Genomic DNA, 288,358 nt, shown 5'->3' with positions numbered 1-288,358 from the left:
CGTCACCCTGGATTAAAGGTTTTCCACTGGAGAGCGGCCATTGTGGTAAACCAGACAGTGACCTCTGGCGGTGACCAGTGTTTGGTTTCAGAGGCTAAATACTGGAGGGTTTTTTAATATTATTTATTTATTCATTAAAGGGAAATATTTCTGAGGGCGTCCCTAGTTATGTTTTCAGTGAGTCATAATGAAATCAAGCACATTTTACTGTCAAATCAAAGGTGAACACTCATTAGCTGATCTTTATGAATTATATGTCTGTGATTTAGAAGTGGTGTGAATGGATTATTACACTTTATGTTACAGGTCTGTCATTTCTGAATGTTTTCTATTCATTTTCTATTATAGTAATTTGTTACTAATTATAGTTGGAATAGGAATGTCCTTCAAAGAAAAGCTTCAAGCTTCAAAGTGGTTCTACTGGTTAATGCATGCATGCAAACATGCAGCCTCTGATGCACTCACAGGATGTGACCTGCATGAGAAACAAAGGGGGCTAAAAGAGCACTAATCTGAGACAGTCTGTAGAATTACCATAAACCAAACCAGTGTGTTTACTTCACTGGTTCATGCAAATTAGACCATTTTCAATGCATGCTACACGTTTTTAAATTTCTAGATGGGTTTTTGTGTCCTTTCAGCATCCACTGGTTTCCATTCATGTCTACACAGCATGTAATCAACAGGAAAATCCTCAAAATGTTTGTATTGATTGTACATTATAAGTGCGTGGTAACTGAGTTGAAGTACAGTGTGATTTGAAAGAGTTTCCACTGCATTGCCACACAACAAGCAAGTTTTTGACAATCTAATAATATATTTTTACAATGTGAATATTCTAATAAATGGATGGAAGTCAATGGATGCTAGAATAGAAAAAATATAAAGCATATGTGATGAGCTCCATGTGATGTAGGGGCTTTTAAAGCTAAAACCCTTAAATGCATCATTTTCAGTTGCTGAACGTTTTTTTTTTTTTTTAACCAACTTGTCTTGTTGACTTGCTCATCTTCAAGATTTTGTCCAATTATGCCACATGGGAGTCAAGGGTAAACCCCAATTCTTGTAGATTATACAGCTGCATTTGTTATCATTATACTTTCAATTGATCATGTTACAATGATCAATTACTATCATATTTAGTAAGTGTAAAGATATTTATACTAGTTGCAATAGGAGCCCACTAGGTGGGTTTCTGTATTCAGCCTGTTAGGATGCATTTTCCCAGCATGCTTTGGGGCAGGCGAGAAGTTTCAGTATAACAGAGGCTGCTGGAATGATTCCGAGTGTTTTCTCAAACAGACCTGAGCGCAAATAAAACCTCAGATATTTACAGTAGATTCGTTTCATCACTTAAAGCCTTTTTGGACCGACAGACTGGTTCACTGGGGATTTTAGTGTTCTGCTTCAGGAAGATACAGCAGTTAAAATTGGTGCCTGGAACGGAATACATGTGTTAATGCTATGAGCAATCGGTTCACGATGAAGCTAATTAACAAAAACCTTCCACCGCAACATCGAACTTCCAGCTTGCTCCAGTATAGCAGGAAAAAAAACCCTTTACGGGCAGAATAATATCCTCCTCATACAGCAGTAAAATACTGGAAGTGAGGAAGGGGCTGGCTGACGTTGGGCTTCAGTTAAAAGCTTAACGACACATCCACATATTAAAGACATGAATTATGGGAACCGTGGGTGTTTGGCAGGACATCTCGTCATTTCGCCCCATAAAGCTGAAATTAAATGTCAGTGACAGAGCTGGACCTGCTCCCTGCAGGGGAAGTCTGTCCTAATTTGCTCTGCCAGACCACTCGGCCTCTCCCAGTGTCGCTGCCAACGCGTTTATTGTGGTTGATTGGGACGACCCTTTGCCCTGCTGCAAATTACAGTGTCTCTTGCCAGCGTTTTACTTCCCCATCGTCTTAGAAGCTGTCATTCCTTTTCTGTCCTGCAGCAGTCTTCTGCCACCTGACCTCCACACCCACCTGCACACCTGCTCCTCATCAGCACCCCAGTATATCTACCTTGAGCAAGTGTTCCCTGCTGGACCATTTACAGCATTGTGCATCCTTGCTCTAGGGGTCCATCTTATTCCTCGCTTGCTATGACCCAAAACTGCCTTTTTGGTCTTCCAACCTGCCTATTTTGCCTTTTTGGTCGCCTGACGTGATTGCCTGCTTGTTGAGAAGTTTTTATTTCTTTTCACTCATCTCATATATTTGCTTCTCTTTTAAGCATGCAAACTTTTATTTTGTCATTCACTTTATCATGTACACATATGGGTAACTTTTTGTTATGATAAGTAAATTGAGCTAATCATACCAACAGGTCATAATGATTTCTCAGTCATAACTATACCAACACTCTTTCATTATAAATCTAACAAATCGTGATCCAGCTACTTGTCGAAAAGCTGCACTTTAGCAGATATGAAAATGTGAATGAAAACAGGTGGAAGGAAACCGACCTGTTGAGAGGGAGATGTCTGATCCAGAGGCATAAATGAAAACACCTGTGTGCGCGTCCAGACGCCACACACCAATGGTTGTGTTGCTGTTTGCATAGTGTACTGGGTTCACAGGTTTTCTGACCTCCTATAAATAAAACAGAAACAGCAGGTAGAATCACAGAATGTAAAGCCAGAGACCTCATGTGGTTTCACAGTATGGAGAATATGGATATCCTGTCAGCCACAGGAACTACGACACATATAGTTTTGCAGCTTTAACAACCTGGAAAACACTATTCTTGCCATTTATTGCGGTAAGACGTTATGCTTTACGTGCTTGTGTGACAGGAAGTGCTTGTGTTATGATTTATTTTCCATATGAGCGAGTGTGCAGACAGCTTCTAATTAGCTGGTGGATTCCACAGTTCCACACTACAAAGCAAACTGCAGACACCAGACTTTAATACCCACAACAACCGGAGCAACACATTCTGATTCTGTGACGCATTTTGAGACAATGTTAGAACAAAGGCCTTTTCCACAGCCAGACTAATTTATTATCAGCACAGCGAGGCAGGACGCTGGGATTTCAGTGCATCTAATAAGACCAGAACTCTCGTCTTTCGGTGGAAATTTTAAACACTTAAACAGACTCGAATCCACACGCGCTCTCCTCTGTTAAGTTTCTAGAAAAGATGCCTGCTCCACCTAGTGTTGAAAGAGCAGACTATACATTAGTCTGAGAGCTGTCTCCACTGCTTCACCTCCAACCAAAGATCTTTTGCAAGCTAAAAGTCTCTCTGAAGCTCGCTGTGTTTACATCTTTGCTGGATTAAGACCAGCTTCTTCCAGTAAGCGCTGACTCTTCAACACGGTGGGAGCTGAGTCACAGACCAGATGGAGGACAGATCTGTGATGAGTGGAAACCTGGCTGAACCATAACAGACAGGTCCAAGTCCTGCACCAAGAGAAGAATCACTATATTCTCTATATATGTATACATAGCTATATATGTTCTTCCTCTGTGTTTTTATGTTTTATATTAAATCACAGTTTTAGTTTTGTACTTTCATAAATGTAGCTTTTATTTATAATGTTGTATTTTTTCACTCAGCCATTTTACTGAGTGATACCGTTCATGGTTTGCTGTTATATCCACACTGTGCAGGAGGCAGTACTTTCTACTCTGGCAGCTAATTCAGATTCTTGCACTCCTGCTTGCTTGACATATATTTAATTTCCACTGAGTCACCCTTAAATGTGTTTTTAGCTCTTTAATTCACCACATAGACCCTCCAATGGAGCCTTTGACCTCTGACCTTCTGAAAAGGGATGCAGGTCACCTGGACCACAACCCATCTATTAACTATTCATTCACATTTACAACTGCAGACTGCATGGATTTGCTGTGAAAAAGCAATGATCAGTTAACATTTATGTGTGAATGAAAATGGCTGACACAAAATGTTAGAAAATGAGAAACTCATGACCTTTCATTACTGACTTTATTAACATGTATAATCACAGAATTTCAACTCATGAGAATTTATTAATGTTTTGACCTGTAATGACTTAAGACCTGAAAGCTGCTCTTATCACTCGCTCATAAATCTATTTATTGTTTTTTCTTTCTTTAATCTCTCTCTAAAATGTATAAATGTGGCAGGATGAATGAAACAAGTGATGAATCTGATAACTTGTAATGTAAAAACCAGCAATAAAGCATTACTAATAACATACTGTGCATTACAAAAGGTACATGCAATTAATAATCCCTTCATAAAGAGTGACCTATTTACTGGAAGTGTTAAGTGTAAATAAATACCTTATACGAACACATTATCTAAAGGTGTGTTCTCTCTGCATCAGGTAAACTTACATATGACAACAAAGGCACAATCAAGCATTAACATGTTAATGGTTTTATGAATAAAATTGTATTAAGTTACCACTGCGGTTAATGCTTGAATGATTAGATCAGAAGTCAAATTTTGACGAATGTGTTCATATTTACTATGAGTCAGTAACACTGATAGAGCATTCCTCATTTTACAATCATCTTCTCATTATGTTGATTACTGTAGAACAAACACAGCCTCAAACGCAGTAAATTAATAACATGCATCGGGATATTTCCTCATTGTTTTTCTTGCTGGTTGTTCCGTAGTAGATGCTCAGCCTGGAAAAACAAAACAGAGCCGCTGCATCACTCATACTTTACACAGACGTTTATGTTCATTACAGAAGGCCTGCTGTGTAAATACCAGGAAGTCGACGGGGTCCTCCGGTTTGATCTTGCAGCAGTCTAACATGGCCTCAGTGAGCGAAGGCATCACGTACTTCATCAGGTAGTTCCTCAGAGGAAGAGACCGAGCTTCCAGCAGCTCGCGCTCCTGTCTGTTCAGCTCGGACAAATTCTTCTGCTAATGAATCACAGTAATTTACTGTAAGTTTACCAGTTTACCATGATGATCTATACAGTGAAGTCTGAACTCTTTGTTTGTGCAACTCTACTTTTTATACATCCTCTCTAAATACTGGTTTGACACACTTTGTTTGACTGAAATGTGACCTCTCTCAGCTCACCCACTCCTCATACTGAGCGACCATCTCAGCCAGTGCAGCTTCGTTCCTGCGTTTCCTCTCAGCAGCCTCTGCCGCCACTTTCCTCTTCCTCTCTTCTTCTTTCTCTCTGGCCTCCTCCTCCTGCTCCTCTGGACTCAGGCCATAGTTTTTGGGAAGCCCCACCATCTCAGTGATCTTCTTCATAACATCTGTGAACACTGAATCACCTGCAGCGACCTCTGGAGAGGAACAAGTCATACTTACTGTAAAGAAACAGATTCATGGCGAAGTGGACTGGCCAAGCCTTTCTACTGAGCATTATGCTGGTTGACATGAGGTCATACTGACAAAAAATCTGCTGGATTGCTTAAAAGCACACAATGAGATTAATTTATGGCACACAAGGGGAAGACTGCTCTCTTTTTTAATATGCCAGATGCTGAAAAAGGAATCAGACTGAGGGAAACACTAAGTCCAAGATGTTCATCCTCTTCATTAAAGGAACAGTTTTACAGTTTGTGAAATTCACTTGATTGCTTCCTTTCCAAGAGTTGAGTGAGAAGATCGATACCTCTCACATGTGAGCTACAAATGTAGCTAGCAGCGGGTTAGATTATCTTATCTTAAACTGGAAACAGGGGGAAACAGCTGGCCTGGCTGTGTCTTAAGGTAACACAATTTGTCTACTAGCACCTCGAAAGCTCATCAATAAAAGGTCCAGTGTGTGAGATTTATGGCAGAAAGGGAACATAATATTCATAGTTATGTTTTCATTGGTGTATAATCATCTAAAAATAAGAATCATTGTGTTTTCATCACGTCAGAATGAGCTCTTTATGTATACAGAGGGAGCATACCATGTTTCTACAGTAGCCCAGAACAGACAAACCAAACACTGACTTCAGAGAGCACCTTTCATGTTATTCACAGTGACTGTTGGCTCTCCTACACACTTGAAAGGTGAGGGTAAGGTTGCAATCTGCAACTTTACAGCTAGATGGCACTAAATCCTACATAGTAGTCTTTTAATACTATACAGTATATCTTGTTTGTTTAATCCATTAAAAACTGGCATGTCAAACTGAAAATTTCCTGTTTTACAGTGATAAACAGCTGCCAGGCCGCCTGCAGAGTTTCCAGGGAGTTACTGGTCCTGGAAAAGAAATAGTCCAGTCCCAGCATGAAATGGCAAATTGTAATTTTTACTGTTTTTTTACAGAACAAACAAGCGAGCTCCTGTACAGAATAACGTGTTTGTTTGTGAGCTTTCGAGCTTTTTACTGTATAAACACGATCATGGTATCAATCTTCAAATTTAACTCTTGGCAAAAAAAAAAAAAAAGCATTTCCCAAAATGCTGACTTGTTCCTCAGAAAATGTTTGAATGAAGTAAAAACGCGTTCTTTGAAATATGAAGCAATGGGGCTCACAGAAATTGTCTTGATTTCAAGAAACTCTAGAACAAGATGGCTACAAGTAGCCTTAAGACATTATAACATCATTAGCGACAGACAGACAGACATGCTTCTTATGACCAAACTCTTTTCTGCAATATCATTTTCTCCATCTGAGATACTTTGAAATATTATGTTTATAGTTTGACTGGTCTGAATGAATCTTGATGTGGCCTAATATGAGCTGTGTGACTTTGAGGGCAGTACCGATGTGTTCTGGGTGAATCTCAAGCTCATCGAAGTAGTCCAGCATGGTTTCCTCAGCGGTACCGCGCTGTCTGTATCTCGTCAGGCGAGAAACAAATTCCTCGTGGGTGTAGCGCATTTTCTCCGCCACACTCTGTGGGAGCCCCTGTGCTCTCTTTATCAGAAAATCATCTGGTGCATTTAGGGCAAAAACATGCTCTGCAAAACATTAAGCAAGCAGAATAAGAAAGCGCTTCAGCTCTAATGTTTTGTATTATTAGAAGTACAGTATGAAAAATTTCGGCAAGTTAGTTCTAAAGTTATTTTACATCTCAATATTAATTCCAGTGTCTGCTATGCTGTAAGAATTTAATGGCCTGTTTCACATCATTGTGGTAAATTAAAGTGAGATGTACATCAACAACCTGGAGTGATCTTCTTGTTGTGCACAGGTCTGTTGGACATCTCTGTGTCCTCATCTAAATGATAGAAACACCACATTCACATTAGTGCAATCAAGATTAATGAACTCTATACAGTGATTAAATGTATGGATGAAATTTACCAGAGAATATCATCTTTGCTTGCTCATAACTCTTTGGGAAGCCATCGAGGACAAATCCTTGGTTCCCACATGGCTTTGAATTCAGCTTTTCTTGCAAAATGTCAAACAGCAGATGGTCGGCTAGTCGACCTAATGGACAAACATGGTTGTTTAAACCCACAGGGAGGAACTAAAAGACTCTCTATGCAACAATAACCCATCCAACTGCAAATATACAGTACATATGTATATTAATATTTTAAACTCTTTCCTACTTCTAACAACAATTTCCCCCGGGATAAATACAGCTCTGTCTTATCTTATCCTATTAAATACAAGCATCTCAGTAAAATAACCCTTTATAAATGAGCACATTTCAATACAGATTGTGTTGTTGTGCACCAAACAGAAGGTTAAAAGCTAAAAACTTAATTTAAAACTTTCAGGGTTTATTAAGTTAATATGCAGTCCCCTTTTCTTCCATGATAACATGGCCCCTTCTCACTTTTAATATTTTATGACATTGGGGTCAACAGGTTTAGAGTACAAGTTTGAAGTAAACCAAAGACTGCTCTATTCAAACATCCAAGCCACAATTTTTTAAATAATCTTAATAAACTCAAAAACATCTACTTTGTAGCTTTCTGGGCATGAAAAGATGGTCGGTCTTAGCTAGTGCTGTGGTTCTGTAACTAACCTGCATTCACTTCTATGCTCTTGTTAATGCTTTCCAGTTGTTTCTGTGCAGCAGCCACTTCCTCTTCACTGACATATTCAGGATCAGCTCCATTCACCATCTCCTTCTGTGGAATACAGACAGAAAAATAAGCAGTATATTCTGTATTTTCAGTGCATCATTGCTGCACTGTAAGTCTCAATTTGCAAAGAAGAACTTCCACTAGAGGGCAGAATATTTCTGCAGTCACAGTGAGAGAAAAATGAAAACTTTCTGCAAATGCAATTCTTTGATTCCACTGACCAGGTGTGTGAGCTTTTCCTCAATGACCTCTTTGATCTTGATGTGGTGTATCTGGTAATGACTGCAGAGCTTCTCAGCAACTGTGGTTTTGCCCACGGCTGGAGGTCCAACTAGGCAGATTCTGATTGGCTAAGGAAATAAATGGGAAAAAAGAAAATCTGATATTTTTTCTACTATCAAAAGACCTTTTATGCCTTAAATACCTCATTAAGGTGTTTGTATTGTTATGGATTACTTCAGTGGCATATTGAATCTAGGTATACTGTAGACCAGAGTAATAAAAATTTTAAATCTTTCCTGCTATCCGTATCAGTATACGGATAGCAAGATCAGTCTCAGCAGCTGCCTTTAAGGCCTGTATGTATCCGGGACCAACTGGGTGTCAAATTAAATTGTGTTAATTGTTAAATAGCTTTATTTGAAGGACTTAAACACTCACAAGTAGCTGCCTGGTGTCTTTGTATTCCTCCACAATGCTCTCCATGTTTTCAACCATCCCAGCTTCAGATGTCCAGCGGAGACTGAAGGAGTCTTTGATGATTAAAGCATCCAGGCGGAGGTTGATATTTAGGTACTCCAATTCCTGTGGCTGAAATGGCAACACTGTATGTTATTATATATAACATTTACTGGTACCATGATGTGCTGTAGAGGGCCAACATTTTTATGACAACCACAGGCTATATCAGGTGCTTTCTCTGATCCTGTATCAAGGGCCACAAAAGCTAAAAATAGCTCAGATGTGAATTCATGTGTGTTTTGTTTCTTTATCAGATGTAAAATGTGTATTTGAACCAGCGCTGTCATCCTAGAAGCAAAAAATCTAGCTGCTTGAATTGTGTCAGATACTAGACATTTTCAATGGGTGAAAGCATAACCTTCCATTTAAAACAGATGATAAAAGAATATTCTATATACTATTCTATAGTCTTTTTAACTATTATTAAAATGAGAAAAAAACGAATATACTGTACCGTAAAAGCCTTCATGGCGATGGCCTCCTGCTCTGACACTTTGTTCACTTTTCCTTGCCCAAGTGTATTGCTTATCATCTAAAGGGTTAAGAGTCAGAGCATAATTTTTGTCTAGTCTCTACACCTTTTTTCCTTTTTTTTGTATTATTTTTCTTTGCAGTTCACAACAGAAAGTTCCCAATAAAATAATAAGAAACTCATAGAGAGAAAGACAACATGCAACAGAGATCCCATGCTGGATTCAAGTCAGTCTTGGGTCACTAGAACACCTTACAATAGTGTTTTGCAACAAATTATCTATTTTATTCAACTCATCGCTGCATTATGTTTATAATGAGGTTACCTTTACAATATCTTCTAAAGTGTTCTTGGAGTCATCGACAGCTAGAATGTATTTTGACTTTGGCTTAAGTTCGATGATGTTTTGGAGCACTCTGAAAGAGAAAAACAGCTCAGTCCTGCAGTGATTATCTCAAAAAACAAATTACATTATATGCTATATGTAGAAGTAATGTAATTCAAATCACCCTCCAAGGTCATAAACGTGAATCATGGGGATGGAATTTGTGCCCTGTCCAAAGAGAGGAACCTTTGGAAACTGCAATAACCAAGACACCTGTTTGAAAATGCAAAAACATTTCATTAAAGATGATACTGCAAATTAATAAAATGCAGTATATACACAGATTAAGAGTTATTATCACATATATCTACCTTGAAAAAGTAGTGAAAAAGGTTCTCTCCTCTTCCGTACTGAAGACCACAAGCTACAACATAGCCAGTAAGTTTGGACTTCTTCTGTGAGATTGGGAAATCAAGCACTCTGTAAGGTTTACAGCCATTTTTCCAGTACATGTTTTTTTTTTTTTTTAGCTCAATTAATTTCTCTGGTGCTGTTTTCCCACAAACAATTCAATAATGGCGCTGACAAAGTTTGAACTGCAAAAAAAAAAAAAAAATTGATGGCGTAAAATGTTTCTACTCTGTTGGAATATTTTTTGAGTGTGTTGAACTTTTCATCACAGTAATGTACTTACACCTCTACCCAGTTTGAGCACAAGTTTCTCCAGATTATTGTGGTTCTTGAAATTGGGGTGCGGCCTTCTTTTTCTGAACTCCTCCTCTGTTAGCACAACATCCGCTTCATCCTGAAAAGAAAAATCATAATCACATGGATGTGTTTGATGCACATGACAAGACAATGGTTTGCCAATATTTTCCTACAGGCTCACTGGATTCTGTGGCTTGGTCATGGCCCAGGTCATCACGGTTGAGACTAAGATGAACATTATCCGAGACTTGAAGTTCTCCATTTCAGCATGAAGGGCTGCTTGCAGAAGACGGAAAAAATGTACAGGGACAATAAAGGAAACAGGAACAGGATTACAGTCCACTGAGTAATAACCCCACTTACACCTTACCTGTGATTGCCCATGTTGCCTCTTCAACCTGCTGTTGTGTGGCACTTTCTGAGATGTTGTATACCACAACATCACACTGCAGCAGGTGCTGAAGAAGCTCATCTCGAGTCGGTGACTACCAGAAGAGATTATATACCCAGTTACACATTGTCTGTAATTTGCATTGCCTAGAAGTAGACGTAATTTACATAAAGCTGTTATAGTCCCTGTGTGTAAGGGCAACAAGTAAAAGCAGCAATGCCACAATATAAAATACTCAATTGCAAATTGAAGTCCTGCATTCAAAACTTTACTTCAGGAGGTCATATATTAAAAAGTTAAAGTGCTCATTATGCCGAATTACTCTTTAACAGATTATCATATTATCATTGGATTATAATTTTTTGATTATTACTGATTAACTAACTATTTAGTCCATTTTAGGCCATTTTTACCTAAATCATATTGGTTAAGCTGACTCACCCTATACTCTTCAAGCAGAAAGCTGTCTTTGTCATCTTTGGCGGACGCTGACACAGTTGCCACTATTTGAAAAGCAGGTTCACCTCGAGGGGAGGCCAACATCTCCGCTGCGTCGGCTTCCTCAGAGCTCTCTCCGGCAACGCGTGTCGATAAAAACTGTTAAATACAGTCAGTACAGTCAGTCAATACGGTCAGAACAACAACTGTAAACTAGCGAATGGCGATATGACAATATCGCCATTCATCACAATATATAACAATAATATTGACAATATGACATTAACTAGCTAGCTACTTATTTAGCTACCTTTGCGATGTGTTTGGAGGAATACCTGTCGACGTCGTTGATAAAAAGACGTTTCGGACGAATCTGTTGCTTTACGTCCCCCATTGTAAAAATGGGGGCAAAAAGCATAAATAACTTTATTACTAAAAGAAGTGATAAAGCTTTAACTACTCGTCCACATTTGTGAAGCTAACTGTTCTGTTTACGTTGTGGACCAAAAGAATTTGTTCCTTATAGTCCGTTGCTAGGGACTCACTCCGGTTGCTATGGCTCAGCCAATAAAGTGCTTCGCTGGGAATGCGCTAGGTTTGCGCCTGCGCGTTACTTCATGCACTTCACGTTCACCACAGGGTCAGGATCAAATGCACTCGGATGCCTTATTTATTTACTACTTTGTTGGCTTAAATGTTGTCAGATTTAAACATAATGAGTCTTAACATACTGGAATAAGCTTTCCAATTCTGATAGTGAGGAAAATTATGTAACTTAGTGTTCCTATGTAAGCTCTTCCACACGGTGGTACATTGTACTGTACTTTTATTTCCAGGTTGTACAGTTAATATTTATCATCCGCTTGAGTTATTATTTAATTACTCTTTTAACACTGATTATTGTACACATGTACATGTTAGTTGCCTATTTTTACCCCACAAGGTAGTTTTAGTTCCTTCATGCTGTTGATGCACTGATGCGAATCCATAAGGGAGAAGGTTGGTGTGCTTTACTGTGTTTTCCATGTTGCTGTTTATAAAATATTATTCCAAGAGAAAGTGCAGCCCACTTAACAGCCGAGAGAAACTTAAGAAATTCAAGGTTACAGTTACATTCTGTAAATTTACAGCCAGTCTAATTGGTCCTTAAAATATCAAATATATGTGTTCTGTGTTACATCTATTGCCTTATTGTATCATTTTCACTTGGTGTCACTATACTATTCCTTTAATACTGCTGTAATTCTCTTGAAAGGACTGCCAATTTAAATCCCCCGTGCAGCTCTCCATCAAACTCATGCCCCCTCAAGTACACACAAACCACACCCGCCTGTGGGCCTGTAGATCCCCTCATGGTGCAGGACAATGCAGCGCTGACATGGAAACTTTCAAAGCACCCCATATATTTATAGAGCTGACATTATCTGAGAAACTGCTGGCAGAGCTTGATGGTGTCTGCTCTACACAGGTCTCAGCACTCAGTAAAAGACACCCTGTCATACATTCAAAGCACAGTGATACTGGAGGGGGCTGCTTCATGGATGATTGGATGTTTCTGGCCATGTATAGTAATTCTCTAAGCCATCTGAAATATCGTGGTATGCTGAGAGAGGCGTTCAAAACATGGGAAGCTAGGGAATCTGATCAGTTTCCCAGAGAAGTCAGGGAATACATGGATATTTCTCTCAGAGGTTAGCAGATACCAAAAACAAAGCTGAAAGGTAGTGACTATTAACCAGACATACAACTTGAAAGGAGTGATATTTTTGCTCAATAACGTCTGGAGATGTACTGTTTGCTTTCTGGCCATATCAACTTAGAAGATGATGGTATGTCAGCATTGTGTTCAAAACCTGTTTCCCCCAAGTAGAACAAAACAGCAAGTTACTTCTGTATCAGAAAACATCAGATTTTAAAACTCTGAAATATCAACACTGAATTTGGTCCAAAGTTCCTGTCGCGTTCTAGAAAGAATATTTTTAGGTGACGACGACGTCTGAAAAGTCACAGAATAGTCACTGTAAAACTAAATGTTTCTCGCATGTGCTTTCTCAAACTCACGAGTGTTGTTTGTTCAGCAGCTAAAATAGCTGCTGATGTGATTGTTCTGATTAACATGTCAACCAGCATGCAGTGTGTCAAACACTGGCGAGCCATCAGCTGTTTACAGCAGGCATGTGGCACATTAGGATAGCGGCTGCTGGTGCCAAGGACAGCACTGTGTGTTCATTGTCAGTGGCCGTTTATGAAATGTACTCGTCTGCGGTGAGACAGGTTTGGCAATTGTAATCAAAACCATGCAAAACATGACAATCAGACTACTGGTATCAGTTAAGTGGTCAATTAGTTGTCTGAATGTATTTAAAAGCACATTTAAACACATTATTACTCAACTTGAAATACTCCTGTTTGTAGAAAATGAAAGTAATATATCTATTCATAGTCTGAAATTTGTAAAAAATTGGCAACCTTTACTGTGTGAAAGTATAGTGACCTAACTGAAAAAAGCCCGATCTTCATTTACATGTGCTTTTTCTTTTGCCATTGCAGCAATAATATGTGTTCTGACACTGTATTGCCAATGGTAAACAAACCAGGAGCAATTGTAAAAAAAAGCAGTTGTTGCGAGCAGCTGCTAAAGTGTGTGCATGTGTGTCTGTCGGAGGAGGTGGGGGTGAAGTGCTCAGGGGGGCAGCTGTCAGGACGGACAAACCGTGTGCTTCCTACATGCCCTTATAAGGACGAATGTCCCTCAAAACCATGACCCATTTAAGACCAATCTGCTTTATCCTGATAAAGAGCGGGTGATAAAGACAGGACTCTGCCAAAAAGTGCTTCATTGACTTGAAGGGGGCTGTTGACAAAACACAGCGGCGGTTTCATCCAAAAACTGAACGTGATGTCTCTGCCTCCGTCTTCTTGTGCAGCAGTTATCCCCTGACTGAATAAGAGAGTCTCTGCTGTGCAAACACGTGAAACAGTCAGTGCAGTAATTTGTTCAACTTTGCATTTGTTTGGTTGGTGTAAATTTTGAACTCATTCACAATCATCCTAATCGCAGCTACTAATGACACTAAGATGCTGTCAAGGACTCTAATAAAGTACAGTTCATGCTACTTTAAACTTTACCACATTTTAAAGGGAGATATAGTAGATTTTACTCCACTCCATTTATCTAACAGCTGTAGTTACAGACTACTTTTCAGATCAGTTTATAAAATATGATGCATTGTAATAGATGAAACACCCAACAGTATATCCAATTAGCTCATTAAAGTACAGCTTACATGTGACATGATCCACTAATATAATAATATAACACTGACAGCAGCCAAGTACTTAAAGTTTTCTTTGCTGATAATACTTTGTATTTGTGATGTCAAAATAATGAGTGTTTTTGTATGTTACAGACCATCAGAGGGCAAAAGACTCCTGAAGTGTTCACGCATGAATGCACGTAATCCACATGTCAGACTTTATTTCTTGGAGTTGTAATCTAAAATCATACTTTCCTTTAGAGTATTTATCTTTTGTTGATCCTACAGATGCCTACGTGTATGCTAATAATATGTAAATCCTCTCTTGACTTCACCTTAAATTCACAGAAGTTACAATCAGTTACACTCTATGTTGCTCTCAGATTTTTGCTACACTGTCTTATCGACTTAACAAATTATTTTCTGTATCATTGTAGAACTGCAACAGTTAGTCAATTAATTGATTAGTCGATCAACGGAAAATTAATTTGCAGCTATTTTGGTAATAGATTAATCATTTAAGCAAAAAAAGTAAAAATGAAATCCAAGCTTTAGTCCCAGCCTCTTGATTGTGAAGATTTGCTGCTTTTCCTCATTGTATAGGAAGATGAAATGAACATCTGATGTAACTATGTTGGTATTTGATCATTGTGTCAGGTCATTTTTACATGCCCCTCTTTACAAGACACAAAACCCTTTGCAGACTCTAGTGATTCACAAGGAAATGCATCCAAAACTTAATAAATGGTTATGATTTGGCAAAGATATGAGATGTGAAAGCAACTCAGGTCTCTGTTATGTAAAAGCTTGTAATGGAAATAGACAAGTAGGTTAGTAGCGTGTCTCTCTGAGGTTCAATTACAGCACATGGCTACAAATGGAATATTTTAAAGTGTTGATGGTGTGTGTGTGTGTGTGTGTGTGTGTGTGTGGGGTGGGGGGGGGGGGGTATTTACATTCTTATTGCACTCACATTGGCCTGATAGGGCTACAGCATGGGGACGTAGGACTGTGGGGGCAGTGCGAGGTGACGAATAAGGAGCCTGAGCTCTCGCCTCAGTCTGCGGTGACACGCAGCCGCTGGCACCTGTTACACTCCATTTCCCTAAAAGGACACACTGGAGCCAATCAGAGCTCAGAACCGCCGCTCATTGCTGCCTGCACAGGCCATCCCAGGGATCTGTCGTCTGCTGGAGGTCCAGGCCTTGCCCTCAGCTCCCTTCACGCCCCCCTCTTACAATATTGCCTCTCAGCTGTCTGGCATGTTTCTGGGCCCCCCCTCCCTCCTCACACATGCCCTGACACTGGCAAACTGTGACAGGAGGGTCCCCTTAGACGGCTCCTTAGCCAGATTGCTCAGACGAGATCTCAGATTACCATTACACCCCCCAATCACCGACATCCCCAGTGCCCTGCTTGAGCTTAGTCATATTAGCACATCCTTTGGGACCTGAATGGCAGCTCCACAAAGTATGATTGGGAGAGGCTCCAATCTGAAATAACGAAGTTGATAATAGTGCAGTTGAAGGGTTTTCTGAGTGTCCCAATTAACATATTCTAGTTGAACAATTTGACACTTGACATACAGTTAAGATCCAGCATTCTAATGTACAAACCATATATATTTATCTCAAATGTGTATATTGTGATGTGATCTTAGAGCATTAGTCAGGCTGATATTAGAAACTAACCACCATCCAGGCAAAAATCTTCATGAAAATCCCTCCCATCATTTCTGGCCATTGCCTTTTGATCGCCAAGGCAACGTCTCTCCTGTCTGGTGGCGTCCCTGACACAGGAACCATTTACCATTTACTGAACCATTTTGCTGAGCAGCACTTAATTTGGGCTTGTGTGAACTCATGAGCCCGCCCACCAGCCCCCAGCCTCAGGATGCTAGGACATATTTAAGGACCCCCTTGCACCGTCACCCTTTGTCCCAGTGGAAACTCCAGTCTTGTGGTTACAACTTGGTGAGTCCCTTTACAGTCTTCTTGCATTTGATAGGTTTGCTGGTGGTTTTTGGACCGTAGGGATCAGGAAGGATAAGCAGACGCTGCTGCTGCAGGACATATTTCTGCCACAACATGGATATATTTTATACACTTTGAAGATACTTCTGTGTCAGAGTTGATTGTGTTTTGCTGGGGGAAGGATGACAGTTTAGGATAAGAGAGGGGGAGGAAGTGAAAAGACAGAAAGAAAAAAGGGAAATTGGTGGTGATGAAGAGTTCAGAAGGTCTGCAGGCTATGAAAGTCTCTGAGGTCAGGGATGCAGGGATGGGATGCTTGTGGTGGAGTGCCAGACATGAAGCTCTAACTCAGGTTAGATACAACCTAAAAAATGTGTTAGGTTAAAAAAATTTGGATTTACTTTTAGGTTGAATAGATAAAATTGAATTTGATTGGTTTCATACCAGAAAGAACCAAATAACACAGTGTGTTATGCAGAACTTTTTCACGGCAGGGATAAAAACCCTCTGAAGTAACATTTCTAACATTGTGGGAAGCTAAAAACTCACGATAATAAAGTCTAGTCTGCCTATCTTGGCCAGAACACGTCAAAGAGAGATGTTTAGTTTAGTAGGAAACCAAAGAGTAGACTCTCTAAAATCATTTTATAAGCAAGGTGTACTACTTTGGAATGACAACATATGACACTATATGTATATTGACAATGTTGAATTTAGTGTGATTAAATTAATAAACAAGATATGCCAACAAAGGTTTATGAAAATTAAATAATATTGGTCCAATGTGTTGGAAACTCAGAGTAAGCACAGAAGGGATACATGTTTGATTTTCCAGGTATTTTCAGCAGTAACTTCATGGTTTGCTCGTTTAAAGTTTTGATAAAGCTGTCTGAAAAACTCTCACTGACAACGTACCATTTTACTGCTCCACATGTGGTGATACTGAGGCCGATTTCCATGAAAACATGACATACAAAGCTACAGCAGCCATTCAGACTGAAATTAGAGAAGCTGATTTTGAATGGGGAAGCCTGTAGGAAGGAGGGGATGCTGCCACTTAGGATGCAGACTGTGGCCAGAGATCCTGGAAGGATCTGACCACATGGTCTGGCTCCAAACAGATGAGTCCACTATGTGGCGACAGCTGAGGAGAGACCTGGGCCTCTGGTGCCACTCGTCAAAAGACACACCGCCTCAGCTGTTAACTGTCTCTGGCTTAACGACGAGATACAGAGGAGGGGTAGTGGGGGCGGAGGAGGGTGACAAGGGTCCCGAGGCTGAAAATAGCCCTGTGAGAGAGTGTATGTGTGGGGGGTCCAGCCATGTCCTGTTTTGGCTTTTCTGGCAGCTGTGAGCCTCAGAGAGGAGATTAGAGCACTCAGGTGTCTTCATACTGAACATGGTACTACATCATCTCGCAGAATTACATGGTTTTATGTTTTGTATGAAACAATCTTCCAATTAGACTTCAAACACGATACGTTAAATGTGAAACTTGACTGTTGAATAAAAGTTCAGACATAATAAAACATTCTTGTGCATATCACAAACTAATGTTTTTACTGTGTTTCCACCCTATGTTTCGAATAGAAGGCCAGCCCAAAAAAGACCAAACATGTGTGACGACGATGAGACCACCGCCCTCGTGTGCGACAACGGCTCTGGCCTGGTCAAGGCTGGGTTTGCCGGTGATGATGCTCCCCGTGCTGTCTTCCCATCCATTGTTGGACGTCCCCGTCACCAGGTAGGAAGACTGAAAGGCCCATGTAGCTGTGTCACAGGCTGTCTGGCTTGTTCCTGAGATGCTGACACGTGTTTGCTTCGTTCTCAGGGTGTGATGGTGGGTATGGGTCAGAAGGACAGCTATGTGGGAGATGAGGCCCAGAGCAAGAGGGGTATCCTGACTCTGAAGTACCCCATCGAGCACGGCATCATCACCAACTGGGACGACATGGAGAAGGTGAGATTATATCTCAACATCTTTCTTTGTTGTTAGGATTGTAGCCTAATTCTGAGTCATACTATGTCTACCATATGAAATTGAGTCCCTCACATACTCTCCCGTGGTCCCATTTCACAGATCTGGCACCACACTTTCTACAATGAGCTTCGTGTGGCCCCAGAGGAGCACCCCACCCTGCTGACTGAGGCCCCCCTCAACCCCAAGGCCAACAGGGAGAAGATGACCCAGATCATGTTTGAGACCTTCAATGTCCCTGCCATGTATGTGGCTATTCAGGCAGTGCTGTCCCTGTACGCCTCTGGTCGTACCACCGGTGAGTCTCTAACAAGGACATAAACTCACTGTCTGTGCAACATCAGGCTGACGAAAATGCACACTTTTTGTGTTGTCCTCTGACAAACATCTGCTTTTCCTGTACAGGTATTGTGCTGGACTCTGGTGATGGTGTGACCCACAACGTGCCCATCTATGAGGGTTACGCTCTGCCCCACGCCATCATGCGTCTGGATCTGGCCGGTCGCGACCTGACTGACTACCTGATGAAGATCCTGACTGAGCGTGGCTACTCCTTCGTCACCACTGGTAAGAATTTCCCAACAACTAACTGGGAGGAAAAAAATGGATAACTGAATAAGATAAGATCTTTATCTTTATTTAAAGCAAGACTACGTAACTTTAGCTGTGCCCACTGTTGCAGCAAGTCACAACTACAGGCATTGGGGGAAGAAGTATTCATCTCCTTTCCTTTGTAGGCCTATGAAGTAAATTATAGGCCTATTACAGCATAAAAATACTCTGATGCAAATAAAGGAAAATCCAAAGGAAAAGTATTGTCACACCTTCAGAAGTTACAGTATATTAGATTATTATTAGTCCTATTGTTGACATGCTGAAAGCTGCAGCTAGTCAAGTTGGAGCTTGTTTTAACCACCTACAGTATATCCTGCTGGGTACTCCAATTTTTAATAATGCATCATTTTATTTGTTTAACTGTAAAATATTAACCTGCAAAGTCCCTAAAAATGCAATATTTCCCTGTGAAATGCAATTAAGTTGAAGTGTAAAGTAGCCTGAAAAACATCCATGTACAGTAAAAACACTTCATAATTTTAGGTACTGTAGCCTAATTAAATAAATGCACTAAGTTGCTTTCCACCACTTGTTATGACAATGAGAAATGCTAACACATTATGCGAACACGCAACTACAGGAGAGTCAAAATGTCAATACATTGACAGGTCCCTTACATACTGTAGCACAATTGAATTAGCTAACATCAGTCACTAAGCAACCAAAATAAGCATATTGAATTGAAAAAATGTCTAATTTCTTTCTCATGAATTCTGCTCTTCATCTATAAGACGGTGAATGAGCTATTTCTTACTTTAAAAGTTTCATAGTCTAGTGAGAAAGATAAAGTGCAAAGCCTCATTTAGCCTACTGCTAATTAACTTAACTTCTAGCTATAGATAACTGCTAATGCTAAATGCTAAAACATAAAAGTGGCACAAGCGAAGAAGAGTCATGAAGTCAGTGAACTGACTCAGTAATTTGCCTTAAATAGGCTAGTAAAATTGAGCTTAAGTTAGCAAATGTTAGCTAGCATTAGCCACCGTAATCTACTTATCATTCCAGACCAAGTGAGGCTAGCAGCAAAACCCCTGAATTGAATTCAGTAAGGGTGTGTTTTATTTCCTTAATAATGATTAACTTCATTTAAAATAGAAAGAATATTTAACATAAGATAACATTTGTGACAATAAGCTAACTATAGTGGTCATACCAAGTGTGGCATAGTGCATTTAATTGCTCATGATTGAAACTTTTGCAAGAGGAATACTGTGTTATTTCTCTTTTCAAAAGTTATGAAGTCTCACTTTTACTCTCAACATTTACATTGAGTTTGCTTAACTGTTATCTTGTTAGCTTTAGAAATGATCACAAAAAGCTGTTCGTAGATGATGTATCAATCAGAAAGATATCATGTGTAAACTGATAACTGTTAATGTTCTCCCTCCAGCTGAGCGTGAGATCGTTCGTGACATCAAGGAGAAGCTGTGCTACGTCGCTCTGGACTTCGAGAATGAGATGGCCACCGCCGCCTCCTCCTCCTCCCTGGAGAAGAGCTACGAGCTGCCTGACGGTCAGGTCATCACCATCGGTAACGAGCGTTTCCGCTGCCCCGAGACCCTGTTCCAGCCTTCCTTCATCGGTGAGTCGTGAGAGCTGACCCAACGCTCAGCAGACAGTTACCTCGACTGAACAAACATTCTGCAAGTCATTCTTATATGTGATTTATGAATAAGCATGGATAAACATGATATTTTTATATATTCAGAATCTTCAACAACGGCAACCTTTTTATGAGACAGCTTACTTTAACCCCATTATTTAGCACTTTTAGGCATTATGCAAACATTTTACACATGTAGTATTTCTTACAAACTATACTCTAGCGTTAATTAAATTTTACAATTTGTTATCAACTATAACTCTCTTGTGGCCAGTGGAGGCTGGTATGTGAAGAGATAATGATCGATAACATTGTAAATCACAGCTGAAGTTATAGAAAAATTGTCTTCATAAGAGAAGATGTAATCGTCGGCAAATACTGCACATTGATAAAAATTTAAAAATATCCTTATACTTGCCTAAAATACAGCAATACAGCGTGTACCATTTATTACAAGTTTATATATTTGTAGTAAAGCAACAAAGTCAGTTTACTGCTTGTAAATAGGGTGATTAAATGTTACCATTTTTATTTTATGGCTTTCTAAACTTTGTTGTTGTTTTTCATTTTTGTATGTCAGATTTGGTTTTATTTACTTTTTATTGTCTTTTTTTAGTTGCTACACAGATAAAGTTATTGCTATTGATATTATTTCTTTAATCACTACTGTCAGCCATTTAAAAACTCACCTTTCTCCTCTCACCTGTGCAGGTATGGAGTCTGCTGGTATCCATGAGACTGCATACAACAGCATCATGAAGTGTGACATTGATATCCGTAAGGACCTGTACGCCAACAACGTGCTGTCCGGTGGTACCACCATGTACCCTGGTATTGCTGACCGTATGCAGAAGGAGATCACCGCCCTGGCCCCCAGCACCATGAAGATCAAGGTGAGCCCTTATGGACAACCACAACCTGGTTAAATCCAGTTGACAGGAAGGTGTTTAATTCAGAATGTTAAATTGTTCTCGTACCAACCCGTACCTCTACTTTTATCCCCCTACCATCAGATCATTGCTCCCCCTGAGAGGAAATACTCCGTCTGGATCGGTGGCTCCATCCTTGCCTCCCTGTCCACCTTCCAGCAGATGTGGATCAGCAAGCAGGAGTACGATGAGGCAGGCCCCTCCATCGTCCACAGGAAGTGCTTCTAAATCTCCAACCATCACCAAAAACCCCACAACAACTGCACCAGCTCTCCCTCCATACCTGTATTTCTACTGTGCCTTTTGCTGTATATACATGTACTATTGTAATAAAAATAGTTGCTTTTAACAGTAACAGTCTGGAGTTTTAGAGTCTCTTTACATGAACATATATATGACTGTTGGTTCAGCATGCATAATTTGGGAATGGCTGCACTGTTTAGTAATTTCACTTACCTAAAGCAGATATGAAAGAAACTGTGGTCATTTCGCCTCTTTTTCTATTCCACAACACTTGCAATTAGGAGGAAACATGCTGGAAACCTTCGCTCTATTTAAATCACACAGCAAATTGTGCAAAGCCTGAAGACACCATGATATAGATATTATAGATATGTGTTGCTAAAGACTTCCTCTATTCCAGTCATGTCCAAACTATTCCATAAAGGGCCGTGTGGCTGCAGGTTTTCGTTCCAACCAAGGAGGAGCACACCAGGCCAACCAATCAACATCAAGGGATCCCTTAGTTATCAGCTGAAAAGTGAGATCAGCTGATTAAATGAGTCCAGCCTGGTGCTCCTCCTTGGTTGGAACGAAAACCTGCAGCCACACGGCCCTTTATGGAATAGTTTGGACATGACTGCCTTAGCAGCTCCTTTAGTGACAGACTGTTGCATCCAGTGTGTAAGAAGGAACCCTACCACAGCTCCTTCCTTCCATCAGCTGTCAGATTATTCAACTCCATTCAACGTGTTCGTTTTCCACAGCTATTGGGGCAATCAATACTTTTTACATATTTTTTATATTTTTTTTTTCTACATACCTTATTTTTCTTTTTCCTGGCTGGGGATAAATAAAGTTTTTTTCTTATCTTATCTTAAGAAACAAAATTTAAAATCACCACATTTGGAGATACATGGTTTTCAGAGGACAGGAAGGGTAAAGAGTAAGAAAAGGGAAATATATGCCTCCGAGATGTAGTAGAAGTAAAGTACTTTAGTTACTTTGCACTACTGTCCATCACCACCTGAAAGCTGAGGTGAAAGTTATTGTCAGGTTGAAAGCTCATATCTCCCACTTTGCCCATGTGACTGAATGCAGCACTTTTCCTTCCTGTGGCATCCTGGTCACCTGTGCCACAGGTGAAATGGATGAGCATAATAAAGCCAGGCTCCTTCATTCACCAGTCATTTTGTGGCTAACAGAGACTACGGTGTCACGGTCGAAGGCTGCTGAACTGCGTGCTCTCTGACAGCTCTCACTGATATTCAAACTATGAAGGTCACAGACTGTAATGTGATTCGCTTTCACCTTCAGGTTCTTTATGGGATACCTGTGAGGAGCTTTGAGAAGAGGAGGGAGACACTGTTCATCGGTGGTGCAAAGATCTTCGGCGTTCCTCTGAAGAGTTTAGACAGGCGATACATCCCTGAGTTTGGACTGGTGCCGTGGTGAGTGGACGCAGCAGGATGAAGAAGTTTGTGAGGTTACAGCTCAGAGATTTATCTTTTTTTTATTATTTTGCATGTTGTGTCTCAGCTTCTTGGTGGATGCTTGTTCATTTCTTCTGGAGCGTGCTGGGACTGTAGGCCTGTTCAGAAAAACAGGCTCTCTTCCTCGCATTAAGACCCTCAAGGTAAGATTTTGACCTTTTGTAGATTTTTATTATTGTCTACTGGAGCAGTACTGCCACCCGGTGGTTTGAGGAAACACTGCTTCTGGATCTGTCAACTTTGTCCCAGTGGAATATATGACTGTGTATTAGTGATGTGACTTTTTATTATGGAAAGTTTTAAATAATGTTGCACTTCCTGTGTGCGTTCCAGGCCAAGCTGAACAGGGGAGACGGGTGTCTATCCACAGCCGTGTCTTACGACGTGGCAACTCTGATCAAGCAGTTTTGCAGGGAGCTGCCAGAGCCTTTGTTTCCCTCTGAGCTCCACGCAGCTCTGCTCAAAGCCCAGGCGCTGTCCAGCCTGGAGGACAGGACTGCAGCCCTCCAGCTGCTGTCCTGTCTGCTGCCCACCAGAAACTCCTCCTGTCTGCACTACCTGTTCGACTTCCTCTCCAAAGTCTCCCAGAGGTTCGACTCTTAACAGCCTGCAGGAATTAAAATGTGCTCAGAGTGACCGCCAGTGTGATGATGTGAAGCTAAACTTGATTTGATTTTGGTATATGAGCTGCTGTTAGCTGAATAGATAAGCAGGGCTGATGATTTTGCTTGCCATCTAACTAGAATGAATACCTAAATGTGTTATTTTTTTAAAGCAAAATAGCCCAAAATCTAAAAAGTGCATGAAAAAAAAACAGTGTACACCTGTACTGTTTCTCCTGAAAAAGAAAGATTACCACCTTGGATAACTTGGTATTAGTACTGTATGTCTCGACCAGTGGTTTCCAAACAACCCCTCAGCAATGCCTGAAGAGATTATTCAGCATTTTCACAAGAAAAAAAGCAAAAAATGCAAAAAAAAAAAAAAAAAGGCAGAAAAACATAAACATAGTACCGTAAAAGAAATGGATTAATTATCTGTCTTATAATCATCGTGAGACCCTTCAGATATATCAGAGGGTGGTCCTGACCCCAGGCTGGGAACCACCGGCCTGCAATTGGCTTACAATTATGGGCCCTTCACTCAGGTGACATACTGCTGATCTCATGTGTTTTGTCTCTTCATTCTATGTGACGCTATCAGAAGTGCTGAAAACCTGATGATCAGCTCAAACCTCGCTACAGTCTTCGCTCCGTGTCTTTTACCGTCTCCCGACAAGGCAGAGATGTCTGCAAAGCGACTGGAGCTCAGAGTTCTTCTCCTGAGCACCTTCATTGAAAATCCTCACTTATTTGGTAATAAACCACTCAGTCTGTCTTGGCACTATAATTCTAATTGAGGGTGTTAATGATATCTGTTTGCTAGGTGTGATTCCTAAAGTGGTCATGGACAGTATGGAGTTTCTAAAGGGTTTGCATCTTGTGAATGGAGCACAGAGAGGACATAAAAAGAGACACAGTTTTAAAGGTAAGAAAAAGAAAAATGTTGGCCCTGTTAAAAAATGGCACTGTTATTGGCTTTTTCTCAGTGTGTTCTTTAATTTCATTTTCCCAATTTCATTCATTCAAAGTGATGCAGTATGTGAAGACGGTGCCTTTGATTCAAGGGAGGCCAAAGGTCAGCCCTTCAGTCGCTGAGCAGGAGCAGGGTTCCACCTCAGGAGACAGAAAAACACTTAGGAGGAGCCTCGGTCAGGAGACGTTCCCTAATGTCCAGCTGTTTAGGACCTGTTTGCCTTGTGCAGGTAAACACAATATGAAGAGAGAAACTGGCTGTAATAGATGTGAATTTGTACCATAGACTGTATATAAAGATGGACGACATGTCTCCACTTCCTCCATCTGTTGGAAAATGACACAAAAAACATCCTGGACTCAACCGCGAGCATGCACGAGCTGTCAGTCATGACGCCACACCCCTTTTTTATAGCATCAAAAAGCTAATTTTAACTAAACTCATCAGAAGAATGAACACTTAACATAAAACAGCTCAATGAGAACTACTGAAAATGACAGCCAGCCTCAAGTGGCCACTTGTGGAACTGCAGTTTTTGGGGAGCTGTCATGTCAATCTTTAAACAAAGCCAATGACTTGTACAGAATGTAATGACATTAAAATTGTTTATAGACCAAGATTTCAGTCCCGCAACAGCTTTGTTTGACAGCCATGTTGGCAAGGACGCATGCAAGACCCCGCAGGAGAGACCAAAAAGGTGAATTTAAACACACACAATTGATACAGAAAGTTAAATCTGGCATTGTTTCCTGTGAGAATTAACTAACTTGATGTTAGTTGTGTGGCCTCCTGATTAGAAACGGCATCATCCCAAATCTGACACACATAATGTGATCATTTCATATTTGCCTTTTGTCCCTTTGTTGATCGTCAGGGATCTGCGTTTGGGTCATTTCCCGAGATTCACCAGAGGGCTGGATGCAGGCAACTCTCCTGTGATCAATGGTGTCGGGAAACCGCACCTCACATCTTGGAGGAGACGCACTTATATATAAAGTACCGAATGTTAAGAAATGTGGGTTAGCCCATATTACTGCAGCACTTTAGATTCAGTTCTCTGATAGTGGTTGATGTAGTGATTCAGATTGGCCACTTTGTTTTTATAAAGTGGTTTAGATTGGTTTAGTGTTTTGAATCCATTAACTTAAGTTATATTTTGACACTCTACATTTTAATGACTTTACTGTAGGTATTTTTACTATTTATTCCACAACAAGACTGTCGTACGAAGTGAATAAACTTTTTTCAAATGTTTTTCTCATGTGTATCTTTTATCAGCACATGTTATATGCATAATGTCAAGAAGAAGCATTTTTAAATATATCTGCTGATTATTAAGAACAAAACATAAAGGTGATTATTATTATACATCACCACCAGACATCTCAAGTGACCCCTAAAAAACTTCTAAGCATTACAGGCAGGTATAAATATATGCAGAAAATAACAAGTTGGATTTTTAAAAAAATGACAAAAAGGTGAGTTCATGTTCAGATTTGTCTTAATTTGTCTCTGGTATTTCAGCACCATGCAACCACTTGAATGCTTGATCGCACTCACCACCTATTGAAGATGATTATAAGATGGGCTTACTTTAGTGGTATGAACTTGATTTCATGGTGTACATACTGTCCTGGCGCCTGTGGTAGTTACCACTGCAGCGCTGTTGTGGGTGCTGCGGAATTAATTGGCACAATGCAACAGCCAATGAGAAGGGAGGGTTTTTGGTATCTTAGCAACTGCATCTTGAACCGTGAAGTGAGGCGGATCGCATCCTGCAGGGTTGCATAATGGACAGCTATGATGACGATGGAAATAAAGTGTTTTTCCTTCAAAATAAAGTGGGAAGCGGAGCTAAACGTTTAGGACAATTATTTCAGAGCAATAAGAGAGCAGTAAAAACAACATTTATGCTACATAAACTTCAATCAGAGCGAATTACGGCGATATTTGTCGAGAAGTAGATTTTGAAATTACTTTTCTGATCGTGTTTGTGAAGCAAACTTTTATTTTGGGAACCGGAAATGCAGCTTTTTTTCTGGCCAGCTTGACAGAGGTACTCGCGCAGCAGGCAGGTCCCACCATCAGCGCTGACACGGTAAGAAAAATACACGAAAATCATCATCGTATTTCTGATGTTTTATTGAAACAAAATCATACACTTAGTCAAATACATATGATTAAACACAGATTTTAAAAGAAATGATGGTGTTTTGCTGCTTTCTAGACATATCATGTAGGCTATTTATGGACTATTTACATCGGCCCTCTGTTTACAGAGTGAGTGGCGCACCAAGCCTTTATTCCATTTACAGACAATTTATGTTACAGTTTCTATTAACAATTATAAGAGATGACAGAAAAGCATCCAATGAAATCCCTCTCTCCACATTATACCCCCTTTTGATCTAATTAGCCCGTCATGTGCCTAACAGGAACGTGCAGCGGTGTTTGCACATGATTACACGCCTGACCATCTTTTGTACAGTAAAAGCTGTTGTGTTTTCCGCCTGCAGATGACAGAAATGGGCTCGGCTGTGCGGTTATGGTTGCTCGGCCTGCTCCTGTGCCTGCAGCTCGGCAGGGCTCCGGCCCGCAGCCCCCGCACGGCGGACCAGGTGTCTGAAGCCGACATCCAGCGGCTCTTGCACGGCGTCATGGAGCAGCTGGGCATCGCTCGGCCCAGGGTGGAATATCCCGCACATCAGGCCACCAACATCGTCGGGCCTCAGAGCATTCAGGGTATGTTGGGTGTATTTCTCGTAAGTCTTTTACACGTTAAGAGGTGAACAACCACGAAATAGATCCCTCAGATGGGATTCAGAGGGAGGTGTGAACAGAAAGGAGGAGCAAGTGTTGATGAGGCATGAATTGTGCTAAATGTTTTATGTTTCTATGCTCAGTCTGTCCTCATATGTGAAGAACTTGGTGCATGTGTATTCTTTAAGCTGCATTTCTCGTATGAAATGTGCTATGCAAATATTATTATTATAATGATGATGATTAAGGGGAGAAATTCTAACGTACATTCATACAGAGTAATAGAAATGTATTACTTATTTTATTTCCATTTTTCTCTCATGGTTCTGTTATGCTCAGAGGCACTGACGATAGCAGCGAATAAAACGAATTTAAAAGACATGATCTGTATTGAATTCCTGACTTCAGGGACTGTACTTGATCTATTCCAAATATGGTGTTTTAAAACTAATAACTTAAGTGATCCTGCTTCAATTACATTTCAGGTTGGGGCTTCTAATATTTTTTGAGTCCTCGTCATACTGATCATAATTTTTTTTAAGTTTATGCTTTTCTCTACAAAATAGTGAAATTTCACATAGCAGTGACCAAGCTGATGTCTTCAAACTGCTTGTTTTTAGCTGGTTGAGTTGCTGCTGTTTTTGTGGTGATTGTAGCACTTGTTTTCCTCCACAAGGCGGTGCTCACGAGGGGCTGCAGCACCTCGGCCCCTTTGGCAACATCCCCAACATTGTGGCTGAGCTGACAGGCGACAACGTTCCCAAAGACTTCAGCGAGGACCACGGATACCCGGACCCTCCAAACCCCTGCCCCGTGGGAAAGACGGGTAGAAACTCTTGTTCTAAGCACATTATTTATTGACATGTAATGCTGCTACAGAGCCAGTTCTGTTCTTTACTTTATCTATTTGCACTGAAAATGATCTGAATCACTGCGTCAACCACTTTTAGATTAATTGCAGTCAGTCCTAATGCAGAGTTAAGGTGATGCTACCTTAAGGCTCTACTTCTTCTTCTTCTCTGTCTGCACCCTCATCGCATTCACAGCAGCAGACGGCTGTTTGGAAAACGCTCCGGACACAGCCGAGTTCAGCAGAGAGTTTCAAAAACACCAGCACCTCTTTGACCCCGAGCATGACTACCCTGCCCTGGCGAAGTGGGTGAGTACAGACGGACGGGAACTAATTATTATTGCTATCATGGCTCAATCAAGCGGTGACACATGCTCCTTCTTGTTTACTACCTACTTACATCCCAAATGTCAGGTAAAGGTATGACTCACTGTGTGGAAGGAATCAGGCTCGCCTTAAACATTTCTTTCCTAACATTGCAAAACAAACTGCAACTAATAAACACATAGATATAAATGCACTGATTGTTATTTATTAAAATAATGGTTTCTGATACCAGATCGGACCTAATCTGGCTGTCTGAGTCAGTATGCACCGAGATCCGATATCAGTATTAATGCAGCTCCAGTTCTACACAAGAAGTGTTCAGAGATGGTTTTTAGACCTAAGTCACTTGTAGTATGGGCTGCTATTGCCCTAGTTTCAGTCTCTCTCATCTCTTCCTCTCTGTTGTTGGGAACAAGCAGTCACAGCTTTGGTTTCTCATGCTGGCGACAGCATGAAAACAAAATGAAGACAAGACTTTTGCCATTTACGACATCAAAAGAAACTTGTATCTTGGTTGGTCTGGCCTGAAGAAATCGCCCATTTGAGTGTTTTTACTCGCTGGAAAGGCATTCAGGCAATTTGTTGACTGTAAAGCGATGATTTAATGTCTGACAACTGTTTTTTTTCTGTGTTTCCTTTCAGAACAAGGAGCTTTTGTACCAAAAACTGAAGGGAGGACCAAAAAGAAGAAAAAGGGTAAAGTGTTTGTTGTCTTTTTCCTCTTCCTTTGTAGTGTTATGTCAGAAACCACAGCACTGAAATTTAACCCAGAGGGGAGTGCACTTAAACTCTCTGCTTTACATGAGGAGTGATGTTTTCTGAACAAATATCCCATTTTTAGGGGATAAAACACTCAATTTTTATTCAGATTTTGTTCTATATGGTCAGATATTACTGTAAGTCATTATGTTTACAGCAGTTATATTTTTGTCCGCCTCTCTGCAGAGCGTCAACCCGTATTTGATGGGCCAGCGGCTGGACAACGTGGTCGCCAAAAAATCTGTTCCTCACTTTTCTGAGGAAGAGGAGGAAGTGGCACCGACCGTCTCTGCTGCCAGCAAATCCACCACCTAAACTCCTGCACCTGCAGCATTCACTGTAATATTAAAGTACACACCGATTAAAGGTTTTAACACAACATATTTAAGCATTATGGTGAACAGTACATAGAGAAAATATTTTGTCATACGCTTTTATTTTATTGAAAACACATTAATTAGCCCAGATCTTCACTTATTAGGCACAATGTGTTGTATATGTGATGCCCTTATCTTTAACATATGGGCTTCATTGGTAGACCTTTACACTGCACCTGCCTTCAATAAAGCATTGCAATCCGAGAGCTCGGTCCATGGATGCTAAATTGTAGGGAGTGGTTGCCGTTATGTGACACTCGATCTGTCATCACAGGGAAAAAATTTCAGCTCGTGACATAGAAAATACAAAATCTCAACACAAAACGATCAATTGAAAAAGCATCATTAACAGCAAGGTTTGAGTTTGTGTGTTTGATTTCTTCTGATAGCTTCTGTTTCGAGAGGAAAAAAATCCCTCCCAAAGCATGTCAAAATATATATGAGCACTAACCATTAAAGTGGATGTATGTGAATGGAATATTCATGCTCAAGGAAATTTATACGGGGGGAAATTGATTCTCAGTTCACTTATATCAGCTAATTTTATGTAGAACAGTCACATGAGATTCAACCATTTAACCCAAAATGCTAAAATACGATGTGTTTAAAACTTTACGGGCAGTGTACAATATATCTACGACTGTATTTTAAGAAGCTGTATAAAGATATATTGAATTGGAGGAATGTTGAATCAGAGAGTAATTATGACTCATGACTGTACAGATTTACTCACAGGTTTAATTTTTGTATGTCTTGATATAAACAGTTCTGTGTCTTGAAGCAAAGATCATATTCTAAATTGTTGTTGCTTTGCATTGTCATGTGAAGGATCACTGTCACTGTAGCATGGCAAGTATTGTAAATCTTCTGATTAATGTCCATTCACGTCACCACGCTGTGTTATTATGGATCTCTACAGGCAGCACTGAATCCGTCTCGGCGCACTTCATCATAACAAAGATAGTCGTGTTATGTTTTTGTTCTATAAAGTCAAATAAACGATTTATCTGCATTGAGAAAGTTTGGAGTTGGGCTTTTTTCTTCCTTTCAGGCAGATAAAGTGAGGATGGGGGTTTTTGGTGGGCGTGCTCTGCTATAGCTCTGAAACTCAAGACAGTTTGGAAAAGCCCTCGGTGTGTCATTCATGAAGCCACTACAGAGGAGGCGGGAGCAGAAGAAGAAACACATGCTGTAAACTGTCAGACCGGATCGACTTTTCTTCTGAGGAGCTCAAATAAACAACAGGTAGCTCAGCTGAGTAACTGCTGATTTTGTTTGCTGAACTGAACTCCTAAACGATCTTGTGTTTGGTGCGTAATGCGCGCGTAAAAGCCGTGCGTAAAAATCTCTCCATCAATCACTGACTTGTGCCTTTTTTCCCCTCCAGTTTCAGTGATGCAGACACCCTCATTGTTGATGTTTGCAGCAGTTCTGGCGCTGCTGCTCAGCTCGCTGAGGAGTACAGATGCGGACACCTTTCAAGGCGCTTTCCCACACCCAAACAAGTACAACCCACACGAATCGGACAGATGTCAGCTACCCGCCATCACTGGACTAATTTCCCGCGGGACGGCGCCCGTTAGCTCAACCGACGAAGTGCTGGAGTCCAGTCAGGAAGCGCTGCACGTCACGGAGCGTCGCTACCTGCGGCTGGACTGGTGCAAGACGCAGCCGCTCAAGCAGACCATCCACGAGGAGGGCTGCCTGAGCCGCACCATCATCAACCGCTTTTGCTACGGACAGTGCAACTCCTTCTACATCCCGAGGCACACTTACCAAGAGGGAGACGTCTTCCAGTCCTGCTCTGCCTGCAAGCCCAAAACCTTCAGCACCGTCACTTACACGCTTTTCTGCCCGGGTCAGACACCCAACACCAGGAAGAAACGGATCCAGCGCGTAAAGCTGTGCCGCTGCACAACAATCGATACGGACTAGACGCAGACGAACAAATCCCAGTTCGATAATATCTAAAAGTGCAGCTGTGCAGATATGAAAAACGGAAAGCGTATGTTGCTTAAAGGACACATGAGAATGCGGTGGGAATAAGAAGGTGAGGAACGTACCTGAGCCTTTTTTACCATTATACAGAAGAGAATATAGTAATTTACCAGTATCTGTTGACAGACAAATTATGTAAGTGGTTGATTCCCTGCATTTAATGATTTATCACACTGTCCAGATATTTTGTCAATGATCAGTCATTGCTTCCACGCAGTCAGTTTGTATGCGTGCTAGCAGAGTTGGAGGACTTGTTGCCCAAAGGTTTTAGATGCACGGACTTTGCCAAAGTTTAGGGTTTAGTTAAGTGAACTGATGATCTTGAGGGCCAATGAGAGCATGTTTAAGCTTAAGGCAGGCTGGTTTGTAACCATGTATAGTGTCATTTTTTGATGACATGCAGGCTAACGGATGTGCAACGTTTGTGCCCTATCAAAAAGTGGTTAAAGACGCAACTTCAGAGGACTGGGATGGTTGTAATGTTTCCACTGTGTGGGATGTAAAGCTAAAGGCTTTCATGATATACAGTTTTTTGTTGTTGTTGTTGTTTTTTTTACAACCTGCACTACAACAACCGCAATTCCAAATAAATAAATCAGAATCCTTTTTTACATATAGTCAATTAAAAACAGCACAAAGACAATATGTTTGATGGTCGACCTCATCAGTTTCATTGATTTTTGTTAATATCTGTTTACAAAAATCTGAATTTGACTGGAGAGGTTTGGAATGCTCCAAAAACACAGGTCTGTTTGGATCATTCCACAGGTAAACTGGTTGATTGGTAACAGGTGATAGTATTATGATTGGGTATGAAAGGAGCATCCTGGAAAGGCTCAGTCATTTACAAGCGAGAATGGAGCGAGGTTCACACTTTGTGAACACATGATTGGATAAAGGATGTTCCTACATGGGCTCGGGAACACTTTGTAAAGCTGTTGTCAGTAAACACAGTTAATTTGCAAATGATTGCATTCTGTTTTTATTGAAGTTTTACTCAGAGTCCCAGCTTTTTTGGAATTGGGGTTGTGAATGCCACTTCATGTTATGGTTGTGCATAATATGTTTATTGTAAAGTTGCTTGTAAATAAAACCGTTTCCAAGCCATGAAATCACAGATTTTCAGATCACAGATTTTATTTGTGTAAAAATATTGAAAAGATTAGACTTTGTATGTCAGGATCAACGGAAAAGAAAGCGCAATATAAGAATCTATACACAGTTGAAGCTATCTATGAGGTCTACGTACAGTATTGCACCAAAGATTTTTTTTCAATCTTTTAAATTTAAATACATTGTAAGTAGCAGACTATATTACACAAATCTGTCAGCTGATGAATGCAAGAACTCCATGGGCATGTGAGAATAACAGACAAATAAACTCTGTAAATCAATGAGTAAAGTTTATCTCGTGTTCACCAAAGAAATATGGGTTTGGTCTCATGCTCCACCTCCAGTCTGATCCAGTTTGGTTATCAGTTTTACCTCCTGAGTCTCTTAAGGTGAAGACATGCTGGCTTCTTTCTGGCGCAGTCGCTCTTTCTGTTGGGAAGAAATTATGTTTGAACTTAATAGAGTTGAGAACGTTGTAGAGAACTTCCTACTAATTCGATCAAACAAGCAAAACAAAGCATATCTATGACTGTGCATGTATTCATCTGCAGTGGATGTTCAAGACCTGGTCTAGGAAATGTCTGCTGGTGTGTTTTTTACCCACAGAGGCAAATATACAAAGAAAAATCTCTTTGCCTCTTCAGTATGTCAACTCTGCTGTACTGAATCCTGTCTTACCAAACTGTTAGGGTTGATCTTTCTGGTCTCCACCTTCTTCTCGCTTGTGATCCTCTTCACTGACAGCTGAGCCTCTTTTAATCTACAAAAACAAGGTGTTGAGTTTATTGATTCAATGGTTTTGGTAAAACTTTGGCATGTATATTAAGAAACTTGTTCCAAGAAAATTGTTCCAAGGCAAGGTACGGTGATACTAATAACAACACAAATGAATAAATAATAATAAATAAGATCAGTGCCAATACAAGTTCAAGATTTCCTTGTGACACAATACATTACATGCAGTAATTCAGACATTACTGACTGGACTTTTTCCAAAACATTGGTTGACTTGGTGATTTTTAAAACTGTATTAGAAACTGACTGGATCAATCTGCACATTTCTGGTATTTAGCAACATTTGAATTGAATTGAACCTGTTTTCTGGACTGAATAAAACTGCTGTAGTGCTGGTTCTGCAGATGCACGTGAACAGGGCTCCCTCATACCTTTCTTTGGAGATGTTCTTGTTCTCCCTCTTCCACCTGGCCTTGAAGTCGGCACAAAACTCAAACCAGAGCATGAAGAAATGGCCGGTGGTCACCTCCTTCTCTCCCGTCTTGGGCTTCAGTCCAAAGTACAAAGCCAAGTCCTGGAAACTGTATAAAAAAAGAGAGGATTAAAAATACAATACATCAGACCTTATTTCGACTCCAGCAGTTGATTTAAGTTTAACATTGCATAGCTAATGCTAACGGAAGAGCTCTGAAGCGGTTTAACAAACATTGTTGACAGTTGTTAGGGCATATCAAGTATCTCTTCCTCCTCATTGTCTGTAGCTTCTATTTTTTGCAGCACTTTAGTGACTTTTTTTTATAATAGCTGCTAACTGGAAATGCTAGCTATCACTGTTAGCTAACCTTGATAGCAGTCTTACTAGCTGTCAGCTGTCTGAGGCTAATGTGTGGGTAAAACAGCCTTCTAACTCACGGCCCGCCAGAGCATTTCATCTAGCCCAGGAGGCAATTCATGAATACAAAAACGAAATTTCTTCTTATCAGCCATATAGAAAAAAACTTAGAACAGTAGGGGTTGCTTTTCCGAGCGGTCCCTGAACGCAACACACGTCGCGGTTGATATCACGTCATGTCAGTGCCGCTACTGCTAAGTAAAGGCAGTGTTTCTAATTTAGTTTGTGTGGATGCCCTCGCAGTGATGAAAAGGGCTAAACTCAAGAGTCTTAACAGCTACAAACATGCTAAAGTGGATGAGCGCAAAGGACAAACCGCACTTGGATAAATTAACGTTCTTCGAAGGAGTTTGTGTCCCAACAAGCAGCTTTCACAAGACCACATTCTGACAGAGACGGTGTCATCCAGGCAAGTTCTGTGCTGAGCGAGCTGACAGCTGAGAAGCTGAAGCCTCATTCAGAAGGAGAATTTGTGGAGAAGAGCCCTGTTGCTGCTGCGGAGCCGCTAACACCAGACAAAGTACAACTGTTCCAAGACTGACTGGAAAACCAGCTGTGAGTAGCATCATCATCATCATCATCACTATTCATCTGACATCAGAGGACTCCTCAAAGAGAAGCAGTTCCAGCCATTGCAGAGGTTAGTGTGATATATGTGTTCAATAATTTAGTATGGCCAGGGATGCCACCAAGGGGGGCCAAGGTCACCCTGATACAATTGCTGAGCCCCCCAAGTGAGCCCCCTCCAAACCCTATTAGCCCCATTGCATACGCAATCAGCAGTGATTCCCCACCCCTGTTCTGCCTGTTTATTGTTGAACTGTTATTTAATTTCATGTTCTTTGTGGAGCGGATGTCAGTGCATGTTTACAAGATTAGCTACTGTGATGTGCTTCCAATGAGGGCCACTGTAGCTAATTTGACAGCTAGTCCACGCTATTGTGAATCGGGTTAGCTTGTTGTTATACTAATTCAAATTTGCAATATATTCTGAAATATTAATACAACACCTTGCATGATCACAAAAACAATCCAAAGTTAAAATAAATGTTGATATTCATGTCCATACTCTTTCATAGATGCTACCTGCTTTGGTTTGTCACACCAGAGCATGAGGTAAACCTTTTCACGGCCGCTTGGGTTTACACTGGATTTAACAGCCAAACACAATTTAAAAACTAGCATGACCCGCACAGAATAACAACATTATTTTATTCTCTAACCTCTTTTCCACAGTCATCAACTGATAGGAAGCTCCTGCGTGTTCTTTTCTCGCTGCAAAGAAAACAGACAAGGTTTAGTTGTTTCCCGGAAAACACAGATTATATTTTAAACAGTCATAATCCCTGAAGTCTCTGTTGATGAACAGTAAATCCTTGTAGTAACACAATGAGAATCTCTTGTATGATGATGGCAATGACAAATGGAGCCAGACAACCATTTGGATCTCTTCAAAACAGCGATTACACAGTCGGTTATTCAACAAAGGAGCCATTCTTGCTGCCACTTTCAAATTGCAATGCCATTACCAAAAAATAACAGGCACACTGCTACCTGCGTCTGTCCCCCTGTAATGTTGTGGGATTCTGCCTTAGCCTGCAGATGTCTGGCTCAACAAAGCGCTCAAACCTGAAAATCTGATTTTACTTCATTCCGATGCAACTTCGGAATAACACTCTCTTATAAAACTTAGTTTCCCTGTTTGCTGCAATTGTGATGTTTGCCTTAAAAACATCTTAAAACATGTCTTATTTACACTTATTTCATCTTAAGATGAAAACACATGCTTCAGACTAACTTCAGATGTTCCAAACGGGAAGTAAAGGCCTGAAAAAATGGTCTGTATCGATTTTATATCAAATGAAACTCAAGAGACAAATGATCAAACATAAACAAGTCCAGTGTTTTCTGGTTGAAGCACACTCTCACTGCTGGTTAAAAGACAGCTTGGGCTTTGATGTGTCACTTTTCATCATGGCCACAAAAAAGGGAGTTATTCAGACATCCTGACAATTTCAGAAATTTCAAAATTATTGTGATTTATCTTGATGGGTCAGTATGAAAATCTTCTTTTAGGAAAGCCGCAGTTAGTTGGGCGAATATTTCCCAGTGCCTGTGTGTCTCAGGCTGGAGTCCCTCAGTCACTGCCAAGTCTGTCTGATCCCTATCTGAGTGTCTAGCCTTTACTCTGAATCCATCCTATCTCCCTCACACACAGATACCAAAGACACTCCATGAAATAGGAAGAGGGACAAAGATATTCAGGCTAAAGCCAATGAAGACAATAGACTAGTTTAGATGCAGCATAAGGAGAAATAAATTGAGGAAAAGTTGACAGGTTCCTGAAAGTAGACTTAGGTATTACATGGTCATTCTTGAGGAGTTTGCATTGCATTTGAACTGAATCATTTGAATTCAAGACAGTAAAATATCTTCATTACTCTTAAAGAATTTCAGAAGTATTAGACATTCAACTACAGATTTGCTAAAAGTAATTCTCAGGTTTGCAGGTGCACAACACATGACCGAGACCGCTCACCACTGAGAACAAAGGCCTCAATCTTGTCCTTAAACGGCTGCAGGTGTTCTTCAGGAGAATCAGAGCAAACCCTCTCTACATCTTTCTCACATCCTGAAAAATGAGAAACCAGAGAATAGATTAAAAAAATGGGGACAAACACAAATTCTTTTTGTCATTTATACATTTTGTTAAAGACAGGACAACATGTAGCTGTGGAGGAAAGCTAAAACAATGATAAAACAATATATATTAAATAAAATATCATGAACATGATTTCAGAGAGGAAGGAAGACATGACAATATAGAAATAGATTTAAAACCTGCGAGAGTTGAATGATGATTCACATGTGGGACTTTGATACGAAGATGTGACCTTATGTCCTAAAAGGGATACTCACTTCATTTAATGTTGCACTTTCATAAAATTAGGGGACTCAGAAAAACAGATTTTGAACCAAAGATTGTCACATCTGAAAAAGCTGACTTTTAGTCCATGCTATGGGTCAACAGCCATGGCTCTGTGTGGCTATACTGAGACAACCCACTTCTCCACACTCCACAGCTAAATTTGTAGTCTCCATGCCCAAGCTAATAACCCTGATGATGTCACTATGACATCATCCGGGTTATAGTCCTCTGATTTTAGAAAACTGCTGTGTTATAGCCAGTATTTGACATTTGTATAAATCCCTTTTTTTATTTAACCTTCACTGTTGCAGCGTCGTAACTACAACATGATGGATGGAGCAGAGAGACAGGGAGTTCTGGGTTAAACTATCTCCACCTGTGCCCGAGCAGGAGGTTATCAGCACCGCTTCCTCTTTAGATATCACTTATTGAGATTCACCCAGAGATGGCGACTGCAAACTCCCTCTCTCTCTCTCTTCCTCTGCCAGTCGGAGGCTCCGTGTTGCTCTGCGTCCAATCAGTGGATCATAGGAGCCAGTCTGCGGAGCCAGTCATAATACAGGCTGCAGAGGGAGCCGAGCCCCTGCCCCCCACCAGACCCGACGCTCGATCAACATCTCCCAGATAAGATTACAAAAGAATACTGTTTTCATTCGGGATCTGTGTAAACTGTGAAGGCGGCTCTCTCTCTCTGCATTGTGTGGGCAGCCTTTCTTTTTTTGTCTGGCTTTTGTGTTGAATAGAAGTTTGCTTATTTCAGGCCGAAGAGGGTCGTAGACCTTCACATAAACAGTGCCAGCTGATGAAGAGTGTGGCACGCTCAGATGCGAGACTGAAATTACACAAAAACTGCACTGAAGCTGTGATCTGGTTTCATGGTGAGGGACAAATGCTTTCTTAAAACGGGTTTATGGTTTTGATGATACGTTTAGATCAGCCACCTCATAAATCAGTGACATAAATCTGTCAAGGAAACCAAACAGGCTACAGTTCATGAGAGTCAGCAGAAACTCTTCAGGAAGGAAACAATTCATCCTCACGATGCATATTTCACATTAGAATAGCATAAATGTGCCAAGACATGTGGTGTAAAAATAAACAAAGATACTCGCCTAATTACACATTTCTATTACAAATTAAAAAACTTACTGCAGCATAGTTAGTCCAAAAGTAGTAAAATGATACTGGAAATAAACCTAACCAACAAAGTCTCAACAACAGAAGTGGTAGTTTTTAAAGGGGCATCCATGATATAAACTACGAGTCTACAGCCATGCTTACAGTAGGCACAGCAGTGTGTTAAGCTAAATGCTAATTTCAGATAGCATGCCTGCAACAGTAAAGCTACCATCCTGATGTTAAGCAGGCATAATGTTTGCCATATTTCGCTAAAAGACAGTTCACGATACCCCGCTGGAGAGTCATTTCCTGGATCTGTGTCGTGTGGGTGTCACCGCTGAGCCGACCTTTGCAGCAGATCCTGAGTCTATTGATTCCAATGGGAGAAGTGAACGTGAGCGCAGATTATGACCGATTCTTTCACCCCATAGTCACCGAAGTAAATATTAGACGCATTTTTCACAGGATCTTCTGAACATTCTGACACTAAAACGCCATTTTTCAAACTGACAAGTCAGGAGAAAGTTAACCTTGTTCGACACCTGTATCTGTCTCAGCAACACATTCTGACGAGATATTGAGCTAGCAGATGAAGACGAGCAACAAAATAAGGCGCAAACATTAGATTTGTGCTGTATGTAGAGTTGTATTGTTTTGACATGGAAAAAAATGCAGATGGGGATGGGTGGTTGGGCGGAAACCATGACCATGGAGACAGGAAGTGTATACCATTTCATCATACTGACGAAGCGTGAAATCTTGCTCTGGAGCATCTTTGGTTAGCATGTTAGAATGCTAACATTTGCTAACTGGTAAACTGAGGCTGACTTTGAACCACAGTGTCTAAAAATCAAAATTATGAGCTGATGCTGGCGCTAGAGGAAAGATAAGGGGCCAACAAAGTTATTATAAATTATGAATGAAATGTGAATGTGTACATCAAATTTCATGGCAATCCATCCAAAAGTTGTTGGGACGTTTCATTTAAAATCACAAATGTCGACCACATGGTGGCGCTACAGGAAAAGTCAGCGCATCACCAAAGTCAATAGACCCTCGGGTGACCATGAGGGTTAATGAGAGAAAAGAACATAGCAGTGAACTTTTAAATGCATTTTTTAATAATGTGAGAGCTGCAGAGTCGAAATTTTATTCACCTCCATTGTATTAGGTTGGAGGAAGAAATCTCAGAGATGACTATCTCCAAACCTGGACAAATAAAACCAAATCTGCATGGCTAGATGCCACAACTGAGTGAGAAGGTATGTTTTTGTTGCAATTTGGATGAACTTTTACAGGGAGTAAGATAATATAATGAAGTCTTTCTGAACGTAATATAAAGTATTTTGATCCCGTTTCCCTCAACAGTCAACATGGATGATTTAAGAGAAATTAATCTCCCTTTTACTGTGTTGGGAAACATTTCATACCAACCAAACAGCGAACACAAGGATGAGGGCGGTTCAAACAGGCAGAACAAAAGGAACCTGCGTCGGGTGATCCAGATTGCACGGCAGTTTGGGTAGACCGGCCGATAAGACAAAGCTGTGTTGAGAGGTAAAGAAAGCTATCTGTGGCGCACATCTGGGGGCCACACTGGAGCCCAGGTGATACAGCCGAGCGGTTTAAGGATCCGTGCATCTCTGCAGAGGCCCGTGCAGATACACTACAGATACTGGAGGTCTGGAGATTACATAAGTGGGAAGCTATGGTCTCCCTGTGCTGGCGACAGGGGCACAAAGGCACAACGATGGGAGATCTGATGGGCAGGAGGATTAGAAGCTGGATCTGAAAGGCGCCAGGCCAGTATCAGCAGCGAGACTCCTACTAGTCTCCGAATACACGCACATGCAGCGCACACTGAAACGCAGGCAAAAACACATGTATACATAGGGATACAACAATGCAGTCACTCGCTATCGTACACATGTAAGAGTATGCATTGTTGAACATGACTTGTCTGGTTCAACTGGCTGGCATGCTGAATGGCGTCATATGGGCACACTTAGAGAGAGAGGAGAACAGGCTAGAAGGATAAGAAAGACGAGAGGAAATCTTTTGTTCTGGGGTTAGCTGACTCAAGTTCGGTCAAAAAAGCAGGCCTCCAGCCCTAAGTATAAACAGTTACTCAGTGGCTGGGGCCAGCGATGGGAAACCAGGGTGGTGAGTCGTGGAGGGGTGGGGGTGTCTGAGGAAAAACGATGCCAGACTGGGCCGAGGTTTGATCTGTGGGAACCTCTAAAAATCAGAGTGATAGAGTTACACAGGCTGGCTGCTTTTCAAACAAAAACACACAACAAAATGACCACAAGGAGACTGCTCTGGTCTGGTCAACATGGACGCTCAGAGTGGCGGAGCTAACGTTTTGGGGAATGTGCGCGACCGTGTAATGTCGTGCACCAAGCGGGGGAGAAGAAGATTGTTATTCTTCATGTTAGATGGGGTTTAGTGTTTAAGTATTTAAAGAGAAGGAGCCGGAGCGGTTAACGTTTGCAGTAGTGAGATCACATACTTGCTAGATCACGTCCGAGCTGTCTCAGGTCTCTGCTGAGGTCTTCAAACTTGACCTGTGCAGCCAGGAAGACGTCTTGAGGTTCAGGAAGTGGGAAGATACTTTTGTCTGTGCCGGCGTTCTGGTGGAAGACAATTAAAAGTCAAACATGACTGTTCAATCAGGCACCGGGTAAAGTGTAGCAGCCTTGGATCCATAATCCTGTTCAACTTTTCAACCAGTTATCCAATGACAACTGTACACCTGCTCTAGGTTGACTATACAGTATATATGTTTGCCTTCAGTCTGGTGAAGCACACTTAAACTCAACAAATGTTACCCAGTCCTCTGCTTACCCCCCTTGTAGAAGTTGGATCATGTCAGTAAACACCCCAAATCGGTTTGAAACTCATTTAGTGTTGCATTTATTGGTTTTAAGAGCACAGTCAACAGTTTTTTTCCTCCATTAACTTCACAAATCCCACAGGAAAACAATATAAATACATTAGTTTAATATAAAGCATGCAAAGCAACAGCAGTATGTCAATAACAGAGCATCTAATACCTTATCTACGTTGTGCAGGTAGTACGACACCACATAGTCCACCAGGCTGATTCGATTGTCCTGAGAAGAAATGCAGGAGACGAGTCAAAACCGCATCAGTTAAAAGTAAAACTTCAGTGTGCAGGCTCAGAGCTCACAGTCATACCCCAGTCTCTTCATTAATATCACTAAATAAGATACACTTTCTCTATAAAGATAAGTCATTGCATGATGCATGCAAGGTGCACTTAGCATAATATCCTGGGGTCGTAGCAACGAGTTTTACAAGCTGCAGATTAAATTAACGGCTCCACGCTGTAACCCTGTGACTGGTGAAGGCTGCTCAGGCCGGCAACATAAAGTTCTGCCACTTCTTCTGCAGCTTTTTTATGCAAGCATTTTGATTTACAGTTAATATTCTAGCAGCAAAGTGCTACTTTAGTAAAGATGTACAGTAAATACAAAATTCTCTATCAAGTATTAGGTCTGGAAAGAAACTACATATGAACTAAAGTAATGTTGGTGCATCAATACATGCAACAATTCACAAATTATTTCTAATTCTTTCTAATGCTCCATCACTAAGAAATCTATACTAATAATAATATAATATGCCTTACCCTGCTCTTGACATCCTTCAATTTAGGTAGAATCTCCAGGCCAAAGCCGTCAGCCTGACCTCTGACCCTGCTGCCTCCATTCATGTGGTTCCCCAGAGCCAACACCAGTCCCACCACTCCCCTCACACCATCGCTCTGCAGCAGAGCCTTCAAACAGAACACATACACATGTTCAACAGTTGTGGTCGAGTACGGATCCTCCACAATCCTCTCCTCTAAGCATTAATACACGTCACGTGAGGCGGTTTTGTCCTACCTCACAGACGCAGGAGACCGTGTTGAGCTTGCGCTGGATGGACGCCATCCCATCGTTGAAGGCCGACTGGAAGATGATGCAGCGAGCTCTGCCTGCAAAGTCTGGGATCTGAGCCAGCTCGTACAGGAACCTGGAGCACAACCACACGAACAGGAAGAGGACAAAATGTGACGACGTGTCCATCCAAAAGAGGACTGCTGACAGAGGCTGAACACAGCACAGAGACCTGGTGTCTGTCCCGCCACCAACAAATACCCTCCATGTAATAATAATAGTGATAATTAAATAACTAAAACTAATGGAAACTAACACGGAACATTTTTAAACTTTAAAAACTAAACTGAACTGAAAACAAAAGTGAAACACAAAATTAAAATGAAAATTATTTAAAAATACAAAACTGTAATAGCGAGCACACACACAAGCAGAATTAATGCTTGTGTTAGCAGGTGAGATACTGACTGTTCGGGTTTGTCCAGCAGCTTAACTTCCTCTTCCTCTGACGTCTCGTAGTGCTTCTTGATTCTCTCCAGTTCCTCCGGCTGTGCTCTCTGACACATTGACAATAAAATATGAATTGCGGGCTCATAATTGCACAGTTGCACTTATAGTTAACCTGCAGTACAGTGTGCTGTAATACCTACATTTTCATACAGCGCTTCAATGGTCTCCAAGTCCACCACAGAGTTGTCCACTGTCAGTACGGCTAGAAGAAGAAACGTAGGGAAGCACAGATATAAAACAGTTAATGGGGCACTGTGGCAAAAAAAATGGGATTAATCATCTTTCTGTTTTAGTTGATAGTTGAAATGGACTCAAATCCTACGTATAAACACAACATGAATACAATCTGCCACTTAATGAAAGTAACTTGCACTGTCTGAACATCGGCAAGAGTCCTAGCTATGAACAATAATACAGTTACAAAGAAATGGGCAATAAGTTTATACAGCCGATAACGCACAGATGGCATCAGACAGCAGACTAGTTATATGACTGGAAACAAATACCAGTACACTGGAAATGGTGCCTTTATACTACGTTTACTTTGGACATGTCCAGCTCTTGAAGTACACCATATCAAGAGCATCTAGCTTCTGTATAATGACGTATTTCTGAGTAAAGGGAGGCAGACGGGACATGACGTCTGGAGGAATTTGATTTAAATGCTGAAAAGTGGATGTGACGTAAAAAACATGGCCAACTACAGCGATTCACAGTGGATGCCAGCCTCGATTCAGTCATAGAGGACTACTGGTCTCCTTCATCCATCCCACAGTGCAAGACTGGAGGTGGAGACACACCAACTTACCATGCTGTTGCTAGCTAGCAAACTAATGAATCGCAGCTCAGTGCCGCTAAAAGCTGAAGATTTATTCCGGCTGGTTCAAGCTTACGTAGGCACACGTCATATTTTGTTTTACAGGAAGACAACATGATTGGATTTTAATGTAAGAATACATAGAATTTGATTTTTTTGCCATAAATTGTTCAACAGGACAGGATGTGATTATTTTGGCTGAACCGACAGTGCTGGAGGCAAAAATGTCCACTGCCGTATGAAGAAAGGGAAACAACATGGACTGAGCTGGCTGCTTATGAGAGACTCACATGCTCTGTTGCACCAGCTTGATCAGTATGAGTTCACATGAGGCCCATTCACTGCTAGACTATCAGCAGAACAGAGGTCACTTTAGTGATCCAAGGCAACCTTAAACCAGGAGCGAGAGATAATCCAACAAAAGAAAAATGAAAAAGATCTTCAAAGATTAGAGGTTAATGTCGTATTGTACATCTGACACAGGGAAGAATACCCTTTACTGGCAGTTTGTGAAAGTATGCTGATGGCTGAAAGTCCCTGCTTTTCTGAAAAGAAAGGTTTTGGGATTAGCAATGCAGATTACCTCTTTGTAGCTGTCTTTGCTGACATTGTGGTGAGTTTTAATCCTACTTTAAATTCACCAGCAGCTCATATTCAGAGTGAAATATTGGGCGACTTCAGTGCGAAGCCGGGGTTAAAGTGAATGTTCAGGGAACTGCGGTTACCTGAATGTTTACAGATGAAGGCTGCAGGTTGAAATTCCCAGACAGGCTGGGAACTGCAATCCATGTTATGTGATGGGTGTGATGATGTCTGTTTGATTACACACACTTAATGGGGACTGTTGTGATAATCTGAATGCTATTTCTGAGGCTTTTCCACCATGATACATAAAAAAAGTGAAAACTAATGTCTAACTGACCAGTAGTGGAAGGATACTTCCATTTCCAGATACTTTAAATAGCAATACTGCAATTTAAAAGTACTGTGTTGCTAGTAAAAAAGCCTGCACTCTTAAGTAAAAGTATTATCAGTAAAATTTAATTGGAGTATCAAAGTAGAAGTACTCACTATGCAAAATTGACTGTATTAGTATTACTTATAATACAGTATGTTATAATATTGGATTATCATTCTGAACACATTAACATGGAAGGAGCATTGTAATATTGTAGCGAGCTTCTGTAATGGAGTACAAAGTATTAGAAAAGTATATGCAAATATGTTCCACTGAAATGTAGTGGAGGATAAAGAAAACATAAAATTAAGTAAAGTACAGGTACCAAAGAATTGCACAGTACTTGGTGAAATGTACTTCGATATTTACAATCTTTGATACTGACCCACATTTTTCAGAAATACCATTAAATAAAGTACCATGTAGTCACTTTGCAGTAAAAATACGACCACCTCATCACTCACTTTGCTGTGAAATACAGTACTGGAGATACTTTTGGAGACGCTGTATCGGAGTATTTGACTGATATATTGATGCTATATGGCTTATGTGACAAATTCAGTTTTTTTTATATGAACAGCAGTAGATCTTCCTACATTTGTAGGTTCCAAAATAAAGGAACAGAAACATTTACACTTTTATTTTGAAAAATTATGACAAAGGCAACACAGCTGAGTAAACGAAGCGCTCTGTAGCTCACCTTGCTGTATGTCTTTCATCTCCAGGTGGAGGCTGGATATGAGGATGCCCACAGCCTGAGAGCGTTTCCCGTCCAGCAGCTTAATGATCTGACACACACACACACACACAGTTACCATGACCACCGTACCACTTCAAACCATTAGTCAGCCATTAGTGGAGAGTTTATTGTGAAAAGATGGAGAAAATAAACAAAGGATATCATGCTTCATCCTAATGCATTAGCATTTCTTGCATTTTTAACCAGAGTGGTCAGGAAAGAAGCATTCGATCTAAACACAGCTGATAAATGGAGACTTGTTACTGAGTAACAGTCAGCTATGTTTGAACAAATACAATCTTCTTTCACCTTTTTATTAGCTTGTGTGCCATATCATTTTAACTCTCATTGTCAGATAAACTTGTAGTTTAGTTTTCTTAGTCTTCTCTGCTCACAAATGCAGCAAACACAAATTAAATCTTGGTGATTTCATGATTTGGGAGGAAATGACTGAACAGACACAAAACAGTGGAAAAATATACCTGTAGTGTAAACAGAGTAAATAAATCACAACTGTGTGATAAACGTTAAATTAGATAAGTGAAGATAAACACTATTAGGAAGACATAAGCTCCAACATGGGCAAACCTGTTGGCAATGGTAATATCCCCCTCTAGTGGCCAAATGACCCATTGCAAATAAACCCAGAAGGTGAACTGTATCAGGTCTTGCATGTTGTCTAAGTTAATTTTGTGTGTTACCTTCCTGGCTTTGGCTTTCTTCTCATACGCCTCTGACAGCGGCTTCCTCTTGGTCTGTGTGGTGGTTTTGGCAAAGAGATCCTCAAACTCACTGGCATTAATTATGTTTGGTTCTTCTAAAACGTTCCACAGTGTGTTGTTACTGAGGGAGAAAAACATAATGCTGTTTTAGTCTGTTACACTAGACCCTAAAAACAAAAAAATAAAGCGGGTGCACCCGTTTGCTGCATTTTAACAAAGCTGTCTGACTCTGGATCTCTGGAAACCTGGATTTCTAAGTGACATCCTTCACTACAATTTATTCTGATGTGACATTTTAATTAGATCCTACTTAATTATTTAAGCCTGCAACTGATGATTATTTACATCATTAGTTACTCTGCAGATAGCATTCCTGATTATAATTTAATGTTCAAAAAAAGAGTTTAAAGTGACGCCTGCAAATGCCATGTTTTATCCAACCAACAGTCCAAAAGACGGACTTTCAGCTGTCTGCAGCACAGCAGAGGAAGTTAGTGTCTCATGTTAGCTTGTACATGATGTAAAGTCAAATCTCTGCATCCATCTCTGCACCTATGACCCACTGCAGTTTATTGTACTCGGGATTTAAAGTAGTTCATGGGAAACTGATTTATGTTGGTTTAACTGATGAATTAGAGGGAAGTCCTCTAAATCTACCATAAATCATTTTATATTACAGTATTTACATTGTCAGTGTTTGACGTTGATTAAGATAAGCTTTTGTGTATTCTAATTTCATGAGTGGCTGTAAACCTACTTGTTGTCCTGGATCTGGATTCTGGTCCAGTAAAGGGGCCGCATGGGTCTAGATGGCTCCACTGCTGGTTTCCTGGGAGGTTTATCAACCATGAGACCGCCACCTGGAGGAGGGGGAGGTGGTGGTGGAGCTAAGCCTGGTGTGGATGGAGGAGGTGGGGGTGGCGGTGGAGGTGGAGGGCCATTTGATGGTTGCATGGACACACATGGTGGAGGTGGTGGTGGTGGAGGAGGAGGAGGAGGGGGCAGATTGTGTGTTGTGGCCAGTAATGTGTGAGAAGGAGCGGGTGGTTCTGCTGGAGGTAGCGTGGCTCCGGGAGGAGGAAGAGGGTCGCGTGATGAGGAGGAGGAGGACAAAGTATCGTCCCTCTGACCGGCCAGGCTGAGGCTGATAGAGGCCAGGTCCAGCTTCTTGGGGGTCACCCTCTGCTGCTGGGGGCTGGTGCAGGCTCTCCCCGCACCTCCTCCGCCCTCGGGGGTCTTAACAAATGTCTCTCGGTCTGTCTGGATGCAGACTGTGCGGAAGGATTTGTGCAAAAAGTCGTCTCCCGCCGATACTGCGACATCTTTGACCTCCCCGCGACGATACGTTCCCACCTGGGAGAGTTTGGCCTGCAGCTCGGCCACAGTGAACTCCAGACGGGCAACATTGTCCTCGTTTTCCACCCTCAGTCTGGAGAGCTCCTGATCGTAGTCCTCCTGAAAGTAGCATCAGATAGATTTAGTCCCATTTGTGTCTCTAGTGCATCTGTTTGTCATGTATAAACTAAATCTGATACATCTGTAGTTAGAGACTAATTTTGCAATAATTTCCAAAATGTTTCCTGAACAGAATAATGTAGTTTGGTTCTAATTATAGAGACAGAAAGCTCAATTTAACCCAAAGTGAATATTAATCATTATTAATTTATTACTGAAAAGTTTATTCTCTATGTATGTTTAATTGTATACTTGCCTGTAAATTATTTTCAAATCTTTGTGTGTTAAGATGACCTACAGTGTCCTGATTAGGGGATGCTCCTTCTGATTATAGGAAAGTTTTTCTGGAATCATTTGCTATTGACCCCATAATTAATACCATGTTAGCTTAGCTTAGCACAAAGACTGAAACAGGGGCTAGCCCTTCTCTGTCCCAAAGGTAAAGAAATCCACCTACCAGCACCTTGGTGGATTTTGCTACCTTTTGACAGAGGCATGCTAGCTGTTTCCCCCTGTTTGCAGTCTTTGTGCTATGCTAGGCTAACCATTTGCTGGCTCCAGCTTCATATTTACTGTACAGACATGAGAGTGGTATCAGTGCTCTCATCTAACTCTCAGCAAGGAAGCAAATAAGCATGTATAAAGGTGTACATACACGAATCAGTCCTCATCCTTCATACTGACCTGTAACTTCTCCAGCTCTTCTTTGCATTCTCTCTTCAGCTGCAGGAGAGCAGCCTGGTGCTCTGAGAGGAAACAGCAGAAGAGCCGTGATGACAATGATTTTACAATAGCGTTGTGTTCTTTCCTCTACCTCACCAGATGCTGCGTATTAGTGACTGGCTGCACGCTGAAGACGAGCAACTTCCAACAACACTTGAGAACTGTGACTAATTTTGCATGACTAATCAAACACATGTTTTAGGAGGCTGAGTGGCGTTTGAGGGCATACTGTAGGACAGATGGCGGATGATGGCAGCAGAGCCTGAGATGTGAGAAAAACATGCAGACTGAGGGACGCTGCTCACTGGCTGTAGCTGCCATCGTGGACAAACTATCTAAGCAAACATTTATCTGCTTACTGGACGAATGAATGGTCAGACAGAAAGTGTGTTTATGTCACCTGTCTGACAGCATTTACAGGAGGCGTACACATTGAGATCACAGTTTTATCTGCTCAAACAACCTTTGATAATAAGTACTCTTATGCGGTTATTGCATTGTCAGTAGTAGCAGTGCATTATCGTAATTCTAGTTGTATACACTTTATTAGGTCCACGAGTACAATCTAATTCAATCCAACAGAACAGCTCAGCCATAAAGTCTTCATTTATGATGCCTGTAATATTATGTTTTTTGACTCTAAAGGAGGTTTTGATTCAATTATATGTTTATTATTGAGATCAGAGATAAAGGAGGTGTTGAACTGGACTGCAATATATTCAGAGGTGTTTCTCCCCCTCGTTCCTCATGAATCCTCATGAGCTCAACAATAAGCATATAATTGAACTGACACATTTTCATCAGCTGGTTTATTGGCTCGCCATACATTGTGCAGATGTACCTAATGAAGTGTTCATTAAGTCTAAGTTCTTGTATCAGTGTGTATTGCTGTCTGCCTAGTGCTACCACTGGGTGGCGCTAGCATTTTTAAATTGTACACAAGTGTCTTAAGGTAAAATAAAGTCTAATGGGACTAAAATCTGGCACCGCAATCAGTGTCTAACCCCAGTGTGCATTCCAGTAAATCCCTTCACATACTGAAGGTGCTGGAGTCTTACAGACCAGTTCGCTGTGGACACACACACACACGCACACACAGAGGGTGGAGCTGTGTTTATCGTCGCAGTAGAGCTTGATATTGCATCCATCAGATGATATCACAGAGCAAACACTCCTACTCCCTCTGCTGCTCCCAAATTAACATCTGTAGTGAATGTTCAGCACATAGTGTTTAACATAATGCTTCTGTGTGGTATTTTATATGTATTTAATCTCATACCGTGGTGATGTCTGAGTCACTGAGTGCACTTATTATAGCACTGTTTTTTAACTCTGATGGTCTGTTTCAGCTTTACTGTCAGACTTTCTCGTTTCTGTCGGCTACAGAAAATGACACATCACAGCTGTTTGTGGTCTCAGGCTCCAGCTGTATAACATGGTTGAATACAGTGGATTTCACTGTGCTGCTTATCTGTGATTGAGGTTGTCAGTCAGTCACTATCTAGGATAACATGCAGTGCATCTCTTAGTCTGAATGACTTTTTGCCAAACAAAGGAATTTACAGTACAGTTCCACAGCACATATAACATATAAAACATACTTAATGCTAATTTTTGTCACCTTCATACGTGCAAACACAGCTTGTAGCAAAGCGTCTGGTTACCACTTAAATGCTTTTCTACTGTGCAGACTGGATTTTATTCATGTCCAAAGAAAAGAAAAAAGTGAATTTTTCAATTATTATCTTTACACATGCAGCAGAAACGTCATGAGGCTGGAACAGATGATGTCAACGAAACACAAGGATTTATTTCAGTCGTATTTTGATGTATAACGAACATATGAATGTGTATAATGTGTGTGTAGTACCTGCTTCTGTGTACTTCAGCCCAATTTTTTCCTCTTTAAGTGGAGGCCAGACAGCTTGTAGGCGACCAGGAGTTCTTTCTTCTCCCTCCCCCGGGGTAGATGCTTCTGACTAGAAGGGAAAACAGTTTGACGACAGATTTAAAACAGAATCAATCAGAAAAAGAGCTTTTCCATATTCACATAGAGGGCCGTGTTATAATATTGGCTGGAGCTAGTTTTCCACGAAAAATAATTAAGAAGTCGTGACGATATGTTTGATGTTCGATGTTGATTCGCACGCAATTCGTACTTTGCAATCGGGCTCGTCTTTTTTCTCTTGCGTCTTACTGGAGGATCTCTCAAAAAGCGCTCTCAGCACATCTTTATCTGCCCTTATCTTCTTCCTCACTGCATCCAGGTCCACCTTCTCTGCCGGGTCCTTCCTCAAAGGCTTCGGGGTGAAAAAGGCTTTGAAGGCATCGAACGCTGCCTCTGCACTGGACACAGCTGGTCTCGCAGACTCGAACGAAACCACCGCATCCTCCATTTCAAGTTCTCCACTCTCGTTCTCGCCTCTGGTGTCGTGCTGGTCTCCCTCAGCCTCCCCTTCCTTCTTCTCCTCCTTCTCGTCTCCTCTCTTCTCCCGGCTCAGGAACTGGGAGATCTGGTCCAGGAAGCTCCCCTGAACCTTAGCGTCCCCTTGCCTCTCAGGGAAAAGGTCCCTCCCTGCTCCATGAGACGAAAGCTTGATCTGGGCCACGGTGTCGTGCTCGGGCCCGACCACCCCCTTCCTCAGGACCCTCAGGCCGCTGAAGAGGGCGGGGAGCTGGATCTGCTTGTCCGTTGGGGGGCCTGGCAAGAAGGTGGCTCTGCTGACGGTGGATCCAGGTGGAGGGTTGCTGGCTGCAGATGTTATGAGAATATTTGGTGACACGTCTTCAGGTCTGGAAGGGTCTGGAAATTCTTCTCCTCCGCTGTCCTCCTCTGCTCCTGTCCTCTCCTCTTCATCATTTTTGAAGCAGGAAGCGCCACCACTTTGCTGGAGCGTTAGCGTTACTGTTGGTTCAACCTGCTCCTCGACTGCAGTTCCTTTCCCAGACACACTTATCACAACATGTTTGGTTTCAGATTCCTCAGGGTCAAAACTCATGTCGGAATCAGAAACACTTGCAACTAAATCTTCCTCAACACTTTCACTGTCTTTTCTCTGGTTGGCTTCCTCTGTGTCATCCTGCTTAACAACGGTTGGTGCAGTACAATCACGATCTGCGCGGTAAGCTGAAATGTGTTGACATTTTGCGTTAGCTTCCTCCAAGGCACATTCATCCGCTGATATGTGACAACCTTCGTTGCCGCAGCCGTTAACAGTGTCACAGAGCTCGTCCGGCATCTTATTCTGCTCGTGATTTGCTGCAATAGTCTGTTTCTCTGAGCCGTTCTCAGCGTTTACGGCCTCGCTTTGCTGCACTGTTAGGTTGACATTATTCCTCTCCTCCTCTGTCAACTTTGAGTCATTTCCTGCTTCCTTCCAAGCTATATGTCCAATGGAGTTAGAGGTGATCTTCTCTCCGTCAGGAGGCACTATAACAAACGATAAGGAGTCTCTGCTGTTCTCTAGAGCATCTGCAAAGCTCATATCCCCATTTTTCTTTAGAATAAAGGTCAGCTCAGTGCCTCCTTGCATTTTGTCCTCATTTAGCTCCTCTGAGAGGGTCCTGAAAAATTTTAGGATGGCTTTTTGCTCCTCCATTTGCTTGGAGACAGAGTGGCTCATAAAGAAAGTGGTCAAGTTTAGGGAACAGAGGGAGCGGGGAGTTCTTGAAAAGCCTTCCCCACAACGTCAGCACTGTAATTTACACTGCTCATATCTGAGACAGAAGTCCAACATTGTGCTATCTTACAGCAGAAACGTGCAGTTTAAGGAGGTCTACTTGTTGTTTAGGTGTCTATAGGGCATGCGGTAAGTTCCAGGATCATGCAACTTCCACTTACTATAAATAAATGAATGCGCAATATGTTTAAGTCCATAAAGTCTTATCACCACTTGTGAAAATCCAACCTGTTTCTGCTCCAGTTTGTTGAAAAGAAATAGATGTCTCCTTTTCCAGCTCCAGCAGTTCCTTCATGTCTTATCAGAGTGCTAAATTTCCACACCTAGAACTGGAAGCAGCTGTTAGTAACCAACAGGAGAAAAATCCACAGAGTAATGGAAAAGTGAAGGCCGGCTCCATGGCTCTGCCGGCTACAGTGACTCAGCTCGACCACAGTTAAAGTCAGATCCAAGTCCTGGCTTTCGCTTCCAAGTTCTGCCTCCGTCTCCCGCTGGCCCCTCCGTGCTTCCTGCAGCAGTTTGTCGAGCTGCCTCTTGGACGCCGTCCTGCTGACTGTCATAGTGTAATTGGAAGCAGATGGTGACTTCAGCCACCGTTTCTGACTACACCCTAACAGATCCGTGAGCCGTAAGGCGAAGGAAGCCACCCACAGCAGATGGAGGGACACCACACCCGCAGCTGAAGGAGGGTAAATAGGACTGCCAGGGATCACTTGTTAAACGTTTGGCCTGCAAATCCACAGTGACAGAGAGGTCTCTCAGCTCCCCCGCAGGTACTGAACAAAACCCGGCTAATCTGAGAGTCTTAGTGGACATAACCCCACCTACACTGTACTGCAACCAGCTCACATTACGTATAACATACAGCATGCATAGACAGAGAAGTTTTCTAGATTATTGGCTGTCAAAATAAAAGCACTTAGTTTGGTGGCAACCAATGAATATGCCTTTTATTGTTTTGTATTCAGTGTTTTTAATGCATCAAGCTCACCTTTGTATTTGTGGCCAAAATAAATCAATAAACAAGCTTTTCAAAAAGAAATTACGAATTATATCATACAAACTGGTGACAATATAAGATCAATACAGAAGATATTCTAAAAATAGAATAAGGAGTTAATACTAGCTTCTCATAACATGTTAACAAAATAATTAACAAGAAATGCTAAAAACAAACAAAACACGCCATCAAGAATGACATGTCAACCCAGACAAACATACAAAATAAATATAATTTCAAAATAAAAGTAAAACGTCAAGGTGATCAGACGCATCAATACAAAAGAATGAAATATTTGTGAATGGAAAGTGACAAAAACCAACAGATCAATAAGGTCACAAGTATAAACCAGAGTCAAAAATATGAATAAATGCACTAATAAGATGGAAAAAAGTCTCACAGTCAAGCTAGTGACACTGATCAATACAAAAGAAGAATTTTGTCATAAAAAGACTTAAAAAAATAAAAATGAACGAAAATGTATAGAAATTCTCCAAACGAGGTAACACAAAGTGTAAAAAAATACAGCTCACATATTCTAAAAACTAACAAATATTTCAAATGCGAGACTAACCCCAAGAAAACACTCCTCAGATGACATAAAAAATCTAAAATATCATAAAGAGAGAACAGTATGAACATTTAATGTGGTTAATATGTGCAAACACAGGCACTTTATACCTGAAGAACCCAGAGAAAAGGAGGCTTTTTCCACTGTTTCTTATAAATTCCTCAGTTAAAAAGCTCCAAATGAGACTCAAACCTTCCTCTGGCTCATGTTTGTCTTTTTCTGAGCTCTCGGGTTCCACCCTTGTTTGCTTTTATGTTCCATTATCACAGCCAGCAGCAGGTGAGTGACAGGACACATCACTGATAACACTTTCATGCCATTACACTGTGTAACTTTCTCTGATGGTCGTGGTTCTCACAGACGTGCCTGCACCCTGCAGCAGCGTCTCAACTGGCTGCACTTATCATCATACGAATGTTAATAAAGTGCTGTTGCATTCCTGGGGAGGGACACTGTGGCCTTTATGTGAGCTGTGTTTATGTAATAGGTATGAATCCAGATAATCCCATGAAATAGCATTAGAATCGCACTCCTGAAGAAACACGCTGGACTTTATCCTGCAGCAGGCAGCAGAAATACAGTGTGTGTCTGATACACACAGCCCGATTGTACTTTATACAGCAGATCAACATGCCTCAATACAGAGTAACGGCAGAGTAAAGGTCTTTACTGAAAGGTTACTTATTTCTCACCTGATTCATATCAAATTCATCAATATTATCTCCATGTTGACTACCACAACATGTAAAGATGGAAATGACTGCAGTATTAGTCGGTGCATTGTCTGGTTCTGGAGCTGATTCCCCATAAATTTAAAACTTGTTTGTGTGAGTAGCTCAGCCTGGATGTAATTAGAAAGAATAAAAAAGTCCAGATTCTGTACTTTACTTTCTTTTTACTTTACTTTTACTATTGAATTTTATCTATATAGCACTTTAAAACACATTTAAACCACAAAGAGAATAAAATAAAACTAAAATATCGTCATAAAACAATGACGACTGATGAATGAAATCGCTGAACAGAAATTCTAAAAAGTCAGTTTTTAATCACTCTGGACCTTGGAACAACCAGGAACGACACATCCGAGGATCTCCAAGATCTATTAATTAACCTAGAGCGAGGCCTCAAGGCTTTAAAAGTGATCAATAATGTACTAAACTATTAACTAACTACTACTATTAACTACTAACTATTATGAAATGGATACTTTCTGTCAAAATCTGTCCACACACACGTTTACAGAGGGAAAAAGGCAGAGTTTAAGAGCTTTAACACCCAGTAAACTACAGCTTCATGCTAATACAGATACCATCGCTTATACAATGCACCTACAGAGTTGCTTTAAATCCTTTCCGTTATGTAACCACAAGGAACTCTTTGTCAGGCCATTTGTTGAACCTGGATCAGCTGTGAAGCAACGCGACCACACGCCACTGAAGCGTGAAAATGTGGGTCAGTGTCATGATGAAGCCGCGTCGTTCACAGGAGGACTTTCAGGATGATGTTTCAAATGGTCCAAAGCCAGTGAGAGTGTTTTCATCGATATGAGACAGAAAGCACCGCGAGCAAACAGCCACAACGGGAGTGCAACACTTTTCCTTTTTTTAACTTCCACACACACATGCAGAACGGCGACTTTATTAGGTACACCGTACAATCAAGCATGTCTCAGTATAATGCAGGTCCAACACCACCACCACTAAAATCTTCACTAGAAAAATATCTGTCGTAAAACACGTTAAACTCAAGCTTCACCTGTTAGCTTTTCCCACAGCTTTTGACCAAATCTTATGGACTCTGCTGTTGGATACGGTTTAAAAGCTCCAGAAAAAGCTCATGCATGAACCTTTAATTCATTATATTTTAGCACAAAACATACGATTCCATGTGCATTTGCCTTTTCACAAACCGGAATCGTGATCTTTTCCTAACGTTAACCAAAACCCAACAGTTTATTTGCCATCACCACAATCTTTCACTGACAATGCTTTAGCTACCGTGCACAGGTATTGTAGAACACATTGGTGTAAGAAATGGAATTAAATGGAATCTGTGTTTTTGTTGAATCATCCGAAATCAAGGTGCTACCCCTTGCAGTAAGTAAAGATACTGTTTTTTGATGGAACTGTTCTATTGAGACAGCTTTTGACAGTACACGTGTACCTAATAAAGTGGCCACTGAGTGTATAGTGCCCACTGCAAGAAGACTGTGTTCACTTCGTTTTACAACTGACAAGCTCTTCCTGTGATGAGCTCAAATAAAAAAAGAAAAGCTTTGAGTAAATAATGATGATGATGATAAAATGTAAATAAGCTGCTGGTCATGATCACATGCACCTGGAGCAGGTCAGGATATTGACCTCTGGATTACTTTTGCACGCCACCACGAGCCAATAATCTGCAACTTTTAGTCATTTTAGTCAAACACCAGCAGCTAAAAGTGTACCGATCAGCCAAACAGGATTCTGGTATTTGCTCAAATGTGAAAGCGGCAGACTTTCAGGTCCTGTTCGCAAATGCTTCAAAAGTCTAGACAGTGAGGCGCTCTGTTTTACATCCTTTTAAGTCACTCACCTGAAACTCCGGTGGGAGAGGTGTGGTTGGCGGTGTATCGCCAATGTCATCGTCAAGGGCTGTGATGCGTAGGAAGTCGATGTGTTTGGGTCTGGAGGGGTGAGACAGTGACCTGCAGAAGGAGAGAGAGTCCTCCACCTCCTGCTGCCAGATCTCCTCCTGCCTCTGCAGAGCCTCGTCTGGTGGAAAGAGGAGTCAAATCAGGATCAGAGCAGAATCCCGATCAATCGCAAAAAATCTGTTTTATCCTTGAGACACAGGTCTGTTTCTCAAATGACAGAAAAAACACAGAATCTGACATTTTCAATATGATTTGGGCAACCTTGCACGAAACCAGATAGAAAGACATACAGCATATATCAGAGGTGGAATGACACTTAGTACATTTACTCAAGTACTGTACTTAACTGCACATTTGAGGTATTCGTACTTGAGTATTTCCATTCTACACACTATGCTGATAACAAACTGTGACTTAAAGGTCAACTGTGTGGGACATCTAGTGGTGATTTTGCAGATTGCAGCCAGCTGAATACACCTTGGTGTCAATGTGTACTGAGACATATGAACCTATATACATGTGAAACAGATCTTAGAACAAGACCATGTTCACTTAAAATCGTTACGATGGATCCCTCAACCTGTCTGAATTTACTCCATACTCAGGTTATACGACATGACTTAAGATACGGAGGAGCAGTCGAGGTGTTTGTACTCTTAACAAATTCACTACTGTTTAAGTGACAACAAAGCATAAAATGTGATGAATTGACTTCTTTTTTCAAGCCTCACACAAGACCTCTGGAGTGACCCCTCGCCTCACCCTTACCAACCGTGTAGGAGAACCTACGGTGGGCACGAAACTCACAAAAAACACCAGAAAAGCTCTTTTTAGAGCCAGTTTGTCCCTTCTGGGCTACTGTAGAAACACAGCCTTGCAACATGACGGACTACACCCAAGAGGACCTGCTCCCTCTGCTGATATAAAGGGCTCATTCTAAGGTAACAGAAACACAACAATGCAACGATACACCAATGAAAACATACTCATGAATATTATATTACATTTTTGCCAGAAATTCTGCCAATACAGCCCCCTAAAGCTCACACACTTAAAGGTTTTAAATGAATGCCTTCTAAATGAAATTTATGTAGGATTAATTGGCAAATTACACAAAATCTGCACCCTGACAGCTTTCAGGATGTTCCAATTAAGGTAACGTCCTGAAAAGCACATTCACCATGCACACCGAACTCACACATACATGTGAGCAAATTCAGGTAGTTTTACATTAAATGCATCACCACCCATACAACAGTTACACACTATTATTATTCCTGTATTAAATGATGATTGATGCGTGGTGTTGTGAAGCTGACAGCTACTGATCCCTGACCAAACAGGCTAATTGAAAAACTGCGAGAGTGCAGACTGCAGGCGTGCTGTGAGAGAGGTTTTGAAGTGATGTCATTTATCACTATAATTAACAAACTAATTATTAATTAATTGGGATGCATATTTGAGTAAGCGAACTATCTAGTTCTGGCCAGTCAGATGAGAGATTTGAGAATGGCTGGAATAAGGTACAAAAATGTTCTGTATGCTCTGACGGTCCTGCAGGACCTTTCAGATAAAAACAGCTAATGCCAGATGTGGTCAAAGGCGGCTCAACCTTGAAGGGAGGACTGTGTTTTCTTTCACCTCCTGCATCCAGATTCTGTCTGTTTATTCCACACTGTCCTCGCTCTATCTTTTGCTGCAGAGAGCGAGCTGTTCTCCAGTAAATCTGTCAGTACCATTTCAGATAAGAGCGCCAACAATGATTCCAGTTGTGTAACTTTCGGCGGACACATACGCGTCCTCCAATCCAGATTAAACAGTTTATGGAAATGGGTTATCTGTCCTCGCTTTGACCAGACTGAGTAGAACACTGGCCTGTGAGAGTAACCCTCAGAAGGCTCAGCACGCCTTTCTTCCTCTCACTCTAATCATCATCCTCTAAAGATGTGTTGTATTTCACAAAGCTCAGAGCATTAATCCTATTTGGACAGCCGGGCGTCCTGCTGCACCGCCTGGTCCAGATTTCATTTCCTGAAAAGTGAGGAGACATCAGACTCTGGAGCGATCAAGCTGCCTGCCAGAGTCAAGCAATCATTTCTACTCATAAATGAGTTGCACTTTCATTCCTTAACATATACTTTTCTCTTTAGCTCCCCTGAAGCAGCTCTGAGGTTGTCCAAATAATCTTCTTCCACACTGTCTGTGCATATTCAGTATGTTGAATATCATTTATCGTGTTTAAATGGGTCGAACCCAAGATTCCACCACTTTATCAAAAAGAAATATTCTACATTTTTCTCAAAATCCAGCCTTACATATTTGGTACCTAACGCTGCAATCTCCTCTGGAAATTTAAATAAAAAGCTGCTACGCATGCGTTGTTAATGACCTAGTTAATTATTGATTATTAATAATTAAAGACATGTTTTTAATGCAAATGCATGCAATAAGATGCTAGAACACTGAACCATATATTCCACATTTGCAGGGAGACCTATTTTGCACGTGCATTCCTCTTTATTTATTGTGTTTTTGGAGTGTTTAGTCACAGAGAAAGACACATAGATGCCACCAAGGCAACAGAATTCCCGTATGATGAAGCATAAGTGGCATAAAATAAGTGGCATAGCAAGATAATGTGCAGCTGCATTACACGTTTGCACTGTGCAACCATTTATTTCCATTTAAAGGACCAGTGTGTACGATTATGTGCCATGTAGGGGTGAGGTTGCAACCAGCTGAATACCCTTCACCTTACCTCCCCTACGGCGGCCACTGAAAATGCAAAAAAATGTGAAAGATGCTCTCTAGAGTGTTTGGTTTGTCTGTAGAAACATGGTGGAAGAGAGCTCTCCCTCTGTAGATGTAAAGAGCTCATCTTAAGGTTAAGAACAATTCTTATTTTCTGGAGATTACACTCATGAAAACATAATTAGGACTATTATATCGCATTTCTGCCAATAGATCGCCTTAAATCGGACAAACTGGACCATTGATTGTTTTGGTGTTCCCATCACAAGCCTCCTTCCCCGCACTGCAGTGCGGGGAAGGAGGCCTCTGGGACGTGTGAGCACACTGGACTGCGAGGGCGTCCACATCAGGTGCTCAGCGGTACTTCGTGCCTGAGCGAGCACAGACGCACACACACAGACGTGGCGGTATGTCAAACCAGCAAGAGGTGATTATTTACAGACTAGCACACATCCTGCAGGTCGGTGGTGAGGGAGAGACGTGTGTGTGTGTGTGTGTGTGTGTGTGTGTGTGTGTGTGTGTGTGTGAGAGAGAGAGAGAGACTACAGCAGCAGATGAGACCAGACACCACCAGTCTGAGTTCAGAGCACTAAAGTCAGAGCGTCTTCATCAATGTGTAAATCTGACAGTCAGGACTCAGCACGTTCCACCTTTAAAGCCGTCTGCTCTTCCTCTTCTGTTCACTTCACCGAGCATCCACTAAAACTCAATGTCACGCTGTTGCGCACACACATCCCTCCTCACCCTGGAACACAGCTGAAAACTCTCTGGGTTATTTTGTCCTCCTTAATCCACCGTACACCGACTGAGCACAAAGCACATGATGAAACACGTATGATACAAGCAAGAGCTGCATGTAACAGATAGAGCTGTGCTATGAAATCCCTCAGAAGACTTCATGATACTCCATACTCAAAGTGTAACATAATTCATGTAAGTCATGTAACATCATGTTAGGCTCAGTATTGTGTATAAAATGTCTAGAAACTGCTCAATCCTGTGCAGCTTTTTAACTCAGGTGCACGCGTTCACTTTTAACTAGTCGCATAAAATCTTCTAGTTGCCGCTTATTGACAGTAAGCTAGGAAGCTGTTGTAAAGCTTAACCTTTAATAACCCTAACGCCCAGAATGAGGCATCAACAAGTAAGCACAGATGTGACTCATCATCAGCAGCATCAGGAGCACATAGAGTTCCCTTGTAGTCGTGGATCTGCGGTGACTGTAGCACTTTCTTGTCCATGGTGGCGTAAAAGCTGAGGTTCAAAGTTCAGTCTGGACTTTGGAAACAGCAGTTAGACTGAGCCTTTCCGGGATGATCCTTTCATACCCAATCATGATACTATCACCTGTTACCAATCAACCTGTTTACCTGTGGAATGTTCCAAACAGGTGTTTTTGGAGCATTCCACATCTTTCCCGGTCTGTTGTTGCTCTTGTTACAGCTTGTTTGAAATGTGTTGCCGCATCAAACTCAGAATAAGCAGATATTTACAAAAATCAATGAAGTTGATGAGGTCAAACATGACATATATTGTCTTTGTACTATTTTCAGTTGAGTATATGTCAAAACTGATGTCATTCTGTGCCATAAAATGCATAACAACTGGGAAAAAGAGCGAGAGCAGCTATGAAATAAACCTTGTGATGAGACTGTTTTCTTGAGCTGTTTCTAAGATTGAACTTTGACCCTCAGCTTCAGTTGCTTTTTTATGACATGTTTAATTACGTGTATATAGCTGGTAGTTGTAGTAGGATGAGCAGGATTATTACCTGAAGACAGCAGATCATCCTGACTGGCCTCTGTCTCACTGGTGCTTCTGGAAATCTGCGTCTGATTCTGTTCATTCACTCTAAGGTTCGCCTTAGCCGAAGTCTTCCTACCATTCCTCTGATCACTTCCTGTCCCACCAGAGATGGTGGTGGCGCCTCCAGCCCCCCGGGGGAACACGCTGTCGTCACCTGAGCTTATCCAGCCTGTGTGGTGCTCAGAGATGTCCTCTTCATGCTGATCAGCCAGGCTCAGAGGCAGAGAGTGCTGACTGGACGGGAACAGAGGCGACAGGATGGGAGACGTGCCTTCAAAGCCGTTAGATGTTCTCTGAGAAGCATCCAGGATTGTAGATAGAGACAGCGACGGTACAGCGGAGGCTCCTCCACCTGCCAAAAGTGAGGGTGGTGAGGAGTTATTTGGCGCAGTAGAGGTGAAATGGTAACGAAGCGATGAAAGATTTAGAGGCCTTCTTGTGCATCCTATGAGGTTTGGCTTGTAAGAAGTCTCCTTGGCCTCTGTGAATGATTCACTCTCTGCTTTCGCTCCCTCCATCTTCAGGACCTGACGGAGACTCTGGCTCAGAGCTTCACCCAGAGCATGAAGCTCCAGAACTATTAGAGGCTTGTCTTCATTGCACCCCTTTTTCTGGGTGTCCAGCTGGGAACCAAATTCAGTTCGGCACCTGTGTTGTTCCTCACCAACACATCCATCTGAGACATCCCTGGCGTTGCCCTCTCTGATCCAGTCCGAACTGGTGAGACTCACCCGACGAATGATACCTTCCACCTCCTCAATCTTGCCCATCACTCGCTGTGCTGCGGCCGTCTTCCCCATCTCCTCGCGCCTCCATTCAGAGGCCTTCCCCTCTTCATCTTCTGCCTTCTTATCCCGATCTGCATCTCTTTCTGCCTGGGCGATCTGGTCTTTTTGAGCACTCCTGGTGTCGTCTTCTGTCTTCCTGGTCAGCTCCAGACTTGTAAGGGTGATGTACGCTGAGTGTATGTCATTGTCATATTCAGAGAGGTCTGAGTCTGAGTCAGGGAGAGCACATCCTTCTCTTACAGATGAATCTTTTCTGGGAGAGAAAAGGCCTCTTTTGCTGACATTTGCAGACGAAGCCTCAGGCAGCTCCACTCTCCATGCTGGCTTTAGCTCCTGTGGACTCCTGGTCCTCTCCTCCAACACTGAAACTCTTTCTTTTCCCATGGCTCTCTTTCTCCTGGCTGCGGGAGTGCATATGATCGGCCTGTCTCCCTCTAAGTCCCGATCCCCAAAGGTAAGAGAGCTCGTTATCAGGGGCTTTGTCAGCCTTCTCGCCTTCGGAGGCACCCGTGGCGTCCCAGCTGTCATCTTGAAGTTGTGCTGAGAGGTGCCGGCGTAAACTAGCCCGTCCGCTCTTCTCCTCCTTTTCCGAGGGATCTGAAACCGGGGGGATTTCGGTGAAGTGTCTCGACTGTCAGGATAACCGTGACAGTTCGGCTTAGTCTTCGTGCCCTGTTGGTTGCCCATGCTCATGAAAGCCTGGCACTCCAAACACAGCGGCAACAACTCTGTCAGCCAGCGGATCTCAGAGGAGTCATCCAACGCTTTGAGGGTTTTTTTAAAGTCTGCGAGGCCGAATTTGTCTGCTTGACCCCGCTTCACTGCTGCAGCTGGACCCTCCTCCTTGCAGTTAGAGGTGAGCCCTCGCTGGGGCTTCAGGGGGGCTTTAAAGGGGGCAGCTGGGCCCCTGCAGCAGAAGAGGGATGGGCTCACACAGCTCCTCTCGCTGATCGGGACGTAGAGGCGTGAGGTTTTGTGAGTGTTCTCCATGTTGTTTGACTAACAGAGATAAAGCTTTATAGGATGAAAGGATTCTTTAGAGGGGTTGACTTCTCGGCCTCAACTCGACAGCCATGTGAGTCCTGACACAGAAAGACACAGAGTTAATTTCATACTTGTTTTAAATGAGTGCATGTGCACGTGTCTACTGGCAGTTTACTCGTACTTACACCCATATCCTTAAAAAACATGCACAAAGCAGACCAAACATATAAAGCACGCTGTATGGTCACGCTGCATGCAAAAAAAGACATAAATTGATACACACAACTAGTGATGTAGAGCTGAAACAATTAGTCAATTAACAGATACAACAATTTAAGAACTTTGTTCAAGCAAATATGTCAAAAAAGTAGTTGTTGTAGCTTCTCTGATGTGATATCTGTTGCTTCTCTGTGATGTTAAACTAAAACTCTCTGGGTTTTGGGCTGTTGGTTGGTCAGAACAAACTATTTGAATATGTGATCTTGAGTTTTGGGAAGTTGTCACGCACATTTTTAGCATCTTCTGACAATTTATGCCTCAAACAATTAAATGAGAAAATAATCAGTGGATGAATCGTTGCTGAATATCAGAATGTAATTACTTACATTTACTCAAGTACTGTGCTTAAGCACAGTGTAGAGGCACTTGTACTTTCATTGACTCTTTCCATTTTATACTAGTTAATACGTACTGCACTTTCTTACTCCACTATGTATATTTGACAACAATAATAAATTAATAATTTAATAAATACTTTGCAGATTCAGTCAGCTAATACATTGTGATGCATTATGATGGATTAAGCTACCCAGCAATACATAAAGTGATAAGGAATAGCTCCACCTTTACACATGAATGTATCAATACTTATTGAAAGGTTTTGAATGCAGGGCTGGGCAGTATTTCTACACTGTGGTATTGCTCATTTTTATTTTTTTAAGAAAAAGATCTGAGCACTTCCTCCACCAGTGCCCTGCACTAAGACATCACAGACAGACAAACAGTACAGGTTTGTGCACAGATAATATGCATGTGAAACAAATGCCTGGATACCTTGTCCTGGACCCTGTATACCAGTCATGTAACGATTCACTGAAAACACATGAAACTGTATCCATGGACAAGAACAAACTTACAAACTTACAGTTTATTACTTACCTCTTATGATTTTACTTTCATTTGTTAAACTATAAAATACATCCAAGAATGATCATTTAAAAAAAAACTACAGTACAGTTACTAAAGTAACAGTAACACGTGTATTTAAGTATTTACTCACTGTCAGTGTCGCATCCCTCCGTGTAACAGCAGCTTTTTTTACTGCCTGCAGCGTTACTCAGGCGACAGAAGACAACGGCCCGCCCACCGCAGTGACACGCACGTGCTTCGTCCAATCGGCGCTGTTCGTGAGAATTCGAATGTCTCCTATTGGCTCCTCAGATAAGAATCACTACCGCAAATCCCTGAAAGACCGTCAGGTAACGAGGGGGGCCCACAAGCAAACAGACGGTATGGGCTCAGTGAGGATTTACCTCTAATCAACCTAATCCTCTTTACATCAATGTATAAGTGATGAAAAACACGGAACGAGCGACACTGAATGTCTTCTGTTAAAAAAACTATTACTTTTGTTGAAATGTTAACAGTAAACCAGCATCAATTATAATTTTTTTTCTAGTATTTCTGTCTGTTTTTTTCTAGTGTTATTATCAGGACAGAAAGCAGTGGATATGTCAGCATCAGTGGTAAAAGAAGTATTTAAATCTTTTAAGTAGCAGTAACAATACTGAAATATAGAAATACTCAATTCCATCTAAAAGTTCTGCAATCAAAATCTTATTGAAGTCATTTTTATAGTAACTTATTATTAGTGATTGATAACTGTACCAGCAGAACTAACATGTAGCGTGGTGATGGAGGAGGAAGAGCCAGTTTCAACTACTTTATGCTGTTTGGTAATTTAATTTTGGTAATTTAATCTAGAAATTGGTCACCGGTTTTGGATGTAAAATCTTGATGTGTAAAGCAACTTGTAACAACCATCTGTCAAATAGATGGAGTGGATTAAAAAGAACATAATTTCCCTCTGAAATGTTTTGAGTTTGAAATAAAAAGTAGCAGAAAATCACAGTACTTCAAAATTGTTATTGAGTATAGTGAGTAAATGTACTTTGTTACATTCAACTGCATCTTAGACAAACATGGAGGAATAAGGTCCCGGGTTCATCTATACTCTCGATGTTACCCTGAAACACAGGAGTCACATCTGCCCTCCTGCCACCTACTGACCAGGGACTTGATCTAGGTCAGCTGTGCACCACGCTGAGCTTCACGCTGGTCAGTGTGTGCACTGGCCTAATCTGACCTACTGGCCAGCTGTCTTTGATGGATTACAGAAGTTTAAAGAAAACAAACAGCTGTTAATGTCACTGAAAACACAGCAATGGCAAATTTACAGATAGCTCTGAATGCATAGGGTGACTCAAAAAAAAAGACTATGTAGTTTATAGTGTGCATCACAGTTTTAATCTTTGAAATGAATCAACTCTTCCATCAGTTCATACCTGCTATTGTTGGTTTGTTAAAGGAAGTGATGCAACCTCAAAGCAACTGGGATAATCGGCAGCTAACTCTTCAGTCCCATTAACAGATTTAATCTTTCTGTAGGTGATTTGTGAGGTTGAACTCATTGATCCTTAATCTGACAGAGGTTTGTGCAAGTTAGAATCTACGGCCCCGACCATGGCTCTGAAATATCAGCAGACTAACTGTGCTGTGTATTGATAAATCCATGATGCTGACCATGGTGCTGATGTAGCAGATGGATTTGTAATGAGTAATTTGTAATGTATAATATTCTCTAAACTATATACTATATATAGTCAATTCTGTAGTAAAGAGTATATTTGCCTTCATGATTAAAGTGATAAGTAGGAAAATGTAATCAGAGAAGAGTGTGAGGATCATAAAGACATGCTGCTGTCTGTAGTATTCCTATAATATACCTATGATCATTTAGTATAGTCTGTGCTGCTGAAAATAAACCCACAGACCAAACCACCTCTGGAAGAAAATATCTCAAGGGAGATGTGACTCCAGATACAGTTTTTCAGTGCTCACATTGGGCCATGCCCGCTGTTAAAAATGAACAAATAACCAGACTGGTTATAGACTACATTGGCACAGGCACTTGCATTAAAGCTACGCAGGCCGTCAGATCATACAATGTAAAATACAGTATACGCTTGAAGTTCACTAGATGGCCACTAGGTGTCAGTGATGTCTTGGCAGGAAACATGATCTGGGGCAGGTTTTTGTCATGCGTCCCAGTACAGGAGACCATATGAAGTGCACACAAAGAGACCTGGTTAGAGTTCATTGGGTTTTGCTTTGGATAGAAACAAGTGTTTAAGGTTAATACAATCAAGACAGATGATTTGGATGATCTAGCACAATATTTAGATTTGTGAGCGACTATTTTTCACATTTCAGAGACTATAAATTGGAACATTTTTTTCTGTGCATAATGTGTACTGAGTGTTACTATAGAGTTCCAGTGTGAGTAAAGTATTTTACACCTTGAACTCTAAACAGCATGTTTTATATCTTACTAGCATCATTTTTAAATGTTTAACTCAAGTTAATCAGTCAGAGTGAGCAGGCAGGTGAAATTTACCAGATTCTCAGCAATGTAGAGCTTTATCTTTAACAACAGAGCGACTGCTGCTAATCTGAAATGACATACAGAGATTTGAGCTCATTGTGGATCAACAAAACCAACTTAAAAATTATCTAAAAAAAACATGAATCTGAGTTTAGAGTCTGTTTAATACTCTTCTTTCTCTCAAATGAATAAGCAAAGCAATCAAAAACGAGCAAGTTGGTAAACAAGTGATGATAAAGCATGTGCATGAATCTAGCCAGGGAAATAAGCAATTAAGGAAGGCTGTAAATATACCTAATAAGCAACAAACAAGCACACAGTGAACAAGCCAAACTCTCCTTCTACATCAGGGGTGGAAGAATCATTCAGATCCATCGCAATACCAGACTGTGAAAATACTGTGTGATAATGTGATAGTCCTGCATTGTAGATATTTTAAGATAAAGTATCCAAGTAGCAGCAAATGTAGGCCTACTTAAAAGTATCAAATGCAAAAGTACTCATAACGCTGATTGAGTGTTTTACTATTTATTGATGCATTCAAGTGTAATTAGTATTTTACTGTTTAAATTCATTGAAGTTGACATGTTTTGCACTATTTTCTATGTGCTGCCAACTGGTTTAATATAATTTATGCACAAAACATGATGAACTTATGAAACATGATGCATTGTTAACATGTTTTGTACATAAAACCTTAGTCTGCAGAGTAAGTAGGAACTAAAACTGACAGATAATGTAGTGGAGTAAAAAGTGCAATGTTTCTCTCTGAATTGAGTCAAAGTATAAACTGAAAATACTTAAGTACCCCAAATGTGTACTTACAGTGCTTGAGTAAATGTATACTTCACCTTATATGTGCTGCAGACTTTTCGGACACGTGTGAAATGTCAGGTACATGAATGTGTGTGCATGGGTGAGGAAGGGTGAGGGAGGGTGAGACAGAGCCATTCACAACTTTGCATTCAGTTCAACCCCGCTGCTGCCACTCAAGTCTCCCTTCTGACCACCATGCGACACTGTCAGACAGGGAGCCGGACTCGACTGGCAAAGACATTTTAAAGAGTGGTGGTCTTTAAGCCCCTGAGCATCATCACCAATCATCATCATCATCAGTGGAGCAACAGCTGCCTGCAGCTGCAGCCGCAGCAGCAGCATCAGCACCGCCGGGAGCTCGCCCTCCGATGCCCCGGCTCCGTCCGTCTGCTGGTCCGCACTGCTGCTGCTGCTGCTGCTGCTGGCGTCGGGGCGCAGGGAGAGGGGGGAGGAAGAGGAGGAGTGAGGAGGAGGAGGAGGAGGGGTGGATGAGGGGGTAGGTAGGTGGGAGAGGAGAGGAGAGGAGAGGAGAGGAGAGGGGGAGGGAGGAGGGGGCTCGGCCGGGCTGCCCTATATGGCTGTGGATGAGCTCTATGCTAATATCGTCTTGAGAGGCACAGCGTCGCGTTTCTGCCGGCAGTCAGCGGTGGCTTCCAGAGTCTGAGCAGGCTCCTTCACAGCCATGGCTGAGGGCGGAGAAGGGGAAGATGAGATCCAGTTCTTGAGAACTGTAAGTAAAGAGAATTTCATCGGTGAGAGCTGAGCCGCTTCCCTGCGTGCGCTTCACTTCCCCGTCGCCAATTAACGCTTTCAGACGCGGCAGACGGCGCTTCAATTAAGCAAATGAGCGATCCAAGTCGGATCATGATGGAAGTTTTGTGCGCGCGCGCGTGTGTGTGTGGAAGCGGGGACGGTTCATTTTGCTGATTTTGTTTGGAAGTTGCCGCAGGTTGCGCGCTGCGCCCCGCGGCCGCGGCGCACCTGCCGACAGGACTCCTGATGTGAGGAATCTCAATGAGACTCCCGTCTGCTGGTGCAAGGGCAAAAACGACTGAACACTCTGTTGCCATTTCATAACGCATGCCCCCCTGTCATTCCCCACCCTTCACGGCTCTCTGATCTCTCCGTTGTCGTCGTGAGAAATCATTTATTCCCTCACGGCTCTCTTCGATGTTTGTTTTACTTTTTATGGACGCATTCTCCTCCCCGGGGAGAGGAGTTTCAGCAAGTTGTGCTCACACGTAAGCCACCCTCCACGATGACTATTTTAGTTGTTTGACGCAGATTGCTTACGGTGTCCCTGCTCTGTGTGGTTATGCCCAGCACTTATCCTTGTAAATGATATGACAGCTTGTCTGTTGGTGTGGTGGGAGTATCTATGGCGGAGGCTGGCGCACGTATTCTTCTCTTGCCTCATGAAGCTCTGTGACCCAGGTGTTGCATGAAGAGCAGTTCAGTTCAGTTCTGACACTCAGTAGGGGTGTCTGCCTGCTTTCATGCCGCCTGAGACTCAAATACCTTTGGTTTGAACTCATAATTCTGGTCATTGAGAGGTTCACCTGTGGACGTGCGTTATGAAAAACCTTAAACCTTATCCAGGCCCCTTGGAGTTCTCTGGCCCCCACTTTCAAGCACCACAGATTCTTAAAACACAACTTTTCTGAAGTCTTTGCTGTTTATTTAGACTTTATTTGTGGGTTGAAATGGGCTATGTTGCTGCCCAGATAAGACATTTAGTGAGATTCAGCACTGCAGAGATTGCACCAGTGGTTTTGCATATTTTAGCTGCTACACGTACTTTACATTACAAATAACCATCTTGCGAACAATGCTGCTGTGATTTAGAAATGTGGATTACAGTATTTCCCTCAGGCGGCCATTGGTTTCCATTGATTCCTGTGTGGAAAAACCTATTAGTCCACACTTGGAACATCAAGTTGCGTTGTTGCAGTGAGGTCAAGCACTGCAGATTTACTGTATACTTAAAATGCATTACCAGGATAAAGCAACATCGACCAAAAATGTGATGGATTATGTAACACAAGCACATTTCAAGAGTGTACTAATAGATTTTCATGCTGCACAATTATAAATGGAAGCCAATGGCTGCCTGGAACTGCAGAAAAGTACACTGGAAAAAAGAAGAGGCCAAGATTACCCCTAAAATCGTATATCCTACATTTCCCATAATGCAGCTTTGTCATTATAGCCCCTTGCCTGAAAAATCTTTCGAACTCCACACAGCCGGCTCGTAATGAACCCTGAGGATTGTTGTCCTCAGACTTTGGAAAAGTCCTCCCAGAGCCACAGACACATCACACCAAAGATGCTCTACAACAAAAGATGATGCAGCACAAGCTGCACCAGTGGCGTGAAATGGAATACACTTCCTGTCTGGTCAACGAAGTGGGCGCAAGTGTTGGTCCGCACTGCTGCTGCGCAATATATATAAATGTGGTGTTTGTACCTCAGTTTGCAGCTAGTTTTTATCTGCTGCCTTGATATTGCTGCAGAGCAGCTTCGGTAGAGATACCTGCGTTACCGGATCTCTTGGACCCATTTCAGGAGAAAATCATCTCTGTTGACTACGGGGCGAAAGAATCGCTCATCATCTGTATTCATGTTCACTTCTCCAATCGGAGTGAATGGACTCAGGACCTGTCGCTAGTCTCCTAAAGAGGCGGCGCAGGGGCCAAACCCATGTGACACATACAGGAAATTAGCTTCACAGACTGTAATACTTCACCACAAGTACAACTAATCATTTTTAAAACAGGTGAACTGATTCTTAAAGGAGCTCAAACTTGCACACATGCTGGTTTGGTCCTTTGTTTCGGTTTTCCATTGATGTCGGCTGGGCTGGGAGTCTAACAGCCTTTGGGATGTTGATATATACATTATTATTAATAAGCATGTAATCCCAGAGGGCTCGGCTTGTTGTTGGTGGCAGGCGGGAGGCGACCCTGTACTTAACAGCTCCTACTATTTGTGATGCCAGCGATATGCTGACCCACGCCTCTCAGATTCTTCTGTCACAATGGCATCCTGCTTATCTGATGACAACAGCGATTTGAGAGGAGGGGGCTTCCCCTGAGGTCCGCAGAGCCTTGTTATCAACCCCGACTGCTGGGGGAAACGTGCGCTCGCAGGAAGCCTTAAAATAAGAGTGCTAACTGAAATACACTACATGACCACATGTTGAACATTATGGCATGAGCCTGTGTACAACTTTTTTTTTGTGGAGGGGTGGCAGGCAGGGGGGGTGCAAAATTGCTTCATTATATTGTCAGCAGCCATTTTTGTAGCATCGTTTTATGTCAGTTCAGGACAACAAGTGGGGGAATTTGCAGCTATTGTGGTTTTTCAAATAGTCAAAGTCAGATAATGATAAGAAATGATTAAATAATTTTAAATGGTCAAAAGTATCCTGTTACTGAATCCTGCTGTCAGGTGGTGACAGACGTCCAGACGTTGTGGTCCGGTTTCAGCTTGGACGCAGTCTCACCTTGCTGTTGATGTGTAACGTTGGGAAAGCTGGCAGCGATGAGAGCTTCTCTGTCAAAGGAAGCAGCGATGAAAAACAACCGAGAGGAGCAACATGTTGCACCTCTGCTGTCGGACGAAGACGCCGGCTCCTCCTGTAGCTCATCGGACCCACTCTGAAGCGTCCCCTCTGTCCTCACAGTGGAGACACAAAAGCTTCAGTTGTAGCATTTCATAGTCTCTGCTCACTGGTTAGGAAGTGCTATTTTTGGACAGCTCATTAACTCTAATTAAAAAACTAATTTTGAATGAAAATGACAGCAAAGTTGTTTTGTATTGTCACTCCTCAGCAAACAAAGGAAAACAAAAACACAATTCATCTCCAGAGGTTTTGCCTACAGAAAATGATCCTTCGGCTCTGAAAGCACCCTTTGATTTATGCTCAGATCAGAAAATCTGCAAGTCATTCGCTCAGTAAGCGGACTGCAGTGATTATAAGAACATTTTGTGCTAATTGCAGTGCCGTCAGATAATGATGTGCAGTCAGCCGTTTTATTTGTTGTATCATTACCTATTGATTGTGTCGCTGTGTGAAACAACGGCGTTGCACCAAACAAAGAAGAAACATTAGCATTATTCTTGGCTGAAATGACACTAGATCACTGTCAGGTGGATACCTTGTAACCAGGTGAATGTCATGTTTCATTGGAAACTGTAGAATTTCATTGTGATCCAGCTAAAACTGACTGCTCCAATCACAGCTCAGCAACCATAGACAAGGCATAGGTTTTCACTTTTGGCAAATCCTTGATTAATTGGGTTAGAATGTTATATAACTGTACTAGATTAAGTTTTTGTCCTGAAGAGGGATTAAATAAGGATGCCTTTTGTCACCATACTTATTTATAATGACTAAACTAAAATAGGATTATGTGTAAAACACATTAATTTATGTGTTTGTAGTCAAGTTTTCCATATAACAATGCATTCATTTGTGTTATATGGAGTAGGATCTAAGCTTTCCTTCCTTTTTTATGCCCTTTTCAGTCTTGTTGCTGATTGAAATTGTCAGACTTGCTGATATGTGTTGCGTGTTTGTGCTGATGTGAGACTGTGGAGTTTTGATTTTGCATTTTGGTCTGTTTCAGTTAAATTTTAGATATTGTAACTGGATATAATGTTGCACCACCGTGTTTCTACAGTAGCCCAGAACAGACCAAACCAAACACTGGCTTTACAGAGCACCTTTTGGGTTTTCCAGCCCCTGTAGGGGAGGGTGAGTGTTGCTCTGGCAACACATGTGTTAAACTGGAATCAATGCAGAGAAGATTATCATGGTCAGTGTGTGAAAGCGGTATTCATTTGGTTGAAACCTGCAACCTCACTGCCACTAAATCCTACTAACTGGATGTTTTTTTGGGCTAAGAGTAGAATTGGCTGGAAACATCAGCTGGAGTCTTTTCAACCAACTTGTGGAATTAACGTTAATTAGGTAGCTGGCTACAGCTAATCAAATCTGCCATCGAGTGTCGTCAGCTAGAAATGGGTCTGCTTTTTTTTTCTACCAGTCTGAAATCCTATTGTTTTTAGAATTACTGATAATTTCTTGTGGTAAAAGTTCCGTTGTTGTTGTAAACAGGCTTAGTTACAGCTGCAAAGTGGGCTTCAGCTAAAGGCCAAATGGAGCTTCTTTTCTTTTTTCTGAAGTTTTTCGAGACTTGAGTTTCTATCTAAAGAGTAAAAGCTTAATTTAAAGCGAGCCGTCCAGGTAAAACCAGGTGATTGAGTCTTGCAGTCCACGAGCAGCTCCTCTGGGCTTATTTGGAGTTTATGTTGTTCTGGAAGCCTTCTGCATACCAAGGCGTGGACTCTGGGGGTTTAAATTTAGCCTTTTTAAAGATGATGCTTCCACAGCACATACAGCTCTGCTGCCCTGGCACTAAACCACACCAGTGCTCGAGTCAGGGCAGCACAAGACCAGTGACACTTTAACACCATTTTTATAGGGATAAAGTAGCATTTAGAAATGAAATGCTTGATACCACACGGTCATATACAGCATTTCCTGAAGCTTAATATGTCAAAGTAATGGACGGCGTCGCTGAGCTTTCACGTGGAGCACAGCAAGTGTTGCACTAAATCTACAAACCTGGTGCAACATGGAAGATTTCCGACGGATGTGATCATCCATTCAGATAGTTTTGCAACAGGTTTTGATGTTGGAATTAATTTATTCTTCAATACTTCGGGTTTATTACCAAATTTTTAGCTGAAGGCATCATTGTTAATCACATACTATACATCCAGTAATAGTGTAATGCACGTAGATGGCCAGAGAAGGGCACGTCGGAGGTATTAACCTGCAGTAATCTGAAGTTACATGTTTGAGAATTATTGCTCAAACAGTTCAAAGCAAACATATCCCAGGTTTTGGAGACCAGTGCCAAAGGGATGAAGAGTGCAAGCTTATGTATGATGCCATTCATTGAGGAGTTGTCAAGATATGACAAGGGTGGAGTCAAGTGTCAGTGAAAATAAAATGAGGTGTCAGTTTCTAGTAGTAGTTTCTATGGAAATGTGTTTTTCTTGTCATTTTCTTCAGTTTCTGCAGATGTCAGGTGATTTCCTACATTTAGTGATGCTTAGTTACAGCCAGATAATATTTTAGGGGAAAATAGTCTCACCTGAAGGTTAATTTCGTAGCTGACGTGATTTTCATCAGCAGTTCTTTTCCAGTTGTCATGGACTGATGGATGTTTAATTTCTCGTCCACGCTGGCTTAAAAGTTCAACTTGATTATGTCACATGGCACCAATAACAGCGACGCGTTTGGTGATAATGTTCAGCATGAATGATTAAAAATCACCTTGTTAAAGCTACAAGTCTGAGGAGAATAATTTTCTGTGGAAGTTATACTGCAGAAGAAGAAATGTTAGCATTTTGTGGCTTCTTCTGATTGATAGTTCTACTCTGCTGACTTCATGCAGACACAACCTGGAATAATGGAATAATGGAATAATTTACCATACTGCGATGGTTGATGCCCTTGCAAAGTTTGTCTTTATAGTGAGAGCCGAGAGATGCGGCGCTCAGCCTCGGGTGACCCTCCCTCAGCTTGATTTAAATTGAATGGGAAGGATTTCCTCTGTATTGATTGAGCGGGCTGTGATGGCTGAGCAACAGTGTGCTCTTTGGCAGCGCCGGCTCTCTCCAGTCATCAGTACTGAAGGACAGCGAGCCGCCTGCTATTCCCATCATTTACACAACCTTGATGTAAAGGTGGCTGGACCTCACATCACTGACTGTCCATGCTTTTAATTTGCAAAGCTGATGTGACTGGTTTGACTGACCCTGTTCAGTTAAATAATGAACTGACATTTCTGACATTATTTCTTGTTAACATCATGCAGGGTGAGCTTCGAAGTATATGAATTCATTTGAGAACTGGCTTTTGCATGCAGAAAAGGTCAATATCATCCAGTCCTCCTTTGAAGGCTGTCTTATCGTTGCATTATTCTGTGTCTTCAACCTTGAACTGGTGTTGTAGAGCTTATAAAAAGCGGCCATAAATAATGAAAGTGGTGAGACAAGGCTCTTTGTCATTTTAGTGTGTGGCCTCAGGTTTGTGTTATGTAAGCCCTCATTCCTAAAATACTCCATATTGATATATTATAACTCTAACTGTAAAATCATCTATTAGTCTGCAATGTTGAGCATATCAGTGACCTGCTTTTACATATTTTTCCCCTTTGCCTATGAATTACGTTGGTTTGACTGCAGCCTCACATATGGACAGAATGAAATGGGTTTAATTAGCAAACATAGAATCAATACCTCATCTGAACTATTGGCTGTAAATCAATCAAAATTGCTCTCATCAATATCACTTCATACTGTGCAACGCTTGATGCTGATATTTCGGCTTCAGCAGGAGGCGTTGTGCAGCAGCAGCAGCCTGAGTGGACTCTCAACCCAAATAATTACCTTCATTAGTCAAGCGAGGACTGAAAAAGGTGCAGACGGTGTGCCTCTTACTGTTTCCAGTGTCCCACAGGTCACTTGGTTCATTTACTGCCACCGCGGTTCAGTTTGTTGTCAGCTCTGTGGCTGTAATAGTTTCCCTCAGACCATTTAGCATTGCTTGTAGCCTTATTAATCTGCCTTAGAGGCCCTCATAATGCCGCTCCTCCATCAGCTTCTTGCTGTTGTAATCGGATCCTGTGTGGACACTATTTTCCACCAAAGTTTGAACTTCTTGGTTGTGTGACATGACAAATTTCTGATTTTTGTTTTTCTTGTTTTGCTCCTTTAAAGTGGGCGGGGCTCAAATGGAAAAGTCACTTCCTGACGTGTACCAATCAGAGTTTATCAGCATTTGAATCTAATCACCCACACAGTCCTAATGAAGGAGACACTTTGATTTGAGTTTTGCACTCTTAATAAATTCTACCTTAGATAGTTTTTCTTTAAAACTTAAATAGTTGCTTATTTAGTCATGAAAATTGAATGTAACAAATACTTAAACCTGCAATATCAGGGTTTTTTTGGCCACTTGGGGGCAGTGGAAATGGGTTCTGAACAAATACCAGCATCATTACCTTTCAAAAACCAGTGTGTGTGTGATCTATTGAAATGGAATATAATATTCATAATCATGTTTTCATTAGTGTAAAATCACCTGAAAATAGGAATTGTGTTTTTGTGACCTTAGAATGAGCTATTTATATCTGCAGAGGGTCCTTGTAGTTCTCCATGTTTCCCCGCCATGTTTCTATGGTAGCCGTAAAAAGACAAATTAAAAACTACAGAAGCTCTACAGAAGGCCTTTCATGTTTTTCCTACATGCTTGGATGGCCACTTAATTCTACCAGTGGATGTTGTGAGCTTGTTAGCAAATAGTTGCTTATTTACACATCGAAAAGTTACAGCAACATCACCTTTCAAGTCCTGTTTCCAATATCCCCTCTCTTTTCACTCTGTTTTTGGTCTCCATCAACTCCTGAGGGAAAAATCTGACTCTTTAGCTGCACTATGTTCACAAGCTGGTCGCTAAATGCGTCTGTCTGCTGTCTGGTGCCAAGCAGATAGCGTACAGTTGGTTTTTAGAGGATTTTTTTTTTTTTTTTTGAAAGCTGAAACGCTCCGTAAAGCAGAGGGGAGCCTCAGATTGTTGTCACTTTGTCATTTGAACACATTGAAATTGCAAGAATATCGATTATTGCCGCTTTAAGATTTGAAGCCAAGCTTTTTCAGGGATTTTAGGTTTACTGAGGATTAAAACTCTTTTACAGGAACGCCTTGCTGTATAGTCACTGGAGAGTTCTGCTGGCACAGTTGAGTGCTCACTTCCAAACCCAATTTTTAATGATTGCCGCTCAGAAATACTCCATTGTTTGAATTACATATAACTCATTTTCTGACTAGATATGACTGAAGGATGTTTCACTTCAGGTAGTAGTTATTGTAGGTAGTCATTTTGGTAACAAGTCACTCATGTTTATTTTTTCAGTGAGCCATCACTGATCAACTTCCTAGAAACACCATTTTCTATTTGCCATGTGCACCCAACCACGGCAGCTGCAGTCTAGTGATGACATCTTGTAGCTTGATGGATCTGGAAACCAGTTCCAGCCCTTGTAGGGAGGGAGGTTTACCTTGTCGCGACTGCTGCTGAAGTATTGTGAAACACTTAAATGCTCATTAAATTGATCTTGTGTCAAGTCCTCTATTGACCCATAGCTATTCAGTCTGTCAGAGGAATGAAAATTTGACCTCTGAATCTATTACGGAGGAAAAGATTTCGCCTCATCACGGCGCGGCGGTCCGAGGCTTTTGCTGCATTAGAGTAAAAATAATCTGAAGTTTGCATCAGAATGGACACACACAGAAGTGACAGGATGGAGGGTAAAACAGCTGCAGGCTTTGGGCCGAGAGCTGAGAACTCAGAGGGAGAAAAGAATGCTTTAGGCAAATGTCCTCACTTCACCTGGTCTCGTCTGTTTTTTCACCTCACAGCCACACACACACACACACACTGTGTCTGCTCTGTCTCATCAGACAGGATGATGGACTTTAGAGAGGCTCCAGCTTCGTCCCTGACTTGAGGCCCCCCATTTCTCACCACTTCTGCTGAGGTGGATGCCTCGGCCTTGCACGCATGGAGGCCCCTATTATTTGAAGCTGCTCTAAAGCAATATGCATACAAACTAAGCCAAGAAAATCCAATTTGTTATAGGAACACCATATAAATCTTGGAGTCTGTGATCCGTGGCAGTGCACTGTGGGCCAAAACTTGCTTGACTGCGGAATTTTTTTTCTTTTTTCTTTCTTTTTTTTAATAATATAGAGCTCAAATGTGCGGTGCACTATTCATTTCCACCCATGGTGTTGTCTCAGACATGCACACACACTTGCATATGCATGCCTACATGCATTCTGCGTGCTCATATGTCTGCACATGATGTGTGACAGCGATAACATAATGTTCAAATGCATCTTCGGTGACAGATGTGTGCCCCCCGCGCTCAGAGCTCAGAGTGGGCTGAAGATGTTTTTTTTTTAAATAAAGGTCTTTGTCAAAATATCTTTGGATATTCTCTGAGGCTGTCAGCACACGCAGAAAGGTCAGGGCTACTTTTAGATGCATTTTGTGGAGGTCAAGATATGTTTGAAATACTTCTGTTGCAGATGGAAACAGGACAACAATAAGTGGACATATTGGTATAAGCATAATGTGATTGCTTAATAATTTTCTGTGAACAGGGTTGAATAATAATATTTTAAAGTAAAGCTATGATAACATGTTAAGTTGTAAATTCTTATGAGTATTGTCCTCATGCTCCCACTTTATTGAATGATCTAATCACTGGCTAGTCTGTCCTTGAACAAGCCAATGAGACAGTGCAAGGAAGACATTTGTCTTGAGTGATCCCCAGAATTTAAGAGGCAAGTGGACATCTGCAAACTTTTATTATATCCAAATCTATCCTGCAGAAGACCTTCTGATTGTGGTTTTACCATCTCTGAACAAGACTACTGATGTCCTCTGTTCTCTACCCGAGGGGTTCTTAATGTGTCTCATTTGCATCCAGGAAACACGAGAGAGACGTGGATCCAAGTCTCATTCATTTAAGCATTAATTAATCAGTTACGATGGACAGCGGTGTGGCTTTTGTAGAAAACAGCTGGAAACACGGACCAGTGGAGCTGCTGTTTGTGGCTGTTTTGGCTTCTGTGGAAGTTTAAACTTTGAAGCGAAAGGACATAATCTGCCGCGTGTGTGTGAGATCTGTTTTATCCCTGCTTCTGATTGGGTCGTGTGAAGCAGCTGCAGGTGCATCCAGTGTAGCTGACTGTATTGACTTTGTATCAGCTGGGATTAACGGACGGAGCAGCGACAAAATGGGGCCGAACCTGCTATAGCTCGCACATGAATGACAAATACAGTGACTGCAGAGCTAAAATCTGAAAAAGCTTCCTGTCTGTCTTCCTGTTGCTTGTTCACATCCTCATCTGTTTCTGTTTTGTTCTATTTTTCACTGCCGCTGCTCTTTGTCAGGTTCTCTGCAGCCTTTAATCATTTTTTCCACACTGTCACCATTCTTCTCATTTCCCACGGCTCTGTGAGGCTTTAAAAATTCAACATAAGGTTGGAACATTGTGAATAGGAACTTAATTATTTATGGTCAGGTGCTCATGGTTGACAGATCACTTGTGAGTGCACAGATTCTTCAGATCTGTGTTAGTTTGCAGCGCGGGATCCAGAAAAAAATCTCCCAATTTTTGGTTGCAAGCTTTATGGAAATTCATGTATTTCATGCCGGAAACATTTGAATCTGGCTTTGATCGACACCAACATCAGCCCTTATCAGGCTTCTCAGGTTGTAGTTCTCACACATCTACACTGTATCTACTTTGGTCTTCATGTTGTTAGCTAAGCTTCAGTAAAACACGTAGCTCAATCTGTACTTAGCGCCCTGCCTGACATTTATGAGAAACACGACGCCAGAGCGGTCAGAGCAATTTAGGCGGACCGTACGCTGAGACAGTGTGAACAAGGAGACAAACGTGCTGGAAGTTTCTTAATTCCCCCCAGTTTTTAACCACCGGCCGTCTGCCTTTTTTTTTTTTTTTACCTTCTCCGAGTCTGCCTGTTGGTCTCCACTGAGCATGTGCAAAGCATGCGTGTCAAAATAGCAGCGCTGAGGGATTGAACAGATTCACCTTTTCTCAAGTTCACATTGGTGGCAGCGCCGGGTGAGTGGTGGGAGTTTATTTGGCACGTCGGAGCATCTGTAGTTCTCGGGTTTCGGTTGGTGGATGCTTAGGTTCACGCAAACAACACACACACACACACACACACGCACACCTGTTGCTGTCTGTTAAGGCACACAGAGATTGGCTTCATAGTGGATCAAGTGCATGAGGAAGAAAGATAGCAAGAGAAGAGTGGGAAGGATCTGTTGCAGGAGACGCATCCAACGGTGCCAGTTGTCATTCAGCTGAAGACACAACCAGAGAGACAAACACTCTTTTGTGTGCTGGAGCGGAGAAGTGTCAGATCTGCAGGCTCCACAGGGATATAGAGGGGTGGTGAGGACGGGTGGGGTCGGGTTGGGAGAGGGCAGGGTCAAGTTCCCGCTGTACACTTGGAAGCCGGGTAAAGCAGCCACCCAACCCCTCTCTTGCCTCCTCCCGCTGCAGGCCAGGGCCCTATACATAGTACTGATGCTGTTCTTTAGCTGTTTAGCAGATGGTCACACTGCTGCTGCAAGGATCACTTTGCCTCAGATTCGCCAGATTCTCTGGCTTAGGATCAAGTCAGGGGTGCAAAGAGAGACAGAAAGCGTCTTGGGAAAGCGCCTTGGCTGCGGGGACACACGGCTGTTTCATCACTTTTTGAGATCTGATCATAGCAATTGGATTTTTATGAGAGAATGCCACTATGTGTCCATTCTTGACATGAAACCCTCCCACTGCCAGTGCGTCCTGTGGGTGTATTTATTTAGAACGATGTTGGCATTATCATCCGTTCTGCTCTTCCTCCCATTGCTACACAGTGCTCAGATGACTGGATGGCACCCGGTCTATGTAGTGTTTTGATCCCAGCGCAGCTCTAACCACTCCTGGTTCTGAAGCTGCAAGTGAGCAAAAATCTATTTTCATGCATCTGAGCCAATTTTGAACACATTCAAGTATGCATGAACGTGTGTCGTCACATTTCTAGAACAATTTGGCACTAAAAATCACCTGTTGCCAGTTTTGTAAGCCTCAAAAACAAGGCCGGCTACATACACACGTAGATGCAGCATGCCGCTAATGGTGCCAGGCCCTGCTGGTTTCATAACACCACCAGAATTCCAAACAGCTGAAAAGAAAGTGGTGCATTTACTTGATTTTAAAGAGGTGACAAGTCTTCGGCCGTCCTGTGGCTGCATCGAGTTTCCCCGTCTGTTGCCTGAAACAACAAGCTGCGTTTCCTCCATCACCACTCGGAAAGCTGCAGCAGTAATTCGGAGCCAAAGTTGATGCTTTATGTCATCAGTAATCACCTCCCTGAAGCCCAAAGACCTCCTCATTCACTTCACTGTGACATTTAACTCTACTGTGAAGAAGATAGATTTTTCATTTAAAGCAACATAAAGTGACCACAGTAAATCTCAGTTATGACAGCTGATCAATCCCAAAGACTCGGACAGTTTGTCTTTTTCTAGGATGTGCTCTAAATAGATTCTGTTCTAATTAAATCACCAGAGGCCCCTTTCACCATTTTTTTTTAACTCATCAATTTCAGTCACCTTTTTTCTCTTATCCCCCGCGTTTGTGTGGGATAATATTCGCCACATCTCTGAAGCAGAAATCACTTCACATGTACAGTGAGTTGTTGTTTATCCTATGTTATACCTTATTAGTATTATATTATTATTCAAGCCTTGAGCTGATAATGTGTAGTGTAAGATTTCACAAGAACAGCTTTGTTCTGCTTGGTTAATGAATTCAAAGTGTGTTATTGTGAAGGGAGAAGACTGTACCTCCCACATATGTAAACTGGCATATAAAGGAAGAGCTCATGCCAAATGTGAAACACAGAGGTTAACTTTAGGCCTCCTACAATGTCTATTTGAACACTTACGTCTGCTGAAAGAGCAGAAAAACCTGTCCGGATTCCCAGACACCTTTTCTCCTGCTTCAATTAAATTTTCATCTGAACAGCAGTGTGAAGAATTACAAATTAGAAAGGCAATTTTCTCCATTGTTGGATGCAGGAGATGGTGGCGTAGGCTTTCTAATGCAGAAAAAAGAAGTCTGACGGTATAATAGGATGCATTCAGAAACTGAAAGACCCTCTTAAATGATTTTCTTCACTCAAAAGTCTGATTATGCAGCGACTTTTACTTTGCAATCACACCAGATTCTCTAGTTTTGGGTTCAGAGTGCCATTGTTTGAAATATTGTCAGGGTCTGTTATCTCGCCTCCCGAGTCTGTGGGAGCTGTGCTGCCTGTATCTAAATCTATTGAATTAATACTGCTGTGAAGGAGGTGGGAGCCAGAACCATGGCAACCATCAGCTCAGATTAGTGTGGGACGTGAGCTGGCAGGAGACGTGCACACACACACACACACTCACACACACGCGCGGTACACAAACAAATCAATATCTGTGTGCGTGTTGCCAAATAGAGCCCGACCCTCTCGACCCTGACAGATACAGATGTTCATTTATTGGTTGCACTGATTGAATCGAGGTTTCCTCTCTCCCACAGAGATACCAAACGCTGCGTAAAGTGTTTAGAAATGATATTACTCAAAGCTGCTTTTGCGGTTACTGTTAAGATTGATGTATTTTTGTTTTGTTTTTTTTACTGCTGCTGAAATGGTCATTTGTTGTAATTTGATATGAAGATATTTCCTTATGTTTCCTTTGAAGTGATGTCCTCAACAGTATCAGGAAATTAAAAATGCCCTCTCTATGTGGCTACCTTGTAACTCCGGGTGTCTTATTTTACTTAAAACATGACGAACTTAAAGGTGCATATCTGGGCGTCAGTTTAAACACCTTGACGTCGTATATTTTGATTCCACGTTTGATGCCAATATAGATCCGCTCTTCTTGTCTGGTCTTGTTTCTGCTGGAGAGGTCACCGTCAGACATTTTTGGCTTTAACGCTCCTCTCTCCTCTGGCAGGATGACGAGGTGGTGCTCCAGTGTGTGGCCACCATCCAGAAGGAGCATCGCAAGTTCTGCCTGGCCGCTGAGGGACTCGGAAACCGTCTGTGTTACCTGGAACCCACATCTGAAGCTAAGGTGAGGGTGGCATGAGTGAAGAGGTGGGAAGTGATTGGCAGTTTGGCTTGAGGCAGGCAGGTATAGCAGCTACAGAGTAAATTAATGGCCTTTAATTAGTCAGTTATTGAGCACTATCAAATATAAAGGTACTATAATTGTTTCCATACAATCAACTGTCATTATTTAGACTGGTCGGTATTCAGGTCGCATTTGTAGGCTAAAGCTGTCACTTTGACAGGAGCTGGACATTTCAACCATTTATACAAACTTTTAGGCTATCTATTACTTTCAGCTAGCTAATTGATGTGTTTATTCCTTACTTTTGGCAGTTTCGTCATTTTTAGTATTTCAAATATATGTCACTGCTTTTAGCTAACTATTTCAGTTGGTTATCCATTAGTTTTTGTTAACTACTTGAACTGTTTATCCATTACTTCAATCAACTATTTCAGCCATTTATCCTTACTTTTAGCTAACTATTTCAGCTCTTTACCTTGAGCTGTTTCAAGTATTTAATTACCTTCAGCTAACTATTTGAAATGTTTATCCTTTACTTTTAGCTTACTGTTTCAACCAGTGTAAATTTAGCATTTCACTTGTATACTTTTAGCTAACCTTTAATCCATTAGTTTTAGTTAACTATTTGCCATTATATTTGCCACTATCAGCCATTTATCCTTACTTTTAGCTAATTTTTACTACTTATGGCTAACTCTTGCAGTCAGGTATGTCAACTATTTACCCATTACTTTTAACCAAGGATTTCAAATGTTTATCCTTACTGATAGCTAACTATTTCAATTGTTTACTTTGAGCCATTTTTCATTTTTCTACCAATTTGAGCGTTTTATGTTTTTTTTTTTACTTTTAGTTGACTATTTTAACTGTTTATGCCTACTTTTAGTTAAACATTTAAGTGCTTCTATTTTTTTTAATCAATTTTTATTTTCTTAAATGAGTTGAAACACTCTTGAATCTTTCCATGTGCCCCCTGGCATGGGGTTCAAGTACCCCTTGTCTGGATTCACTGTTAGTGGACACCCAGCAGGTTGATAAAGGAAAAGCCGCTTCTGAAATGACAGAATGAAGATTTACCTGGTATATTATCTGGTATTCAGCAGAGACATTCCTGAAATGTAATTAACTGAGTGCAGCCTACTTAGCTTCTTGAAATTAACCCAGATATGAATATTCAGACATTTAATTTTGTGAACAGTAGACATATTCTCATTCATTGTTTAATCCAAATAACCAGTACATGACTTTCCTTAGAGCTGTACTAGTGTTTTTGTTTTCCTGTCATGTTTGTGTCTCCTCTCCAGAAATTAATTACATCTTCCAGTAATTGGATCCTTGAACAATTAAATTAAGACCTATCCTCCTTTGACAAAAAGTGTATTCTGCATAGTTTAATAGATGCGCAAAATAATCTTGCTTCCAAAAAAGTCTGCAGTCCAGTTTTTTTCTTGGCAGCCTCTTTTACAGACAGAGTGTAAATCAGAGAAATGCCTTGAAACTCATCTGTTTATCCTCTCTTTCCCTCCCAAGTGCTCTTATTGAGATGAGCTTTCCTGTCAAACAATGGGGATGAATTTGAAAGTGCACATTCTGCTCAGAGCCTGTGGTGCAAAGTGCAACAACTTAGATAAAAGCAATCTCAGAATGGGTGCCTTGGTGGTGCAGAGGAAAAATATCCTCCCACCTCTGCGGGGATCCGGGTCCAGTTCTTTGCTTTGGTGACTCCAGCTTGGCCAGAATCCCAACAAACACAACTGACAGCTTTCATGAGGCCAGTTATGGATCATGTAGTTGTTTCTGCTCTGGTGCATCCCTGGGGTTGGTCACGGGGCCTTGGCAGGCAAAACAACAACAAATATGACATATAAAGGATGGTTTCGCTCGCTTTTGTTGTGTTGGAGTGAAGTTGCTCATTGTGACTGTGCGTTTAAAATTTGCATTTTGCTGCCTGTGGTGTTGTAGCAACACAACAGAGCTGTCAACGCTCTTCTGCGCCTCTCATGAATCTTCTGTTTGACAAGATGTACTGTATGGGCTTCAAAAAGACATGCTGAAACGAGAGAGATCGTGTTGGTTCTGAGGAATATGCTTCTTAACAGGAGCATAATTGTCGTATATCATCATGTGCATCGTTAGTCACAACATTTTCAGTGATATTTCTGAGAGATTTCAATGGTGAGAGCTAGTTTGTTGTCACTCAGTAAGGCATGTACGTGGGACAGACAATGCAGCCAGTAAATGTTTACTGATGATGTTGTTACTGTTTTATTTATGGTGTAACGCTCACTTTACATTTCAGAGTGATAATCATATGATCACATGTTTTTACGAGCTGTGCATATCAAGTAAAGCCTGATTTAATTGGACCACGGAGCAGTAACACTTCAGGGATGTGAGGGCTTGCCTCTGTTCACCCACCTCTGCAGAGCTCTGGGCAGCCCATCACAAACACCTCTCTCCTCTCACCTTCGCTCCGGTGACAATGCTTCAGGCCTCCTTGGGTGTGAAATGTGGCTGAGCGTCGAGGGTGACGGCTGTGGTTTGGCGCGCGGGGAGGGGCTGTCGTCAGCTGGCTGATCTCAGGTGTTGGCACCTCATTTCCAAGACTCTAACGAAGCCTGGCAGCCTGCCGCTGCTGGTAGAGACAAATAAGGCAGAGTGAAACATAAGGTCCGATTAAAGACGAGTTCTGGGGCAGTGCCTTAAATATGGTGCTGCGCCACATGTACAACCATGGCATATTGCAAGCTTGGGCCATTACAGTGGCATCATTCACTCAAAGATTCGAATGTTTAGGAGGAAAAATACCATGCTTTGACTGAGAAGTAAATCTTCAAAAACAGATCATGAATATATACTTCCATTTTTTTTTCCTTTTTTAAACAAAGGCTAGGGACTATTTTCAGTCATGGATTAATACACACTGTGCACTTGTGAATATTTTCAGGACGGTGTATGTGGGACTGACTCAAAATAAACTACAAAGCTCATGGTCAGCGTAATGAGGGAACATGTTACACGGTGCAGCAGTGTGGCTCACTCTAATTCGTTTTTGTGTAACAACAGAGGCTACACAGAAGTTACTTGTTAGTCGGATCAATTCGCTGTCAGTTTTGGTCTTTTCATGGGATTTGTTGACAATAAAAAATATATGATGTGAAATAGTTCTGTTAAACATTTAAAAAGGAATCTCTTCGGCTTAAATGCATTTTGTAAGGGAACAAGAGGAAGTTAATGGAATTTACAATAGTAGACGACCTCGAAAAGCCAGAATAATGAATTTTATTTCACTGTACTTGTTCTCTTTATTATAGCTTGCATATGATGTAATATGTTTGATCTTCTGAAGAATCCATTTTCACAGCTTATATTATTGTATTGAATCAAGCCCCGTACAGAGCGTGGAAAAAAAACAAGACTTTCTAAAGGTCATTGTGACCACTGAGAAAGTCTTTTTCTATTTCCAGTCAAGGGAGAATGTTCAGTTTGTCTGCCCAAGCCTGGAAGAAGTATGGTAATTGGGAAATTGGTGGTGAATAATTCATAAGAAGTGAAAGGTCTGAAGCAGGTTGCGAATTATCACTGAAGAAGGTCGTATGACACCACAGGTGTAGCTGCATCATGTCATGTTGCATGCTCTTGCTGGCAGATGTAAATATTCAGCTGACCCTGTCTGAAAGTTTGCGGAGTGAGATCTAGATTTTGGTGCTGCTACTCTTTTGTAAATGCTTTTTTTCCAACATAGGTCTCAGATCTTTTGTCACTAGAAACCTCTCATCTGGGTGTAAACGCATATCTGAGTGGACAACATTTGTCCACAGCAACACAGCGGTGTAGGAGACTCCCATGAATGTTTGTGTTGGGTTACAGAGCAGCACCATCCTCATTATCACCCAGCAGCCCTCCCCTCTGCTCACATTTCTCACTTCACTGCAGAGGTCAAGGGTCAGCCGGTTGTGTTACTGAGTCAGGGCAGACTCCCAACACCTTAAATTATTCCTCTTCTGTGTTGGACAGAGATGGGTAGTACATGTTAAGGTGAAGACAGCTACTGTTATGAAGTAGCGATAGACAGTAAGTACAGTATGTATAATAATATTAGCATCATTCAAGGATATCAAGTCAGGGATTATGAGGGTGAAGGAGTTATTGTGCTATAGCTAACTTGTTTACATGTTGTTGGTTGCATGTCATGTCAGCACTGTAATGGTAATCAACAGTGCCATCTAGCATGTAACAAAGTAAGTTAATTTTTCATAATTTGACAAGCAGATGCATGTAATGAACAGGTCCTCATGTCTGTATGAACTGCTTTTGAGTTGCCAATAATTTACCAGCATTATGTAATTCTTCAGCATCCTCTCTTTGCATTGGCTCTTTAAATGAACTTCAACTATCCTTGCTTTTTCATCTTAGTTACATACTACACCCCCTTGCATTGAATAATTCATGATCAGCAGTTATTACTGAATTTATTGAATCCGGGCAGCCATACATTGAAAGTTTAAAGACAGACTTCAACGGTTTGCTGTAGAGTGAACCCAGATCTGAAGCCTATTATAGAGGAGAGCCAAACAGCCCAGTGTCCTGAGGAATAAGGCCTAGCCAGACTAATTACTGGTCATAGCAGCCGCGGGCTGCACACCTTTTGACAGCCCTCCTCATAATCCCTAGCCACTCGTTAGTAACACACCCAGACGGCAAAGAAGTTCGAATCATCAGAATTATTTATGAGCACCATTCCTCACTGAGCAGTTTCTGTTGGTCTCCTGTCTCAGCTCAGGACCTGCAATTCATTCACCCAATTACTGCGGTGTTATTAATATAATAACAATATAGATAAAATGCTACGTGCATATGTGTGCGATCATGTGTTTAAATAAATCAGCGTTTTACAGTCGGACACTTCCCTTTTCTCATTAATTAAATTAATTTCTTTAAGATACATACAAATGAATAGAAAAAGCATAAATAAGAATTTGTATATTTAGCATTGGTGTCCCTGCGAACATGCTATGAAAATGTAGAAAAATATCTGTACAGTATACAGGCACCAAAATGAATTGAGGCAATGTCTAGTTGTCCACACACGCTCAGCTGGGATGTTTATATTTATTTGTTAAACCAGAAATATCTGTCTGATGTCAGTTCAAGAAGCTAAAAAAGTTCAAAAAATGTTTAAATATATATTTATGTACTGTGTCATAACAGGCCCCAGTTGGGAGCTACTTTAGACTGACACTGCAGTTTTTATTTAGGTCACCGCCTGCGTGTCACAGTCCCTCAGATTGCCTGGGACATGATGCATGTCAACTTTTACGATGCCAATCCACATCATAAATGTTGATCAAATGATGGATTTCGAGGACTCTTCAGTTCTTAGTTTTGAAGTCTCCGTTTTTTACAGAAGTTTGCCTCCAGCTTTGGGTGTGTTGAGTCTCACAATCTGCCACTATCACGTCAAAAATCAGTTCAGAGTTCTGTAATGAGGGGTGCTGGGTGCAGCAGCATGTGTTCGAGGCTATACAGGTAAGAGAGCAAATATAGAGTCAAGGAATTTCAAGGAGAATAAACTCCTGGAACATTGTTTTTTTACCCAGGAGAGGAGCCCGTTTTTGCTCAAAACACCTTGTCATTGCCTCGTCAACTAATGTTTCTTTCCCTTTGTCCCCCTCTCCTTCCTACACTCTCTCCCTTCTCACCTCGTTGTCTTTCTCTCCTTCCATCCTGCAGTATGTTCCTCCAGACCTGTGTATCTGTAGCTTTGTGTTGGAGCAGTCCCTGTCAGTGCGGGCCCTGCAGGAGATGCTGGCTAACACTGGGCAGAACAGCGAAGGGGTGAGTACTTCCTGGTTCTTACCGACACCCCGCCACTCTCTGTCTCATGCATACAAACAGACTCAACACGTGCACGCACAAACACATACATACACATGTTAGTCTGTAGTCTACCAGTAACAGAAAATGTCCTTGAGGTGTTTTTCATTATAAGTTCCAGTGAGATGTTTCGTACTCTATTCCTGTGATATTTCTTTTTATATATACTGGGGCCTAAGAGGAGTGTGATAGAATAATGCTCTTCACAACTGTTTTCCAGGTAACATAATTTAGCTGAAGGGATTTTTATTGAGTGAAAAAGAAATCCCCTCACTAGCAGAGCAGTCACACTACTGGAAATAAAAATGCACTGAATCTGCTTTGAGGAGGCTTCTCCGTTCAAATACTCGAAACTGACCTGATTGGAAACACTTCAGGTATTTTTTCAGCCCACCCAATCAAGGCCAAGTTCAGACATAACGCTTTTCCTGTTGTCTCCAAAATGATGCATTCAAATGCAGCACTTCAAACTCCCTTTAACGTCAGATTGGAAATGAAATACAGTGACATTTATTATTCAAATAATTAAATTGCAACATCTTCCAAAATTTGATGCCGACAGTAATGAGCAAGTATCTGTTGACCCAGCTAGCTGGATCTCGGCCATGTTGGATGTCCCACTTCCCCACAAAGAACATGTGAAAAATAAGATGATCTTCCAAGTTAGTTCAGTTTAGTCATTGCTTAACCCAAATGTCAGCTTGCCACATTATATAAATAGTTTACTTTATAAGTAACTTTTTAGTACTTTAAAGTTACAAAGATTCGAGTAAACCACTAAAGCAAAGTGTAGAATATCCACACACAAAGAAATGTAGACAATATATCGCAGTTTATTTTTTCTGTGAGGGGAAACAAGTGCACTGAACAAGGTTGCCAAAGCTAAGATCTTTAGACTGACAAATGCTTAATTACTCTATTTCAGCAGTATATTTTGGCTTATATTAAAAATCAATGAATGGGTTGAATCAAATCCCAACAGCATTTAGAACAAGCAGACAGACCACACCTACCATTACTCTGAACTACTTTAAGACCAAGAACTGCGATTGAATTCTAAATAGAGGCTGTCTCTTTTCATTCTCTGTAACACATTCCTGTTTTGCAAAAAGAGATCAGACGGCTCTGATAATGAAAGGCCGGCGGGGGTCAAAGAAAGGAGGGAAACTATTTGTGAGTGTTGTGCTGCCTCCACAGCCTCCTTTCTCCTCAACATCCGCTCTCTCGATTTAAGCTAAACAGTGCGAGCCCTCTCCCTCCCGGCTCCGCTCTGGCTCACTTGGCATGTTTATTAGAGCAGGTGAGTAATCTTTGATCGGGCAGACACTCAGTCGTGCCACGGGGTTGTCATCGACAGCAGTGGAGCCACTCTGGTGGGCTACGTGTGGTCTGTAAACCCCCATCAGATGCTCATATTCAGCCCATGCTGCTGCGCTCTAACAGTCATTTCATGTGTCATTTAATCTCATAACCCAGCACTTCTAGATCCAGAGGGGGCAGTAAAGAGGTGGGAGGGGTTGGCATCACCCCTGTTTGGATAAAATGTTAAGCCCTTTCGTCCTAACATGTTTTGGGGAAAAACTAAGAGAAAACAGTGCTTAATTCTCAAATAGATCCCAGCATTAAATGTGGCCAAACAAACCACTACATACAAGAAATTGCTTGTTTGTGGTGGTGTTTTTTTTTCATCACTGTTCCTATTGGATAGTGGCCTGTGTTGATTTTGAAAGCATTCCTCAATTGATGGGCCCAAGTATTATTATTAGTCATTACTTGACAGACCACTACAGTAGGAACAGAGATGGCAAAGCTATGGTAGCATGACTCATTGTGCAGTGCAGCTGCAGCGGCTAGAGAAACCTGCACACTACACACAGTTATGGCGCTATTTGCAAGATGAATTGAGTACAAAATCCCACACTCCTGATGCAAGATAGCCCAAAATGTGTGTTGTGCTTGATGTCTCTGGCCACCACTGTACTTTCATGCACAACATAGCCTTCTGGCACAGATGGTTTCTTAAGTGTCTTATTTTGTATACTGCTTGGGTCCTCTCCACTGGTGATTCAGGCCTGCATTGTTATTAGCCTGGGTAGCAGATTTGTTTTGTGCTCAACAGTGCAACATTGTTGGCTGGCCTTGTTTGGCAAGACAACATGATGTTGGCTAGAATACAAACTCTCTGGTAGCAAGGCTAATAAATCACCCTCCTCTTCCTTTCCACTGCAAGGACCCATTTCTCTCTACTGTTGCTCTCAGATTTGTGTAATTGACTTCCATACACCCCAATAATACATTCTTTTCATTTGTATTTGTGTGTTACTAGAGTGCTGACCATGAAAAATGGGTAGGTCCATCAGTTTGTTCATCCATCATGTTGTCAGTGTGCATGACAGACTGCCAAACGAAAGGGTTGAACTGACGGCACTTTCACTTGAAGTGACGCCCATTTCTCAATTGCCATAAAAGCTGCATTCATAGCGTGTGCAGCGTTTAGTTTAAAAGTCCATGGCAGGTACTCTTTTGTAGGGAGATATTAAGCTAATGGTAATACATCAATTTCTTCACCTCACCACACATTGTGCAAATGGATATTAAAAAATACATTTATTTCAGTGTGGACTCCTTCTGGATAGTAAATCAAGCTTTCACCTCACCATAGCTCAACACTTATCCCTCAGCCAGTCAGACTAGCAATTAGCTTGTCACAGATGTCTCTGAACTTTAAATTATGGCAATCTTGAAATAGGCATCCACTGGTGTTGTCACCTTGTGCACATGAGTCAGATGTTTTGTCTCGCTCCCAAAGACTGTGTGCAAGAGTGCAAGCACTTTCAAGTGATAGTGTCTGCTTCTCATTTGCTGAAGCTATTCATTATCCCTTTTTTTTTTTTTTTTTTGCTTTTAACACTAGAAGATTCAAGCCTTAGTGTACAGCTTAAAACGTCTGTGCTGTTAAAAGATACAACCATACACAGACTGTGTATTTTCATTAAATGTTGCTTACCAGGGGTATCTTAAGGATCTGAAAACCCACACGTTGGCAGAAAACTCACTTTGTTGTTTGGGTGTGCTGCTCTGTTTTCTCTGGGTTTGATCTCTAACATCCATTAATTTTAAGGGTATTGACACGAGGAAATGTCCTGAAATCAGTTTGGATTTCAGAGTGTCCACAAGCGCTGCTGTTGAGCAAAGTCGTCGTATATTACCTTTTCTTCACACGATGCACTGGACTGCCAGCGTGCTACACTTGTTTTTTTTCCACAACCCCCAGGTTTGGTTTTGATTTTTAGAATAACACTCCAGGATTGATCAGTGGTGTTTTTTGTGTGTGTTTTTCTCCAAACTGTCATGTATTACACAGCATGCTGTACACCATATTTGATTGACTGTAATGAAGTAAATGTAAAGCATATGGAACGCAATCTCTGTCTCATTATCCAGATGATTTGAAGAACAGGTATTAAATATGTACATGAGAATCAATATATCAGATGGTACTTAGCAAATTAGTTTGGCATGACTTCGTTCCTCTCGGCTTTGAAAAACTGATTAGTGTGCTCTTTCCCATTCTCAGGGTGTTACTGTATATATAAGATGAGCTATTATACGAAGTGAACATTTAGGTAAATTACTTAGTCATGGTTTGGTGTAATGGCTCTGTCAGGCTTTAGCAAGGGGAAAGCAGACACTGCTTCATTCTTGTAAAGTCAAGCAGGCAGGAAAATTAAAGATCAGCCACCAAAATCATCCATGTGTTTTAAGTAGTCTTTTACACTGGCCCATTTCACTGCTTCTCAAGTGATCAGCAGAAAATACATCAATTACACTGATAATGGAATAGAACTGGTTAAGTTATTCAGCATGTGAAAGCCACACATTTTCTGCCTACAACCTTTGTTATTGTAAAGTTGATAGCTTTAGCACTTTTCATAATATGTAGCACCTTATTGCTTTGGTCTTAAATGATAAATACCAATAACAGCTTACCAGACCCCAAAGTATTTGTCATTATATAAATACAAATAATAATTGCTAAAATAATTGATGACCCTTCATGTTACTTCATGTTTACTTAAGTACTGTAATTAAGTACAGTTGTAAGCTACTTTACTTGAGTATTTTAATTTTCTTCAACTTTTTACTAATACTTATGTGAAACACTCACTTGGTACATGTGATTTCCTTGTTGTAAAGCACTTTGAGCTGCATGAAAGATGCTATACAAATAAAGTTTATTATTATTATTATTATTATTATTATTATTATTATTATTATTATTATTATTATTATTAATATTGGGGGTAAATTCACAAGCTACTCAGCAGTATATAAAACATTAAAAATTGGCCCCAGCTTTACCAGGTGCAACATTAAAGTGATATGACTGTATCAATAAATGCAATCTTATAACATACATTATTCTTTACTTTTACTTTTGTATACGTTGATGTTTATACTTCTGTGCTTTCATTTAAATCTTGAATGCACGTCTTACTTGTAACAGACACCTACACTGTGGTATTGCTACTCTGAATACTTCTTGTATGTAATGCTCATTCAGTAAAGAAGACAGAAGCTGAGCCATGGTGGTTGACACCTAATTAGGTTACTTAAAATTTGCAGTCTGTGGAAATAATAGGACTGACTGCAAACGTCCACATACATCCATGGGGGAAACACCAACCGGAAACCAGGTAAAAAAAATAAAAATAAAATCTTACAGCAGGTGACAAATCACGGAGCCACGTATGGCGTGATGAGGTCACGGAGGCGTGTTGCTAGTACCTACTCTACGTAGGACTAACAGCTACCATTAAATGTCCAAAGCTAGCTAACTAACCCTCAAGGCTAACGTTACCTAGGTTAAGTGAAGCAGCCGTTAAAGGCATTATTTACTAAATTGACTCCGCAAATTCTCAGTAATAGTTCAGAGGAATTCACGTCGACGTCAGGGAAAAATAGGACTTGTTTGGACTATAGATAAACTCCAACCCATTGTTATTTATTATTATTTTAAATCAAAGATGGCGTATAATTAAGCTAATGTCGTAGCTCAGCTAACGATGGTTAGTGGAGTGTTGTTTAGTTGGATTTGCTGGGGCTGCCATGTCTGGAAGTTTGGTAAGTTGTTGTATCAGTTAACAAAGTCTCTTAAAATAGGATTATTGAATACCCCTGAAATAAGTTCTGACTTCATTATAACGTTATTTTGCTGTGTATTGCATTACACTGAGAGGTGATTTAATTTGTTCTAGCTCCCCTAAATGATTTAAATGGGAAAGCGAACAGAAAGTTGATTTAGCTAGGTGTGCCTCAACAGTTACCTGAAGTTACCTTCAGCCATCATTGAATTATCTTTCATTGCTGCTGAGAAGTTTACAACTCTTCTCTGGTGGTTTTGTTTTTCTCAATATTTGTACCGAAGCAAAGCCATCCGCAAATATTATCATGAGGGCTAATTCAAAGATATAAACAGTCGGCTTTATTGACTTAACGTTGATTCAGTAACATATGGGAGTCGGTACAGTGTCTGGTAAGAGTTGGCATGGCGTGTCAAAGCTAGCAGCACTACATTAAGTAATAGCTATGATAATGTTAGACTAAAATTTAATTATTATTATTGATAATTATGATGATAAACTTTATTTGTCCAGCACCTTTCATACAAGAAATGCAGCTGAAAGTGCTTTAGAGCAAGAAAACAAGCACTTGCTTGCTTCACATTTAAAAAGTGCTTCACATTTAAAAACACATAGAATGGAAACAGGGATAGAAAATTAATCTAACATAAAATGGAGAATAAAAGCAAGGTGATAATAGTAGGAAAAATAAGATTATGGATGAAAATAAAGACAGTGCATAACATAAGTTGGAAAATGAAACTGCTGAATAATAGTAAAAAAATAAAGTAGATAGAGTGCATAAACTCAGGTTAAATATAGCAAAGAAGTATAGCAGTGCATAAGTTCAAAGATGACAGTGAAAAGAGAAGTTTTTAGCTTTTTTAATAATATAATTCACCACACTGCCTTCTATGATATAGTTGATGTGTTCCAGTGTGGGTGTAACTGACAAAGGCTGCATCTTGAAAGCAAATAGTGAACAAGGGATTTAGCAATGTAGCTTGGTCCTAGCCCATTGAGAGGTTAGTATAGAAGGAGGAGGACATTAAAACCAGTTCCAACTGTTACAGGAAGCCAGTGCAGAGCAGCTAAAACTGGATTAATGTGCTCTCTCTCTCTCTCTAGATTTTTGAATGAGCTGAAGTCTGTCACTGTTTTTTTTTTTTTTTTTTTTTTGTCCAAGAGGCTAGTAAATAGTGTGCTACAGTAATATAGTCTGCTTGGAATAAAGGTATGAATCAGTTTTTAATCAGTTAAAAGACACAAAGGATGATTTTGGTGTTGAACTAAGGCCTCAAGACTTGAAATAAGATGGTGACTTGAGTACCTATTAATCTTCCAAAAACGTTAAGTATTCATTAGAAGACATGACTTACTGTACACCCATTTACATGCATGCATGGAAACACACCCACAGAAACCCCCCCTTGCCTTTGTTTCTAACTCGAATACACTCCCAGTAGAAAGCTGTTAAGGGTACAGTACTTACAACTGGAGGGGCACCAAACCAAAGGTCACAGTTCCTGGCAGTGATGTGTCAGCAGGACAGCAGGCCTGAAATACAGGCTGGCTCTCTCTCTGTACCCCCTCCCTCACTCCCAGCTGTTGCTGGATACTCTTCCCATTTTTCTTTTGATCGAACTCTGTTTCCTTTTTTGTCTGTCTTATACAAGCCATCTGGGAGAGACTTTGTAGCCAAAAGAGAATTAGCTTGGGTTCATATTCAGGGGAAGGTTGGGAGTTCCCTGTAGGTCAGTTTAAATGTGACCCCACTAGCAGACACACAAATTAACACTGAAGTGGACAAGAAAGAGGATAGCCTCCATGTATTGCTTATTGGATAAACACTGCAGAGTGTGTCACACTGGTTAGCACAGTCCCAGTCCTGCTTGGTCCCAGCTCTTTCCATGAGGACTTTAAATATCGTTTGTCACCTCAAAAGAAAAATCTGGTAGACTGGACTAAATTAAATTTAGCTGAAAACAGTGTCTGTTTAAAAAAATTCTACTGTGACGATGAGAAATATGTACGAGAAAACTGAATGTGACTATTAAACTGCTGCAAACAGCATTAATCCCACGTTTAAAACAAAACCTTCAGACATTTATTAAAACCTTCTAATGGTAGTGTGCTGTACTTGCACATTTGATTTGAACTGATTCATTACTGCTGCGATGCTGGTTTAGATGTCACCTCTTATGGCGCAATCTCTTTTTTTTCTTCTGCCGCTAGAGGTTGATTAAAAGGGTAAGTACAATTCTCGTTATTCACCTCAGTGATGGAGAAGAAATCACGTCTTCATTTGTTTTTGCTCAACTATTTCCTCACATTTCCTCCACCATTGTGCTATTATATAGTATATCACAATTATTCTTGTTTGTCACAAGAATGGGCAAGTTATCCGATGTGTGTGGTACTGTACATGTTTGTGTTTGTAGATTTGATTGATTGTGTGTGTAGTTTTTGTGTGCTGCCCTCCCTCTTTCCTCGTCCGTTTCCTGCTTGCACTTGGAATGGAGGTCCAAAGTTGAAGAAACTTTATCCATTCAGCCCCATCTGCCTACACAGGGTCAGAGGCTGAGGAAACATTTAACTTAATATCTGAAAGCGAGGTTACTAACTTAGACTACAGATGTGGTATGCCAAGCCCGACAGCTTCCAGAGGTCACAGATGCTATGTAACGTCATGATGATAATCTGTTACCTGTGAATTTCCTGGCAGGCGGGTCAGGGGGGTGGACACCGGACCCTGCTCTACGGTCATGCCATCCTCCTTCGCCACTCCTTCAGTGGTATGGTGAGTATCAACGATGCATTTTGATGATTCTCCAGTAAAGCTGTGCTTAGTGGGACATGCTAAGATAAATATATGCATATGTATACAGCACTTAAAACCGAGATTCCAGATTTAGCAAATGATCACATTCTGTGAATTTATGTATTAGTGTCCCAACTTATGTGAGATATGGGTTGTGTGTGTTTATGACACTTATTTGTCAGAAAAACAAATTAGAGTACATTTACTAAACAATTAAAGACTTGCATTTTTACTTAAACAATAACTAGACAAGCATTAAATTTATATAGTGTATGTCTAAGTCCTAAAGTATTCATTTTTTTATTTTTTATTAGACATTTGAACAATAGTTCCACTCTCAGCTTGTCTTTTCTTTAACCTAAATCTAACTCATCTTTCACTCCCCAGTACCTTACCTGTTTGAAGACATCAAGGTCTCTGACAGACAAGCTGTCATTTGATGTTGGACTACAAGAAGATTCAATAGGTACAGTATGACTAACAGGCTCGTTGCAGAGTTTGCTTTGCTTTTAACTGCTTTTAATTGAATTCAGTCCTCCTGTGTAGCCATTTCAGGTCAACCTAACCTTGACATGGAATCAATAGCCATGGGAGAAATACTGTAACTGTGTTCTGTGCTGCATTTGACATTTGAACTATGGAAATGCTTAAGGCCGTTTATCAAGTGGAAACAATGACTTCAAGTGCTACTTCAGTCTTAATCAGATGATGGCTATTTTTATGCTTTTTACCACTCAGAGTGGACAGTTGCTTTAGCAACAGTAAGGACTCAGGATGTGCTGTGCTGGACAATAGACCTGCACTTTTGTGTGTATGTGTTGTACTTTATCATCAGTATGTGAATAATATTTTTGTATAATTGTGTCAATAGGAGAGGCCTGCTGGTGGACCATCCACCCTGCATCCAAGCAGAGATCAGAGGGAGAGAAAGTCCGCATCGGAGACGACCTGATCCTTGTCAGTGTGTCAACAGAGAGATACCTGGTAGGTCAAATCCAGCATCTCCTCTCCAATACAGATGCTTTCAAACTGACCTAAGTGAAACGAAAATGCCATGGTGAGAAAGTTAAAATACAATACATAGCAATACAAGCACAAATTGTATTGCAAATACCAACTTGCTGAAAGAAATTCAAATGATTAGACATTTTGTTGTCAATGTTGTCATCGACATTCTGATGTTGATACTATTAACTGTTCTTCAATAAGTAGGAGGCAGCGTTACAGTCAAGCATTAACAGAAACATCTCAAATACGCCATCACACACAAGAAAGAAAATTTTAAAAGATGATGGACTAATTGCAACGCAGGCCATTTTCATTAAATCAGCAGGCCTCCACTCAGTTTCTTATTTCCAGATAGCATGTTTGTCTCTTATGAATATTTACGATTTTTCAGACTGTCTGGATACATCAGATACAGTCTCTTGTTTCTGATGCATGCTGTATAATCACTCATTTTCCTTTATCTGGTTTGCTTGTCAGATCTCACTTCATTCAGATTTTCCCTGCTGTTGTTTTGGGAGCTTTCTTATTTCTCTGCCAAATGTTTTCATGTTAGAACAGAATTGTCTGGCTCAAAACTTGCAAGAGTTTAGAGGCAGACAGTGCACCACATTTTGGAGATTATGCACCCCTCATAGCTGGAGTTATCTGCTTTTGTTCACGGACTGTCTCAAAAAGGCACTTTGGAAAGTTTCATAGCTGTCGAAGAGCTCTGATACCTGTCTCACTCCAGCCAACTTCAGAGTGACAAAGCAGTTCAGGAGGAAACCTTTAAAAATTTACACTGCTATCTGTAATGGCAATCTGATTACTTGTAAAGCCCTCCTGTGCGGTTTCTTTTCAAAAATTATTTTTGTGAAGGCATCCATCTGACTGATGAGCTTAGAGTTAATGCTGTCTGCCTTATGCGGAGCTATACGCCCGACCTCAATTAACTTACTAGGTAAAGGAAGAGGAGAGTGAGAGTGAGAGGGAGAGACAGAGGCAGAGGCAGAGAGAGAAATGGAATAGAGGAGGGACAGGGACGTGCCACGCATAGGAGAGTGAGCACCGCTGGCTTCCAGTGGCTGCTCTGGCCCTTCAGGGAGGGAAATGTGCAATTAAAGCAAAACTGGCAACGAGCCAGACTTTCATCTCCTCCGGAGGGAAATCTTCACCTGATTCGGCCTGACAGAACTTCAGCTTTTGAAGAATGAGACACACCAGAAATTGAGGCAAAAAGTAATCAGTGCTCCATTACTGTGAACAATCATAGAGGTTGTGATGCACCCTTTTGAGGATGAAGGTGTTTGCTGCTTTGTGTCTTTGTGTCCGGTCAGGCTTAAGTGTGTCAGCAGTTCCTCACTGTGCTGCGTCTGGTGTTGAAGCCTGGTGCCTAAATGTCAGGACAACGAAATGAATCATTTTACCGAAAGCGAGTGCACAAAAAGTTTGACTTCATACAATTGTAATTTGCAGTATCTTTGTGAACGGCACTCCATCAGTATATCCATATCATCTGTCAAAACACAGGAAAGGTTACACTGAAGTACTTGATACATTGTACATTTTTGAAACGCCAAGACACACTAATAATAATGGATGCCTCTATTTGGCCCAACAGTGATGTGAAAGTACATAGTTCAAGTGAAATAGAACAAGATGTACCACATTTACATGTAGCTGGGAGGATGTTGCTGAAGGCAAGGATCATTTCGAGCTTTCACTCACTTCTGAATCCTGCCTGTAGGGAAATGGGAGCTGCTCCAAGTGTTTCTACTGGAAAGAATTATTGTAGAGGATTATCTGGACATTGCAGCATAGAGGAACACTGATGCAGCTGTGCTCTTAGCCCACAGCTTTATAACACTGTTTGTCAGCTCAAGCAGAAAGACACAAAGTTGTTTTAATCTCTTTTCAATCCCAACACTGGGACAGCTCTCTCCTCTGTGCAGTATTGCTCTGTGTTTGTCTATGTTCCCCCTTGCTAACACAACTTCTTTGCTGGCAGTCTCCACCCTTCTGTCTAAAGCCATGTGTAACCTGCTTCTCTCTTCCAGCACCTCTCTATCTGTAATGACAGCAGCCAGGTGGATGCCTCCTTCATGCAGACCCTGTGGAATATCCAGCCTACCTGCTCCTCAGGCAACATGGCTGTAGGTAAGTTCATGACCCCAGCAACAATAGCAGCAACCACAATAACAGTGGTCTAACATCCATTTTTTTCAGTGACAGTTTAATACATTTGTAAATTGTTTTCATTTCATATAATGACTCTCTTGTGTCTAATAATCTTCTAGAAAGCAAAAAGGAAAGACTCCTGTTTTGATGTCGTAGTCTAAAATTTGCTCCCTTTTCACTGTATGTTTGCTCCGTAATAAATATAATTTCTGCATGGTCAAAAGCAAAAATGTTGAATATCATGTAACACAATCTTGTTTTTGTTATTATCAGGGTATTTGGTTGGTGGACATGTGATGCGTCTTTGTCATGGTCATGATGAGAGCTTGACCATCCCGGGAGCAGACAAGAGTGAGGAGGAGCAGAGGTTAGTGGAGAATTAGCCGATAGGCTTAGTTAATGTCCAAGTTGTTTAATGACCAGTGAGTAAATATTAAAAATCTTTGAAATCAGCAATTGAGAAAGTTATTTTTGAGGATGATGAATAAGACAACATCTCAACACTTTTCTCCTATTTTTACTGAGGGCCAAAGTCTTGCTGATCAAAATGCTTCCTTGCAAACAGAATAACTAGATAATAATAAATAGACTTGTAGATTCTGTGTGTGACTGTACATAATGGGATGAAAAGAAGAAATAATGCTGTCATACAACTTCAGAAACCCACAAAAGCTGAGAAATCTCTCTTGTCCTTCAATCTAATTAAAGGGGTTCATTGCGTTTCTTTCATCTTTTTTCTGAGTGTTAATTTAGAATTCAGGTCATATCCTTTTTAGCGTCCATTCAATTTCGGGTGTTATATTCTAGGTTTGTTTTGGGCAAGAATTTGATTTAGTAAGCAGACAGATCATCCTTCCTGAAGGACACAAATATCCTCGACCTCCTGCCATGTTAAGGGGCATAGTTTCGCAGCTGACCTCTAACAGCCTGCTCTGTGGATGGTTTCTCCTGACAGAATCAGCATCACAGAACAGTAAATTATGTCTCGTATCAGACTAAACAGTAAAGTGAAAAATATGGATTGGTATATTAGAAGGTTTTAATTATTAATTAAAATTCCATTGGTATGAATACAAATAGATTCAGCATAAGAATTGCAGAATTCAAAAGATATGTATACCCATTGCTTTTGGAAGAAAATTCTGTCCAAATGCCTGAGCAGTGAGACATAATCAAAATTAATGGTATTCCCTGTGCCAGAACTGTAGCAGTTGCACAATCTCTTCAAGTTATTTTATTCCCACAGTGACTTGGAAGACTCAGAAATACTAACAGAAGTCCCCACTTGTGTCTTTGTGCTCTCAGGATAGTCAACTATGAGGCGGGTAAGGGAGCATCAAAGGCCCGCTCACTTTGGAGACTGGAGCCTCTGAGGATCAGGTGAGATCAGAGCCAAATACACACATGGTGAATGAAATAAACTCAAGAAAGTAAATAAGAGTTGTCCTATTTCTTCTTGGAGAATAAAAAGAATTGGTGCGTTATTAACAAACGTCACAGCTACTGTACTGTAGGTTATATATAAACTTCAACTCTGTCTGCTCTGAACTGTCACCACCAATTAGTTGGCAAAGTCCTTCAGAAGGTGAGGTTCTGTTTACCATCCCTTTCAATCTACTTCTCTTTCGCTGTCTATTACCCTCCCTGTTCTTCCTCCTCTCTCCCCTTTTTTTTAACTGGCCACCCACACAACATCTCTCCAGTCACATCATCTGCCAGCTCTCACTGGGACTGCCTGTCAGAGTCTGTACACTTTGAAATGGCACAGGTGCATCTATTAAGGCACATGTTCTCTGTCTCGGCTTAGGGAGGAATTTTAAACAGCATTTTCTACACTGCATCATCCATACAAAGAAAGTTAAGTTCCACTAAGACACTAAGAAACTTAATTTTTATGTGTTTCTTGGTAGACGTCTCATTCCACTTACAGATTGCTTTTACAAACATTTATAAAATATTGTAATTTGGTGATTTAATCTGCAATGCAGAATTAAATAGAGAAGTATATGTTATTTTGATAGGAATATATATCAGTGGTGTCTTTTTTTCACTCATACATTAAGTCAGCATTCATGAAGAACTAGCTAACATGGATATTGCTACAGAAACTGTGTTATTTCTAACAATTAACTACGCTCGTGTCAGCAGTTCCCTTTCACACTGCTTCTGGTGTTTAAGCCTTGTGCCTAAATGTCAGGACAATAAAATGAATAATTTTAGGGAAAGCTAGCGCACAGAAAGTTTGACTCGTATAATTGTAATCTGTAGTTACATCAGCCTCCAGAATAAGCCTCAGTATTGTTCTATCTTAGTATCTTTAAAAAAAAAATAATGACATTTACGCTGTTTTTTTTTTTTTTTTACAAACTTTTTTTTTAATAATTTCAAGACAAAGCCAATAATTAATATAGTTAATGTAAGCAGCCACAGGACAGTTTACCAAAATGATTTAAATAAGGAACTGTCTAATCAAGGAATAAGTGAATAAGACTTTAAATCTGACCTGACATTTGATGCCAGCTTTTGGTCCATTACATTTTTTATTTGATTTTGTGTTTCAGACAGATTGAGTCAATATTTAAAAAAAGAGAATTTGGAATTTGATACCCAGTCCTACTGCTGTGCAGCTCTCATTCTCAGTCAGAGGTCTTCTGAGTTTGTCAAAATAAAGCTTCAGATAACTTTGCATTAAAAAAAAACAACAACTACATATTGTTATTATCTTCCAGAAAGCTCTTTTAAAAATGCTGCGCAAGGTTTCCTGTTTTTTGAAGAACACAGATAATCCAGGGTTGTATCCATAGTTTGTGACACCAGTGCTCTTTGTTTAGCTGGAGCGGTAGCCACATTCGCTGGGGTCAGGCCTTCCGACTACGCCACCTTTCTACTGGCCATTACCTGGCCCTGACTGAGGACCGCGGACTGGTCCTGCAGGACAGGGAGAAGTCCGACACTGCGGCCACTGCCTTCTGCTTCAGGCCCTCCAAGGTCAGTGCTCACTACAAGCATGATTTATTCATTCTATTTTTACGACTAGCTCTTACGTGTCCCTTGAGCAAGGCAGTTACACCATCTGAAAGCTGCCCTGGGTGTTGATGTAAATAAATGTTCTTGGTCAACTTACCTAATTAAAAGAGGATTCAAAATATTTTCCCCTGACTACTTCATCAAAGACTCCTGAGATGGGTCTGTAAGCTTTTAATGAGCTCATGGCTTTCCACAATAAATTGACCTTTTCACAGCTGCTGAGTAGACAGCACTGTAAATGTTGGAGCAAACATTCGTGTTGTCGGCTGGCGTAATGACAACTGGCTGGGATGCAGCCATTTTCAATTAGGAAGAGAAAATAAATGTATCACCACAGTATTAAGATTCACTGTGATGCTTTAGGGGGGATTTTCAGGGTACCTACTTTGTATTCTTTCATTTGCCTTTGCTTATTTCTATCCCTCAATGACCCACCCTTTTTATCCCACACTTTGTTTTGAACTCTCTCTCAGTCTCTCTTCAGTTCTTTGTTTTAATAGCGTGTTCCAAAAATATTCTCATCACCAAAAATAACCCGTAGAAAGGAGCACATGGCTCACTTGAAATTCAAACTGAAAGCAGGTATTTCAGTGATGTTGTTCAGTGATGGTGAGATATGTTGTTTGCTTGTAAATTGTGCAGTTCAGATGTAGAAGCTGACACAGCAGTGGGGTTGTCTTCTTGTCAGCAGTTTTCTTTGTTGTGGTCTCATTGTGATCTAACAGCTTTGATTCCCAATCTTTTTAAAACTACATGATGTAGTTATTTCCTTTTATAACTGTTTTAGAGCCGCTATCTAAATCTATCGTCCATCATAATTAGAATTGGATACTGTATTTTCTGTATTTCCTGTATTTACTGTTTGTTGCTAAATTATCCTACTTTACTACACTGTGTTGATATGGCTACAGCCACATAAACAGCACAGTGCCATGAGTCACCTTCACAGAGTACAGTTGAGTCCCTGTAGATATCCTGTTATCTACAATAGGTACAGTTTAAAATCCTCCTCAGTGCTGGCCACTTCTGAGGCTTTAACTTTCCCACCCATCCCACTCCTGAGAACACATTGTAATTGCCCTCGGCAATCACTATTCCAGCAGGACCCAGAGGCTTTACTGGGATTACTGTGGAATCATGTTTCTTTAGAAGAATAAATATAGATAGAAACTCTTATTTTGCATGTATTTCTTCACTTCCTCTCCCTCCACCCATTGCCCGTCGACTCCTGTATCTAAAAAGGTTAATGCTTTGCCATGTTGAACACTGGTATTAATATGTTCCCCACTACTTGTTGTCAGCTGCAATCAGCTGCATGGCTCCATCTCTGCTGAGCCAGAAATGTAGCAGAGCTAATGAGGCCAGCAGCAACCTCCTGGCAGACCAATGAATGCACTCTCCTCAACCCGCCTCTCTGATTACCATCTAATCATAATATATCTTCGTTTGTCATATTTCAGTGCCTGTGTGTTGTGTGTGCATGCTTCCTTTCTCTCTGTGTATATTTGGTTATGTGTGTGTGCGCCTCTCAATGTCAACACAACAGGAAAAGGGCGACCTGGGCCCAAAGAGGGACATCGACGGCATGGGAGTGCCAGAGATCAAGTACGGAGACTCTGTCTGCTTCATCATGCATGTGGCGACAGGACTCTGGCTCTCTTACTTGGCGCCTGATGCCAAATCGTCTCGCCTAGGACCCCTGAAAAGAAGGGTAAGTAGGATTTAACTTTTCTTTCAAAACCTGAATCATTCCAGAGGTCACTGAGATTTTTTCATGCACAACATGAAGACTTAATGAAAGATGTATATGCCTGTGTAGGTATTGAAATGAAAGCAGGTACATGTTCAGTAGAAGTAGTCCTTATGCTCAGGTAGTTCCTTGTTTTGTAGGTCACCTATAGTAAGAACTGCAGGCTGATACATATAGTTTCCTTTTAACAGCTGTTAGTTGTTTATGTACATGCGTTGTACATACTCTATCAATAAAGAATAGTAGAAACAAGGGTTGGGCTGTAATTCCAGATGAGCATTAATTGACTTTTAGTGTAATTGCATTGTCATAAAATGATCACATTAGAATGTCCAACTTAATGATTCCAAGAAAATTGTAATGAAAAACAAAATAAGTCATAGATTTCCCTTTTTGTTCTGCAGGAATTTGCATTGTAAAAAAAAATGTCAAAATGATTTAGCTATGATTTTGCATCCATTTTCAATATTGTGTTGTACAGTATATGAATATTAATGATAAAAATAGTGGGGTCATTCCAACCCTGGTTTTTATACCCACCATTCATAATAAGTTGGGATCTAAGTTGGGACATATTGGGAATATGTCGCAGGCTAATCAAACCTCATAGGTGAATGTACCCAATGCAGGATTTTGAATCAATCATTGCATCATTGCATAGTGATACAAATAACTGTATATGGTATGTATTGCTGACAGTAAGATCCTGAGTGCCTTCCATAGCTTGTCTCCAACACCTCAAAGCCCATGTTCACAGTAGCAAATCACACCAAATCAAACCAGTGGGTTACGTGGATATTTAAACACCTACCCCACACAGGAAAACATTTATTTTCCACTCTACTTAACATCATTGTCTACTCTAGATACTCTTGACACAACCCATCTCCCCTGACACCCGCCCCATCTTGAAGTAGCAACCCATTTAAATGTGATAATGGGCAATGTGTAGGGTGACAGTTAGTTTTGGGTGAGACAGGGGGGATTAGGGCAGCACATGAACGCTGCTCATTGCAGGGCATGCCTCCAGGGACATCAGATGCCAGCTCGTGCTGGCGCCAGGCAGTCCCTGCAGCCTTGGCAGCATGCCAATGCACCTGATATGTTGGAGGTGATGGTCAGTCTACACTCAGACCCCCACCCATCCCTTTTCTTGATTATGCTGTTTGATTACAGCGAGTCAGGTTTCACTGAGCTGTAGTGATGTAAACCCACTATTTAACTCTCCCTTCACACTTCCTGATTACATACATATATGGCTTTTCTTATAGCTTCTGGATCAATATCTGCTATAACTTTGCAGTTATATCTAAGAATGATCAGAGAGAAATGTTCAGAATATATGGCTTTTCTTATAGCTTCTGGATCAATATCTGCAATAACTTTGCAGTTATATTATAGAATGATCAGAGAGAAATGTTTAGAAAAATGCAATTTGTCATCCATCTGTTTGTAGCAAAATGCTATAAAATACAGATCCTTTTTCCAAAGTCTGATTGGATGGAAGGACATTTGCTGATGCCTTGTTATTTCATGCCTTATAAATTTGATGGTGTCGGCCCTGATGTAATGATGTTATGAAAGGTGTATATCTGTATGTGTCTGTCCTGGTCTAGGCCTGCCTGCACTCTGAGGGCCACATGGACGACGGGCTCACCATGCAGCGCTGTCAGCATGAGGAGTCTCGGGCTGCCCGCATCATCCGCAACACCACGTTCCTCTTCACCAACTTTATCAAGTAATGACTACTCACAAACACTTTTATCTGTCTTCTCTGTCACACTTATACAACGTGACATTGTTAGTTCTTGCTAGGTCAATTTCAAGTTTTACAGCTTGATTCTCCTTCTCTGTTTTCCCTGTCCTTCCCCTCAGGGCTTTGGACAGCACTGCGGAGGGTGAGTCCATGGCAGTGGCAGGGTATGTGGAAGAGGTGCTGCAGACGCTTAATGACCTGATCGAGTACTTCAAACAGCCTGATTCAGAGCTGGAGCACGAGGAGAAACAGTGTCTTCTCCGTTCACTCATCAAACGTCAAGACCTCTTCAAAGAGGAGGTGAGAGTGGATGATTGGGAGCCATCAACTTCAGATTAAGAAGCTCTAGCAATGTGCTGATGGGAAGTTGCTATGTGTGGATTATTTAACTGCTTGGAGCAGCTGTAGTTTAGATATACCAAGATGACAGCTGAGACCATTTCATCTATATTATACAGTACTCTATATCGCTTTTGTTGGAAATGCTTTTGATTGAAAAAAAAAAATCACTGTGCTGGTTAGGGAGGTCGCTTTTTTAATGTTGTATTTTGGGGATTTTTGTTTTTATTAGAGGTTTTGACAGTAGAGAGATGACAGGAAAAGAGTAAAGACATGGGGAATGATGTGCAAGAATGAACCTGCTGCAGCCCAAGCCACAGTGGTGCCCTGAAATTTTAAATGACACTGAGACCTCTTCCTAGTTAAATACAAAACTTGTTGTGTTTGTCTGTTGATTTTTTTCGTGGTTTCCATTATGTGCTAGAAAATAATGTTTTAATCTGAGGTGCAGGGTTACCCAGAGAGGGTGCAAGTAATCAAAATAAACACAGAACCTGCTGTACAACTGTGAACCATTAACAACCTTTGTTTCCTACATTTCCTCCATCAGTATTTGTTATTTCAGCTTGTTTCCAATGTCTTTAAATACTTAAAATATTTTCAGTGTTTAAAACGCCCAATTGAGTGATGAAAAAAGGGTTTTAATATCTTGTTACAAAAAATAATACAGTGTCTGTTTAGTGAGGTGAATCACAGCTTATCCATGGCCTTTTTCTTAGGGCATGCTGACCCTCCTGTCCAAATGCATTGACCGGATGAACCTGTACAACAGCGCTGCCCACTTTGGAGAAATGGCTGGGGAGGAGGCGGGTGCAGCGTGGAAGGACATTCTTAACCTCCTCTATGAACTCTTGGGTAAGCGGACCTGAGTGATAGATCATATGAAATATCCACATCTTCTGTCAGCACTGTTCTCTGTTGACCCTGGGTAGACATCTAGAATTAATCTTCCCCCAGTGTCTTCACCATATCCTCCTCCTCTCCTTTACACCTGATGGTCCGCACTGTTTTCCTCCTTCCTTCGACCTCCATAAACTCCCCTCCACCCTACTCTTGTTTTCCTCAGTGCCTCATCTGGAGTTCACAGCTGGTGATAGCCTTTACATGACATTTATATGTAATTATTTGTGGCAGGGGAGTACAGAGAGAAGCAAAGACAGAATGTTGCTTGTATTCGTCTTTCACAATCTGCTCTGCCCTCCATTTAGGTCACATCCTTTTCCGAGATCAGTGTGGGCACATTACGAAGCATTCAGCCGCATATTTGACGAAATGATAGCGTCGTTAACAAAATGCCAGCCATCGCAGGTGCTGGCATTATCCTATTCTCTCAGGGCCTGTATTGAGTCATGAAGGCTAAAGCTATGACCCTGAAAAGTTTTATTTTGGATAACTTTTTCTTGGGTAGTTTGTTTTGCTGTCATTGGAGCTTTCCCATCAACAGCTTCCCCTCGGCTCACCTTGACTGCCCTTATATTCATCATCACCTCCCCAGCATGTACTCCCACATAGACACGTTAAACACACACGCTCAGAACACACAAATACACCCCTCTGCAAACACTTCAGCCTTCCCACGGAGCGGTCACCCCCAAGGATGTGAAGGCAGTCTGGTGAAGCAGGTTTTGCATGATGAATTACGCAGCAACCTGGTTTGTCCTGACCTCCCCTGCTTTACACAGTAACTCGGTTGAAATACACCTAGCTATCATTGTAAGTTAACTGTCCAGGTGGTCGACCTACCTATTAAATGATGACATCAAATTCATTCCTCGTGGTAAACCAGTAAAAAGATTTTATTTTTATTGAAATGGGACAGTGAGCCTGGATTCAACACTCGAATCCTTGATAAATCTTACATCTCTCCTTGTTACTAAAAGTCTTTCCTTTCTCATTTGATAGTTGATGCTTTCTGTGTCACTTAATATAGTGTGTGTTATTGTAACTATTATTTTAAAGTCTGTAATCTGTATAGCCTCAGCTTCCTCCTCTCTGTCTTTGACTTTCCATTTCATATTCATTCACAGTGAACATCCTTGCCCTTGCCTCGTGGTGTGGCTCTATCCATGTGTTCGTATTGAGTGATAGCTTTCCCGTAAAGGCAGAATTAAAAGAGATTAGACACCCATCAGTATTCCTTTGGCACAAAGTGCTGTTAAATTGTTTCTCGGGCATTATCAGTCCAGTGTCCCTGAATCCTAATGGTGAAAAATGAGACAGTAAAGTAATAAAGAGTCTTCTTAATGTCACCACTGTGGCAGAGAAAGGGCATGAGGGAACACACCTCAACTTTCTAGACAGCATAAAGCATGTGACTTCAGTCTCTTCGAAATCTTTCTCATGTATTTTCTAGCAGAAGGGCTTTCTAATAGTAGGTGTCTGGTGGTTTCACTGATTAAATGACTTTTAGTATCTACCTGTGGATCGAGGATGTCAGACAACGGCTTTATGTTCACAGGAAGATGGTGGATTATTTTTCATTCAAAGTCAGACAGTCTGCAACATCCACTTATCTACAAGTCAGCCGCTTGGATATAGCTTTACACCTTTAGCCAGATTATTCATGGATTTCGTAATCCATGTGTATATTTTAATTAAACCTTGCGAATGCTTTGCTCCTTGTTCAGCTGCACTGATTCGTGGAAACAGGAACAACTGCACCCAGTTCTCTCGCAAATTGGACTGGTTGGTCAGCAAACTGGAAAGACTGGAATCTTCATCAGGTATTTATGGGAAACACCTTTTTTTCAGATTCCTTGTTGAAAAATTAAGGCAACCCCTTTAAAGCATCGCAGTGTCAAAAATTGTTCATCTGATGCAAAGATTTGGTCTGTTTGCTACACATTTGCTCTGCTAATGCCAAATGTTTGTCTGACCCATCAGGAATCCTGGAAGTCCTCCACTGTATCTTGGTAGAAAGTCCAGAAGCTCTGAACATCATTCAGCGAGCTCACATTAAATCCATAATCTCTCTGCTCTACAAGCATGGACGCAACCACAAGGTGGGCAGAAATATGCTAGCAGCCGATGAGGCTGGCAAACTCATAACACAACAAAAACAAATTGTTGAATGAATGAAAAATAGAGACACAGCTATGCTGCTGGTAATAATTTAAAAGGTTATTTTTCCCATGAGAGTGTTCACACTTGGCTTATCTTTCATTAGCCTCACCTGTGCTGTGAGATGAATGCTTATGATAGCATGTAAACGTGCCTACAGGTCCAGTGTTAACATACATTTTAAAAACAAAAGAATGTTTATATGCTAAAGATAGCATGTTAGACTAACATGAATAGATAGATAATAATAATGATAATGAGAAAAGTTAGCTTGTCATTATGCATAGCCTACATTTAATATGACATTTAACATGCATTGTGACATCCTCACATTTAGTATGTTAGCATTTATCTCTAAATATCTTGGAAGCTGGTGGAAATTGTTATATGGTCAGCTATGTAAGTGTTGGACAAGTTGAAATTTTGAATTTTTGCTAGCATTAGATGAAAGATCAGGGTATCAACATAGTCATTAGGAATAATGACTGAAACATTTCACTCTGGTCCAGCACCTCGGTCCTATTGGTTCAACAGACAGATTGACATTTCCATTTCAAGAGCCACACTGCTAACATGGCTAAATGACATATTTTGGTGAAGAACAAGGTCATCTTCAGGGTGTTAAACTTCATGTTTCCTTGGTAAATCAAGAGATGCAGCACCAAGTTGTGAAATATGTTGCTCAAAGCTACCTGTGGCACGATTTCCAAAATGTTTTCATATGCAAATGTGTTTCATAAAACGTGGGGAATTACGTGAGGTTACTCATGAGATCTACTTAATTCAAATCCCATTTCAGGTTGTTATAAATTCAAGTGTGCTCATCGACCTCAATCACTGTTGAACGAAAGCTAACAAGTTGTAACTCCAAACTATCTACTGTTATGTTTTTTGTGACTGGGATTGAGGCAAACAACATTCTTGTGTTTTATGACATTCCAGCCATGTGTTTTACATGCAGTGTTCAAATGCCTCAGTCTCTTAGTATTTACCCTGTAAATTGTACCAGGCATGAAAGGGCATCCTCGTAAACAACAGCTGTTGATCATGAGTGGTACTTGACAGTCCTTTCTACAGTGTGCATATGCTACAAGTATTGCAGCCTGCTGAAAATCTGACTGAACTGATCATTTAACTGGGAAATTATCTAATGGTGTGTGAATGCACACATTTACACATTTGTCCATCATAGTTATTAAAACAAAGGAGAGTAATAAAAAATGTCTGACATGAGAGCTCTCTTATTTTTTTTCTCTATTAGATTCTGGATGTCCTGTGTTCCCTCTGTGTTTGCAATGGGGTGGCAGTGAGAGCCAATCAGAATCTGATCTGTGACAACCTGCTTCCCAAGAGGGACCTGCTGCTTCAGACTCGACTGGTCAATGATGTTCAGAGGTAAAAATCACAATATTCTCTCAGCAGCCGGGCAATGTTCAGCATGAGCTGATGGGAGGAAATTTGGGGTCACAACATGTAGCTTTTTGGGTTCAACAGAGTGTCCTTCAATGATTTTTATTCTCTCATTAGTTACTACAGTATCTGACTATTAAACAAACTTTGTGTCATAGAAGCTTCTTCCTCTCTTATCACCTCCAGTATGAGGCCCAACATCTTCCTGGGCGTGGCTGAAGGTTCAGCTCAGTATAAAAAGTGGTATTTTGAGCTGGTAATTGACCAGGTAGACCACTTTGTAACCGGAGAGCCAACTCACCTGAGGGTGGGCTGGGCCAACACTAAAGGCTATGCTCCATACCCTGGTGGAGGAGAAGGATGGGGAGGCAATGGCGTTGGGGATGACCTGTACTCTTACAGCTTTGATGGACTTCATCTTTGGTCAGGTAGGCTTACAAGATGTTTCCCAAATTCCAAGATGTCTTATTTTGTCAACAAGAGGCAAGAATCACAGAACTTTTTTCTTAAAAAATTACCCAAGCCTATTTATCAGTTATTAAAATTGTTTGCAATTAATTTTGAAGCTGATGACTATTTGATTAATTGTTGCAGTTCTAAAGAAATTCCTAGTCAGTTATGGTGTAGAGTACAAAAAGTCAAAGTCTTGTGGGCTTGGTAGGATTTTGCCTCGACAGAAATGACTTTGAATAATGCAGGAGCCTGCTGTCCACTCTCTAGGTTGCTCTTTTCAGTTTCCACATAGTGAAGGGCAAAGTCACAGCATTGACAGTGATGTAAAATTCCACCACACAACCTCAACGTTAGACCTTTCTTAAGGACTTTGATACACATGCCTTGAGGTTTAACACACTGCGAAGCCCATAGTGGAAGGCCAGTTGCAGATATGCAGGTATGTTCTCCGCCTGCATCACAGGGTATAACTAGTCAGTAGTTCACCAACTGTCGGCTTGATGCTTTAGGGCTCTAAGTCCTTTAAATGTCGTCTCTTCTCTGCTCTCATCCTAAAAGCATAACACCTTTTTCACCTCTCTTCCCTTCCAAATCTACTAAAAGACCCATCACATCCTCTCATCCATTTCATGTCATTCCTTTTAAAGTACTCATCACCCACCTCTCCACCTCTCAGCTCCCCTCTCTTCTCCTTGCCCATCATCCTGCCCTACATTCTCAATGACTTTGCAGCCGTAACAGCCATCCATCCTCCCTCTCTGTCTTCGCCGGTGTTGTCTAGGCCGAATCCCAAGGGCCGTGGCCTCCATTAACCAGCACCTGCTGAACTCAGACGATGTGGTCAGCTGCTGTCTGGATTTGGGCGCTCCCAGCATGTCCTTCAGGATCAACGGGCAGCCTGTCCAGGGCATGTTCGAGGACTTCAACACCGAGGGTTTCTTCTTCCCCGTCGTCAGCTTCTCTGCAGGTGTCAAGTAAGGCTCCGCATTTATAATTGGGAAATGAGATGAAGAAGCATTCCCAATAGAGGTGCTTGTTTTTGTTTTTTGAGATGCAATTACAGCTTCTCAGCCTACGGCAGCTTTATATATAAAGTAGTGATGTAGTTTAAAAGTTTACACAATTGACCTCCTGTCGGGCATCGACAAAAAAACAACACAACTTGAAACTTAACTTATATCAATACTAGGTATTACTAAGTACAAAATGAATTTGCAGCAAGAGATTTATGCAAAGGTAGATAATTCCTGCCTTTGGGTGGCTTTACTCTTCACTGCAGCCCTGGTATTAGGCAGTGGCAGAAGTCTGCTATTTGCTGAATTTTATTTGAGTAAAAGATTGCAGGTTTGAAAAGTCCATGAAAAAGCAAGTAAAAAGAAACTCCTAAGATACTCATAGTCAAGTTAAGAGTTAGAATATTATTTCATAACGTCACACAATGTCATGTAACGTCTCATCTCAGGGTGCGGTTCCTGTTGGGTGGACGCCATGGAGATTTCAAATTCCTGCCGCCCGCTGGTTACTCTCCATGCTACGAGGCACTGTTGCCCAAAGAGAAGATGCACGTAGAGCCTGTGAAGGAGTACAAGAGGGACCATGAGGGGGTCCGTGACATGCTGGGAACCACCAAGTTCCTCTCTCAGGCCTCCTTCATCCCCATTCCTGTTGACACCAGCCAGGTGAGAATAGCACCAGAACAGGGAAATGTTGCTGTTGCTTCAGTAAATTCAAGATACAGCAAAGTAAAGAAATTAATATTCTGTATGTATACTGTAAAAATTAATGAATATGAAAAAACTGTAAATGCATTTTACTGACTACTAAATGAAAAGTAATAAATGTATCAAGAAAATATTAATATATATTATATATATATAATATTTGTGAGGCTCTGCATATTCACTTTCACATTAATTTTTTAAGATACTGTTATTTACACTATTCTAACACATTACATACAACATACAACATTCTTGAAGAAATAGTAATTCAGTTTCATTGTTTGAGTTGTGAAGAAAGTCCACGTCTTGAATTGAGCAGCAACTTACACCCTGAAGAAATTTAAAGTTGAGTGTATTATACAGTGTTTTAATTACTTTAGATAATAAATTCAAAAGCAGTTGAAAGTATTTATCAACTGCAGTCAACACTGATAATTATTTCTGCACTATTGTTGGTCTGCTACTCCTTTTCTAAGGATTGGTTGGATAGAAAATATAGTTTTTGGATCCTTCGGGAGGTTTCAGGCATCTCACAGGAGATTAATTCAGTTTTTGTTACACACCTGTTATGTAATATTCAGTTCTGCAGTGGCCCTAAAGCACAAATGCTAAATAAATGCAGACTTGCTACCTTAGGCTGACAAAGCCAAAATAGTGTGAATGGTCCTACAGTCCCCAGGAATCTAACAATTGCATGGTCAGGAGAAAAAAATGAGAACAGTTTTCATTTGTTGGCCGATTGGCATCTTTTCACTATCCGACTGTACCATCTGTTCCCCTTCTCTCTCTGCAGATTGTTCTTCCCCCTCACCTGGACAACGTCCGGGACAAGCTGGCAGAAAACATCCATGAACTGTGGGGGATGAACAAGATTGAACTGGGCTGGACCTATGGCAAGGTAAAGCTGCTATCCATCATCACATTTAACACACAAAAACAGCCTGGGTCTGATGGGATCAGTCATGCCCTCTTCAGTAAAATGCATGTTAATATCCATTAACACACAACTGCAGAAAAACCGATGCTCTGTGCTGGAGAAAGTACCCAATCCTTTAACTTAAATGAACATTATCTCAAGTAGTCAAGGTCAAATGATCCAATTCCTCGTTGTGAAGAAGAATTAGATCAAAGTTTGGTTTTGCCAACAATTGAAAACATTAGATCTTTACTGGGGAATTTATAAAGTGTCAAAGAAGTGTCTTCATTCTATCAATTCTTATGAAAACCATGCAATTTCCATCAAAGGTGCTGATCAGTAAGTTAGTACATGAAAAACATGCAAATGAGCTGATGTCAATAAAATGTACACATTTTTGTGCCTCCCTGCTCGACAACACCCGAGGCCGGAGGCATTATGTTTTCAGGTTGTCCCGCTGGCCAACTGTCCCATTCTTGTGAACACAATATCTCCGGAACGCCTTGATGGAATTTCTTCAAATTTGGCATAAATGTTTTAAGCCATAATTTAGGAATGTCAATATAATCATAACCAATTTAGCCAAAACATACATGTAATATCTTTTTTATTAAAGTCCTTTCAAAGTCTTCCCTACTGTATATGTATTATATGACTCTTGACAGACGTGGATGTAAACTGCAACTTGATTGACAGACACATAAAACCTGGAGGTGGTAATTCTAGTTGTATTTCTATAGTTGGATCCCATGGTGACAGATCTAGTTGGTAAATTCTGATTGCTGTTATTTTTTATCAAATGCCAAACTTTATTTTTTGATGTTCAAACGTATAATTTAGGCTGAGTGTAACTGCAGTTAGCCTTTATAACATCAGCGTGTCTCTATCTCTGTCCCATCATCATACAGTCTTCCTGTTCACCACAGAACTGTCTGTTAGACATCTAATCGCACCACATCTTTTATACCGTCCTGGTTATCACAGAATCATTTCCCACTGAGGCTGTGGCCGCTTAACAAACTTAATGAGTGTCTCACCTTCCAAGAATGTGACATCCACATTAATTAAGACTGGGAGAAAGCTTCACTCTGGGGGGTAACCCAGGTCTTATGCTTTATTTATTATTATTATTGTTAAGGACAGCTGCTTTGTTTTTTTAATTTTGCTGTAACAAGCCTCAATGAGCTCAAAGTGACATTGCACTGAATTCAAGACAGAAGCATCTTTGGACAAGAAGCAGATACTTGGCAGGCAGAGTGATAATAAAGTTGGATACGGCTTCATTGTTTAGTATCAGAGTGCTTGGCCCTATGTGTATATCTTCAGTGCACCTCAGTTCTATTTAACCTTTGTCAACAGAAGACTGTCAGAGAAAGAGTTACTGGCAGCGCCTTATTCAGTGTACATTTCTCTCAGTCGACTCTCTCACAGACAGCCGAGCCTGTTTCTCTGAGCTGATTCAGTCTTATTTCTGCTTCATTAAAAAAATCAACACCTGAGGCTTGAATTAGTCCAAGTGGAAAACAAACAACAGTGCATCTGCCAGCATCCACTGCACTTCAGTCTTTATTTTTTCTGAATACTGAGCCATCATATTTTCCTTTAGGGTGTTTTTGCAGTCATGTATTGACAGGCTCATACACCAAAAGAAAGATAAAGAATCAACAATTGCTGCTGTGACATGAAACATACAATAATGTCACCTGATTGATTTCTCCATAGATTCGTGATGACAACAAAAGACAGCACCCTTGCCTTGTGGATTTCGCCAAGCTGCCTGAAACTGAAAGGAACTACAACTTGCAGATGTCCAGTGAAACTCTTAAGTAAGACTAGCAGTTTGTTAAAAAAATTCAATTACCTATTAATGGAATTGCCTCTGCTCCATGCTGAATTGCTGAATGCTGTGCGAGAGCAGATTAAGGCTGAGATTAAAGGAGTGCTTGTAATGGCTTGCATCTCCTGAGTGAATTCCAGTATTGATTTAAAAAAAAAAATCTTTGGTCCAAAGCTTATTTGAGCCAACTACTGAGTCATCTCACAGTAAAAACATTTGGCTTGGCTCAATAAAGCGAGCTCCTGTTACAGTGAGCTTCAATCAGGTTTGCAGTTTGTCATTCATACTGTTGTTCTGTGCCCAGCTGCCATGTATCCGAACAGCCAAATTCAGCTACTATTCACAGTGTAACTATTGATCTACTGAGATTTATAAATGTCTAATGAGCTGTGTTAAAAATGTAGCAGTCTGTCTATGGATTCTGCTGGAGTAAGGCTGAAACATTTATCCAACAAAGTGTAATGGGGCTTGAGTATTGATATCAGTTATGGTCTTTATGTCTCTTTCTGTTTAAAATTTCTCTTTCATCCTCAGGACCTTGTTGGCTCTTGGATGCCATGTTGCTCAGGTCAATGTTCACGCTGAGGACGATCTGAAGAAAATTAAACTTCCCAAAGAGTAAGTTTGCAGCCTCTAAAAAAACACAAATACTGTGCATTATATGGTATGTTACAATAAGTGATTCTGCTGAAGTTATCTACATATTAATGGGATATTATAACAATTTGATTTATTGACACTGATAGCACTTTTTTTTAAGGGAGACGAGTCATTAATACACTCATTCTGTTATTGTGGATTTTTCCTGGGCTTTTAGAAAAATGGAAGAGGTGATTTAGGTAACAATGGCATGTTGCTTACTTTGATTTTAGTCTTCGCACTCTTTAAAAGATGGATTCATTATTTTCGTTAATCAAATTTCACATGATTTCAGAGCTCTTTTTTTTATTATCTCATCACAAGAATTCCTTGAATACAGAACCAATACTTTAATTGTTACTGTTTTCAAATGAAGCCACATGGAAAACACACTGCCAACGTCACTGTCACATTTTTGTTTGTTGTATTATTTGTATTTATTTTGAAAATTACTCTGGTATGTTATTTCCTTGTCTTTTGTTCATGCTGCAGTATTTGATTTGTTATACATTAGTCTTGTAAGAAGGAAAAACAAAGATGTAATTTCATATACTTTTACCCAATTTGAGTTGGAGCACGAATTGGAAGACAATGTCAATTTAATTCTGTGCTTTTACCTTTTGTGATGTTGCTTCTTCAGCTACATGATGTCTAATGGTTATAAGCCTGCGCCACTGGAACTCTCTGACGTGAAACTTACTGCAGGTCAGGAGGTTCTAGTTGATAAACTGGCCGAAAATGCACACAACGTGTGGGCCAAAGACAGAATTAAACAAGGATGGACCTATGGCATCCAGCAGGTAAAAGCCATTATTCTTTCCATTTACAAAGGAACTGGTCTGGTCTTTGAACTTGAGTAGAATTAATAATAAATTGTACTCAAAGTATTTTATTGGATATTTCTGCTGAAACACTGAACTGTATTATTCTTGCTTGTGTCAGGATTTGAAGAGCAGGCGTAATCCTCGCCTGGTGCCATATGCTTTACTGGATGAGCGCACTAAGAAATCTAACAGAGACAGTCTGAGAGAGGCCATCAGGACCATGGTTGGATATGGATATGACATCGACCCCCCAGACCAGGAGGGTGAGAACATGTTGCTGACACAACTGCCACAAAATGCCACATTTTAGGAGTGATGATATGCATAATTAAGTTCAATTTCTTCATAATATGCTGCTCCAGGGTCACGTCCATATAGTATAAATATAGTGTTGAGAGTGGGATGTTTTGGCCAATAGTGTTTTTATTAAAACAATTAGGGAAACAGTTGTAAACTAATTATTCGCATACCTAGCCAGCAGTTATGGACAAAAGTAGTGCTGTGTGTTGTCCAGTCTCTTTTGGCATTTTAACAGTTTACTCTTTTCAAAATGAAGTTACCTGTTGGTATGTAGAAATTTATTCTCTATCAACTTGTTTGTTGGGTTATTGTTTGCACTAATTATTATAGTATGATCCTAAATTCACTACATATTTTCATATTTAATGGCATAGCCAGTAACTTTTACTTTTAATTTGATACTTTTGCTGAAAATACTCCCTAAATTAAACTACATACTCTTTCTAGGTATATAGTGTCACTTGTCAGTTGTTATTTAATGTATCTATCAAGTTACCAAGCATCAATAGTTCATGCCTCTACCAATCCCTAGGTGCCCATGAGGTGGATGATCAGAGCATTGAGACCATTCGCCTCTTCCGTGTGGAGCAGACCTACGCAGTGCAGACAGGAAAGTGGTACTTTGAGTTTGAGGCCCTGAGTGGAGGTGATATGAGGGTCGGCTGGGCCAGACCAGGCTGCAGGCCTGATGTGGAACTGGGAGCGGATGACCAGGCTTTCGTCTTTGACGGATACAGGGTAAAGCAGCTCTGTTAGGACATATTGTACTATGTATCTTCGGCAGCTATCATTTTTTCCATCCTTGCTGAGTTACAGTTGTGTGATTGCTAAAAAGGGAAGATGTCTGGTCTGGAAACAAGATATTTGACAGTTTAAAAGGACATGATTACAATTTTAATTTAGTTTGAGATTTTCTTGATCCTGCAGTGCTTATTATGAATCAGCAAAATATTGGACCAATATTATTTTATCCATCACAATCTGTCCATTTGTTTGCTTCCTTTTTAAAAATTTCTTGAATAGAGCATTCAAGATACTATTGATTGATTCCACAATGTTTTGGCAGGTTGTAAAGCAGGATCACTTTTTTCATTACGGTTTTATTAGCATGATCATATGATACATACTGCAAAAACCTAAAGCTTTGTCTTTCTTCCTTTCCCTTTCCCAAGGGCCGACGTATGCATGCAGGCAGCCGCTACTTTGGACATCCTTGGAAAAAGGGTGACGTAGTCGGTTGCATGATCAATATGGAGGACAAATCCATGATTTTTACCCTGAACGGAGAACTCCTGATCACCAACAAGGGCTCTGAGCTTTGCTTCGCTGACTTTGAGACAGAAGACGGTGAGGGCTCCATTGTCTCCAGTGAACTTTAGTGTTAATTCATTCATTTATTCTGTGTGTGCTTCCTCCATAGAATCTCTAGAGGGATGGCTGGGTTTGTTTGGCAGTTAGTATGAGGCAAACAAAATCCAAAAACAGTACAAAATGCTAATGATGTTGCAATTTAATGAGGTCCATTGTGGCATTGGCCAATTACTCTGTAAATGAGCCATCCTTCAGGACAAGAGAGGAGAGAGGGTCTCAGTGGATTGAAGTTAAATGATTAAAATTAATTATTAGAGTTGATGTGTAATGGATTCTGCAGTATGGACAGTCTACAAACTGTGTTTACATATATGGTAGTTTTATAGTACACTCATGTACACTGTTTTTCAAGGCGAGTAAAGATACAGTTTTAGTAAAGCAGTTTGTGCTGAAGTTTAGTTTAATTATTTGTATTAATAAATAATGCATTGCTAATTTGCATATCCCGCATTTTTTTGCCAGGGTTATTAAGTCACCAGACTAATTAAATGTACTACTCGAGGGCAGAGAGACAGATCGCATCGTTAGTAGTAGTGAAACATTGGAGTTACTTTTTAATGAAATCTGCAAAGAAGGGTTTGCCAACTATGTTCATGGAGGAACCTTTCACATTGCAACAAGGGATGACATGACTGGTGTTTCACACACACAAAGAATATTGGCCTGGCAAACCCACCAATGTTTCCTTAACCCTCCTCCAGGTTTCATCCCTGTGTGCAGTCTGGGCATGTCTCAGATCGGTCGTATGAACCTGGGCAAGGACGCCAGCACGTTTAAGTACTACACCATGTGTGGTCTCCAGGAAGGCTTTGAGCCCTTTGCTGTCAACATGAACAGAGAGATCACCATGTGGTTCAGCAAGCGCCTTCCCACCTTTGTCAACATACCGCAGGATCACATGCATATTGAGGTAAAGAAACATTTTCATTGTTACTGTACGTATTGGTTTTGTCCTGGTATTTCTAAGGCAACAGGGATTCTCAGTCACTGCTCATCGAAGCTGTATTTTAAGAAGATCACCTCAGTATTTTGAATTTGGACAGTATCTAGCTTGCTCTATGCATACAAACGTGGCTATAATGAACAGTGCTGCTGCCTTTGATGGACACACTGACGTTGTGCATCGATTTCCTTCTTTGGATTTGGACCCTTAACTCCTCAGGTGACGAGGATCGACGGAACGGTAGACAGCCCTCCCTGCCTGAAGGTCACCCACAAGACGTTTGGCACACAGAACAGCAACAATGACATGCTCTACTGTAGAATGAGTATGCCTGTGGAGTTCTACTCTGCAGACAAGTTACTCGAGGAATCACTTAAACTCAGGTCAGACACTGCAACAGCAGTGAAGAGCACTGTTGTGATGCAAAGAAAGATATAATTATGAAGGAACTGTGCTGGTAGCAAAATGAGTTTTGTCATTTATTTGCTCTGCCTGGCAACTGTAATACAAAGAAAATGTTATTTTTTTTTCAAGATCACTTTGTTGCTCTTCAAATCTGAAGCTGTTTTTTTGTCTGCAGCCATCCTCCAAAAGAAGATGGAACTGTTGACTATGGAAGCATCACAACTGTAAATCAACCCACATTTTCAAAGATACACGTTGCATTTGAAAAATATTGTTATGCTCTTTCTTTACTGAGTGTGACCTATTGCTGCTGTGTTTTTTATGGCAGTACTACCACTCAGTGAGAGTGTTTGCCGGACAGGACCCTGCGTCGGTGTGGGTTGGCTGGGTCACACCTGACTATCATTACTATAGCAAGAACTTCAGCCTCAGCAAGACGCGAACAGTCACTGTCACCCTGGGAGATGAGAGGGGCCGCGTCCATGAGAGGCAAGCTCTTGCTTTTTTAATATTTTTAATATATTTTGTAGTTTGTTAGATATCACAGCACAGATATGTGTAATGTAGATGGGGGGAAGCTCAGCTGATTTGTTGCGCCAGTATTGTTTAAGGGTCACCTGTTCTGTACAGAGCTCTAAGGACACTGTGTGAAAGCTATTTTCAGAAATCCATTTCCTTGTGATACTCTTGTTATCTTACACTACCTTCTCCATTCCCTTGCATCACTTCTTGCATTCCCACCAGAACCCTTTTCTCATTTTCTTAGCCTGCTAAAGCCCAAGTTCAAAGTAAAATTCATCAAGTCAATCCATTAAAATAGAGTAGGTTGGTTGTTGCAAGAGAATGTAAGAAGCTGGAAAATGTATTGATGGGAGTGAGATTAGTGAGAGAGTGTGGGAAAACAGTGTTGACTGTATTAAGACCTGAAAACTTTTCCAGGAAACACCAAAAATATTTTGGACATTCATTTTTTTGACTTTACAAGAAGGACAAACACAATACCCATATCATCATCATTAAACTCATATAAAATATTTCCTGTTCAACCCTATGTAAATTACTTATACAGTTTAAACAGTATGTTAAGCTTACGCCTCCAAATTTCAAATAAACTATAATTTGACCTTGGAATGACACAAAGAAGACGTATTGACTTCTCTTTTATCATCCTTTTTCCATCCTCCTTCAGTATTCAGGGGAATAAATGGGGACGAGAGCTTGTGTGCGTAGCAGAATGAATGTGAATGAGGAAAGAGTCACGAGTCAACACAGATCGATTAATGTGCCACTTAGTGAAAAGATACTGTGGAGAAGTTGTTTTTCAATCGTTTTTGCTGTTCTGCAGGTGTTCACATCCACAGAGTTCTGCATGCCAAGCTCATTTTCTGTTTTTGTTGCCGCAGCGTCCAGAGGAGTAACTGCTACATGGTGTGTGGAGCGGACGCAGTCGGCCCGTCTTCTGCCAGTCGTTCCAACTCTGACCTAGAGATCGGGTGTCTGATCGACCTGGCCACTGGCCTCGTCTCTTTCACTGCGAATGGCAAGGAGCTGTCGACAACGTATCAGGTAAATAAGAATAATAGCTCAGTCGTGGTGCACAGAGGACTAACGTACAAGGACAGTCAGCCTCATAAACGTCAGTGTGTGTGCATGTCATTATTTCTTCCTCCTGTGGTAAATACACAGTATTTTGGGTTATTATTCCTCAAGAGTCAGCTCCATAGCCATTACATTCAGAGACTGAGAACTTTTGAGTTATAAATAAATATGATAAATCTTCAGGATGATGGCCCTCAGACGTATTTGTATTGCCTGCACATACTCTAAAGATCCCCTCTTCCTTTCCTTCAGGTAACGTAAACAAATTTGCACTGCAGTAAATTAGACCTGCAGGAAGGCAGTTGGGAAATTATACAGCTGAATTCTCATCTGTTTTCAATACCAGTCTTAACAAAGACAGACATCTGCTCAGTAACCCTCGTCTCGCCTCTCTGATCTCAGGTTTTTAACGCATCATATTGAATACCTGACTAGACATCGAAATGATGCCTTGAGAAGCTTTCATCACTCAAGCCTTGTTCTCATCTTTATCGCTGTTATTGTCTCCTGTTTTTCTGGGCTTTTTTGTTTAAATCCTCCATTTAGAAGTGAATTGGCATTTTTAGCAGGCAGAAGCTTTCTGACGGAATCAAGTGGCTTTTAACCTGATGAAAAGCTTATTGTCCTGTTATGGCTTTGGAGCTGCGGCCGGTTTTCCTCTTTCTTTGTATTCATCTTTTGTGTGTGATGGCTGTCATCAATACACCAACTGACACTCTGTGAGCTGATTTATAACACCAGCTAATCCACAGCTTTAGAGGTTAAAAGGCTTCTGACACTTGTTTAATTTGCCACCAGAACAGACACTAGAAGAGCACAATAAGAATAATCAATTATGTTAGATTCCACTAAGGGTTTAGTTCAGGACAGACTGATTATTAAGCTCCATCATGCAGTGTTGCAGCACTTTTTTTCATTTTGGTGCATTATTAAATCTTATGCTGTCTCTGATGCCAATGACTGAGCTTTGTTTATTTTTAGGTGGAGCCAAATACTAAGTTGTTCCCTGCTGTGTTTGTACGCCCCACCAGTGCAAACCTCTTCCAGATGGAATTTGTCAAGATCAAGGTTCGTCTCTTTTTAGATCTAACAATAGACAATGCTAGAACATGATGTGCTGAGTAGTAGTGGATGTTGCTATTGCCAGGGCAAATACACAGTTTGCTCATTAATCTTGCTCATTAACTCGTAACATTTTACAACTAATCTCATTTACAATAATGAATAGATCACCTCATCCTCAAGTAGTCACACACTGGTCAACAGACCTAAATTTTAACTCTGTGACCAAAATTGAAAATTGGAAAGTCATTATTTGAGTATTAAGCTCTGTCTGCACTTTAAGTAGTTGTAGTTAGAATGAAACTATGGTAAAAACACATATTTTTATACATAGACACCACTTAGGATGATCTAAAGATAAAATTGTGGATGGAATATAAATGAAGTTAAGCTTGTCTTTGTTTTGCTTAAGTATTCCTCTGGCATCACATATTTAAGTCATTTATAATGTGTTTACAATCAAAATGTTTATTCAACAAAGCATAATATTAAAACCAGAAGCACATCAATAGTTGAAATAGTTTCCCTTCAGTGAATATTATCTTTCCTCTTTTCCCAGGATGCGATGCCGCTCTCATCTGCCATATTTAAGAGTGAGCACAGGAACCCGGTGCCGCAGTGCCCGCCACGACTGGATATGCAGACCATCGTGGCTGTGCTGTGGAGCCGGATGCCAAACACCTTCCTCAGTGTGGAGACAGCCCGGGTCAGCGAGAGGCATGGCTGGGTGGTCCAATGTCTGGAACCACTGCAGATGATGGCCGTACATATACCCGAGGAGAACAGGTCTGCAACAAGGATGTGATGTACAGTACAGAAACACTCTATGCCAGCATGTGCAGAGTTTGGTTGTTCCTCTTAGGAATGGATGAAATAGATGAAATCTTTTATCATTTAATTGTAACTTTTCGGAAAATGACAAACAATGAATGTCTAGTTTGCGCCCTCGTACTGCTGTCATGTAAGTAACCTCCCTGGTTCTCCATCATCTTATTCTTTTCTTGCTTTCTTCTAGGTGTTTGGACATCCTGGAGTTATCTGAGCATGAAGACCTGAGAAAGTTCCATTACCACACACTGAAGCTGTACTGTGCCCTCTGTGCTCTGGGAAACACGCGCGTTGCTCACGCGCTCTGCAGCCACTTGGACCAATCACAGCTCCTCTACACCATCGACAATCAGTACCTCTCTGGCATGCTGAGAGAGGGCTTCTACAATGTCCTCATCAGGTGTGATACTTGCAGTTGGTTTTAAATACAGCATAGTCAGATGATTACTCTGTTATTGTAATTGGTGCTTTTGTTTTTGATTGATTTTTCATCGATCCTTGCTTTCAGTTTGGCAAACTGACTTTTTTGTCTTCATATGGTATGGAGAGCAGAAATTGTATTGAGAAATAGAATAAATGCTAAGTGCTGCTGCAAAGTCTGTTACAATGCTGCAGTGTCCAAATTCAATAACCTTAACTTTGGTGAATGGAGAAGAAAAAAGTTGCCAGTATTTTTAGTCATCAGGGAATCCAATGATGATCAATGATAGAATGACAGCTTGTTTTCAAATCAGGAGCCAGGAACCAGCAACATTAACTGTTAAAGTGATGAAGCAGCACACAAGACCATAAAGTAGATTTGTCATAATAAATCTTGGTAACACCTCTGTGATGTATTTGTATTGCCTGCTCACATCCAGTGCATCTCTTCTTACAATAAATTAATCAATAAATTCCACCACACGGATGGACAAAATTCCATGCATCATGCATGTCACCTGCTGCTTTCCAGACATCGTGCTTACCTCCATTATCACTTAAAATGCAATTTTAAGTGATAACCCTGTGGGTGGGGAGTTTTGTTTCTAAACTGTGAGTATGGGCCACAAAGAGTTCAAGAGCTCAGCCTCTCAGCAGCTAGTCAAGTAATTGCTGAGTCATTGGTATTGATCAACAACCCTGTCACCTCCCACAGATATATTATGTTAATTTTGTGCTCTGGGGGTGTAGAAAATCTTACCAGTTTCACATTTATACCACTCAGGGAAAGATATTTTTAAATCTAGAGCTAGAATGGTTATTTCCTGCTAAGTATAATGGCCAAAGTCTCCAGGTATGCTGTGATTGAACTGATTCTTCTTCTCATTGCCAGCATCCATCTTGAGACAGCAAAGGAGGCTCGCCTAATGATGAACAATGAGTTCATCATCCCTGTGACGGACGAGACTCGCTCCATCAAGCTGTTCCCTGACGAGTCAAAGCGGCACTCGCTGCCTGGCGTGGGCCTGAGCACCTCCCTTAAACCTCGGGTCAACTTCTCCCCGGTCGGCATCATCAGCACAAAGCGCCACCAGTTCCTGTACAGCCCCCAGATCCCTCTTGGCGCCCTGAAAGAGAAAGCCATCAGCATGCTCACTGAGGCCGTGCAGGGCGGAGGCATACATATCCGAGACCCGGTAGGCGGCAGCGTGCAGTACCAGTTTGTCCCCATCCTGAAGCTGATTGGAACGCTGTTGATCATGGGAGTCCTAACCAGTGAGGAGGTGAGACTGATTCTCCTCCTGATTGACCCCAACGTGTTCGGAGAGGCCAAGGAGGGTGAGGAGGTCAAGGGGGATGAGGTGGCTGTGGCCGGGGAGAAGGAGGAGGTGAGCAAGAACGAGGAGAAGGCTGTGGAGGCGGGAGAGGAGGAGACGAAAGAAGGCAAACCACTGGTTAAAGGTCTGCTGGAGAAGTCGCTGCCCGAGTCTGTCAAACGCCAGGTGATGAAAATGATCATTAAAAAACAGGCACACACATTTCAGCTATTAAATGTGAGATTGAAAAAAGTTGCATTAAAGTTAAATCCATCTAGCATGCCAAGGTGTTAATTAAAATTTAATTTTACCCCTCTTATTTGCCTTCATCCGATTTGGTACAATAAATCCACATTTGTCAGCAGTTAAGAGCTTTTATGATTTATCTCTTACTGAGAAGTGACTGCATGAGTGCAAACGAAGACAGTGGTTGAATGCTAATTTTGCTATCAATGACAAAAAGTTCATAATACAGTTAACATTCAAACACAGCTTTAATCTCTGCATTGTGGAGATATCTTGATAAAATGGCAATAATATACAAGGTTTCTCCCTCGTTTAACAAACAAACATTCCGTCAGTTGATATGAAATTATCTATGTCGAAAACCATATCTAACAATACAGACAGAGAATTTTACGTCTAAATGTTATCTAGATGTCTGTTCCTGCTGAGTTCATTCCTTTGATTGTGTCTCTTTTCTTTCCAGATGTGTGAGCTGCTGCACTACTTTTGTGACTGTGAGCTGAAGCACCGCATCGAGGCCATCGTCTCCTTCTCCGACAGCTTCGTGTCCAAGCTGCAGTTCAACCAGAAGTTCCGCTACAATGAGCTGATGCTGGCGCTCAACATGTCAGCCGCCGTCACTGCCAAGAAGACTAAAGAGTTTCGTTCTCCCCCACATGAGCAGGTACCATACCGGAGAGAAATCGTTTGCATCCTGCATGAGATGTTATTTATGTTTAAGGTTGTTTGAGGTATTATACTGTAACAAAACCCCAGATCACTGAGCCTTGGGGTGAAAATAATCAATGACCTGGGCTTCTGTAGTTCTCCGAGTGCATTTTATTTTTGGCTCTGTCTTAACTTTATTTTCAGCTGGTATTCCCAAAGGGTAAATTGGGCCATATGTCAGGCTAAATTGAATTTGGAGTGAGTTGACTGTGCATTGAGAGTTTAACAGCTGGCATTTACGAGTAGTAGATTATTAATAACTTCACTGTACTGTGTTCAAATTTTGAAAATTTCAACCAAGTCTGTAACTCAGGATGTATTGTGGAAAAACTGCAGAAACCGCCTCGATCCGCTAACTAGGTCAACGTTGAAATCTTTTTAAGGTTAAGTTGAGTTTTTAAAAAACCAGGATATTAAAACACGAACAAGAATAAGAACAGAGTCAAACCTGCTAGATGTACAAAAATTCCTGTTTGACCAGGCCAGAGATGCTGCTGGGGAACTGAAATCAAAGCAGCGGACACAGCAGTCTGTGCTATCTGAACCTTTCAGATCAAAATATCCCCCTGAGGGTTTATTCACTCACACAACAGATGTTGAAGCAATTGGCCTTTATAACTTTTGAGAGGTCAGACTCAGGTTTCGTTTCCATCCGGGCAACGGTCAGTCCGGAGGCCGACTGGACTGTGTACCTCTTTATTGTTTGTTTAGGTCCACATTAGTTGTTACTCTGGTAACAACTACTATCCATGAGGTCTATAACTGGAATTGAATCGTAATGACTGTCAAAACGAATAAGCTTATATTAGTGGACGTATCGGACAAGTGCTACTGTCATGCTGTGTGTGTACACTATAAATATTAGACATTTAGGGGATCACATTATCATTTAACTGTTTGGTGATTGAAACACTTCAAAATCAATGGATTCTTCTCATCTTTCTCATCTACTTTTAAAAACACTGTTTGGTTTCATTCTTTCTACTGTTTTTAAAATATCAAACGCATAGATAGAAGCAGTTGCTTTCAGTGTTTTTCAACTTAGCGTGTAATAACTGCGTCAGCACACTGAAGCACCCGGGGATCACATCTTTGTAGCTAATGAGAAGTCCCCATTAAGCATCTGTTTCTCCTTCACTGTGTCTCAGAGCCAGAGTGGAGAGGAAGAGCGCTACATTATTCTTCCTGACCAGTAGCCAGAAAGTCCACTGTTTTCTTTTTTGTTTAGATGTGCACGACTGCAAAGCCTTTCTCTTTTAAGAATGTTTAAGTGTGCTTCCCCGAGCTGCAAAACCTTGCAGATAAGCACAGCCCCACAGATACACTATGAACCCTGAAAAGTAAGCAAGTGTGGTGGTCAGCAGCAGGTGTATACTGTAGGCAACATTCTCCAAGATTGCTGTATGTTCCTCCCATGGTTTATTAAAAAGCTCTGCCAGTAATAGACATCAGAATAGCCTAAACTGGACCCTGCATTTTCTTAGCCTCGGGAAGCATGTCATGTATTTTTAGTCTGCTTTATAGTTAGCTTGTGACATACAGCAAACACAGCAGTTTTATAGCTATTTAGAATACTTAATCATTAAAACTATCACTAAACTATTTAAAACTACTAGTTATAGTATGTGATTAAGATTTACTTTAAATGTTCTGATTTTCACTTGTCAGACTATTTCTGTCTGCACTGATCAGACAGATCTGAAAAGCCCATGTGAGCACTCGCTGCATAAGACTACATGAGTAATTCTGCTGTTGAGAGTGACTCAGAATAATAATGGTGCTATCCTCTCTGTATGCTAACCTGTTTTATTCATTTTTCACATGCTTGTGTGACTGTTTGCTTATTTCTCCCTCACTCTCCTCATCCCTCCTGCTTTCTAAAACAGTTTTTTTGTATTCCCTTCTGCACTCTCTGCTCTTCTAGCATTATTGTTGTGTTTGTTTCCTGCAGATCAACATCCTGTTGAATTTCAGTGCAGGGGAGGACTGCCCCTGTCCCGAGGACATCCAGGATGAACTCAACGCCTTCCATGAAGAGTTGCGACTGCATTGTGGTAGAGTCCAACTGCTCCCTCAGTTCTATTACAAACGTTGATTGTGGTTCATAGATGTTTGTACTTTTTTCAAGTCTTAGTGAAGGTATTTTCTCAAACAGATTATTTTTGACCTTTTGACTCAGAAAACAAAGCAGTGGTTTTTGCGGTGTGATTGTAAAATCATGTGAAATGGAGGCTAGCAGTCACATTGACTGTGGCCTGATCTGCTATTCAAAATAATAAAACACCAACATACTGGTTTCTTAACATACTGCACTCTGCTTCACATAGTTGCACTTGAAGGAGAGTACCACAACCTCCATGCACATTTAAGCACTTTTTCTTACAGAAATTTGTTTCCCCTTGCAGGAATTCCCGTGGAGGAGGAAGAGGAAGAGCAGGACACGTCAATAAAAGGCCGACTCCTTGCTCTACTCTACAAAATCAAAGGTCCACCTCAGAAGACAGAGGAGGAACCCGCAGAGAAGGAACAGGCTGCCCCCAGTAAGTAACTTTGTTTAGCAAAAAGGAAAAAGGCCTAATAACGCAAGACTGGCAAGAAAATCAACAAAATCAGGATTCAGATGCCGTGACAGATCAAACATGGGTATTGAAAAACCTTGAAATAGACACAGATGTATCCATCATAAATGATAAAGGACAGGAGACACTGCCTGGATACTAGTTTAGCAAGTTCTTTGCTTCAACCTGGTCTCAGTGGTTTCAGTATTCTTCTTTGTTGCCCTGTGCTGAAAGCATGCTTATGTTCTGTTTCAAATAATAGAAGACTAATGTACAGCCACTGCAAGACTCTGCCATAAATTTTAATGCCTCACTCCAGCCTCCCACACCTCGCCTGCATTATTGAAAAGCTTCGTAAGTGGACAGATGATGTGATTCAAGGTGATTCTGATAGACCTGCGTTACCTTTTCTACATCATATTAAAATCATATCGCATAAACAAGCTGCTCCTCCTCCAGTCTGTTCTACTGCCATTATTTAAATATGTAAATGTTATCTTAATATCTAATCTGCAAATTTAGTATTATGCATTTCAGTGTGTGAGCCAAATAACACCAGAATCAGGAATCAGAATATTTAGGGAGGTTGCAATTATTAGTATAGCAAACTCATTTTTGGGCAGTTATGAAACTTAAACGTTTTTTAAAAAATGACACCATTGACTATGTGCAGTCATTTGCAGATTAGCTTCCACAAAGCATAGTTTTTCATATTTGGGATGATTCCCAAGTGAGTCACCGTTTGAGACGATGCAGAGCAGATGTGAATCTGCGAGACATTCACCTTCAGGGCAGCTGGCTCTCTCTCTCTCTCTCTCTCTCTCGCTCTCTCTCTCTCTCTTTCTATCTGTCTCGTCTCTAATTATCATTCTGTGTGAAACTGACCCTTTGTTTGCTACAGATGTTGGGCTGTTTGACTTAAGCACTCAAAGTTCAGCGATAGCTTTGGCATAATGATGTTATCATTCGGACAGGTGCAGCGTTTAGCTGCAGCCTCTACATTTATCACTATAGGTCACTGAGTTCCTCTGTAGTTGTGCTCTGTTTTATTGTTGCTTCTCTGTGAGATTAAAGTTTGATGAGACCTTAAAATGAAGTTGCAAAGGACCACCCTGACCACTTTCAAAGAACAAGACAGAACAAAACCTCCCCTCCTGGGCTACAGTTTAATTTTTATCTGGGTCTATAAATCTATCTTGTATTTTGTGCTCTGCTATAAATGTGGATGAAATGCGTTAGACCCATGTTATTCCTTCCCTTAATGAAAAATGTTTTTGAGGTGCCTGGGGAACAGAGTCCACAACTGTTTCTCAACAGTCTTTGGAAACAATTTCAAACATTTTCCTCCAAGGTACTCTCTCTGGAGACAAAAGTTTGAAGGACAAGCAAATGTCAATTACACCTTAACCTTTTATAAGTCAACTTACTGCAGAAGGAAAAAGGTTGAGAGTAGTAGTAGCTATTCTAGTTGCTGCATTTTGCTTAAACATCAATCATTATTGTCTAATCCCAATATTTTAGAGCTCAGTGATGAGTGAATGTTAAACCTTGTTGTCAAGGCTTTTTGAATCAGGGCAGTGTGGGAGTATTAGTGATTGCATTGTGTTTTGCATTGTTGGGAAGAGGCTTGGATTACAGACCAATGCAAATAGTTAGCTTGTTAACACATTTAGAGAGTGAATGTAGGTAGAGTGCTCCAGAATTACAGTCACTCAATATGTGAAAAACAACCACAGTTATTCCTCAGTTCTGTTTCAGCTGAGACAAGCTGTCAAACTCTAAATTAAGTTTTGACTTTTAAATAATTTACAGTATCTATGCTTTGTTTATATTGAAAGATCACACATAGTCAGTGACAGGCGGTATTCCCAGATTTAAGGTGTCCTGCCAGTTTGATATAATTTCAAAGTACGCTGTTAATTGATCTGCAAACATCCCCTCATGTGCTGTATTAATGTCAGCATCATCAGTGTCCATGAAGACATAAAGTTTATGGCAAAGTCATCTGGTCAAATTACACAAGTAGCAGCATAACCCAGCCTATAGAGTTACATCTGATCTTGATTTTCCTATGACGTTATGAAAGACATATGTTCACTGTACTTCTGCTTGACTCTGTTTTTGAACTAGCACTTTTTGCTTGGTTGTGGATTTTTCTTTCTGGTTCAACAGAATCTTCCTGGATCACACCACATGTTTTGGCATATGCTGCCACCTTTTCACTGTTGTTATGCCCCTCAAGCTCCTCATTGGATGCTCTTTTTTTAAGCTTCCTCCACCTTTGACACACATAACATCGTTTCTGATTGTACTGTTTGCTGAATGTAAATGTCACAATCACAGCGCTGCCGACAGCCGACGAGCTGCCCTGAGGCTTCTTATCAAATCGTCAGAGTTAAAAGCAGCAAAACCCTGTATGATGTTTTAAACTCTGCACGGAGTATCTGGTGCATTATGACTTGAGTTTGACTTGAAAACAGTTACTTTTCACCTCTGAACAGGTAACAGAATAGACATACACACTCCAAGTTAATTGTGCATTGCTAAAGAAGTATTTTGTCTCACCTTGAAGGGGTTTATCAGAAACTTACATTGAAATAGCAAAATAACAGAAAATACGGCAGTTGTACCAAAAAGCTTTGGGTGGTGTTATTGCTGAACTGTGGGATGCATTATGTTTTTTCCTATTTAAAATCAGCTGCAATAGGATGAATCATTGTTTGATTCACTTGTAGCAGTGCTGGCCTCAGCATTTTGTCATCATGCACAAAAATAATGTGTTTTCTGGTTTCTAGACGAGTATAAACCGGCTACTGTGGTGTTTGAGTTGAGAAGCTGTTGTTCCATAACCACCGGTTTCACCCCTTGATAGTCCACTGAAATTATGTTTTTGTGTGTCTGTGTGTGTGTCTGCCCATGATTCATAAATAGCATGAAATAACAACCCAGCAACAGCAAGTAAGAATACACACAATTGGACTGCAAGCCCAAAAGCATTCAGTGTGCTTGTGTCATGGACCATTTTTGCACAGCAGGTTGTAATAATGTATTGTAAGGGCAGAGGCACAGAGAACAACAGACTAGAGCTGCAATTTGCTGTCTGCTATTGGGACTTTTTAACCCCCTGCTTCATCCGCATGCATTGGGTTTGTTTTACAGCTCTATTAAACAACTTTCCATGTCAGTTTTTTCAAATGACAGTGAAAGGTAAGAGTTGGAAAACTTACAATACATAATAGTCCCCCTCTTGGTTTTACAGAGCTCTCTAACTGGCAAAACTTGACTGTTTTGGTTTTTCTCACCGCTCTCATCGCATTTTTTTCAAAAGCAGCAGGCAGCTGTGTTCAGCTAAAGATTAAGTTTAAAGTGAGTGAAAGTTAATAACATTCACCATGTGGCCAGAAACACAAGTAAATGCTGAATGTGTAAATAATATATTGCTGTGTTCTGTAGAAGTTGAACCCAAGTTTTGCGAAAAACAAGTTTTAATACGCACAGGAGCACACTGTTTTGTTTAGTGTTGATCAAGTGTGGTGGCACCATTAGTACTAACTTTACTGTCTCTGACCATCATTCACTGTGTGGATGTTGAATTCTCACTTCTCTAGCCAACCTGAAGGAGCTGATCTCCCAGACCATAACCACCTGGGCCCAGGAGTCTCACATCCAGGACCCAGAACTGGTCAGAGTGATGTTCAGCCTGCTAAGGAGGCAGTATGACGGCATCGGAGAGCTGCTCCGGGCCATGAAGAAATCCTACACCATCAGTGCCGCCTCCGTGCAGGATGCTATTAATCTGTTGGCATCTCTGGGTCAAATCAGGTCTCTGCTGTCAGTACGCATGGGCAAGGAAGAGGAGAAACTCATGATTGATGGACTCGGGTGAGAAAATTTGCCACCATAAATGCAGTGATGTCGAGATAAAGGATACTGTTACACAACTGTTCCTCACTTCACATTGTTCCTTAGATATGTTTCCATAATAGGGCAGTATTTCAAACATGCTTTGTTTTGCTGCAGAAAGATGGGACATACAATAGATCATGACCTTCACCTTCTTGTGTTCCAGTGACATCATGAACAACAAGGTTTTCTACCAGCATCCCAACCTAATGAGAGTGCTGGGCATGCACGAGACTGTCATGGAGGTCATGGTCAATGTGCTGGGAGGAGACAAGTCACAGGTATGAAGGCATGACCACATATTGACATTTTCAGAGTTGGTGTGGTCATTACAACCCACTGCTGTCAAGTTGTTACTGTCATGCAAGTAAATAAATGACAAACCATCAAAAGTCAAGGTCCACTCACTGTACATTCTTACTGTCCATACTGACTTCAAAGTTTAAGATTTAAACAGTAGTTTTACCTGAATTTAACCCTTGCAAATATCAAACTTAAGTGTCTTTACAATAAAGGTCCACTGGACACCTTTTAACCTGCATTTGGAGCAGAGGAACCTAGTTTCAATTCTTATTTTTACTATTATTATCATGTGGGTTTTATTCACCATCTTATTTTGCCTTAATTTTCTATCCTTGCTTTTCATTTTATGTCTTTTTTATGTGAAGCACTTGGTTTGTATAATTATGTTGCTGTAAAAGCACTTTGAGCTGCAATTCTTGTATGAAAGGTACTATATGAATAAAGTGTATTATTATTATTATTATTCAGAGTTTTGTACTTTGGACTGTTTGATTGAAGAGCTTTGACAGAGGCTTTTTATGCTTAATAGGTTGTTTACTGATCTCAGGAAAACAAATTTAATCCTGAGAAAGTGAAGTAAGCCAAGAACAACAACTTAATACCCAAAAAAAACCACAGGGGTAATGGAGAGGGCAAAGAAGTAAACTAGGCCTGTGAGGGCACAAGGGGGCCTCTCAAGCCTGTCCTTTTTGGGCAGTGCTGACAGAAGCTGGAAGAGACGGTTGTGATTTAACGCTACGGCCAGTGCCAAGCATGAATTGAACCTCAGACATAAAGACCTCAGGGAAACATTCAGGCCTTCACATCTGACTCTGGTAGTCTGATCACGCAGTCTCAGACATAAATTCCAGACCAGTTTACTGCCACTTGATATGTGCCCTTCACTTACTGTGGCCATATAAAGTGGCAGTACCACAGCTTGTGAGTGTTTATCAAGTATGCGATATTTATTCCTTGATTATTTCAAATCTTGTTAAGCCATGGCATGGTATAACTTTGAACCATGATTTTAGTTGGGAAATTAATTTTCCAGTCATGTCCTTGCTCACAATATTAAGAACAACAATTCTGTAATACATGATTAAACCTGCAGTGTGTGACTTTTGTCTCCCCCTTCTGGCAGTAAGAGTAAACAAACACTGTCTGAGGCAATAGGCTCTACCATAACCTCTGTACCTTCGAGTTGGTGTAGCCTACTCTGTCGCTGCGGTTGCTTCCCCCTTCAGCTCTGGCCAACCAATCAGTGCTGGTTGACGTAAAACACATCACTTTCAGTGCGTCAGACCAGGAATTTCACCACAGACTCCAGATTTAAAATCGGGCTTGCCGTGAAATACAAAGAGATTTTTCCTAGTGGCTTAATCAGCGTTGCATGAACTCATTTGGCAAGTGCTTGAATGTAACAGACGTTCGTTTATATGTAAAAGTCCTAAACTTCAGCTTTAATGCAAGATGTTAACACTATAAAACAGGCATGTCAAACTCATTCCATAAAGGGCCGTGTGGCTGCAGGTTTTCGTTCCAACCAAGGAGGAGCACACCTGGCTGGAATCAATTAATCAGCTGATCTCAGTCTTCAGCTGATAACTAAGTGATCCCTTGATGTTGATTGGTTGGCCTGGTGTGCTCCTCCCTGGTTGGAACAAATACCTGCAGCCACACGGCCCTTTATGGAATGAGTTTGACATGCCTGCTATAAAATAAAGAGTTGTAAGAACAGGTTCTCTATTTTTAAACCCAGTCTTTAATTACATGTTGATTTCCAACTGTACACAGCATTACCATACAGATAGCATTAGTATTGAGTAACTTTTCACGAGACTTAAACACATTGAAAAGATTAAATTGTTTTTGTTTTGCCAAAAACCGTCATACATTTGCTTTTAGATGTGGAAACATTTGGCGAGTTTGAAAGTTTAACAGTTAGGGCAACTTGTTTTGATGATGAGTTTGTGATGTTCTGCACTGTGCATACTTACAGAGTGTCATTTGCCGGGGGTAAGATGAGGATTTCCTTCCCTGTGGTGTCTTTTCATTCTTGTGGCAATTTACTTTCATCTCCAGTGTGGAAAAAAAATGACTTTGCACTTAGATTTATGCTCCGACTGAACCTTAGCCTGAACCCATACCCCAACTTACAAAAATGAGGATTAGACAGAGGTAATAGCAGTATGTGCAAAAGGACTTTAAGGTGAAATTATTTTCCAGTTGTTGTGTTCTGAACAGAAAATGAGTTTTATTTATTGACTACACATTGACACACCGAACATATACGACTCTGCATCCTCCAGACATATCAAAAATAGATGAAAATCCACTTGCACTGCTGCAGCAGCTTCTTTGGGGAAATGTTAGATATCAAATGTTTTCTTGTCTCTCCTAACAACGTCATCTTGGATATTACTGAGAATACTGAGTTTCCAATTCACCTTAAAACCTGAGGGTCTGTGTTGTTGTGTGCATCAAACAGAAATGGGAGGAAGAATCAGGCTTGGAGTTGTTTGAAGATGAATGGAATAATATATGAGACAGCCAGCTTAAAGCTACCAGCTCAAGGTCCTGCAGAGAACATAATATGATAGTTTGTAACTCTAACGGGGTTATCAGGCACAGGATGAAGGCTAGAAGCAGTGGGGTCAGAAAATGGCTGATCACTTTCATATTTTTGGACCTGCCCTTTAATTTTCTCATACTGGCAAGAGGGTGCTAAAGAAAAATAATAGCAATAGAAATGACTGTCACATGACTCTCAAAATCCCAGATAAATTAATGACTCAAGATGAATATCTGCTTAAAATATTGGTACTGCTAGAAAACAGCCATCAAACAGACCCTCCAACAAAGAATGACTGGACTACAGGACAAAATAAACTGACCTTTACCGGAAGACTACAATATGATCAATATATAAAATACTGGAAAGAATTGACTACATATATGTGTCTATAAGAAGTAACCCATAACATAAGTCAGAATTTTTTTTCTAAGTACGGTGTTGCCCATGTCAACCCATTCTTTCCTCAAAAATGTCATATGAAGCATTTGTGTTTTCATTTTTGTCCACAGGAGATCGCCTTTCCCAAGATGGTGGCCAGCTGTTGTCGTTTCCTGTGTTACTTCTGTCGTATTAGCCGCCAGAACCAGAAAGCCATGTTTGACCACCTGAGCTACCTGCTGGAGAACAGCAGTGTGGGGCTGGGTAAGTGCTGGAACAATGGTAGATGTCCTATCTCCTTTCATATACCTTACAGTTGCTTTGCAGCTTTTTCTATTACAGTTAGCGCAGGTCTGTATCATTCTGAGAAAGGAAGACAGGGGTTGATGATATGGTGAGAGAAAGCTGGAGGATATAGCAGAAGAGAGAAATATTTGGAGAATAAGTGAAAGTGATTCCTTGACATTTTGAATTTCCTCTAGTGTTTACCACACAGCCGGAGCTGAAAAATTGCCCATTTACTGCTTCCAAAATGATGCAAAATGTTGACTGAGACCAATAGGTGCCACTTGCTGGAAGAGTTTTTCAGCTAATTGAAGTGTGACACATTATTCCAGGGTATCAGTCGGAGAGTGGAAGGGGCAGAGAAGCTGATAGAGAGAATAATGGCAGAAAGGGAAGCAGGCGGGTCATTTAGACATGCAGGGCAGGACTGATGAGTCATTGGGCTCTGGCGGCTACTGCTGCTGTTGTAAACTAAAGCAAGTGCCTGTGAAAGTGGAGATGTTCACATGGTACGAAGAGGACAGATGAATGCAAAAACACCAGTTTGTTATGCCTAACACGAAACATTTGCTTACATGCGTCATTGTGAGGTGCTGGGAGACGTGTCTTGTGTTTTCTGTGGGTAAATGTGCATTTCAGAGCTAATTTTTTTCAGATGACAACAGTAAGTCTGCCTGCACGAAGGACACAGTTACAATTACAAACCCATTACTGATGTAGTTTTATTATCAAAATTCCCCTGCAGTCTTATGCACATTTAAAAATATATATTTTTTAATGATCTGCCCAGTGGGAATGTAACCATTTTTGTAGGCAAGGAGTGTTTCTTCAGGATTCATTAATATCTACACAACATCAGAATTTGAATGACTGCTGTGATCAAGCTTTTTAATAAGTTTCCTATTAAAGAGTCCAGTGATCACAATGTCATTGAGGGAAACAGGAGACATAGATGTCCACTAAAAGTGACAGAGTTCATCTATGAAATCTTCTTTTTTTATAAAGGATATCTCTTAATAGTTTTCTGAAAAGTTTAGTGAGTATGTATGTAAGAGTAAGGAAATAATGTCTGTTGGAGATAATATTTTTTTCCTTTAACAATAAAATCCAATATGTTGTATGTAACAAGAAATCAGCCCTTGTTCAAAGGTGAGATGTTGACTTGAACCGATCTCATTAACGCTTAAACAGTACCTGCTCCTCTGAACTGCAAGAGAGAGAGAAAAGGAAATATTACAAGAGCACGTGTAAATAGACTGCCCCCTGTTGTCAAGTATAGAACTAATGTAACAGTAGCTTTGCTGGTAACACTTTGTGTGTGTGTCTTTTCAGCCTCTGAAGCGATGCGGGGCTCCACTCCGCTGGATGTTGCGGCATCTTCAGTCATGGACAACAACGGCCTGGCTCTGGCCCTGGAGGAGCCCGATCTGGAGAAGGTACATTACTTCAGCACTCTTGTGAAAACATGTTTGACTGCCGCTAAATGACTTAGGCTGAAATTTGCTGTAATTAGAGTTGCGGGTAGAAGTTAGTACAGAAAGCTTATTTAAATGCCACAGCTTATTATTAATTAGATTACCAGCCAGTGTTACTGTACTCAGTGTTCACTGTGACCTCAGATTGGATCAGTCACATGATACTTATTTTAGTGTTTTTTCAGCCACTGTAAAATAGTGAATTTGAATCAGTGAAATGAAGCATGCTGAGCTGAGAGGACCAGATTCTTTTGCAGCGAGATTACATTTAGGTTTACGTAGGATAAGTGCATTGAAACAACCTGTTAGGAAACATGCATATCTGTACTGCAACAGTGAGGTGAAATGAGTCTTGATGGTATCAAATTTTGAAATTATGATCATTATTTTCTGTGATGTTAGAATGAAGTACTGAAGCATACTGAAGTACTAAGACAGCAGCTGATTCTTTTGCATTATTAACAGCTGAGATGATTCCTTATTAAAACGCCTCATTGCTGTGCTGTGGTGTCAGGTAGAAACAGAGACCTCATGCTGCTCAAGTTTTCTCAGTGAAATATGACGTACAGTTTTGTGCCATTTGAACAAGCTAGCTCAGCAAATGCTTTCAAGCTGCCACTGTTAGTGACACTGACTGTCAAAAAGACAGAGTGTGCCATTATAATCCCCAGGAGTGAAACGGAAGTGTCTGTGTGTGCATCTGTGTGTCGGTGTGTGTGCACGTGTGTGTGTGTAGGTGGTGACATACCTGGCAGGCTGTGGTCTTCAGAGTTGTGCCATGCTGGTTGCTAAGGGTTACCCGGACCTCGGCTGGAACCCCATAGAGGGAGAGCGTTACCTGTCCTTCCTGAGGTTCGCTGTCTTTTGCAATGGTACGTCGGCTTTCATACTGGGCATATACATAAAATAGATTATGTCATTTAAAGATAAATGATCTAATGTTATGTTAGGTAACATTTTGTTGGTATCACATGTCACTGACAGCTGTAATTAACAGCTGGCAGTCTCCTGTAAATGGTAGCAAAGCTGCAACAAAGATGAGACAAGGAAAACCACAGGCTGATATATACTCTACAGAATTTGAAGCATTAAAAAAAAGATCTTGCAGATGTTTAACGAGGCAGAAAATTTGTCATTATCCTCACGAAACATACTGCTTGTTTAGGCAAGTGGAAGTGAATATTTTTTGAATTGAATATCTTAAAGGGTACATTTTAAGATCAATAAATGATTCACATTTCAATTATTAGTAAGAAATTTGTATAATTACACTGAACAAGCAAAAAAGCAGTAATGATTTTACTGCGGTTTACTTTTTATACCACTGGCCAAAAGGTGTCTTTTTGGCACAAAACAGAAACCATTTCAACACTACATAATGCTGCATATACCTTAAATGTGAGGACACTTAATCTGCAGGAATACATCTTTGTGAGTGGTCTGTATACAGTGATCCCTCGCTATAATGCGGTTTACTTTTCACGGTTTCGCTACTTCACGGATTTGCATCGTGCATTGTGTTCTGCATTCTGATTGGCTAAAAAGTCACTCCGCTTCTTCTTACGTACACGTACGTAAAACAGCTTGCCAAATTTACTTTAGGTACGTGCAAATTCTCTTGCAATTTCGAGTTTCTCTAAAACCCCTAATGTCGACAAAACGCTCTGGAACGACAAAAGCACCTGCGGCAGGGCCCAAAAGGCAGCGGAAGATGCGGAAAAAAAAGAGCGACAACAACTGCCTATCACTATGTTCTTCTCCCGAACAAACACACCTGCACCGCGGGCTTCAAAAGAAGAAAACACTGCAGAGCGGAGTCAGGATGCAGCGGCTCAGTCTGAAGAGCAGTGAAATACACCTGAGTCACTATTTGTCCGACTGTACTTTGTATGTTTTTCATAATCATTTTTAATTTTCTCCCGTTTAATCCAATTACTCCGGTCGCGGTGGGCGGTGCTAATCTCCGCAATTTGAAGCCTTCTGTTCACATCGATGATTAAAATTATTATTTGACAGTACAGTACAGAAGTTATTTGTTAAAAAAAACATTTCTGAAGTACTTTTATTTGTGAAACAAATGCTTGAGGCTGTAAAATGGTTTGTTCTTTCTTTTAATTGTATAATAATTGTAAAAAAAATAAAGGTTTCTACTTCACGGATTTTGCCTATCACTTTTTGGAACGTAACCCCGGCGAAAAACAAGGGTATACTGTACACATGTTGTGTGTGCATGGCATGGTGAATGATGTTATTGTGTCACTATTATTGAAATAGAAGTAGAGGTAGGTAGGTAGATAAAACAAGATTAGAAAAACATCACAGAATCTTCCAGGAAAATGGAGTAAGCACTCTCCCTGCCTCTAACTACCATCAAATACCCAAGAGTGCAGAAGTACCAAAGAGGAAGTGTTGGTCAGCTTTCCCTGGATAAAAAGTGAAATAATCCTTTAGGAGGGCAATAAACACGACTTGCAGGTGACGAGCTGACCTGTTCTGTTGCCCTGCTGTGTTTGTGTTCCAGGTGAGAGTGTGGAGGAAAATGCTAACGTGGTGGTAAAGCTGCTGATCAGACGTCCGGAGTGTTTCGGCCCCGCCCTGAGGGGAGAGGGAGGTCAGGGTCTGCTGGCCGCCATGAAGGAGGCCATCAAGATTTCAGAGGATCCTGCCCTTGACCTGCCCCAAACCCCTGCTGGAGTCACGACTGGGTAGGAAGCCACTCCAGTTTCTTACATAATTTTGCTGTAGTTGTTGTGAAAAGACTGTGAATCAGCATTTATTTCATCATGAGACACTACAAACTCACTGAGTGGCTCCAAGTAAGTCACTAGTGATAAAGTCTCCCATCATCTGTGTCTTTGTAGTGAAGGGTTGCATTTTATTCCATCTAACTGTGCAGTTATGAACACTGCTAAAACAGCATTATTCTTAGTTAATACACTTCTTAATAGTGCTGCCTCAGAATGGATTTGATATACTGTTCATTCACATTACTGGGAAGAGATCGAAGTTTACGTCTGTGTGCAAGCCTGTGCAAAGAACATTTGGTTTACTGAAATTCCAAAACAGGAAAATCATCATAGAATTTCTTTATCTATCTACTGCACCACACACCTGCTATCGAACCAGATTACATATGTTTTAAGGCATATTTAAGGCACTTGTCCACATGAATATGCAAATGAGATTCCTTTCAAGCCATTTTTTGCTTGATACAAGAGGTCTTCCACTTCACTGGAAAGCCTGTTGTCAGTGTGAGTGTGCTGGAGGTTTCACGTTTTCACATCACACTTCTGTAAGTTGCATATTGGACCCTGATTGGCTTCCAAACGAGATGTGATGTCACAAAATCTTGCAGGTACACACCTTTAACTGAGATTCAAGGTGAACACAGAGAAACTTCCCCCCTTCAGCAGATGAATGTGAAAACAGATTTTTAGTGGCCAATTCTGAAACTCAAACAACCAAGTGAAGTAACAATAGGCAGAACACACGAGAGAGGACTTTGACATGTCCTCGTAATGTATGACACAACGGGAAATATCCTGTCTTTTCCATTAGCAAGTCCTGAAATAAAACAAGTGGAAGAAAATGACCAGTGTGATTGGTATATTTAGTGTGTTTCCAGTGCAAATCAACATGTTTTAAGATGTTTTTTTCTAGAACTGTGCAACAATCTGTCTCATCCTGTCTTTTTCGGGATGCAGTACATATTTTTAGAAACTTCCTGAGAAACTGCTGTTAACGGAAGAAATTCTCATGCAGTTATTCTGAATCTGATTCATTTTAAAACTTAACTGGAACAGAAAGAGATAACAGGTACTTGATACAGAGATGCTTGACTATTTATAGGTTTAAGAGAAAAGAATATAGTAGCCTTGACATTGATCAAAGCTGTGGCCCATTTGTAGAGATTGTTGGTGCCTGCCAGCTCACATTAGTATGCACAAGCTGTAATACACTGGCTGCATTTTAATGGGGAAGGTTATTATTGCATGAAGTGAGGAGAGGGATTGGGAAGGGGGTCAAAATCAATACCTATAACATAATGGCCTGTAAGGCGATCGTGCAATATGCCAAAACATTGTTATAAATGCATTCTTAGAAATTTCCCATCCATTCCTCAGACTGCCTTGTAGAACCTATGAGCTCATGGTTCCTGATTTTCTGACTACTAGGGACATTTGCAGTATCCCAAAATATGTTGTCACAGTGACAGAGCGGTGTGTGTTTGTGTTTGCGTGTTTCAGGTCTGGCGAGGAAGAAGGAGAAGTTATTCACATGGGCAACGCAATCATGTCCTTCTACTCAGCTCTTATCGACCTGCTGGGACGCTGTGCTCCAGAGATGCATGTGAGGCTCTCCACAACAACCTGAGCTGACGAGTAACACACTGAATAGCAACACGTTACGGTGTCAGGGTATCCGGTAGACCGAACTTAGTTCATGACAAGCCTTATGCTATCATCAGATTTGTGAAAAGAATTTTAAAAAATAATAAAATGAGTGGTATTTTCATATGAATGACTGTCCTCCAGATCGTCTTCTCAAAAAGACAACTGTAGTTTTAGTATTTGTTCACCCCCTGTTTTAAGTAAACAGTAGAATGAGACAATGAATTAGGATCCTCTACCAACATTGGCATTTTCTTCTACACGTTCATCAGATTTTTGTTGTCGTAGGCCTACCAAATTTCTTTCTCATCATACACAGACTTACCGTCATGTTATCCAACCCTCTATACAAAAGGAGAGACCACTGTCATGAACACGTGAATAGCATATTTCCTATTTGTGTTTCTTGCAGCTTATCAATGCGGGTAAAGGTGAGGCGCTGCGTATCCGTGCCATCTTGCGCTCTCTGGTTCCCACTGTAGACCTGGTGGGCATCATCAGCATCCCCCTCAAAATGCCTGTGGTTAATAAAGGTATGTTGACCAACTAGGTTTTGTCCTATTTGTTTGCTTGCCTGAAATCATGCATGCAGATGGTGATGGTTGTAAAGCAGCAGATAAATGGAAATAAATAAAGCTGAACCAGGTGCAGCAACAAAAGCAAGCCTGAAAATGTAGAGGGGAATAAAAAATCCTCTTACAGCAGCCAAAAGTGACACAGCAACGCATCCAACTGAGGCAGAAAAATGGTCTTTGGACAGGATTGGTCTCACACACATAGAATTCTGATAAAGCGTTTTTAATTTAAACTGTGTACACAAACACAAGCTACGGTATATCAGAATCACATTTTCTCTGCTGCCTGCTGAAGTAACATGCCACATTACTTTACTGCCCAGACACCTGAAAACAAGTTGATTTGGCCACAGCACAGGCTACAGTAAGTCACACTGCCAGATCAAGGCACCTAAAATCATTTCACGTCTCTGCACTTTGAAAATCATCTCCGCTCTGCCAGCTGGACGTATATCATGTAAATGACTGTCATACCGTCGACACTTCAGGAGGGAATAGCTGTTCTTTTCTGTCTGTATTTCTGCTGTGGAGGAAATTTGTGCCTACAAGGTATTTGTAGTGCCTTTGGAGTTTAAAAAAAGAGCTTTATCAGCAGCAGTCACATTATTAACTTCATATCCAATTTCTCTTTGTGGCATTTTCTAATAAGAAAGCAAGCTGTGTCTGAAATGACTGAACTCACAAGATTTTGCTTTTGTAATACGTTCCGACATGCCTCGATTATCATGCCTGGAATTACTTGACAGTGACACTCACTCACTGTTGATCTTTTTCTTTCTACATATTTTGGTCATAAAATATGAATCATTGGATATTGTTTTTATATTAAGTTTTGTTTGTTAGGCTCTTTTGTTCCTGTTTGTCCTTCTTTTCCCTCCCTCTCCTGGATTCTATATGTTCTCCCCAGCACCCTTTTATTTTAATTTCTTTTTTTTTTCTGCTCCTCCCAAACAAAATCTGTTATTCCCTTTGCTCAAATAATATGGAATACTAGAAGTATCAGATTAAATAGAAATAACAAATACAGCGTTTTCACTGTGTAAATCTTGATAACAACTGCACATTAATCCTGTATTTAACCGTCAGATGGCACAGTGACAGAGCCCGACATGTCAGCCTCTTTCTGTCCGGACCATAAGGCTGCGATGGTGCTTTTCCTGGAGCGAGTGTACGGCATCGAGGACCAGACCTTCCTGCTCCACATGTTGGAGGTCGGCTTCCTGCCTGACCTCCGAGCCTCAGCGTCTCTGGACACGGTGAGTGATTGAAAACTCAAATATCTTTTACCACGGGTCCCTCAGAAGACTTCACCCTCAAACTCCCATTTTCTCATTACCTTGTGAGGCAGCTGTGTCCAAACCACAGTGGTTCTGACCGATCAGTGTCCTGTGAGGACCTTCTGGCAGCAATGTTCATGGTTTACGTGTGATAACTGCGCGACTGTTCATTCAAAAACAACAATGCGTCTCCTAAAGAGGTTTGCGTAGATGCTGCTATAGCACTAGTTATATTTGTTAATGAAAGAAGAGCAAAGAATGGCACTGAAGGGTTTTTTTCAATGGAAAAGATGTTTTTGCTCTTCTCCGGCTTTGGCAACACTTTTGCTCTTCTACTGAGTCATATGTTACTTTGATTTGATTGGTTGAAATTAGCCTGTGATAGAAAAGATGGTTCATCCAATCACCTGCCAAATATTTTTTGAAAGTGCCTGCCCTTTTCAAAACAGTTTCCACAGATGACTTCCCAGATGGTTCTGTGTAACAAGCCATCTGGCGCGTCAGGTTAATGTTGTTACTCACGAGCTACCAAAACATTTGTGTCAGTGTTTCCTAAAAGATGCCATTTTTTAAGCTTTTAAAAGTGGAAGTGCGAGCTCCATTTTTTTATTATACTCTCTATCTCTGTTCCTATTACATTTCTAACTGCAATGATATTTCTGTCATTTACTATCAATTTCAGTGCACACAGTGAAGTTTGGATTTCCAGTTTGCTCATTAGATGTGTGACAGAGGCAGAAAATCTCAGCAAACATGAACACTGATTGCTCAGTGCAACAATCAGAGCAAAGCCTTGTCAAGACTGCCTCCAAGTTGACAGAAACATTAACATAATTCTTGGTAAAATCATCAGGTGAGAAACATTAAACATCTGCTCATCCTTGTGAGACTGAGCAATATAATCAGTATTCAAATGGTCATATTTGAAGTCAGAGATGTAATGCTTTCTACAGCGACTGTGATGATCACTGCTGAACCACTGTGAGCATTTCACCATTTTCTCCTCGGAAAACAATCACCGTTCACATAAAATATCCGACGAGTTGGTTTAAAACTGGATTATTAATTATTTAATATTCTGATGTCATAGTTTAGTAGGATATACCACAGCATTGTGTACTAGTATATCATAGTATAGTGTGATCGAGTACAATGAGATATGCCATAGTAGAGTGTTATATGTCATAGTATAGTCTTGTGTGACGTCATTGTATCATGATATGTCATAGTATAAGGTGATGTCAGTGTAGTGCCATATTATACTGTGTTATGTCATAGAATAGTGTGATGTATCATTCATGGAACAAATTTCAAAATGAAAGCTAGCAGTAGAAAATGTCATCTGTGATTTGTGTTGCCTTGTTGGAATTTGGAACAGACTCATAAAACTCTGAATGTTCCCCTTAACTTCATTTCATGTGTTCAGTGGGGTTCATCACTCCAGAGCAAACACAAAGCAATACAGTCTGAAATGCAAATAAAGTATAAAACCTAAAGTTAAAGTTGCTTTGTTAATTTCATATATGTAAGGTGCAGTGTCTCCTATATGAGTAATGGCATTGAGTCATCAGTCATCCCTTCAGTAATACGAGTTTCCGTCAGAGATTGTTTGCCTATTGCAACTTAATTTGCATACATATGATAAACTGCAGCATCACCACTACCACCTGTCAACCTCAAAAAGTTAAATGTGTGAGAGCATACAGAAATCCTTTAAAAGCCTATTTCTATTCAGTCTCTGCTTTTCTCAAACCTCATTGAATGATTAAAACGATTCCCAACTGTGACATCAGGGAAAATTACATTTTCTCAACTCCTGTTTCATTTACTTTCTACCCGATTACCTCATAATATATCTTTCTGCCTTTGCTAGGAGCCCACATTCCAACTTTCTATTACATTTTGACATGTGGGGACTGCACTGTGCCTCTCTATCCTTCAGATACATGTGTTGTTCTGTGACCCACAGGAGGTGTTAAGCACCACTGAGACAGCGTTGGCCATGAACAGGTACATCGGCTCGGCCCTGCTGCCTCTGCTGACCCGCTGCGCCGCTCTCTTCGCCGGCACGGAGCACTACGCCCAGCTGATTGACTCCACGCTGCAGACCATCTACCGGCTGTCCAAAGGCCGCTCACTCACCAAAGCCCAAAGGGATTCCATCGAGGAGTGCCTGTTGGCTATCTGCAAGTAAGGCCTGCTGAGCTTTGTCCAGACTCAGCTGAGTGAAAACATTAATGGGGAGCTGCAGTTTTACAGAGGCTGCACCATGTTATTTTTCATACAATGCTACTGTCTCAGGCTTTAGTGCAACACATATTGAACAGCCCTCTGTTCCACTTCGCTCGGTCTGGTTACCACAAATCACAAACTGCAGGAAACAATAACATTAAGATGCAAGATTAAAGGCAAAAGTGTTAGAGGGCTGATGTAACTTGTAGACATGTAGATGTGATACAATATTTTTTGGTTTTATTACATTTACACAGTGAAAGGAGGTGAATTTGTGTTAAGGAACTCATGCCATTTTTTTTATGTGTTTTAATGAGTTTTACCTTGACCGTCAATCATGCAGCCTGATGCATACAGTATGTGTCTGCCACATATTTAACACACATTACAGAATGTTTCACTTCATATAGTTGAACTTTTTTAGAAGTAAAAGTTTTTAAAATATTCTTGGATATGAGTGCATAAATACTGTATTTCTGTTCAGGCACTCAGCCTGGTTTAATTGCACATGAGAGAGTTATATCAGCTTCTAGATTTAATCAAACTTCTCGACTCGCTGTGTCTGTATTTTTATGTTTAAATAATGTAGTTCTTATATTTCACAGGCATCTGCGTCCCTCCATGATGCAGCAGCTGCTCAGACGACTGGTGTTCGACGTTCCCATGCTCACTGAATACTGCAAGATACCTATCCGGGTGAGACACTGGACTGGATAAATCGAGCACTACTCTGATTGATTTATTAGTTGAAAGAGTTATGGGATAATTATGACAGGCAATCAGAGGCCTCTCGTACCCATTTATCCTCCGTGCTTGCTATGTGTTTAACTCCCAAACATATGTCACCATATCAGGTGACATTAGGCATCATGTATTTTACCTTATATACATATATTATACAGCATAATGTTGATTTTGTACCATGAAACAGTAATTAATAGCCTTCCTCACGGGTCATTAATATGCAAGAATATTTAATAACTTAAACTGAAATCATTGTGTTCTCTGGTGTCTCTGATCTCTAGCTTCTGACCAACCACTATGAGCAGAACTGGAAGTACTACTGCCTGCCTTCTGGAATGGGCAGCTTTGGCATAGCCTCCGAGGAGGAGCTCCTCCTAACCAAGAAACTCTTCTGGGGAATGTTTGACTCGCTTTCTCACAAGGTACAAGCAGAAACCATGTTTTTATAGAATATTCATTTAGATAAGCCAACAGTACCTGCACTGACTCAGAGATTATTTATGATTTAGAAAGCTGTGATACCTCTCTGTATTTTCTAATCTATTCTTCTTCGTGCTGTTCTCTATCTCTGAGAATAGATTAGAAGTATGAGGGTGCAAACGTGTCACATGAGGGGTCAAACTAAATTTTGAGTCTAGTATTCTTTGCTCTCATAAAGCATTCCTGTGTTTGCTGCTGTTTTTTATCTTATGTTGTCAGAAAATCTTGAGGTTTCAACACCTAAATGTGGCTCTCATAAGAGAAAAGTTCTCTGGAGTCAGAGGTAATGAAGTGAAAGCTCAATGAAGTGCTTGTGAGCAGTGCAGCTGAGGCGAAACCAAAACAGATAAATCATTTATCAGTTTGTGACAGGCCATCGCCTGGTGCAGCCTTCTCCAGCTTTCTGTCTTTCATGTTGCCTCCTTCTCTTTTTCTTTCCGACTTTGCTCTGCTTACTCTGTCCATCTAATAGCTAAGCAGACATGTCCTCATTGCAGAGAAAATGGTAAAAAAAAACCCAGTTTGTGATCCTCCCGTCTGCTGTGTCTGTCCTGTCTCCTGTAGAAGTATGACGCTGAACTTTTCAAAATGGCTAAGTCATGTCTGTGTGCCATCGCTGGAGCTCTGCCTCCTGACTTTGTGGATGCCAGTCTTGGAGCACCACTGGAGAAACAGGCATCAGTAGATGCACAGGGCAACTTTGATCCCAAACCCATCAACACTGCCAAGTGAGTGGTCTAAAGATTTGACGCCACTCTTTTAGAGATTTAAAGGCACAATGTTGAAATAAACCTCTGAAACTGCTAAACTGCTGTTGCCAATGTTAGCTTTTTAGCCATTTAAGAGAATGTAAGAGTGTTTGTCTACAAATTTTCCTGCTCTATATACAAGTAAAACTGACTTTAAAATAACAATAAATATTTAAACATTATCTCCACTTTCTAGCATCTCCCTTCCTGAAAAACTTGAGTACATTGCCAACAAATATGCAGAGCATTCCCATGACAAGTGGTCCTCAGAGAAGGTTAGTCCCTGTCCCTTCCTCCCTCGTGCTGACATTTACTTTGTGCCATCTCTCAGATAGAACAGATGCACATCGAAGTCTCAGCACCAACTGCTGAGAAAGAAATTATGTTAATTTTATTCTGCATTGTCTGGTACAATAGCATGCCTGGCCAGCAATTACTCACAGTTTATCAGTATTTATACTGCTGTGTTTGTATACCTGAAATGCAGCATACTACATGACCCACAATAAGTTTTTTTTTGCAGGTGTCAGCAGGCTGGAAACATGGAGACAGTCTGGATGAGCATGCCAAATCCCATCCACTGCTGAAGCCTTACAAAGCTCTGAGTGAGAAAGTACGTGCACATTGGTTCACACAGCTGCTGCTGGGGGCTAGTGAGCTTTAACTGCTGATTGTGTTTTAAATACAAGTTACATATATTCTTTTGATGAAAGAAATATTAAGTAGATCAGTTTTCTTAGTGGCAAAGCTGTTGTGAAGACAGAAGTGACTGGTTTCGTTGCATAAACTGTCTAACTTCAAAAGCACATAAAAGCGTATCATTAACATCAAACTCCAATAGGAAATTCACCTAGAAAAACAGACCAAACAGTGACTGTCAGACTTCTGTGTGTGATCAATATGTAGGAGAGAGAAACATACCGCTGGCCAGTCAGGGAGTCATTGAAGAGCATGCTGGCTATGGGCTGGAACATTGAGAGGACCAAGGAGGGAGAAGCCATGTTCCAACAACGAGAGAGCGAAAAACAGCGAAAGACGTCTGAGTCTCAGGTAAAACATCATGATGTATGATCCATTCATTGTGATAATACGCTTCATTACAGATTTACTAGATTCTCTTTTTTTTTAAAGTTTTCTTTGTCCTCTGTGTTAAGTAGCCGGAGCTTTCACTGTGGTGTTTTGTAGTGATAATTTGTAGGGCCCCATTAAAAGATTAAATGGGAGGATCACACCCTCGTACGCACAAAGCAACAAAGCTAATGGCTTGTATCAGTCATGCTATCACTTTATTGTCTTACTTCATTTATCATAGAAATCCTTTTTTTCAGTACTTATTGAAGTTATTCAGCAAATAAATCCTGAAAAGTTTGAATATCCTGGATCTGAAATGTTGCATACACACAAAAATGCATATGGTACTTTGTACAGCTTTTATATTTCTTAACTAAAAAGGCAGTAGTGATAATATGTACACTATTAACACCAAGATGTCATTGAATTAACTGAGTGTAATATAACTCTGTAAGGCACAGCAGAGAATAATACTAAGGCAGTGCTGTAACATTGTGTTTAAACTTCTGGAGGTGCTCCTGTTCTGTCTGTTTACGCATGTTGGCAATATAAAACACATCACTTCCTGTACACCGGAGCATTTTTCCAGGAAAGAGCTACCAAAATGTTTAGAACTGCAAATATAGAAGCTGTGAGAAAGAGATCCATTGAGTCACAGCTGAACGGTGTCAGCTGCCAGGTGGTAGCTGGCAGGGAGTAAAGGATATGTTGACTTTAAGGGGAAATGTTGTGGAAAAACTGATGCATCTATTGTTTTTAACGTTTAAATATGGGTTTGTGTTTTTGTGTTGTCTCTTTCTGATGTTTGTAGGTTAATGGATTCAGTCCTTCTCCCATGGATTTGCACAATGTCACTTTGTCTAGAGAGATGCAGGTTTGTGTTCTTTGACTTTCTGTAATTGTTGTTATGATAAATAATTAGTGTGATAGGTTGTTACATATGCAGTGAAGCGTTGAAGAATTCTCTTTGCATTTTTACTGTTTGCGCAGGGCATGGTGGAGTTAGTTGCAGAAAATTACCATAACATCTGGGCCAAGAAGAAGAAAACTGAACTTGTGAGCAAAGGTGTGTAAATGTGCAGTTTAGAAATGCACTCTTCCCCTCATCCTGGGAGGGTGGATTTGAGCTGTGGTAATTCTTACAAGTAAACTGTGTAAGATGCTTTTGAAATGATTTCTGAATTTGATTTGACTTGCCAGGAGGAGGGACCCACTCCCTGCTGGTTCCCTATGACACCCTGACTGCTAAAGAGAAGTACAGAGACAGAGAGAAGGCCCAGGAGTTGTTCAAGTTTCTGCAGATCAGTGGCTATGTCGTCACAAGGTTAATCTCCTCCCACTATTATTTGCCCTTCATTGAAGAAATAAGTAAAACTGATGAGCTTGATGTCACAACAGCTCAAAACAGTTCTAAAAGTTTACTGTACATACTTTCATCTTTCTAATCACAATATTGGTCGTGAGGCTGTTTGTAATTAAGCTTTTTTTCCTTCATATTGGCAGATTTTGCTTTTGTTAATATATTATGTAATAATTAATGTATTTAGGGACACGGGGCAACGTCCCGAGTCACTTATTACTATCCCGCGCGTTTCTTCTTCTTCTTCTTCTTCTTATTTTTCATCCTCCTCCAAGTTTTCGTCCCTTAACTCGCCCCGCAGCTTTGAGAAAACCCTCGCAAATTATATATCAAAACGTGCGGTTTGATCGGGATCGGTGTGCTATTACTTTTCTCAAATTTAGACGCGAAAAACAGCGATAAATTTCCCATAAGAATGAATGGGACGGGCGAAAAAAAAAGATTGAAATTGGAGTTTTTCAAACGTCTGTAGCTCAGGCATACATTCACCGAGAGACTTCATTTAAACTTTAAAATGTAGACCCAAGTCTGGTCTATTGGTGTGTTCATCCACATTTTGATTGGTCGTATAGTTTTTGATCAGTCACTGTTCAATGACAGTGATCGTTTTGAGGGAAATTTTGAGATTATAATGGGTGTGTATTGCACGGAATGTTCGTGCTAGAGTGCGTGCTAGAGTGGCACAGAGTCTAAAAATGATCGGAAAATCTTCTCTTTTTCTCGTCGCTACGGCCACAAATTACACTCTACACGCATAATTTTGGGATCATTTTGTAGACAAACTTGTCCTCTTTCGTGTGATGTCCTCGAAAAAGCTGAGAGACTTACTGAATTTAAATAGTGAGACTTTTTGTGCAGCCAGCTCCCTCCTGCTCTCCCATTAAGTCCCATGTTAAAATTCAGAGCTGTTTTGTGAGAAAAGCAGAAATGCCTCCTGTCTTTAGATCGCCATAAAAACAAAAGTTGTTGTCTCAGGAATAAAACGAGATGATATTCGGACTCAGGAAGGTCTCGGGAGTCCAGTGATCTATAGTACACTCTGATAGGAGGTACGGTTCTCTCACCAGAGGATTTAGTTCAGGAGGTTCGCCGAACCCAAATCTCACTGCATACAATACAAACTCCTGTTCTCTGAGTCGCAGAGTCTTTTTAAATCGACCATTTAGTCATTTTTCTAAAGAATATTTGGACATAATACACACGTACATCTGGCCCAGACTTGTCCGCATCTCACAGTGTAATCGTTTTTTTGATAGCAGCTACGGTTTTGACACAATCGCAAGTTGTTCGGAAGAAACCGACAGCGAAAAAGCCGCTTTTCAAGGGAAGAGTTTAACAGGTGCAACTGTCATTTACACACACACACACCGGTCAATAACCCACGCACACACATCTGCAGGACAACCAGCCTGAGAGTGATTATCTTAACGAGCTCAGTCAAAACAAGGGCATTGTTTGAAAACAATCTCTGTCCAACAAACAGTTAAACTCAGCTTCAGAAAGCAGTTTCGCAAAAAGGTTGAGACAGTAGTCACACAAACACACACACAAAAAGGGCTAACCAACAGCTAAAAAGTGATTAAAAACAGCACGTCAAAACTGAACAGGAACAGGTAAACAGTGGGAGAGGTGCAGAGGTAATTATCAGCAGGTGGGGCAGAAGTTACACAGGCACACACGCACGCACACACACACATTCAGACACACATATACCATACACATCTCCATGTAGGAGCAGGTTGGGCTGCTTGTGTAGTTCAAGCAGACACACACACACAAACAGACAAAGACACACACATACGCAGTCACACACAATGACAGATACATAAACACACACACACAGACAAATGCATAATGAAAACCCCATCCCCCCGCCCCCTTGTTAACGCCGTTAGCTCTATTAGCTCTGTTAGCACAGTTAGCTCTGTTAGTGTTAGCGCCGTTAGCTCTATTCGCACCGTTAGCTGTTAGCTCTGTTAGCTCCGTTAGCATTAGCTCCATTCATGTTTATTGATTCAGTTCATTAATTCATGTTAACAGAGACATGACGCAGAGGAGAAAGCCACAGAAACACAGCTGGGACCAGTTCATTAATCAGGGACTGACTACCTCTGATACCTGCTCTTTCCTCAAATTTCAGCCTTTTTCAATTGTCCGCTGCTTCGCCATAGTTTCTCCTAGAGACTTCATTCAAACTTTAAAACGTAGATAATTTTGTCGGCTCGAACACACCCCGTGTCCCTTTCAAAATTTCCCAGAGGGAATTTTCTAGTTGTAATTTGTGATCCTTTTGTCTGACAGAGGTCTGAAGGACATGGAGCAGGACTCATCATCCATGGAGAAGCGTTTTTCCTACAAGTTCCTCAAAAGGCTGCTGAAGTATGTGGACTCAGCCCAGGAGTTCATCGCTCATCTTGGTGAGTGTGTGGCATTTAAACACAGGTACACAGGTGCTTTTCACTGATTCAGACCTGACTTTGCCTCTCATTTTTTTTGTCAATTCAGAGGCTATGGCCACTAGTGGGAAGACGGACAAATCACCTCATGACCAGGAAATCAAGTTCTTTGCCAAGGTCTGGAAGTCCATTAACATGTCTTGCAGATACTGACATATTGACTGACATATTGACTCGTTTGCTGAACTTTGTTCAGGTTTTAGTCTCACAGCTACTTTTCTTCTCTCCAGGTGTTGCTTCCTCTGACAGATCAAACTTTTAAGAACCACTGTCTCTACTTCCTGTCCACGCCCAGCAAGAACCTGAGCAGCTGTGGCTGTGCCTCCAACAAAGAGAAGGAAATGGTTACGAGGTACTATGCAGAAGCAATCTGTGCAATCAATCAGGTTTTTGCTGTTCAGAGGTTTTTGCCATCAGGAAAGTCCTCCCTTTTATCTCAGTGAAAAGAGTGCAGTGCATTTCTCTTCCACATCAGATCTTTTCTTATTTCCTTGCCTACTTTGCTTTTTTTCAGCTCTTTGTTCTCTCTGAAGCTTTTTGTTCAATTCTTTTCTCACCATCTTTCTTTCCCAGCCTGTTCTGTAAGCTGGCAGCTCTTGTCAGACACAGGATTTCTCTCTTTGGTAAGGTTTCCATTGCCTCTCTCTGTATGCTCGTGTGCCTCTTGCTTTGAAGCTTTTTCTGCATCAATAGTAATGTTTTTCTCACAGGAAGTGACTCTGGAATGATGGTGAGCTGCCTGCACATCCTCACTCACTCACTGGACACCAGGTAAGCACACATTGCTGTCTCTACATGCACAGTGATCCATCTAGTAAACAATTTAGTCTTGAGCATGTGTGTTAGCCCTTGTTTTCCCTCCCTTTTCTCAGAACAGTCATGAAGTCTGGCTCAGAGCTGGTCAAAGCCGGGTTTCGGGCTTTCTTTGAGAACGCATCGGAGGATCTGGAGAAGCTGCTGGAGATGCTAAAACTGGGGAAGTTCATGCAGTCCCGTGCCCAGATGAAGAGTGTCAGCCAGAGCATCAACTATGTGACTGTGGCGCTGCTGCCCATTCTCACTGCTCTGTTTGAGCACATCAAGACACATGATTTTGGAGTGGACCTGCTGTGTGAGTTTGTTTTTCCATACCCACCTGTGACACGTTTGTGCTACCGCAGGTCTCTAGACACAAATAAATCCAACAGTGGCTTCCAAGCTTTCTATTTCTCAATCATCAAAAAACAAAACTCAAAATCTTCTCCAGTTCTTGACCTGGCTGGTCTGGAGAGTTGCAGTGTCTTGCTGCCATGTGCAGCTTCCTCCATGAGAGTCTCAGGGCCCACAGGCCCGACACACTACTGCTTAAGAGAGAGAAAGGTAATCAGTAGAGTGAAAACACCTGACAAGCTCTGGGACTGACTCCCTGAGCCATTCCCCCACCTCCGTCCCTCCCTCCCTCCTGCAGCTCAGTCTAAATCACGCCCCGCCTCCACACCACCATTTTGGAGCGTTCCACAACTGTCCCAGTCTTTAGTTGCTCCTGTCCCAACTTCTTTGAAACATGTTGCTGCATCAAATTCAGAATAAGCAAATATTAAGGCCAGTCCAAGTTCATTACATAGTTCCCACCTGGAATTCACCAAGTCTTCACATGCCCATTATATACACATTTCCTACACATACACAGTAGAGTCATTCCTGCCATTTTAAATAATATTAATTCATGTTTAATTTCTTTCTCCTCCTGTCCTCTTTAAGTTTGTACATGAGTACAAGGTTGCTGTTGATTAGACATAGATGTGTGCTTCATAAATTTTTTTGTTTGCTGCAGTGGATGACGTGCAGCTGTCCTGCTACCGAATCTTGACCTGTTTCTACTCTCTGGGAACGGGAAAGAACGTCTTTGTGGAGAGGTAACATTTCTTAAACCATGTTGCAGGATGTAAAACGGCTTTTGGTTCTACACATGAGCAGACACGTATATTTGATCATTAAGTTTTAGGATCCTTTCCAAATGCTTGCTATTATTTGTAGGATTTTGAGAATTGGTATCAAGGAGCTGTGAAATAGTAATTCATAAACTACATTATCCTTGTCACTGTTAGTTACGATATGGCTTTTTGATTAACTCTGTTAATGACAAATTGCGTGACTTGTGGAATGATTTATGGTACCTCATGTACTGTGATTAAAAAAAAAAAATCTATTATGACACGTTTGCTACACTTTCTGTGATGCATTATGTGTCACAAAATGTACAAAAGACAGATGTTTGGACTTTGGCCAGACAGGATAGTGATCATATTTTATGAAATCTTTTAAAAGGGTTAAGATTAAATAGCCCAGGGGGAGAGGACACAGCGGAAACAGTCTGTGCTGTGAAATGTCCTTCATTAAAACCACAATTCTGTGGCATTATTCCCTGACTGGCTTTTACACGCCAATAAAACCTCCTAAAACTGTTGTGGAGAAGACAATTTCCCACCTTGACCTGATTCAAGCTGTAAACTATCCAGTTAAAAAGTTTGACCACAACCTTTCCTGAGCTGCCTGGTCTGGAATTAATCCTGATACTGTGTGGTGTTCTGTGAAGGCTCCGTGTATTGACTCTTCCCAAACAGACCAACAGAGTGTTTGAAGCCATGTTGTGTGTAGCAACAATTTATTTTTGGCTTGCTGACTTTTTCTTATGGTGTATGAATGTACATTTTGATCTGCAGGCATCTTCCAGCACTGGGGGAGAGCCTGGCGACCCTGGTGGGTGCTATGCCTGTGGCGTTCCTGGAGCCTGACCTAAACGCCCACAACCCGCTGTCTGTCTTCAACACCAAGACCCCCCGAGAGAGAGCCAGTGAGTGTGCAGCTGATCCTCTTTTTAATTTTGACATTGCTTATTACATCATTTTCTAAGAAATTCAGATTGTTTGAAATGTTGTCTTTGTGTTTTGCTTTTCTAGTCCTCAGTATGCCCGACACAGTGGAGGAGATGTGTCCAGAGATGCCTCGTCTCGACAGACTGCTGAAAGATGTCAACGACGTCTCAGAGTCTGGTGCTCGCTACAGTGACATGCCGCAGGTCTGAAGGGCAGATGAGATATTTGAATGCATACAAAAGCTGCATTTCTGAAGCTTTTAATCCCAGACCAACATCACTACTTGTATGCTATTGAGTTGCATCTCGGGTGTTTAGATGAGGGACTAAAAGTCAGGACATCTCTATCAATTTTGACCTTACTTTTTTTTTTTTTTTTTTTTTTTTTTTTTTTAGATATGTCTCTTGTGAGTTGGCCAACTTATGCAAGTGCAATATTAATTTGCTGGCGTACCCCTTTAATGAATGCTTTATTTACTTCATTTATTACTAGTTTGATGTTAAAAAAACATGCTAAATTATTTAGGAACCTAGATAACCCTCTGATGTTCAAGACAGCAACCTAAATTTCGTCAGGCTGTTGCTAGACATTATCAGTTTGTGTTGCACAATCAAGAAAAATACAGAACATAATACATCGATCTGTTTCTGGTGGTTTCTCCTGTCATCATACCTTCAGCGAACCAGACATTTTACCTTCGTCCTGTCTCCTGCAGGTCATTGAGGTGATCCTCCCCATGCTGTGTAACTATCTGTCCTACTGGTGGGAGAAAGGTCCGGAGAACTCGCCTCCAGGTGCCCAGTGCTGCACTATGGTGACCTCTGAACACCTCAGCATCATCCTGGGAAACATCCTCAAGATCCTCAACAACAACCTGGGCATCGATGACGCTCCCTGGATGAAGAGGATTGCAGGTAAGTCTCAAGGCTGTCAGAGAAAGAATAAACCTGATTTAAAAACAGTTTCCTGCTGCTCAGATTGTGTTTTTTCCAGACTTGAAAAGTTCTTTGTGGTTGTGAGGAAATATCAGAGAATATTCCAAATTAATTGCTTCAGAGTTTTATTCATACATTTCATTAAATGGTGAGTTTTGCCTCTTTTTCTCAACAGAGGTAAAAAGTACCCCACTCATCCTTCTTCTCTTTTGAAAAAAAAGGACAGAGTCAAATTTACAGTCAAACTTAAGCAGAGTAATATAAACTCAAACAGTAAAAGTTGTTTTAAATGCCCATTTGGGAGCATAATATTTCATACATATTCATGAAATACAATAACATTTATTTTTTTTGAATCTCGTACTTCTAACACACTTGCAAACAAGGAAATTAGACAAGGGAAAAAATCACACTGTATATTTAACTATTCTTTGATTAATATATCATGTTTTGGTGCCACTGTATTTTGGGTGACGAACGTAAAAAACAAAATTGCTGATCTAATTTAACAACTGGCTAAAACTAAGTGCTAAATATAGTTTGGCAGTTGTGACAGTTGACCACAGAGCCAGTAATCTCCAGGGACAGAGGAATTATTTGGATCTCTGTGTTCTCAAAACTTGAAGCGCAAATCCTTCCAGAAACCTGTCTTATTCTTGACAGCATCAGTTTTTCAGTGGCACATGTCCAGAATATATTTTCTGTTGTCTCTGTCTCCAGTCTACTCTCAGCCAATCATCTGCAAGGCTGGAGCAGACCTGCTGAGAACCCACTTCCTGCCCACACTGGACAAACTGAAGAAGAAGACAGTGAAGGTGAGAGCTTAAAATATTCTGTTCATGGTGTTACAGCAGCACATTGTATGCACTGCTCAGTGGTACCTAAGTAGATTTTTTGCTGACTCCACCATAAGCTGCTGAACCTGTAGTGTGTATATGGAGCTGTCAGAAGTCAGGGGAGCTAGTGCAGGAACATTATGCTCATTCACATCACCCCCAGGGAGTAAAAATACGTCTGTTATACTGAGAGAGGACACAAGGAGGAGATTATTACCGTTGAGTTGGAAGGGCTTGTGTGTGAGAACATTTATACTAATGAACTGATTGCCGGGGATGAGTTGTTGATGTGCTGCAAACGTAGGTTGTGGCTGAAGAGGAGCTGCTGAAGGCCGACAGTAAAGGTGACAACCAGGAGGCCGAGCTGCTTATCCTGGATGAGTTTGCTGTTCTCTGCAGAGATCTTTACGCCTTCTACCCAATGCTCATCCGATATGTGGACAACAACAGGTACAATATTGGCAAAGGAAGATTAGTTTTAATATAAAGAGTTTTGGGGCTTTTTGATTTGTAAACATTTGTTTGTTCATTATACCACCAATATTTCTGATTTATTAATTTATAATAAAATGCACACATTTACAAAATGCACAAATGTAACACAACTTCATGTAATTCTGTAGAAAATGTCCTTGGTTGATGTTGTTGGCCATTCCAGGTCCAGGTGGCTGAAGGAGCCGGATGCAGACTCCACTGAGCTCTTCAGGATGGTGGCCGAGATCTTCATCCTCTGGTGCAAATCTCATGTAAGTCTCTCATTTAATCTAGCAGTCCTATTACAGTAATGACTTTTGATACCAGAATGCTGGTGTTGAGGTTGATTAATCTTTTTTCTTTGTCCTCTGAACCCAGAACTTTAAGCGTGAGGAGCAAAACTTTGTGGTTCAGAATGAGATCAACAATTTGGGCTTCCTGACGGGAGAGGGCAAGACAAAGATGTCCAAGGTAAATATAATGGATATAAAATATGGTGAGGGGGAAAACAAAATTGCAAAATTATAGATATTGCTGATGTCACTTTTAGCTGAATTAAGTACATTAAAGGATAAATCTGGTGATTTTCCATATTTTTCTTAATGTCAGCAAAAGCAATGAAAAGGCCAGAACCAACAATGAAGCGATCCTATTAACAAGTATCAATGACACAAACTGCTGCACTGGGTAACATGGTTTTTCATTTTATGGAACATGGGCAAAATAGTTAATTTTGAGTCAGTCTGACATAAATGGTCCTGCTGCTGTAAATACTAACTAGAAAAAAGTCTCTATTCACTCCTGTTTTGATAATATTTGCTACAGTGCTGCTTAAGAAAATTACAGAGCCTTTTTTTTTAATTAAACTTTATATTTGTGACATTTTAAATATTTACGTCTTCACTGGGAATGAGTAGCCTTGAAGCTGAGTAGCACAAATGTCAGGGTAGTCCAGAAGTGTTGAGAGAATGACTGACACATCGGTGGATTGCAATGACAAATCTCCTGTCTGCTTAAACTTCATATGGATCAAAAGTTGAGCTCTGTAAACGTGAAACTTCATTACCCAGCCAAGAAATCCTCAAGGATTATCAGATAGTAAAACTCATTATTTGAGGCCCTTTAGATTAGAATGTTATTGTAGATAACATTTAGTTTTGTAAAGGTGACTCTCAGGCCTTCCAAGAATGACTCTTTTTCTTTGGAAATGGACCTCTTCATTCTGTCAGACATCTGTCCTGTTGTAGCGAACCCAGGAGATGGAGCAAGTACATCTTAGTTCTCTCTGGGTTTAATTTGGACTTATCTCCGGCTCTCCCCTTCACTCTACTGTATGTCAGCACTTTGGTAAAGCACAGCCTGACTACTTTTCCTGATGGGAATCCCCACTGCTCGAGTTCTTGCGACTGTATTTCTTTGCTGATGAAAGGAAAAGTCCTTATAAGCACTTTCCCTGTGTCTTTAACAGATCGCCTGACATGTGCTGAACACACTGAATATGTAGATGTGAGACGTTCTACAAATCAACTGTATGAGTTCTTAAATTCACCTCTTCACTGAGGGTTTACGACATACACCTTGTCATGGGGATATTTGTGGTAGTAATGTCAAGTCGTATATCTGGATGTTGTCAGTGCAGCTCAACTCCCTGTCGCTGTGAGACTTTGTTGTTTATTTGTTTTGGCAGAGCCAGGCAGTTTATTTATTCGCACTCTTTGGTTTTTTTCTGACACGATTGCTCAAAGTGGAGTAAAGCCCTTCAGTTTTTGATGGCAGACGACTGTGCTTTTTAACTGATTTATGTTGAAACACTTTGGTTCCTGTGTCTCCTCTTAATCAGTGGTTTGAAGGTGAAACACACTTTTTGACTTTTTGGCCCTGACAGCTATATTCACTAGAAATTGGACCTCTGGATTTGGTGGTTTAATTTGATTTGAGTGCTAAATTTGAAATATTTAAGTTTGTTAAGAAAAGGGTAAATTCTCATAAGTTGCAGAATAGAAAGTGGAAAACATACCAAGTTACAGACCACACAGCCGGACCCTGACCCAACAAAAATGGTGGTCTCAGTCTAGATCAATTTCTAGCCATGGTTCAGTTTAAATTAAATTTTTTGAAATTGTTTGGGCTTTTGGTCCGATTACAGGAAGCTCTGGCAGGCTTTCGTCAGAACTGTGTAAAGGATAAACACACAGCCAAACAGAATGAACCATGCTAACACATGGGGAGAGGAGGAAACCAAACGTTTGATGTTGATGATTTCATTAAGAGCCAGTTGGAAAAACTTGCAAAAACTCAGACACTTTTCAGTTATTCATGGAGAGGTTCACATAATTGCAATGTGAAACCAAAACTAACCAGATCAAAGGTAAACAATGTAACAAAAACCTGAACCTTGGTCAGGACATCCAGCTGTGAAATGGCCCTAAAATACAGTAGGACCAAGTTAAAGCAGAAATACAAGATAGGGCAAGACAAAATAATTGTTTTAAAAAAACACTTACTGTGTTAAAAAGATTTTGTTTAAAAGCATCTACAGGTTTAGAGTACCTAAAGCTTTCATAGAGTTCGTCTCGTGATCATAGAGTAAGCCCGTCTCATTTCTCTGTGTAGTCAGGGGGGGACCAGGAGAGGAAACACAAGCGCCGTCGAGGCGAGTACTACTCCATCCAGACCTCTCTGATTGTAGCTGCCCTGAAGAAGATGCTACCCATCGGCCTCAACATGTGCACCCCAGGAGACCAGGAGCTCATCTCCCTTGCCAAGATACGCTACAATCTGGTAAGCTGACTAAAACAGGATCTAGTACATGATTTTAAGAGATACTAACAAACTAAATACTTTTATTGGGGTCGACTTGTCTAACAGGAGGGCCAACATGCACTCTTTCTCTTCTTTGTAGTCCATTGTGAAGGCTTTTTATAAGCACTCAGATTAATTACTTTTGATGTATATCAACAGTGTATTAGCATTACATTACAATTTTTCCCTTCGTAGAAAGACACAGATGATGAGGTGAAGGAGCACTTGCGTCAGAATCTCCATCTCCAGGACAAGGTAAGATATTGTTCTGTATGATTAGAATTCTAGCAGCAAGAGCAGTATCAGTAATATTGAGGTTTTACTACTGTTGAGTATGATGTTGCTGTTTGTTTATTGATTTGATTGTTTACTGTGTTGTAGTCTGATGACCCAGCGGTCCAGTGGCAGCTGAACCTGTACAAGGACGTGGTGGTGAAGAGCGAGGAACCTGCAGATCCTGAACACACAGTGGACCGAGTGCAGAGCATCTCTGCTGCAGTCTTCCACCTGGAGCAGGTAAAAACACAGTTTTTACCCTTATTTATACCCATGTGTCAACAATACATCACAGGATATAAAAAATAATCATGTACACTATGTTATTGCTCTTAAGACATAAAAGTAGATCACGGATAAATCTACCTAGGTGATACCCTGTTAGCAAAGCAACTAGGACACAAAATGCAGTCTTATATGGGAGTTGCCTATGATATGTGACAGAGCAGTACCTTCAAGTGGTGAAGCACCTGTCAATCCATCAAACAATCAACAGAAGATATTTAAAAAAAAATATTCTCAAATGATTTGCTGTTTTTCCATTTTAAATTGAATATTTTTGGTTCTGAGACTCTTTGTCGGACAGAACAGTTTGAAGAGTCAGCTTTGGACAGTTGTGATTAACTTAATTTGAAATTTTCTAAACTAAACAACCAAAAAAGTAGCAAGATTAATTGGTAACCATTGCAGTGATAACACCATAATCAAATATGCTAATGTCACAGTCCAGATTTCTCTTATGTGAATGAAATGCTACACACAGCATCTTTACTGTAACACAGCTGATTTCCACTTTGCGTATGTCATTTCCTCGTCTCTCAGGTGGAGCAGCCTCTGAGAAATAAGAAGTGTGTGTGGCATAAGCTCCTGTCCAAACAGCGTAAGCGTGCTGTTGTGGCTTGTTTCCGCATGGCTCCACTCTACAATCTACCCAGGTGAGTCTCTTCCACCTTTCACACTTGAACTGATTTACAATGTCAGTAATTAAGTATTGACATCATTTAATAAAAAAAAAAAAAAAGCTGTTTTCTCAACCTAACCATACGTAACAAGCTATCACCAAGTAGTCATGGGGGGTGGGGCATTTTTTTCCTTGATTGTGTGCCATGTAAATCCCTCTTCACCTCCCTAATGACATTCTCTCCTCTGTGTTGTTTTCTTGCATAACACTACCTCATCCTCCCTCAGATACAAAAATAATAATTACTTCCTGAATGGCTATCGGGAGGTTTGGCTGGAAAGGGCATTCAAAGCCTCCAGCTTTGACCGCCTGTTCTCTCTGCTGACGGTAAAGTGAAACTACGGGGCGAATGCTTCATCTGTTCAACCCCCCCTTCATCCACCAGGCTGTGGACTGAGCTCTGCCTAGCAACCAATTGTTTCTGCACTGTTGATTCTGATTGGTCAGCTACAATGAGCCCAAGAATTGCCTGAAACAAACTTATTTGGAAAGTGGAAACACTACAGCAAGCTGCAGGCCTTTGTCTCATTTCAGGTGTACCCTGAAGGAAGGAATGAAGAAAGGAAAGAAGAAGAAAGACAAAAAGAAAGAAATCTATTGAATATAATTTTGACTTTCTTGAGTTAGCTATCAGGTTTACAAAATTATGCTTTGTCACAGTAATATAGAACAGGATAAAAGCTGTTTCATGTTATTTTGCTTCCTGCTCTTATGATGATTTAAAGATGTGTTTTTCATCTGACATTTTGCCACAGGTTGTGCAGTTTTACAACACATCTGTGCATCTTTGTTAAATCTAATAATTTCAAGAAAAGAAGTTGTAGATCCACCGATTTGTTGGAAAACTGCATATCTCCCCTAAAGTGTGCATGCTCCTCTAATGAATTTATAACCTGATGGAAGTAACTGCAGCTATTTTAGAGACCAAACGTGACCAGTCAGAAGAGCCAGTGGGTCCCACATTGACCAATCACCACCCTGCCTGAAATGCACTTCCTGTAACCCCTTCCTCCCCCATCATCTCTCCGTCCTGTTTCCTCCAAAAACTCACCAGAACCCGCCCTAATGCCACTGTACCTCCCTCCCCACTCCCCTCCATTCCTCCCCACCTCCCCTCACCTCCCCCCTCCCCAGGCATCGCGCTATCAACTTCTTCATCCCGGCCTATCAGAGACTTTGGATAGAGGCAGAGGAGTACTCCTTTGAGGAGAAGCTAGTTCAGGATCTGGCAGTAAGTACTGGGCTCGCCTTGCCCTTGCCCCACGTGCCCTGCGTTGGCACCCCTCTGCCAGTCCTGTCTGCCGAATGCTTCTTTAGCTCCGTGCCCGTCGAGCCTTGGGAGCGTGCCCGGGTGGGGACCTCGCCCAAAGCAGCCAGGGGCCCCCGCTCTAGGCGTGCAAAACCCTTCAAACAGAGATCCGTCAAGGGTCAGAGGCTGCATGACCAACTCAGGAGACACAGGGCCAGCTCCGGCGCTCACAGCTCTAGAAAAGCAGGCTATGCCTTTCTGACAGCAGTGGTAAGGAGGGCCTTTCACTAGGAGTCACTAGCTGTTTGGCTGTCAGATCTGGATCCAACCCCATCAGTTGTCTTTTCGCTGTACTCTGTAAGTCTGTAGTGTGAGTGTGAAGGTGACGTTACAGTGCGTTCTGTGGCCGTGACGTCAGTGGCATGCTCGCGTAGTCATGTGACGATCACCTTTCATATTAGATCTGTGTATGCAGTTGTGCAGCTAATTCATCCAGACGCTAAAAGTGTGCCATTGATTAAGATTAAAGTACAGCCTTAGACACAGTTGCTTAAAAATCAGATTATTCACTGTTCTGGTTGGGGAAGATTATTTTCATGGTCAGTTTTAGTCTATAAATCTGTCAGACTACTTTGGACTCTTGGAGATTTGTGTAGTTGTGATAGCAGCTCTTTGTCAGGATCTGTACCGTCAGGATCATTCATGTTCAAAACCATACCACCAAATAGCTTACTGCTTGCATCTGTTTGCTGTAACATGCATGTATTTGAGAGCTGGTTCCTGCGCTGTTCATCATCCACTCTTAACTTTCCTCGTCCTGTCCTTTCCACGGATCACCGGGACATGACAAAAACTCATCTGCATGCCAGTGCTAGTTGAATGTTACTGACTCATTTCTGTGTTTTTGACAAATGTGTGGATGGGCAGAATTGCCAGTGACTTCGTGGAGATGAAAAAAAATAAATGGGATGATGTTTCATGAGAGGGATGTTGAGATGAGACTTGGGCTGAGCTAACTGTTCACACCTGTGACTCCTGCAGAAAACCCCAATGAAAATTGTGGAGGAGGAGGAAGAGGAGGTGGCTGAGGTACAGCCAGACCCTCTCCACCAACTTATTCTTCACTTCAGCCACAATGCTCTGACAGAGAGAAGGTGAGAGATTTAAATGCCGAACATGAGTGTGAGTCTATGGTACATTGAGCATACATTTGAAATACTTTCATTTTTTATGTTTGTTTGCCTGGCAAAGTTAGGAGAGAAGATGTTTAATATTTTTGGTTTGTTTAAGTGTTCTACGTTTAGCTTTTTAATAATAAATAAGCTAAGTTTAGCTTTTTAATAATAATAAAAATAATTTCCTCATTAATTTCTTGTATCAGGTATCTGACATATCAGTGATTTCCAGTACAGGTGTTGACATGAAATTGTTTAGTGGAGATTTATTCAATGAGGATCTGGTATTGCGATTATGTTTCACAAGGAGAATTGCATGTGCTCTTGTTACATCTAGAATATATTTTGATAACTTGTTGACTTGTTCACACAATGATACACTGATTTGACCTCACTCTTTTTTAGTCATTTGGAAGAAGATCCTTTGTATATTGCATATGCAGACATGATGGCAAAGGTACTGACCTTTAAGTTCTTTTTATGTATTAATCTGTATTAAACTTGTGTTAATAACATGAGCTGTGAGCCTTGAATGTTGTCCATTGTGTGTTCAGAGCTGTGCAGAGGATGAGGAGGAAGAAGAGGAGGAAGGGAAAGAAAAGACTTTTGAGGTACGCTCTCATTCAGGCAGAGATCCTCTTAACAAAGACTGCTAAAATAGTGTTCATTTTGTCTATCAAGATTTTTGATACCTGTTACCTGCAAAGACCTCAGAATGGGTACAATAAAATGTAAGTTGATGATGACTGCTCTGTTTGTGTGTGTGTGTCTGTCTCTGTGTGTGTTTGGATTTGTGTGCGGCTTCTCAGGAAAAAGAGATGGAAAAGCAGAAGATCCTGTATCAGCAGGCGAGGCTGCATGCCCGTGGGGCCGCTGAGATGGTGCTGCAGATGATCAGCGCCAGTAAAGGTAATGATTAACTGATCTGATCTGATCGCTTCCCAGCTCGAAATTTGGAAGCCAGTTTAAAGGAAATGATGGATGAACTTTTCTGCTGTGGCCTTTTATTTTACAGTTTAAGCACAGCTAAAACCCAGATTCCAAAAAAGATGGGATGCTCGTAATTCCACAACTTTCCCAGTGTTTTGTTGCCCCTCTCCCAACTTGTTTGAAATGAGTCAAATGCATGAATCAAATTCAGATATTTACAAACTTAATCAAGTTGTTGAGGTAAGACATTAAAAATATTGTCTTCGTACTGTTTTTAGTTGAATAAAAGGATACGTCAAAAAGGGTTAGCAAGTTATCACATTCCGTTTTGTTATACACAGCATCCCAAATTTTCTTTGAATTGAAGTTGTACATTTTAAACCCACTTTGCTATTTGAATATTTGTTGTTGTTTTATGGCCTTATTGTATGAGAAGTCCCTCCTGCTGATAAGATCTGATGGATGCCGCTGCCTTAAATACCCGTCAACGCGAAAGAATTTCCTTTCTTTCCTTTGGAGTTTTTTAAAGAGGCTTTTCATTATTGACAGGAATAAAATTCAGGGGCAAACATTAAATAATTGTAACTTTTTTGCAGAAGAATGGTCTAATGACACAAAACAGAACCTTCTGATCTGCTCCAGGGATTTAGCCTTTATTATCAGTCGAACCCTCTTCTGTCCTCGTTTTAGCTTACATAATAGTTTTTTCATCAGGTCGTCTGGGCCCCATGGTGACCTGCACCCTCAAACTGGGAATCTCCATCCTGAACGGAGGCAACGTGCAAGTTCAGCAGGTCGGATTACACAGATCAGATATTCAACATTTGTTTTCATTCACCTAATCTTATTATTCTTCTGTGCATCCATCAACGTATATCCATACAGCAAGCTCAGAGGCTGCAGTAGATTTGACAGTAAGATGTTTGATGCGCTTCTTCTCTCTTATCTCAGAAAATGCTTGATTACCTGAAAGAGAAAAGAGATGCAGGCTTTTTCAAGAGTCTCTCAGGACTGATGCAGTCTTGCAGGTACTTTTAAATTATCGTTACCACAAACCTGAACTTCTGTGCAGACGTCTTGTATTTGACTTCTGAGTTTCTTTCCCCAGCGTTTTGGACTTGAATGCATTTGAGAGGCAGAACAAAGCAGAAGGACTTGGCATGGTGACAGAGGAAGGTTCAAGTAAGTGACGAGATGTCTTCTTAGATGGACTATTTGATATTCTACCCGATTTCCCTTCCTTAGTCTTTCAAGCAGTACATTTTGCCTCAGTTTTCTCTTGAAGTTCAGTAGATCCCTGCTGTTGAAGCACCTGTTGATTACAAAACAACAAAAGATCCTTTTCCCTTCACTAAGCTAATGCTGAACCATGACAACTTTATAACCTCAGTGTCCATTCAAGTTGTTATTAAATCGTAGTTCTAATTAATAGTTGCTGTATGGCCCTTGTAGATGAAACGATCAAAATTACATTGCTATCAATGTGAATTTTGATTACATTTTTAGTTTGCTGCTTGCGCTACAGTCTGAAAGTCACTGAAGTCGTCAGTGTGTTGTCTTTAATGTCTTCTTTTGCAATAAAGAAAATCAGGTTTGACTTTATGGGACTGTTAATATGTAGCACAAGATTTAGTATAAGTACAAACCACTTTCTGCTAACCTTTGTGACATTGAGGTACGTAGGTTTGTATCTTGTCATCTGTTTCAGAGTAGTGGTCTGTGAGGGGCTGTTGACAGTACAAATCTTGTCTCAGAGGACATGGTCCAGCATTAAAACCTCCGTCTCTCTCTCCCCAACGAAAAACACAAACACTCTTCACTTGACGCTTTCCACATCAAACTATGTCCGTCTTTTCATCATTCAGTCCTCTGCTAAACATTTCCACTGAGTTCTGTGTTTAACAATTCACTGTTACTACCCGTGTCTCCGTAACTCTTATGAATTTTTCACCATGACTGATTTCTTATTTAATACTCATCTCGTTAGATGCAGCTTAGACACAACCCAGGCCTATGATTTCCCCCGTCTAAAACTATTCTTTTTAACTGCATGACTTTATTTTTCACTCGTAGCCGATATATTCATATCTCTCCGTATTGTAACTCAATGTCCTCTCTTTTTGCTTATGTCTTCGTGTACTGTTTGTCTCCTTCCTGTCATTTAAAAAACCCATCGATGGCAGTCCACACTCAGCGGGGTAAATAGCAAATTTAGATCATCCTGATATGGCTATGCTTCCACCCTGAATGTCTCCTCCATATCTGTGGTCCATAATCCCTGCTTTATTTGGTACCCAGCCTCTCCCTCCCTCAGATGTCTGTAGGGACACACTGTGCATGCAGACTGTTAGAGTGTTCGCCGAAAGTGGATCTTCAGAATCCATTGCCTGTCCTTTTGTGTGTTATTTGTTCCCATTCCCTTCATGTTAACATGTACTAATGCAAATCCTATTACTGATGCTCCAAACTGTTGTTCTAAGGCTATCAGTGCCACCTCCCAAGGGTTTGACTGAAGGTTTGTGGACTCTTCCACAGCCTAAGCAAAGCTTTGTCTTGCTTTGGACTTGGGGCCTATTTCACAAAGCTGGTTTCCATACAGATGTCTAACTTTCACATGGTTTTATCTGCTCACAGAAATGTACCTCTGCTCATTTTGTTCAGCTCTGTCGACTGGAAAATCTGGTTGATTTTTTTAAGTGAATTATGTAACCATGTCTGTCCGCTGCTTTTTTTCTGAAATGACAACCTTCATCAGGCCCATTCCCGGCCTGCATGTGAAAGTTATCAGGCTTCCTCCAGCTTATGGAAATGTCCTAGTGTTTCACTGTTGTTTAATGTAAGAGCATTTTTACAAAAAGCACTTTGGATTCAGTTTTGAACTTGCAATCTAAAGGCCCTGGACTTCAAAAATGTTTTGAACATGAAACTTGTCCTGCTTGCCCCATATTAATTGCTTCTGAGGGGAGTTTCACGTATTATTATATCTCTGTATGATGAAAAAAATAAAGACTTGCATTACTTTCTGCAGGGTCACAGTTGTAGTCACCAACATGTCTTTTCTTCTAAGGCTCCAAAGTGCTACAGAACGATGAGTTTACTAAAGATCTCTTCCGGTTTTTGCAACTTCTGTGCGAGGGCCACAATGGAGGTGAGGTCGTACTTTTGGGTGTTTTCATCAATAACTGGAGCATTGTTGTTCAAGTTGTCTTTGCAGTGATCCAAAAGAGGAGGAAAGAACATGTATGATAATAAGGATGAGGAAATATTTCCTTTTATCAGATTTCCAGAACTTCCTGAGAACCCAGACTGGAAACACGACCACAGTCAACATCATTATCAGCACTGTGGACTATCTGCTCCGTCTTCAGGTGTGTAAAGCACAAATATAAAGCCACAATAATGCACACACACTCTGCCATCTTCCATGTTGCGCCTCTGTGCCAGTGACAGCCGTGGCAGGATTATGTTTTCGAGTATTTTTTGAGTAATTTCTTCAACTTTAGCACAAATATTCACTTCACTAATTTGAGCATACTAATGTGATCCTGCCTTTTAGGAATCTATCAGTGACTTCTACTGGTACTACTCTGGCAAAGATGTCATTGATGAGACTGGAAAAGTCAACTTCTCCAAAGCGTTATCTGTTGCCAAGCAGATATTCAACTCACTGACTGAGTATATTCAGGTAACAAGCTAGTCCCTCAATCAACACTATTAAACTGTAATTTAAGCACTTAAATAACTTTCATCAGACAATTCATGATGCCCCCCCCCTTTCCCATCATCTTTTTCCTACAGGGCCCGTGTATTGGGAACCAGCAGAGTTTAGCTCACAGCAGACTGTGGGATGCAGTTGTGGGTTTCCTGCATGTATTTGCCAACATGCAAATGAAGCTGTCTCAGGTATAATACACCTTGTAATTATACAATAAAAAGGAGCTCAGCTTGAGAGGATCCAACTAAAACAAGCAAATGTCATGTCCCCCAGTTCATTAATTATCAACCCACAGATACTGCAACACAGTGTATGTTGAAATAAGGAGTCTTCATCACTTATATTTATCATTTGAAAACCATAATTCAGCATAGCATATATGAATTCACTATGACTTTTATCATTTGTCTCTGTAGACTTCCATATTATATGTGTCTTAAAGCAAGGGTTCCCAACCTTTTTTGGCTTGTGACCCCTTAAAATAAGACAAAGCCTACTTGTGACCCCGCATTACAAGTTTTCAGTATTTCACATGGAAATAGAAGAGAAAAGAAACAGATTTACTCTGTAGAGTACTCTTTTTCTTTTCATTAAATCATCTTGTCACCCCAAAATGCATTTTGGTACTCCTTTCCGGGTCATACACGGCAGGTTGAGAACCACTGTGTTAAAGCATTATGACCCATAAAACCTGATTCTGAATAGGTTGGTAATTTGATAAATCTTTCAAAACTTTCAATAAACCTCTGTTTAATGGTGATCTTGTAGTTAAGGCATGAACAGCATGTGTGGAGTCTAAATAACTTTGTGTTCTTGCTCCTCCAGTACAAAGTTTTTACCGAAAGACTCTGATCTCCTTGTAGGATGCCAGTCAGATTGAACTGTTGAAGGAGCTGATGGATTTACAGAAGGACATGGTTGTCATGTTGTTGTCTCTGCTAGAGGGTAAGAGCCTGAGGCTGTCAATCAATGTCAAAGAAATGACAGAAGACATCTCAAATCTGTAACACAAGCATGTCGACACAGTTCTAGTGCATGTCTGTTTTTTTTATTATTTAATTTTTATTATTTACAAGTCGTGTAGTACATAATATATTGTCTGTATAATTACTTAAAAGCTTGTGTTCCATTCATAGGTAATGTGGTGAATGGAACAATTGGAAAGCAGATGGTTGACACCCTGGTGGAGTCTTCTAACAATGTAGAGATGATCCTCAAGTTCTTCGATATGTTCCTCAAACTGAAGGACCTGACAACATCTGACAACTTCAGAGAGTATGACCCGGAGTGTAAAGGCATTATTTCAAAGAAGGAGTTCCAAAAGTCAATGGAGAGTCAGAAGCAGTACAGCCAGTCTGAGATTGAGTTCCTGCTATCGTGTGCAGAGGCCGATGAGAATGACATGTTCAATTACAAGGAGTTCGTAGAGCGATTCCACGAGCCAGCCAAGGATATTGGCTTCAACGTGGCAGTTCTGCTGACTAACCTGTCTGAGCACATGCCACACGACTCCAGACTCACCACCTTCTTAGACCTGGCGGAGAGTGTGCTTAGCTACTTCGAGCCGTACCTTGGTCGTATTGAAATCATGGGCAGCGCAAAGCGGATTGAGAGGGTGTACTTTGAGATCAGTGAGTCGAGCCGCGAGCAGTGGGAGAAGCCGCAGGTCAAAGAGTCCAAGCGTCAGTTCATCTTTGATGTGGTCAACGAGGGTGGAGAGAGCGAGAAGATGGAGATGTTTGTGAATTTTTGTGAGGACACCATTTTTGAAATGCAGCTGGCCTCGCAGATCTCTGAGCCAGATGCCGTCGAACAACCTGAGGAGGAGGAAGATGAAGATGGATACAGTATCCTGGGCGAGTTGGGTGGAGAGGAAGAGGGCGCCCTGGAGTCTGCCTCAGCCTTCACCACTGCATGCCGCTCAGTCAAGCAGAAGATCGCCTATGTCCGCCAAATCTTTTCTGTGAAAAGCATGCGCAAGCAGTTCAAGAAAATCAAGAAGCTGAGCATCAAGGAGATTATTACAGGTTTCTTCTCCTTCTTCTGGATGCTGTTCACCGGCTTCTTTAAGGGAATCTACGGCCTCATATTTGGTTTCTTCCACGTCATCTGGTCCTCCATGTTTGGTGGTGGCCTAGTTGAAGGAGCCAAGAACATGAAGGTGACGGACATCCTTGGAAACATGCCTGACCCAACCCAGTTTGGTATCCACGGAGATGTGATAGAAGGAGAAAAAGTGGAGGCCATAGAGTCCTCAGGAAGCTTGGATATAGCCATGACACCTGCAGGCGATATAGCAGAGGTCGACATACTGATGGAAATGCTGACAACGCCCAAGAAAGAAGGAGGGAAGCATGTGGAGCCAGGCCTGGGTGATGTCTCTGAGCTGAGTGCAGAAACCTCCTCTTCTGATCAGAAAAAGGTTCACAGTCAAAATTCAGTAACTTCATGTGTGTGATTAGTGATTTTAAACTCTGCTGACATCTGCTTGTCAGCTCATGAAAATGTATTACTGCCCCCTGCAGAAAGCTGCTGCCAAGCCTGTTGAAACCCCTGAGAGTGAAACAGAGAAAGCAGAGTGAGTAAAATTAAGTCAGAAGAAAATAAATTATCTTCATACAAAATAAAATTAACTGTTTTGAATACAGCACAGAGAACCAGGAGAAGGAGGATAAGCCAAAGGAGGAGGAGGCTAAGGAGCCAGTGGTGGAGGAGAAGCCCAAGACCAGGTCCAGTCAGCCTAAAGAGGCGGCGCCTGCCTTCATGTCGACTGTCTTTGCTCTTCTGGATGTCTATCTGACCAAGATGCTGGTGAGGCCTCACACTCCATATGTCTTCTTTTAAATACTTGCATGGTTTCTTTTCTGCAGTATTGTTTAGTCCAGCACTCATTGCTTGTTCTGTAAATTGTTTCTGAAATGTGGATATGCATTTACTAATCAGTCAGCAGTTGGTCTTGCTTCTAATCAAGCATTTTCCTTACAGAACTACCTGGCTCGTAACTTCTACAACCTGCGTTTCCTGGCTCTGTTTGTGTGTTTCGCCATCAACTTCATTCTTCTCTTCTATAAGGTAACTCAAGTCAAGGTTCCATCAAATGTACCGCAAAGTTGAATAGAAATTCCAGAAAGTTTAAAAAGAAAATGCAAAGTAATGTGCTTCTTCTACTGTTTTTGAAATGTTAGGAGCTAATTCTCCAGTTGGGGGTGCTGTTGCACCTTTTCAGAGACAGAGGGATGATGTAAAAAAGAGTGCCGGTCTCTAATCTGAAACAATGCAGAACCATATAGAGAAAGTGATAGAAATTTGAAGTTTATGTTTGTTTCAGTCATTTTTGCCCTCAGAAGTTTGAGTTTGATTTGCTAATTCAGTTTCAATTACACTATGTCACATTTTGTTGTTATTGAAAGCCAATGTTTCCAGCCTAGTTTCCAGCTTTTTATGCAATTTGTCAGCTTCTTGAATGCCTGGCGTTTCAACTCAGATCCACTCAGAAACAGTAAATGGAAAGGTACTTTCTGAAGCCAAAGCCAAAGCTTACTCCTTCTTTTTACGTCATGATTGTTTCATCAGTTTCTCACCAGGATTACAAACTTGTGTCTCTATAAATTCAACAAAAGAAACGAAACTTCTTAAATGTTTGATAGCTTAACGGCTGTACATGAGCGTGCCTAAAATTGGCACATTTTATCAAAAAGTTTTCAACTTTTTGAAAACCTTCATTCCATACAAAAATGCCACCAGTTGACAGTTGATACGGTCTGGATCTGGATTGACTTACCATTCGGTCTGGATGTGGACTTTGAGAATCCCAGGTGTAGTGGAAATACATTCATTTGTACATGTGGTTAATACTCTCACTTTAGGTCACTGGTGAATCTGATGAAGAAATAGACAATGAAAACCGCTGGGATACTGATGAGGAGGATGATGAGGACACGCTTTTCGATATGGATGAGTTTGTCCTGCAGGAGAGCACCGGCTACATGTTTCCAACCCTGCGCTTCTTGGCTATATTCCACACAGTCATCTCACTCATCTGTTTGTTCGGGTACTACTGTCTGAAGGTAGATATATTCATGATACTGTAACTGCTTCAACACACTGCCTTCAGCTAGCTGAGAACAATTTCCTTGCAGATGATACCATCGTGTTCGTTACAGTCTTAGTTACCCATCTTAATATTTTACCTCGAGGTGCCTTTGGTGGTGTTCAAGAGGGAGAAGGAGATTGCCAGGAAGCTTGAATTTGATGGTCTCTACGTGACTGAGCAGCCGTCCGATGATGACATCAAGGGCCAGTGGGATCGACTCGTCATCAATACCCCGTGAGTCGCACCTGAGTGATTTTTATGGATCATTTAACAGCATGTCTTTGTGAAAAAAGATTTCTTTACTCCTCTGTAAACGCCTCGTCCTGCTTATTCCAGTACCTCTAGGATCATAACAATCTGTGGTGGACAAGTACCTGAATCAGATCAGAATGAGAAAGTTTAGAATAGCGACTAGTGGGAATAATTCAGTCAGTTAAACATTAAGTTGACTGATAGAAAATTAATTCATAACGACACATGATCAAACGTTTTAAATTAAATCACTAAAATGGCAAACATTCGAGGTTCCAGATTCTCCACTGTGACGACTTGCAGCTTTTCTTCACCTCATATTATAAACTGAATCCTTTTTGGGTATTTTAACTGTTGTTTGGACAAAATCGACATGGGCTGTGGGAAATTGTGGTAGGACTTTGTTTATACTTTCCAACATTTCATAGAATCAAGTTAATCGATCAGAGCATGAGGGGCTTAAATGAACTGCACCAGTTTTTACTGGGATCTTCTCATTTTTAAAACAAATACCTGTGCTATCAGAATAATTTAAATCATATGAGAAGTCTTTACATTGTGGATTTATTCATTATTATTTTGTTATTATTAGAATAAGGTTTTTAAAACGTGTCACATTTAAACTTTGATGTTGATTAGGCCAAAAGAATTCCTGATCATCCCCAGCTGACACATGCTGTATAGTACAGTAGGAGGGGAGTCGATCAAACTATTTGTGTTACTGCAACTGAGCTGAGTCCCAATTCTACTTTCCATTACAGGTCTTACCCCAGCAACTACTGGGACAAGTTTATCAAGCGCAAGGTGAGTGTGTACAGTCAGTATCTGATTTATTAGACTCAAAAAATATAACATTTTCATGTCCAGTTTTCAGCTATTTACATGTTCTGCAAGGGCCATAGTGGCATGATAGTAAAATTAATAGGGCTCTACCAACTAGTTCAAAGCTTTGTAATGTTATAATCTAACCCCATAAATCACTTTATATGAACTGATTTTGTTCCAGTTTTGTTTTGTTTTTTTCATCAAGACACTTCAAATGTAAAATAAAAAGAAAAGACATTCAGTGTAGCTGTAAACTTCTCTGTCTGATTTTGGTGGGGAGACCCTGAAACATGCATGTATTTTCAAAAGCCACTGCCTTAAACATTATATTTCTTCTCTGTTTCTACATTGTCTCTAAGACAGAATAGACTTTGTTCTCACACATCTCCGCTCTCCTCCCTCTGTATGTGTAGGTGATCAACAAATATGGGGACCTGTATGGAGCTGAACGCATCGCTGAGCTCTTAGGCCTGGATAAGAGCGCTCTGGACTTTGACCCCACAGTGGAGACTGTAGAGAGGGAAGCTTCCCTGCTCTCCTGGTGAGAACTCAACCCTTTGCTTTCTCTTTCCTCCTCCTTAAGGGCCGAATATACTCCAATATGGATACAGACATGAGTAGTGATAGTCGTTTTATATTACACTGGGTGACTGCATACTAGGAGTTTACACACGGGGAAGGTTTTTAGACTCTGCTGGCTGTGGTGTTTTTCTCTCAAAACCAAAGCCAGACATTTTAGCACAAACCAAAGTAATCACTGGCTTATTTGTGCTGACCCATACCCCTATTGACAACCACTGAGAATAGACAGTGGCTACTTTTATTGTAAAAAATTGTATGTAGAAGGTTTTAAATTAGGCTTGATTCATGCTGTTGGATGGATTCAGGTATACAAATCAATCCCTCAGTTTAAAAACATCCATCTAATCCATTATCGCCACATTTTACCAATAATTGGATGGAATGGCTGAAATGTATCATACTTAAAATTGGTTTTCTATAAATCTACTGTATTCAGACTAAACTAATTACCTAATTGCTGTTTTTGTTAATGTTTGCGTGTCTGTTATACAACCACACCAGTACTGTGATTCAGCATTTTATTACCTCTTTATTCGGCAGGTTGAGCTCCATTGACACAAAGTACCACATCTGGAAACTGGGCGTGGTTCTGACTGACAATGTAAGTTCATTTAATGTTTGCTAAAAGCACTTTGTATTCACACCACTGTAGCTGAAGTAAAGCTATAAAAGGCTTGATTTGTGATCAGGTTTTGGTTAATACAATTATTCTGTATCCTGTTTAATCGTTTTTCTGATGTAGCTTTAATTGCATCAATTCTTTTGCGAATGGAGTGCAACATTAACCTTTACCTCAACTGATTACCCAGGACAGGTTTAGTGAAACACAGCTCTAAGAGACCAATCTGCAATTCATAAAAGAAATTAAAAATAGAATACATTAAAAAAAAAACAAATTCAAAGATGAAAATCTGTTTAATTTGAAGAATTTAAAGAAAATGTTTGCATATTGGCTCAACGTTTAGGTGTACTGTACACTTTTGCAACTTATAAAAATGTAAAATATATGCCATATGTCACAATAGTATAGCAAACTACACAATAAAAATTTGTCCATACTCAAGGACAAACATTATCATTAAAACCATCATTTGTCACCGTTCTTTTCCTGCAGAACTTCCTGTATCTAATCTGGTACACTGTCATGTCCATTTTTGGACACTTCAACAACTTCTTCTTTGCTGCCCATCTGTTGGACATCGCCATGGGCTTCAAGACCCTTCGTACCATCCTGTCTTCAGTCACTCACAACGGCAAGCAGGTAAGTAGTTCAACCAGCAGAGGGCGCCAGAGCACAGCTAAGAAGATCAACAGTAATCACTCCACACTCAACATTGTATGCCAGGGAAGCTTTTCCTTTTTCTGAGCTTCTAGTGTGAACTAGAAAGCCTTAAAATTAAGGCAAATGTTTATGGGGTTTTGAATTATTACAGCTTCAAAAGAATGTGGAGAAATATTGTGCTACTGTCTGATTAAACTGTTATTTTAGGCGCTCATCCCACACTGAAATACTAGTTAATCTAATCTGTATTGACATGTGGTCCGTGATACAGTAGATAACAGGGAGAGAACAACTATCATCATGATTCATGCTGAACACCAACATAATTAAATCAAGAAATTATCCTGTGGAGAAAGGGATGGAAACAGTATGATTATGAGGATTGACAGTCCAGGTCACAGGATATCTGGAAATAAACATCATGAGACCTAAATTGATGGATCAAAAGGTGGCAGGATCTGTTGTGTTAGTCTTGAGGATGTTCCGACACTCATCCAAGAGGCATTTACATGGGAACTTATTTTACGTGGAATTCTTCCATTCTTCCTCAGAGTATTTGAGGTAGGAAAGGTCCCTACCCTATGCCCCTATGTTCTCTTATCCTGTTATTATTCAGTCTGTCAGCATTATGCTCCAGTGCAGTCGATACTTCCTGTTCACCAGTCCAGCCCACTCCACCACTCCTCTACTTCTGTTTCTCACCATATACCAAACATGTTGATGCTGTAGACTGCAATTTTTGTTTGTCTCTTGAGAGTTGCAAGGCCGATGTCACTCATCTTGTCAAATAAACCTGGAGATTAGGTGACTGAAGGTGGGAAAAATAGGTTCAGTTTAGTAAAGTGTAGTTTAAATCACTTGTATCTAGTATCTTTGCTAGTTTATCAGACAAATTAGAATTAAAAATACAGATTATCTTCTCACTGTTGCTGTTAATATGTTTTCATAGTAAGGGGTTTGTAAAAGTTAGCTGGCAAGTCTGACCAGTCAGTTTTCCATGACTGGAAGTGGTCACTAAAGGTAATGAATAAATAGCTCAAATTGTCATGGATATGCAGTTAAAGTGCTTACCTTAAAGTGATCAATACATGGTTGAAATGGTTAAAACTGAAATTAATGGATACGAGCTGAAATAGATAAAAGTAATGAATAAAGAATTAAAGTGGTTCAAAGTATGGAAACAGTTGAAATAGACTGATAACAGCAGGGATACACGGTTGAAATAGTTAACTAAATGTAAATAGCCTATATAATTCACACATTTGGCTTCTGCCAGTCCAAGGTAACTTCTAGTAGTATGAATGCAAGCTTTATCAAACTGAAATAAACATTTACATTTCAGTTGTGTGGGAAAAAAGATACATTCAATAATATCCACTTTTCTAATGAATAGTGTTAAATAACATCCAGTGACATTGAATGCAACAGGCAGGTTCCGTGTTTAAAGAAAAACAAGTAAATTGCAGGTCATCGACGGGGCATGAAGTAGTTCTGTAATAGCTCTTTGATTGAAATTTTGATTCCCTGACTCTCTGAAGGTCTCCAAAGTCTTTATATACTGATGGGAGTTGCCCTGAAATGCCCAATCCAGCCGGAGAGGCTCTGAAATGCTGCAGTTCTTTTGTGCTTCACTTTCTCCATTAAAGCACCTCATTGGCTTTGACATGTTGACCCAGTTCTAACAAAAGCTCCAAGTATTTTCCACAAAATCAACAGTTAAACAAGAAAAGATCCAGTCATTTGTGCTTCCAAGGAGGCTGCTGCCCCCTCAACTCTCAGCTCAAATTGAAATAAATGAAGGTCAAATAAAATGTCTCAGTGCACGCGAGCACCATGTTAATGAACTGTCTCTCCCTGCAGCTCGTGCTGACTGTGGGTCTGCTGGCCGTGGTCGTCTATCTCTACACCGTGGTGGCCTTCAACTTCTTCAGGAAGTTCTACAACAAGAGCGAGGATGAAGACGAGCCCGACATGAAGTGTGACGACATGATGACGGTACGTCCAACAGAGTCCAGCATCTATTAATTCAAGGAAATAATGTGTGGAAATTGAAATTGGCTTCCTTTTGTGCAAGTAAAAAAGGCTCCAGCCCTCAGCAAGGGCAGATGTTTGGAGCTGAAAAAGAATCCTGAGGCTTTTACTTTGAATAGTTAACATTCTACCTCAGTGGCCTTCATCAGGGTATGTATGAATGCAGGAGGTGACTTCTGGACTAATTAGAAAATATTTTTCCATTTGTCAGTTTTGTGATGTTTTTCATTGGTTCAAGTTGTTCGTGATTAAGCTTTTGAAAATTAATAATTTTCAAACTATTTCCTGCATAATACAGTTTTTAACGTACAGTCACTTTTCTGAACGCCTCCTGTTTCTTCATGCTTTTTGTCTTCTGGCTGTAGATAACGCCAAATTTCCAGCTGCACACTGAACTAAACTTAATTTAGTTTTCTGAAACGAAGGATGAAACTCTCCATCCCGACAGAATAAGATACAGCTGCCTTTGATGCATTTCAGCTTGAAAAAAAAACAAAAACGTGTGAAATGAAAGGTCTTAGTTAGTTTCCGTGTTTTCTCTTGGCAGTGCTACTTGTTCCACATGTACGTGGGTGTGAGAGCTGGAGGTGGTATCGGAGACGAGTTGGAGGACCCAGCTGGAGACCCCTATGAGCTCTACCGCATCCTGTTTGACATCACCTTCTTCTTCTTTGTCATTGTCATCCTGCTGGCCATCATTCAGGGTACACTAGCTCTGCTTTTTCATGCTGGTTTAATCTCAGTTGATCTATAACACAGATGTGTTCTGCACCCTAAAGCATGACTACAACTGAAAATTGCAAAACAATTCTCAATTTATTGCCACCTCGACCAGTTTTGTCTTCTATTCATATTAGCCTGATGGATGTGTGATAACATACGTCGTGCTCAGTACTGTTGCCCCTCCCTCAGGTTTGATCATCGATGCCTTTGGTGAGCTGAGAGACCAGCAGGAGCAGGTGAAGGAGGACATGGAGGTGAGGCTCGGGTCCGAAACTGTTACAGCCACAGAGTTCTCCTTTTATTTATCAGACACTGATGCACAGATGTGGAGGAAAACACTAAGGGTGCTGTCACACCTGCATGGTTCAAACAGTCCAACTTGTTTGCCCGGTTAGTGTAAAAGCTGCCAATCGAACGCAAGGTCAGATCAAACAACCGGTCCGAGAGCTCCTGAAAAGGGGGGTTTTTGGTTCAAGACCCTGGCGCGGTTAGTTTGTGGTGTCAAAGCAAAGCCAAACAGGATTTTATTACAGCAGCTCTGTGATTTTAACATGAATTCAGCTTTTGGATTCATGTTAATTCAAACTGCAGTTAAATCATTGAGTTTTAACTGATACATCATGAAGGAAAGAGTTCAAACAGCGATGTGTTTGTGGTCTCATTGGAAAACCTTCTGTAATATTACAGCTAAAGATGTATCGTTCGTCCTGTGTTTACCTGTTTGTCAAGTTGTCAACAAATTTTAATGTTCATAATTCATCACTTCTTTGCATGAGTGATTTGTGACACCAGTGTCAGTGAAGTGCAGCATGATTTGCAGTCAGTCACGGGAACTTTCCCACGTTGGACAAATGAACCAAACTACAGCAACAAGAGTATTCTGTACAAACGAACCGACTCGAACTGTAAACGTCGCTTCTTGTTCTTCTTTCAGACCAAATGCTTCATCTGTGGCATTGGAAATGACTACTTTGACCGGACACCTCACGGGTTTGAAACCCACACCTTACAAGAGCACAACCTAGCTAACTACCTGTAAGTGCAGCAAAAAAACACAGAAAATGACCAAAGTTTGAAGTATTTCTGCCTATTTCTGATCACACCTTTATGTTTTCCTGTCTCCAGGTTCTTCCTGATGTACCTGATTAACAAGGACGAGACTGAACACACGGGTCAGGTGCGTGACAGAAGTTTCACAGCCTGTGTTTTAGCTTCCGTTTGCTTCTCTTCAGCATTTTCTTCCGTCAGATCTTCTGTATCGTGTGTCTCACGTCTGATCAATCTGAAGACAGCAAAGGAAGGTTACAGAAACTTCAGTAGGTTTTACTTGTGCAACATTTCAACCCACTTGTTATGTTGCATAAGTGCAGCTTAGCAGGAGGAAGAAGCAATGCGTGGGTTCACTTTGACTTTTTTCATATTAACTTGTTATTGTCATGCACCTGAGCTTCAGCTTGTTTTTATTTGATGTGCATGCAGCCTTCTTTTGTCGTAAATTTAGGATGTTGTTGCAGTTCCGGGCTGCAAAAAGAACCAAACTGATCTACTTGGAGAGGAAAAAGTCACACAGCTTTAATGTTTCTGCACAAAATAGAGACAGGCTTTATTGATCATTCATTTTAACAGCCCAAATGATAGATGAAATGTACATATGATGCATTAACTTACTACAGTATTACACAGTATGTAGCCTTCTGTTCCAAATTTGCAACACTGAGACCAGTTAGAAGTGATCTTACCAGAACTCTAGCTCACTTCTCATAACTTAGAGTTAGCAGCTCAAGGCTACTTAACCTACAGTTAGCAGAACACACCTGAATCTCTGACTGAACTGCTGGCAGACGAGTTGCACTGTGGGTAACGTAGGCGGCAGGTTTTGACAAGGAAGACGGCGTGGAATAAAAAACGATGTCTCTGTTCTGCTGTATAAATCAGATGCTTCTTTTTTAACTGCCCGTCACGAGTCTGACAGTGTTACAGGAGTTCAGAGCTAAATCTGTAGCGTGCTCTGTCGTGGCATAAACAGAGGTGGTGCAACTGACCCAGATGTAGAGTTAAGTTGTGGAGCTGGTGACAGTGTAGCGGTTAGTGCTGACTTTGTGTTTGAATTCAGGATTAAATTTACAATCAGCTGCTGGATCCTTGATTTCCCATAATGCAACCAGTAACATCTTTTCATTGGACCCTCCAGAACCTCAGAGGATTTATGCTATTTTCTGATGAGCAGATCTCTTTTCTTTGCCCTCCAGGAGTCCTACGTGTGGAAGATGTACCAGGAGAGATGCTGGGACTTCTTCCCCACTGGAGACTGTTTCCGTAAGCAATATGAGGACCAGCTGGGTTAGAGAGGGCCCCTCTCTACTTTCCTTCTATCTGAAAGAGACACTGAACTTGACTTGAGAACCCGAACACTCGCTGAACTCTCTCTGCTGCCACGCTGTCGAAAAAAACGCTCATTTCGAATTCAGACTCATGAAACATAATTTCAAGAAAACGATTTTAAGACGAACGACTGACGATTGGACGTTTCGTGCACCCGAGTCCTCTTCACTTGCCACGACACCTCTTTTATGCAAATTCCTCTTTTGACTCACATTGCCTTTTCACCTGCTTAACCCCAACCTGTTGCACAATTTGTTGTGTGTAGACATTTGATACACGTGGAGGGTTACAGCTTGACAACTGAATGTCTGAATATGCACAATTTCTAGATTAACGCCAGGATGTTAGTGTCACTTACTACCAAACCAACTGAACGGATGTGTGCTGCCAGTATTGATCCAGTTCAACATCGGATGGCATGAGTGAGACCTGATCTGCCTTTCAAACCTGTCAAATGAAATGAAGAGTTACAGAAAATGGTTCTTCCAGGACCAGAGACGACTCACTTTAGGTGTTTATCAAGTGCCGACGTGCCTTATGAGAAACTATGCAAAAAAAAGAAGAAGAAGAGTCCTTTTTGTTCCTCCTGACACAAGCAGTGCGTTCTAGTTCTGGATTAGTTACAAGCAGATTTAGCTCAAGCTAGTTTTGTGGCTTTTAAAAAAAGAAAAAAAGAGAGAGAAAACATTTGTTGTATAAAATCTAGATGATCCTTGTGTAAATGTTGCTTAGTTTGGTTTCGTTTCTCAAGCTGTGGTGTCCTGCCCGCCTGCACTTCTTTCCACAGTAGAAGAGCCCATGACGACATGAAAAAAAAACATAACTTGGTTCAAGGATTTATTGACGACAAACTGCTACTGTATGGCCATATGTATGTATGTAGTAGCTTTGGTAAACCGCATTTCTTTTGACGAGGGGGAGGAAATGAATAAAGTAATTGACGCAATAAACCAAACGTGTTGTCCGTCCCTGCGGCAGCTCGGGTCTCAGCGACGGCGATGCTCCTGCGGCTTTCGCGGCCTCACCAGGAGCAGAGAGTGATTTCTCAGAAACATCAGGTACAGAGGGAACATCATGACATATTCACAGAAACGTTCGAGACGCACTGTCCCGTCTCTGATTCAGCCCCAGAAAGCAGATAAACAACCTAACAGCCACTTCTCACCAAGCAAAAATCCGACTATCAAGTCCTTTACGAGCGTCTGTCCAGCGCGTAACTTTATACTCAGCTTTCAGGTTTAATATTTAAAGCTCTGAAATTTCTGATTTTTAAAGGACGGAAGTTGAAGAGGAGAATTCTGTTGTGTACCTCTTCTGTGCTCGGTCGAGTCTGTCCTTGTGGTTGACGGTCAGGAGATCATGCTGTCGAGCCAGTCCTCCAGGTCCTCCTCTGTCACTTCCTTCCTGACAGAAGCAGACTGTGGAGGTGTGACGTCCTTGTCTTTCACCTCCATCTTCTCTTCTGCCACCTCCTTCACCTCCTCACACGCTGCAGATTAAAAGAACATGTGATGGGGAAAAGAATTCGGCTCTAACCTTCATCAGTTTCATTAAGTTCTGAAAGATATTCAGTGCTGAAGATTAATTTCTGAAGATGGACAGTGTTTGAAGATTAACTTGTTCATCAGCATTTCAATTCCTGATTATTTTGGTGTATTTAAAGCAAAGGTTTGACATTTTGGGAAATGTGCTTTTTCGCTTTCTGGCAGAGAGTTAAAGATGAAGCTACAGCCAGCAGCTGATTAGCTTAGCTTAGCTTAGCTTAGCTTACTGGAAGCAGGCTCTGGCTCTGTGACATAAAACTCCCTCCAGCAGCTGTAAAGCTCACTAATTAACATGCAAAAAAAAAAAGCCATAAAATGTGAATTTCGATGTGCTGGTGGTTGGACTTTGTCACCTTTTGCAGAGAGCTAGGCTAGCTGTTTCCTCTCTTTATGCTAAGCTAAGCAGCTGTTAGCTGTAGCTTCATATTTACGGTGTAGATTTGAGTGTTATCATTCCTCTCAGCCAGAAACCAAATAAGAATGAGTGAGTGAATTTCTCAAAATGTCGCACTAAAATTGTAAGTACAACAGAGAGCTCAAATAAAACGCGTTGAACACACTGACCTTTCTCTGGAAGCACACACTCCTCATCTGCGACTGACTGGTTTCCTGAAACAACCAAGACTGGTTTTTGTAAACTGAGCAGCTGGTCCAGCTCTTCGTCATCATCATCCACCGGCGGAGACTCTGCAGCGGTCGAGGGAACCTGCGAGTCTGAGACCAACACTGGGTTTGTATCCACGGGGACTTTCTGGTTGGCGCTGAGGGCTTTCGAAGTTGCAGGCGGAGGCGTGAATGCGGCTGGTTTGGGCTTCTCCTGTTTGGGTGCGAGGGCCACGGTGGGCAGCTCTACTGGTGTCGAGACCTGACGTGGGATTAGTGGAAAAATGACGATACCATGAGTTTAGAAACATTAAAACCCTTCAACAAGGTCCAAAATTAGTTACAAGATGCAGTCAAAGCACCTGAACCAGCTCGGCCTCCAGGTTGAGCCTCTGATGGAGAGGCACCTGTTGGAGGCTCTGGGCGAGCGCTGGGAGGTCCACAAACACTGCAGACATCTGGAGAGGAAACAGGAAAACAAATCTTAAAAGCTGCTGCTTGCATCCAAAACACACGTTTTCAGATTTGTCTCAAACTGATAAAATAACAGATAAACTTCACCAAGATGTGAAAGCAAAGATCGTGTGATCACTGAGAGACTGAGTCTGTGTCCGGGGACGTGAAAGCTGCTTGTAGAAAAACCTCAGAGCAACGCGTTAAATCTCTATAACTGGCGTACCGGTGCAGGTCAGGACTCTTTTGTACTTGCACACTAGTGAAACAAACACTGTAGCTGTGAGTTCAGGAACTGTTATATAATCTGACTGTGTTTGATGCAGACACACGTGACAACTTCAGAAGAAACCACCACATCTTTGCATTCAGTTCTATGTTCTTTTAAACAGTTATCATTAGTAAAAGCAACGCTAACCTTGTTTTTGGTAATCAGTTCCATCATTTCACCCCAAATACGCTTCATAAGTATCCAGCATCTAAGTACATACATGTAATAGTTGCTTTTCAGTCCAGACCAAAGCGGTGGACTCAACTCTGAACCAACGTTTGTTTTTGTGACATTGTCAGGCTGCATGATTAACTGAATCCATAATGAAAGCAAGATAATAGAGATAATTCTGTGCTGCTATAATAATAATAATAATTATAATAATTATAATAATAATAAGACATTACTACCAGCAGCATCAGCTAGTTTGAATTCGCCTCATTTTGTTTTGCTGTTTTTGTTTTTTTTTAACCATCGAAAACGTTTCCATACTAGAAACAGTCTGAACCATGGTTCAACATGATCTGGACTGAGACCACCTCTTTTCATCAGACCAATGTTTGGCCGTTTAGTCCGGATCAAGCTGAACCAGGGAGAATGTGTGAAAGGGCGCAGTGCTACATTAACACTTCCTGCTGTCTAACCAGATGTCTGCTTGAAGAATCCAAACACAAAGGGTTAAATCCATGAACGACAGCTGAACAAAGCAGACTGGGTAGAATATAGATTTACCTGATTGGCTGCGAATGAGTTCATCTCCCAGTCCTTCTCTTCTGAAAACCGGAATTGAGTGAACGAATCTCCTGAGGAAGACGAGCAGAAACAGAGTTTGACTGAAGTGCTGCTGACTGAGGTTGTGTTATTAAAGACCACAAACAGCAGCAGACGGGGGGAGACAGTTAGCCGTTAGCTGTTTTCATCAAGAACACGTGAACAAAACAGAGAAAACCGAAACATGAGTGAGTCACAGAGGGGAGACCATGTTTGAGGAGTGCTGAGTCAAAACACAACATCCAGTACAACCACTCAGCAAGGACGCACAGTGTCAGGTGTGAAGCACCACTGCTGAAACCCGTCATGCTGCGGTTTTCAGCAGGAGTCATTTTCGAATAATCACAGATGAAGAGTTTCTTTGTTCAAACACAGAGGGGAGAAATGCTAGAATGCTAGGTGCGCCAAAGTGGTGCACCTCGCTCCATCCTCGCTTGTGAACGACTGAGCCTTTCCAGGATGCTCCTTTCATACCCAATCATGATGCTATCACCTGTTACCAATCAACCTGTTTACCTGTGGAATGACCCAAACAGGTGTTTTTTGGAGCGTTCCACATCTTTCCCAGTGTTTTGCTGCTCCTGTACCAACTTGTTTGAAACATGTTGCTGCATCAAACTTAGAATAAGCAAATATTTACAAAAATCAATGAAGCTGATGAGGTCAAACATTAAATATATTGTCTTTGTGTTGTTTTAAACTGAGTATATGTCAAAAAGGATTAGCAAGTTATCACATTGTTTTATTAATGTTTTACAGCAGAATCCGGGTTGTAAAAGAGGATCGATATCACTGTCAAATCTGGGCTGAATACAGCGCTGTAGCCAGTGAGCAAGTAGCCTAGCTTAGCATAAAGACTGTACACGGCTACCCTGGCTAAAGCCAACCAGCACCTCTAAAGCTCAGGTATTAACAGGTATCACACTTATTTCATCTGCACACAAACAGGAATAAAAACAATTAGTGGTTTTATGGGATGCTATGCACAACATTAGTTCCAGTTTATGTGATTCTATTCCGAAGAAGTGCCCTTTTCTGGGGGGTTGGGTTATTAAGATCATAATTCATGTACAACAGCTTTTCATATTTATTATCAATCAGCAGTAACCTGAGGGCTTGTAGTTGTAGAATATGGCCATGCAGAATAAGGCATTAATAAGTGCTTGATAATAACTAATACAGAGCCAATATGCTACTGATATGCATGCTAATGAGCAGCTAGTTAATGGTAAATGTGTGTGTGTGTGTGTGTGTGTGTGTGTGTGTGTGTGTGTGTGTGTGTGTGTGTGTGTGTGTGTGTGGTACGAATGAACGACGACTCACACTTCATTGTGCAAGACTGCTGTAAAATGACAAATTAACGGCCCTGACTGACTGACATCGATTGATTGTATTTCCTGAACAGTCACTTCCTGGACATCGCAGTGAGGTTGCCTGGTAACCAACACAGAGGCTGCACAGAACAGTTGTGCAACACATAATTTCCCTAAAACCACAAACAAACCATCACTTTTAGTCCAATATTTATTTATTTAACCACAGAAACAACCTTTTGGTGCGTCATTAGTGGCAGAAAACATGGCTGCTGATGTCCACAGAGACATAAAGGTCTGAGCTCAAAACAATGACCTTACTGGACTTTTAACAGGCATTTAAAAATGAGGGCTGAAACTATTATTTATTATTATTTTTTGTGGGTGTCCCGGTTAATGTTAATGTCCCAGATCTCAACAATCCTGTCAAATACAAGCAAAAAGGCCCAAGAAAAATCTTCTAAAAATCAGCTTTTTTCCAAGCTGTAGCTTCTTATTGAGGGTTTACAAAAACACACACACATACATATTTCATATCTAACAGCCTGACTGAGCCTCCTGCAGGCTCATGTGATTGGTTTTAGCCTTTTGTTTCAACCTCAGAGTGGTTTCCAGTCAGAAAACAGAAGAGTTTGACACAGAGGAAAAGAGTGATTAAATAACCAACAAGGTGAACAGCTGATCCAGGGTTTAAAGATGAGGATGTGTCACTCTCGCTTGCCTAAATGAAAGCACGCTGATGCCGAACGGCGTGACTTTGTGAGGGCGCGGCGTCACAAACAGAGCGGGCCGCGGTCGGTTGTCACACACAGATGGACGTCCGGCGGGACACCTGACAGCCAGTCGCAGCCTCTCGTTTTATTCCTCCGCTCCCCGCACATCATCACAGGCACTCTGCCCTTCAGGCGGGACGCTCGGCGCCATCTGCAGTTGTCCTTGATTGCTTGAGCGTACGGGAAGTGACGGGGGTCAAGAAGGGGAAGCTGCAGGGGGGGCTTTATGTCCGCGGGCCGAGTCCCCGCTGTCAAACAGGCCCAGGAAAGATGATTTATGAATAGAAGCATTATCGAGGTTACAATGACTGCGAGGCGGACGGATAAGAGGAGGGAGCGGGAACATCAGCTTTATGTGACGGCTGAGTGGGGGATGCCTTCATGCTGGGCCACATGGGGGCTATCGCTAAGATGGGCTGATTTTCACCCTTGCAGGGAGCCAGTCGCACTTATAAAACCTGGATCTGGTGGACGTGGAATCGAAATCTTAAACTCAGGAGCAGATAACCTGAGCTGTTCACCTTCAAATGAGGAACCATCACTCCACACAGTCAGGGAGGATCCATCCATCAGGGGGTCAAGACCTGATCTGAAAGTTCAATGTGCTGCTTCACATCCCACAATACTCACAGTCACTGATTAGACATTATCGCCTACTTATTAGGGTCTTCATAAAGCTAATTAAAGCATTAATTAGCTAATATTTCTTCGTTCATGCACACTTAAGATGGATAATATAAATTTTGAAGCAGTGGTTTCTAATCTCTTTGAAATGATCAAACTATCCAGTATTTCTCTGTTTAAACCAAAGCAAAGACTGGGACCTGACTGCTTTTAAAGAGAGACGAGCACACATGTCTCAGCATGCATGATGAAGCTTTGCACGGCAGGAATGAGGAGAAAAATGTTAGAACGTGAAAACTTGCTGCTAAAATTATTTGGATTTTATCGCCATTCAAGCTCAGAAATAAAAACATGTTCGTTTTCCATCACAAAGCAGTAAGATGTGTTGAAATCTGCCACAAATATGCACAAAGTGCCCACGCCGACATAACACGTCAGCTAACTGTGTATATCGAACACATGTATCTCATATATCAGTGTGCATGTCAACAGGTGAGTGATGTGAAATGTCAGTACAGAAATCCCAAAATGTTCATATTTAAAATATTGCCCTGCCAATTAATCATTATAAACTAATCTAAGCGGCCTTAAAATGAATGTTTCTGTAAAGGGATTCATGTTCCGCCGCACAGTATTGCTACCAGAGACCCTGTATATCTGCATCGACCTCTAATATTCACTATTGGACTGCAGTCAGTCTATGTTGCAACTGTCAGGTAACATAACGCTTGATTGGACCCACAGGGGTAAATTAGATGGTGCAGCTGCCCCAACGAGGATGCGGTAAAGGAAAAAATAAGTGGACCTGCACCATAAATCAATACAGAGAAGAGATGCAAACAAGAAGAAGTGTAATGATTTGGCCTCTAACTGTGATTGTCCACTCTGACATGCAACACTGCTGTTAGCAAGAAGCGCCAGGAGCGTAAATTAACATGAAGGCTGAGCAGTTTGTAGTTATTATTTATTATAAGTTAATGTCAGATATCGGAGTCAGTGCGAGCCTGAAACGTTCTGAGCTCTAATGGAAACACTGAGCGATGCATTAAAGAGCCGCTTTCTCGTTCGGGCCATAATTTGTGATTCATCGCGAGGTGCAGGGAAAGCTGTCTAATCATGTCATTCGAACGTTATTCTGTCCACTCCAGCATTAATGGAGCAGGTCCAGGATGTAGTGCGCCACCTCGCCTCCTTCCTCCTGCTCTGTTGTTGTTGTTGTTGTTGTTGTTGTTGTTGTTCGAGGCTCTAAACTCAGCGACTGCGTTACAAGATAAATCTGCTCCGAGGAGAAATTACCCTTCAACAGCAGCTGCAGTGAAAAACCGTTCACTCTCCCTCCATTTCCGGCTCCTGCTCCTCTCTGTTTAATATCTTCCCAGACCCTAATCCTCCTCTTCCTCCTCCTCCTCCTCCTCCTCCTCCTCTGTCTCCGTCAGTCTGTCTCCAACACGCAGAACTGCTGACACCGGTGAACTGCCTCCCTCCTACACCTCAGAGCCCGGTGCCATCCTGATCTGTGTCCATGGAAATACCAGCCCAGGTAGTTCGCAGGCGCTGACACAACCATGGCAACAGCTGCCAGCGAGGATGAGAGAAACTTCTGTCAAACCTCCAGGAGACGCAGAGAGAGGAGATAGGAGGAGGAGGAGGAGGGCGTGTGTGTGTGTGAAGAATGAAAAATGAGAGCGAAGCAGATTCTTCACTCCTGCTCGTCCAAACAGATCGTTGAGACTTCAATCCCCTCTCTGCTCTTAGCTGACACTGTTTTAAGTGCACAGTTAGACGGAGCTGTGTGACAAACAGCCGGTTTCCGACACGGCGCTCCGCTAAATAAACAGCGGCGCCGAGGCTCCCTCACGTCTTGCCGGGATTGGACGACCGCAGCTGGTACGAGAGCTGGAGCTCAACATCGGCTTGTTTCAGCTTCTCCGACGCATCACATCACTGCAAACTGAATATCTGTAGCTTTTCACTGCTGGCTGGACAAAACTTTGAATTTGAAGACGTCACCTTTGGTTTAATTAAATCTTGTTTGTTTGTTTTCTAACCGTCCGCAGACCTAATTAATCAGCAGATCAATAGAAGATGAAAACAGTAGTTGCATCTCTGCTGGCACTTCATAGTAAACATGCAGCGAGTGGCCGAGAAACAGGCCCGTCCTCTCCTTCGTCTCCAGGCTAGTTGTCTTGACAGCCATTATTATATTCATCATTGATCATCGGTTGATTAAGATGACTGGTTCTCTGACTGAGGGGGACCCAAAAGTCGAGGGCAAAAAATTTGGAGAGCCTCTAAACTTATGAAGGAACAGCTATCAAAACACAAGCGCTCTAAAAACTGATCAGACTTCTTACAGTGGAGAGGAAGGATGAAGTAAACGAATGTTGTGGCGAAGATCAGAACAAAACTCCATTTAAAAAACAAACGTTTTTGTGTCGACACGGACGCCCCTCATACAGGCGTGCTCTGCTGCGTGGGAGCCAATCAAGACCCACATTAGAAATGTTTACTCAGAACGTGAAGCGACATACCGAGAACAAGACGGGAAAGGAGAGACAAAGAGGCAATGCTAAATATTCAGAAGAAGATGCTGTTAATGATCCGTATTTCAATGAAACACTTATTGGCTCATGTTGTAACTGGCTTCCTTCACACTGTACGTGTTAAACACATACATCAAAGCAGGGATTTGGATCAATCGATTAATCATTTCTTAGCTTCAACAGCATTGTAAGAGCCAATACAACGCCGGCATCAGACGCTGATACTGACGCACTTCACTCATCTGACGTCACCGATCCCGATTCGACAGTGAGCTGAACCGAAAGAGTTTTTAGATCCTGTGTTTCTCTACACTTCTTCTCTTTCGAGCATTCACTTTGAAAACCTTATAAAGGATTTATCATATTGAACTCGTGCAGAAATCTACTTGTTCAGCTTTTTTCAGACATTAAAGGGGGTTGCCATGGCAATTGGCACCGTTTGTACGTGAAGCCTATTTGACCTACAGTTCAAATAAATGACATTAGAATATACTTAAATTTAAAGCTTTTTCGCTCTTTTAGAAGTGCTGTGTGCTTCACGGCAGCCTCGTGTAGAAGAGCGAGCTCTGGTATCAGGGTCAGCAGATGTCTAAACTCAGGTAGCATCTCTATTTCTCCCAGACCTTTTCTCTTCACTCCCAAAGATTCAACTCCACCAGGAAACTATCAGCTTCACTCTGGAAACTCGCGCCGTCCTGTGTGGGAATTTTTCTCAGCATCACTGCAATAACAAGGTTGCTCCCTGTGAACAGCTGATCAAAGGGCGGGTCATAGTTCAAACGGCCGTCTGCGTGCGTCAGCCGGCTGGTAAACCTTGCTGAGTTATTCCACGGTGAATAAACACTGCATTACTCATGCGCCGTGCTAAGTGGCTCGGCTGGCATTGTGTAACTCCTGTATAATGTGGTATCCTGTCTCTTGACACCTTGCTGGCTGAACCCCGCGTTAACAAATGTGGCTTTGTGCTTGCGACCCCGGCTCCGCTGAGCTATCTATGGCTCGCCGGTGCCGAGGGCCGCTCTCATCTTTTATATTTGGGATGTGTTGCGGCCTCGCTGCTGCCTCCCTGTTCTTTTCCAGCTCCACTCGACTCCATTGTGCTCTCACTCCGCCGCTGTTCATCGTCACCCCTCTCCCCTCGCTCGGCGAGGCTGTCGAGCACGGTCAGGGAGAAGGTGAGACGTGCTGGATCTGCATCACTTAGCTACGAACGCTGTGAAGGGTCGAGGAAATGCTCACCAACACTTATACTCTCACATCCTCGAGAAGAAACATCATTTCAGTTGTCTTTCGAGCAAAAATGTGACAATTTGTCTGTTTTACAGCATTTTCAACTAAATATTTTTGGAATTTGGGCTTTTTGTTGCACCAAACAAGCAACGCGAAGACATTCCTGGCCTCTGAGATGTTGTTTCATGAGGAAAACCAATCAGCAGGCCAATCTCCAGCTGCAGCTCCATCCTGCAGCTTGCAGTCATTTCTAAAACGAAGCATAATTTAACATCTTCAATCCGGCCACACTCCCCTGTGGCTCCATTATAACTAAAACATGACTCGAAGCTTTGTTCAAACCCGTGAAACTTTATTTCAGATTCTAGTCAAGATCCCAAAGTTTCCAGAGATAGCAGATCCGTCAGGCTGAATTTTGATGTGTGAATGACGTTTATGAAAAGATGCACGAGAGAACACTGAGGAACTTTAATAATTTACTCGCTCCTGACCCGCTGCTTCAGTCGAGAGCCGGAACGAGCAGAAACGGAATATAAATGCGATGCTGTCAGTGATGATGTTTGTCCCCGTCTTCAAAGCTAATCATCATCAGGAAACTTAGCTGCAAAGGTTAATCAATCAAAATTCAGTCAATTCATCGTTTTAGTCATTTAAAAAAAGTGACTTCAACATGAGGATTTGCTTCTTTTCTGGGTCGTATGTTGCTGTAAACTGAGTGTTTGTTCGGCTGGTCTCACATTTGGCCTCTCGGACACTGTGATGGAAAGTTTTCACCGTTTTGATGTGTTAATGCAATTAATTAATCAAGAATCCATCAGCAGATTTAAAACTAAATAAACCCTCCTTGCAACCATTAAGTGCCCAATCAGAGCTTCTGCTTCTTTTCTTAATTAGAAGTGTGCAGTGACGTAAGTGAAAACATCCTCTGAATGCTACACTGCAACAAATCACAAACGTTAGCACCATAAATTCCACTAATTACAGATAAGTTGAAGGCCTCCACCTCTCATTGATTTCCTTTCTGAACAAATCAGGGAGCGTCAAACGGAAAAGGAGGATGAAAGCTTCAGGACGTCTTAGACGTGGACTACATCCATCCACTTCGTACATGTAATTAAGCCTACAGGTGTAACCCTAAAGGCATCCTCTCATCCTGTTTGCCGGAGCATGCCGCCGTCGGCCTGATGGCTCAAGGAGCGGCCCGCTGACTGGGCCGCACCTTGAGCATGCAGCTCGCTCTATAAGGCTGCAGCCTCTTCGCAGGAGCGGTGACTGGCTGAATAGAAAGAGGAGGGACGTTTAAGGAGCAACAGTACCGCTGCTCAGTCTCTGCTAACACCTGCGCTGAAATGTTGACATTTTATCTGACTGGAAGAGGAATGCACACCTTCCCCGCGCCGCCTTCCTCCTCCATTTGCTAGCAGAGTAATAGCGTGCGATCGGTGAATGATTGCTTCTTTTAAACCGGGCTGTCGCGGCAGATCCTCATTTGATAAGAGAGAGAAGATGGAGCAGAGGTAGAAAACTGAAGAGTGTTATTACTATCGTGACAAAGCCCGTCTGATAGGTGCTTAATCGCACTAAGGGGGGGGACAGGATGTTAAAAACAGGCCGAAGGAAAGATAAAAGAGGAAAAAGATGGAAGGAATGAAGCACGAAAGGGAAAAAATCAGACACGCAGACCTGCGACATGCAGGAGAGGAACTTGCGATCCGAGGAGCCGATCATCTTCGTGAGACCTCCAGGTACTCCCCCCGTCACGCCTTTTTAACCAAACCAATTAGCCCGACACGACTCGCCGCTGAAACCCACCACGCGTCGATAAATCACTGTCTGCGCTAATTGCAATTAAAATCCTGAGCAAACCAGGCGAGACAAGAGAGCGGGCTGAAGCCATTTACTCTTAACTTTTAATGGTGATTGTGTGAGGCTGTGTTTACGTCCAGGTCATATCAGAAGAGCTCCGATCCACCCGAGGCCTCCTCCTCATTAGGCGTGTCTGTTATTGGTGTGCAGCTTGTTTGGAGGCTGAAGCTCGGGCTCTGCCTACCTGATATCAAATCAATCACGTTCAAACAGACGTCTACTCTAATTTTCCAGTTAGGCTCTTTGCTGGATGTTATTAGGTAAGAGTAGGTGTTGTTTTTCTTGTTTTATATGAATTTAAGGACGGCTGAGATCAATAATGTCAGGAAGAAATGTGAGGTGTATTTAATCATCCTGCTAGAGGTGCATATACTGGGATACCCTGCTGTGATGCATTTCAGTGTAACTTCAATACATTCATATCTCATATGAGGATGTAACAGCAGAGAAATACTTGAAACTCCAAAATCACTATAATGGAAGTCATACTTAGGAAAGGAAAAATGCTAAATGCTCTAAAACATGAGGCACACAAGCAAAAATCCACAGAACTGATTTCCAATCACATCATTTTCCCACACAGGCTGGCAGGTTACTTACGTTGCTAGGTGAAACTAAGGGGTTGCTGTAATGTGGCCATAACTGCATCTCTGAATCAACTGAATCTCATACTTGCTCTGGTGAAACTGTCTCTCTGTTATAAATAGCGATGAGTAAATTTGGCTGCTCTTACTTGGAGGTTAAAAATCACTCGTCTCTTCCTGATTAAACTCATCTTATTATGCAACTCTTGAAAGCAAAGCCTGCAGCTCTGATGACTTCCTGTAGATGTGTTATAGGCAGTAAAGGGAGCGAATACTCATACAATCAATCACTTTGTGTTTTATACGTGTACTTAATGTAGATCAATCTGCTGCTAAATTCTGGTGTAGAACGGCACTAAGCGTCTGTAGTCATGCTTGGCTGTAGTTACACACAGTGGTGCTTTGAGCTAAATGCTAACGTCAGCATGCTAACACGTGCACGATCACAATGACAAGGCTAACCTGCTGATGTTAAGAAGGAGTTACCATGTTCACCATCATAGTTTAGCGTGCTAGCATGCTAACATTTGATAATTAGTACTTCACATAAAGTACAGTTTAACAGCTTATTGTCACTCTTCTGTAAACAAATAAAGTTTTTTGAACAATAACTGTCCTCTTCCTGCTTGTAGCAATGCTAAACTCTGGACCACCAAACAGCTGATGGGGAGATAACTATTCATCAGGCTACAGTCGATCAACAAAACCATAATTGACGACAATTTAAATAACTGCTGGTCATTTATCAACCAAGACTTGGGCTTAGTGACAGTAGTGCTTTGAGCTAAATGCTAACACTAGAATGATAATATGCACACAATGACAATGCTACCATATTGATTGATGCTATCATATTTTAACAGGCATAATCTTTATCATTTCATCACCTTGCTTTAGTGTGTTAGCATGCTAAAACTCGCTAACGGCTAACTGCTCGCTAACTTTCCTCATGTGCAGTTCAACATCCACTGTGAAATTGAGCTTTATCACAAGGCAATACTTTTCTACTCTTTGTGTATAATGTACATAGCCTCTATAGTTATTGCATTTTGTATGCTTTTATTGCCTATTTGTCCTACTTGTACTTTTTCAATCAATCCTTTTTATTCTTGCTGTTGTAGCAAATTTTATGGCAATCCATCCACTAGTTGTGACACATTTCACTTAATAGCACGAAGGTCGACCTCGTGGTCGTAGTGGGGTGGGGGCATAAAACAAATCGGAGAACGGTGACATGCAAATTAAGTGTCAATTAGACAGAAGAAACTGACACATGCCATAACAAACGGGACTAACCTGACCCGTTTGGACCGAAGACTTGGCAGTGGGTAACAGTGATGGTCAAAGAGGATCGAGGAGGCAAACCAAGCAGCAAATAAGCACATAATCAATACAGCATTCATTTCCTTTAGGTGAAACAAATAATTTTTTTTCCTCTCCGTCAACAAAGAGACAACAGGGAGGCCACACAAAGAGCAAACAAGGTGGGAATGAGTGAGCTTCAGGCTCAGATGCAGCCTCCCAGCACTGGTCCCTCTGGATGAAATAACCATCGGTCTGAGAGTGCAGGGACATCTGGGTCCCTAATAATAAGGATGTGAGGAGCCTCGGCTATTAGGTTAGCTGAGTAGAGGAGTAAATTTAATACGGATCAACACCGAGCAAACACTGGATCAATAGCGGCTACACTGAATTGCCTGAAAACACTGATCCATCAGGAGCATACACAACAATTTAGCTGCTTTAGCTAATTGGCATTCACCTTACAACGTATGAGAGGAAAATCAGACTGAATTGACAGAAAGCTGAGAAAGTCCTGAAGAACTGGTGCTTTTTATCTGTTAAATTGATGGTGAAGAAGTGATTTTGTGTCCTCACAGGCGAAGCATTACCAGTGTTTTTTCTCTCTTTTAAAGCCTCAAAGTCCACAGGAAGATAAGAACAATGCACCCACTGGCAGCTAAATAAAAACCTGCCTTAAATAAGCACCAAACTGCCAGAAAGCATCAACGCTTCCACCCTTTGAAGACTCGAACGGATGAAATGCGACAGACACCACAGCACCGCAACCCAAACAAGAAACCCAGAGCAGCCACCGGGGGTGATCTATTCACTCCAGGAGTCCAGAGCTCCTCTGTTCTCGTTGCGGATTCGTCAGAAGACACTCGTACCTGTCTGCGTCTGACTGAATCATGATGCTGCCGTCTCAGAGACACAAAGCACGCACACAGCCACCTGCACTCTGTAAAGAGACACTTACAGTACGAGATAAATACAGACCGCAGGATCATTCATTGTGCTCGCGGCTACACAAACACTATGTGGAAGTGTTCGCTTCACAGGCGAATGAACAAAACACTGTCTTGTGGTGCCCTCAATGAACTCTAGGCTTTATTATGGCTGCAACAGTTATTTTTATTGATCAATGACTTGAACGCCCACGGGGATGAAGATATTCAACTAACAATGTGGTAAAAGAGAAAAAATTTGTAAATCTTCATATTTATGAGACTCAAATTAACAAATGTTTGGCATTTTTGATTAATAAACAAAACTGTGCCATTTCTAGATTTTCTGTTGATAAGACTGTTTCAGCTCTAGCCTATACAAATAAACTACAGCCAGCCAGACTGATACTGGATTTTATAGGCCGACACCACAGTTGAATGAGACCTCTCTTTTGCAGGGTTGTCAAAACAGATGGCAAAGGCAAGAAAAACCCACAATAACACAAGGTCGTCTGGTAAAAAAGATGAACTTGGCTCAAGTTTTGCAGGACTGCAACAAAACACCATCCAGTAAGGTGGCTATGCAGTGTTTGACAAGCTTTCAATGTCATGGTTCTGTTGGACTCAATGGATCGCTTTCCATTCCAATGTAGCACATGCACTGTTTAAATGCTGGGCTGGTGCCAACTTACAGTAATGTCTTCTTACTTCCACAATAAGCAACACAATCAGTCAATAAAATCTGCCACTGAAACACCTTGAGAAAACACACTTTCAAACAAAGACCCTATGATCCCTTTGACGGTTTGACTGAAACGCTGCAGTCAATGAAAATAATGAGTCAAAATAGAAAATCAGCAACTTGGGGAGATCCAGCACCTCTTAAATTACACCTGCAGAGAGGTTCAGTCATGGGAATCAACACCTTGAGACAACAGGTCTGCATGGAGGCAACATTTCACTAAAAACACCTTCACGTGGTCAAAAACACACATGCTGCAGCAATGTCATATTGACCCATCTCACTCATCGACTAACAGAGGACATCCGAAGACAAGAAGACATTAATTGATAGTTTAAAACTAGATTCAGCACTGATGGGAAGAACCATTTCATTTTGATTCATGAAGCATTAGACGTATCGGTGTATTCACGAGCTATTGACGAGTTTAGCAACACAGCCACAAAGCTCACGCACACGCCGAGCGGCCATAGATGGATAGAAAGGTCTGGGTCAATGAATAAATGGTTCAGTGAACGGTAATTATCCAAGGCATCCATCTCTTTCTCAGACTTCAGAGCCTTCATGACTTTCTTGCTCGTATTTTTTTCTTTGGATTGTTAGCTTGTCATTTAATAAAAGACAAATTGGACCAAAAAAAAAAAAAAAAAACATGAGGAGATCAATAGATTCGAGTGGCTTTCCTCCGCTGGAGGACCGTTTTCCTCAAACTGTCTCGACGAGACGCCGCGAGGCACGAACGCCCCGCAGTCAACTCTGCTTGTGTTTCAGCCGGAGCTTTAAATGACTCTCGTTCATCTTGGTTCCCCCAATTGCGGACTGAGGTCGCATTCATATTCGATGCAGGCTCTTGGGGACTTTGGAGGAACAAGAATAGTCTCAAACGTGAGTAACTGGGCCAGTTCAAGACAGCCAGTCTGTCTATCAAATGCTAAAGATCCCTCAATAGAAAATCCTGTGTTTATCTACATTGGAGAGGATATTACAATAGTCTGAAGTAGAAAGAACTCATTCAAGTACTACTTGAAGCGAAGGTCATCTCGGTTTGCTAATGTCAGCGACGCCTGCTGACAGAGAGCTGCGTGGTTCGACTGGTCACAAATGTTACGTTTGGTTGGTCACAGCTAATGAGCAGCATAACTGGATAATAAATGCAGAAACGTTCAGGCAGGAGGACGATGACAACCAAAGGCTTTTGGACGGCAGGCATCTGGTGGAAAGCTTTACATGCCATTATTACCAGCAGCGCTACCTTCATTTACCACAAGACAAGCTACGCAGTGTGGGAGGTGTGAAGCACACAAAGCAATTATCTTTAATTGAGGTAGAGATTCACACCATTAAATGACTAATTTGGTTTTTCTTTCTACACTGAACTCTTTTTAAATAATTGGCTCAGCTTTTGGAAATTAAAGGTTAGTTGCTTTGATGGCTCTGGCACAATTTTGCATCATCTGTGGGTAAAAATCAATAGCTACCCTCAGAGTTTAGACACATTTAAAAGCTGTGCACAGATAACAAGAGCAACACACATTTCCCTGATACGTTAGGTTCCAGGTTTAAGGGAAGTTCTTCACCAGTTTCTCCCAATTTGGAACGGCCAAATCCCATGAAAGACTGACTGTTCCACTACCAGGCTCCTTCTGAATGTGAGCTTCAGCAATCGGTCAGTGCTTTCTTTCCAACTTGATTGCGTGAGCTTTCTGTGGGAGGCTGAGAAGGGTGATGCTATGATAACTGGACAAAAGCCTCATAAAAAAGAACTAAAAGCGACCATCTAACCCTCTTTCTTCCTTCCTTTCTGTCTCTCTCGTGAAAAATCACAACAATCGGTAGAAAATTTCAAAATAAACATGGCTCGTAATTAATGGCTGCTGTATTATTCTCACATCAATCACTTTATCATCATTAACCCTTTAATTAACCAGAGAAGTCCAGTAGCAATACAGTGTCTCAAACCGCACACACGCAAACATTAAAAGCACAAAAAACAAAACCTACAGTATTAAGCCAACATTATACTCCCTTCACAGTAACAGTGGCGGTTAACAGCACTGTGACAGTGCTGGTGTCACTGGGGTCAACTGTGTAGGTGGATGTGCCCAACCTACAGAAATCGAGCAATCACTGTATTTCTGTGTGCCTCATTACATGAACTCCCTGAGGGATACATTAGACATGCCTCATATCCTTTGTATTGCATTCTCCTGATAACCAACAGCTAGCATGCGGCTTAGCGGTCCGGGGGAACATGCATGACATCTTCACATGAAAGAGGAACTGCTTCAAAGAAACACACAGCAGCCCGTCTACTCGACCGGTTCAATCACAGAGAGTGAGGATGAAACAGCCGTGGTCCTTTCAGGACGCTCAGACAGGATGTGATTTCTGAACCAGCCAGAGAAGCGCTGGTGCTTCAATGGGTCCTCCTGCAGGCTGACGGCGCGGGAAGGTGACGAGCAATGTCCCCACATCCGCCATTACGATAACGTGACAATGCAGTGACAGTTTTCAAAGCCAACGCCTTTGTTGTAGGGAAAAGACTGATTTTATGGATGCATGTCGTTTCTCAATGAGAATAAAAACGTTAATTTCCATAAGATCATCCTCTACTGTAGTGTTTGAGCCTGGAGATTAAAGAATTCATATTTGTTTTTTGTTTTTTTAAATATATCTCGACTTTTGGTCACATTATTGAATTATTAATATAGTGAATCAGTGTGGTGAAACCAGCACATTCGCGTTGGTTGGAGATGCTCTCCACAGCAAAATTGTTCATCCGCTTGTTCGGACAAACTGTCCTGGCTGACAATGCCAATAAAGCTGACTAAAAAAAGGGATCAGTGCACTGGGAGACACATTTCAACCATGTTTGTGTTTTCATTCAGTAAAATCAGTGGCATGAGCTCAGCGGCGTCACACTAAACACAAGACTTGTACACGTTTCTTCATTGTTGCTGCAGAACTCTGAGAAAACATGAGAAAACGAACGGGTTTAGTTTTGTTTGAAAGATATCATTTCTATGTGCTCGATTTGGGGCTCCTCCATGCTGCTGACAAGCGCCTACAAAGATTCACATGACGTAGAAGGCTCAGAGAAATCTCATCTAAATTTGAACAAACGTTTGATGTTGCCGCTCACTTGTGCGAGTCTTTGCGTCATGACGAGTGTGGCGCTGAGCGCTGCTGGCGTGTTACACAACATGTGACAATGCGTTGGCTTGTGTTGGTCTCATTGCGTCAACAGCAGTCACCCAGCTGTTCTCCACTGGAGCGGACGAGGCTCATTGATATGACGAGCTGCACATGAGCCTTTTAAACCGTCAGACCAGATCCTGAATGAACGTTCGCTTGGCTCCACCAGCACGGCGAAAGGTGCTCACGGCGAAAAGCCGAACGCATTGATTCAGAGCATGCTGAGAATTTGCTGGGGCCATTAGAGTGTTATCTTTGACTTGCCTCCTGTCAATAATGGATCAATCTCGTCATTGATCTTTTCATGTTTCTCCTCATCCTTCAAATGATACGCACTACTGACGCCACATGGCTCTGGACAGGTTCAAGTCATGGAAGTAATTCTGCCTCCCAAAAACATGGATAGCATTTTGCTAGTGGGGGCAGGGCTGAGTTACTGGAACTAACACTTTAACTCTGGTAGACCTGACTTTAGTCGTGTTGATATGATAAATTCATACAGATAGATAAAATGGCTCAAATGTCGGAGAAATGTTGCTGCTGGTGGATGCAGATGAGAAACGCCTGGTACATACCAATGATGGAGCGAAGTAACAGGAGTGTTATTCTGATCTATTTAGAATTCAGATTTAATTTGATTGTCACAAAAGATGTGAAATATGGCTTATTTTCATATCGTGTCTCTATTTTAGCAAATAAATATTCACAGTTCCTCTCCTGGCATTAATTAAAGCCAGACAAACTCATCTCTGTTCATCAAAATGACATCTTTAGAAGTTTTTTTTATGAAAAGAACATCCTTCATGCTCTAAAGTAGCTTGGATGTAGTGTTACACCTTTGCCTATGAATACGTAAACGGTCCCCGCCTCTATCTCCACCCAGCCCTCCGCCACTCGTCTGCAGCTCAAGCGTACCTGCTCGCCTTCGACTCTTCAAGCATCTGCTTTGCTAGCTAATGTACGCCACACAATGGCGAGTGGTAATGTAGGAGCAATTCAGCCAAAGAAGACGAAGGTCATCCATCTTTTTTGTGATGAAAGTGTCAGTAAATGCGCCTGATTTTAGGTGACACTGCTCAGCAACAAGTGGGGAAAAAAACAGGTGTTTCCTACCTACAGATTAGAGCTCAGCCGGGTCGATGCGCTGGCTAACATTAGCTTATTGTGGATGTTTATGTCGGCCGATAAGTGACATAAACTGCAGCACAGAAACGGAAAGCTAGGTTAGAGGTAGTTTAGTAACAGTATTATGTTTGTTCACCTGGAGAGTGCTGACTAATGGATTTTAAAAAGGTAAAATTGTAAAGCTTTGCCACAAAAAAAAAGCCTGTATCAAGAATCTTTGCATTATGTGTTTGTATTTAACTATAGGGATTTTTTTAGCTCTCAAATGATCGTCGGCCTCAAAAATCGACTCAATTCACATTTCAGCCACTGAAGAAAACAATTTCTCAGCCAATGAGAAGTTTTTTTCTTGCTCTGCCGACAGTTACATTTACAGCCCGAAGCTTATCTGAACAGGAAGCTTCATGCCAAAAGAAGCAGGAACCACACACCGAAAAAGCACCGACTCTGAGGCCGATAGAGGCGGTGAGATTTCCTTACAAGCTGAAAGCAGTGTAAAAACTCTTCTAATCAGCACTCCAGCAATCACTCGCTCTGCTTTGAAGAGGGCACGCGGTCAAACGCATCAGGGATTAACCAGGTGACCCTGACGTACGTGGGACGTGTGAGGCTGTTTGACTGAATGCGTTTCCTCTCTGATGAAGACACACAGCCGTGAGCGCTGCCGACACAAAGGCAAACAGCCGGCCCCGTCTGAACTGCTGCCGACACCCACGTCGACTCCTCCCTCCGGCTCCTCCCCTCCTCTCTGCTTCATCCTACTCCTCCACCTCCTCGCCTCTTCCTCCCTCCTCTTACATGTTGCTCAGCGCTCAGGATGAGGCTTCCGGCCATGTGGGAATTTCTCCTGACGGCGGCTCACGGTTGAATCCGCGTGTTGGTGAGGACGCTGGTGCGGCGTGCATCAGAGGCGGCACTCAGAAGCCGGCCGGGAGACAAAAAGTCATTCAATCTGTGCAGCCTTGAGGATCGAAGAGGCTTTACTCCACTTTCCTCATCAGTGGAGTTCCTCAAACTTTGCAGAAGGAGTGAGAAACGGCGACTTTTGCTGCTTTCACCGATTCCTCAGGAGATGCCGAGCTCACGAGATTATCTCGGGTGAAAAGGAAAAAGCTTTGATGAGCTCTTCTCCAGCGGCCGTTTCCAGTAATTCACCCTTCTGTGAAAAAGGTCTGAACAGGACCAACGAGGCACCTAAGCCGCTCCGTCACATGGACACTGACGCTGAACAGCTGTTGCGTTCATCTCAGAAAAAGAAAAGATCGATCGGGAGTCACAGAGTCCGACGCGGCGCAGCGCTGGAAAAACTTGTTTGCATCATAAAAGCGCCTCGTACTTAGCAACTGATGAGGATGCGAGACGGTGCGATGACCCACCTGTATTTGACAAGTGTGTTTTTCACCTCGTTGGAGAGAGGAGCGCAGAGGGAGAAAAGTCAGCCGGAGGGAACAGGGGAGGGGAAGAGCGAGGCAGCGAGGGAAGGCGTGAAGCAAACGCTGTGAGAGGGAAACAGAGAGGCGACGCACAGGAGCTGAGGAAGACACAGGGAGGAGAAACCGACAGAAGTCGACCGGGCTGGAGGAGTAAACAGCTCATCAAAGACCTCCCGAACGCCCCTTTAACGCTGGAGGATTGTGTTTTGTCAGAGCCATACGGGGTGAGTATGGATTCTGTTTGATGTGGCTATTATGGCAGCAAATTAAACAGCTCAAAGCAGCAGCTGTCAACTACTTACTGTTCAGTCACATCGCACTCTCAGTTCTAGCACTGTAAATTTTTTATTACTGAGCAGCCAATGCAGCCGGAGTTACTGTGCTAAATGAATCATGGAACAAGTGCTGGGGTTCATCAGCTGTCAGCAGTGCTTTTATAGTTCAGACGCGGAGCTCTGCAGAACTGTGTGCAGCTGTGTGTGTGTGTGTGTGTGTCGCTCAGGAGAAAGTGGGAGGTGCAAGGAGTGAGATGATTTGATTTAAAGGCATCATTAAAAACCATAGGGATGACAAGTCACACGACTGGCATCCCAACACTTGTGTCACCCTGTTCTCGGAGGCATAAACACGACGGAGCTTCGCCCAAACAAGTTTCAAAACTGAACCAGAGCTCAGGCGACAAGCGATCAGCTGCCAGAAAATTAACGTGTAGCTATCAGTTATTCAGGCAAAATGTCAAGAATAAAATGTTTGCTGTAGCCTGTTGAATGCTGCGATTCGCTGCTTTTCTGCACCTGCTGCAACTGACAATTATTTTCATTTCATTCACTTGTTTATTCAATCAATCGTTTGGTCCATAAAACATCAGAGCATGATGAAAAATATGGAAGCGCAGAGGAAGAAGAAGCAGGAACGACAGAGCTGATTTTTGGCATTTTTTGCTTGAGAAATGACCTAAATGATGAATCGACACTAAACACCTGCACATTCATTTAATTTCACTGGAAAAACGGAAGAATTGTTGCAGCTCTGCAGTAAACTGGTATCACTGGGCGGTGAAGTGAACAAAAGGAATTTAAAGACATCAAATCCTGCTGTTTTCTGAAATTATATAGATCAAACGATTGTTTAATCTGAAAATAAACGGCACACTAATCAATAATCGTTAGTTGCTCTGATTTTGATACTCAAGTAACTGTTTTAAGTCATTTTTCAAGTTGTTTCTCTATTTTCTGATAGCAAACTGAACATTTTGGGGTTTTGGACTGTGGTGTTTAGCCATCTGAAGACATCCTGCAGCTCTGGGTAACTGTGATGGGCATCTTTTCCTATTTCCTGACATCTTACAAACTTAATGGGTAATGGAAATAACTGCAGCCCTAAAATAAACCCTCACATGTTAACATTAAAGCAATGGCAGAGGCATTTAAGGATGAAAGTGGGCAGACTGTTCTGTGGGATGAGCTCGGTGAAGTGTCTATGATCCACCTGCTGCTTTATTTGGCCTCACGCCATCCTCCACTGGTTTAATCACAATCGACGACCGCAGGGAAAGGAAAGCAAGCACCTGTTAACGCCCGGTTTCTTATTTTTGCCGCGCAGACAGTACATGACCAGCCTCATTCCTCTGCTTTGACGCCAGTCTCCTCCAGTCTCGATGGCTAATCAAGTATCCATAACGACACCGGAACACATAAATTAATGGGATGATTGGGACTATTCATCTCAGTTAGGAAAACGTCTTTGTGTTTGTCTATCTAGTTAGCTGAATCACTGAAGCTCTAATGCGATTTCCTTTTGTCTCATTATGATTGAGCCTTGATAGGTGCCCATTAGCAGCATCGGTAAACTACGGCTGCGGGGGAGGAGGATTGATTCTTGTGTTAATGTGTACAGATAGATGACCGTGTTAGGATGCAAATAACTGGCCTGCAACCTCCTCCCCAAGTCTTATAGACAGACACACACGCACACACACACACGTATTACCCATAGCAACAGCACAATCAACCCCCAACAATGCAAGGAGTGAGACGAGACCTGACAGAATAAAATCACCTTCGGGCTACAAAGCAGCCGACGGCAATTCATTGAAGGCGTCATAGCAACTCGATGTGTTTTAATTCGCTCAATACGGCCGCCATTCACCAAAATTCTGCTCCGCATTGTGACTACTGAAGTTCTCAAGGCGATGAAAATCTTTATGCACAAAAGCACTTTCTAAACACGCCGGTCCTGAAATATTTCAGGTATGAAAAGCGCCAAGGCTTCATCCTTGAGCAGAAAACTCAGTCTGGACGTCATGAAACAGGTCTATCTCCCCCTGACGCGCTGAACTCTGAGCGCTGGGTGCAACGCAAGACGCAATCAGAGTCAATCAAAACACATGAATGCGAAAAGCACTTGGGATGTTTGGACAAGCAGTGGGACGGCGTGATACCCGTCCAGGAGGCCACCGAACGCCAGAAATCAACATGACCTTCAGTTCAAATCAAACAATCTGTTTACATAATTTCCCTGTCAGGCTCCGGTTTTCCTCATCATACCGAGCGCAGAGGAGCTCTCAATAGAGCTTTCGCAAATAGAAAGTGAGCCGCTGTATGTCCTCACCACTCATTACACGTCTTTAAATAGACCGGCAAGGCAAAGTCACTGAAAAGGTAGACGTCTGCATGGAGCTGGTGCTTAAATTTCCCAGTTGCAGGTTTAAGTTTTGTGCACTCATTAATACAGTATGAATTAATACATTGACAGATGAGAGGAAACCTCAAGGCTCTTTGTGGGAGTCGCTGCGGCAGCAAATGTATTTTAGTACATTAAACAGAGGACATAGTGAAATTGAAATATAAACAAACTGAGGTTATATAAATGGAGATTATATAAACAACAGTGGCAGGTTCTGCATCAGCACATGTTCAGTAGAATGAAAGAATGAAAACACTGCGATATATGGACTGAAATTATAATATACTATATATTATAGTGCCAGTTGTGGAGGTTTTTACTCAAACTGCAACACTACAGTATAGAAATACAAGCAAAAGTCAAGATTTTACTAGAGCAAAATACAAAAACATACTTAAAAGTATTTACTTGCATTATGATTATTGATGCATTAATGTTGCAGCTGGTAAAGGTGGCGCTAATTACTTTATATGCTGCTGAGTAGCTGAATTTTCCACGCGGGATCGATAAAGTTTTGTCTTATTTTATCCTATAATAACTCATCACCATTCATCCAAATCTGCAAAGTAACTAGTAACTAAACTTAAATGTAGTGAAGTAAAAGTACAATACCTGCCAGTGATTTAGTGCAGCAGAAGTATGAAGCATCAAAGTACACTACTTGAGCAAATGTACTTAGTTACTTTTTATCGCTGTATAGTGCAAAGCAATAAGGAGGACGAAGAAAAAAACTATCATGTGACAGGATATACACTGTATATAATACAGCCCACACATTTCAACTGTTAAAATCTTGAACATGTTTCATCCCATTAATCAATATTCCCAGTTTAGGATTACATCATTTCAAATGTTGACATGTTGGCTTTCGATCGCACCACATGATCTTCATCAACTGATGAAGTTTGCTGTGTTAACATGAAACCGCGCGGCTGATCCACTTTAAATCTCATTGGAAGAGTTTAAATGTTGTTCAGGTGACACAATCGTGTATTAACACTTGTGACTATATTAGAATCACCATCTTTAAATGAAAGTGTTAAATATGAGGTGATGATTTTCTAACAGCTTTGTTAATGTTATTCCTGCCTGCCGTTGAGCCAGAAAATCGCTGCCTCTCTCCATCTGTTGCGCCTGGCACCGGAGATGTGAAGCAACAGTAGCTCTTGCCAGTCAAAAGGGAACTTGAAGATGTTCCCTCTGTCACAGTAGGCTGATAATCTCCTCTCCAATTTTCCACTTTATTTCCACTCTGCCAAGAGTGAAGCCGTCAGCCCTCTCCTCATCGGTCTCACGTGTTAACAGGAATCTACTTCAGAGTAAAAATTTGTGTGGTAACAACTAACGAAAACAAGAATCGCTGCGTTTTTGTTAGCTTAGAATGAGCTCTTTATATCTACAGAGGGAGCGGGTCCTCTTCAGCAGAGTCCACCATGTTGAGCCGCCATGTTTCTACAGTAGCCCAGAAAGGACAAACTGACTGTAGAGAGCGCCTTTTTAGCAGCCGCCACTTGGAAGGAGGGCATTCATTTGGGCGCAATCTGCAACTTCACCACTAGATGCCACTAAATCCTCTACACTGGTCCTTTAAGACTGCAATGAATGATTAATTTCAGTATCAATTTGTGCAAAATGTGCATCACAATTTCCCAAAGTGCTCAAAACCCCAAAATACTCAGTACACTATCATGAAAACGAAGATTGATTATGAAAATGGTTGAGATTAATTATCTGTCAACCAACTACCTGACTACTGGTTTCAGCTCTACAGATCTTCTTTCAAAAGTCACACAGTCTCACTTTAAGAAAACTTAAATGCTTCCTGCCCCTTAATGTCAGAAACAAAAGAATCTCTGCCCACTCAGGTATATATTTATACAGCCTGGTTTTAGGCTGTTCGTATGTGCTCGGCTCCGACAGCAATGAACTCCAAGATTATGAGACAAAGCGTCCTCTTATGACAGGCAGCACGCTTGTGGTTAGATAATGGCACTGATAGAAGAAGATTTCATCTATTCGATTAAAATGCTGTGAAATCAGCCCATAATCTCACTCACGTCCGACGCCTCCAACACGCTGTCGTTGAAGCTCTGCCCTCCGACTCTCGCTCTGGGGTTTTGAATCTCGTAAGAATTGCTGCTCCGGGCCGTTTCTATCCTGAAATACATAACATCTGCACATGCTTCTGACCTGCACATTCTGTCCAATCAAACAAAACAAACAGAATGCTCCAAACCTTTAACACCTTGGCTACAAAAAGTGATGGTGATATAAGCTCCACGATAAGAAGGATTCTATAATAACTTCAACAAAGAGGAAAAGGGAGGTTTCTGTGCCCAATTCCTGATTTCAAGGCTACCTTAATTGGCCAGAAAAACGACTCTTGAAAGCATTGCCTCCCACGTACAATTAAGTATCCTCTAGAGAGCGGCAGCCTCTTGCTGTACGGCATGACTAATCTGACAATGTGGGCAAAACACAGAGAGAGTCAAACAACTCACAGGAGAACCTTTGGCATTTACGCTACAAGAGAAGAGAGACACGCCGCTGCAACACTCTCTAACTCTCTAATGGCGTGAGAAAAAAAAACAACAAGCCTGTGAAAACAGCTAGCTGCTTAAACACTCATCCTGATTTAAAAACGGCCTCATAACCTCCTCCAAAAACACAAGCAAGTCAAAATCCTGCACAGTCTGTTAAGTGCCAGCAGATTTTCAGCTGAAACCACATCAAACTTGGCCGTTCAAAGAAGTGTGACCAGCCTTTATGCGGAAGCCCAGAAATATTGGCTGCAGCCCCCACAGGTTCCAGGTGATGGAAGCTTACCAATGCTTCTTCTGCTTACCCTCTCACCAGCACTGTCGACAGCTGGAGCTGCAGCAGTGAGCTCATGGGGTTAATTCAGGCACTTTAAAACCCTCAGCGCCCGTTACTCAACAGAATCCTAACTCCATCAAATCTAAACACAAAGACATGATACACATACCTGCAGCTTCAGCGTGACGCACACTTTACGGGAATATCATTAAATCTGATGTACGTCACAAATTAACGGCCATGAAGTCACAGAAAAAAGATGAACTTTACAACACCAGACTTGGCTGTGAATTAACACATTTCCATGTTTTCTTCAGTGACAAAGTAATCCAGTGATAGCTATCTGCACATCCATGGACGATTTTAAACAGGAAATGCTAATAAGAAATTCGGCATACTTTTAGAGTCGCCAATTTGCAAAATGTAAACAAATATAGGCTAAAATACACTTCCTGTTTAAGTCCCGAAACTCTCAACTGGAGTTCCACAACAAAGAGCATGACTATCCCCAAGTGGAAGTAAGACAAAGAATAAATCCAAACATTTTTTAGCACTTTTGCATGTTGTTCTATCAATACTTGTCGTCCCTATCCCTGGAACGCTAACACTCGCCTCCATCTTTTGCATACAGTCATTTCCTCTGTGTTGAAATCCTGCACGCACAGCATCAGACTTTGAAAACACCTGGTCTGCACCTTTCAACCCACAGAGGCCAGTGAAACTAGGCTTTATCTCCTTGGAAAATCTAGCCAGGAGTTACTCTGCAGCTAAAAGGCCACAAGCCACAGCGATATAAAACACACATCAGCTACTTGGGCTGAATTACTGCACGCGGGAGCTGCAAAAATGAGACTTAGCCTGCTTCTCTGTGTGTCATCTTTAAAAATAAACACTTTGGCAACAGACTTTGAGGGGTGACCCTCTGCTCTATTTAACACAACGTGAGCTGAATGAGCTAAATGTGACAGTCCCACATTGGGGCTGTCATCTGGGAATCAGACCTAAATATGAAGAAATCTCTCTCTGCTCCAATAAGACAGCACTGAGCTTTCTCACTCATGTTCCTTTGAGGAAACAAATATCAACAGAAACAGGGATGGGACTGTTGAGAGCCCAGAGGGCCGACGCTAACCACTGAGGCTGAAATTAGCAAACAAAGACAAACAAGGGCCCTCTACGCAGCCATCTGACAGCAGAGTCCATACAGAGCAATTAAAGACTAAGACAACATTTCCTTTTCAACTAATTAGGATACCGAGACAAAAATCGGAAAAGTACAATTGGACTCAGTGGAGTATTTGACAGTGAATTTCTGTGTAATTATCCTGGAAAGGGTTTTTGTGGCATTTGTGCAAGCTGAAGGAAGCTTTCAGAGCAAATTGGCTTCATTTCATGTGCTCACGGTGCCACAATCCCAGAAACTGACTGAAAACGTCCAAAATTCAACCCCTACTGATTTCTTTGTCATCGTCCTGCCAGACTTCACAATATCATTTCCAGTAACACACTCATCATTAACTAGTTTCTTATTATATCATTATATATATTGGCTGCATATTGAAATTAATCTGCAAGACCACTTCCTACGACTACTGGACCAAGTTTTCCCTCAACAACCTCCTAATCACTTCTTATTGATAGTTAGTAAGGAAGTTGTACTTGAATTTCGACCATAATAATCTAACAATAACTCTTACCAAAGTGTTAAGAACTCACTTGTCTATGCGCACAACTGTGATGTTTAATTTTATGCTCCTGTCATAGACCACTGTGAAGCTAAGATCCTTGTGATTCAGGTAAGCATGTACACGAGGACGATATGTTGGTTTCAAAATGGCAGCAGGGCTTTGACCTTGTGATTGACACCTCACTTGACCAATTAGGCGCGTCCACGTCATGTCCACAGCCAACAATAGCCCACCAGAGTCTGTGTTGAAAAGAGGTGCATGTCCCTCTTCTTTTGTGTGAAGATCAAGCCAATTACACCTGATCGTGCAGACGACCGGTCTAAATATTAGATGCCCTAAATATACAGATTGCCTAAATACAAATACAGAACGCTGTTAAAGACATATATGCCAAATATTCAGTTTCTGTGGTACTGTTATTATTTGTATTGAAATTGAACCAGAGGATGGCTTCATGTTGTCCAGCTAACCTTCTATTACTCAATGCCAGTAGCACTGACAGTGACTCTGACTGCTCGGGGTAAAACTTTGTACTCCATGTAGAGGAATGGTAAGAGGTAAATCCCTTAGTAAGTGCTTTGTTTATTCCTTTATTAGATCGTGACAGGCACTGTAGAGGCAACCCTGCAGCCACGTTGCATGGACTGTAGCCATTTGGCTACTAAGGCACTGCAATAAGTGCTTTATAATGAGCGATAAAGAGCCAAAAACTGAGCATTATAGTAATATTTTTGTGTGTTGGGAAGCTCCAACGCCTGACCTGTCTCTCCTGCTGACTGAGCACTGCAGGTGCGCTTGACAAAACAAGCACAACCTCCTCAAGCTTTGTGTTTCCGGAGCTTACCTGCCGACTCCAGCAGGATGTGGTAGTCTGCTCCCCTCTGAGTGGGTGTCTCATCATCAGGCTCCTGCCTCTCAGACTCCTCATAACGGTCCCAGTTTGACTCCAGCTTCCTCCTGGAGAACACCTGCATCCTGTCATCTTCCTCCTGAAAGATGTCGGCCTCATCTTGACGCTGCGAGAGAACATGGTGGGACACTCAATGAGGAATTTGTCTGCATTCAGATTAAGAGAATAACATTGCAGATCTGAGACAGCTGGTCAATTTATAAGTCAGTTACTCGATCAATTGCTAATTAAATCTTAACTTTTCAAGCAGAATTAGGCGGTTCAAGCACCTTAAATGTGAGAATTTGTTGCTTTTCTCTGTTTTACATCATTGTAAATTGAATATATTTTGGTTTTGAGTTGTTCATTGAAAACGACAAGTTATTTAAAGATGTCACCTTGAGCTCTGGGAAACTAGGATGTACGGCACATTAATGGATAATGAAAATAATCAGTAGTTGCAGCTCCTTATTCTTATTTTAGTATACATGAACGTGACCACGTTTGGACTAAATGTGGTTCTGAGGAGAAAATGAGGGGGGTCTTTATTTTACATCTTTCTCCACCTGTATCATCTTCCCATGGACGTCACTTTGATAGATGTAAAATATTCATATGATGACGTGAAGAAAGGGACTGTTCAAGTATCTGTCTGACATATGAAATCTGTCTACAAACAAAACCTGCTTTGATATCAAAGATCATGTTTTCCTTTGCTTAGTTTTTACTAACTGACGACTTTTCCATGACGAAAATAACGCTTCCACTGACAATGACAGTGCCAAGAGCATTTTGTAAAGTGGCCATTAACACATAGCTCTCATTCATGATTGGTAGCTAAGCCTAACAAAAGAGTCAAGGTAAATGGCACATCACACTGTATGACAAAGAACAGATGTCGGTGACAAACCTGAACTCATTAAATGTGTCTGAGTCACAGATTTCTTCCTGTTTTGTCACATAGCTGCACAAACCTTCGATAATGTTGTCATGGAAATGTTCAGGACAAAGTGCAGTTTTGCTCAGCTTTTCTGATCCCTTGTCAAAACTCACAAACACACAATGTTATCATCAAAGACCCCATGGCAGCGATGGATGCACCAAAGGAGATTTTCATGATTGCAATCAAGAAGCCCCTATGTACCAAAGGAGATTTATATGATTGCAATCATGGAGCCCCTATTGTTTCCCTTCTAATTCTGTAGCTACCACGGCGGGTGCATCAACTGACAGAACATCCCAGTGGAAACTAAGCTGAACGCTCTAGCGTCATATGCTAAATCCAGATCATGCAACGATAATGTTTGAAGTGCTGTGGAAGACATTTCAAGTGCTTGATCACTATGATGAAGCATCAACAACGCCCCGTCCTCCGCTCAGTCTAACTCTAGACATGCTGACAGGATCTCAGTATGTGCCGCAGAGAAGTGTGGATGTGAGCATGCTAACATCCAAGTTTTCGAAACGCTCAGTCGCAGCCTCTACAGGATATTTTGGTCATGGCAGTTACACTAAAATTAGTGTTAATTAAGCCGAGTTGAAGAGGAGGTCCTAATAGGTTTTACGTCATCGTCAAAGAACTGTGTGTGTTTTTTTTAGTGACGCAAATACGAAATGACCATTTTCTTCAATGCGGTTTGGTAGAGTGCGTTAACGGGTCCGACTGTGGAACGCCAACTTCCACGCGCTCTCACCCGTTGATGGAAGTCCGCTGTATGGGCGCTTCCCCCGCGTCCACGACCGCGGTGGTAGTCTCTTTTCCCCCGGCCGCGGTGGTGGCCTCCTCTCCCTCTGCCCCGGTGTTCACCGCCAAAGCTGTCGCCGTCGGTTCCACCCCGGCCACCTCTTTTCCAACTTCCTCCTCTGCCTCTGCTCGGTCTACCCTCCATTGCTGTCAACTGTGACCGGACAGTTTAGCTTGTGAACAGAGTGAGTGTTACATTGAATGGTGTCCCACGAAAAAATGATGGTTCCGAGTCTCATTTGGACAAAGATAAGTCATGTCTCTGTGAACCAAATTAGAGACAATAATCAATTTTACTTTACAAAATTAAATGCCAGAGATTTTACTGATTAGAAACAAGCAACACTTGTTACACACTGATATAACAATCAAGAACATATGACTAATAACCCCATACATCAAGGGTCTATTCCGTTAAGAAAATTAATATAAGAATGTATTACATTGTGTTACATGCGTTTTAAAATGAAATAAAAAAAATAGCTGCAGGATTTTTGTACAAAAAATTAAAAGGAAATACTGAAAGACTTAATTCATTAAGATAAATCAAATTTCAATAGTTCTGTGGAATTTTGTTCTAATGAATACAAAGTTGTGCAAATAATGTCAAAATCACAAATAGTTCTCTAGATAACAAATCTTAAGTACCAGATTTTAGCAATTTTATCAAACAAAGTGGATTAATTCCTTTAAAAAAGCAACATCACATCAAACCGCTGTATTAGGGCATGTGATGTTGTGGCTTCCAAACATGTTAACTGAGGACTTGAACACGTTTAAATAAACTGAAAACTAAACCTACCACAGCACTAACAGTCGTGTATATGACAGCATGTGAAAACCAGAGGATATATCTACAGTGGTTCATTCTGATATGACAAGAATTTGACAAAATATAATTTGGTGCAACTCATTAATGTTTTTCTTTTAATTTCAGGAAACCTCTTAATGGAGTCACGAAGGAGCACCACTGTCTGACCTGTCAGCGGTAACACAGATAAAACAGCACCATGGGTGTAGATCCTCCAAACAGCACCTTCGCCAACACATCACATGTCCAGGTGGCGCCGCACAGTCTCTGGGAGGCTATAACCATTGCGACAGTGTCGGCCATTGTCAGCTTGATAACTATTGTTGGTAACGTGCTGGTGTTGCTGTCCTTCAAAGTCAACAGCCAGCTGAAGACTGTAAACAACTACTACCTACTGAGCTTGGCTTTCGCTGACCTTATCATCGGCGTGTTGTCCATGAACTTATACACCACATATATCCTGATGGGCTACTGGTCCTTGGGAAACCTCGCATGCGATCTCTGGCTAGCAGTGGATTACGTAGCCAGCAATGCTTCAGTTATGAACTTACTCGTCATCAGCTTTGACAGGTACTTCTCCATCACAAGGCCTCTGACTTACAGGGCTAAGAGGACTCCAAAGAGAGCTGCCATCATGATAGGCCTTGCATGGCTGGTGTCTTTCGTCCTCTGGGCGCCACCCATTCTGTGCTGGCAGTACTTCGTAGGAGAGCGAAAAGTGCTTCCCGACCAGTGCCAGATCCAGTTTTTAACAGAGCCTGTGATCATATTTGGGACAGCCATTGCTGCTTTCTACATCCCCGTCTCTGTCATGACCATCCTCTACTGTAGGATCTACAAGGAGACGCAGAAACGGACCAAAGATCTGGCAGAGCTGCAAGGGCTCGCGACAGAGAACGTTCTAGAGGGAACTAAACCACAGAAAACTATCATTCACTCTTGCTTTCATTTCACCAGAGAGAGGAGAGACCGGAGTCAGGCCTCCTGGTCCTCATCGAACCAAAGCAATGCCACTAAAACTACCACTAGATCAGATGATGCATGGGTGAAAGCAGATCAGATCACTTCTTTTAACAGCTACACCTCCTCTGAAGAGGAGGAGCATCATGTTTCAATAGATACGCCACAGGGATCCTTCAAAGAGCAAGGTAGTGGACAAAATAATAAGAACGGGCAGGTGACTGATTACACAGAGGATCGGTACTTTTCCACCCCTGAAAAGAAGAACAGCAAAAAGCACATCTCTTATAAGTTCAAACCCGGCTCAAAGGGTAAAAACGGCAATCCAACAATTGCAACGCCCTGTCCGGCCGAAGCAGAGCAGCCCACCAAAAACGCCTCCCCTTCCTCCTCCACCACCTCCAAACCCATGGACCCAGCCCTGAAGAACCAGATCACCAAGAGAAAGAGGAATGTCCTGGTGAAGGAGAAGAAGGCAGCCCAGACGCTCAGCGCCATCCTCCTGGCCTTCATCCTCACATGGACGCCGTACAACATCATGGTGCTCATCTCCACTTTCTGTGCCGACTGCATCCCCACGTCCCTGTGGCACCTGGGCTACTGGCTGTGCTACGTCAACAGCACCATCAACCCCATGTGCTACGCCCTCTGCAACAAGACCTTTCAGAAGACCTTCCGCATGCTCCTGCTCTGCCAGTGGAGGAGGAGGCGGCGGGGCGAGGACAAGCTGTACTGGTGTGGACAAAACCAAAATGTCAACAATAAAATGACTTGATGTGGCACTTTGGAATTAGAGCAGACTTACCGCCTCTGCCCACATGTGGATTTTCTTGATATATACCGTAGTCAGTGGTCATCTTCAGCATGAAGTGCTGCATGTGATTTTTGTGTTAAAGTGCAAAATGTTGGTGGAAAATGAGCTGAGCCTGATGCAGCACTTCAACTGCTGTTCCAGATTATTACAGGAAGACACCTGGTCAAGGTGGCTACACATTCTGACAAAGGTTAAAAGTTAAAGGAAGGGTTCAGATTATTTCAAGTCCATCTTAAAGAGGAACTTCAGCAATTTTATACCTCAAAGTCTGTTTACAGGCTTTGGGGGATTACTACCACATCTGGAAAAAGTTGTATAAAGCCTTTTGTGGCTCCAGAGGGAGGCAAAGTCTGATAAACTGACTCAAGTGACGTCACCTGAGTCAGGTCGCTCAAGTGATGTCACATGAGTCAGCGTCAGTTTAGTCTGAAGGCTACACGCTTGAAAATGAAAATGTGCAGTTACAAAGAAGTGAGCTTACAGCCCCATGCGGCGCACTCCTCATTTCTGCTTGAGGCTAGCGGCTCCAGGCTACATTAGCCGCTACTAGCATAACACACCTGAATCTTCACCTGAACTGTCAGCAGTCGAGTTGCATTGTGGGTAACGTAGGTGCCGGGTTTTGACAAGGAAAAAGAACGTCTGGAATAAAAGAGATGATATCTCTGGTTCTGGATCAGTTTTGAGACTGTCCATCATTAGAGCTACAATGCTACATGCGCTAAATCAGTGGAGGATTCTTTCAATACAATACTCGCATGCCCACATGTACACTGACAGAGTTATGGGTAATTATTCCTCCTCTCCATACTGGTGGTAAAGCGACCTCTTCCTACTTTAACATGACTCCAATTTCAGAGCTGGGGGACAAAATCTAGAGTCCTCAATCCTGGCAAAAAATGCATTTTTAAGTTCCCACTGCTCAAAAAATGTGTTGTTTATTGTTACCTCACTCAGATGTTGGCTCTCTCTGTGCAGAACGATGCATGTGCAGAGTTTGACAACAGAAGACTGTTTTCTTAACGTGATTTTGTGACAACACAAGTTTGGAAGCCAGTATCAACTCACACAGGCGTGATGTGAACACCCGAAGCCTCCATCACACAGCGAATAGACTTTTTTTAGTGAAGTAGGAGACATCTTAAGAAAATTAAAATAATTGCATGTTTATCAATGAGGGAAAAGAAGATTTGATTTTAAGAATTTCTCTCTAATCATTTTTAAAGGGATCTTTAAAGATCAAAGTTAATATGAGGCTTCTGGTGCCTTTCTTCCCCTTGATTTTCACTTACAAACCATGACATGTACAGCAGAACATAACTTATCAGCATAAACATTAGCTCTGCATATAGAAATACATGAATATGGTGACAGGGATAAAAACGTGCACATCCTTCTACCAACACCAAGTCATATATTTTATTTTTCCATTTCTGTATTCATTAATGTGTGTTCATAATTCATTTGGTTAAGCATGATCTTATTCTGAGGTTATAAGCTGCTAGCTTCATTGTCAGTAAGTCCACACAGTATACAGGTCCATAAAAAGCACTCACCACCCTTGGAAGTTGCTTTACAACACTGAAGCAAAGGAGATTCAACAACATCAACAGAAATACACCCTTTAATGTCAAAGTGAGAACAGATCTCTCCAAAGTGATCGAATTCTTTATAAGCTTTGTATTCTTTGAGCAGCTATCCTTCTCTGTATTTCCAGGGTGTCAAGTCCATCATGCAGAAACGCAGATGTAATGCGTTTGTCTCACATTCTCAAGTTGTTTTCCCAGTAATCTGTATATTCATGACTAATGGCAGGTAATCGATTACATCCTTTAAGAGTATCTTGAGATATGTGTGACTGTACCTCACCAGAGTCTACTTCATTTTCTTTAACCTACATGCTGTTAAATAAGCTCTATGTAACATTCTGAGTTGTATTGTCTTATAGCTTTTGTCTGTGTTTCAGGATATCTTCTCATTGAGCAGTGACCCCAAAGAGAGAATTCCTGCTAGTTTGTAAGACACTAGCTTGATTCAAACTGTTTTAAATGAATGAGGACTGTGGATTTTGTCCCCAGTTCCTTACACCGGAGTCGCATTGTGAAGGAGTCACTTCAGGGCCAATTTGTGTACAGCAGGAATAATTACAGGGGCAAGTAACAACGTACATTAACATACAAACTGTATGAGTATGTGAGCATAAACTCTGAACCTATCCTTAAACCTCATCATGCTCCTTTAATCTACTCCTCACCTGCACTGTATATAAAGGAAATATTGTACACTTGCACATTTCAAAGTAATTTATAGTATAAAGAACATATTTCACTGATTTTACACCTCACACATGGTAAATGTAAATTGCTTAGTGTAAATCAGTGTTTAGTGGATGTTTCTCTTCTGTTTTCTATCTTTGCTCTTGCAATCGACATTTGATCTCGTGCTCAAGGGCTAATCTGTAAATTTCCGTGCATTTACAGCTGCATTGGTTTCACAGGTGTAACAAGATATATGAGTTTGTTCATGGTCGCACACTCTATTCCTGTCAATATTCACATTACTGTAAAAAAAAAAAAAAAAAAAAAAAATTCTGACACATTTGAAGTAACTTCTCTCTGATGGATGAGTGATGCTGTTGTAAATTATCACACTTGTGTCTTTTAATGATGTAGTGTCGACGTTATCTCCCTAAACTCTGTGCCTTTTGTTCTGCTCAAAGTGCTCTGTGAATGAATCTGTGCTCTGTCCGTCTGTGCAGTTCTCTGTGTGTACTGATATGAACAATGAAATACAAACTCAAAGGCAGAATTACACTTTTCGTCAGCATGAACATTTTCAACATCAATGAGTCTCATCTGATTTACTTGTAAATTCTTTGTTTTTTTGAGAAATCATTATCCGCTGCAGCAGCTGAACGTTAAACGTACCATGTTAGACATGTACAAATAGCAGCTGAACAGCTGAACAGCGAGCTCCCCGGAGGTCACCAAAGGTCTCACTGGTCCACGTTTGCTCAGCTTTTAAAGGATGATGATGCAGATCGGTTAAATTCAATCTAATGAGCTACAGTGCGCTGAGTCCTGCCTTCAGTCTTTCTTTTTTTTGATGTCTGCGATTTACTCTCGCTTCAGGCTGCATTCAGACTGACGGGGATAATGTCTGAGCAAATCAACCTAAAAGTGATTTCTCTCATAGTTTGAGGGATTTTTATGGGCCTAAATAAGCTAAACATCCTTCTTATATCTCTTTAATCACCTTGTAAGCATTCAGATTTGGGAACCACTGCCTTTAAGCAAGCGAAGTTCATTCTTAACCCCTGACAAAGCAATATAAAAACTAAATAAATAAATCCAAACTTAATGTCCTCTTACTAGCTTTCAACTTTCAGCTGTATTACATGGTTTTGATGAAGTCTGCTCAGTTGTTGTGGAGTTTAATCTGTTGACGTGGGAGCTTTTCTGTGTTTAAACTTAACTTATACGCCAAAAATCTTAACTGTTACTAAGCTTGCACATCAATGGATCCATCTCCGTGACAACTGAACAAACACCCTTTGCTAATGAAGACCATGTGACATGGCTGAAAGCTCTAAATAAGCTTAAAAACTGGACCTTGAGTTGGTTGTTTTGTCAGATCATTCGTCATTTATCACAAACACATTTCACTAGGACTTTAATATGGACTTTACTGTCCGCTTTATTAAAAGTAAAGTCACTTACACTCTAGAGCTTTTGAAAGCAACCACACAGCTTTCATCCCGTGAACTGCCAATGAACCATTTTAATTTATACACCTTAGGCACGTAAATGTACAGCATGTGAATTCTGGCCATACAGTACGTCACACAATAATTCAAAAAACTGAGAAGGCCATGTGTTCACTCTCAAACAAATAAGATGATCTGAAATAAAAACACAGTTGTTATATACCATTGCAATTTATTTATCTAGGCTTTTAGTTAAATAAGAATTTATCAGTCTTAAAATTCAATTCATCTTCATTCACAGTCGTATTACTGAACTCGAAACAAGAAAAACTCTGTATATATGTTCTCTTTCAGGTAGTGGAATTAGCAGCAGAGGAAACACGCACGCCGGAGGGTTAGCACAGAAAAGACTGATGAGCAGTAGAGCCACATGTAGAAAGTATAGAGCAAATGAACGATAACAGCTTTTGCAGGGTTTAAGAAATTTCTATCAGTGCAGTATGAAAAAAAATCTTGTTTTTTTTCTTCCGATAGCATATTAGAAATCAAGATATCAATAAAGAAATCTGTACAATAGACCCAGAGGGGAAAAAAATGACACTTAAAAATCCTGCTTCCATGGCATAACTCAAGCTTCGTTAGGCAGACTGAGGAGACGTGTGTTGTACTACCTCCTCTTGGCAGCTGGCCTGGTGCCCTTGCTGCTGCCGCCTGCCTTGCTGGAGCCCTTGGAGCCAGAGAAGAACTTGGTCACGAGCTCGGAGACGTCTGGAAGCTCAGGGTTGGGGCTCAGCATGTGCATGGACTGCTCTATTTCCTGCAAAGGCGGCGGTGAAATGAGTGAAATGAAAACGGTTGTAGATGGAGAATTGAAGGCTGGGGACGAACTCTCCTCACTGATTTCAAAATATCCAAGACATAATTGATTTCTCACAGTTCTGATGTGCACAGACTGGGTACCATGAATTCAAAGTATTTCTTTGGCTGCTGACATTACAAACTCTATTCTGGTTCTGGTTCCAATAAATAAATCCTGATCAAACTGACCAGATTGTATCCAATACAATTCATAGAAACTGCACGATGAACTCAAGTATATACCACATTTCTGAAATAACACCTGAAGCTATCAAGCATTGCTTACCTTTCTCATCTCTGGGTCATTGGTGTTGACCACCTTGGGCAGCAGAACGATGATCAGTAGGGGCAGAACCATCATCATAACCTGCAGGAACAACAAAGACTTCATTTAAACAAAGAACCAGAAGCACCTGGCCTACTTTTTGTCCCATCATCCCTGCATTTCCTGGCCCAAATTACCTCAGTCTAAACAAATTTCACCTGTTTCTACCCCCCTGAGTTTACATATCAGACACATTCTGCAGGTTCAGCGCAACATCATCTGTTTTCTTTACCATTGGGTTCATGAGGAAGTCTGTCCAGCCCCAGGTTTCTCTCTTCATGAAGTAGCTATGAGGGCCACTTGCCCTGATTTGAAGAGGATATGGCTGGCGAATTACTTCGGAAGTCTTGATGTAGTTCACAAGACGCGCCCTGCCAAATGACACAAGGTTACGTCAGAGCTGCCTCTAAAACGTACGCTGTAGAATATAAGGCCGAATCAACCAGTATGAAACACTGCAACGTGCAGTTTTTACAACAAGATCTTACCTCATTTTGCCTTTGGATGTGATGTCAACGCGTACTGGTTCAAATCTATAATTAGGAGTGACAACTTCCACGACGTAGGATCCTGAGGGGACGTCATTCACAGCAAAACTTCCATCAGTTCTGTAACAAGAGGGTAACACTGTCAGGGTTAGCGGGACACAGGTGTTCATTCAACTTTATGGACACTTTGGAGGCTGCAGTTTGTGCCGTTATTCAATTAAACTACATTATATTGTGAAAAGTGTCTTTTAACGACCCCATTTAATATCAATGAGGGTAGAATAAACGTTAGAAACACCTCTCTGTAAAACACAGTGTAACTGTTCTAAGTTAAGACAGGTATACATAATAAACTGAGTGGTTTTATCCAGGTTAACGTTGAGGCTCAGTCTCAAGACAGAGAAGCTGCCATTTCCTGAAGATCAGCATCAGGTAACTCATAATCACCTCAAATTCATAATTGTATGTCAGCAGCTAACGATTATTTTTACTGTTTTCACTGAAAATGTTTGCCAAAGTCCGAGATCACGTCCTCAAATGTCTTGTTTTGTCCACAACGCAAAGATAATCAGTTTACTACCACAGAGGAGCGAAGAAACAAAAAATATTCACATTTAAGAAAGTGGAATTACAGAATTTTCATTTTGATAATTTAGTAGTTGACACCTAATCGATTAATTGCTGCAGCTCTACTATTCATCGGCTGTAAGACTGCAACAACAGACGCGTCTCTTGTGGCCAAGGTTTGTTTTGGTTACAGCTCCTGCGAGAGAAAGGCCTTACTGAGCTCATACCGAGAACAAAGTTCAGTGACGGGTCACTAATAATGAGATTACGTTAACCATGTTGTTGTCTCGGTTGGTATTAAGCCGTAAATTAGCCAGGACAGTTAAAACCTGCCACCTGCCAGCAGCAGCTGCCGTGCGGTTACCAACCGTTGCACGACGTTTAAGCTAGCTGGCTATGCTAATGCTACATAGCCTCACTAACAGGCTAACTAGCTAGCTAGCTAGTGGGTTTACCGGTGGCTATTTCTTACCTCAAAAATCCCACATATTCTTCACCTTCCACCAGGATCCTGGCCGTGGAGACCCAGTCTTGTGTTTTAATCCCCGGAACTATCGCTCTCCCCTCGATTTTGAACCGATCTCCGTTCGGCTGTGTCGGTACACCTGCGCCAGGCCCAGCTTCCATATCCGTGAAACACCACGCCACGACGAGCGCAGCCTGCATGAAAAGCCATAAAAGCGGTATTCTTTCCCTGCGCAGCATACCGTCTGTCTTTATCAAATTAAAATGAGGTCTAACTGTATGTGCGTCAACATGTATTTAGGAGCAGTTTGGAGAAGACGCGGAAGACTCGGCACATCAGCTGTCTCTGCGGAAAATGACGTCACTTCAAAAAAAAAAAACCTTTATTGTACCAATTGACAATCACACCTAATGTCTGAAGTACAGCACCTTCTGTGCAAATTAACAGTATGAACACAAATCAAATGTCAGTTTAGTATATCATGAATATCAATTGGATTTCTTAAAATCTTAAATTAAAAAAATGCTGTATTTTCTAATAGTCAATATCTGCTTTTCCTTCAAGGCCTCATATTTGATAAACTCTCTAAAGTGACACCTGTAAGAGTCTACTTATAAATGCTACAATAGCATTTTTTGAGACTTTTGGTCTGATGGACTTATTTTGATTTTTAAAAGTACACCAACTGCAAACAAGACAAGCTGACAAACTTGTTTGACCACTCTGAATGACTGATTAGTAGGGACACACAATTATGTATGTTGACTTAAATACTTTTCTTATGCCAAAATTTCCTGATACCCTGACAGACTTAAGCCTATTTCTCCTGCGATATAGCAGTTTGTTCTTGCTGTACCTTTTCCCTATACACAAACTATGAAAAGAACATAAAAGAACATGATTTTTGTCAAATTTATTTAAAAAGAAGATTAAAAGAATCACTTGTTTTTACATTATACAGTCAAATGTCATATGAAGAGGCATAAAAACAAAACAAAACACGAGGAGCTCCAATAATTTAAGACTGTTGCAGATTCAAGTTCCTGATTCCGGTGGATCCAGGTGCAAAACATCAAAACAGCGGAGCATTCATTACATCCACAAGTGCATTTGCATACAACGGAGAAGAGTGGTGTAGTGACAGACAAAGAGCTTGGCACTTCATAGAGCGACGTTACACCCAGTCTCATGGAGGTCCACTAAATATACCCTTTCACAAGACGGTCCACTTCAATGTGAAGCAGTCATTTGCTGTGTTTTCTTTTTCCTTTTTGCAGAGAGGCTCTCTCTAACCCCTTCTCAAGAGTCTCCAGCTCTCCGAGGGAGTTGTCTGAATTGTCAAGTTCAGTCCCAGTGAGAGGTCTGAGCTGAAGTGGCAGAATGAATCAATCCATGTCTCTGGCATTATCATCATCAGTTCCATACACAGCCATGATCCGGCAGTAGTGGTCACATCCTCAGAGTGCTACATTGACAAGTGTCAGGGCAGCTGTGATAGATTAGCCTCGATGGCCTGCGACATGAAGTGGAGATTAACACATTAATTGTTGTCACAGCCGGCATACATTAAAATAGTCTTAAATCGTATTATCAACACAATAAATGAAGTTCAAACACACATTTCTGTATCAAATTTCAAAGTTCTTCCCATTACACATATCACAACATACTGGACTACCGACTGTAAAAGGGGGATTCCAGTTAATTCATTTCCTTTTAAAACAGCTCATGGAATGGCTCTTTAAAGGTTTGATGCTTTGTAACCATGGAACAGGATGTGGACATGGAAACAAATGAACCACAACCTGAATACAGACTCAACTCACATTACAAATGCTTATGGTGGACCTGAAAGTTTTTTTTTTTGGATGGGAGTGGTTGGCTGTGTCCACCCAAAATCAACAGAGGGTGGAAAAAACAGAAGAAGCACCTGTGTGTGTGTTTATGTTTGTGATGCAATGTTCATATCAACACATTTGCAGGGACACTTTGGATTTCATGAAACCTTCAAACAAGTAACCAGACAAAACCTGAACAGGAAATATCTGAACAATCCATATTTACAAAGGACTATTAGGACAAAATAATTTTTGTAACCTTCCCAATCCTGAAAAATCTTTTACAGCTACTGCATTATGAAAAAAAAACCCCTGATGACTACTACAATAATGGCAACTTCCTCACCTTTGCCAGTTCTCCTGTAGAACCTGGAACCAAACATAACTGGGCTCCTTCTTTCCACAAGTCCTTCAGACGCTGCTTCATGACTTCAATATTCCTGCAATAAACATACAAACATTACCATTTCAATATGTGGTGAATGCACACAGGACCCCCAGGCAGTGGCTGTAGAAATCCCCCAAACACACTCCCTCCTGCCCCTGCTAAGAGCCTCCAACTACAAGCTCAAAGCTTCATTCAGAAATGTGCACGAGTTTTTCCCATAACCTCTTGAAAACTGAAAAAAAAAAGTTCAAGGTGAACTCAGCAGCCTTTCACATTCAGCTCTAACTAGAAAATCCTGTTTTAGTTAATGAATATCTGCTAGTTTGTGACACAAAGGCCTGAAAGTCAATTTAGGGCAAGGCCACTGAGGACTTTGATAAGTAGAAATTTATTGGGGCATGTAGAGCATGAAGGCCTGGTGCAATAACACTAAATGACAATTACATATCCGGAGGTCAGAACAGTGTACACAATCAACAATCAGGAGTCGGTGTATTGAAAAACAGTTCAGTTTATTAAAGCTGTAACCTCAATGTTTGACTTTCTTTTTGTATTTTAATGGTAAAATGAAGCCTAAAAATGGGATAAGAGTGATCAAGATTAATCTGAAGTTTCAACACTCATCTGTTAGCATTTGAGATCATTAGAGAAGTGCGCTAGAAGGGGCATTACGGCCGCACCCCAGGACATCCACCACACTAACTGTTCGGCTGTGGTATACAGTAATCCCCACCCTGCCATTGTGATAACAGCATTAACATTTCAGTCCACATGTGAGGAATGTAAACAACTTTTTCAATGTTCAAACCCAATCTTTTTTTTCTGCAAACACTGTATATTGCAATATGAAAAAATACAGGGAATTTCACCAGATACATGCAGTGTGTTATTAATGTCCAGATGTACAACTTAACATCATTTTTATCATTAGGGTAGTTTAAAGGAGAGTAAAACTCGCTAAGTACACACAGATCTGGAGACTGCAATTTTTTGTGTGTGTGTGTTTCATTTGTGTTAAGCGTTTCTTACATTAGGGCACAGACCAGCCTCATGACAATAACTGTGTAACTTTTAACCAGCAGGAAAATGATGAAAATAGTTGTAACTACTCTCTAAGTCTTTGGTTGTATGATGGAGGGACTATTGTTTTATATAAGCATGCACTGCCCACCTGTCTTCTGATTGACCGTCCCGCAGTCTTTTCTCATTCTTAGAAAGTTCTGGCCACCATTTCCTGATGACGGATTGAACCCAGTGTAAACCCACCATTAAGTGTCTGTTGAAAAAATAAAAATGAAATAAAATTAATAAATAAATAGAGATAAAAAAGAGACAGTTAAAGCAGACAACTGTCAAATTAATGTCAAAGATGAAAATTCTGCATCACCCTGGTCATAAGATACAAGTGCAATATCAAAAGCATTTCATCACTCATCCAAGAGGCTTCATCAGTTCATCACTTATTCATCAGAGTAACTGAAGCATCTTGGACAGGTAGAGAATCAGCCTCAAGACCAAAACAACAAATCCAAACACCTTCAACTCAGTTCTTCTAGACATCACATCAAAGACAGATAGAACATGTACGCAATTCCTCGGTGACACTTACTCTTCGTATTGGCTGGCAAGAATCACTTTCACTTGGGGTACGAGGTCAACGCAGCAGCCAAGTGACAAACATGGTGCTTCAGTTTGAAGGCTGAAACAAATCAACAAACAACACAGTGAAACAAAGACAGTGAGATGATTTCATGTGGGAAGGCACAGAAAGAACAATGAGTGTCAAAGTGGGCTCAAACTATCGTGTTGACTTCAGTCTCACGTTTGCTTTGATGGTCAATTGAGGACAATCATGATTGAAAAAACCTGCACCAAAATTCAACATCAACACAAGCTCTCAGAGAGGTCCAGGATGCATCCTGCTGATCATAACCCAACTAACTAATGTGCATGGATCCTTGTTTCTTATTGTTCCCATTCTGTCCATTTGAAATGTGTACTTTTTTGGGGGCAACTATGTTCCAGCAGATGACAGATTTCACATGTAAACACTTTCTAGCCAAGTTATATATCTGCAAATATCTGCAAAGTAGACATGAAAAGAGAAGAAAGTCTGTTCAGGGCTTTGTGATTTTCTTCATTTTCAATATAGGTTTTGCAACTTCATGCTCAATTTGGGACATCATGCTGGTCAAGTGTATTTTATGTGATCTAGAAGATAATGCCACAAAACGTAATTTATGTTATGATACTTAGAACAAAAAACAATAGTTGATCAACTGTAAATTAATTAGCGACAATTTTGATAACCAGTTAAATGTCAAAATGCCATAAATTTGGTGGTTCCAGCTTCTCAAAAGTGAGGACTTTCTGCTTTTCTCTCATTTATATCATTGTAAATTGAATATCTTTAGGTTTTCCAGTTGTATCTCCTTGGGCTCTGAAAAAAAACATGGTGCGCACTTTTCACTACTTTCTGGCATTTTACAGCTTTTCAGATTCATTGAAAAAGAGAACAGATGCAAAACACCCAGTTGAGACTCACTCATTTGTTAAGACAGGTAAGCAGTCAAGCAGCACGCCTGTGTCTTGAATTCTGAGAAAGGAAATAATGATTACAGATGAAGTATCTCATGTAATTGAGGAATGAAAAACAAACTGTCAAAATGTAGTATTAGCTGTCACTCTCACCTTATCAGGTAGGCCACTAATTCACTGGCGTTCCTTCGCCATAGTGTTTGGGCTACTTTTAGTCGTAGATTCCTTCCAAAAAGGACGTGAGTCATAGCTTCATGGTCCTTTGATAGCTGTGTGAACAGACAAACAATGCACAAAAGGAATTCAGTCAGCAACAGTGTTGCAAATTTGATCAATCCCAGGAAAGAATTACAAGAAATTAATTTTTTACCATAACAGAGCAATAGTTCAAACTGTGACTATCACCTCAGTAAAGTCGCTGTACTTGGAGCTGGCCCCTGCCATCTTGGAGGCCTCTGCAGAGTTCACAGGGAGCCGGCAGTTGTCATTGTAGTGCATGCCCCGCACATCATCGGAGCACGTCAGCTCATTTTCTTTGTTGGCCATGCCGCGGTCACAGACACGGCCTACATCTGATGTTTTGCGGTGCAGCTTTAAGCCCACCTCCGCCACTGGACAACCCTTCCTCTTGAAAGATGACAATCGCTTCGCTTTGCCTTGGCTGTGCACTCTGTAGTGGACTTGAAATCTGCCAAAAGGAAAGGTAACATGAACCATCTGTAAACGGACGTGGACCTCAGTTTGCAAAACCATAAAATTCAAAGCCACAGACATGGTGATAATGGTTATGGAAAAGTGCCTTAATGATCCAGTGACTGAGAGAGATGATCTGTGGGAGACAGATAGCGAGTGAGTGATTACAATTAGATGAATCCCGCAGATGTGGATCAGAAACTCACCTTTCTTTATCTAATTCTTCCTTATTTATAATATCCACCTAAAACAAAAGGATAAGGGATGAGGCCACTACTACAATCTCTACTACTACAATACCACCGAACTGTACTTCACAGTCACCAGGATTTGACAGACAACTGGACGATTATTTGCACAATAAGCCATGTTGTTTGCTGTCATATCACCATACCTGCTTCATGTTCTTTTCAGCAGAATGGTGCAGGCAGGATCGCTGAATGCCATTGGATTTATTCCGGTTGATGGAAAAGACTTCCCGTTGCCAGACTTGCCAATCAGCTCATGCTTACCAGCTGCCACAATAAGGGAAACTGGTGGACAAACAATTATGGAACAGTCATTGGTGAATCTCTCAGTTTCAGGAGTCGCAAAAGTCAAAGCCACAACAAATTACAGGTTGGTTTGCTATACAGAGCATGTGGTCTAGGATGCAGCAGTGTGAATTTAAAAAAGACCAAAAGCAGAAATTCAAATGAGATAAACACAACAAAAATGCTACATTTAAGCTACGAAGGCGTTGGCTACTGCAATACAGACAGTAACGTTAGCTAGGTGAGCTGCAACAAGTCCCAAATGTCACTATACGTTGATTAAAGTCAAGGCTGGGTGTTTTCTGTTTCGCTACAAAAAAGACAGCCGATGTTCGGAGGGGAGTAAGGCTGCATTTCATTACGTCCCTTAGCTAAAAGTTAGCTCATGCTCCTAGCTAGCGTACAATCGCCGTTAGCTTTAACTGTTAGCCTTTAGCTCAACTATCAAGGATACACGGAGACGTTGAAAGTAACTATCTGGGCCGCTAGTGCGAGCAAGCTAGTTAGCATTCCAACTCAGGGAACATATGGCTTCATAAATTGTAGTTCAGACATCATTGTCATCATTTAAACGGCAAAGTTAAACACCAACCGATTAATTTTGTCAGGGGTCATGAGGTCCTCCCAGGTGTGTGAATCCAAAAGGTGAAAAACTGGTTAAACTCACGAGCAACTCTTCTCTGTGCAGGTTCGCTAGTGCTTCACAGTTCAACCATTCAAATGAATACACCGCCGGTGAGAAGGGATTGTGGGATTGATTTTGGTCAAAGAAAAAGTAAAAGCTGGAGTTTTAGCGACGACTGGTGGACATTGCAAAACAAATTTAAATCCTAGTGAGCCATGGCGCCACCCAGTGCCGCGATGCAGAAAGACAGCAGAGGCAGAGGCAGAGGCAGAAGAAGAAGAAGAAGAAGAAGAAGAAGAAGAAGAAGAAGAACTCAGTCAGACATCCATTAATATTTTAATGCCTTACATGACATAAGGCGTGCCGAGGGGTGGAAGAAGTACTCAGATCTTCTACTTAATTCAACTAAAAACTTACTCAAATAAAAGTACAAAAGTATTAGCATCAAAATATATGTAAAGTCCCAAAATTAAAAGTACTAATTTCGCAGAGTAGCCCATTTAAGAATAATGCATATTATATGTGGGGCTGCGTATTTTGTATTTACATACTGCTGCAAGTAATGTAACATGAATGCATTAATAATAATAATAATCTAATAATATAATATATGTTACTATGAAATGTGGTGGGTAAACAGGGGCTATATATTTTGTTTTCATATGTTGCTGGTAAGCTTGTGACTTATCTTTACCAATGATAATACATCCTTAAGGTAACTCATCACTAAAGTTATCAGATAAATGTAGTGAAGTAAAAAGTTCAATATTTGCTTCTGAAATGTAGTAAAGAAGAAGTAGAAAGTAACCGGAAAAAAACAAGTAAAGTACAAGTACATCATAAGCTCTAAAATAGTTTATTTCAGAATTTAATACATATTTAAATTTTATTGTTTTATTATCTGAACAAATTGTGTTTGACTCTTTGACTGTATTTTTGAATCTGTCAGGCTCAATAGCTAGATGATGATGAAGAAGAAGTATTACTCAAGACTTTTGGCTTCTAAATAGGCCAGATGCATAATATGATTTAAGGTCTTAGTTTTCATTACATTTAATCTGAAATCAAACAAATGTGACCCACTGGAGACCATTTAAATAAATATGCTGTGCTGCACAAAGGTATTACGTTTCAGAATTCAACAAGATTGTGTAACGAGCCACCTTCTTCTCTTCTACTGTTTTTTCTTCATCTTCCCCTTTAAAAACTCCTCAGAATGACAGCTGCTATTAAAGTACCGAAAAAACGACTGAATGACTGACAGGGCAGAACTCACTTATTGTCCCGACCTTCATGACTTTGTGATAAAGGTCATTTAGGCCAAAACATTACATTAAATCATTGTGAAATAAGGCAGCAGCAGGAGAGACCAGTTTCTGGTGATACGCGCAGAATTGAATTTCTGCTGTTGACAAATTTTTTTCCACACTGATCACTCTAATTTATGTGTGTCACAACTGAATCATCTGGTCCTTTTGGTCACAATACAACACCCTGAGCCGCGTGGGTCTGTTCATTATCTATAAAAAAAGGAATACAGATCTGTGGCTGCACACTATACAGTCCTGTTCTCTGTTTGCAGGCATGGTTGCACTACTCAACCGTTCAACGAACGGGTCTTACAATAACTTAATTGTTTGTACGAGCACTGACAAAAAGGATTTGTTTTTTCAGAGCACCGTATCTGAAAAATGGGTTCAGTCCGCTGGAGGAAGGATTTTGTTTTGGAAACATTTAGTCATGTCTCTTTGCAGCTTTCTGACTCCTGACGAGACACACCTGCTCGGCAACGCTCGCTCTCAAAACAGATTACTGAAAGACTTCTGCGTATGCCAATCTGATGCAATTTGTATGCTGAAGCATGAGCATGCACATGGAAATCCCACTGTAGAAACGGTTACTCATTTGATGCAGATTTTGGACCCAGTCCTCTCAGTCACGTGTTGTACGACTATTAGGTGATCAATGGAAAGAAGATGAAGACGACCCAATGAAGTTTCATACAGTCTTGAAATGTCACATTAAAGTGGTGGAATCAAGTATTATTAATATCGTGTAAGAAATCAGTCTGCTTTTTGTCTCTTTGTATGATCCTTATCTCAGTTAAGTACCTGCTAACAGAATACATCACACTGAATATAGCTTAGCTTAGCTTGGCACAAAGACTTGAAATGGGGGGAAACAGCTAGCCTGGCTCAGTCCAAAACTCACTAATCTACATGTTTGTTTGTTTTTTTGTATGTACAAAAACCAAATTGCCTAAAGTCTGTGTTACGTGCCAGAACATCTTTTTGATTTGGAGGCCTACAGTCTCTTATCTCAGATACAACTCATATTATCATGTTCTTTAATAAGGAGTGGATGTTGTCTGTTACCACAGATGGCTGCTGCACTTCATCATGCACTTCCCTTCCACAATATCTTTGATTTCAGAGGTCTGACTGAGTGATTCTGGCTGCTCTGTTATGTTATGAACGAGGAAAATTTCCTGGCAGGTCTTAGGTCGACTGAAACTCTTAGCGGCGGCTGTAAATGCCAAAAAACACAAAGCAACTCTGAACGATTGGCTTCATCACCTTACGGTGAATTATTTCTAACACGATGGAAGTGGAGTCTCCTCAGGATGATATTGCCTCTATTTAGTAGTCATTGAAAGGGTGGATGAAAACTAAAACAATGTGAATCACTCACTGTGGTTGGCCCTGTCACCACATCTCAATTCAATTCAGCATCTTGGTGGAATGGAAACAGCATGCGCCACAATTACAAGGAAAACACTGAAAAATAGGATTTCCTAAAGAGTGCATTTGTGCAGCTTGCAGAATCTACACCAAAGCACAGAGTAGGAGCTCATAGTGGCCCAAAACCCTTTTAAACGACTTAATGGTCCTTTATTTTGGCAGTTACCTGCAATTACCTGTGTTCAGAATCATGGCTGTCTTTTTCTCCAGACAGCCACAGGAATGAAAATGGCTGCTTTCTGTTTATAGAGTCAGAGTGCAGCTGCATGTACCAACCCAAACATACCAGTTCTTGGAGATACAAATGAAAATAAAGCTAAGTAAGATAAATGCAAATCATTATTGGTGTATATGAACAACATTCAAACAAAATGTTCCCGTCCTTTGATGGACAGATAATTTGATTTTGGTAAATTTTGTCGTGCAGTGGCAGTCTAAGGACTTTAAATTCGATTTAAGCCGTATTATTTGGAACAATGCTGCTTCTACAGGCATGTTACAAATTATTCAGACAGCTAGCTGTGCAGCAATAAAGGCCAATTACAGATCAGCAACACACTGCAGCCCTGCTAGCAGCTATGTGAGGCTGTGATGTTGCATCGAGCTAAACGCTAACCATCTTAGTTTAGCATGTCACCATGCTAACATTTGCTGCTTAGCAGTAAACACAAGCTGAGGCTGATCGGAATCTAACTATAGTTTTGCAGGTGTCATTAATCAAAGTATTGGACAAAATACACTTTTTACCTGATGGTAGGATGACAGGAAGTGGCTGAATGCTATCTGAGCGTGACGGCAAAGGAAAATGGCCGCGATGATAGAGATGATATTTCAGTCTGGACCAAAGTGATGGACACAGTAGAAGACACTGCTGTCCCTCCAGCCATTCCATGAGTAGGCCTACGACTAAAAATGCAGAAATGTACACGTTCTGGATAACCAGTCGATGCACGTGCTGTTTCGACAAAGTTCGAGCAGTGTAAACATCTCACGTCATGCACGTCTGATAATTAGACCCAGATTTTGTGCATATAGTGCCTTATTGTCAATGCACAGTATTTGTAACTCTTACAACTCCCTGGAGTTGTCTGATGACGTCAACTCGTAAACATAAACACAAAAGTCTTTCCCACCGCTAACATCTGTCCCACCTGACATGAATGTGGCATCACATCCTCAGCATTGCATTCGACGTACAGGTGTTCATGATATTGTGTCCACCCGTTGTATACTTCACAGTGGTGGCTCTGTAACATATAGCAGCGGGGCAGTCTCTTTAGCACATGTTAGCCATTACAGAGTGCATCATTCCGCTTTGAAACAAATTAGCATACACATGCTTCAGCTCAGAAACTGAGACAGATTTAATTATCGTAATTGAGTAAAGCAATTTTTCAGTTTAACCCTCAGCAAGTTAGAAGGGCATACCTTTGGTATTGGAGAGAATAAAAATCTATAAACACAGGAAGGGAACAAATTTAAAATCATCAGATCACAGGTATATTCTAATACGCACATTCAAAACATTGGTCATACTTTATGGTCCATTTCAAATGGATTATTTATGCATCTGTCCAAGCTGTAAAAAAGAATGCTATTCTAAAATACTCACTGCAGCCCCAATCCCTCTGTGCATTCAGACACACACATTGTCAGTGACGATGTGAGTTGAAAGTGATTATCTTTATATCAGCTCACAGAAAGAATGAAAGGAGGCATAGACTGCGCTCTTTCTGGTCCGCTGGGCCTTTTTTAAAAACATATTTTCTTTCTAAAATCGACTTTGAGATAAACACGGGTCACTAAATCAGATTTTCTCAGACAAAAGCAACCACCCACAAAGTCCGTAAGAGTATTAAGAGATTTACATTAGCGAGGAAGGATTTATATGACAAGCTTTCCCGCAGATAAGAACAGTACTGAGTCTGCGGGTGTTGAAAGTTAAAGCTGGAGGTGAAAGTTCTCTCCATTTTCATGAAAGGCTAAGTCTTTTGTAGCACGATGCGCTTATTACTAAGAAACAACATGACTTCCAACAGCAGAAAATGTTTCGTTTGCAGCGTAGGCATGAATTGCATGAATGAAACTGTGTTATTCAGCCAGTTTTTTTACAAGCTAATGGACAAAATTAAACCAGTCCAACTCTCCGGGGCTTTTAATTCAAGACCTCTTGCTAACTCTTTAGTGTACAAACAATAATAACCATGTAAAATCATCAAAGAAGTGTGAAAATGGAAACTTTTGGCAGTAATCAGACCTGATGGGGATTTATTTTTAATGATGTAGAAATTAGCTAAAATTAAATTAGCTAAAATGGTTAGCTACCTAATTAGCTCTCTAAATTAGCTAAAATGATGTGACGGGCTGAATAAACTCAACAAAAAGTATGTGCATCTGTCTTCATGTACAGTACTTTTAATTACTGGGTAATGTAGCCAACAGTTTATACTTTCATATATAAAAAAAGTCAATGTAGTCCCCCTCTGCCTGCACATTTCACCATCCCCAGCATGCTAAGCCTGCTACGCTACACATTAGCATTTAGCTCAAGCCCCTGTGCTTCAAGTACAACCTCACAGAGCAGAATAATTAACCTATTAATAAGTAAAGTCCTTCCTACAGCCCGATCTTTAATCTAAAGTCAACATAAAGCGCAAAGCGTGAAACAGTGGAAGCCATTAACAAGTTGAAGCACAGAGCTCCTTCCCCTGAGGTTGAAAACAAACAAGGAAACTAATGTGCTTTCTTTTATCAAGAGAGGGAGAGGACGCACAACTGAACTTGCTAAGACCAATCAACTTGACTCCCTAATCTGTCTTTTCCCGTCCCCCGTGCCCCTACCCCTTCATAGAGGCCCTCAGATCAGGCAGTGAAAACACTCGGGCCTGTTGCCCTTGAATTTACTTGCAGCCGCTACAGCTTAATGCGGGTAATTGTGTTGACATTATGTAAGACTGTTTTGAGAGGTGCTTTACACACAGCACCTCTGTTCTCCGAGCGGCTCTCTGCCACGATGAATGACTCGGGGTCTTCGTCCGCCGACCGCAATCCAAACGAAATCAAAGGGATGGCAAAGATCTCAGGAAGGGAGAGGTGGCGGCAATTTGAGCATTTCTGTCATGTGATCCGGGGACTGATGCCCAGGATTTCTCAAACCGAGCAAGTGTTTTGATTCATCAGTCCTGGAGCGAAGTTCCCCGGAGAATCGTCTAACAAGCCGTCCAGCCAACGCAACTGCATCTCAGCTGAGCCGTGTGGAAGTCAGAGGATCGTCCTCGGATCCTTTGATCTGTGCTGTACCACTTTCCATTGGGCAGCACAAGGGAGGACCAGCAGGAGACACACTGATGTGATTTTACTGAAGTAATGATGGCTAACACGCATCAGCTGTATGGCTGACTGTAAGAATGTTCCCACACTTTGTCAAACAATCAAGGACTTCGGGGAATGAGTGGACCGAAGTTGTTTGGGTTCAGATATTATCTCACACATCTCAAGCAGCAGCACACTCTTTTAAAGTGTTTCTTCATTCTCTGCGCTCAGTTTTGTTTCCTCACAGAAAAAAAGAAAAAAAAAGATGATCTCAGATGGACATATCATTTGCATTTTTTGGTTAAAAACAAACAGTGCTTTTATCTGACAGATTTATGTGTTCTTTTCACCACCAAAGTCACCGGCGAACTGAAGGTTTCTACGAGCCACAGTCACTCAAAGAGAAACCAAACACATGCACTGAGCGTCTCAGCTTCAAAACATCTGCAATAAGGCCACAGGTCGTATGTTTATTTCATGCTGCATGAGTGACTCGTCAGGCAGCTTGGCTGGATCTGTTTTCTGCCAAGTTTGTTTGCAATTTCAGGCCGAAGTGCTGATTTATTTGAGCCTCCAGTCCGCTGGGGAGGCACGTTTGGATGAGTGGGAGATCCTTTTGGTTGCGCTGAGTGAGGACATGCGGATCTCCACGTTGGTGGCCCTTCACAGCAAACAGATGCTGAAGGTATGCATCCTCTGAGAGCTCCTTCCAACACTAGATGGCAGCGTGTGCCTGGGTGTCCGGACAGAGGAGACTGCCGCCAGCGGCTCCAGGATCCAGCCGTTCAGTCCAACTCAGATGGCCTCACAAAGAGTTTTACACCGTCGCAGGGCTGCCAAAGTCTCTATCCACAAGAAGCCACAAAGCTTACGCAAAAAAAGTTCACAAGACATGGCAGAGAAAAGGTGGTTTGTTCTCCCACAGGCCCTTAAGATTCTTTATGAGGTTTAAACATATCTTTTCTTTAAATACCGAACATCTAGCTTGACTTGTACTACGTTCTTTTATGTTCAAACTGTTAAAAGTGGGAAATTTCCAGCATTGATACATTTGAACCTCCCAGGTTGCATGATATTATATACAGGGTGATTTCTCTGCAAACTGCAGGTGACCAATTTAAAAGAATGTTATCCTGGAAATCAAGTGTTTTTAAGAGCCCGCCTGCCCTGTTTACAGTCTGAGTTCAGTCTCAGGTTGATGTGTGGGGGAGCTATGCAATGAATTTAGTGATGTCACCAAACACTGTGTACTAATAAGAGAGCATAAGGGCAAGGAAACCTGTTTAAAATAAGTGCAGGTGACACATGTGGTGGCAGGTATGAAGCTGAATCTCCAACAGCTCAGCAAGCACATAGCGTGGCTTCAGCTGGGGTGAAGGTAAATGTGAGCATGACGGAAAAAACGTGTACCTAATGTCTGACGATGTGTATGCAACTTAGGACCTCCTGCAGCCAAGCTTAAAGCTGCTCTAATCAATACTTTTATATTAGCGATAGATAAAATGATTGTGTGATGTGAAAGGTGTCGTTCGTAGTGATGAACACGGAGAGAATTATCAGTCGACTCTGCTGTTGCCCTCAGCATGGGAGCATTTTTCAGCTAAAGCCAGAATATTATCCTCAGGAGTCGGTGGAGACCAAAACAGAGCTAAAAGGAGAGTTTTTGCTGCTTGCCATACTGTTGGTTTTCACATTATATTTATATTATACATTATATTTGCATACATAGCCAATTTGGGCTACAAGCGACGTGCCGTGTCTTGCGTTAAACTGAAATGCAGAGAAACCACTATCGTTTATCACCCAGTGATAAAGGTGCCAGTCGTCCTGCCCTAACACGTGCAGCAAAAACAAAAAGTGAAGCTGCCAATATGCTTCATCAGAAGTGCTTGTTAAATGGTTGAACTGTGTTGCATAAACCATTTCTGTTTGGGCATAGCTTGATCCTGATAGAGATGTCTGTCAAGCAGAGTCTGAACACGACCAAGCAGTCCTGACAAGAGGTCTAATCGGGAATTGATGTCATTTTTAATTTAATTTTAATTTTTTTAATTTAATTTTATTCACTTTACTGATTCCAAACTGGGAAATTGTTCTCTGCTTTTCACCCATCACTGTAAAGCATATGGGGGGGTTAAGTGCCTTGCTCAAGGGCACATCAGCCGGCTGGAGTGGGGAGGGGATACTCCACTGCACCCAAGTTTCTCTGCCAGTCCGGTGGGGGGAATCGAACTGGCGACCTTCCGGTCACAAGCTGCTTCTCCAACCTCTAGGCCACGGCTGCCATAAAATGGGGTTTCACACCATGAGCCAACTAGACTATAACTACAGACTTAGAAGGCTGTTTGAGTACCATGATTCATAATCAAATGCAGCATTAGTGCTGAACACTTTTATAACAACTTCCTCATGAGGGAAGAGCAATAGAGAATTAAGCACAGAAACGGCGTGATTCCTATGAGGGCTACATTTTGCACTTCTTAGAACGTGGAAGAGTAAAAAGCCATTAATCTGGCATGCGTGAAATGTGCTGCAGGATGCGGATGTCTTCCATTATCGTTTACAACCAGGGCAAAGGCTTCAGTTATTCAATTACACCACAGTACACCAATCAAATCCACATCAAAACACGACACGAGAGCAGCGCCTGACAAGTGATAACTCAGAGCCTAACCCCCGTCAGACCATCACAGGCATGCTGACCGTGAATCTCAGCTGCCTCCTTCACTTTTGACCTTTGACCCTGACTCATGCCCCTTTTACCTGTGCAAGTTCCATATTTTAAAGAGCCCACTCTAGTGTTCCACTGTGTCTGCATATTATTCTATGATAATACATCTTATGATGTGCTACTGAGGAGTATAAAAGCATGAAATGCCTACATTAGTCATAATAACCATTTGAATCCAGGAAGTGAAACTCAGGCCTGGCAGGTAGTTGAACTTTGCGGCATGTACACAGACCAAATGATGATAAAGTGCTCTCCTGCTAAAGGCTGCAACCACATTTCTTAGCATTTATGGAACATATGGCTGCACTGAGGTTCTCCTTACATTTATATTTTTCCAGCCAGAGATTAATGGATTGAATTTGTTAAATGTATGTCTTGGCTTGAAGTCTTTGGAAATGTTGTGCACTTTGGTCGTCCGCAGCACAGAGCGTGAAATTGACAGGAAATAGATGCATCTATGTGCTGCGGCTCTCAGACAGGAATGTTTGGAAAGGGCTGGACTGTTTGTGTTGCAGGTTGACCGTCCAGCTTGGACACTTGTTTTGAACAGTGCCATGAGTTGTGGCTGGTTGAGGGACTATGGTACATTTAGCAGGACCCTTGTGTGAAGAAAACATCCACTTTATTACAACTTGGCTTTTATTCTCAGAACCCTGGTGATTGGTTCTAATGGCTACAATAACACTGTGCTCACCAAAGTAATTTCTGCTGTCTTGGATTGCAGCAGCGTTGTTAAGAATAAGCCCAACAGTGTGACAAACACAAGTGATCAGTTGATCACACAGATTTTAAACAAACTCACAGATTAGTTAGATTTACTTGAAAGAGGAAGTGAGGGCGAGGTTTGAAACATCCATTACTGACTTACTGTGGTTGTGCACACTCAGTTTTCCAAAGAGGGATTACTGCCAACATTATGGGTGCATTCACTCCTGGTTTTATCTCTAAACCAAAGAAGCAGCTTAATTTCAGCTTCAACTTTAGTGATCACAATGTTATTATAACCGATAGAACCGACTGCCCATGCCCTCTAGAATGACAACTAGATGTGTTTTCTGATGCGACGCCTGTATTGGCAACATCATCATTTTTTAGTGCCTACCAAATCCGTTACAAATCTCTTTTGAAAGACACACTCATCTAATGATGTGACAACGCAATGGTTTGGTTAGGTTTAGGCACAAAAATGACTTGATGGTCATTGGTTAGGGCACCTTTGGCGTCATGGTTACAAAAATAATCAGTGGTTAAGGTTAGAGCGTGGTCTTGTTGACTGTCAGTTTGAACAAACAGTGGTCTCCAATGTTAAAGGCTAATATTTTGTTGATTCATACATTATCCCAACCTCCTCCCTATTAATAACAAAGGTCTACTGACTTATTCCGTTACTCATGCTTTGGGGCTTTGTCACTTGAACATAACCCTTTTGGGGGGTCTATTTTTTGATGGTACACTGGCTTGTAATAGGGAGAATGACACCTCTTTCAGTCCAACTTGACCGAGGCCCGTTGAGACAATGAGCTGGCCTTCTTGCTGTTGAACCAGTAGGCTCTGTTGTACTTGCTTAATATCTGTTGACTGGCTAATTTTTGATCATAAGCCAAGTAAGCCCAGTTCTAGAGAACTTTAGCAACAAGCCGAACCCTGTTAAACCCCGTCGACCCTGTCAGTCTGCAGGAGTAGGAGGGCCAAGTTGCAAAAATACCAATCGTGCATGACTAGAGTTTGATCAGCTGAAGACACTGGAGACTACGGCCAGTCTGTGACTGACTATGGACATCTTCAAATGCAGTGAAAACAACTAGAATGTAAAGCACAACAGGACTCGTCATTTAGCAGAATTATTGCAGCTCATAGCATCACATTTAGTTCACTGGGGCTCTTCTGTCCTCAACCTCAGTAGTGACCTGGCACTTCACACAAGGGCTTCATACTTCAGGAGGCTCCCAACCAGACTGAGACTTGGCAGCAGTGACAGTCTCCTGTTATGTGAAGTCAGAAATCCTTCAAGTTTGATATCATCCACTCACATATGGAGGTGAGTTGCAGAAGCAGCTTGTTTTCCGCAGGGATGAACCAAAATGACTTATGTAGCATTTGACAAGAGCAGTGCTGCTCTTAACCCCTTCCTTCATGGCTCCATGTCAGCTGCCTGCTTTGGTGACCCCAGGATCCCAACACCCCCACCTACAGGCTAGAGGAGACATGCAAGAGTGGGCCCATACAGGAGGTTAGTTGTCCCGTTCCCAGCACTCAGAGATGAAGTCAATATTCCACAGCTATATACAGCCGACAGCCGTATGTACAAATAAATAAACATCACAAGCGTCCCCCGAAAGAACGATTCGCACCACTGACTACATTAAACAGTTAAAATTAGGACAGGAAGACGGTGTTGGACTGTGCGACACTGATGGTTATTGTTGCTTTGCCAGTCAGCATTTTCCTCTTTGAATGTGGCTTTGGATGATCATGACGTATGCAACCATGCATGCGTGCAACCATGCATATATACACAGACAAAAAACTGTAGCAACAAGGCAGCAAAAGGATGGGAAGAGGCATGTCTGTGAACGGAAAAAAACGCTGAATTGCAAACATTTAGGTTTAGGGTTAGGATAAAACAGACCATATACATTATTGCACACAATGTGTCCAAATCTTCTTAACATGGTGGAGAAGATTTCTGTACACAAGAGGAAGATGCAGTGTCTGGTTCCTGCAGGTAGCCCGTTTTTGCATCATTTTTCAGTCAGATTTCACAACATCAGTGCTATCTTCTAACATGAGTTCATCCACAGCCTGACCTCAACATGCAAGGATTTCAAAACTCCTTGAATTACACATTATTATTTTTTATTTTTAGCTTGTCAAGAGGTGATTTAAATATCTTTCAGTTTGCAGCTTTACATTTCACTTCTTATTGGTCTCACAAGCTGTTATCTTTATATTTATTTATACAGAGCATTTTAATTAAAATTGAAAGGAAACCAAGCTTAGGATACTAGAGCTAAACCAATGACGATCAAACAATCATTAGTATTAATATTAGCTGGTTTCGATGTCATGTCATTATAATAAAATATGCTTGTGTTTCGGTTGACAAAACATTTTTTATGATCTAATATGTTATCCCCTTTTACAGATTAAATAATTCATCAGTTAATCAAGAAATTATTTATTGTTGCAGCCCCAAAGGAGATACAGATACAGCTCATCTTATCTAAACATCTGCTTATCTTTCAAAAGCAAAAACTAAATGCATGTCCTTTATGCATGTCCTTTATGCATTTATGTATGTGTGTTTGTAAGTGTGTGTCTAGCCATGTAAACTAACTGTGTGAATTCCCACATGTTGTACACGATAGTCATGTGTAGCTGGGTAAAGGGGAGCTATGCAAAAGCAGTAAAGAAGATTCATGTTTGTATGGCTTGAGACGTTTTAAGCAGAGCCTGGTACCATCAGAGGTCTCACCTCCATGAAACACAACACCCCTCCCCATGTGGTCTAAGTGTGTGTGTCTGTGTGTGTGTTTTCGTCACAAAACATTGCAAGTTTCCATTTGGCTACTTTCTGGATCCCTCCCCACTGGTGGTACATGCCTTGCCTGACAGCTCCATGGGGTCTCTGGAGGGAGCCACCATCTGCAGGTGCTAATCTCTTTGGCTGAGTTTAGTCTCAAACTGAACGAGTATTTAAAACACTGAAGTCCACACAAGGAGGGCTGTCCTGCCAGTCTGTCAACCAGTCTGTCAGCCCTTCAACCTGAGGGAAAATCACTTCACAACACAAGAAAAACACAGATCATATTCTACTCCAGCAATCCTAATTAGCTCACCGCTCAGGAGCAACATGCTGTTTGGGGACATCCTCCAGATGTTTTATGCCTTAAAAGTTTATTTACGCTGTAAAACTAGAGATACATGCATCAAAATAAAAAGAAATGCCTTCTCTTGGTAACATTAACTGTGGCTTTATTTCTCATTTCCTCAAGGCAGATGAGGACGAGTCAATCAGTAGAAGCAACACACACCTCACACCTGTACGTATGTTGCATGATCTGATAGTAGAACAGAAAAAGAGTGAAGCTAACCTGAACTTGCAGTCAATGCCAGTGAAACATCATCGCTAATGGCACATGATGCAATTTCAGTGAAACATTTTGGCTAACTTGTCACTTTACTATAAGAAGCCATGATGCTAACAGAAACACCCCCTTTGTTAGCGTTCAGTGCCATTCACTTCCACACTATAAACTTACAGCTTTAAAAAATGAGTTAGAATTTGCAAAAAATTCAATTCAATAAAGAAAATCCACTAATCAACACATAGATCAAATGTCTGTGCAAAAAAACAGCTTCAAATTGCTTGTTTTGTCTGATTAGAATCAGTTTTAAACTATACAGAACACAGAAAAACAGCGAATTCTCCCGTTTTGAGTAGAAATCAGTCAACTATTTACTTCTAGTTAAACTGCTTGATCAAGTAAACTGACTAATTGTTCCAGCCGTAGTTCGTTATGTTAATGAAATGAAAGCATTCCAGGAAAGACTTTTCAGGGGAAATGTCCCTTTAAATTCTCCAACACCTGCGTTAGTAGCACATTCTGGCAAAATACTGTAACTGCACTAAATTCAACCTCCACACGCTATCTGTGTGTCATTATAGTCTCGAAATTGGTTGATGGATGACGACACTCCAGCATCCCCATCCTCCCCCTCGTCTTCCTCGCTGCTGTGCTCTCCTGCTCACTGTACCACCCGGCCACAGCTGGACTTTAACAAGATTTCCTCTGCTCTCTCACTCACCCCTCAGTTCCCAATGAGGGGTAATTGGACACACCTGGAGAGAGCATGAATCACGGATCACTCTACCAAAAAATATCTGACTGCGATTTGAACAAAAAAGGCAGAGATAAAGGGAATAAACAGCTGAGGGGAGAGGGGGCAGCGAACACAAGTACCCGAGCACGCCACAACTCCCCATGCAGAACTAAACAGCTCTGTCAATGAGCCACATGAAATATCAGGAACAGACTGCAGCTTTACTGCTGTCGGATGGCGTGTCGGGCCTCGTCCAGCGTGTGCATGAAAAATAGAAGCATTTAAACATGTGTGGGCCGCCATCGCGTCCTCTCCAGCTGACCAGGTCGCCAGCACATTACGCTCATTCTCCTCCTGTGCACTGTCACCACCGGCTACTGGTCAGCCCAGCCTCCTGCTGGAACAGAACGCACAGCAACATGCTGAGCAGATGTGGAATAACACTCTGCACATCAACACGCGGCCATGTGAAGAGGAAGAAGAAAAAAAAAAAAACACTTGCTGATCACGTTCTCCGCAGCATGCCGAGCAGGGAGGAAAGGTCAGCCGAGAGAGAGTCAGGCTGAGGTAGAGAAAGCACCTGGCTGTTTGTTTGAACGCTGATTCTTCACAAGCCGAGTTTCTGCTGCATCGTCCGTCTGGTCAAATGACCCGGTGAGGACTCGGACACCACAATCATGTGATCTTGCCAGACACCACCATGGCAGTTCTGCATACTGTGGGTGTATTAAGGGGAACTGGATGCCGCGTTCAAAGATGGTGCCCCATTCATTCCTATCAAAGTTTCTCATTAGGTGCATACCCCCAAAAAGCTTCAATTGGCTCCCTCATGCTTTCGTATTTTTGGGCCATTTACAGTGTGACCACATCTTTTCTAGAATTCCCACGTATTACTGAACTGAATGGATCATATTCTGATACATTTCAGGCTGTTTCTGACATCAGAAAACAATTTATCACCATTTCACAGCTTGTTTTTTGGGCCAGTGTGCATCACAGCGATGCTAAGTGATAACAGGCCCCGTAACATATAAGAACAAACACATTTTCCTGGTTTTACGCAGCATCAGCGCATTCCAGGACAAATTTGGGTGTTTCCTGCGTCAGTGTCACTTCAGCCCTGTGCAGCAGAGCCACATTTAAAGGCAGGAGCAGAACTGAGGTGGTCAGAAAGTGCAAAAAGCCAGTTTTCTATTGCTTCACAAAGGTAATTGCCCAATGGAAAGATCTCCAGTCCTGATGGCTGAAGACTCAGGCATGATTCAGTTACTGGGACGTGTTTTCACACTGTTGGTGACCCAGTAGAGAAGAACAAACATCCGCCTCTTTGAACTGTTGCAGTAGTTAATCCCTCAGCACCATAAAACTCGAGGAGGGAGACAGACCACCTATGTGTGGGTTTGTCAACAATGCTCAACGGCATTGTTGTGATGCTGTTGAGCCATCACAACAAACTGATTAGGTGAAATATCTACATGTGTTTTGAAAATCTGACTCTCAAAGGTCAGATTCGATTTCTGATTATAATCAAATCACATAAGAGAATTTTTTTTTCTTCTATCCCATCATGCGAGAAATCACAAGTTGTCACGAAGAAGATCAACAATCTCAACAATCATGAGCCTGCAGGAAAATAGTGCTGCTCTGTTCAAATTAAGAGCTTCAGTGCCTCCTCATTAATCTCCTTCATTAATCGAAGCAGATATCTGGACATGAACGCAGAATCTGTTGGCAAAGGACAAGATTTCGGTTGTTTGTAGTCTCTTTGTAGTCCCAGTAGTATTGACCAATCACGTTTGAGTGGGCTTTGGTTGCATGCAGGTAAACAGTCTGTGTGGAGAGCAATAGAGTGGCTAAGTGCAATCTCAGAACCAATCAGGACCCCTGGCTACACGGAAAGCCCTGACACACTGGCCTTTGCCCCCAGAGGCTAAATCATCACCAGACGACGTGCGTTCAACATGTTAAAAAAATCACCGTTCACCATTAACTACAAAAAATGATGGTTGCAGCAATGCAGAGTGATTACACCGTTTAAAGATGAAGATGAAAGAGCAGATGAACGAGGCATCCTCTCCATCACTGCTGCCTCCGTCTCAAAGTAAAACAGATCCACCTCGTCTCAGATCAGAGCCGCCCACGCTCTCCCCTCCACCTCACGCCTTCGCTGTCCTACATTCCTGCTGGCTCTGATTAGTCACTAAGCCTTTCGCTCTGTTATTATTGCAAGAGTATCTCAGGTCATGAGACTTAAACACCAGCAAATTCCTGCCCTCTGGACCCCCTTTCCCCCCTGTCGCCCCTGTTAGGTTCTGTCCATTAATGCCGTGAATTACCGAGCTATCCCAGGCATGAGAAGAATGGACGCCCAGACGTGGGCTTGTTGAAGGGCTACAGTTTCTGCTCTGTGCTTTACAGGCTGTCATTAAAGCATACACTGGTTAAATGTGATTAGGAACAACTGTTTGCAGCCTCGTGGAAAGCTTTGCGGTTTGTTTTAATAATCTAGGAATTAATTTTGCTTGGAAATCTGCTCCTTCTTGATGAACTTAACCAAAGTTATTTATGGTTTCATTGAATGTTGAGAGCTTTCCTGTGGAAATGTTGCAGCTGCATCGGGATATTTTAGCTTCTTTAGCCACCAGATAAGTTAAAGGGATTGTTTACAGACTCCAAATTCCTCTCTGTGTAATCATCTATCCTTTGAGTCCATCCTTTAATTACAATGATTAGAATTTTTCCTTAACTGGCTTAAGATTGACTGACAGTATGATTGTGCACGCTGACAGTTCCTGCTTGTTGCCAGATGCTACAGACTGACATGATCAAAGAAAAACACATGCACATACAAGACAACAGTTGTCACTCATAGATACTAAATCCAGCAAACTGCACAATAACAGCACTACAGCTTAACAGTTACTATCCTGCTCATAAAGATGACAGTGTTCTGCTGATAAGTGCTTAAAATAGCGGAGAATGGGCTCATAGTGAGCTACCGTGGCTCTAATCAGTGAGGCAGATCTCATGTTACTCTCGGTCTTTGGGCTGAAAACACACGTGACCTAATCAGTGACATTCATGGAGCCGGGATCTTTGGAGTCAGGGGATCACATTACCCAGGTAAGGCCCGGAGGAATGTGGCATACACTGTACGCGTTATCAACTCCTGACCAGAAGCCGATGAAAGGTCGACCTTTTTGATGATTAAAACATGATGTAAGTGACGACGGCGACAGTCCGGAGGGCCGTGTGAGGCTGGGGATGCGAGGGTGGTGGATGGAACCACCTGCCAGCTGAAGAAAAGCGTTTGTTCTCCGCACAAACCTGAAGCTATCCTGCTTCTGGACCTCTGAACCAAACAGTGACAGAAAAATGGCGACAAATGTGGTGACCTACAGAAATAATCACTGGGATGGATATGTCAGATGTTACTGATTGGTTAGTGCAAAACAAAATAACTCCATGTCCAAGTTAAGGCACTGTTGCACCTGTTCTATGATTTTTTTAATTGATAATTGTTATTGGTTGTTGTTTTTCCGGGATTCTCTAAACCAAAGACCACTTTTCATTTGTGCTGCCTTTTACATAAACCGTTTAAACACTTTAAGGTTGTTTTTAGTGGAGTTTCCCTTTCAAACAGTATTTTATTCCATGCTAAAAACTCGCTAACGACATTTGGCTCACGAGAGCAGCGTGTTATCCTCTCAGCCAAACACTGACTGATCCTCACATGGAGCACATAAGGAGCCCCCCTGCCGCTGGAGAGGCCTTTTGAGACGACATCTCCCCTCATGTCTTTCTGTCTGCGGGTCTAATCTTCTCTGTCTGCGCCTGAATCAACCCAGCTTTGCCGCATTTGTCAGCCGCTGCTGTTTACCTTCCATCGGAGATTCAACCTGCGTCTGCGAGAGCTGCACGACCGACTCATCAAAGAGTCACTTAAAACTCTGGACGATCACGTAGACGTGATGCGTTTCAGGGGCTTTTCCTGTGTAAACATTCTTGTTTGGTGGTTTGCACGACTCTCTAGTGACTGCATCCATTCATAAAGTTGAAAAGGCACTGACTGAAATTGAGTTATCCTGCTGTTGTTGACGATGCTGGTTTAGAAACACAGCAGACACAAACATGAACTGAGAGTTGCTATCAGCATTACACGCTTTTCACTGTTTGCATGTTTAAGTCTGCACATAAATACTGTAGTTGGGCCAATATTAGCTTATCACAGATATACTGGTGTCATTGTACATGCAGGCTGATATGTAACAGGAATGATGTATGTTTGAGATTATTTTGAAACTTGGTTTGTCACTAGAAGCGCCGACAAGTTTATTTTCTACATTTTAAAACGTTCTCCTCAGTACACTAAGTACTCATCACACATTCCTGATAAATTGTGTGATGTGTTCAGGTGCACGAAAAGCTTTGCCTGCAGCGACTCCCCTGGTTACGTAGCTTGCTATCATGTGTTGATGGCAATCACATCATGGAGGAATGTGATTGTGAACTACGTATATATTTCTGATAGGATGAACCACGTTTCTTTTTAAAATGAGAATCCAATGTGGAAAACCTTGGTTAAAGGGAAGCAGCAATCAGCAGAACAAGACAAGAAGAGTCTATGGGCATGCTAACGGCATAGCGTTGAATATTTGCAGGAAGCCACTCACAAAGAAGAAAGCCATTGTGCAAACAATAAGTGCAAAATATACTTTCTGCTGAGTTAGATTGTCCTGTTATGGCAAAGGTGTTATTTTTGTACCGTCTGCACTAAAAGCAGCATTCAGTATTCATGTTTTTTCTAACGCTACAGCATTAAAGTTTTATTTTGCACATATCAATCATAAAACACCTGCAGGTGTTTTTTTTTTGTGACCACACATTACACAACCCTTCTACTCAACAGAATTAATTAAAGCAACTTCCTAAAGCCAAGTTTGGTTATAAACTTAATAGCATCATTAAAAACAAGGCCATGCTGACTAAGCATGCATCATTCATGTGCTTCATTTGATATTTGTAATGCAAATATTGTTTTATGCAAATGGAAGAGCACCAGAGAGGCTGCTGGGAAGGCCTCAGCGTTCCTCCTCACTGAATCCCACAGCTTGTTACAGTCCAGCGGCAACCACCCTGAAACAGTCTGAGGGCACACCAGAGAAAACTGAGAGGAGGGTTATTGTGGAAAATTTGACATATTTTCAGCCCATCTACTCGAGAGTTTACAGAAGATGTTCACAGAGTGTTTTTTCATGAGGGAATGTGAGCAGCGACTGTCCGGCTGAGTCATGGCGGTCAGACCACGATGTTTACAGCTGACAGAAACACCCAAGAAGGTTGAATATAGATCAATAGTTCTATGTATAATCGGTGCATTCAGAGTTATTATATGAGCTCAATTAGACATTAGCTTTATGTATTTTGTTGATTATTAAATCTATAAAAATCTTTTCCTGTTTACAGAATGATTTCAGATGTTGGGGCTAAAATTGTTCTTGGATTCTTGAGGGAATTTCTCACTGGATGTTGATGTTGATGTTGCAACCTCAGTCTGCAATAATTATTGTTCATAGTTTGCGTTACCCCCACACCAAACTCAAGTCAGACATCCAACTGAGACCAGAGTAAACCTCATCTGCCTCCAAGACTCCTGCCTTCCAGATCAAATGTGGTTTTGATCATTTTCGCTTTCTTACTTTAACAAAAAGCTCTTTTTGGCAAACTAGGTAATAAAACGGAGCAAAATAGGAGCAATGTGTGTTTTTGCATGTGTGAGGGAGAAAGGCAAATTGATTAGATGAAAGAGGGCTTGAAAAAGGTCACTCATAGTTCTCGATAGCTATTCATACGATTGCACGGTGATAAACATCTCGTCTTTCAATCATATCTGCCAGAAGCTCACCACAGTTGACAGGTTGGAAAATATTTCATTTGCATCGGAATGAAAGGAAAAAATATCTTGTAACTCTGCACATATGTGTTTGGTTTCTGTCGAAGCTATTGGATTTTTGTTTTGCATTTTTATACCCAGACCTCCAGATGCAAGTGACCATGGGCCTTCAACTAACAGCTGTTGCGGAAAACAGACGGCGATGGCCAAGTTCGTGTGATAATTTCAATATTGCCTGAATTAAATGACTAATATCAGGAAAGCCAAACTCATGGCTCAGAGCTTTGCAATGAGATTTGAAATAGCTGCTCTTTGATTCCCCGAGCATCACGAGCTGGTCCGCAGATTGCCAGGCAACGTGATGTAATCCTGTCGGGATCAGCCAGACAGTTTTGTCGCTGGCTTGCGGTCGCCGTCTTGCATCATCTGGCAGTGGAGCTTCTGTATATAAAATCTACAGGCGAGGCTCTCTGTCTGAGCCCAAGTGTTGTAAAGTGCCGCATAAATTCTAAATATTAAATTTCCAGGGATCAAAGTTTAACCGTCCAAATTCAGAGATGGCTCCCTGATGGAAATGAACAAATAGGTAAAGTGCTCAGTTTTCATCCACTTGCCGTGGAGTCTGTCTGAACCGTGGCTCGCGCTTTCCCCACTCAGGTGTTCCAAAACAGGAAAGGAAATCTTTCCAAAACCAATTAAAGTGATCGGTTACAGTCAAACCATAGTGTCACTCAGTCAGGTCAGTGGTCTGGGAAGCAGCTGTTTATTTAAATGGAGGAGAAGAACGAGTTAAGTAATACAGGCAGACTCGCAGTGAGGTGGATACGAGGGGGAATGTAAAGGGTCAAGTCAAAGACAGGATGCATGGAGGTTTGGTGAGGAGATGGGGTTGAATGTGAAGGAAAACGGAGAAGGAAGACGGCGAAGCGCTTCAAACGAGGCCTCATTTCCAAGTTTATTTAATATTGAATTAATGTTATCTTGTGCAATGAAGAGAAGCCAGACGCTGAGGTGCAGTAAGAGGGGGAGCAGGGGGGTGTCGGGTGGTGTGGGTTTGTGTGAGTCCACTCATACAATGCCCCTCTCTGTCTGGACTGCCTCAGCCAGCTATGGTCCGATACTCCCTCACATACCCCTTCACCACCCCCTTTACCACCAGATATGCTCGAGGGCTACAGAAACAGGGGGGCCCGGGACCTCTGCATATTTCGTCTTTCAAGCTGAACTCAGTCTCCTCGGAGAAAAAGGCCCGTCCTTCCTGGTCTGGCAAACACGGTTACATCCTTCCAAGAATGAACATCACCCACCTGCGCTTGGTGCAGGGAATCACATGAGGTGCACATGCGTGTTCACTTGGACACACATGTCACAAGCTCTGATTGTTGGTTGGTCGCCTTACGGAGGAGATCTAACGAAGTGGGTTCACACCGTGCAGATTTAGTGTCATCCTCTGCATTTACGCAAGGTTTAACTATAGGTGTAGACTGCATCAATTATTACTGGGTTACATCTTGCATTGCCATCTCTACAGTGTTTTGTGAGTGCTAGAGGAAGGTCTGGCTGCACCTGTATTTCTTTAAACTAATCACCATTGTGTAGGGCAGAGCAAAGCCAGAAAATCAGGACCAGGTTAGGGTTCGGGTCACTTCAGCATAGGTCAGCGTTTAGAGGAAAAGTCTGCCATTGGCCTCTAAAATAGCCGTCCAATGGCAGACTGGGATGGCATCTACAGCTACTGCTAAATGCTGAAAAGACTAATTTCCCTCAGTGCAGCAGCCAGGACGGGACACACCTGAGCTGAGTCAGGTATCATTTTGCATGCCATCTGATAATCATTTCAGGTATATCGTAAAAATCCCTGAGTATTTAAAGTTGCAGAGTGCAGTTTTGTTCGCATGGAGGCTGAGGTGTAGGCGATGCACCAAGTAACAGGTGCCATGTGCTCAATCGTGACCGGATCATGTGATCGGGCCATCAGTGTCTATTAGAGCAGCAGAGCTTGGTAAAAGGACTGTCACAGTGAGCATCTGTTGAGTAGTTATGTAACTTTTAATGAGGCTGTGGTTTTAGGGTTTTGGCATCTGACAGAGCAGCGCTGTGCTGAGGATGGAGGAGTACTGGCCTGTCATACCTGCCTCTTTGGCTTTCTGTAGCGCTCTGTGACAGATGTACACCGACCAGCAAAGACACAGCAAGCACACACCATTTTCACATACTTCATACACCATCTCTTAGCTCCTCCTGCTGTTTTACTTCTGTTTTATCTTCCCCCTGCTCCAGCTTGCTCCCCCTCTCTCAGCGTTGACAGATTTCCTGTTCGGTTGAGGACAGTCCCACCCGTGAAGCAGAGACCGACTGATAACAGTGCGTCTGGCTGGTCCTGGTCTCTGTTCACTGGGGAGCTGTCATCGGCAGACGGCTTTCCCAACACAGTGAGACAGGCAAAGGACACCGCAGCATGGCTGTTAAATGCCTGCAGCCTGGTTGGTGTTAGGATGTACATGAAGCACATTATACACACATTTTTCATAGCTGCAAATAAGAAAAAATGGTTATTGGGTCACGTTTGGCTGAAGGTGGAAATTCTTGGGTGTTTCCTGCTACATTTGATTTTAGATAATGAGCAGGAACGAGATTTTGCTTCAGTGTGACCAACTGAAAAACTTTTTAATATTTTGTCTTAATCTTTGCAGCGAAAGTCTCATTCCTGTCAGTCTTCTGTCATAAAGCATTTGCTGAACGAACAGTGTGTTGAGCGCTGTGATGTCTTCTTCCTTCCCTTCTCTCTCTCTGTCATTGTGTGAAGATGCCACAGCTGTCACTACCATGTAAATTCTAACATACAACCGTGCAGATTTATTGTCAACAACTCTGGATGGCAAAGCATCACACTCAGCGCAGTGATGTGTGTATGAACTGAGTGTGTCTGAAGTGTGTGGAGTGTATTCACGTGCATGTTACTGTTTATGTTCATGATAAAAGACAGAGGAGACGGCCTTACACCAGGGTGCGATAAGCTGCCGAATAATGTCGGATAACTACAAGAAAAAACAGCCGGTAGCCAACACGCAGACACACCAGAGACCACTCACTTCACTCATCTGTACTCTCCTCATTTACGCCTCCAGAAAACAGACCCCTCCAGTGCGTGTCAGCGTCTAAATGTCACATGTGCACTCAACCCCTGCAGCTTTGAAAACAGACTCTGGAGGTGGTCAACGTGGACGCCGTCCGAGAGAGTAGAAAAACAAACGTGACAGCCCCCAACACTGGACTCCACGGAATGAGGGATCAGGGCTGGGAAACCTGAAAAAGTAGCGTTTAGCACAGTAAACAGGAGCAAACTACTATTTAAAGTTGCCAAGCATGGTTATCACATTTTTCAGTGACGCCGTAAGCTTTTGTTTATGCAGAGAGAAACCAAACTGTGTGATCACCTGAGGGAAATCTGTCGGTGTGACTTGCAAACTAACGTCTCTGCAACTCAGTAACACCCTTCAGAGAAATGACCAAGAACGAATCCAAAATCATTTCGAATTTGCCACCTCGTGAACTTCATCCTAATTTCTGACTCTGAAATTTAAGCAGTGCAAAGTGTTCTCAAAAATTCCAACTATAAAACTAGAAAAGTGCTCTTTCCAAAAACAATAACTGCTGTGTGGCCTTCCAGCTGTCAGTGCTGACAAAAAATAAAAGTGATTCAAAAGTGCCTGAAATCTAACTTTACTGCTCACTGTAGCGTTAGCTTTTAAGTGTCTGTTAAGGAGAAGTCAATGGGAGAACAAGAGAGTGATATCAGACACAGCAGAAGTTTTTTTTCCTCTTTAAAAGATGGAGCTGAAACACCTCCATTGTGTCGTAACAGTTTATGAATAAACTGGTAATTGAAAATGCTCTTCTCTGATTGGCTGACCAGTGTCAATATTCTATACAGGGCTGTCAACAGACTTGCTGGGGCCCGGGGACAAGAGACCATCATAGCCCCCCCCAACATACGCAGTACTTTTACCGCTTTGCAAGCAATGACAGTGTCGATTTTCAAATTATTTAATTTGAGATGGCCAGTTAACAGACAGTAATGTAATGTGACACAATATAAACAAACCATTTCCATCTATTGTCCCATGTAGGCTACAATACAATACAACTGCTAAGCAACAAAACAGTATAACTAAACATCCTAGGCCTGCCCCCTCCACATCCCTGGGGTTATCAAGCCCTCAAACAGTGATGCGCCTAGATTTTTTGACAGCAAAGTCATTTATAACGTCAGTGAAATCCAGTTTTTGAGCAAGCTCACGCTCAATGGAGAGCATGGCTAGGTTGTTAAGCCTGCCCTGTGACATGGTGGAAGCTTTCCCTCTGGCTCCAGACATAGCCTTACATCATTTTGATCATTCTCTGTAAAAGATAGGCCTTCATTACTACTATTACAACAACAACAACAACAACAACAACATCAACAGCAACAACAACAGCATTCATGATGAATGCAGACTCTGACTGACACACGCTCCCTACTGATCTGCGGCTGCTGCGCTGGGTGGGACCCGGGACACGCCCCCTCCTTGGCTCTGACTGTGGGCTGCCTGACAGCTACCTGTCTCTCCCTGACAGGCTCCTCTGCTGTTCCACTGCTGCTCGTTTGTGCTGTTTCGGTGATGGATTCGTGTTAGCGTTTGCTATAATACACAGTGGGTTGTAAACCCAAGATAAATCCAGCCGCCGGACCCGAGTCTGTTCACCCTCGCGCACCAACTCCCCACAGACTAACATTACCTCCCTGATCTCCCATCACCTTCTCTCTCCTCCGCTCAACGCGGGCAGCATGTCTTGTTATACCACAGCTCAATAGGCTAGAATTTCTATATATAGTAGAAACATGTCAATCAGTGGCCCAAGGCCCATTAAGCTAGCGAGCCAGACCTGAATACAAACAAGCATTAAAAATGGATGCTGAATGAAACGCAGCTTCTTTTTACATCTGATGGAAGTGGCCATGAAGAGTGATAACTATCTAAAAAATAACAGACTTGGTGGAGGGAATTCTGCCTCTGCTTCATCAGTTAAATTACATTAGAAGGTGAGAATAACTAACTAGAAACTCACAAAGCGCATCCAGCATGCAAAATGGATCCTTTAGCAGCTACAGTGCCAAATATTTCCTTGGAGAGTTGGTGGAGACCAAAGCCGAGCTAAGAGGAGAGTAGATATCGGACTTACATTCATCACTTGGACACAAACACGATGCACACACACGATTTGCTAACACCTTCATCATATCGACTTTATAAGGGGATGGTATGTCTAAATTGTGTTTACAGCTGGTTGCGCTGCCCCCAAGTGGCCAGAAAAATGATTAAAGCAGTTCACGTTGAATTAGAACTTGTGATTCACTGATAGAAGGAACTCAAAGTGTAGATGAAAAAGCTTCTCTGCTACAGTCACAGTGTTTGCGCCTGTCGATGGAAAGTGAAATGAACATTTTTCCATTAAACTCCCTCTCGTCTACGTTGTCCACTGTCCCTCAGTGCCTCTCCTGTCCGGGTGAGGGTTCAGCGAACAGAGGCCGGCCTTCAGGCCGCCCTGCTGAGGCTTTTGGCTGGGCTCTCTCTCTCTGGAGGCCCCCTGGCCCACTGCTCTCTTTTCCTCCTTCCCAAACGAAGTGGGTAAAGTCAACACACTCGGAGGGAGGAGGAGGAGGAGGAGGAGAGGGCCGTGAGACAGGCCTATGGTTGTCAGCGGGAAGAGGGACGTTTGCCAAACAGTTGCAGGGTGTGAGCGAGCGAATGAACGACTCACTGAGTGTGTGTATGGAGCAAAGAGGGTGTTGTAGCATTCTCCACGCTGCTACGTCTGCTGGGAAAAATTTGCAGCTGATTTTTGTCAGATAACGCGTACCATTGGCTGTAAGCTCTGACACAGCACCTTACTCTACTATACTATAGAACCAGACTAATACACAACGTGATCCAGACGTCACATGGGCCCTCGCTGAGGATGGAGAAGCGGAGTAGGGGTGTGTTTTCATGCTTTACGTACATGTGCCCTGGCCCAGTACCAGTTAGCAAATACAGACAGAGTGATATGGGGCACAGTAACGGTTCTGCCGACACAGATTCGCACACAGAGAGCCTCACAAGTACAGAATCTGATTCATATGCTGCTCACGCCGAATGCAGGAAGAGGATGTGAGGGACTGGGTCAGTGCCACGCCGCAAGCATGTGATCGTCTGCTCTGACCCGACTCGAATCAAATGAAATGGGTCTCTTCAGTTTGACTGAGGAGGTAAAACACTGACTGATTTTCACTAATTACAAGCAAAATAAAGAACTTTGTCTGAGGAACATACTGGGTCAGACGGATAAAGCAGTTTGCTGAAATAGGTACTGGCCTGATTTTTGAATGTCCCGACTATTGCCGCCTTGGTTATGATGGAAATTCCACTTTGACTACAGAAAAATAAATAAAAATCTCTAAAAGGAAGTCATCCTTTCTTGCACATCTTATTTATTTGATTATTCAATAATCATATTGAGAAAATGCACCAACCTGCATCAAGGAACCGATGCCTCAAATCTCTTATCTCATTTTGATTTCAGAAATTAAGGCTATTTTGGAAAACATCTTTAAATATTGTCATGTAGTAACATCACCTAACAATGACTTCAATCAGAAACCAGTTCAGTGTTAAGAAAAGAAAGGGGCTGTGTTGGTGGTGGCATGTTCAGCAGGCTGTGATTTATTCATTTTAAGGGGTGACCTAATGGTTCGGCCAAACCTTGTTTTAATCCAGAGGCGGTTTGGTCTGTGGGTTTTTATCAGCAGCACAGACTCCACTGACTGATCATGGGAATATTATAGGAATATCATAGGAATACTACAGGCAGCAGTGTGTCTCTATGATCCTCTTTCCCTTCCACGACTACAAGTTGCTACTGGTCACTTTGAACATGAAGGTGAATCTACTCCATAGGGTATATAGGCTACAATATAGTATAGAATGGAGTATTTATAGTATATAGTTTGTGAAATATTAAGAATCCAAGATTAAACTGACAGAGGGACGAGACTGAGAGAAAGGGGTCAGAAGACAGAAGAACTGGGAACCACTGGTCTAAATTTTGCTATAAAATACAATTGTGTTTTAGATTTGCAGTTGTGTAATGTAGCATCAAAAGAATTTACACTTTTATGGTCTCTCTTTAACTTTTGGTTGCTTCCACGTGTCTGTGTTAACTCTGGTGTCAACAGCTGACCGTGAGCATGAAGGTGAGCAGCCGTCGCTGGTCACCAGCCCATAAACACCTCGACCCACAAGGGGAAACATTATAGACCAATCAGTGACACTTGCAAATATTTTGTTATGACTGCCTGTCTCACTCCTTCTCTCAGGTACACTACCATAAACACTTCACGCTTACCTATGAAAACACTCCCAGTGTTATATTGTATCTTGCAGATGTGGAACAGCTTTTAACACACAACACAATTTGCAAAAGGACAAGGCTCACAAACAGGAGCTGGAATATTAACAATCATCTCATTAGTTAATGTTACCGTCAATGAGATGTAGCCATTGTAGGTAATGTGGTCCCTGTTAACACCAATTGAAATGATAAATACTGTCATCATGCACTCAACGGTCTCCCATGTGGTAATTAATTAATATTGAGATCATGCAAGAGGCCATAACCTGCATTACTCAACGACTAGGGGCTCTTAGCTCATGATTTCACAGGGAAAAGAGGCTGAAAGGTCAAAATCCTTAACTCAAGGTTAATGTCAGTTAAATTCAGGCTGGGCCGTAGCAGCTCTGTGGCCAGGACAGAGGCCTGCAGCATGTCAAAACTGAACCTCCCAACAAAGGGGAGGCTCACTTGGCTTTAACACACACCTAACAGAAAACCCTCCACCGCTTTTCTTCCTCCCTAAGTTATCTGAGCCCCTCTGAGACTTGGCCTCAGCTGATGGTGCCGCAAGCAGCTGCTGCTGTTTGACAAATGCTCAGCTTGTTCGTAGGCACTTTGACCTTTCACAGGCAGCTCAGGAGGTCCTGCAGCACTACACGTCATACCAGAGGCTGATCTGGAACACCTACCTGCAGCGCACAGACTGCTGCACATTTCCCGCACAAAGCTGCCGTTGATGCACGAGTGCCAGACGTCACTGGCAAAGACGGATGTTTGGCCGGAGGAGAGCGCCGAGCTCTGTCTCCTCTTATACACCGTTTGATGTCAAGATTCAATTTTTACTGTGGAGATTCCAGGTGCTGGAGAAAATTTATGTATTCTCCCTTTTCAGCCATCCACGAAGACGTCCTGCAGTTTCATATAAAAGGCCTCTGTGTTCATATTACATTATCCAGTCCTATTCTGTATCATTTGCATTAATGTGGAAAATCTTCCATCAAAGTAATTGCTAGCAATGCATGACTAGTTTCCCATTTCCCCGCTGGATACTGAGAAGGGACCCGCTCTTAAATTATATCAGCGTCTGTTAAAAGTAACGTTCTTCCATCCAGCACATGAATGGATATTAGCGATTGTGACGACATCGAGCAACTATTTTGGCAACCCCAGTGTTTTTGGCACTTTCTCCGTCTCTGAACTGGGAGACACAGTAGATCACTCTCGCTCCGTCCGCTGCCTTGTTTTATGAAGTAAATGTGACAGATAATAACTGCAGCTCAAAACAAGGACCAGGCAAATGAGAAACTAGAGCTGATGCTGCCTTATGACTACATCTTCCAGGGCCTGGTTTGTCGGTGATGAGGGCTACGGTAAATTTTATCTGATGGAAACCTGCATTTCAATAATTCTTTTTATTATATGTTCATATATTTTCAGATGTGGAATATGTGACCTTGTTAAATAATGGCTTTCTGTCATTCAGACACAGGGCATCAATCATTCGATGTCTGTGATGACATGAACGTTGCAGAAAGAGCCACAATATCTTGAACCTGGTGCATTTTAACATAAAGTGCATGTTGTCTCACCTGCCTATAGGTGCGCTAGCTATAAGTCTGCTTCGTCCTGTTTGCGCAAGTGCAGCTCCGGGGTCACGTGCAGTAAAAACACATTGTAGTAGTAAAAGCAATACTCAGTATAGTTTGGAGGGCGGAGGCTTGTTTTTGGCCAAAACACATGCACATAAGTGGAGGAGTGGATTACAGTGGGTTTTTATGCAAAATACACTGCAAACATTAGCATGCAGCGGTCAGAAACTCGAACCACATCAAGCGAAAATCTACAAAAATGGACGGCGGTGAACTGTTTGATTGACTGGTGAAGTCTGGGAAGTGCAGCACAGAACTTATACAAGCTACACGGAAAACAAAAGCCTCTCAGATGAGCAACAGTGAGAGGAATTTCCCAACAAGAGCTCTTGTGTACTAAGTTTATCAGAGTTTAATGAATCAGAGCATGTCCAGCAAATTTCCACTGCTGGAACAAAAAGAAAGAGCATTATTAAGTGTGACAGTGCTGACAACACAGAACAAATACACTGCAAACATTAGCATGCAAGCTAACTAGCTTACAATGCAAGCTAGCTACTAGTTAGCCATTCCTGAATGCTACTACTTTAACAGTCTACAACATAAGCGTCCTGCTCTTTGTTAGATTTTTTTGAAATCTACGTTGGGGCCTGACTCTTAGCATAAACAGAAAGTTAGACTTAGTCATTGAGTTTAAGTCAAGTTGGAGTAATTGTTTAAGTAATGTATTGGAAAAAAACAACAACAAATATTTTCTGGTCCAAGAGTCTCAAATGGAAGATTTTGCTGATATTCTCTGTTTTTTGTCATTGTACATTAAATATTTTTCGGATTTTAGACTCTTAGTCAGACAAAAACAAGCAGTTTGGTGATGTTACCTTCAGCTCTCTGAGCTTGTGACGAGTGTTTTTCCACATTTTTTCCTATTATTTATAGACTAAATGATTAAACTAAGACGAAAATAATCACTACTCATGTTTTTATCATTCCGTTCACCTACGATCATCCATGCATGAGGCAGAGCAGGGTTCTGAAAACAGCTTGGTTGAAGCTAGTTGGTCAGTAACAGGTGTCGGCCACAGACTCGGCATCTGGAACCCAAAGACTGTTGCCTGGGGGGTTGAACCACAAGCTTGGTGTAAATGACGGAGACGTATTTGGACATTTATTTTCACCACGACATGTGCTGCGCAACCGAACAGAAAGAGCCTCCAGGTGTTTGTGGGTTCGCTGGCATGCAGGGGACAGATTGCGGAGGTGGACTTCACTGCTTTTGGTTGCGCTGATATTTTATATAATGTGATGGAAAAAAAAAACACCAATTTGCATGCCGATCATCTCCTCCATGATTCAAGCTGCTGAAGTACACATCAATGCCTTTTCCACCGTAACTCCACTTCACACAAATTCTGTGGTTGGAGAGTTTGATAGGCACGTTTGTGGGGACAAACAGCAAAGAGAGGAAAGAAGAGGCAGAAAGAGGAGACAAATATGAGAGAAAGAAGGAGAAACATAAACATATAGACATAAAACAGACAGACAGCATGTTGGTGGGTCTGCAGGAGCTCCAGTGCAGCACAGTATCAGTCTTTTCCTGCATCCCGCTATCACAGAGATACTCCTATGCAGACTGTACACTGGTGGGCTCATGGGAGAGGGAGAGGCCAGACAGCAGACACGGCGTGAACCCGCTGATCCAGACAGAGGAAGAGTCCTGTCACTGTTCAGACAGCCGGTAACACAGACACCGTCAAGGGTTCTTTAATCACGTGTTGCATCTGAATACTAACGAAGTCCTGCAAGAATGAAGGAAAACCGAGTCTGTGGAGACTTTGGCAGCTGACACTTAACACTTACAGAAACAATCTGTGACATTTTCATAGAAACTTTACTCTTTACTGCTCGTTACGTAACAGTAATCATTTCCAGCCTGTGAAATCTTTTACATTTGTTATTTTAAACTTCCAGTGTCTGGTGCTTAAATCTTCTGGCACAGGGACGAGCAGAGAAGAGTCCAGTAACATGTCAGGATGGAGCAGCTTTATTATTTTTAGAGATTCTATTCATTGCATGTATATTGTCTAATTTGGCTGGATGTGTTCACAGGTCAGTGGCGGTGTTTCTGCTGGCCCTCCCTCTGGTCTATTATCAGACTGGTGGTCGCACATCAACCCCTTCTACTTAAATCTGTGTTTATACGCTACTAATGTGCAACAGCAACCATGTTTTTTAAAGAAGCATTAATGCGACAAAAATCTGCCTTCATGTTTAAGGAAATTTCTTAATAAACACATCTGCAAAGCTGCACAGCAAATGAATCCGATTTCTGTTTGGTGGAAGGACATAAACACTGCATGGAGTGGTCAACCAACAACCGTGTCTTCCATTGCTCAGATTGTAAACACCATGGTGACAGCTGGGGAAAGTGACTACGGAAGAAGACAAAGGTACAAGACGGCAGCAGAGGGAAAAGCTGCAAAAGCAATAGATGTGGCCTCTGCTGTGGGAGTTGTGCAACAGTGCACTAACTTTTCAAAAGCTGAACTATTTATGTTATCAGTACAAAAACTTATGCAAGTTATTGGTTTGGCAGAGCAGGATCTTTCCTGAGGTCGAGACACGTGCTGCAAATCCACGTTTTTATGGCGCTACTGTTACTACGTCAACCAGTATAGCTTACTTTAACAAACACGGCCATCGCGCACACGCAGATACAAAACAAATGTTCTCTGGGCTGCAGCCTCACACTGGTGGGCTGAAGATGAGTCCCAATGCAGTCCTTGTAAAGAATTTTACATTTCCCGCTGCAGCAACAGTGGATTGTTTGGAATAAACATGAGGCAAACAAGCAGAAGGAGTGATTTGCGGGTGGATGAAGAACGCAGCGGTCAGAAACTCGAACCACATCAAGCGAAAATCTACAAAAATGGACGGCGGTGAACTGTTTGATTGACTGGTGAAGTCTGGGAAGTGCAGCACAGAACTTATACAAGCTACACGGAAAACAAAAGCCTCTCAGATGAGCAACAGTGAGAGGAATTTCCCAACAAGAGCTCTTGTGTACTAAGTTTATCAGAGTTTAATGAATCAGAGCATGTCCAGCAAATTTCCACTGCTGGAACAAAAAGAAAGAGCATTATTAAGTGTGACAGTGCTGACAACACAGAACAAATAATCCCTCATAATATTAGCTTTTCCTGTGTTTCTGGAGATCAGGACTAGCTGGACCAGAATCCAGATCGGCCTCTGTCGGTTTAGCCTGATCCCCCAATGGATCAATCAAATCCCAGCATTCCAGAGGGAGCTGTTTCCCCAGAGCTCAGGAGGAATCCCTGCTCGGGCCCTGGAGGAGGGGGCCCGCCAGTCAGGAATGTCCTGAGACATCTTATCTGATGGGCCTTGGGTCTGTGGTAGTGGTGCATGGTAAACTGACCCAAGTTGGCCCCGGCCTGAGGGACATTTGGTGCCCCTGAAGGCCCCCGAAGCCTCATCGACCCTGAGGCCCCCCGCCCAGGCATCAGTCAGAGTTTGATAGCCATCAGAGGGTAATGACAATTTGAATGATTCACACAGAGAATTCCCACCAGCGGCGGCCGCTCCTGTACGATGAGTCTCCTTGTTATGTAACTTTTACTGTCTGTTACTCAGAACATCAGGGGTGCCACAGAGCTAAAAGGAGTGCAAATAGCGGAGTTATATTGGTCAAGTGGCCGGAAACTGAGCTCCAAATGCTAATGACTCAATTAATCCACGTTTGAGGCCCATGGCTTCAGAGTTTTAACCAATTGTGACATCCGTTCATGGCTGCACAACCTTTCCTGGTCCTGGTCCTGCATCAAGACAAAAAGGGAGCCGCTAAAGCTCTCTCAGCGTAAAAACCCTCTAACAGGACATCATGACCTTTGCTAGAAACTCAAAGCAGAAAGACTGCACATTTCCCTTTTCAATTTTGATTACACGGTGAAAATGCATGTAAAGCAAAAACAGTGCTAAATTTACATTGACATTTTACATTTATAAACGCTAGTCCAAGAACTGGAAGCAGAACAGAGATGAGAATGGATCCAGAGTGAACCACAGAGAGTGGTGCAGCCAAAGGCTTGCGACAGAAATACTGAAACCCCCTCTGGAACCGTTTGTAACGTCAACTCAGTGGATATGGTGTGGATATGATTTTGGCAGTGATCAATGCTTTTTCCACTTCTGACCATACTTTCACTCCTTCATCTGTCATTTCATTATGTAACACACGACAGCCGGTCCTGTAAAAAGACCGAGCCCAGCGGGTGCCAAAGCAAATGTACGCTGAGTGGCCCGAGCAGGTAAATGCAATTGAAATGTACTTCCTGCTAATTTAACACATGAAAAACACATCAGGGTAGAAAGGGGCGGATTAGCATGATTTAAAAACACATTTCCGAAGGGTTTAGACAAATAAGTACAAGGGTGATGATCGTCACATGGACTTCTTGGGGCCCAGGTAAGAACCATTCCTCTCATGCCGGGATACGATGAAGCATTTTCTTGAAAGACTAGCCGAGGGGCCAGGAAAGTGCACAGAGTGCTGAACTCTCACTCACAAAGGCGCCATTCTGCGGTCGAATGGAGAGAAACAGCAACACCCAAGGAAAGTATGACACTGGATGTCCAGGTAAACATTTCCAAGGCAGCTACTTTTACAATTGCATGCCGGCTGCAGCGCGCTCTTCCTCCCCTCTCCTCTTCATCCCTAATGCCCTGAATCACACTCTAACTGGAGGAGATTTGAGCGCCGGGCGTTGGTATTTGGTGGTTTATTTTCCCTCTGTGTAAAAACATTCAAGGCAGGGGTGAAGGCAGACGAAAGATTGGGAACGAGGGAGAATTAAAGGGATTGTAGGGCTGTGGGGAGGCATGAGAGACAAAAAAAGAGTGAATGTGCAGTTAGTGGTGTAAGGGGTTGCACGGGGGGGAGCGCACGGATACGGGGCAACAAGCCAGAACGGGCAGACCGCGAACGCTCCCTTCGCAAACAGACAGCCGTGTGTTCGACAGGAACTGCAGCGGGGGCCCCCGCGCTCATGAAAGCTGCTTCATAAATTGGTAAACCTAGAAGACCGGTCGCTTTTCCTCCCACAGCGTTTTTTTTCTCATTCCGATACCTTAATGATGAAACGGGCAGAGGGCAAACATGACGCATACAGACATCTCTTTATGAGGCTGATGCACACCTGCAGAGGAGACATACTGTCCATCAGGGGAAGTAGGTGGAGGAGACTGGGGTCAACATCCCGTCACAGTGGACCTGTATTCCCCCCACTGCAGGACACAGGAGCGGCTACTGTATGTTCAGGTCCAGGTGTTGCTCAGTGATGGACGACACTCGGTCAGTTTATGAGGTGAATTGATAAAGATCACAGTCCAGCAACCTCAAGAAAACTCTGAGATAGCGTTAGCTTTGATTTTGTATATGTGTGTATGTGTGTGTGTGTGTGTGTGTGTGCATATATATAAATAACTACTGCTATTAGCTCGATGCTAGCACATAATTGGAATTATCATTAACAGGTTAACATAAGATTAGCATTGCATCCATCCTCTGTGGAAGCAAACTCATAGCTGCTGACTTCACGTTCAGAAGTCAGTCTGCTACTCTGCAGCTTAAACACGACACGCTGACCAGCTACAGCAACCTCAAAGGGTCAAAACTCAATTCAAAAATACAGACACTAGGTGGAGACATTGTGTGCCAGGAGAGCATGCACTTACACACACACACACACACACGCACACACACACACACACACACACACACACACAGAGAGAGAGTTATGTTTCCATCATTTTTGGACACATTACATAGACTTACATTTATTTCCTGAAGACTTACCCTATCCATAACTAAAACCACTACTTGCCTAACCCTAACCCTTAACTTAACCTAAACCTAAACCTAACCTTAACCCAAGTCTTCAACTTATAACCTAATGATTTACATTATGGGGACTTGTGTTTTGTCCCCATAAGTAAGGCGAGCCCCCACAACGTAACTGTGTGAACAGATGTCCCCACAACATGAGTAATACACATCCAAACACACACACACACACACACACACACACACACACACACACACACACATCCAGGGTTTTGAGAGGACAGTTTTCAAGTTCAATTTCAAGAATGTTAATTTCAATGTCTAATGTCTCATTTTATTTCTGATTTTCTTATGGCATTAGTTTGATGAGCTAGACTAGCCAACAGCTAAATGTAACAGTTACAAAGTAGTTTATTTACCACTGTATTGTGTAATGTTTTTGGAAATATCGTACAGTCTCTGGAAATTTATGCTACAACTTTTTCCCATGGTCTAGTTTTAAAAAAGCAAACAAAAATCACAATGAATTGAAATATCGACTGCTGATACAAAAGTTTAGACTCACAATGCATATTGAATTGGCACCGAAGTATCTTGTTAGTATCGATAAGGAGATAGGCATATCATCCCAGTCTTAATAGTTAGTCCTCACCTTAAAAAAACTGTGAAATCTGTCCAAGTGTCCAAGTAAAATAAAGGTCTAGTCTTCCATTTTTCACTATCATACTTACTCCTAAAGTATTTAGTAGTAATACTAGGACTAACTGGCTCTACACTTCAATACAAGAACATTTCTCTTTCTTTATTCCCTTGTCTTCTGCATTAATCATCAGGGGTGCTGACCTCTTCACACGGACATGCAGCTTTAGCTTCAGGCCTTTAGCACAATATCATGTATGACGGCCTTCTAAGAACTAGCTAATGAAGCTAACGTCGCCCCAGCTGATAAAATCTGCTAGTGACAGCTGTAATTTCAGATGGCAAAGTCGACCGTGCTCGGCTCGAAATGAGGAGTTTTATTTCTTATTTGCTGGATCAGCCGCTTGCCAAGAGCGTCTCGGGGCTTGTGAGGTGATGTGACTGAAAGTCTGCCTTTCAGTTTGAAAAAAAAAAAAAGAGATAATGGTCTGCTGGCCGGGTGAAGACTCTTCCTGTTCTCCAGTAAGTAATTTATCACTGGAGGAGAATAATGTGCTTCTCCTCCCAGAATCGTCCTCTGGAGATCAATGCATCTTCATCAGAGCAACTTCAAAAAGCAAGTATGAAATGATCGTGATTCATTTCTCGCATGAAGTCACTTTCAATTGTTTCTCTCTCAGCTGTAAATCTTCTTCACTTCGTAGATAAACAGAAGTCAGAATAAAATGTCTAAAACGCATCGTTTTCAACACAGTAATGGACCACATAAAGGAAAGTTTCACAGCCCCATAACTCAAATTTCTATAATATTTCTGTGGATAGTTAATGGGATTGTTGATCAACATCAGTGACTCAACAAGTGCTTTAGCAGCTCGAGGTGATTTCTGGCTTTTAACAATCGATTTTCCAGGCTTTCTTTTGTTTTGGAACAAAAATTTGTGAGACGGTGGAGGTCAATGGCAACGTGACAACTAATTTTTCTCCAATACTTTTGAATCTGCTGTTTTGATGCTTCACTTTCGGTAGACATGGAGAAATTCCAGATCAAATGGCCTGGAGAGAAATTAGAATGATAAATTCACAGCTAAAATGTGGAGGAAATACTGGAGGAAATTGACAATATCTCTCTTCTTCCAGGCAGCATTTTTCAGTTCGGTCTTCTGACTCGTGGGAAGTCTAACACTGAAATAATTCAACTGCGGTTACATTGTGGTAACAGGCTAGTGACTGAACATCAGTAGATGCTCTGCACATGCAAAGGATCGCGCTGGCTCTCTTCCATATCTATTTATCATCGTCAACAAATCCCACGAAAAGACCACAACCAACAATAAATTGATCCTACTCTTAAAATACGGCCTGTGTAACCAAATCTTATTCCACTGTGCTATAGATCTTCATTGTTGTCCAAAATCTATTAAAAACACATCAATAGTTCTCTCTCACATGTGTGGAAAAGATATCACTCCAGATCCTTTTACCGGCTTTTTCAGAACAGACCTGGAAAATGTATCGTCACCGAACTCCAAACTAGAGGCTGCAGCCTTCTTATCTCGCTTAGCTCGATGCTTCATCCTTCCAAGACGGAAATCAGCAGCACTCCCATCCCACACACAATGGGCTAGGGATGTAAATCAAGAAGAAAAGAGAATGAAGAATTTCTACAAACCATTCAGCAATTACTTTTTTAGTGATAAAGAAAATAACATAAAACAGTAGACTAACACATTTGTCCTTGAATGCAGCACACGAGTAGCAGTTGATATCATGTCATTGCAGCATGGTGCCTGTCAGCACAGTGTAAGTAGATGCAGAGCGCTGCGCTTCCCAAGAGAAATGCACATTTCGTTACTGAAGTAAAAGACAAACCGGTGTGTCTAAGTTTATGTGGACACTCTCGCAGTGATGAAAAGGGCTAAACTCAAGAGTCATAACAGCTACAAACATGCTAAACTGGATGAGCGGCAAGGTCAAACTGCACTTAGATAAAGTTAACGCTCTTCGACGGAGTTTGTGTCCCAACAAGCAGCTTTCACGAGACCACATTCTGACAGAGACGGTGTCATCCAGGCAAGTTCTGTGCTGAGTGAGCTGACAGCTGAGAAGCTGAAGCCTCATTCAGAAAGAGAATTTGTGGAGGAGAGCCTTGTTGCTGCTGTGGAGCTGCTAACACCAGACAAATTAAAACTGTTTAAAGTGTCTGTTTGTCTGGAATAACTCAGAGATGAAGGAAAACCTGACGTGGAAACCATCCGATAGTGTCTGAGTGATTCAGCCTTCATGGGGGACTTTACCAAGAACCTCTCAGCTTCTCAGCTCTCTGCCTTTCAGGTTCCAGACATTGCAGAGGTTAATGTGATATACAGCATTCATGTGCCACCAAGGAGGGGCCGAGGCCACCCTGGCACAATTGCTGGACCCCCAAGTGAACACCACCCGCTGTTGCATATGCATGTCTGGAGGCACAAATAAGTATGGTCCTCAAAGGATGTTATGTTAGATGTTATGTTATGTTATGTTATGTTATGTTATGTTATGTTATGTTAGATCATTGATCCCCAACCCGTGGGCCGCAGCCCACTAGTGGGCCGTGGGTCATTTGGTACTGGGCCGCACAGAAAGAAAAAATAATTTCCATTATTTTGTTTTTTCACATAATTTGAAAAACAGGTGGTGCCTGACAGTGCCAGTCTGCAGCCAGGTCCGCTTGACATGATTAAAAAGTGGATTTACGTTCATTATTATTGTTTTTATTATTATTAAAGAGAAAATACCACAGTTTTTAATGTTTTAATGTTTTAAATTTAATTTTATCTGCTACACCTTTAGACTGGGCCGTGAAAATATTGCCAGACATTAAACTGGGCCATGGTACAGAAAAGGTTGGGGACCACTGTGTTAGATGGTATAGCTGTTTGAGTAAAAAAAAAACTGGGAAAATCAACCCTAGCCTTTCTTGTAAAATGAAAACACACACTTGTGAGCCATTTTAAAATATTTACATCCTCAGTGAGAACAGGCTTGGGGCTGAGTGCCCCCTGATCAGGACACTGTGTGCATAAATGTAATATGAACTGGATTCAACTTTTGTCCTGCACCTGCCCTCACCTCATGTTCAGTTCAGACTGCAAGATATTCCAGCAAGCAACGGTAACTGTCCAGTAATTTCTAAGGTCCATCACAGCCAGGCCTTTGTCAGTGGCACGTTTCAATGACTCATTTATAACCACTGCGGTTAGAGTGCTAACGATGCGGCTTATACAGTAATGCTTGGACCAAAATGTTGAGTAATTTCTGTAGATGAGAAAAACTCGTATGTTTTTATTCTAATTCTGTAATTCAACTGGATTGATCTGAATTACTCATAAAGACAAAAACACACGCGTGTTAGATTAAACGTGACACAACATGTGACTTATTCTTCTGGGGCAGCAGGATCAAATGGTTGCATCGCGGCATTATCATCTTTTATTGATTTTCCTGACAGGAAAACTACTCAAGGCAATCGCTTCAGCATGCCCCAGCTGCACATACAGACCGCATCAGTTCCATGTACAGCTAGCCACTGGCTTCACGGTGGCAAGAAATGAATAGAAAACAGCAGCCAAAAACAAGACTGCTGTCCTTGAAAAAAGAGCTCTATGGGAGGTTTGAAATGAAGGGAGAAAAAATGACAGACAACTGGGGACTCCAAACATAACGGACCAATCTCAGCCAATGAAAATGTGAGGGAACTGCTTTCAGCCAATCTGTTTTAAGTGTCAGCCGATGATAACAGGAGGAGACAGGAGGAGTAATTTCATCTTGTCGAGTGGATCTGTTTATGCCGGGAGACGTGTTTACCGCAGGCCTTCCTCGCGTGGAGCTCAAAAACACTGACATCTCCTGCGAGACCGCTCGCAGGAAGCAGCTCAAACCTCACACATCCATATGGAAATTCAATTAGTCTGTTCCTTTCCCAGCGCCAATCCAACACCCAGGAAGACCTCCCACAGGCAGCATCGCGGGCCGGACCTCGAGGGCTCCACGGAGAGGTCGCAGACCCGACACAGAGGGGTTTTCAGGCCAGAGCCGGAGGTCCGGACCGAGTAGGTCTCTGGCTGTCGACTCCTGGCAGAGCGCTCAGGAACCGCCGCTGGATGTGGGCGCCGAGTCCATGTTGCGAAGCCAAAGAAGCCTGAACGCAGGGAGGTTGTGTTTAGTTTGGTTAGCTGCAGCAGAAAAACTGCACACTCAGTGCACCTGGAGAGGGGAAACAGCGGCGGCGTATCATAACGAGAGCGTGAAAGAGCGTGATTGATTTATCAGCTGCGGAGATACTGTGTGTGAAGTCAAACACACTTTGCTGGCTGAGGCAGGACCCAGCTAAAGGCTGAACTGACGAATCTCACATAAAAAAGCTGATTTTCTCACTCTTCCTACCTTCTCTGTCTTTATCATTTGCTTCTTGGCTCCTCTGTTTCATTTTGATCTCATGCTGACTTCCAGCTCTCCCTTCCCACTCACTGTTTCTTATTGTTTTCAGCGCAGCAGCCTGTAACTGAGGAAAAACTCGCCCACCGTTTGCTCTGTGAGGCATTTTTGACTTTTCACCAGGTTTAAAGCTGATTTCCACTACAGGAACTTTTACTCGTGTTTCAACTGAATGAACCAGGGTCTAAATTTACTTCCTTTGCCATAGTACATAGTGCCTGGAGCACTTCCTAATGGCCCCATCAGGGCGAAGTTTGCAGAGCTAAAGGTGGCTAATTAGTCAAAACTCTATGTTAGGGGAGCAAAATTGATTGTGCAATCAGTTTTGTGGTTAGACACTAAAGCAAAAATAATTAGATTTACAGGTAGGTGTTCTGGATTCAGCGTGTTTCCAGATGCCACAGTCGTGCAACCATAAATGCAAAGACCAACACAGAGACTCTGTGTTGTTTCCTCATGTGTCCTGATTTACCCGATAGTCACGGCTCATCAGATGTGGTGAAAGCACAAACAGGGACTTTCAGTTCCTGGTTCAGTTCTTCGGGCTCCTTAGTTCATGGACTGCTTGACTCGCCCTCTTTTTTCTGTGTTCGTCAGTTTCTGGTGTTTTGCCCTTTTTCCAAAAGTGACAGTACAGCCACCTGTAACTGACTGTGAATGACACCATCGGCCTGTTTGAGGGAAGGTACCCCCCATGTTTCCCCCCAGGCTGCCTGAGCAGACACTTCGCCGAGGCAACCGAGAGCAGTCCAAAGGTCTCCTGACCCGGTGTGTGATGTGGACGGATGCCAGAGTCATTCATGTGTCCCCCTGATACTCTTACACTACGTTGAATGACAGCACATGACTGGGATTAACCCAACAAAGGGCGGCACTTTTGTGATGAAGACGTAAAAACAATGTATGTACTGTATCGTATAGAGCCGGCGTGGAGTCCTCGCTTCCCCGAGGCACATGTGAGTCTATCATGTTCACACTGGCCCGTTTGATTCTGATTTGCTGGATTCATTACTTTCAGATTACTGTATAAATTAAAACTCATAGCTGGAGGGCTGCTCACTCTGTTGTTACATAGGCTTTTGAATTATAAAGCAAAGTTCAAGCTAAGGTTGACAATTTAAACAAGAATGTATTGCTCTTAGATAAGGATAAATAATACTACTGTGTGTTTGATTGCCTTCAGATAAAATAATGTTTTCTGTAAGGGCTCACCTGCTCGTGGCCTCGATGTCATGCATTGCTTTTCAATATCAGCACGGCTCATTGTGGATCATCCCTTACACATATATAACAGGAGAATCTATGTATCCCCTCAGGGCAGGCAAAGAGGTTGATTTAGTCATTTCTGGAGGCTTTCATTTCAAGTTATTTGAGAGTAAAAAGCAAATTTTGCTTGTTTCCTGTACTTAATGTAGACACAGGTATGTACTGTATATGAAGGCCTCGTTATTCAATAGCATCCAAAACCAGAGGGAGATGTCTGTAAGATGTTATTCAGCAGCAACCTCATTCACACACTATCACGTCTGTCCTCCGCGGGCCGAGTGTCGGGCAGGTAAATCCACCTCCCGGTCAGATGCACAGGCCCCTCTCTCTGCAGCCCGCGGAAACTATTTTGCTAACCTTCAGCAACTGTTTTAAGTAAACATCTATTTCCAGTCAAGATTGCAAAGCCGGTTTTCACGTCTCACAACGATCGTTCTGTCCTTATCAACAGGATGCTAAATACAAACAGGCCACATCTCAGAGTTAGTGAACTTCACTCACTCAGGTGGTTTGGAGTAATTAAAGTGCACATGTCCTGTTCTGTCTGCTGGGTACGGCCTGCTGTAGATGAATGAGTCAGCAGAGAAGTGCTCACTGTAAAGAGCCATATTTCATTTATGGCCGACTGTAAATGCAGGTTTGGCACTGTGGTTTTTGTCAGCGGGTCCAAACCTCTTTTTTGGAAACCTTTTGTTTTGTGACCCTTTAATGGGCAGCATTGTGCACACTACAGCAGAATCATTAGTCAGTTAATTGAGATTAAGCTGACTAACTGATTAGTTACAGGGCTGCTGAGGTTCAGGAGGAGTCTACTGATCACAGGGTTGGGGGTTCAAGCCCCACTTCCTCTAGTCCAGCGTTTGCTCCCTGGCCACCAGGCCGGTGCATTCCTATTTGCCGGTTCCATTAATGTGGAGGGCATCCGGCCAGGTCCTACGTCAAACCAAATATGCAGATCACAGAATCATCATTATTAAAAATAATACAACCTGGTGTATTGATCAGACAAGACAAGATATTTAAAGACCTGGTGCTTTAGAAAACTGGGGTGGGGGAACTGTTTGGAAGACCAACCCTGCCTACACAGCCCACAATATGTCTACAAGTTACAATCAGTTTAACCACATAAGTCTTGTTTCCCCTCTTGGGCTTGTGCATTTGAAGGATTTTTGGAGGCCTGAGGTGTTAAGATTGTTCTGTATTTCAAAATAAAAGCAAAAAAAAATTTATTCTTATTTCCCATCATCTCAGAACCCCCCAGATTTATTTTGCGACCCCATGGAGAGTCTGACCCCCGGGTTGGGAACCACTTATTCAATAATTCTGACTTCATGAGATCCAGCTGAAAGTCCAAAAACTGCGACTGTTTCCTTATTGAGTTACTTAATTCAGTCAGCGTGAGACTCCATGTGCTTGTTCGTATGACAGCTTCATACATTGACAGCGTGGGGGTGTTTAACAATGACATCCTGAGGTGCCTATTGTTCAGCGGGCAGTTCTCAAAGCGCCAGAGACGGTCACACGGGAAGTGAAAAACCACGACAGTAAATGAACGAGAGGCTAACTCTGAGACTGATAGCACCGTGTTGATTTCACCTCTGCATCTAATTTCAGTAAATTCCAGACTCCATGTGTTATCGGCCCAATTCGCGCAGCATCATTTGATCTCCTGTTGTGACAAAGCAGGCGCATCGGGGTCCCTGTGGGGAGGAGACGGCGAACGGGGACGAAAAAGACATGGCAACTCCTGCATGAGAATCGAGCGCAAAGGGAAGGCTGGGAATGTTTAATTCAACATCTGGAGCCTATTCATCAATTTCTTATTGATGGTAATTATTGCTGTGGGAGGAACGGTGCATAACCTCTATCACATGCAGCCAGACTGACAAAGCTAAGCCCTCTCTCACCAGTTGTTTTCACTCTCGCAGTCAAAAGTGTTTTTGTGTGAGCAGACTTCGCTTGTCCCGAAGGCTCTTCCTGTTTTTTGGACAACATTCGCGGCTCGTCCTTGAGGGATTCTGTTGATGGGAGACGCGTTTTCCAACAGACCTCCGCTCGTTTTCGTCTCGTCTGCGGGGTCAAAGGTGAACACGTGAAAGCTGAACATATTCGTGAGGCGGTTTAGAGTGAATGATTATCAGCGAAGGTGCTAAAATGTAGATGTTTAGCTCACTTAAAGGCTGTCGATTGAGCTATGATTGGACAAGTGCAGGAAAATTACAAGATCCTCCTGAGTGGCATGTGCCTGCACAACTGTCCAGTTATTTCATAATTAAAATAACAATACAGCCGAGCCATTTAAAGTCAGAGCAGGCTGCTGTTTACTAACACCTTCACCATGTCAACTTCATCAGGTGATACTATGTCAGTGTCGTTTTCTCAGCCTTTTCGCTCAATTAATACAGCTTTACATTACATTTTGGGAAATACGCTTATGTGCTTTCTTGCTGGTTGTTAGATGAGAGAGAGAAGCTAGCGGCAATAGCCTCATATTTGCCATATGGTCATGAGAATAATCCTCTTATTGAAGTCTTGGCGAGAAAGCGTGAATTTCCTATCATGTTGAACCTTTCATAAGGTAGCATGCACAATTCTATATGAGAGTACAAATATTTAAATAGACATCATCAGGGCTTGGAAATTGTCGGAGAAATTAGTGTAGAGTGTGTATCGTTCACATATTTCAAGATAAAGAGACACATTGCGGACATTTAGATGGAGATAAATGCAGGAACTTTGACGGTTGGAATGGTTTATCTTCCTGGGTAATTTATGAAGTGTGGACACATGAGATCCTCTTCAACTGTAATAGCCACTGTGCAGAGATCCCAGCCATATCTCTTTTTGAGCAATAAATTCTTCCCACAATTCCCTTTCCTCCACATGTCAGGGTTCAAACATCTTCAGGCTTGAGGATTTCCATGCATCTGTTCTGTCTCTGCATCTCTTAAATTATACCCCGGTACTCTTTGTCTTCCTCTTAAAACAATAGGACGCGGAGTGGGCCTCATAAAGTTAAGGGCTCATCCCCCCTCCCCACCCGCCGTTTCCCCCCCAAGTCTTCCTAATGGGAACCTGCTGCCTGTTCAAAGTTGAGGATAAGGAGCCCTGCCTGGGCAGATTCCTCAGGAAAGCCCTGACTTTACTATCAAAAGACAGCAGCAGGGCGAGCTGCTGTCATCACCATTGTCTCATCAACATTGGATCAGGCCACAGCCACTGAAAAACAAGGAGGAAGAAAGGTCTCAAGCATCTGACCAAAACATCTTCCTCTCAGGTTTACGAGGCTGAGGAGAGAGATCGGAGGGAGTGGGACTCATGTGACCACAAACTCGCTTTGATCGCGCTCGCCACCCTGGCGTTGAACTGTTTAACACATGGAAAACACCGTTCCTCATCAAAATGGTGCTTCAAAGGAGAGAGAACACGGGAGGCACTGTAGGTGAGAGGAAAAAGACTGTCAGAGAGGGGCCGGGTGGGGCCAAGTGGGCAAGCTTCAACTACATACAGTGTCCCTTTATGACCAAAAATATTGACTTTGATTTATAAATGAAGGATCACTCAGCAGGACTGAGGTGCACCTCTCTGTGGAGTTGTGACCGCCAGAAACTGGTGATGTGAGGTATGAAACAATTCACAGAAATCCAGCTTGGCCGGCGCAAACTTCCCAATAAAATGGCCTCAAAAGTTGCCATTAAGTCATTAGGCTGGAATTAAATTCAGCAAGTTTGGTGGTTTTTCGTGGTCTATGTCAAATAAAATGGTCTGATTTTTTCTCACATGGTGTAACTAATGCTGGTGGCAGCCCAAGACCACGTCTTAAATAAGTTACTTTACTTGGATCTTTCTCGTAAACCTTACTGGCATCATTCAAAAATAGGCCACATACTGGAGACGATTACCTCATGAACATAATTTCATCTCACTGGCACATATTACAACCCTGATTCCCAAAAAGTTGGGACACTGCAAAACAAAACAGAATGTGATAACTTGCTAATCCTTTTTGACATACACTCAATTGAAAACAGTACAAAGACAATAGATTTAATGTTTGACCTCATCAGCTTCATTGATTTTTATAAATATCTGTTTATTCTGAATTTGATGCAGCAACACATTTCAAACAAGTTGGGACATGAGGAACAAAAGACTGGGAAAGTTGTGGAACGCTCCAAAAACACCTGTTTGGATCATTCCACAGGTAAACAGGTTGATTGGTAACAGGTGATAGTATCATGATTGGGTGTGAAAGGAGCATCCTGGAAAGGCTCAGTCGTTCACAAGCGAGGATGGAGCGAGGTTCAACACTTTGTGAACACATGATTGGATAAAGGATGTTCCTACGTGGGCTCGGGAACACTTCGTAAAACGGTTGTCAGTAAACACAGTTTGTTTGGATTCTGTTTTTACTGACGTTTTACACAGCGGACCAACTTTTTTGGGATCAGGGTTGTTTATGTTTGCCTGGCAGTCAGTATAATGACTGACAGACAGACACATGCTACCACATGCTGAAGCTGCATCCGACCAGACACGTTCCAAAACTCTTCAACCTCAATCAAATCCATGGCAGCATCATCAACATCATGCCACATATCCTCGCTGTCAGTCCTCCATTTTATTTCCTGATTTAAAAAGCGTGGAGGATCCGCTAAAGCAGAGGTCTGTCTGGGAGGACTGTTAAAGGCTTTACTGCTAATAAAAACCAATATGGAGCTCATATAGACTCCCGGTTCCTGGAATTTACATGCAGTAGATGGACCTCCGGGTGGACAGAGACAAGGCTGGTGATTGTGTAAATCATGCACGTTTTGCCTACATATACAGGAGCAACCTGCAGACCTGAGCATGGCACATGGCTTTCTGAAGTATGTTCTTTGGAGCATTTTCTTTATCTTTTGCTGAGCACATATAGACAAAAGCATGCATCAAAATTTCTCAATTTCCCACTTAGCATACAGTTAATGTTCAAACATCATATACGAGAAAGAGACTAATTTAGAAAAAACGGTAGCTTTGACAGAGCTGAGAGACAACACATCCTGAGTAAAGGCCCAAATGTTCATATATATTGCTTTCAAAAACATCTGAATGTAACACCCATCATCTGAAGGCTTTTTCTTTCCTAAAACAAAGTGTTTTGTCCCAGCTCACAGGCTAAAGGTTGAAAGAAGTCATTTTAAAGGTACTCAATGACAATTTGCTTGCACATGTATGTGCACAATCAGGCAGATGACATGACACATTTCCTAGCAGCTGCAGAGGGTGGTGATGCTAATGTGTGGTGCAGAAGATGAAGATGAACAGATGAAAACAGATGGAAGTGGAAGAGGTGAGGCCTGAGTCAAACTGCCAAAGCATGTAACAGACCTGCTGGTCCACCGTGTCAGTGTCTCGCCAAGGCGTGAAAGGAGCACATCCTTATTCCGCGGTCAAGTTAGCAATAATAATAAATATGCAATAGTTTGTCTTCGATGTGTGGCAGCATGTGTCACATTATACTGACTGCCAGGCAAACATATGCAACCCAGATTCCCAAAATTTGGGATGCTGTGTAAAACCTCAATAACAAACTGTGTTTACCGAGAACAGTTTTACAAAGTGTTCCTCAGCCCATGTAGTAACATCCTTTACACACTCATGTGTTCACAAAGTGATGAACCTCGCTCCATCCGGCTTAAAACTGACCTGTTTCACACAGGAAACAAACCCTGCTCTCCATGTGAAAGTCCTCCATCCGGACTTTGTTGCTCTTTATACTATGTTCATCCTGTGCTCCCGTTATTATCGCCCCCTGCTGGTACTGCATACACGAATATAAGAAAAATAAGCTTTGCAAAAGGAAGAAAATCCATTGAACATGTTTGTTAGACCTAGTTTTAAATGATTGGCTAGGATGGATTTGAAGTGAAATGACAATGAATGATGAAGTGCTCCTTCCCAGAAATATGTTAGTATGCTACATATTCCAGGAAAGCAAAAAATAAGTTCATTTGGTTATTTACATTTAGATTTAGATTTAGGTTTTGATGTGAGGCCAACCATCTGGATATTAAGAAATGAAATTAGTAAAGCAATTATCTTGCTTTGAAAGTCAGGTTCATCTTTATTTTGGATTTGGCTGCATGTCAAATGCGTCTCGTCAACCAAGCGTGTAAGTGGGCGGATTTCGATGCCGACGTTTGTATGAGTCATTTGGTTTACAGACGTCCAAACGCAACCTGCCCATCAGAGTAAAACTGTAAAAAGAGAGTTCCAGACAGCCATCAGTGTAATCATTTCCCAAGAGTTAAGCCGGTTACACGCTTGATGTAGCATTGCTTGACTGCTGTCTCACAGGGAAAATACTGCTCACGCCAATTATGACACGCAGTGTTTAAATCACTGCGCGACTACCAGTGTTCACGTCTGAATCAGCTGTCAGGAATGTGAACCCCTGCTGAAACAGAGGTGACATGACGGCTAAACGCTCTGTGGTGATGTTTAGCTGTGGCCACGTGTTCGCTCATTGTTGTTTAACTTGAACTCGATCGTGCTTTGGCACCGAATGTCGATAGAAACCACCTGCCCTGAAAGAGTGCTTCCACCTAAAGGCACGTACACATCGTATGGGAAGCCTGGCTGTGATTAATGTGAATAAACACATTTATTAATCATGGTAAAACTCTGCTGTACACAGTGTTTACATTATTGGCAGTTTCAGTTTGATTCACGCTGAGTTTGAACTAACTGTACATACTGTATGCATGTGTCCAAGCTGGCAGGTGAAGCTCAAACGGTGAATTTATGAGGGTTTGTGTTACCCGGAAACTGGCTTCTGGACGATTTATGGACTGAGTGGCTGCAGGGGGAGAAGGAGTTGAAGTGTGTTGGCCTCCACTGTTGACCAAAAGAGAAAAATGAGAACAGTGGGAGTCCCTCAGCATTACTTCAGTTGTAACTCTACTTTCAAGTGGAATAGTTTGGAAAAGTCTCATTTTTTTTGAGCTTTCACTCATCACAATGCACAAAAAACCACAATGGCCCTAAATGTAGCTGCTTTAAAGTATATTTGATGTTTATCATATGGTTTATTTAAGACATTTAAAACTATTATGGAAGTTTTGGAGTTTCTGCAAAACTGCCTTATAAAGCAGCTTTTGTTGAAGTGTTTCAAGTTGCAACAAACAGCGTTATTAATGGCTAATAAATCATTTTAAATATTCCAGTTCTAAGCCATTAATAAGTAGCTAACCTGATAACATCTGGGGCACTATGTTGTAAAACACACTTGTTAATAAAGGATCAGGAGTTTCTCACTGTCTGATATCAGCAAATGTTAGTAAGCAACTGTAAATAAAGTAAAGTAAATTCAAGATTTTACAATAATCAATCTAAACATTTGAATAAGTGGCATTAGTGTTTCATCAACCTTTACTCTACAGTGTATGATGAGATGCAGGAGAGTCCAAAGCGGCGGCTTTGCTCACGGGAAAAAAAACGGACAGCTCCTTCTCGTGGTGGCGGGTCGGCCCTTATATGGGCAGGAGGCTTTTTCCAGCTATCTGGAATGAGAGCAGCGTCAGTGTCATCAAACAAGCAGGCAGGCGGCGTTGAGAGGAAGACGTCAATTATGTCCCAGCTGTGTGTGTGTGTGTGTATGTGTGTGTTGGACTGATACACAGTATCAGGCTGATGTCGCCCTTGTAATTACATAACAGATGTCGGGCAGACATGTTGTCTTCTTCGGACGTGATGAGCTTCCTCGCTGATCACAGGTGCAGTGCTGCTTGAGCGCGCCGGACGCTCCGCCATTTTTTGCAAACGATTGTATCCTGCTTTTATTCAAGTTAACTTTTTTGGAATTTTTTGTTGGTCATGTCAGCTTCAGACTTGCAGCCCGCAGAGAGGAGCCGCAGGAGGCGACCATAGGAACAGGCTGGGCAGGCTAAACCAGAACCATAAAGTGACTATTGTTCCCCGTGGCAGCGATCCCAGCGGCTGCGTTCCGCTCTCCCCACGTTGTGTTGGAACAGACTGTTTTTGTTTAGAAGCGAGAGAGAGAACATGGAGCAATGATTTCAATTATTAGCAATTATCACAGACAAAAATACCACACAAAACTGACAATTCGCATACATTGTTGGGCTCTGAGCGTCATGCTGAGTCACAACAAACACAAATTATCTGTCCAAGCCTCGCACCGCACTTCCTTCCCCTGTAATCTATCGCACTCATTACACGGCCAGCTTTATCAAGAGACACAAGATGTATTTTCCCAAGACTGCTGAACAAGAAGCATCAAGTCACTAAAAATATTCAAAACATGATTCGTTTAAATAAATAAAAAGGGCCTTAGAATATGTAAAGTTTTTTAATTATCCTATACTGACAGGCCACAAAAGCCTCATTGCACGCACGGTTCAACAGAATACTTCAACAAAGTCTGCCTCTAAAAACCCTGACAGATAATAAAGGAGCTGAACTCACAGGGTGGTGTACTCAGACAGATGGAAAACCCTTGTAAGTGATGAACGCATATCTGCTCAGCTCGCCTACCTCAGGGACCTTCTCGTCTGAAAATTGTTTTGACGGAACGTCATAGAAACCTTGCTTCCCATCGCTGTGGAATTGCTCACGCCGGTAGCTGCTGAACCTGACCTTCCTCAATGCCAGAGTAGAACACGATCCCTCATTGTGTTTACTACTACACAGAATTAGACTCCGCTCGGCTTGTTTTTGTTGGTGCAGCTGCAGGTCGATACAGACGAACTGACGCATGGGCCACTTAGAGGACCATGTTACCAATTTTCAGCTTTATCTTCAAACAGACAGAGGACGTCTGAAGCTAGTACAGACTGCAGGGATTTCAAAAACACCACTCACACTGCAAGATGTCTGTGTCGCAGACTGTTGTCATGTTGATGTGGGGCTGCAACACAAATGATCTCAGATGAGGTGTCATGATTATGAGATTACAGGTATTGCAGCTGAGGTCTGCACCTGGGACCCTAAGCTGCACCTTGCAACATGAGAATATTTCCCTTGTACTCATTCGTTGCCCATGCATGGACATGCAATATGCAGCTGGACATATAAATGCATCTACAATTTGCAAGTTGTTGTACATTGCTTTTGTAAAATGATGTGTGTGTGTGTGTTTGCTTCCTTTCACAAGGTTGCCTCTCACACTCTCATGCTTACCTCATATCTCAGAGTCATAACGAGCTCCAACTACAAGTGCATCTTGTGCTAGGCTACGTTACCGTTAAACAGCTAAGACTTGATGACATTTTGTGCTGATTTGAGTCGTCTAGTCACCACCCAAAATCCACTGACTAACTTCAAGAGGAAAACTTTTATTTCCCAGGATTATCAGGAAACAATAGTTGTTGTTTTTTGGCGTCAAACTTCTGGCTGGGCCTTGGAAAGCTTCCACCGCTTTGGAGGATTCCAATGAGATTCAGAAAACTGCTGGACACTTATATTAGTGCAGCAGTTCCCAACCTGGGGGTCAGAACACCCCGAAGGTGTCACAAGATCACCTCACAGCTGAGGCGTTGTAAGGTGATAAACTCACATATCACTGCTCTCGACTTGCAGCCTGTTCTACAAACACTAGACCGCTGGCCCTTTTCTGAATTACAGCACTTTGAATGTAAAGTACGGGAAACATATCAGTGTCGCTTTTCTTTAGTGCAACATAGGAGCTCAGATTTGCTGATGAGCATGTAATAAATGAAATCGACTTACGGTCTGCTCTAATGCATTTGACACAGTAGACACGTTTTACAGGCCGGTCCATAAAGTCCTCGCTCAGACCCTGCGGTTCCTGTGGCTTCATACTTTCACGATACTTGACGACGTTCCCGTTAATGTCTTCTGCACATGCCCAGATGTCCTCCCTGCACTTGACACGGCCGTTAACGGAAAGGACAATAAAATGCTCGTTCAACGCCTCTTTATTCACAAGTCCTTTCTTGAGAGGTGAAGCACTTTCACGTTGGGGTTCACACGTGATTTTCTAGTTTCAATTTGAATGTGAAAGAAAAATAATGATATTAAATTCAACACTCTTTTATCAAGCAAAAAAAAAAACCTTCTTAAATGTGAAGATTTTGACTGTTAGCTGGACAAAAAAGGCAATTTGAAACAGAGCTAATCTGTAGTACAGACAGTGAATAAGCAACTGTTGTAACAACTGATTAATCAATGAGTTTTTACAGTAAAAAAAATTCACCGCGTTCAGCTTCTCGATTATGAGTATTTGCTGGTTTCTGTCGTCTTCTGTGATGTAGATGGAACATGTTTGTGGTCTGATGGTCGGACAAAACAAGGCTTTTGAAACCGGGATCGACATTTTTCTGACATTTTACAGACCAAAAAAAAATTCATCATCAGTACATTATTAGTGGCACAGATTCACGTATAATGAAAATAATTATTAGTTGCAGCCCAATTTTAAAATGTCACCTTAGGTCCTGACGACTTGTAATGGGCACTGTTCTTTTCAACATTTAACAGCTGATTAATCAGAAAAACAACTGACTGATTAATCTGTAATGAAAATACTGATTTGTTGCCCTGACAACAGAATAAAAAGCACCAGTAAGCGCAGTTTCTCTGGGTTTCCATAGCAGGGGGTCTAGGACAAGTGTGCATGATGAAAAGCATAAACCTCTAATCTGTGATGGATGTCTTCGCCTTTGAAAAGTGCACAGGAAGCTCAAACGGTCTGAACGCTGATCGACAAGCTAATCTGTAGCATCACTCTGTGGGGGTACGTTGAGCTGAGCCAGCCAGTTCAGGAAATACACAGCGGACAACTTCTATATTCAGAGCTACGGTTCTATACTGCTCTTTCTATTTCAGACCTGACCAATCAATCTGTGGGCACATGAGCAAATATTATAAGAGCTCCTATGATTAAGATGGTCCTGAATAAAGATCATCCAACTTGCATAAATTAACAACAATTTGTGTGCAAAAAACACACTCAGTGTTTCATTGTGCCTTCCACAAACCTGGCGAACGGAAAGCAAAAGCTTGGCATCGCAGCCTAAGTCTTCTAATATCTTTTGGGGAGAGTGGATGGAAGGAAAAGACATGGAGTACGAGAGGAAACAATTTCCATTTCTGCTCGACTCAAATAAAATGAAATTTAAAAGTAGTGCAATAAGATGAGAAGCCTTGTAAAAAGATCCCTCTGGCTTATCCTTTGACTCACTATAATTTGTATAACTTAACCACAGTTTAAAAAAACACAGTTGTATTAGTATTCAGTACCACACAGAAAATTAAAAAATGCTGTGTTTTCTCCAGATCGTATAATCACTATTGCAGAACTATTGCAACACATTTCCACCCGAATCCTCCACACATGCAGCTGCCCTCGTGTGAGATAAATGCCAAGGTCATCCTGAGAGGAAAGTCACAGATGAGCCCGGTATGTTAAATAAAGCCAAAGCTTGTTTTACAGTTGGCAAAGGTGTGAATGGTAATCAAATTAATGACAGGTACAGCCAAAGCCAGCGAGCTAACGAGTTCGGAGAAAAAACTGACGTCAGCTAGTGTGTTCTTACAGCGCGAAGAGGAAAAACCTTCAACAAACATTTGTACCCCTAAATCCCTTCTTATAACAAACTACACGCACACAGAATACAATAAAAAAACACTTGAATGATAAATACTCGACTTAATGTAGCCCAAGTAGCATTTAATGAACATGCACATTCAGAGCCACTTGATATATGGTACTCTAATTTGTTTTCTTCATGTGCATCTAATCAATTTTCACTGAGATCAATGCGAACAGGTGGAAAATGAATCCGTTAACAACACTTACAACAAAGGTTTTACAAAGTATCACCAGTGACAGAGCAACGTCAGCTCCCCATAGGAGTCCACAGAAGTTCATTAGCAATGAGCTAATTCAACTATTTCTTAGAATGCTGCATTAGCATTAGCTTCAGACAGCGAGTATAGTGGCAAGCAACAACTAAATTCCACTAAATCACGCATTAACAGTGGTATTAAAACCTACCGGCATCTACAGAGAAGATAAAAGAAGCCTTTTAATATTTGCTTTGTCACAGATTGGACAAAATGGCCGCCGTAACATTGTCACTTAATTGGAACTCTGCCAGCAGTGGTTGCTACTAGCAACAGAATGTTCCGCCTCGCGTCAGTACCGCTGTGTTACGTCTTTCTTTGTTGTTGAGTCTCTGTTGATTAAGTTTGACTTTTTCTAGATTGAGCTACTTTCTCTTTTTAGCTGTGAGAGCTATCAGTGTTTCATGATGATTACTCGTTTCCTCTTTGTATTTCAAACGAGCCAGATTTGTAAATTGGATCCTTATTTCCTGTTAAATGAGGATCCAGATTTTTCACAGGGTTTGTTCACGTTCCCTGAGCAAAACGAAACACAGTTTATGGCTTGGATGATTGTTCCATTAACAACTGTCAAACTGCATGCTTGTCTTGTTAGCATTTTTTTACATACATCTTACATAAATTTGAATGGCAGGTGTTTGACAGTCACGAAAAGTGGTGAAATAACAGTAATAATAGTGAGTGCAGGAAAGCAATAAGTGAAGAGGCTCCTCATGTTGGAGTGACTTTGGATGTGACCTTTTGGTTGCATTCCATCCTTATCCACAGTATTTTGTATTTAACTCAGCGTTTATAGACTGGGTGTCTGCTAACAGTTAGCCGCTCTTGTCAGCTTTCGTCAATCATCTCCATGTGGCAGGAAGCTAACATTTCCTGTTTATGCTGTATTGCATTGAAATGTGCCACAAGCACACGCACACATGTCAAATGTCTTAATCACACTGTCAGAAGATAAAGCTTGGACGATGACTAAGAGTTTCATACGAGCATCAGAGGGCAAGATGGATGTTTTGTCTGCCCTCGATGGTTGGTGCCAAATTATTTCCCGGTTTTGACTTCAACTGAAACAGTATTTTGTGCTAATGACGTTGTGGCAGTAAAATATCAAGTGGTGTGACAAAGCGTTAGAAAGAAAAACACAGAGATTTTCTCGTTTTCTCGTTAAATGAGCTAAATAACCGGCCTTAATCATCTTCTTGGATCTTTTACCGAAAGCACACACCCACACAAACATAAACAGACACACAAATTATTCACACCCATAAAACTAAGCCAGACCAAACAATGTCACAACTTCAGTCAGTCTTTATCTCTTTTTAAGCCATCTGCTTTTGGTCACAATGAAGAAATTAGGAGCTGGTTCAGACAATAACACAGTAAAACATTCTAACATAATATGTACATCCATGCTGTGACGCTCTGTGAAGCTGGTTTTTTAGTGGTCTAAGGCTTTGCCACACGTGTGTGTTATTTTTGTTCCGTCTGGCCAAACCCAAACGAGATAACGCTACACTACCAAAAAAATCCATCTGATTTATGACCATGACCTGTGAAAACCCTGCGCCCCCTTGCTGACTGTCTGGCACCTGAATGCTAACGTGGGCCTGCTAACATGCTCGCAATAGCAATACTTGCAAATACATCTTTACCGGGTATGACGTTTACCATGTTCATCAGTTTAGCGTTGCTAACATTCGCTAATTAGCACAAAACAAAGTAGAGCTTAGGCTAATGGGAGTGCTATTAGTTTTGCAGGTATCTGGTTATGTTTTGGTCAAACTGAACTCCTGATTGTGCTTCTAGATGGAAAGTTAAAGGTGCCATGTGGCGTGTTAACAGATTTACTTGCTAAGCTGGACTGAACTCTCCTTGAGCTCTAGCAACAGAAAATTGTGTTGAATGCATTTCTATGTGTTTTAATCCGTCAGTCTTCACATCCATGCTCACTGTCTTGCAGCCTTCTTCTTCCCTGCCTTTCTTGGCGCGTTGCTGCAGTGCTGTGCTGTTCTGCAGAGAGCCATTAAATGTCTGCGGCTGGGCAGTTTCACGGTGGTGGAAATTTGCCACAGCTCGCTTTTGTTTTTCTTCATTGTTTCACATCCTATCTCGAGCCACAAATAGCTAAAGGGATGCTCTCTGGCATGACTGCTTATGACTGTTTTGCCATGAACAAAGGTTAACTGTAGAGTTCAATAAACTGCTGAACGCCTACAGATCCTCAAACCATCTGAAAAACAAGTCCAGTCTCAGGGAAACACTTGTGGTGAGGATTCCATGCAGTTCACTATAGTAACTTGTGTTTGCTCAGATGACGAAGTCCTGCACAATCTAATCGTCCCTTCAGAGAGATAGAGCTCCCTGCATTTACTCAGTGCTCCTTTCTCCTCCTGCCTTTCATCTTCCTCTTCTTCTGGTGTTTTGGTAGCAGCAGTCAGACGGCCTCCTCCGCCCCACGAGTGAGACGACTGATCCTCCTTGAATTCATCACACACAGTGAGGAAATTCTCCTGACAGTAAGTGGAGCCACGTTCGGGCCGAAGACGTACGACACGGCAGTCGTTTCCTCTCCCTTCAGCAGCCGCTGACGATCTCAAGAGTCCGTCCGTGTGGACCTTTCCATCGCCTTGTCAGCGAGGGGCAGCCAAGTGTAGCGAGTGGAAACCGGACCGAACGGGGGAGAGAGCATTAAAGGTCCTGCCAGCTTCTGCGTGGCCTTGCCGGACGCTCAAAAAAACAGAAAACAGGCCTTCAATTTGTCACGCAGAGGAGACGAGGCCCGGGTTCATCGCTGGCAGAGCGTTCGGGGAAAACAGTGGAAATCCAATTTGAGGACACGCAGAGTGTAAAGCATGAGTGAACTATCACACACATTCACGCACACTGCTGACCTGAACTGAACTTGCACGTCAGGAGAAAGTCTGAGTGGTTGCAATAATTCAAGATGACAAAGGGAACTAAAGGACGTTTGACAAACAGCTCCAGCTGTCATCGCTGTCGCACTGTTGAACTTGACTTTTTGCATTAAAAATGAACTTTAAATGTATCTTTTGAACGCCAAATACAGCAAACTTTTCCATTCCCTCGAAACAGTGTCTGTGAACATACTCCAGGGAGTGATAATGTCTGTCATCCCAGTGTCACTGGGGAATATAATAGTAGCATATCTACTAGGAGACAAGGCTGCTGAATCACTGCCATCCCTACTGGCTGGTGAAACAATCAACCAATCAGGGCACTGTGGGCGAGATTAGGAGCGTTCCTCCACAGGTAGCTGGCTGCATAGTTACATGCATTAAAAATAATGACAGAAAAATGTCTACAAAAATGACAACAAGAGAGGACGACATTGACACAGATTTACAGAAATATAAAATTTGAAATCAATATATTTACAAAAATGTTTAGTGCACCTAGAAACGTAGGACTGAACTGATGTCTGCAGGATGGATACGTCATCAGGGCAAGCAACTAAATATACCACCAATGCTTGTTGCCATTGGAATCCATTGTAACTGGTTTGAACTCAAGCATTAAGGAGGACTGTTCATTATTCTGAGACCCCAAAAATTGTCCCACCCCATGTCCCTCTGCCTAATGTTCATTGCTTGGCTAGGGTTAGGGTTAGATGCTTAGGGTTAGAGGCAGAGTATGGGTGCATATTCACGGACTATGGGTGGAAAAAACTTGACTCTTGTCACTGTTGCTGAGCTTTCTGCCATGAAACAACAGCTGCCTTGAAGAAGATTTCAATATTTTGGACCACTTTCTTCAGTTGTATGTTTAGCATAGCTGTAATTTAATCCCTTCATGCTTGCATCACGTTGTTGGAACATGTGTTGTGTCTGCTAGCCTCAGTTTAACTGCCACAACTGAGTCCCCGCTGAGCACCAGAACCATTTTAAATCAAACTGATTAAGTGAAAAGCAAAGCACAGCAGAACAGATTGCTGCAGTTGCAGCATGCACACAAACAGTCTTCCTCGTAGGTTGAAGTTGTCTCTGCGGCGCACGCCGTTTGCCTGGTTGTACACTCTTATCTCCTGCCCGTGTTGTTTGGCGGTTCTCTCATCTGCGCACATTCCTCAGAGCTCAGCATCCACTCTCCTCCACAGCGACCTGCCCGGGCCACCCACTGCACCGCCGAACAATCCCGACTCTGTCAGATGCTGGTAGCAGCGTGGCGGTTTCCTGCTCCGGGCTCCGTGCTGCAGCCCCACGGCCAATTATCTCAGCATGGGGAAATAGATGTGTTTGCCTAGGTTTAAAAGTAATGAAGACTGTGTTTTCACAGAAGGTAAGGATGAATGGTACCTGAAAGATGTTTTCGTTTATTCTCGGATCAAAAAGAAAGGAAGCTGAGGGACTGCAATAATGTTTTGGTAGCTTGGTGCATTGTCCAATATCTGACATGGACATTGTTGCCAATGTCATCTGAAAGTCAGTGTAGCCTTTGAAGGATTATTATGGTGGCTTGGGGGCAGGAGAACGCCAAAACAACTCTAAAATACAACATAAATATATTTCTGAAGCTGTTACAGCTAAAAATGTGTAGTATTTACACATTCAGCAGGTATGGAGCTGCATTAGCGGTCATTTCGAGTTGTGCTTCTGTCAACACGACGAATATAAGACCAGCATTTGCTCTCTTTTTAGCTCTGTTATAGTGTCCATCATCTCCTGAACAAAACATCCGCTTCTTTAGCTTGTTAACTCCTCCTCGCTGGCTAGTCACTAATTATGTTTATCGACTGTCTGCATGCAGTCGGTTGGTCAAACCTTTTTTAATTGAAAGCTGCTGAAACCGTTAAAAAGCTCAGCAGAGCTGAGGGGGAATGCAGGGTCGGATGAGGATTTTCCGTACGTCACTGCGTAGTGTTTTGATCCATTGTAAATATAGACCATACTGAAAATTGATTGTTGACTTTCACTGCTGGAAATATGGTCTTTGTCATAAAACCGGGCTGTCAACGCAGTGACGGATGTGCATATTTTTGAATTTGGTGCTCCACGACCATAGAAAACAGAGAACCAGGGCACGTGTGTGTGTGAAACAAGCAACGAGTAACAGGATCGTGATTCATATTGATCAGCACTGCCTAGTTTGACAGTTTGATCCGAGTTTAGGGAGCGATCCGACTTCTACAGTGTTTGTGCGCACAGGGAGCTGTTTGTAGGCACCATGAAGGGAAGTTTGTCTTTGATTTAATAGCATTCTTGTTAGCTTTTCAAGTGGATTTTAAAAACAACAACCTTCCTCTTGTGCTCCCACACAAGACGAATAAAAGTTACCATTTGACCACCGCAACATTTCTAAGCCATAAATCTCAAATCTTTTAAAGACGCTCCTCATTCACATTTGACCTCGAGCCAAAGTCGTCTATTACAAAAGAGGATTCATGCCGTTCCCTCATATTCGCTTTGTTTCCCTCCTCGCTCAGAAGACTTTCGCGCAGCAGCTGCCTGTAATCCAAGGCATCCTCGTCTGGCACATACGCACCGAGCCATTTCACCTGAGGCTGTTTTTCAGAAGATTGAATCTACCAGATGGAGAGCGATGACATGTAGAAACGAGAGATTTTGGATGGAGGGCAGGGCTGTGGAAGACTGGAAGCTCTCTGTTATGTGTTATTTATAATATCTTGTTGTTTCAGATGTTCTTTTGTCTTCTGATTTAATTGTTTATGGTTATTAAGTTTTTCATTTTATGTTAATGATGCGTCGACATGTGACAGCTGTTGCATCTTCTGGTAAGAAACTACCCACCACACTCATTAGGCATTGATATCAACTAACTCTTTACTTTAACAAACTCATTTAGCATTTCTAACACTACATTGTTGCTGTGCAATGCTAAATGCGTTCTTCAGATAAACTTTCAGGTTTGCTAAAATTCTCCTACTTCTCAAGCAAAATAAACCATTTTCAAACCCACTGCAAGATAAAAAAAAATGCATTATCATAAAGCAGATACAGTGTGCACACACACCGACCACACAGACACGCAGCGATGAGCTTTAATGTGGCATGAAAGTGGCGTTTTGGAGGTTTAAGTACTCGCTGTGACCTCGAACAAACTGTCCGGACAGACAGTCTTATCTCAGGCCTGTGCTGTTTGGCACTTCTCTCACCTGCACACATGCTTCACAGCTCAGTCTGCTCTTAGTTCATGAAAACAAAGATAGTGATGATATAATTTTCTAATAGCTGGTTTGTCACTATGATATAGAAGTTGTATGCAGATAAACTGTATTTCCACTCCAGAGGTTGGCACATATATCCGCCTGGATTCAGCTATAAGGGCGTTTTGTTAACGTGCAGCAAGAAACACTTGATAACTGCATGTTGCTATGCTGTCTTACACCGGCCTCCACTCTGCTATATATATCCGCGACAGATTTAGGAAATCAGAACACAATTATGGCGGCAATTAACCCTACTCTCGAAATATTTAACCATCTCATTATCACTTCATAACAGTGTGATGGCAGAACTACAAAGTGCGCTGGTTTGGTCATAAAGCAAAAGCCCCAGTCATGCGAGCATCACCAGAAGGAAGGAGAACAGTGGCATGCGCCAGATGTGCAGGCACATCGCGTGGGATCGGCCCATACAACAAACACTTCTGGAAACCGAAGGCTAAATAACACATGGTACGTGAGTCCGAGGCCATAATAAGATTGTTCCTTTTTCCTCAGACTGTTTATGACCTCTGTCAAAGAACATGTGAACACGATAGCTGTATTTTTGTTGATGAAAATGTAAATAAAATCCATCATCAAAGTATTTCTTGCTCTCAATACTTAATAATTGGTGTAATAAAAGTGTTTTAACATAGTCATGTCATCCTCGGGGTATTTACAGCAAAGGCATGATGACAATAAACCCATAAATCTGTTTTAGCAGTAATGCCATGTGACAAGACATCTTTAAATCCTCAATCCAGGTACAAATTTGGCATTGTTTGTGCATCCTGAGTGTCAAACAAGCAATTTCATTCTTTAAACAACAATGTCACGCCTTCCTCTCCAGGGTTTTCCCCCCACAGTCCAGAGAAAAGTGACTGTTACCGTACATCATAAACAGTATGAACACCGCAGAGTGAGAACAGGAGGTGCTAGAAACCAGCAAATTAGAAGCAAATGGTCCAGAACTTTAAGAAGGAAAATCACATTACAGCTCTTCAACCTTTGGATGCAATGGGAAGTGGATTTAAAGGAAGAAAAGTGATGATCTGCGAATTTGCCAGAAATAAATTTCCGTATGGAAAACATTATGTAACACGTCCACCTCTCTCGTTTTTTATGAGGCAAAGTGAAAACGAGAGGGGCCCAGTGTTGCTCCAGGGGTCTGCATATCCCCCTGTCTACTCACACACATAAAAAACGAGAAGCAGGAGATGGGTGATCCCACCAGGTTCTGACCAAGCTTTCCTCTCCATCGGCCTCAAAGCCACCTCATGTACGACGCAACATGAAACACGGGACGTATGGACAGAGCTCAGGGGGAGCTGCTGCTTCAGACAGATGAAATGGAAAGAACCAACTGTGCAAAGTCAAAATTATAAAAAGGTTATAGCTTATATTTCCTGAGTAAAGCTTCACGAAAACTGGTTGGATCAGAAGAAAATTCAGGATGTGGATGACCTCCAAACACTCAGGAGATCATCCATATCGTGTCTCATACGACCCCACTTCCAGCAACATGAACTATCCCTTTAATGTAAGTGAACCATGGCCATTGTTATTAATTGTACTTGTGCTTTTCCTGCTATTACAAGTCAAAACGCCTCCTGTGAGTAAGGTCTGTGCTTCACAACGCAGTCCATTTATTCTTTCTGTTTTTTCTCTATATATAGAGGGAAGTTGCTAAAAAAAAACACCAGGTAACGCAAACAGAAAAGACTCATGTAATCCAACACATTAGGAGTTTTGATTGAGAGGTAATCTGAAACTAAATCACCTCATGAACATTTAAAATTAAAAGCAACTTTATCTGCAACGACTAAGAGTCCTTGACCAAGGCATTAACTCTATAGCTGCTCTATCAGATTTTGACCTGTGACCTTCTCATCAAAGGGGGA

The 288,358-nt window shown here is 41.7% G+C and overlaps 10 protein-coding genes across 13 annotated transcripts; 5 read left to right on the top strand and 5 right to left on the bottom strand.

The window, feature by feature from the left end:
* Nucleotides 1–4,501: 4,501 nt before the first annotated feature.
* LOC121622186 (adenylate kinase 7-like) lies at nt 4,502–11,425 on the bottom strand. Its single transcript, XM_041959074.1, has 18 exons — nt 11,342–11,425; nt 11,035–11,190; nt 10,573–10,687; nt 10,384–10,478; nt 10,189–10,299; nt 9,866–9,949; nt 9,679–9,767; nt 9,495–9,585; nt 9,152–9,229; nt 8,617–8,766; nt 8,178–8,306; nt 7,896–8,001; nt 7,220–7,348; nt 7,080–7,133; nt 6,676–6,873; nt 5,036–5,253; nt 4,714–4,872; nt 4,502–4,628 (listed from the first exon to the last, which is right to left on the bottom strand). Exons 1-18 carry the CDS (start codon nt 11,423–11,425, stop codon nt 4,587–4,589), a joined length of 2,088 nt encoding a protein of 695 aa, XP_041815008.1. The 3' UTR covers nt 4,502–4,586.
* Nucleotides 11,426–16,226: 4,801 nt separating this feature from the next.
* Nucleotides 16,227–21,748, top strand: actc1a (actin alpha cardiac muscle 1a). The gene is made up of 8 exons (XM_041958046.1): nt 16,227–16,261; nt 17,852–18,005; nt 18,093–18,221; nt 18,342–18,537; nt 18,645–18,806; nt 20,245–20,436; nt 21,169–21,350; nt 21,471–21,748. The coding sequence occupies exons 2-8, from the start codon at nt 17,877–17,879 to the stop codon at nt 21,612–21,614; spliced, it is 1,134 nt and encodes a 377-aa protein (XP_041813980.1). The 5' UTR covers nt 16,227–16,261; nt 17,852–17,876; the 3' UTR covers nt 21,615–21,748.
* Nucleotides 21,749–26,754: 5,006 nt separating this feature from the next.
* Nucleotides 26,755–30,589, top strand: LOC121622157 (neuroendocrine protein 7B2). Its single transcript, XM_041959024.1, has 6 exons — nt 26,755–26,771; nt 27,190–27,415; nt 28,110–28,259; nt 28,480–28,592; nt 29,253–29,306; nt 29,556–30,589. The coding sequence occupies exons 2-6, from the start codon at nt 27,190–27,192 to the stop codon at nt 29,682–29,684; spliced, it is 672 nt and encodes a 223-aa protein (XP_041814958.1). The 5' UTR covers nt 26,755–26,771; the 3' UTR covers nt 29,685–30,589.
* A 300-nt stretch (nt 30,590–30,889) lies between these two features.
* grem1a (gremlin 1a, DAN family BMP antagonist) lies at nt 30,890–32,396 on the top strand. The gene is made up of 2 exons (XM_041959025.1): nt 30,890–30,991; nt 31,134–32,396. Exon 2 carries the CDS (start codon nt 31,142–31,144, stop codon nt 31,679–31,681), a length of 540 nt encoding a protein of 179 aa, XP_041814959.1. The 5' UTR covers nt 30,890–30,991; nt 31,134–31,141; the 3' UTR covers nt 31,682–32,396.
* Nucleotides 32,397–32,777: 381 nt separating this feature from the next.
* Nucleotides 32,778–52,525, bottom strand: fmn1 (formin 1). Its single transcript, XM_041958557.1, has 17 exons — nt 50,521–52,525; nt 50,232–50,340; nt 48,323–48,384; nt 46,941–47,638; nt 46,163–46,304; nt 45,423–45,510; nt 43,088–43,149; nt 42,906–42,994; nt 42,444–42,573; nt 42,188–42,334; nt 41,589–41,648; nt 41,045–41,165; nt 37,024–37,116; nt 35,708–35,759; nt 34,024–34,173; nt 33,536–33,617; nt 32,778–33,286 (listed from the first exon to the last, which is right to left on the bottom strand). Exons 1-17 carry the CDS (start codon nt 51,982–51,984, stop codon nt 33,242–33,244), a joined length of 3,594 nt encoding a protein of 1,197 aa, XP_041814491.1. The 5' UTR covers nt 51,985–52,525; the 3' UTR covers nt 32,778–33,241.
* Nucleotides 52,526–63,997: 11,472 nt separating this feature from the next.
* ryr3 (ryanodine receptor 3) lies at nt 63,998–181,875 on the top strand. The gene is made up of 107 exons (XM_041959396.1): nt 63,998–64,057; nt 81,729–81,848; nt 87,582–87,686; nt 90,052–90,072; nt 95,574–95,648; nt 96,057–96,135; nt 96,541–96,653; nt 98,714–98,813; nt 99,108–99,201; nt 100,140–100,214; nt 101,666–101,822; nt 103,408–103,572; nt 105,228–105,349; nt 105,487–105,667; nt 106,426–106,561; nt 108,334–108,429; nt 108,590–108,708; nt 110,028–110,161; nt 110,363–110,604; nt 111,411–111,603; nt 112,092–112,308; nt 113,144–113,248; nt 114,989–115,092; nt 115,638–115,721; nt 116,383–116,542; nt 116,685–116,829; nt 117,399–117,604; nt 118,039–118,213; nt 118,939–119,147; nt 119,400–119,563; nt 119,761–119,809; nt 119,914–120,074; nt 120,989–121,151; nt 122,166–122,252; nt 122,806–123,032; nt 123,262–123,474; nt 124,387–124,996; nt 125,520–125,720; nt 127,716–127,818; nt 128,170–128,304; nt 131,931–132,204; nt 132,392–132,506; nt 135,595–135,727; nt 137,081–137,184; nt 137,960–138,095; nt 139,745–139,928; nt 141,471–141,573; nt 142,027–142,147; nt 143,276–143,445; nt 145,436–145,656; nt 146,304–146,394; nt 146,724–146,864; nt 147,487–147,650; nt 147,868–147,946; nt 148,195–148,284; nt 148,578–148,721; nt 149,554–149,616; nt 149,733–149,808; nt 149,943–150,066; nt 152,404–152,519; nt 152,608–152,675; nt 152,789–152,910; nt 153,132–153,181; nt 153,269–153,329; nt 153,431–153,669; nt 154,372–154,453; nt 155,261–155,391; nt 155,498–155,616; nt 156,129–156,327; nt 157,069–157,163; nt 157,489–157,634; nt 157,843–157,930; nt 158,037–158,129; nt 160,272–160,439; nt 160,656–160,715; nt 160,842–160,976; nt 161,559–161,671; nt 162,832–162,928; nt 163,988–164,100; nt 164,527–164,578; nt 164,676–164,732; nt 164,931–165,030; nt 165,766–165,845; nt 166,003–166,079; nt 166,160–166,233; nt 167,235–167,249; nt 168,119–168,199; nt 168,331–168,419; nt 168,608–168,736; nt 168,850–168,954; nt 169,630–169,711; nt 169,903–171,188; nt 171,292–171,344; nt 171,415–171,577; nt 171,752–171,838; nt 172,633–172,833; nt 172,963–173,093; nt 173,873–173,915; nt 174,350–174,477; nt 175,059–175,119; nt 175,633–175,779; nt 177,661–177,795; nt 178,379–178,535; nt 178,744–178,808; nt 179,489–179,589; nt 179,680–179,731; nt 180,804–181,875. Exons 1-107 carry the CDS (start codon nt 63,998–64,000, stop codon nt 180,897–180,899), a joined length of 14,580 nt encoding a protein of 4,859 aa, XP_041815330.1. The 3' UTR covers nt 180,900–181,875.
* aven (apoptosis, caspase activation inhibitor) lies at nt 179,818–212,224 on the bottom strand. Of its 3 annotated transcripts, none has more exons than XM_041958231.1 (7): nt 212,008–212,224; nt 210,269–210,440; nt 184,540–184,610; nt 183,446–183,541; nt 183,045–183,345; nt 182,246–182,425; nt 179,818–179,836 (listed from the first exon to the last, which is right to left on the bottom strand). In XM_041958231.1, the coding sequence occupies exons 1-6, from the start codon at nt 212,200–212,202 to the stop codon at nt 182,286–182,288; spliced, it is 975 nt and encodes a 324-aa protein (XP_041814165.1). In that variant the 5' UTR covers nt 212,203–212,224; the 3' UTR covers nt 179,818–179,836; nt 182,246–182,285. The 3 variants fall into 3 exon arrangements, with proteins under 3 accessions (XP_041814165.1, XP_041814164.1, XP_041814163.1); XM_041958230.1 differs by lacking the exon at nt 179,818–179,836 and adding an exon at nt 180,114–181,383; XM_041958229.1 differs by lacking the exon at nt 179,818–179,836 and having other exon boundaries at nt 180,114–182,425.
* Nucleotides 212,225–213,067: 843 nt separating this feature from the next.
* On the top strand, nt 213,068–214,603 carry chrm5b (cholinergic receptor, muscarinic 5b). The gene has a single exon (XM_041959033.1). The coding sequence runs from the start codon at nt 213,068–213,070 to the stop codon at nt 214,601–214,603; it is 1,536 nt and encodes a 511-aa protein (XP_041814967.1).
* Nucleotides 214,604–218,397: 3,794 nt separating this feature from the next.
* Nucleotides 218,398–221,406, bottom strand: emc7b (ER membrane protein complex subunit 7b). Its single transcript, XM_041959006.1, has 5 exons — nt 221,059–221,406; nt 220,020–220,139; nt 219,764–219,902; nt 219,493–219,573; nt 218,398–219,165 (listed from the first exon to the last, which is right to left on the bottom strand). Exons 1-5 carry the CDS (start codon nt 221,289–221,291, stop codon nt 219,016–219,018), a joined length of 723 nt encoding a protein of 240 aa, XP_041814940.1. The 5' UTR covers nt 221,292–221,406; the 3' UTR covers nt 218,398–219,015.
* Nucleotides 221,407–221,958: 552 nt separating this feature from the next.
* katnbl1 (katanin p80 subunit B-like 1) lies at nt 221,959–227,760 on the bottom strand. 2 transcript variants are annotated; one of them, XM_041958867.1, is made up of 10 exons: nt 227,635–227,760; nt 226,904–227,042; nt 226,716–226,753; nt 226,222–226,504; nt 225,970–226,085; nt 225,824–225,874; nt 224,888–224,977; nt 224,450–224,554; nt 223,237–223,330; nt 221,959–222,565 (listed from the first exon to the last, which is right to left on the bottom strand). In XM_041958867.1, exons 2-10 carry the CDS (start codon nt 226,910–226,912, stop codon nt 222,533–222,535), a joined length of 819 nt encoding a protein of 272 aa, XP_041814801.1. In that variant the 5' UTR covers nt 226,913–227,042; nt 227,635–227,760; the 3' UTR covers nt 221,959–222,532. The 2 variants fall into 2 exon arrangements, with proteins under 2 accessions (XP_041814801.1, XP_041814800.1); XM_041958866.1 differs by having other exon boundaries at nt 226,222–227,042.
* Nucleotides 227,761–288,358: the final 60,598 nt, after the last annotated feature.

The sequence above is a fragment of the Chelmon rostratus genome, chromosome 18 (genome assembly GCF_017976325.1).
Source record: "Chelmon rostratus isolate fCheRos1 chromosome 18, fCheRos1.pri, whole genome shotgun sequence".
Taxonomy (NCBI): Eukaryota; Metazoa; Chordata; class Actinopteri; order Chaetodontiformes; family Chaetodontidae; genus Chelmon; species Chelmon rostratus.
The sequence above is the reverse complement of the archived record's forward strand: the minus strand, read 5'-3'. Positions and strand labels throughout refer to the sequence as shown.

Bases quoted from the DNA above. Each gene is read 5' to 3' on its own strand.
- chrm5b (XM_041959033.1), top strand. From the start codon at position 213,068: ATGGGTGTAGATCCTCCAAACAGCACCTTCGCCAACACATCACATGTC.
- emc7b (XM_041959006.1), bottom strand. From the start codon at position 221,291: ATGCTGCGCAGGGAAAGAATACCGCTTTTATGGCTTTTCATGCAGGCT. The intron at 220,140-221,058 runs GTAAGAAATAGC...CTCTTGTTACAG, and splicing joins GAATATGTGGGATTTTTGAG to AACTGATGGAAGTTTTGCTG. The intron at 219,166-219,492 runs GTAAGCAATGCT...CCGCCTTTGCAG, and splicing joins ATGACCCAGAGATGAGAAAG to GAAATAGAGCAGTCCATGCA.
- grem1a (XM_041959025.1), top strand. From the start codon at position 31,142: ATGCAGACACCCTCATTGTTGATGTTTGCAGCAGTTCTGGCGCTGCTG.
- LOC121622186 (XM_041959074.1), bottom strand. From the start codon at position 11,425: ATGGGGGACGTAAAGCAACAGATTCGTCCGAAACGTCTTTTTATCAAC. The intron at 9,768-9,865 runs GTAGATATATGT...ATTTTCAAACAG, and splicing joins TTTTTCACTACTTTTTCAAG to GTGTCTTGGTTATTGCAGTT. The intron at 9,230-9,494 runs GTAACCTCATTA...TTAACCCTTTAG, and splicing joins CTTTAGAAGATATTGTAAAG to ATGATAAGCAATACACTTGG.
- katnbl1 (XM_041958866.1), bottom strand. From the start codon at position 226,590: ATGTCTGTGGCTTTGAATTTTATGGTTTTGCAAACTGAGGTCCACGTC. The intron at 226,086-226,221 runs GTGATAGTCACA...CTGTTCACACAG, and splicing joins AGTACAGCGACTTTACTGAG to CTATCAAAGGACCATGAAGC. The intron at 225,875-225,969 runs GTGAGAGTGACA...TTCCTTTCTCAG, and splicing joins TTAGTGGCCTACCTGATAAG to AATTCAAGACACAGGCGTGC.
- LOC121622157 (XM_041959024.1), top strand. From the start codon at position 27,190: ATGACAGAAATGGGCTCGGCTGTGCGGTTATGGTTGCTCGGCCTGCTC. The intron at 28,593-29,252 runs GTGAGTACAGAC...GTTTCCTTTCAG, and splicing joins ACCCTGCCCTGGCGAAGTGG to AACAAGGAGCTTTTGTACCA. The intron at 29,307-29,555 runs GTAAAGTGTTTG...GCCTCTCTGCAG, and splicing joins GACCAAAAAGAAGAAAAAGG to AGCGTCAACCCGTATTTGAT.
- fmn1 (XM_041958557.1), bottom strand. From the start codon at position 51,984: ATGAGCCACTCTGTCTCCAAGCAAATGGAGGAGCAAAAAGCCATCCTA. The intron at 46,305-46,940 runs GTAGGTTTACAG...TTTCTCCCTCAG, and splicing joins ATCCAGATCCAGGACAACAA to TAACAACACACTGTGGAACG. The intron at 42,335-42,443 runs GTAGGACAAAAC...TTCTGTTTGAAG, and splicing joins CGGTCTCCTGCGTCTGTGAG to GCTCTGCTGCAGAGCGATGG.
- aven (XM_041958231.1), bottom strand. From the start codon at position 212,202: ATGGAGGGTAGACCGAGCAGAGGCAGAGGAGGAAGTTGGAAAAGAGGT. The intron at 184,611-210,268 runs GTAAGCTCCGGA...CGTCTTCCTCAG, and splicing joins CATCCTGCTGGAGTCGGCAG to GAGATTCGTTCACTCAATTC. The intron at 182,426-183,044 runs GTCAGTGTGTTC...TTTAATCTGCAG, and splicing joins GTGTGTGCTTCCAGAGAAAG to CGTGTGAGGAGGTGAAGGAG.
- ryr3 (XM_041959396.1), top strand. From the start codon at position 63,998: ATGTCTCCTATTGGCTCCTCAGATAAGAATCACTACCGCAAATCCCTG. The intron at 119,810-119,913 runs GTAAATCAACCC...TTTTTATGGCAG, and splicing joins ACTATGGAAGCATCACAACT to TACTACCACTCAGTGAGAGT. The intron at 153,182-153,268 runs GTAAGGTTTCCA...TTTTTCTCACAG, and splicing joins ACACAGGATTTCTCTCTTTG to GAAGTGACTCTGGAATGATG.
- actc1a (XM_041958046.1), top strand. From the start codon at position 17,877: ATGTGTGACGACGATGAGACCACCGCCCTCGTGTGCGACAACGGCTCT. The intron at 18,006-18,092 runs GTAGGAAGACTG...CTTCGTTCTCAG, and splicing joins TTGGACGTCCCCGTCACCAG to GGTGTGATGGTGGGTATGGG. The intron at 18,538-18,644 runs GTGAGTCTCTAA...TTTCCTGTACAG, and splicing joins CGCCTCTGGTCGTACCACCG to GTATTGTGCTGGACTCTGGT.